Here is a 288,358-nt window from a genome sequence, read left to right as displayed (position 1 = left end):
TAACCAGGAGAGGGCATCATCAGTGATGTTGAGGAGGGAGTTCAGCCGGGAAAGTAGGATGGAATGGTTGATGGTGTCAAAGGGGGCAGTGAGGTCCAGGAGTCCAGACTCTGAGGTCATTGGTAATTTTGTGGAGGGCAGTTTCAGTACCGTGTTGGGAACGGAATCCAGATTGAAGTTGTTCGAACAGGTCATTATTGTGAGGTGGGATTTGATTTGTGAAGCGACAACACGTTCCAGGACAGAAAAGAGAGGTTGGAGATGGGCCGAAGAATGTTCATAATGTCAGGGTTGAGACCAGGTTTTTTAATGATGGGGGTGATGGCAACAAGTTTCAGTGAAGATGGGACGGAGGCAGAGCTGAGGGAGGAGTTGATGATTGTGGAGACAAGCGAGGAGGTGGGGAAGCAGTCCTTGGCTATAGTGGATGGGATGGGATCCAGCAGGTGGATGTCTTCATGGTTGAGATGATTGCAGATAGCTCAGGTGGGGAGATCGGTGCAAATGTGGAGAGGGATTGGGTGATAAGATGGGTGGAGGGGAGTGAGGGGTTGAGGGGATGGGGGTGGGGGGGTTAGGGAGGTGTAGATGGTGTCCATTTTGGGACTAATGTACATGTCAGAAGACATTGAGCAACATTTGACAGAAACTGCTGGCGGGCGGCAGATTTCCCCTACAAATAAACAAATCTACTGACATAAGTGGGGCCCAACTTCTGGCAAACATCAGATATGTTGATGGTGACTCTATCAAAGAGACTTTTTTCTTTTGCAAAGAAATGGAAAGCCATACTACACCAGAAAAAATATTGAGAGTAACTAATATCTAATTAAAAGAGAACCGTCTGACCTGGGATATGTGTGTCAGTCTTTGCACAAATGGTGCAGCTAGCATGCATGACAGGGAGAGTGAAAGTATATAGTGGGATATGTGGGACAAAACCCACATATTGTGACAGACCACTGCATCTTGCATTGAGAGAGATTAGTTGCCAAAACTATGCTGATTCATAATGTTACATTTATAAATTGTAGTTCAGGACCATGGACAGTGCAGTTTCCTTGCATTGACAGTTCCCTGTGCTGAATTTCTGCTGAGTTTCCTTTGCCTCATTTTTAATTCTGTGACCTGTCTGGTTTAAATGGGTGTGTTGCTGCTTTGATGAAGCCTAATTTGATAAAGTTTCAAATTAATTTTTTTGAAATATTTCATTAATAGATATTTAATGAGTAATATAGTTGTGTTTGTCACATTTTATTTGGCATTAGTAAATAATTATGCACATTTACAGATATTTTTACATGATATAAATGATAACACGTGTTATAAAGGCTATTTTGCACAAAAGGTGTGTCTTGACATTTTCCTTTGGTGTGCCTTGGGCACAAAAAGTTTGGGAACCACTACTCCAGATCATCTGAATCACATATTCTGAGAACAGATAAGACACACACACTCTTCACCTACCCAGGTAGAGATTATAATATATTTATTTTGTGGGGCCTTATTTTGGTAAATAAACGTACAGCTAAGCTGTCAATGTTTATTATTTGTTGTGCATCAATATTAAAGTGTCACTGGTTTAAATTAAACAAACCCACTCCTTTTAGTGAATAACTTCCTGGTACAACTCCTACTGGACCCGGGGCCGGATCCATAAGATCCCAGATAAGGGGCGCTAAATTGTGTGCTCCTAGTACAATTTTGCGTGTTTGGTTAGCGCAAGCCAAATAGGTGATCTACAAAGAGTAACCCGCTAAACGACAACACGTATTTAAATGAGTGTTTTGTGCATGGTAATAGTTTCTGCCATGGAGAGTGTGGACAGAGAGCTGGATGTCCACAAACGCAGAATCGAAAATTGATCCAATGATTTAATAAAGAGGGGCAAACAAACATATTGTCGAGCTGCAGCTCGACAGAAGACATGTGGGAGATTATCTATGTGGTTGGTAAAACAAGACGAGAACAGATGAAGTGAAGAGAGGATGAGGAGAGAAGAACAAAAGAAAATTGTGTTGATCATAAAACCTCGGCAAACAAGAAAGAGCTGCTGTGATCAGTGTCTAAACGCCCTGACCAGAGGGATCAAAGACGTAGTGAAGGCAGAGGTGTATCTCAGTCCCGGTCCCAGAGCTGAGCAACCAGGTATGGAGAGGGAGGAGAGGAGAAGAGAGGAGAGGAGCGCAGCGCACCGGAGGAGAGAAGTGTGGCGTGCATAAAGGCACTTAAAGGTCTTTTAACACAATTGAAAAACAGCTACAGTTCACTGGCATGTTATAATTCAATAACCGCAGCCATTTGTGCGCAAAGCTGTGCCAGTTAAGACTTGCCTTTCAAACGTGTTTGCAAAATCTGCCACAGCAATCTGTTTCAGGTTTGGTAAATCATTGCGTGCGCTAAATAAACCTATTTGCATGTACAGGCCCCCCACAGAGTCGGGCATAATGTGCGTGTACTGGGAGCCGTGCAGACTCCACACGCACTGTCCGCGGAAGTTTGAGGATTCATAGTTGAGCGTACGGTGTCACATTAAAAACAGGTCGATGTGAAGGTTTCCCACCGAGCAGTCTATTGCGTGACACTGAGTATGCGTACACGCGGTTTGAGCTTTGCGTGGACCCGTCTGGCAGACGACCACTTTGGGTCCACCTCGAGTACGTGCGGACATCCGCGGAGTCATGTAAGCCTGAGTATGTAGGGCAGAGTCCTGCACGGGTCCAATTTTGGAAACCCGCGCCCGCCCAACCCGTTGGTTTTTAGGGAGCGTGCCTATGTTCCCACAGCCCTATGTTCCCACAGCCCTATGTTCCCACGGCCCTATGTTCCCACAGTTCTAAGGTTTTCCTCAAAATTAGGCCCTATGTTCCCACTGGACTCTCTCTACCTATCTGGACTCTATCTATCTGGCCTGTCTAGCCTCTACCGGGTCTTTTTACTAAACTTAACCAACTCTTTTCTTCATTGCCTAAACCCAACCAATGGTGGGACCAAAGGGCTGTGGGAACATAGGGCCTAATTTTCAGTGACAACAAAAGTTAGAAATGTGGGAACATAGGGCTGTGGGAACATAGGAATGACCCCGGTTTTTTAAGCCCGTGTCCCGACCCGTCACCCGTGATTATTTCTGACTACAACCCGGATCCGACCCGCCCGTCAATATTAAGACCCGCTGCCCGACCCGCTGCCCGTTAGATCACCGGCGATAACGGGGGTACAGCCGTACTCTTTAGAAAAAAGAAAAAAGAAAAGAAAAGAGAGAGAGGGGGGGGGGGGGGTACTCTTTCGCGGCTATTTCCGGAACGGAGAATGATAGCGACGTAATTCTTTTTTTAATGAAAGCAGGACACTTCAGCCTTTACATTGATCCCATCGGTGTGTTTGTAGCTTACCCAGAAGCCGAGCAGTCAAGCCATGACAGGCTAAACTCCAGGGAAAGCTGTGAGCGGTCACACGAGCGGCCAAAGATCGTTTATTTACATCAAGATGCTGCTCTGTTGTTGCCGTGAGTGATAAAAAAAAAAGATTTGCTACGCTGGTTCATGCAGCTGCGCGTGAGTTTTCCTCTGTAGGCCTACACATACACCCACGTACCCACCCGCGTTCATTTGAGTTCCGCCCGTGCCCGACCCGTGAATTTTCACAAGACAGCTTATCCACCCGTTGAACACCGTTTTTGCGGGGTACCCGTCGGATACCCGCGGGGATCCGACCCGATGCAGGACTCTGATGTAGGGGCCTTACTCCTCCCAATATTTTGCGGCTTCCGGCAGATACGCCCATATTTGCATATATTAAGGCAAACACGCTAAATGGATTGTACGTGTAATTTTGCCCGTTTGAGAGACGCAATCCTCTGTTCGCCCGGTTAGTAGATTAGCTTCAGCATGTGTTGCATGTAATCAAGTTTGCACATGTTTTTATACACGCAAACCTTTAGTAGATCTGGCCCTTAGAGCGATGATGTCTCCTTAACCTAAAAGTCAGGACTAAAGGTGCTACAGCTGTTGTAGCGGACACTGGGGTGTCTACAGGAGACTCAGAAAAACAATTGCAGATACAGTTATACATCCATGAATTTGAATTTTGTGCAGAAATATGGATATGAACTAGTTCTCAGACCACTGATGCCTGACTTGTTAAAACTTCAAGTTGACGGGTGACCATCAATATTTGTATCCATTGTATCAGACAATCTTTCTGCTCATTCTTCTGCTGGATTCTCCACTTGTTTCCGCAATGGAAGATTTTGCAGGCAGTCTATGCAACCATGAGGACATAGCAACCCACACAGATGAATATTCCTGTACTGCATACACCTGCTGTTCACAAACGTCACATGGACAACCCTGACAGACAGGCTTTGTATTGTATAACAAGACCCTGTGTCATACGTCTCTGTGTCTGATTCTTTGTGTTGAGTTGTTTCCTGTTTTATTTTGAAGTTCCTGTCTTGTCTTCCTGTGTTCTCCCTCCTGGTTGATTACCTCATGTGTCTAGAAGAGGCTAGACAGGCGGACTAGTCCAGGGCTGCGTTCCAAAAGCGCGTTGAGTCGCCCTCGCTCACTTGCCCTCAGCACTTGCCCTCGGGGGAATCCCCGCCGCCATCATAAGGGCTGTTCCATTTCTCCAAACAGCTGAAGTGAACTTGGTGAGATCGACCCTTGAGGGCTGAGTGATCAAGTCAACATCGATGGTCACTCCAGAGCTGTATATCACCCATAATGCATTGCAGTGGTGCACGAAAAATACGTCCATGCGGTGGCGATAATGAACCTCAAGCACCAGTTGTGTGTTTACCACCAAAGAAGAAAATAAATGAAAGGAGTCAGTAAATATTCAATTCAATAAACTAGTTTAGCAGTGACATGTCAGAACAAACAATTTACAAGTGGTAGGCTAGTAGATATATATAATAGGCAAACTTATTTGTCACAAAAAAAAACGTGTCTAAAGAGCCTTTTTAATCTGACGTTTCATATTCACATATTGCTGTGCCTGTGTTGATGTGTAGTTTAATAAGGAATTTTAATCAGGATTGGTCTGATGAAGCAGAGCTCATTATCAGTGACAGACAGAGAGAAAGAGTAGTATATATTGATATTATAGAGTATTGAATTTTCACCATAAACCGGCCAATCCCCCCCCCCCCCCCCCCCCCCCCCCCCACACACACACACACACACACACACACACACACACACACACACACACACACACACACACACACACACACCTTAGGAGGCAGTACAGCGCTACACCTACGACATGTGGTCGACCAGTGATTGTCCCAGCTGTTAGTGAACGAGGGCAGGGCAGGTGCGTTCCGTTTACCTCTTCTACTCCTCCCCCGCCCACTTTCCCTCCACTCTCCAAGTGGCCTCCGTGTGACGTCATAGCAAGGGGGGGGCAACCGCCATTCTGACATGCCGCCACTCCGACATTAGGCCCTAATTGTCGGAATGGCAACACTTTACCCTTTAATAAACGTCCCACCATTCCGACAATTTTCGTCTCCTAAGGTCGGAATGGCGGTATTTTTTTCTCTTTGAAACGTGTTGCCATTCCGACAAATCTTTTAAAAGCCTACCCCAGCCCACCGCAACCCCCCCCCCCCCCCCCCCCCGCGCAAAATAGCAGTTTGCCCACGTTTGTCCAGTGCATCTCATTAAAGCACACAGATTGGTCAGATAATTCAAACGGCAGACGATTTCAAAGCCTCAGATTTTAAGCAGAGGGACTCCACAACCTCGTAAACCAACGAAGGAGGAGAGCCTTGAACGGGAAGCAGACCGTGCTTTCAATCACACACTCCGAACCCACTTGTTGCACTTAAGAAAATATAATTCAGGGGGGAAAAGGCTTACAAACATGGATCAAAACGGCTCCAAAATACGCACAAAAATCCAAAAGAAACGAAAATTAACTAAAAGATTAACTAAACAGGTCGGTGTTTTACGCATGCCTCTGTGCGTCTGGCACACGCGTCTTGGAGCTCTCCCACATTGGTTTGTGAATGAAAACTATATGTTCAGCTCCCCTTACATGTGGAATGTATTACTTATTATTATCTAACTATATGGACAGTGCCATGGATTTATCAGTGAAGAGTGAACTGCTGATATTTTGTAGTGCTGAAAGACAGCGGAAGCGCTGTCCGCTGTCTCGGTGCTGAAGAGAGAGAGAGAGAGAGAGAGAGAGAGAGAGACTCTGTACGCAACGAAATGTCATTTTACATGTAAGCGGAGCTGAACAGGCAGATGCGTAAAACACATATTTTGACTACTTCATGCTGTTGCTATTTTTTTTCAAGTTACCTTTCGTTTCCTTTGCATTTTTGTGCGTATTATGAAGCTGTTTGTAAGCCTTTTTACCAGGAGTAAATTCCCCAAAGTTGCAACAACTTGTAGTGATCCACTGGGTTTTGCCTGGCCAGCTGGGGTAGTTGATTTGCAGGTTTTTTTCATTGTGTATTAGGCCAGGGAAATGATCAATTATCCTTGTGGTTTGCGCAAGGGGACGTGCGGACCTTTAATGAATGAATGAATGTTTCTTTTTTGCTGTAAGTTGTGTGCGTAATGCGTAAAAGTGCATTAGTGGGACCGAGGGTTTAAATGGGGAAGTGACGTGGTGAGAGGGGAGGAGAATGAGAGACAAGGTCGGCGTTTGGACGGCTGGCATGGCGGCAATTCCAAAGCGGCATAGTGGATTATTTTTCCTTTTGGACACTGCACGGCCGGGCCCGTTTTCAGCCAAGCGGGACGAGGGAGAGGATCGGCGTGGTCACCTCGGCGGAGCCGCGGCGTCTCTCCCGTGTGGACAGTAGGACAAACAAGCACACACACACACACACACACACACACACAGACAGTGGGAGGGGGGGGGGCTTTCGGGTTCTGTTGATCTGTGTGTAATTGTTTATTATACACACACCCTAACCACCGCTCGGAGTAACGCACATTTCCTTATGGAAATTAAAGCCTTGTCGGAATGGCGGGACGAAACTGTCGGAATGGTGGTATGTCTGAGTGGTGACATGTCTGAATAGTAGAATGTCGGAATGGCGGTATGTCGGAGTGGCAGCATGTCGGAATGGCAGCATGTAACCTAGCAAGGGCTGAGGGCAAGTGAGCGAGGGAAACTCAACCTGTTTTTGAAACACAGCCCCTGTCTGCGCTCTGCTGCGTAATTACGCAACAAACTGTCCAATTAAGTTTTTATATATGTGACCTGATCCAGCAAAATGAGTCGCAGTGACCCAAATTTCAAAATTGAGATTTTGGTATCAATGGAAAGAGGAGAAAATAAGCTTTAAAATGAAACCCTAGTCAAAGTCATACATTGGATAGTTTTTAAGATATGGCGATTTTAATGATGGTCTTCCACTCACTGCTTTCGATTGAAAACCTGAGAAAAATGCGTTCAAACAATTTAGAACGTCTCTGGTTTAAAGCCTTCCGTGAATCTGGCGTCTGTTCCTTACCATGTGATTACACGTACCTTGTAGAGGCACCGTTCAATGACCCTCGGAAAGCAGAATGTATCTATTCAGATGCTGTTTACAGCTCGTCTCTATCATAAACGGTTCAGAAGATATTTCATGTTTAGTAAAACATCTGCAAGCGTTAGCATGCTACGTTCGGTTTAGCATCGATGCTAACGCTCGGTTTAGCATCGCTGCTACTGCTCAGCTGGGTTACATGCTGCCATTCCGACATATCGCCATTCCGACATTTTACTATTCAGACATGTCACCATTCAGACATACCACCATTCCGACATGCAAACGTCCTGCCATTCGGACAGTTTCGTCCCGCCATTCCGACAAGGCTTTAATTTCCATAAGGAAATGTGCGTTACTCCGAGCGGCGGTTAGGTGTATGTGTGTATGTTTTTTTTTTTTTTTTTTTCATGTTTTAAGACATGTGTACAGATGTGATACAGTCAGTGGAAGCTTAATAAATAAACAAACACAAAGTCTCGCCATGTACAATCACACACTCCGATGTCAGTTTGTAACAATTTCCCTTACAATAAGGAAGGGGAACTGACACAACTGCTGCAGGCGGATCTAGGCTCGCGCTAATGGTGCGTCCAGGGAAGCAATAATCAAAGTCACTACTTAGAGTCTCTATATTTCACTGAACTCAAAACGCGCCCATCACAGGCTGTCCATTAAGTCCGAGTGGGAATGAGTGTGTGTGTGGGTGCGCGAGCGCACTGTCACTGTCCGTGCCGGCGTGTATGTGTGTGTGCGGGGGTGCGCGAGCTCACAGTCAGTGTGTGTGTGTGTGTGTGTGCGTGTGTGTGTGTGTGTGTGCGCGGCGTGCGTGTGTGTGTGTTGGTGCGTGGTGAGGGTGAGTGAGAGAGAGTTTGTTTGTCCTACTGTCCACACGGGAGAGACGCCGCGGCTCCGCCGAGGTGACCACCAGTCCTCTCCCTCGTCCCGCTTGGCTGAAAACGGGCTGTGAGGTGTCCAAACGGGCCTTTATGATCCACAGGGTAATCCACCGGGAAAAATAATCCACTATGCCGCTTCTCCTCCCCTCTCACCACGTCACTTCTCCATTTAAACCCTCGGTCCCACTAATGCACTTTTACGCATTACGCACACAACTTACAGCAAAAAAGAAACATTCATTCATTCATTAAAGGTCCGCACGTCCCAGTGCGCAAACCACAAGGATAATTGATCATTTCCCTGGCCTAATACACAATGAAAAAAACCTGGGGAGCAAACCTGCAAATCAACTACCCCAGCTGGCCAGGCAAAACCCAGTGGATCACTACAAGTTGTTGCAACTTTTGGGAATTTACTCCTGGTAAAAAGGCTTACAAACATGGACCAGGACGGCTCCATAATACGCACAAAAATCCAAAGGAAACGAGAGGTAACTTTAAAAAAAAATAGCAACAGCACGAAGTAGTCAAAATATGTGTTTTACGCATGCCTCTGTGCGTCTGCAGATCAAATTGTCTATAATTAAACTTGGAGCCAGACCCGGCCAGGCTACAGGAGAGATCAAAAATATGCAGGGGTCCAGGACCCCCATGAGAACCACTGATCCTGTTGAACGTAGGCTACTGTAACCATGTGATACAATAAAAAACAACATCACTGATATGATTCACCGGCGTAGCGGTCCCTCTCTCCATTAACTCTCTAGCTCTCTCGACCACAGCTGCAAACTAAGCAGCACAGCGCCAATAATAATAATAATAATAATGCATTTTATAATCGAGATGGGATGTGACAAGGGCGTTGACCAGAGTCAAAGTGCTGTTAGAGGAGAGAGATGGGCGGAGGCGGTGATCATTATTAACCTACACATTTAATGACCTTATGTCGGAATGGCGGGACGTTTCCAAAAAAGGAAAGTACCGCCATTCCGACAATGGAAACAAAAATTGTCGGAGTGGTGGGACGTTTTCAATTAATGGAAGTGCCGCCATTACGACAATTAGACGTCAATGTCGGAGTGGCGGTATGTCGGAATGACCCGCGGATACCGCTCAGCTGAGCATCTGGCCCCGTACTACGTGATTTCACGTGGCTACCCTTGTTGTCATAAATGCACCATTCAAGGACCCTCGGAAAGCGGAGAATCTGACGATTCAGATGCAGTTTACAGCTCGTCCCTATCAGGTTCAGAAGTTGTTTAGCCTATGTTGTGCTCCTCTCTAGAGGGTTAAAAGTTGTAAGTCAACTTTAATCGTCATTTACGTGCCTTTCCTCAATTATCTGGACTATGAAACTTTGGGAGATTGTTTTTGAATGTCATTTCTTTGAAATTAGCAAAAAAAATTTTTTTTGAGTTTTTATTGATTTCCCACGTTATCAGCTGATTATCTAAAAATAGAACGTTGCGACTTCCGACTCATTTCGCCAGAGCGGGTCACATATCTATATCACTGTACATTTCCTGGAGCTTCAGGAGCTTCAGCTTGACAACAGCTTTGTGTCCCTGCTCTACAGTATCAGTAAATACTTGAACTAGCTAGAAGTAATGTAACTAATGACAACAATTAACAATCACCATCTAATTCAATAAGGCAGAGCTAAACATTTTTTTATATTTTTTTACAGCTATTGTATTAGATTAATTTAGTCATTTCAGAAAATATTTTGACCTCCAGAAGCCTACTGGTGAAGGCTGAGGCGGTGGTGGGGCTGAAGCAACAGGCACTCTGTGAGAGCACACAGGGTGTCAGTGTCACAAATAGGCTAAGAGGAAGATGGCTATATTTGCTAACAAGCGTCACCTCATTAATGTGGTCACTTTGATTGACAGGCTCCACCTCTTTCAGTCATAACTTCCCGGTACAAGAGCTCAGAGACATAAAGTCTCACTGCAGCAGGACGATCATACGCACAATGAAGAGTCTCACCTTGATGTCAGCTTTACTTCTCTGCTGTAAGTTCTGTTGTTGGATCATTCATCAGAAACATCATTCAAGATGTTCTGCTGTTGTGTCATCAGCTCTTTTGTTGTCTCTGCTGTTTGTTTCAGACTGGATCTCTGTCTCAGTGTCTCACACTGTGGATGTCCAGCCTGGGGAAGACATCACACTGCTATGCTCCAACATTTCCAAAAAGGCAACTACGACGGAGTGGTTCAGAGTGGTCAACAGAACCAGAGTCAGCTGTGTCTCATCTATCTCCTGGTCTGGGACCAAAGCTTCATTCTGTGATGGATTTGACAGTAGATTTGAAATGAGCTCCAACGTCTCCACTGTCTTTCTGAAGATCAACAGAGTGGATTTATCTGACTCTGGACTGTATTTCTGTGGATTTTACGAAAATGACCACACAGTTATCGGTGATACAACACATTTAAATGTTCAAGGTAGGATTAAGTCTTACCTTTCTCCAATATGTAAGTTTCACATTATGTTTACTGTATCACTAATGAAATGGCTTAGTGAGTGAAAACAACAAAAAAGACTTATAAACTAACTGATACCAAATAAGTAAATCTGTGTTTTATTCAGGTGACAATGAATCTGACAATAAGGATGTCGTTGTTGTTGACTCTGAAAGTGAGGTTCTCCCTCTCTGTGTCACCAGAGTGTGTAACTTCAATATGCAACCAAAGCTGAATTTATGATTTCTATTATGACAGTGACAAACCTGATGAGTCTGCTGGTTGATCTTGGTCTGGGTGTTCTGACTGTTGTCTTCATCATTGTCGCAGCTGATCTGGCTGTTAGAGTTAAGAGAGGTACAACTTAACTTAACAGAGGTACAATTTAACTTAACTGAAACTGGTGGAAAACTCCACTATACAGTCAGTAATATTTGACTTTTGTCTTTTTTAGCTGTGAGGAAAGAACCACAGACAGGAAGAATCCAGGTAAAACATCTATTACTCTGACAGAACGTTGTTAGTTCAGATTGTATCTTGTTTTTATAATAACCCTGATTAAACTTAAATGAAAAATAATCATATTGTTTCAGCACCTTCAACCACTGAAATACACTTTTAAGCTATGGCTACTAATGACTTAGAGTTCAACTGTTTCTTCTTGGAAGCCTGAACTTCACAGATTTTGTGCTGCTTTCTGAGAAAACTCCATGTATTTGACTGTAAACTCTGTGTTTTACAGGGTCTGGCCTCTGAGGTGGAAACTCATGTTTTCTACGACGCCATCAGATTCAGGAAGTGGTGAAACCACCGTCTCATTGTTTGATTCAGATGAGACCAACTGTATTTCCTGTGCTGAAAGCCTCTCTCCTGCTTCTTTCTGCTCTCTGCCTGGACACCTTCACTTTTCTGCATCTTTCCTGGCTGAACAACTGTTAGAATGACTCATGAGTTGATAATAAACGCATCAATTATGCACTGAAGAGAAAAATATTGCCTCTTTTTTTGTGGTAATCTGATTAACTGCCACTGACTTGGTTGGCACCTTGCTCCTGTGGTTAGCACTTCCTCTCAGTTAGAAGGTTCTGGGTTTGATTTCCAGGCCTGAGGTTTCCATAGCTGTGTCCCAATTCAGGGGCTGCAGCCTTTGGAGGACCCAGCCTACGCGGTCTCCGGAGGCAACGGCTTCGGAGGCTCCTCCGGGGGCCGCATCAACGGTTGGTAAATGGGACGGTCTAGCCTTCGGAGCATTTCCTGATCCGAACGTAAACAACGGCCGGGCGTTAAACATTTAAAAGTGGCGCTTGCAATGGCTCTACCGCTCCTCCGCCCCTCTTTTTTTTTTTTTTTTTTTTTAAAGAAGTAGAATCAATACAAGGGCAGTTATCATTAATATACTAATAAACAAACCATTGAACAGCAGCCAGGGGGTAGGCTATTGAATAGAGAATAAAGAGAGCACAAGTAATCTATTTTCATAGCTTTCTTATTAAAAGTTGTCACAGATGCTTTGCCTCCGCTCCTCACCTGCAGCCAGAGCAGAGCAGAGCAGCGGGCAGCCACACCTCCAAGCCGGCCGCAGAGCCGGGTTACCGTGGCTACAGCACAGAGCTGCTCCGTTCGATAGCTAGCGGCTAGGTTGCTAATAACAACAACGGTGCAGCAAAGCATCTTGGGATACGGGAGGCCGCGAAGGATAGTAGCGATGCATCCTCCGAATGCAGGGGAAAGGAGGACGCATTTGGAGGCTGCATTTGGAGGACCCTTCGAATTTAGACAAATTGGGACAGCCTTCGTGCAGCGCTGTGACGCAATCGGCCTTCAAATGCACCCTCCGAAGGATGCAGCCCCTGAATTGGGACACAGCTCATGTTCTCCCTCTGCCTACGTGGGTTCTCTCCAGGGCTGCATTACAATAGCAGGTTGAGTTGCCTTCGCTCACTTGCCCTCGGAGGAATCCCCGCCTCCATCATAAGTGTCATTCCATTTCTCTGAAAAGCTGAACCGAACTTGGTTGAACATTAATGGTCACTCCAGAGCTGTATATCACCCACAATCAGTGATGGGAATAAGGCCGTTAAAATAAACAGCGCTACTATTTTCAGTAACGAGTAATAAAAAACGTTACTGTTTCCCCCCGTTACAACGCCGTTACTATTACAATGTGCTGTACCATCAAAAAATAATACACCCGTTTAAGGGTAAGTTATACAGGCTATACATTATTTTCAGTTCATCAACTGGTCGGAAAAAAAGCTGCCTGCAATTGACCTCTCCTCCACCCAGGCAGGCTCTGCATCGCTCCGCTGTTTGGATCAGCAGTGATACAGCGCGTGATGGAGCCTATCTACTTTCTCTTTCTTCACAAGTGACATAAACATCAGCATTCACATTTCAAGATTAAAGTGCCAGCCAGAGTTTCAGGAATTAATCCCTGATACAGAAATTATCTGGTTGTGAACACACCAGCACCAACTGTCTCTCTGTCCTGGCAGCTTTGGTGTGATGAAACAGACAGCAGGTAAAAGGAGAGAGTTAAGATCATCCCTCTGTGAAGACACAGGGTGATAGATGTGGGTAAAGACCATTCACTCGTCACTTCACAGCAGCTTGTCTTTGATTGTGATCTGAAGAGGAAACAGAATATGCTCAGAGGTTTGTCAGAGGAGGAGCCAGAACAGGACACTGATGTTTCTGAGAGGAGGGAGGTGAACTCATCACTTGTTTGAAAGACAGCTGAGAGAAAACATATAAACACATAAGAAACTCCTCTTGAACAGAGGTTTTTTTTTTCAAGGCTCATACATATTTATTATATAGCCTGCTGAGAAATGCCTCAGAGGAGAGGGCTTCTTCTAGTCGCTCTTTGTACGTTTTGAGCTTCTTTGCTGCCTCCTCGGGCATGTGCCCCACCAAGGCTTCCTCCGTCGTTTTAAATTCACATTGTTGATATTCTGATCCCCTTTTAAATCTGGCTACAGCCTCTGGCACTGTCAGGTTACATTTTTCAGCCAGGGTATGAACTGTCACTTCAGGTAAGAGCACATAGAAGATGTAGGCAACCCAGTCTGTTAGCTGCCTCGCTCTTGGGGTTTCCCTGATGACTCCAAACAAGAATGAGACAACCTCATCAAGCTGCTCATCCTCAAAGTAAGGCCTCTCCTTCCTGGGTTCCCATTCTGAGATAAGCTCCCCAGTTATGATAGCCTCAAGGTGTTTCCTTATTGAAGTGCTCCCCTTCAAGCAGTCAATCAGGTCAGCACACTGAAGTTGCCGCAGTCGCTGTGCTTCTTTTACAGCTTCCTCCAGCAGCTCAGGATTGTCCTCACATTCATTATTCAACTCGACAATTCAAGGCTTTTTGGCATAGCAGTGGTCTTCCATTGCCACTTGCAATGGTTCCTGATTTGTCTCTTCATTAGCTTCTCTTAGGTGACAGAAGCCCATCAACCATGTCTTTTCCCTCTTGGGTGAAATGGGCAAACTGTCTTCCATGCCCTTCCAGGTGTAGGTTTTCCACCAGTAACTGCACACCACCATCTCCGCAGAACTGGCATGTCATCAACAGTGAAGTCGAATGGTGCGTCAAGAATGAGGTATCAGGTACATTATCATATAAATGCCACAGTCATTGGCATGTGTCTGTTGGGGAAGTCCCTCTATGTCTTGCCCTGTTTTCTCAATCCAGGGGCCTGGAACCAACTTCTTCGCAAGATCAACACAACATGAAATGTCCAGGAACCCAAAGAGGAATGACAATAGCATCCATGTATTGTGAGTTTACAGGCAAATAATGTGAAGGGTTGTGGCTATATGGTGGTAGCCATGTTGGGGGTGTATACAGGTCAAAAACATGAACTGATTTCCCTGTATCTGCAGGATCTCCTGGACAAGGTGCAGACAAGCATTTCCCATCTCAGAATCCATGTCTTTTCGAAGCCCCAAAGTCTTGAAATTTTATCTCGTCAGGCAAGTGTTGCCGTCTTTGATGATAAGTTCATGTGCTGGTGCTTTATCATGTAGAACGTAGTCCAGCAGTTGTTGTTGCCCTGGCTGGTTTCCTAATGTCCAACAGGATCTACATGGTCTTAGATTGCAGGTCTGTGTTTCAGCCTCACAATGCAATCCACAGCCTTGGTATTCCTGTGCCTTAGAGGTTGTAGCAGAGGAAGCGGTGGAAACAGAGGAGGCTCCAGGGGCAGAGGTTGCAGCAGAGGAACCAGCAGCTGCAGACACAGAGGATGCTCCAGGGGCACGGGCAGCATTAGAGACAGAGGAAGCTGCTGAGGAGGCTGCTGAGGCACGGACAGCATCAGAGACAGAGGAGGAACCTCTTGAACAGAGGTTGATGAAATGTGATATGAACCAATGAATAGTGGGTGAGTTTCCTGTGTAACACTGACAACAAAGAGGAGGAGGAGGAGTCTGCAGGGAGGGAGGAGACAGGTTCAGAGACAGGTCACTCTAAGTTAAACAAGTCATCACACTACACGGTGTGGAACATTATAGGAAATACAAATACCAATATATTCTTTTCTTTTTCATGTTGCAATGTACCAAGAAAATATATTTTCACTTGTGTGGCATTGTGGATTTCAAGCATTTCCTGGTTTTGCATATGCACGATGTAGGAAGTAGGAAGTAGACAGGTAGACTATGAGATGATACACTGAGGTTGGATCAAATGATGAAAACAGATTAAAAAATATGTTTTTGATGAAATAGTACAAAGAACAAAAAGCCTTGTGTGTGGTTAGGATGCAGAGAGCTGAAGGCCTGTCTTCCTGTGGTTGGTACTTCTGTTTGAGCGTCTCTCAAAGTGTCGTTTGACACCACAATGGAAAACAAAGAGTTTTGCATGTAAGTGCAGACCAGTTGTACTCTGATCAAAGGTGATGAGACCTCACTCACACCTCTACTGCTGCAGATCTTCATCTAACTCTCAATATAAAATACTCTGGACGACTGTCAGTGGCTTCTCAGGCTCCGCCTCCACCACACACCAAATTTAACTCTTCTGCACTATACAAATGATCCTGTTTGACATGAAGCAAGAACTTTACTACAGAAGTATATTTTGGCAACAAATTCAGTGACAAGTGACAGTAACTCTTCTGATGGACAAAATGACAGAGCATCACTTCACTTCCTCCACTCTGAGCTGCAGTTCCACAGGTTTCCTGAGTCTCAAGGCAGTGAATACAACATCATCCTTTTGTAAAATTGGAGGTTTAATAGTGCTAAATATACATGGCATTTTCATATGGTCTGAGAGCTGTTAGGAAAGACAGAGACAAACAGAGAGAGAGAGAGAGAGAGAGTAAAATGAAGAAGTGAGAATGAGAGTCTGAGACAAAGAAATGCAGCCTGAAACTAAGGCCCCGTCCAGACGAATGCGCGGCTTCACCGAATCCGATCTTTTTCTTAATCGTTTTGAAAAAAATCTCCGTAAACACGGCATCGTTTTCAAAAATATCTGCGTCCACACGATCACCTGAAAACGACCCAAAACGCTGTAGTACCTACATAGAGTGCCGAAGCGGAAGCAGGAAGTAACGGCCCCATGGGTCCTCAATTCGAAAAAAGGATCCATAGAAATGAACGAGACTGCAAGATTTATTTCGTGATCCGTTTGAATTGTGCCATGACAAAAAAATATGTCCTCTACCTGTTTAAAACATCACGTTTCATGCCGAGAAATCAGCAGTTTATCGTAAAACGGCAACAGAAGAATGTATTTTGTGTGACGACGCTCTACGGACTACAGATCTGTGTCCAACAAACAATACGTCACCAACTGACACGGGAAAGGGCGGCATTTGGTGACGTCACCTACGCGACTTGTAGTCTTTCTGCTTACGGATTCTTCCGAATTTTATTTTACAATAGTTTTACAACAAACTGCTGATTTCTCGGGATGAAACGTGATGTTTTAAACAGGTAGAGGACATATTTTTTTGTCATGGCACAATTCAAACGGATCACGAAATAAATCTTGCAGTCTCGTTCATTCCTATGGAGCCTTTTTTCGAATTGAGGACCCATGGCGCCGTTACTTCCTGCTTCCGCTTCGGCACTCTATACTGCAGGCGTGTGTGTGGAGTGTGTGTGTCGCTGTAGCGCTGCCTGCCACACATAAGACAGCTGAAGAAGACGGGAAGTCCCCGCTGTAATTCAATAGAAGAAGTCCCCCGCTGTATTCAAACTCAAACATGGGATTAAATGTTGACAGGGAGTCGTGTCAGAGTAAATATGATGATCAGTGATGATTAAACAGCCGTGATTCAGCCGCAGCGTCTGAGCGATGCGACGTTGTTGTTGTTACGTCCAGACTGTCAGTGTGCAGCAGCTGCTGCAGCGGTGTGTGTGTGTGTGTGTGTGTGTGTGTGTGTGTGTGTGTGTGTGTGTGTGTGTGTCTCAGGTTACAGGTAGAGCGGCGGGGGGCATGACATCATCGTTTCAGAAAAAATCCGTATTGGCCGTCCAGACGGATACGCTGGGGCGGCGTTTTCAAATTTTCCCACTCTGGGACCCGTTTTCAAAAAATACCGTTTTCACCCCCTGAAAACGCCGGATCCGTGTGGACGCGTGGCCGATCCGATAAAGTATTTATCCGGATTCGAAAAAAACGGCTCCGTCTGGACGGGGCCTAAGAGAGATTTGATAAACTGATGATAAGCCTCACAGTGGATATTGAATAAAATAACAGAATGCCTATTCACTGCAGAGATGTGACGCTGATATCAAAGTAAAGCTCCTCCTTGAGTGGAGCTTCACCTTGAAATGTCACATGCCTGCTTTAAATGACAGACGAATAACTTGTACAGGTAGTTAAAAGAAGAATTTCTAGCTAAGATTCTGCTTCATGTCTTTTCCTGAGAATGTCTCTGCCAGGGACGGACTGGCCATTGGGCAATGTGGGCAAATGCCACTGTGGCCGCCTGGTGATGCGGCCGCAGGCGGCTCCCCCAAATAGATAAAGTGGAGCGAAGCGGCTGCATCAATAGGCGGCCGCAGCCGCAAATAAATAAATAAATGAATAGGCTAAATAAATAAATAAATAAAGCGGAGCGGCTGCGTTAATAGGCAGCCGCAAATTATGCCACGGACTAACACAAAACTAACTCTTAACATGTTTCAACATTAAAACTTATTCTAAGGCTTACTGTAGGTCGTCTCACTCATTCAATCACGCACGCACACACATGACACACACACTGCTCTCAAGCAGGGAGGTGCGGTCAGGGGACTCAATGAGTTTACCTCCGGCCAGGCAGCGGTCGTAGAAACCACTCGCCGTCTCGTTGTATTTCAGAGAGGCACAGAGCTGCTCCGGCTCTCCTGCCCGTACGGTGTGTATCTGCCCCCCCCCAGACTTGTACGCTAACTGTGCGGGAGGCTGCGTTGCCTCATATAACTCCAAGTGTGAGCGGCGTTCACGTTGCCTTCCTGAATTGTAAACAAACAGACGCCCCCTCGGTTTTTGAGTCCAGCAGTTTAGCGGGGGTTTTTTTTTATTTATTTATTTATTTTATTTATTAAAATAAATATTTTTTTTATTTTTTTTTATTTCAGTTTAGCGGGTATTTCGTATTTCGGTAACTGCAGTGATGGATAACACTACCGGAGAGGCTCAACAACTTTTCATTTGAGGAATAAACGGCAGCTTTTACCTGACGGGAGACCGACGCCTGAGCTACGGTAGCTAACAGCTAGCAGGTTTTACTTTATCTCTCTCTCCCCCTCTCTTTCTTACAGGCACACACGCACGCACACACGCACGCACACACAACACACACACACACACACACACACACACACACACAGGAGGTTACCTGTCATATCTGTTGTATGCCTTGTAATAATAGCTTGTGAGTAGGCTACAGTTAACATTATTGTTGCTTCGGTTTGAGTGTGGATTAATTGTTTGCTGTGTAATGTGAGTGGTGGTCCAATATCGTGATCCTGTTATTGATGAGTTGGATTTTAATAACAGCTGATCTCTGTAGGCTACTGTAGCCAAATGCCGCGTGGATTGTGATGAGAAGGTGTTGCACACATTTTAAGACTTATCTGTGCAAACCACTGTGCAACCCCCCCACCCACCATGACCTGAGAAGGCAATGTGGCCTCTCTCTGTCAAAATTGCCAGGGCCTCTTTTTGGTGCCAGTCCGCCACTGGTCTCTGCGCATATTTTTTGGTTTAAACAGAGGGAAAAAACAGCAACACCCCTCCTCCTAACAGCAACATCACGCTGACCTCAGTTCAGTTAGTGACAGTGCTGCAGTCACACCATGAAGAGCTTCATCTTGATATCAGCATCACTTCTCTGCAGTTTCAGTGAGTACTGACAAATTACTCTGTTACATTTAAAACTACTGTATGGTAATTTAAAGTTGTTAATTTGTTCATGTTCCATTTATTCAATTAAAATTAAAATGACCTTCACCTTGCTAACAGCTATTATTTCTTAAAGTTCAGTACCGTAACAATTTTTTCTAAGCAGCAAGTGATCTAATCAGTCACCATAACCTACCAATTAGAGCTGAATAAGATAGTTGTCGTTGTCTTATTACAGTCAGTGTTACATTATACACTCTGAGATCAGTCTCTTTTTGTGTCTGCTGTCTGTTACAGGCTGGATCTCTGTCTCAGAGTCTCAGAGTGTGGACGTCCAGCCTGGTGAAGACGTTACACTGCAGTGCTCCAACGAATCCCACTATGACGCTATGACATTCTGGTTCAGACTGGTGGACAGAGCCACGGTCAGGTGTATCTCTGTTCTGGCCGGTTCTGTCAGTAAACCTTGGTTCTGCAATGGATATCACAAAGAAAGTACTGCTGTAACCACCAACATCTCCACTGTCTTTCTCAAAATCAAAAATGTCAATGTATCTGACTCTGGAATGTATTTCTGTGGATTTTACTCAAATGGAGTTATAAATATCAGTGTAATACACTTGAATGTTCAAGGTAAGATTAATGTATATAATCTTCTAACATTCCGATACACTTTAATTATTTTATTAAAAATGCATTATGTGATCATAATGATGAATTGGCAAAATAAGTTTAAATAAGCTTCTTCTTTTTTTTGATTAACTTAAAGCAGATATCAGTGGAATGTTTTTGTTAATATAAGTCCTAAATAGTCCTATTTTCCGTCAGCAATCACTTACATGAAGTATTTCAGCCTAAACACGAGTCTCTCCGTCACTCTGCTCTGCTGTAACCCGAGGAGAAAATTTTCCTTGTGGGATACAAGTGTTATCCAATGAGGAGAGAGAACGGCATGAAGGGCTGTGTGTGCAGCCAAGGGATGCGCGTGAATGTGGTGACGTAGCACGAGGACCAATTGATGCCTGACAAGGGCGGGGGCTGCTAACTCATGGTGCATTCAAAGAAACTCGTACTTTGTGTTTTTCCTTCCTGTGAAGTCATACCAGTTCGATCTGGTACGAGTTCACGGGTCGGAAGTTACGAGTGGCCGTTATAGGGAACTTTCACAGACAACAGGATGGTAAAAACACAAGCTACGGGTTACCTGGAACGCTACCAAGTCGTAGTTGTGACTTGAAGCTGTAACTTACGGTTTCAAAAGCCTGCCTTGAACGCAGCATTAGCCGAAACGGCCGTGAAGCTGATATCTGCTTTAATTAAAACAATTCTGAGAGTAAGATTTCTTTCATTATGTAGATTCCCCTGGTCTCCAGCCACTACATTGGAAGATTGATTTTTGTTTCAGGAGACGCCGATGAAAAACCAGAGGTGATGACGGTGATCCTGGTTGGTCTGACTGTTTTCCTCGCCATGGGCATGTCAATCATCATCACATGTTTGATCTCTGTCATTAAGGTGAGACTGAAGGAAAAGATCCACAGTGGAAGATGGTTAACCCAGTTCAAACTTAACATGTCACATCATGACTTTGATTACTGCACTATGTGTGTGAGATGACCGAGTATAAATGCTCACTGTATTTACAGAATCTGGACTCTGATGACTTGAACTACACCTCAGTGATGTTTAATCCTGCAGCAAGTAGGAGGAGAGAGCTGGAGCCAAATGGTGTATTCGCTGCCACCAGTTAAAGTCATTTATTTGTTGTCTGTGGGGAGGAGTTATTTTGCAGTGAAAGTCCTATGAAGAATGCCTCATGTCTAAAACAAAAAATCCATATGTCAGAGGCCAAGGAATTGAAATCTTAACAGTGAGTAATGTGCCTTTCTTCTGTAATGCTGATGTATGGTAGCCAGGCTAGCGCCGCCTACTGGTTCCGGCAAATTTCATTTGCCTCAACAATGTAGTCAGGACACTAGCAATGCGTTTCGGTTTGCTCCGTCCGCCAGAGCGGACGGACCAATCAGCGAACAGACGGGTAAGTGAAGGCGATGACGTTGAACTCAAGCGCTCAAGATTAACCTATGAGCTTAACCGGTGTATAGCACACGTGACCACCAAGCAGCAGCGATTAGTTGAAGCAAATGTAAGCAACCGCCTCCCAGAAGCAAACGAATCCCTATGGCTCGTGTTCAGACGCTATATGAAATGTAATGAAGTAAGCGGCTGATGCATCAGGCTAGATGTATGGTCTTTAATTTCTCTAAATCACATTGTGTGTGTTAAATAAATCTATTTGCATCTACTCATCCTAATATTTTGCATGTTCTGGCCGAAAAGCCCATATTTGCATATTCATCAAGGCAAACGCACTAAATGCATCACATATGCTTTTTTTTTTTTGCCCGTTTGAGAGACGCAATCCTCAGTGCACCCGGTTCGTAGATCAGCTTGCACATTTTTTTGCGGGTGAAATCAAGTTTGCACATGTTTTTACACAAGCAAACCTTTAATAGATCAGGCCCAGTGTGTCCATGTAATGTGTTTGTGAATGTGGAGTGTTGAAATATAAAATAAAATGCATTTGAAAATTTCTCTGAATATACTACTAGCACTCCGTCATTTGAAAACTTACTTGTATAAAACTTATAAAGCAGAGTAGCACTGATGAAGCTTTGACAAAATATCTGTGTTTCATGAATCTGATGATATACGTTTGTAGTTGTTTTCATGATAGAACAGCTACCGTGTGAGTTTCCCTTCTAATTGGCAGCCCGTTTTTTGAGTGATACACTCTTAAGCCAACTGCAGCTTACACACTGTAGCTTTCTGCTGTAATGTAAATGTGCATGGTTATTTTTGTCCATTATATGTGTGATATTTTATTCTCATTGATGCCCATTTTGCACTGTGGTTTCAAACAACACTTGTGCATATGCATCTGTATCTTCACACCATAGTTCTGTACATAGCATGAGGACTGCTCACTGCTTCCCCTTACTCCTAAAAAAGGCTTCACAGGTCTTGTGCTTTTCTCCTCACACCATGTCTTTGCTGTCTCTTCCTGTCAAACCAGTGCTGTGTGATATCAGCCACACAGGCTGCCCTAACGACATGAACGATGGCTCTTAGTAAAAGTCAGAAAGAGTTTGATTTACACTGTTACTTCTCATTAAATCCAGCAGATGTGATGTATGGCGACCCAAAGTTCACAAAGTTGGTTGGAAAGTCATTATAATATGCTGTACCTGTCTCACTGTGCACTCTTTCAATGTGTTATGGCAACAACAAACATACCTTAATATTTCCATTACTGACCGTCGTCTGTATGCATGTGGGAAGCTGCAAATGAACTGCCCATTTGGAATAAACAGACAACTTTATGTCTGAGCTGAACAGAACACATTACACCACTGCCTTGGCTCCAAAAATCGACTTACATCCGTTTTCCATAGTGACATGTACAATGACAGCTCATACAATATATTCACTGAAATGTTTAAATTGATTTTATTTTTTTGTCAGATTGCATAGATCATTGTTTACACACAAGCTAAAAGATGCTGGTACACTATGATGAGGGGGAATACCAGTCAGTCAATATGTCAGCAGTGCAGAAGACAGGCAGACTTTAGTTTTCAAGTTTGATATTATAAGTGTAGCACACTAAGCTCTCCGCTGATGCATACCTCAATCAATTTATCGGTCAATCAATTAATAATGAAAGGAGACTCAAGATAGTGATGATAGTGTCCCCAATCCTATTCCTTAAACCACAAACCAGTCTTTTTTCCATACAAACAGCAGATAGATGAGTCTATCTGGTGGCAGCGTACACAACATTTGGCTCCAGCTCCCTCCTTCCTCTTGCTCCTCAATTAAACGTCACTGATGCATAGTTCAAGTCATCAGAGACCGGATTCTGTAAATACAGTATAGTAAGTGAGTATTTATATTCGGTCATCTCTCACACAAAGTGAGATTATGATGAGGTCATGATGTGACATGTTACAGTAAGTGTTCAAACTGGGTTCACCTCTCTCGGTTGTGGATCCGGTTCTTCATTCTCACCTTAAAGACAGAGATGAAACATCTGGTCAGATGATTGATGTTCATTCTTAAAGAGGTAGTTCACCCAAAATTCAAATTTCACTCATTATCCTCACCCTCATGTGGACTAAGGGCTGGGAGAAGGCCTGGAGTCCTCCGTGCCTTCTCTGAGTTACAGCGGTGCTCCGTGCAGCACTGCATGTCCATCATAGACTGTAAAAAGAATGGACGTAGCGTCCGTGACGTCACCCATTGGTTTGGGGGAGTCTGTTTTGTGCCGCTACTACGGGGGTTTGAGCCGCGCCATGTTGGATTCTACTTGCCATATTTGGAGCGGTGCGGCCGTTGGCCGGCCGAGAGCCCGCCCACTGGCCTCGTAGCAGCGGTCGCCGGACCTGTCACTCAACGGTTCTGCGCCCTGATTGGCCAGAACTTTAAACCTAATAATAGTAAAACGGTAGAGTTTTTAAAAAATTCACCCCCCTCAGAGTGTGTGCGGGGGTAGAAACTATCGATTGAGACCAAAAAAATAAAATGTACCAGGCTGTAAATATGTTTTTTTAAGCTGTAAAATCGGCTATTTTAACATGGGGCTCGATTGGAGTTGCTCCCTTCTGGAGCCAGCCCCCAGCGACAGCCGAGGGGATTGCAGCTTTTTGAACGCGGAAGTGAGCTTCACTTCTCAGACCGACAACTGCCCCCTTGATGTCCATATGACGGTTGCGAACGGAGCTCACTTTTCTTCGTCCAAAAAGACACACCAAAAAACATCCAAATACTCCCATAGTGCTCGTCTGTAATGTCCCTCTTGTATTGAAGCCCCAACATGAGAAATTGTCCCGAAAAAATTTTAATAAGTGTAGCCTATGTTTTAAGCTTGTTTGTAGCGGAAAGTCCGAGCACTGCTCTTCCTGGTCCGTCCAAATCTTGCATGATTTGCATTCACACCCAGTTCACGGCTCCACAAATCGCACGAGATTCTGGCAGAGCAACACTGGGAGCTTCCACTACAAACAAGCTTAAAACATATACTTTTTTTTTCAGAACAATTTCTCCTGTTGGGGTTCAATACAAGAGGGACATTACAGACAAGAACTATGGAGATGTTTGGATGTTTTTTGGTGTGGTTTTTTTTGGACGAAGGAAATTGAGCTCCGTTCGCAACCGTCATATGGACATGCAATTTCTCCCAACCCTTAGTCGACATGAGGGTGAATAGATAATGAGTCAAATTTGAATTTTGGGTGAACTGTCCCTTTAATTTTACATCTGTAGTTTTAATGCTAACAAGTCATTGACGAAGGATGAAGATAAATTCCTGCTACTGCTCAATATGTGATATGTGAAAAATATGTGAGGCTGTTTAGGAAATAATTAATATTTTCTCTCACACACACATACTCTCATACACACACTATTACCCTATTACACACACTCTTGTATACACACACCACTATACTATACTCATACTGTAGCTACACACACACCACTATGTGAGAAAGTATAACAGTGTGTCTAAGAGAGTATAGTGGTGTGTGTGTGTGAGTATAGTAACATGTGTAAGAGAGTTTGATTGAAACGGAAGTGAGTTTAAATTCTCAGTTTCTGATTGGTTCTTTGCAAGACTGCTGGAACTAGGAACACATTTTTGTTACGTGTTTTTTTTTTTTTTTTTTTTTGCTGGACTCATTTGATTGTTTTCCACCATATAAAAATATAATCATATAATATTCACAGCATTGTCGTCATCACCACCGTGTTTCTGTCACGTCTTATCACATACACTACGACGTAATGGGGATAATAACTGCTTTATCCCCCAATGCTGTAAATATTTTACCCCATATGATTATATTTTTATATGGTGGAAAACAATCTAATGGATCAATGTAAAAAAAACCGGAAATAAATGTAGTTCCTAATTCTGGCGGTCATGCAAAGAAACTGAGAATTTAAACTCACTTCCGTTTCAATCAAACTCTCTTACACATACTCATACACACACACTACTATACTCTCTTACACACACATTGTACTCATACGCACACCGCTATACTCTCTCACATGTGTATGAGTATAGTGGAATATGTAAGAGAGTATAGTAGTGTGCATGTATGAGTATAGTTGTGTGTGTGTAAGAGCAAATATGAATTATTTCCTAAACGGCCTCTCACAGAAAACTACTGTCAAATACAATAGATAGAGTAGCGTCAGACAAATACCTTTCAGGAGGTTCCTGATTTTAACAACCAGGCCGATGATGACCAGGAGAAGGAAAACAGCCAGACCGCCCAGAATCAAAATCAGCAGCTCTGGTTTTTCTAAAACAGAAATTATTCAGTCAAACTAAACTTTCTATTTGACAACTCATGACCAGGTTAATCTGCATAGAGAGAAATCTTACTTTGAGACTTTTCATCATGAAGTTGATCAGCATCTTTCAAGTGAAAGTGAAAAAAAAAAACTTTTTATTTAAAGCTATTCTAGCAATTCAATATGATCACATTTAGATTTTTGCACAGGTATCAATAAAATATATACAGTAATCTTACCTTGAATGTTCAATTGTATTACACCGATATTCATATTTCCATCTGAGTAAAATCCACAGAAATACTTTCCAGAGTCAGATACACTGACATTTTTGATTTTGAGAAAGACCGTGGAGATGTTGGTGGTTACAGCAGTACTTCCGTTGTGATATCCATTGCAGAACTTAGGTTTACTGACAGAATTGGCCAGAACAGAGATACACCTGACCGTGGCTCTGTCGACCAGTCTGAACCAGAATGTCAGAGAGTCAGAGTGGGATTTGTTGGAGCACTGCAGTGTAACGTCTTCACCCGGCTGGACGTCCACACTCTGAGACTCTGAGACAGAGATCCAGCCTGAAACAGACAGCATACACAAAAAGAGACTGATCTTAGAGTGTATTATGTAACACTGATTGTAATAAGGCAACAACAACTATCTTATTCAGCTCTAATTGGTAGGTTTGAACTCTGGGTGACTGATTAGATCACTTCCTGCTTAGAAAAAACATTTGTTACGGTACTGAACTTTAAGAAATAATAGCTGTTATCTTTATCAAGCTGGAGGTCATTTTAATTTCAATTGAAGAAATGGAACATGAGCAAATGAACAACTTTAGTTACTATAGTTTTAAATGTAACAGAGTAATTAGTCAGTACTCACTGAAACTGCAGAGAAGTGAAGCTGATATCAAGATAAAGCTCTTCATGGTGTGACTGCAGCGCTGTAATGTCTCTAACTGAACTGAGGTCGGGGTGATGTTGCTATTAAGAGGTGGGGTGTTCTTTTCCTTTTTTTTCTTTGATAGTCTGAAATCACTTTGCCTTGGTTCAGCATGTTACACTGCTGAAACCTGTAGTAGTAGTAGTAGTAGTAGGCTAGTAGTAGCAGTGTGATTTTTTGTGGTGCATACAGTATGACTATGTTATAGTTTAACTTTGTTATAGTTTTCAATATCATCATTTTCTATAAAGAAATTTGGCTTTGAACCACACTGGAGTGAAAGAGTGAAAGTCTAGGGCAGCTTGACAAGTACACTTAGCTCGTCAACCATCAAAGATCCCAGGATGATCTACAATGTGCAAACATCCATCAAATTCCCATCGAATTAAAGGAACACCAAGGGCCCTAGTTTCTTGGCGCAGCGCAGGTGGCGCAAGGTAACGCAGCTGGTCTAATGCAAGTTTCGACCAGCGCAGCCTAGTGCAAAGTCAGATTGGGAGATTGGTAGATCGCGCTGCGCTGAGATAGGCGTGGCCGCGCAGCAGGGGGAGGCGTCACAGATTCAGCTTGGTGCAGTGGAAGTTTTGTGCGAAAATGTCTCGCCGAGGTTGTGCTGAAAGCTCGCCACCTCCAACCAGGTCTACTCTCAGCGCAGGGCGGAGCGCAGCAGGTGCAGTGGAAGTTTGGCTGACTGACCTGCAGTGCACACACGTCACCAAGACCTCACAGGCAGATTTCCACAGTTCCAGACACATTTCAATGCAATAAATATCCACAATAACCACTATTTAATGCAACTAATGGAATCAACACGTGAATTTATATCTATATAGATTGTCCCGTCACATGTGACGTCAGATCAAAGCAGAGATCAAAGGCTGTCGGTGCGTAAAGGAAACTCCACCTGAATTAACACAGCAGGGACAAACTGGCACTGAAAAGCAGCTGTGGATGTCCCAAGCAGAACTGAGGGTGGATGACTGCATGTCACTGCCGTGTTGAGATACCACTCTGCCCTTGTGATGATCGCTTTATTTATTTATTTACTTATTAATTCATTAGCGCGAGCGACCGCATCACGCAGCCGTAATGAAAAACAAAACACAAATCTTCATCTCTCTTAGTCCACCACAACAGCCTCGGTATCAGATAGTCAGTATATAGCCTACTACAGTATACTCAGCATCTCTATCACAGAAAAAAAAGAGACGGACAGAGAGAGAGAGAGAGAGGACAGAGAGAGAGGAGGAGAGAGAGAGGAGGACAGAGAGAGAGAGAGCGCGTCCTTTACGCTGATTTCATCCTGCATGGTGTTTGTTTATGTTGTGATTAGTGTAGCCTACACCTCTCATCTTGCTTACACAGGGTTTGAATAAATGTGAGTTTCTTTATTAGTTTATTAGTTGTTGTTTCTTACACTGAGCACCGGTTCTCAGTGTATCAGATCAATCCTGGTTAAGGATATTAGTAAACTCATTATTGGTCACTCTGAGCTCGGACCTCCGGACCAAAACAGCTGTTTCCTCCGGGGAGAGGTTCGGCCTCTGGCGTCGCTGTCTCCTCCGTCCATGTCAAAGTATAAAATGACAAACTTGCAGCGCGCATCGCCCGCCACGCAGTTAAAGGTGAGGAGAGGAGCTCATTTGATTGGTGAAGATCTGACTCGGCTGTGTCAAACCCACTCCACGCCTTTCTCTCCTCCTCCTGTCTCCCTCCCGCCCTGTCTCCTCCCTCTTCACCGTTTGCGCCGGTAGGAGGGACGAGGGGAGGGTTTTACGCTGGCGTAAGTCTGACTGCACGACCCACCAAACTTGCGAAATGGACCTGGACACGCCTAGTTGACGTGGCGAAGCTGCGCTGAGGTTAGACTTCGCCCGGTCTACGAGACTAGGGCCCCAAGTGATAGTGGGAGATACAGAGGGATATTGGGAGTATGGGCATAGAGATACATCACGTGGAGTGTGTTTCCATGGACTTGAATCCAGTTATAATCTGATGTTTTTGTGTTTGTGCATGTAGACATTAGACATTATCAGTGGTGTGCAGTCAGGGGCAGCAGGGCCAGCACTGCTAGCCCCTGGGTTAAAACGTTGAGTGACAGTATCATCAGCCAATGTTGTCATTGAAATCAGCCTGACTGATTGGCCCATGGGCAGCAGCGTGATGATGCACGTTGTCTGTTATTCTGGAAAGGTGATGGCGGGTGATTTAACAGCAAGATTTTGTGATACGACTGCGGACCTTTGCAGGAAAAAATGGATGCTAACTCAAACCAACAAGCTTTGTGTGGCATACGGTGGGAAACTATGGTACGACTGGTTGACAGCTAGCTTGGAGCACAACAAGCTGCATTGTAAAGTGGTGAGTGATCTAAGGGAAGATGATGGCGATGCTGCACAGTGGGGTCCTGTCACTATGCCTCCAATTGATTGTGCGCCCTGGCTACTTGACCACAGGGATATCTCTTGGTCAAATGGTCAGTGTGCATGACTATTACCAATGAGACCACTGGTTTTGACAAACTACAGGTTTTGCTACCTGGAGAACTCAAAGAGAGTTCTGTAGCATATGCCTTGTCCCAGTTTCTGATATCTGCGACTGTCTGAGCAGATGTGGCCAATGAAGAAAACACACTTCTTACATCACATATGTCACACAGACGATGAAAAGATGCCTTGAAAGTTTTCCCTCCACCTTGAATTCATGAACTGCATTAACATGATCCTGTCCCACCATTCATGGCTGTTTATTTCCATCCACCTATCCCTCTTCCTGCATGTTGGTAGTGACAGCTAGACAGCGCTTCGAGGTGAGGACATTGTGTTTAACAGCCCCAAACCACAAGAAGCCACAGTGGTCTCATTTTGGCAATTTTAAAAATTGCTGCAGTTTGTGTTAACAACATCACAAGCACCTGCGCAAATATGATGCAGTGATCAGAAACTTGGATACTGGTATTCATCGTGTAAATATAAATATGAATAACCAGGTTTCTGTATACATGTAAACGCAGTGTTCCAAAACTAACTAACTAAGCATGCTCATGCTCATTCTGGGCAGTACATGACTATGAATGCAACTGGAGTCTGGCTCCAAAAAGTGAATTGATCCCAATAGACTAAAATGTCCAACTAGCAGAAATAACAGGAAAAAAATGGTCTCTCTGGCCTCTTCACCTATGACACCTTGGGACAATATCTTATCAAACTGGGGTCTTTGGTCTCATGTGTGCAGGGGCGGAGTGGGGCACCAAAATCTACCGGGAAAATTCTGACCGCACCGGCCCACCATCGGCCCAACCCCCCCCCCCCCCCCCCCCCCCCCCCCCCCCCCACACTCACACACACACACACACACACACACACACACACCATTTACATATTTCTGTACCGCTCACCGCTCAAACAGAGCTATGTGTCATTCCATATGGCAAAATATATGAGTGCCAGAAGCAAAAAAAAAAAAAATGTGGGTGAAACAACTTAATTGGGGGTCTGGGGGTCCTCCCCCAGAAATGTTTTTGTAAAGGCTACACCATTTCCCATATTCTGGTGCATTTTAACCAATACATCCATGATTTTAACACATTGTTACTTTTATCTAGCTAAAAAAAAGAAAGAAAAAAATTACAGAAATACAAAATGTGAAAGAGCTGCAATTAGTGCCTCCCAAGCAGATTTAGCCTACTTAACACTGCTGACCATAAAATTACATCCAGTCATGTTTACTCCTTTATTTCCCCTTCTCAACTAGTCTGCAAATGGATTTTACTGACAGCGCGCTGCAAACGCCACGGTTTCGTTTCGGGTCTTGTCCTACTCACCAAGATGCTTCGGTGCCCATGGAGAAGACAGAGCAGCTGCTGCTGTGATGTGAGAGGTTCCGGCTCGTAACGGTACCGCGGTCCGCGTACCGACGCGCACTGGCCCACTTACAGTAAAGCACGGACTGTGTTGTCTTGTTAAATTAATATAACTTATAGATAACGTAACACACGGGCAGGACTGATCAGGTTTGCTGGTTGGCTTCCGTGAGTCGTTCTGTTTTTAGCCGCAGCCGCTAGTTTAATGATAACTTTAACAGTGATAGGCTAACGCATTTCCCATTTCCCATGAGGCTTTGCACCATTCTACATTACTTTAAGAACAAACAAACAAATTAAATTGCTGGTTATTTTATATTTTGTGGTCATGAAAGTTCTGTAACATTGAAGTAAAATAATTAGATAAAGATAGGAGGCTGATTGATGAGAGTCTGATTCACTATCGCAACCATGAGTGAGAGGTAGAGAGACATGAAGGGGTACAAATAATGGTGGACTATTACTTAGATGTAGAGGTAGAGCTTGGAGATTATCATGGGGAGTTGTGATCATAGTTACTTTTAACTCATGAGCACCACACAGCCACGCAGGGCAGCTTGCGGGCCGGCTCACTTGGGGTTATTGGCCGCCGGCCGACCGGGAAATCTCCCGGTCCTCCCGATGGCCACTCCGCCCCTGCATGTGTGTCCTTCATGTGAAACAATGTGAGAAAACCTGCACTTCGGTAGTGATCCAATCTATGTGCAATGGCGTCGGAAAGTTTGGACACCTCTGGTCATTATTTCTATTATTGTGAACAGTTACTGTAAGCAAGTGGAAGATGAAATGATCGCAAAAAGGTGTTTTTTAATCTTTTACATTTTCAGAATGACAGAAAAGGAAAAGGTTTGGCCACCCTGCATAGTTAGTAGCTAGTAGCCCCCCCTTTGGAAACTATCACAGCATAAAAATAGTAAATATCTTGTCTGATACCTTGGTCAAAGTTATCTGAGAGCTCAAGTCTCCAGGGTTTCCCATTCTTTTGCAGGCTGCTGCTTTGTTTCCATTTTCACTCTAAAACTGAAAACAAGAATAATTCACTGTTATTGCTTAAAATATTTCAAAAGAGGGTTATGCTTAACTTAATGTTTCTCATTTCATCTTCCACTTGCTTAACTGGTCACATTACAGTAACAGACATTTTGAACAGGAGTTTATGCCATGGATGTATTGCTGTACCTATTGAGGCACTGATGGCCTTCACTGGTAGAGCTGCCATCTGGTGTCCCACTGGTGTGTTGTCATTTGTTTCTGTTGTCGTGCACTTCCGTGTGGGTGGTGGCAACATTTTTGAAACAAGGCGCATGTTAAGTGGAAAGTTGGTATCATTTACTTATCTCTTTCATATTCTTTGCCATTGTCTCATGCCAGGGTGGATGTATATGAAAAACACAAAGAGTTTGCTCTCTGCCTCAGCCGTGTGCGCATGTACATACAGACCAGCAGCGAATGTTGTCTCTCCTCCCCCCCTGTAATTTTCCACTGTGGTGAGAACACAACGTGCATGAGCAAAAATGAAAGCTACAAGACTGGCCCTCAGCACCTTGCAATAAAACCACATGCAACAAAGGCTACTTGAGTCTGTGAAGTCTGAAATATTATCATGGTACGCCGAGAAATGCAGTTATTTAGAATTTCACCAGTAATAAATCCTCTTGTCACATGTTTACCTTACATACCACAATAACTAATCCTTCCAGAGGTGCAGAGCCTTGTGCAGATTCATACAGAGCAGTAACTGAACTCTCTCAAAATCAGTAGACAACAGGAGGCAGCGCTGTAGCAGACAGGGTTTACTGCAGATATTGGGACACCCTCATACTCTCACAAGCTTAGGGTCACGTTATTTCATTAGGCCTACAGTACTTCATTAAACACACATATTTCCATCACAATGGCAGCATTTCCCTCAATAAACTAAGACACCTACCGCACAAATGCATTGTACAGCTCAATAAATGTGGATATACTGTAAGGGGTGGCTATCTGCTACTTTTATGGCACACAACAGCTTCACACATCTGTCCAGGTAGATCACATCTGCCCTCTGCGCTTTATACGAAACCACATAATCTGCGACACTTTTACTTTTTAACTGGTTTACGGCTAGCTCTCTGTGTATCGTGGCAGTGCCTGGGGACTGGACTTTAGAACACTTTGCTGCAGGAGTAAAAGGGGTTAACACATCTGAACTTGCACTTGTCCCTGGTGAGTGCAGCTTTCACTGCAATGATAACACCACTCTAGATGTGGTGGGTTATTTTGTGGTTGGTGAATATGATAAATGCTCACCCTCTTCCTGATGTGTTTGAAGCTCAGTTACAGTCACAGAAACATGAGCTTGACTCTAAAAACAGCTCTGCTTCTCGCCAGCCTCAGTAAGTACAGTCTCTGATTTACTCTCAAAATGTACTCTATAGTGAGCTTGTTTATTATAATAACCACTAACCACCAAAACTAAGTTTAGTCGCAGCAACTGTTGTGAATGGGCATTGTTGTCTATCCAGTGCATTATAAACTACAAAATCTCAAGAATCTCTGCTGTGTGTTTCAGGCTGGATCTCCATCTCAGCTTCTGAGTTTCAGACTGTGGAGGTCCAGTTCGGTGAAGAGGCGACGCTGCTGTGCTCCAACTTTAGCAGTACTGTCTCTCTGATAATGTGGTTTGGACAAGTCAACAGATTGCAGCCCCGCTGCATTTCCTCCATGTACAGTTCTAATACAACTGCTTCGTTCTGCACTGGATTTGACAATGGCAAATTTGAAACGACATCAAACATGTCCACTGTCTTTCTCAAGATCAAGCATGCAGATGTATCTGACTCTGGGTTGTACTTTTGTGGATTTATCATCAACAAATACCCAGTAATTGTCAGTGCAACTTATTTAAATGTTCAAGGTAAGAGGTGACATTTAGCTAATAACATAAAAGAAGGTACTGTATTAAATTCTGTATATTCAAAAGTTATTTGTATCATATTTTATAATGGCAGTGACAATGTCAGTGATAATAAAATTGCAGATGAAATTTTGTTAATTGAAGGATCTGTCTATCTTAATGTTAGCCAGGTTGTTGCATGTTTTGTTTTTACCATTGTCCATGTAGTCAAATCAATCCATCTTTCTTGTAGAGCGACCAAGTGAAATAACAACCCTGGTCAGTGTGATACTGAGTGGAGTTACGATTTTTCTTACGAAGGTCATCGCTGGCCTTGTCGTCAAAATGAGGCTCCACGCAGGTACTGTCTGTTTGTTTGAGGGCTGTCCTCCATCCTGCTGCCGAGTAGGGGAGAGTGGGGTAAAGTGAGACACTTTTTACATTTGCTCCCCTCTAAGCGAGCTAAAATGATTTATCAGTAAAATTTACACATTTCCCATTAATTCAGGATGTTGCCTAGCAATGGAAATTATCAGAATGTATTTAGGACGAAGGACAGTGAAAATATGATTGTTTTTAAAAAAGTGGTCTCGTGTCTCACTTTACCCCAGGTCAGGGGTAAACTGAGACAAACTAGAAAAATCAATGGGGTAAACTGATCCACTTACTTTTTCCACTCTGAAACTACCATAACAACACATGTTGTAACAGTTAGAGTCCTGACATAGCTTGACAACCACACATCCCAGAACTAATGTCGGACTAGTAACAGAATCATTGGGATTGGTCAATTAAGCACTTTTTTTTCTCAACACAAAGTGACTCAAAACCAAAATCAAATACAACACAAAATGTTTTAATTAACATTTAAATGACAGATAGAACCAGTTAGATAGTCTGGGGGTCAGATTGTAGGCCCCGACAATCGTGACCATTTTGATCAAAAGTCCTCTAGTGTGTGGGGGGAGCTGACAAAGTGGAATGTGACTAAAATTGAGTTAATTAACCAATAAAAAAGTGAGCTGACTGAGAGCACCTAGCATAACAAAGCAGTGTGGCTACAGATCATTGATCACGCAAGATTTCTGGCTTGGGGGATGAGATTCTAGTGTAAATCTTTGTGTGTGGTGTGCTCACAGTCTCACTCATGGATTTATTATAATACATCCATGGTCTCACTTTACCCCGCTGCATTTGTCTCACTTTACCCCAACACCCCCATTTTAGAAAAAATGACCTCTCTTAGAAATTCCGGCTAATTTTCAGCCAGCATCATCACATGGTCTTATATGTTGGTAGTTCATCATCATGTATCATAGAAGTTTTTCTACCTGAATCAATTTGCTTTGGCACAACAGCTGATTAAGTTGACAGCAAGAAAATTTACTTTTACATGCAAAAATCATATTTTTGTGAAAAAAACATGCTTTCCACAGCATCATGAGGTCCTCTTCTTCATAGCCATTGGGAAATGGAAGGGGCTTGAAAACATAATGGTCAGATGACCATAAATGTGTTCCGTTTTCTAGATATAGGGGGTGTCTCACATTACCCGGTGTCTCACATTACCCCACTCTCCCCTAGTGCTAATACAGAAGAATATCCACAAAGATAATAGCCTATGTGTGTCTGAGTAAGTTACATCACTTTCACAGTCACCTGTGTTTCAATTATCTCTTGCAGAATCTGGACCGAGAGACTGTCACTTTTCACCCACCTAATGCCAGAGACCTGAACCAGGGCATCAAATGCAACTCGCTGTGACACATGTTGGGAAAGTTGCCATGCTCCTTGTTACCAAATAAAATGTGATCTTGTAATAAACATCATGTTTGATTTTTTAACAAAACCTTGTAATAATAGCTTGTTGAGTACAGTCAACATTATTGTTGCTTAGGTTTGAGTGTGGATTAAATGTTAAAAGTTTATTGTGTGGCATGAGCCGTGGTCCAATATTTCAATCCTGTTATTGATGAGTTGGGTTTTAATAACAGCTGATGGCATGGATTGTGATGAGAAGGTGTGTGCCACCTCTGATGCTGCTGTCCATTGGAACGATACGTCAACGCGGCCGCCATCTTGGGTCGGAGGAAGCTGTGTCTACTTACTGCATTAGTCAACAGAGGCAGAGGTCTATCAACGATTACAATCTTCATAACTCACTGAATATTCAACCTCTGTGTGTGCAGCCAAGGGATGCGCGTGAATGTGGTGACGTAGGGACGAGGGCGGGGACTGCTAACTCCATCTGCTGACAGGAAGTTAGACAAAACCACCGGATCGCTTACTTCTGCTTTAAAGCAACATTGTGGAGTTTCTCGGCCTTAAATAATAATAACGTTTCCAGATTCATTGCAATGGTAGAAAAATTGTTAATAGGATGAAAAGCAAAACTCATACGGTTCCCCTCCATCCGGTCGGACGATCCAACCACCCGTCACACAGTCTCCTTGCAAACATGTGGGAAACACTGTCGTTTATTAATGGGAAGCGCTGGATGCGCTTTCGTTTTCGTTAAGTTTCGTTTTCCCCCCAGACGATAGCACTTCTCAACCAGATGGTGGAAGCACTGAGCTGAAACTCTGCAATGTTGCTTTAAACATACACTTACATACCAAGGGGGCAGTTGTGGGTCTGAGAAGTGAAGCTCACTTCCGCGTTCAAAAAACTGCGATCCCCCAGGCTTCCTCTGGGGGCTGGTGTCAGAAGGGAGCATTCCCCATAGACCCCCATGTTAAAATCGCCGATTTTACATCCTCAATAAACATGTTAAAAGCCTGGTGTCAGAACGTTTTTTTGTCTCAATTGATAGTTTCTACCCCCGCACACACTCTGAGGGGGGTGAATTTTTTTTTAACTCTACCGTTTTACTGTTATTAGGTTAAAACTCTGGCCAATTAGGGCGCGGAAACGTTGAGTGACAGGTCCGAGCAGCTCCGTGGACAGCTGCTTCGAGGCCAGTGGGCGGGTTCTCGGCATGGATGTATTGGTTCTCGGCCGGCCAATCCAACATGGCGCTGTTCAGGCCGCCATATTTGAGTCACAAAAACGACTCCCCAAAACCAATGGGTGACGTCACGGACGCTACGTCCATTCTTTTTACAGTCTATGTTACATACTCAGACACACACCCACATGCATAAATACACTGAAATTTGTTCTATAAGGGTCTGATCGGGTCTGACTGCTTGTCAGACGTATATGTCTATGGTCAGAAACCCCGTCCCAAGATGGCGTGCTATTGACGTCCCTCCACCAGACCCCCACCACCCTCCCGAGTTTGTCTCCATGTTTTTGTCCTCTGTCTGTCTGTCCCTCCTCCAGGCCCTGGCTGCCCACCCTGGTCAGTGTCTTGGGCTGTCTGGTAGTGAGCCCTTGAGAGGGGGGTACTGTCATGGTCTGTGTCTGTCATAGAGTTCCTGTTTTGTTTTGAAGTTCAGTGTCCTGTCTTCCCGTGTGCTCCCTGCTGTGATTACCTCATGTATCTCACCTGTGTCTGTTTGCACCACCTGTGTCTCGTTTCCTCACGTACTTAACCTCAGTGTTCTCCCTATGTCTTTGTCAAATTGTCTGCGTTTGTACCCTGTGTTCCTGCTCCTTGAGTTTTTGTCCGAAGGTAAATAAAACCTTTCTGTGCCACCAGACCTACTTTTACCCAAGTCTGCATTTGGGTCCAATCTTCCACACATCCTGACACACACGCAGGTTTCCAGAATGTCAGACATATTTCAATGCAACAAATAATCACAACAACCATGATTCTGAATTGGCACATAGATTTATATCTATATCGACTGTCCCATCACATCTGATGTCAGATCAAAGGTGGTTGGCGCGCGCAATGGAAACTGGACCTGACTGAATTAACACAGATGAAACTGTGATACAAACTAACAAGTTCACATCTCTCTCAGCCAACCACAAACAGCCTCAACATCAGATAGTGAGAATATGGGCTTGTTCAAACTGCCAGCCAAAAACCCATTTTTTAGCCAATCCAGATTGGAACCGGATGGCACTTTTGATGTCTGAACAATCACATGAAATCCAATTTTTGCAAACCAGATCGAAACCACATTTGGGAGGTAGTTTCAAATCGCATTTGGACAGATGCGTCTCAGTCTGAACAGTTCCAAACACTCAGATCGGTTTTGACTGTCCATGACACCAGACCCGTTGCGCCAGACTGCCGTCTGACCACCCTCCTATTTCCAGTTGTGGAGCGATATCAACGGAATGGAGCAGTCAGAGGAGGATGTCGGCGTTGAAAATGTCTGGTGCGTCTGAGATGTTCTGCACCTCTACTGGACAGTGACAAGGCCAATATACTGAGGTGACCTGCCTCCATCATGTTTGTTGTTGTGTTGTTTTTGTCGCTGTCTTAATTATATGACATCACACAATACACACGCTGGATGGCGCTACAGCAACCTGTCAGATCGGTCAATAATGTGGCCCAGTCTGAACAGAGCCAAATCCGATTTGGGGGGACAGATCTCCATTCCGACACACCGCTGTTCCGAACCCAAAACCAAAAGAATATAAAACACAGTTATTGCGAAGAATGGAAGTCTATTTTCGTAAAGGCGGGGTGTAACCCCGATTTGGACACTTGCTAAAAACAGTGTGGACAGTCAGCGTTTGAGAAGGAATCCAATTTGAATCAGATTCACCTGCTGAACACAGCCTATATTCCGCATCCCTTATCTCAGAAAATTCAAAAGAAAAGAGAAAAAGAGCAAGATACTCGCAAGGCCACGGAGCTTGGCGTACATACAGGTGCTTCTGATTTCATCCCCGTTACGCTTGGTATTTGTTTATGTTCTGATCTGTGCACACTACTCATCTTTGTTACACGGGGATTCATCAGCCCATGGAGGTCTGTTTGTGTTACTATATATTCAGCCACTGTGAGCTTGCCCCCCCGCGGATGGAATGGATGGGAAAGAGAAGTACTTTTGCCGGGGTGCACGACGTATAAAACTTGCAAAGTGTGCCTTGACACAAGTGGCGCACCTCGCCTCCCCCATGTGTCTGTCTGATTAGCTGTGTCTATACAATATGTGACTCTTGACCTCAAGGTCGTAGGTTTGATTCCCATGTTAACAGAGTCATGAATTGAGTACCACTCACAGATAGAGGTACATTTGCATTTGTTGCTGAAGCCTGGGTATCCAGCAAAGACATTATTTACTAGTCCAGCAACAAACTGGCACGTTCAGCATCGTTCTTGTATCCTGTCTTTTCTCTGAGTTCTCACTGACGAGTAGAGGTCGGTCTAACTTTTACCCTCCTCCAAGCCCTTGTTGGAACACTCTTTCTTCTTTTCTTCCTTGCATCCTCCAGAAACATCTTGTTTGGCCTCTTTAGCGTCTCTGCTGCTGTACGATAAACAGACTGAAAACCGAGAGCGAGTTGGCTTCTTACACCAAGACCAGCTGGGTGTGCAGTGTCAGAATCCGATATCTCAGTTAGAAGTGAATAAAACATCAAAATGATTTTTTCAAAGATAAAATAGTTACATAGTGTTGCTTTTAATATGAAAAAAATATTTCCACACCTGACCTTCTTTCCACTGGGGTAACAAACACCACTGTCTGTGTTCAGAGACGTCTCTGTTTACAGAGAGACAACAATCTGTGGAAACTTGGACCTCAGCTCTCTGCACCAGAACCCCACACAGCTAAGATGGAAGGTGTTTTGTATTTCTTTTGAGCAGTTCTATTTTCCTTGAGCTACCGCATCAGAAGAACAAAAAAAAGAGCCCGCCTCTTTTTGATGAGACCACTCACCGGAACACAGCTCAGTCACCAACATTACAGTGGTGCAGTCCTACTGTACGTGCAATGATGAACGTTCACTTGCTGACAGCTTTACTCTTCTCCTTCAGTAAGTACACTTACTCATCTTTCTCTAAAGGCAACAATTACTAACATTTCTGCGGTGAACTTTGTTTTTTTGTTGAATCACAGGTTGGTGAAGAAAAGACTTTTTCTTTGTTTCAGGTTGGATCTCTGTCTCTGTCTCTGAGTTTTACACTGTGGAGGTCCAGTCTGGTGAACAGGTCACACTGATCTGTACCAACTACAGCAGTGGTGTTGGTCACATAGTCTGGTCTAGAATGAACAGCAGACCCAACATCACATGTATCTCCTCAATGTACAGCTCTGATAGCAACGCTTCGTTCTGTGATGGATTTGAAAATGGAAGATTTGACATGACGTCCAACACCACTACCCTCTTTCTCCAGATCAAACAAGTGGATTTATCTGATTCTGGACTCTATTTCTGTGGAGCTAACAGTATTATTAATAATAATTATAATTATAAGCCACTCATTGACAGTGCAACATACTTAAAGGTTCAAGGTAAGATTCATTTTAAATATTTTTTATGGTCATTTTGTCTGTGATTTGGCTGGACAGAAACAGATATGCATTTTGTCACAATTCCAAACGTTATTTTTATTTTCTCTTTCTTGTAGAGGAGTCTGTTGAAGCACTACCTCTGTTGAGTGTGATCCTGGGTGTTCTGATCGTTTTCCTCATTTTAATCATCATTGCTCTCGTCGTCAAAATGAGGAAACTTCACATAGTATGTACCTGTATGTATTCATTTAAGTTACAAATGCACAACATCCTCTTTCCCATTAATGTTTGAATAGTCAAGAGTTAACTGATCAGATGATGTTTCTGTTGTTCAGATTTGAAGGAAGAGGAACAGACTCCACATCTCAGTGAGGTAAATAAACTGTAACTTTAAATCAAAATCGAGTTTATATGTGGTCTGGTAACATTTTCTTACATTGACTATTCAGCTCTGTGACTTCAGGAATCAAATGTTTTCATTAACAGAATCAGAATCAAGCCTCTGGTGATGTGAACTATGCAGCGCTGAATTTCGGAGAACCAAAGATCAAAAGGAACAGAAGGCCTGTACGGGCGGAGCCTGTAGTGTACACTGCCGTCAAATAGACTCAGATAGGAAGTGATGCTTTATCATGTCAGTCTTCATCTGAGGTTTGTATATGGGAAGAGCAAAGAAGGACGCTTATTTTCAACCTACATCATCATGGAACTAATTGAGATTATATTAAACTTGAACATTTATGCTATAATTGTGTTTTATTTACCGTTTATATCCAGTATATGTGTAATAGAAATAGGCTGTATTTACCAAGTACTGTAATGACCTGCAGTTTGTTTCGTGACTTCACTTGTAAAATCTGCAATGAGACTGAACATGAAAATGTTCGAATCCTTTCCTGCATGTCAATCCCCCTCTCTGTCTCCCCATTTCCTGTCTCTCTCTCTCAACTGTGCTATCGATTAAAGGCAATAAAAAGCCCAAAAATTATACTTAAAAAAAGATTTTAAAAAATAGCTGTCAATCAGAAAGGGGATTTAGCCTTCAGAGCATTTATCCAACAACCATCTAGTTTAATTGTAGTGAAAGCAAATGATTCCATGCCGCCCCATTGAAGTCCATGGTCGCTGAGTTTCAATGTAGTGTATTAACACTACAGGAATGTATGAGAAGAAAATTGCTGATTTTTAACAAACTTATATTAGAGTTGAACGTGTTCTAACACAGTCAATGAAATGTAAACACAATAGTTCATACAGTATGTGACCATTTATTGTTTGACATTTTAGAGGAAACAGAGCTTCTGTCACAGTCGCAAGTAATTGCCTTTGGGGAAGATTGACCATCACTGTCATTAAATGTTGTAATAAAGATTGTGCAAATTGTGTAATTTAATAAAAAATCTGTATCTGAGTGTAAAAGGTGTGATGATGTGATTGCAATGCAGCAGTGAGAGAGTCAATGAGCAGCACTTGACAGGTTAGACAGGAAGAAACAGAGCACAGTGTGGTCTGACCACACCTGAGGTGGAAATCATGAGCTGTGTTAGGTCAAAGGTTTCCACAGGTAAACTCTGTAGGTTGGCTGACCACAGACAATAACATTACTACACAACATCAGTAGTTTTGGGAAACATAAACAAGAAAAGAAGTTAAGTTACTCATTAAAACATCTATGTTTGATTTAATCTCACATTTCTGGACGTGCTACTGACTGCTGCCATACATACTCTCTGTTACACTTCACCACATAGCTGAGAGCTGAAGCAACATTCTCGGCCACAAGAAAACTAGTGCTCTCCGCTCTGTGCATCAAAACCACAGACGACATTTCCACAGAATAGTTTATTGTTTTCAGTGCACCTCATGACAGTTATAATAACAGTGACAAACACATTTTGTTTCTTTGTGCCTTTCAGGAAACCCAAGGAAACTCAACACAACAAGTGAGATTAGTCAGAATTATGAGCAAGATAAACAATGCATGAATTAAATAATTTAATGTGCTATACACCTATAGATGGGAGAGTGAAGGGATGGGGGGTGGGAGTTAGGGTTAAATGTTCCCTGATCTCCAACACGCCAGGTGATCAGTGACATCACACATAGGACATCAGGAGACCAACACTAATATCTCTGATGTGACATTGATGCTGCTCAACCTGCTGTCTATACAACAGCAGTGAAGATGCTGTGTGGTTAACCAGGGCCATAACTGTTGTGGAGGGGCGCTGCTGCTGCTGCTGCTGCTGCTGCTGCTGCTGGTGGGTCTTTGAATGCGACATGCAATGATATTGCAGGTGCTGTGAAGAGAGAGGGAAGGTTAACCTTTTTTTTTTTTTTTGCTTCTTTGTTATGTCTGGTGAGTGAATGTGGGTGAATGTTTTAATGTCTGGTGGTATATGTGTGTTATATGTGTGTGAAACAATTTCCCCTTGATACAATAAAGGCATCTATCCATCAAAACACACTCACAATATCATCTGTCATATGCTATGAAAAAACACATGATTGAACCAAGACAGAACATCTTTCTAAACACAGCACTGGATCTATAGGCTAGTTAGTCTCTAAACCTCTCTAAATGACTGAGAAATCTGAATAGTCCTTCTGTTGATCTAAAGCTTCCCTATAGTGTAAAATGTATCCCTCTGGGAGCAGCTCCACACACCCCGAGGAATTGGCAGGCTGCGCCCAGGGGGATGTCCTCACTGTATCCTCCGCCCACTGGCTGGGTTTGGGTGTCAAATCTGAGCTCAGTGTGTGCAAGAACAGAACTACCACTTAACTGCATTTCAGAAGAAAATACTGGCCATTTATTTTTACTTTCACTACATTTACCTGAGAACAAATGTTACTACTTACATTGACATAATTATACTACACTGTAAAAAGATCCTATATTAAAGCAGAAGTAAGTGATATATTTGTGTTAATATAAGTCTTAAATAGTTATATCTTCCGACAGCAATCACTTACATAGAGTGTTTGGTCTGAAACACGGGTCTGTCAGTCACTCTGCTCTGCTCTGAGCCGAGGAGAAAACATTTATCGTATCCTACAGTTTTTATCCAATGAGGAGAGAGAACGGCATGCAGGGCTGTGTGTGCAGCCAAGGGACGCCGTGAATGTGGTGACGTAGGGACGAGGACTGTTATGGTGCGTTCAAGGAAACTCGTATTTTTCCGACCGTGAAGTCGTACCAGTTCGATCTGGTACGAGTTCACCGGTCGGAAGTTACGAGTGGCCGTTATAGTGACTTTCACCGGTAAAACAGGTCGGAAAAACACGAGTGGGTTGCCTGGAACGCTACAAAGTCGTAAATTGTGACTTGAAGCTGTAATTTACGATTTCAAAAGCCTGCCTGGAACGCAGCATTAGCGAAAACGACCGGACCACTTACTTCTGCTTTAATCACTATAAAATAACTAAATATTTAAACACATCTTACACATAGACAACAGTCACATAGCCAATAAATTGAATTTTCTAAACTTTCCTCAACTATTTTTACGTGTGAGGAAAAAAATGTGATATTGATAACTATCAAGAGGTGTGTGTTACGGTGCGTTCACACAAAGCAAATTTTCACCCCGCTTTACTCGCACGATTTTGACCGCGGGAATATTTATGTTACTCGCATACTTGCGCGAATACGCGAGTAGCCTGCAAACAACTCACGTTGTCATCAAGGCCGTTATAGGGGAGAAAGATGATGATAATTCTAGGGGCCCAGCGCCCAGTAGGGCCCACAAAAAACCCCAGTAGTCTAATCTGTGTATGACTGATTTATTCTGCATAAGAACCTGACTAATACTCACAGTAATGCTGCATTAGCATCAAAAAAGTGTAGGCTAAATAAAAAACGATAATACATACGTAGTCTAAGAAAAAAAAGTGGAAAAGTCAGGGGGTAGGGGCCCACTTTAGTATTCTTTCAGGGGGCCCAGAATTCTTAGCAACGGCCGTGGTTGTCATGTCTGGGTTAATAATATCATTGGAGGTGCACACAGCTCAGTGAATTTCATCACTTTCTCCAGGAGCTCCGGCGGGATGACGGCCACTTCCAGCACTCTCTTGGCAGGACACCAACTAGGCTATAGCTGCCCGCCCATCTGCCTGTGAGTGGCAGTTTTGGTGTAAAAATCAATACATTTCTTATGTAATTAATGATTTATGATGATGATTAGGCTTATATGAATGACCCGTTTCAATTCCGGTAAGTGAGAGTTAGTTCTAAATGTGACAGAGAGTGTCAGTTCACACTGAAGCTGCAGAGAAGTGAAGCTGATATCAAGATGAAGCTCTCCATGGTGTGACCGCAGCACTGCTATGTCCCTAACTGAACTGAGGTCAGGGTGATGCTACGATTAGAGTGTTTCTTTTTTCACTTTCTTTTTCTTTTTCCTGTTTTGCTCAAGCTGAACATGTGTCAAACTGACCTTTTTGTTTTTTTAATGTTTTGTCTTTATGTAAAGCACATTGAGTTGCCTTGGTATGAAATGCGTTATATAAATAAAGATGCCTTGCCTTGCACAGAGCTGCTGCCAGGTAAAAAGAGTAGAGGCAACGCAGTCTTCAACTTGCCTCAGACCACATTATTGTGCAATACCTTATAAAATACTAACATATTCATATAGTAAAATATCAAAACCTAATCCAATTTTCCAAAATGAAGGAAACACATGATTTAATGATAAAAATGAACTCAAATATCAGACACCTCGCTACCGAAAAACAGCAAGCAAGCTACAAATGTTGAGATAGTGGTGACATTTTAACACCAGTAATATGGTATCTAAGGTGTAGATGAGAATGTGGCATTAAGAACTCACTCTCAAGGAGAGCAAGAACCACAATAGGCGCATTATAAAGAACATCCTTCCTCTTTATGTAGAAAACCCAGCCTTCCTGGGCTCATTTCTGCTACAGCCTTTTGACACTTTCAGTCACAGACACAATGATGAGCTTTATAACACCTCTCATTCTCTGCAGCCTCTGTAAGTACAGGAAAGAAAGTTATTTGTGCTCATTTCTTGACGAATTATGTTCTTGCTGTTGTTTTTGTTGCCTCCAAGTAACTGAATCTCTTGTTGTGTACGCTCCTCAGGCTGTGTCTCTGTGTCTGCGTCTGACTTTTACACTGTGAGGGGCCGACCCGGTGAAGATGTCACTCTGCTGGTCGTTTCCAAATTTAAACCTCCGACATTCTGGTTCAGGATGCTCAACAGAACCAGCGTCCACTGTATCTCTGTTATGGTCCACAAAGAAACTAAAGCTCATTTCTGCGATGGATACAACAGCAGCACTGTTGGAATGGGGATAAACGGCACCCACCTCTACCTCAAAATCAAACGTGTGGATTTATCCGACTCTGGACTGTACTTCTGTGTATTTGGCACAGATGAAAATGCACAATTTAGCGTTGTACAGTTACATGTTGAAGGTAAGATTACTCTTGAGTCTTGTGTTCAAACGTATTTATTCACATTTCTCACACAGACTTCTGCCTCTGTGTAAACTGTCATTTCCTGGTGCGATAGTAAAGTCATCTTATCTGATTTGTTCTGTTTTTAAGTGGGCGAAGTGGGTGAAGGTGAAATAATCTAAACCCCAGTATTTACAATTTTTTCCAGTTGCTAAAACACAATTTTGCAAACTAGCATGGTTTTATCAAAATACTAAACATAATTCACAAAACCACAAACCCGAACTGCAAAATACCTCATATATCCTGCAAAATGAAGCACTGCAACACATATATTGTTATCAAAATCAAAATTTTACCCCAAACTGCACACACTTCATTCATATTACCAGGTTTTTGTCTAATCAACTATACACTGTTGGGCATAATGAAAAGCACTCTCATCTTTAGTGTGCTTTGCCATAGTTCAAATTGTAGAGAATAAATATTTGCAGATAACACACACATACTGTTGAAACACTTTTTCTTTTCTTTTTTTTCACCAAACAAATCACAAATTTTCTCTTCCCAGAGGTTCATGAAGAAGCAAATACGGTGAATGTGATCCTGGGTGGCCTGACTGTTTTCCTAACGCTCATCATTTCTCTTGGTGCTACATTCATGAAACCTCCGACAGGTATTGAACAAAAACTGTTTGTGAAAGTATGTGTTGGCATGATGACAAACTATGAAACTCAACTGAGCTGAACTGAACTGAACTAATAATAACAATAACTTAAATTTAAATAGCGCCAACCCAAGTTTGCTTTACGGTGGGGGGAAAGAGAAAAAAACTAAATTGACACATTGCTTCTCTTACCCAGGTGGCAGTGAGGAACCACAACATCATAAGGTAAAACAAGATTTAACATTTATTGTTATGATTTAGTAATACATGTAAGGTGCCAGTCCTGGCAAGTTTTACACCCTGGGCTTACCCCCGCAGAGGTGAATCTATCCCCCACCCCCCTCCCACTTGCCCTTCTTCTAACACGGCAGCAAGCTGACATGCTGGCACGAAATGGGGCGCCCACTCCGCCGACTTGCCCACATCACCCATAGCAAAAACCCCCACTGATAGCGCCTGGAGATGTAGCGCTGCTCAAAGGACTCGTATCATAATCTCCTGTATTGTTAAAGGGATAGTTCACCCAAAATTGAAATTTCACTCATTATCTAATGTCAACTAAGGGCTGGGAGAAGTTTCAGAGTTATCCGTGACTTCTCTGAGTTACAGGGGGTCTCGGCGTAGCAGTGCATGTCCATATAACGGTTGCAAATGGATACCAATTGTCTTCGTAACAAATGCGAAATTGCGTCCAATTTGGACGAACCAGGGTCCGTCCTCTTCCCGGTTCGTCAAATTTGACGAACTGGGAAGAGGACGGACCCTGCTTCCGCTACAAAACAAGCTTGAAATATAGACTTATTTAATTTTTTTCAGAACAATTTCACATTTCGGGGCTTCAATACAAGACGGACATTACATACGAGCAGCATGGAGGTATTTGGATGTTTTTTGGTGTGTCTTTTTGTTACGAAGACAATTGGTATCCATTTGCAACCGTTATATGGACATGCACTGCTACGCCGAGACCCCCTGTAACTCAGAGAAGGCACGGATCGGATAACTCTGAAACTTCTCCCAGCCCTTAGTCGACATGAGGGTGAGTAGATAATGAATGAAATTTCAATTTTGGGTGAACTATCCCTTTAAGACCTCGACGGCTGAAGAACATGTACTTCTGAACCATGTTTGAAGGGAGAGAAATCTTTCAAATAGCTATTTTAAAAGTGTTAGAATCATAAGTATTGATTATGTGTACTCTTATTGACAGAATTTGGACTCTGGTGACCTGAGGGCGTATTCAGCATCAATAAGAAACAGGAGATCTGCATCAGAGAGAGAAGTGGAGACTCAGGTTATTTACAAAGCCTGCAAATAGACATGAAGTGGATCTGACGCTTTTATCATCACAAGAATCTTTCTTTGATTTTACTTAATGCGGTCATTTATGAAAGTGCTTTTCTTCTCATGTTTATGTTTCATAATAGAAGAGAGAACACAGTGTGATCCGAGTTGTTTCAAGGCCATACCGATCCAGCCAAAAATAGGTATCGGCATTAATGAGTAGCTACAGTACATACATCTGTACCCTGATACCACATATAAACCTGATCATTCTCTACAGCTTTGGGCCGTTAGTGACAGCTCATTGCAAATTGTCACCAAATATGGAAAGCTGCATGACACATGCAAATGTTACAACAGTTTCTTTAAAGTTTTTGACTGTTAGTGTTTGACCCAAATGACATCATGCAACAATTACAACAGTCATACGAGTACACAATTGTTAAAAACCTCTAATTCAGTGGTGTTGGATCAGTACTTTGTATTGGCCGACGCAAAAGTTCAGGCGTCTGTACTGGGAAGGAAACAATGGTATTGGAACATTTCTATTCTCAACCAAAGTGAATATTGTGACTGTGGATTCAGAGTTTTGTATTACAATCAGAAATGAAGCAGTGAGTCCTCACTGAATATCCTCTGTCAAGTATGATCACAATGATCATGTTTGCATGAACAATGTGGAAAAACATTGATGGAGCAACTGACTGTGATATCACTGTGCTACATGTCTAGATTAAAAAGGACTGAGAAAGTTGACGGTTGGCAGTTGTTTTGTTGTGCACTTACATACCCAGAACTTTACTCTGCACTGTGGTTACAGTACATGCAGCACCGTGTATAGTGATCTGCATTATCTGTGTTCACACTTCTAACAGACTCACACCTCCAGTCTATCTTCACATTTAAAGAGGAACTATGCAAGTCTGGTCGATTTTCCTCTGTGTTGCTAACCCTCCTTTCGGCCATGTGCATTTGTTTACAACAAAGCCAGCGAAAAATCAATACATGGGGCGGTGGATAACGCTAGATAACATATACGATGTTACATTGTGTATATCTGTGTAGTCTTAACTGTCATAAACAAAAGATTGCGGTTACGTAGTGCCATTTGTGTCAGAGGAGAGGAGAGCTGGGTGGTGGCCAAGTATACACTGATGGTGCAAGGTTGGTTTTCAGCCATAAGCCAGGTGGAAGGCAGAGAGCCTCCATTCTCACGCATAACAACCCACAAGTCATGTATTTAACTATCACAAATACTCCAGAGCTTTTTAATTAAGGTAAAAATGAAGCATAGCCATGGGGAAATACTGCTTAGTTCCTCTTTAAATACTTGTGAAGAAACACCTACTGTTGAGCAAGGTGACACTGACAGATAGTGTAGATAACAATATGTTTTGATGGACATTGTGTATGCACAGAGAAATGATGAACAGGGTGTGTGATGAAAATGGCAGGTCATTGTGGCCTGGCCACTTCAAGTTCTGTGAGAAAAACAGGATGTGAAAAGGTGTAAAAAAAATAAAAGAATAAATAAATGATGATATGAAATAGGAACTGTGTGGTGTGGTCAATGACAGGAGCCATGTGGTTAGTATGCAGTCACGTTGCACTGGGACAAATACCGTATCATTCGGAGTGAGTGGTAAAACAAACCTCCCTCAACGTGATGAAGGAGCAGTGAACACAGAGAAACCGGGTCAAACATAGTATCAAAACAAGTCGAGGTCAGAAGGACTTGACAATGATCCACTAGCTCCCCAAAACCATCTGACTAATTCATCTGTCTAACCATCATAACTATGACACATGAAACGGTAAACCCAGCTGATCAACATGGAATTTACTTTCCATTATTGAAAACAGGTTCTTGAATGTAATTCAGTCAAAGTAAGACGTATCTTCAAGATTTTTTTGAAGTTCTGTTTGGTCATGCTACATGCTGACAAAATTAAACATCAGACTTGTATGAGGTTGGAGGAAATCACCCCGTTACTTTCCTTGATTTTCAACTTTGGCGGCTCTGCCACTCTTTTTGCCACTCAGTAAGTGTTTCACAGCGACTTCCGAGTACTGTGACGTCACGTGCATACCCTCTTTTCGAAAAAAACAACCAACCAAACGCTTTCTATCTGCCTAGCAACATCTGTTGTTATTTTTTTGTAAAGTGTGTGTGTGTGTGTTTGTGTATGAATGTGAGGCATTACTATGAAGTGTTTTGAGCTGTGTGTCTGGCTGGCTATAGTGTATGGCTATATAAACGCAGTCCATTTACCATTTTTGCATTCAAATGAACGGAGGTCAAAATGACCTCTTGGTTCTAGGTATAATCACTCTTTTTTTCTCTCTCTTTTATACTAGAATCGTCAAAACGCAGAAGATGATGTGGAACAAACTTTTAGGAAAAGTCATCAACTTGGAGACATAGGGTTTTTACGCAAAAGAGGTGCATGCATTTTAATAGGCGAGAGATCACATTATTGTGCGATAACTTAGGTTATCAACTAAGGTTCAATATAATTATTTTACAAATAATTTTAAAATACAAAATACAAATACAATTAGACATGATCTTGTAAAAAGGGTAACCCCAGAATCTGTAGCTTATGAACGGGGGCCCAGAGATAAAATACTAACATATTCACATATCAAAACCTAATCCAATCTTCCAAAATAAAGGAAACACATGATTTAACAATAAAAATGAACTCAAATATCAGACACCTCGCTACCGAAAAACAGCAGGCAAGCTACAAATGTTGAGATAGTGGTGACACTGATTCTTACGCCATGTGTGTGATAGGCCACATATAGGCGCATTAAGAAGAACATCCTTCCTCTTTATGTAGAAAACCCCGCCTGGGCTCATTTCTGCTGCAGCCTTTTCACAGTTTCAGTTACTCGCACAATGATGAACTTCAGCTGCATAACACTTCTCATCCTCTGCAGCCTCTGTAAGTACAGGAAAGAAAGTAATATTTGTGCTCATTTCATCACTGAAACTTCACGTATTATGTTCCTGCTGTTGTGTTTGTTGCCTCTTAAGTAACTGAATCTCTTGTTGTGTGCGCTCTTTGTTCCAGGCTGTGTCTCTGTGTCTGCGTCTGAGTTTTACAATGTGAGGCGCCGGCCCGGTGAAGAAGACGTCAAGCTGCTGGTCGCCAACGTTTCCCGAGATGAATCCCTCACATTCTGGTTCAGGATGCACAACACAACCAGCGTCAACTGTATCTCTGTTATGACCAAGTCTGAAGGTGCAGCTGTTTTCTGCGATGGATATAAAAACAATTTTGAAATGAGGTCAAATCGCAGCCACCTCTACCTCGAACTCAAAAGTGTGGATTTATCTGACTCTGGACTGTACTTCTGTGTATTTTACACAGGTGGAGTTGCGACTTTTAGTGTTGTACAGTTACTTGTTGAAGGTAAGATTACTCTCAAGTTTTGTGTTCCAACCAGGGCCGGCTCTTGGCATAGGCGATATAGGCAGTCGCCTAGGGCGCCAACTGCTGGAGGGGCGCCGCCAGTCAAGGGGGGGAAAAAAATTCTGATAATAATAATGATTTATGTTCGCTGACACCCCCTCGAAACAGCAGAGTCGTTCGGAGGGAGAGAGAGAGAGAGAGAGAGAGAGAGAGAGAGAGAGAGAGAGAGAGAGAGAGAGAGAGAGAGAGAGAGAGAGAGAAGCAGTGAGGATGACGATGGTGCTTCAGAGGCTGAAAGTTCTGACTCATTTGATGAGGAAGATTATGAAAAAAGAAGAGACAGTAGAGATTTCAGCCTGCTCAGACAGCAGGGCCAGTGGGCCACAGCTCCAGATCAGCTCCAGCTCTGTATTCAGGCCTGCTGAGCTCTCAAACTAGTTTTTATTTTATTTTATTTTTTACCTCTCAAACAGCACCACAGTTTTTGTCTATTTAGTTGATATTTGGAGAAATTTTCTCATTTAGGGCTACACACATCTCATTAAGTTTGAAATGTAACGTGAAGTCAATATTTAGCTTCTTTTATCCTACATTTGAGACATTTGGTGAGAATGACATTTATGCTCAAAAAGCAATTTCACAAAATTTCATTTTTTTCTACACTTATCTTATAGCCTTATATCATACAGTATATTCCACTGCTTTTGTGAAGCCCAGACTTTCGTATACCCATTTCAAGCACCACAACAGTTTGTTCTCATGATTGTGAAGAGACAAATTTTTTTCATGTCTTCACCCAGGATTTTACTCAATGCAATTTTACTGATTGTATGTGCAAGTTGTGTATCTCAGGGTCAGAGGGGACATAGAGATACACTGCTATGTTATCGTTATGATCATTATGATCATTGTTGGGGGGGCGCCTGAGAGTAATCTCGCCTAGGGCGCCAAAATGGCTAGAGCCGGCCCTGGTTCCAACTCATTACAGTACATATGAATGCTATACATGCAGTTTTGCAGCTATTTTCTTGTGTCTCTTGAAATGTGCTAAAAATGTGAATATGAGGCTAAACAGTCATTATAAAATCAATACTAAATGTACCTTCATTTCATTGAAAGGCAGCGGTGACGGGTCTGAGACTGTGGCCTTGAAAGGTAAATTTCTCACACAGCTTTATGTCTCTGTGTAAACTGTCATTTCCTGGTGGTAAAGTCATTGTATCTGATTTCTTTTGACAAGAGCACAATCACTGCTTTGAAGTGTGTGCGAAGGTGAGATATTATCCAACCCAGTGTTTAACTGAAAAGAAGCATGTTCTCAGACAGAATAGGAGATAAATAGGCTACTTGATTTATCCCTTTGAAGAAAAATAAAAGCGTGTCAACTAACTTTGTCTTACCAGAGGCTCTTGAAGCAACAGCGCAGAATATCTCGGTTGCTGGAGCAACAGCGCTGAAAGTGATCCTGGGTGGCCTGATTGTTTTCTTAACGTTCATCATTTGTCTTGGTGCTAAATTCATGAGACATCCGACAGGTACTGAACAAATATGTGTTGGCATGATGAAAAAAAACTACAAAACTCAACTGAGATGACCTGAACTGACATTCTGCTTCTTTTACTCAGGTGGCAGTGAGGAACCACAATGTCGTCAGGTAAAACAAGATTTAACTTTACAATAAGGGTCCCTTAATTAACGTTAGTTAGTACATTATTAAGCATTAATTAACTGATTACAGATATATTAACAATCATTATTATGTATTACTTAGGATTAGGAAACACACTAATTTATATAGCCTATTAGTAAGCAGTTAATTAATGTTTACTACTCAAAGTTAGTTAATAAATTAAAAGTTGAATAATGTCATTAGTTATCATTGTGTATGCATTACTCAGCATATTAATGCTTAATAATGTACTAACTAACGTTAATTAAGGGACCCTTATAGTAAAGTGTTACCTGAGTTTGTTTCGATCACATATTTTCTTCTGGGGTTAGCAGCAGTGAGCCCCAACTCATGGTATCACTGATAGCACCAGGAGGGCGTCCTGGCAAGCTTTACTCCCTGGGCGTACCCCCAAAACCCCAACCTCAACCCCAGGTGAATCCATCCCCCACCCTCCTCCCCCTTGCCCCTCTTTTAACACAGCAACCTGACGTGCCTGCACAAAAAAGAGGGCACCGACTTGAAGTGGAAATGAGCAGTAGTCTAGAAAACTGCTTGGTGCAAATGAAGGCTATAATGGGTGCTTTCCCACATCACCCATAGCAAAAACCACCACTGATAGAACCTCACTGTAGCCTCCAATCTACACTGGAGATGTAGCGCTGCTCAAATGACTCATATCATAATCTCCTGTATTGTTAAGACCTTGAACCATGTTTGGAGGGAGAGAAATCTTTCAAATAGCCATTTTAAAAGTGTTAGAATCACAAGTATTGTACTCTTATTGACAGAATCTGGACTCTGGTGACCTGAGGGCGTATTCAGCATCAATAAGAAACAGGAGATCTGCATCAGAGAGAGAAGTGGAGACTCGGGTTATTTACAAAGCCTGCAAATAGACACGAAGTGGATCTGACGCTTTTACCATCACAAGATTCCTTCTTTGATTTTGCGATCATTTTTGAAAGTGCTTTTCTCTCTCATGTTCATGTTCTCATGTTTATGTTTGATAATAGAAGAGACAACACAGTGTGATCCGAGCTAGAGTTGTTCCAATACCATACTGATCCAGTCAAAAATAGGTATCAGGTATTAGTGAGTATACATCTGTACCCTGATTCCACATATAAACCTGATAATTCTCTATACAGCTCTTAAACAGCAGCCTACATGAGGGGTTGGGCCGCTTGTGACAGCTCATTGCAAATTATCACCATTAATATGGAAAGTTGCATGATGCATGTGTAGCGGATGTCATATCTGGCCCTCTGCGTTGTGTTTCTCACGGCCTGCCCTAGGTGGGGTTCGAACCCACGACCTCCCGCACCTGAGGCGATGATGCTAACCTCTTCGCCAAGAGGTTGACAACCACTTGACATCCACTTGGCGAATTGGTTAGCACGTCTTTTATGGGTGGAGTGAGTGCACATCCGTTACACATGCAAATGTTACAAAGGTTTCTTTAAAGGTTTGACTATGACATCATGCAACAATTACAACAGTTATACGAGTAAACAATTGTTAAAAACCTCTAATTCAGTGGTGTTGGATCAGTACTTTGTATTGGCCGATGTGAAAGTTCAGGCGTCTGTACTGGGAAGGAAACAATGGTATTGGAACATTTCTATTCTCAATCAAAGTGAATATTGTGACTGTGGATTCAGAGTTTTGTATAAATGAAATCAGAAATGAAGCAGTGAGTCCTCACTGAATATCCTCTGTCTAGTATGATCACAATGATCATGTTTGCATGAACAATGTGGAATAACATTGATGGAGCAACTGACTGTGATATTACTGTGCTACATGTCTAGATTAAAAAGGACTGAGAAAGTTGACGGTTGGCAGTTGTTTTGTTGTGCACTTACATACCCAGAATTTTACTCTGCACTGTGGTTACATGCAGCACCGTGTATATTAGTGATCTGCATTATCTGTGTTCACACTTCTAACAGACTCACAGCTTCATATTTTGTATTTAAATACTTGTGAAAAGACACCTAGAGCAAGGTGATGCTGACGGATCGTGTTAAAGAGGAACTGTGCAAGTCAAGTCGCATTTCCGCTGTTCCACTGTTTCAGGGCATGTTTGTGTCACGGTGCCGCAGAGATGAGAGCTGAGACACCGGGTCGGAGGCTCTGATCTCACAAGGTTGGTTTTCAGCCAAGAGACGCTAGGTGGAAGGCTTCCATTCTCCCTGTAATAAGTTACAAGTCATTTATTTAACCATCACTATTACCCCAAAGCTGTTTAATTAAGGTAAACATGCAGCATAGTTAAGCTAAAAATCTTGCATGGCTCCTCTTTAACTTGTACAAACCCATACGGCCTTCACGCTCCCAGGGGAGTGGTCGTCTGAGTGTCCAAAAGGTCAGTGAGAAGACAGTCGGTGAGTGGGCTTTTTCCTTCTGTGCGCCCACGTTGTGGAATTTGACATTGTTTTTTAACTTGTACAGCACTTTGATGGAAAGCGTTCCATAAATAAAATTATTATTATTATTAGCCTCATATGAAACCATTCACTCTGCTCCTGACTATAGAGACTTAACATGACAGATCACAGCAGAACTACAGGTGCAGTTCCTATCAATCTCTACTGTGACATCTCTCTGTCTTCTCATTGGAGCTGGAGGATACTTACCAAGACCTAAAGGTCCAAACCTACTGTAGTATATGGTTTCACTGTATTGTGGGCTGTTTACCTCCTGTATATCAATATGAACTGGCTCTGAGGTTTAAACACATTATACTATTTCTGGTTGGAAGTTACAAGCATTCAAAATAGAAAGGACCTTGTTCTTGTTTGTACCAGGCCTACCCAACCAATCTATGTTCATATCACCTAATAAGTAGATTTCATTATTTATGTCCGATAAATTATCAAACATATTACACAGATCATTAAGATATAGAGCATCAGCACTAGGAGGACGATAGAAACAACATACTAAAATAGGCTTAAGATGAGGTAGATAGACACTGCTACATCAAACAAAAAAAGTGCCTGTAAAAACACAAATGCTTTGTGCCACTGCATTTGAGACATTTATGCTTCTTCTTGCAACTCACCTACAGTGAATGGGGTGACTGAGCTGTATGTCACAGGTCTGACAGGAAGAGATAGCAAAGTGTTGTTTGAGCACAGCTGAGGCGTGTTCACCACACTTGCTTATTCCATGTTTTGTGAGAACAAAGTGTTATAACTTCTACATACAGGCAGATTGCCCTTTCTAAGGGAGATAAAACAACTCAGCTGCTCTAAATTTGATAAAACACTAACTAGCAGCTTGCAAGCCCATAGTAAGCATATGTACAGTTACTGTAAATCTATGAAAAGTACAGGTTTCATGTTCATGCGTCTCAGCAGTGAACATTATTACTAATTTACATTTGCTAAGATATCATGTCATCAAACAATATCAAACATCAGACAATAACTTTGTGCTGTTGTTGCTGTTACAGCCCAGAAATAATTTCTATTGTCGTTTACCATCAGTAGCCTACTGTATGATGTATCTTGTATACTGTCCTCAAGCTATAACATTGTACTGTTGTTATTGCAAAAATTAGTTTGAAGCTATTTAAAGGGCACATATTATGCAAAACTCACTTTTTCATTGCTTTAGTATGTGTATTTGTTTTATCCGGAGTGCCTCCTCACTAGCCTGATGCATCAGCCGCTTACTTCATTACATTTCATATAGCGTCTGAACACGAGCCATAGGGATTCGTTTGCTTCCGGGAGGCGGTTGCTTACATTTGCTACACCGGTTAAGCTCATAGGTTAATCTTGAGCGCTTGAGTTCAACGTCATCGCCTTCACTTACCCGTCTGTTCGCTGATTGGTCCGTCCGCTCTGGCGGACGGAGCAAACCGAAACGCATTGCTAGTTCCCTGACTATATGGTTGAGGCAAATTAAATTTGCCGGAACCAGTAGGCGGCGCTAGCCTGGCTACCTCCTCACCCCTTAAACGTAAGTTTTGACAACTACGTCAACATTTTGTAATGTTTAAATGTGTCTCTTAACAAGCCGTTTTAATTTCACCCGGCTTATTACATCACAAGCCGAGTGATTTGATATTCAAGCCCTCGCTCCCATGGTTACCTCAGCTACTAGAGCGAAGATTCTAAACCGACCGTTTAGAGCAGGGCTGTGAAACTGGTGTGTAGACAACCCAGCTGTGCTCAATCTTTTGGTTTTTCTGACCAAAGCATGTTACTAACATTACTTTTAGACATCAAGGTAACATGTCAAAAAGCAGAAATAAGCATAACATGCCCCCTTTAAAACAGGTTTCTGAACAACCGCATCAATAGGAGAAGAGCCCGCCTCTTTCTGCAGAGACCTCAGTGGAGCACAGCTCAGTCACCAACATTACAGTGGTGCAGTCCTACTGTACATGCAATGATGAACGTTAACTTGCTGACAGCTTTACTCTTCTCCTTCAGTAAGTACACTTACTCATCTTTCTCTTCAGTAAGAAGCCAGAACTTCAACTCACCAACTGTTTATCAATGACATGATTTACAGGCCTTGTTTGCTTCTTGTTGAATCACAGGTTGGTGAAGAAAAGACGTTTTCTTTGTTTCAGGTTGGATCTCTGTCTCTGTCTCTGAGTTTTACACTGTGGAGGTCCAGTCTGGTGAACAGGTCACACTGATGTGTACCAACTACAGCAGTAATGTTGGTTACATAGTCTGGTCGAGAATGGACAGCAGACCCAACAGCACCTGTATCTCCCAAATGTACAGCTCTGTTGGCAACGCTTCGTTCTGTGATGGATTTGAAAAAGGAAGATTTGACATGATGTCCAACACCACTACCCTCTTTCTCCAGATCAAACAAGTGGATTTATCTGATTCTGGACTCTATATCTGTGGAGCTTACTGTAATTATAAGCCATGCATTGACAGTGCAACGTACTTAAAGGTTCAAGGTAAGATTGTTGTTTTGGTTTTTTGGTTGAACAGAAACAGATATGAGCCTTTTGTAGTGACTGTCACAATAAGAACTGATCTCAGGATGCTTATGATCCAAAATGTTTTCATGACCTTATAGATACATTTATAATATACATATATGAATTAATGTATCTTTCTTGTAGAGGAGTCTATTGAACCACTACCTCTGATGGGTGTGATCCTGGGTGTTCTAATCATCGTCCTCACTGTGATCATCATCACTCTGGGCAGTAATAACTGGAAACTTCACACAGGTACTTGTGTTTATATAATTCACAAATGCACAATTTTACAAATGCTAAACTTCCTGTTTGCTATAATAGTGTGAACACTTATTTATATTTTTGACAGATGAACTCATCAGATGTGCTGTTTCTGTCTTGCAGGTTTACAGGAAGCGCGACACCGTCCGCAGCTCAGTCAGGTAGTCTACTGTAACCTCAGATTAACATCAAAGTCTAGTTTCTATGTTGTTGTCTCATTTGATGTTTTCTCACATATTCAGCAATGTGACTCTCATTTTTACTGAAGGTATATGAGGTCAGTTTAACCAACTGGTAAAACAGGAAAAGAGACCAACTATCTTCTTGGTAGACAGTGCCCCTGTAGGAAAACAACATAATTACACTGTCATTACTTTGACTTTCATGAATTAACTGGACTGTAAAATGCATTTCTCCCAACCATGTTGAAACAAATTTTCAGATTTCTGTAATTATTGGAATGATTTAAATATTTAATGATTATTTTGATAACAGTTGGAATTTAAAAGTTTTATTGAATCAATTGTTTTTTATGCCACAATTTTAATTCAACACCTTTCCAAAACAAGAGCACTAAAACATTCACATTCTTTGTCCATGGTGACTAGAGGCTCTGAGCTTCTCTTCTGATTGACCGACTGATTTATGAGTGATTATCTTGCAATGGTGTGTCTAGGTGGGCGGGGTTTGGGGTATGGATAAGAGACTTTGTTCTTGTGCTCACACAGACTGTTGGTTTTAAAGGGAGAGTTCACCCTAGAATGATATTTCGCTCATTATCTACTCACCCTCATGTTGACTAAGGGCTGGAAGAATTATCAGAGTCCACCGTCCCTTCTCTTAGTTACAGGGGGTCTTGGCGTAGCAGTGCATTTCAATGCAACGGTTGCAAAGGGACACCGGAGCTCTTCGTAAAAAAACACACACAAAAAAACATCCAAATACCTCCATGATGCTCGTATGTAATGTCCGTCTTGTGCTGAAGCCCCAAATTGCGTAATTGTCCCGAAAAAAATTAAATAAGTCTATATTTTAAGCTTGTTTGTAGCGGAAGCTTCTCGTCTTCTTCTTCTTCTCCTCTTCCTGGTCCGTCCAAATATCGCGTGATTCGCAGTAACCGCACTGACGCCGGCGCAAATCACGCGATATTTGGACACCTCTCGTGTGACTGTGAATACTGTATTTACAGAATCTGGACTCTGATGACCCGAGAGATGCAGCACTTTGTTCAACAACAGTCAGAGGCAGGAGGCCTACATCAGAGAGAGACGTGAAGACTCGGGTCATTTATACCACCAGCAGATAGATGCAAGAACAAGTGGAACTCCTCATGCTCATGAGTTACAATATCTCAAATATTAGAAGAATCACCTACCTGCTGAATGAATCAACTGTCAAACTATTAATTAATTCCTTAGTTCTGTCTCATCTGAATTACTGCCCAACAGTTTGGTCCAGTGCCTCAAAGAAAGACCTTTTTAAACTGCAGCTAACTCAAAACAGGGCAGCACGCCTTGCTCTGAGGTGCTCTATCAGAGAAAGTGTCATGAGTATGCACAAAAGTCTCACATGGATGCTGGTGGAGGAGAGACTGGCTTAGTCTTATAATGTTTCTGAGAAAGACTTATACTTCACATAAACCTGTTTCTTTGTTTTTACAACTTCAACCGACAGATGTGAAACATAGTTATAGCACTAGACAGGCCTCAGGAAACAACTTCACCTTGCCTTTACCTAGAACCATTGCACTCAAAAGGTCAGTTATGTATAGAGCTGGAGCTCACTGGAACAGTCTCCCCTCACACTTGATCACAACCACTGGAATGTCGAGTTTTAAAATGAAACTGAGAGAAGTTGTGTTTCGCCATAATATTATGTTGCAATAGACTACTATTAAATTAGGCAATCATGTTAAGTTGAATTCAAGCATGTTAATACACCTGCGTTGAACATTTATGCTTTAGGTTATCTCATGTATACTCTTCTATAATCATGTAACTATTTTATAATCATGTAAAAAAAAAACTATATTACTCCTCTTGATCATGTCATGTCCAGAATCATATAACTATTTGATAATCATGTAAAAAGCTATATTATTCCTCTTGACCATGTTAACTCATTTACATTGTACTATTTAATATGCATTTCTATAATCTTGCTTATATATTCAGGATAAATGATTTTATGTAATTGTTTGTACAAACACTGTATTGTTGGAATAAGTGTTTGATTTAATGTGGACCCCAGGAAGAAAAGTCTGCATCATTATGTAGACTAACGGGGATCCAAAAAATACAATAAACAATGCTGGAGGTAGAGCTGCATCATTATGTTAAATAGCTGATTTGTCTGGTTTTGTGATATATTCTTTAGATAATCCAACTCTGTTTCTCATCTTAAATCTGTTTTATTAATGTTGAATAAACAATATGATCGTGTGATGGAGGAAGAGTCAGGCAGATCAGTGTCTACAGTGAGTGAGTGACTGAGCTGCATGTCACAGGTCTGACAGGAAGAGTTATAGTGTGGTCTGAGAACGGCTAAAGGTGAAAATCACCAGGCGTGTTAACTACGTGTTGTCTGAGATAAACGTGTGATATGAACTTGTGAATACTGGCTGACTTTATTCTTTCAGGAAGACAAAACGAATCAGCTTCCCAAAACAGAAAGTATACTGCATATTGTAACAGTTGGCCTATGACCAACTGAGAGTGTTTAAGAATATGGTAAATCTTTTGAGGGGAAGTAGATGTGGGGTCCAGAACTTGCTTGCATCTTCCTATTGATTCAAACATTCCACTTTAATGACATTGTAACATTTACAGCACGGAGGTGCTAATGCATGCTTTTATCTCTTGTCGTTTAGATTAGTGTAATGCCCTGTCTCTGGTCTTCCCAAAAAGAGCATTTGTAATCTACAGTTACTAGAAAACTCAGCCACAGGCGTGCTGACGAGGACCAGAAGGCGGGAACACATTACACCAGTTTTAAAATCGCTGCATTGGCTCCCTGTATGCTTCAGGATCGACTTTAAGGTATTTTTACTAGTTTTTAGATGTCTTAATGGTCTTGGGCCCTCTTATTTATCTGACATACTTTTATCATATATCAACCCTGGCAGACCCTGAGGTCCTCCGGCACTGGCCTTTTAACACATGGGGAGGCGGCATTCAGTTATTATGGCTCCCGATTGTGGAACAGCCTGCCAGAGAACCTCAGGGCCACAGAGACTGTTGATGCTTTTAAAAAGAGGTTCAAGGCCCACCTTTTTAATCAGGCTTTTAATTGATTTCTGATATTTTTAAATTATTGTTATTCCTTTTAATCAGGCTTCTTATCGTATTTAGTCTTTATTTTATATGATTTTAGCTGCATTTTTTATTTCAATTTTGTGTCTGTTCTTTAGAGTGCGTTTTTTTAAGTTTTAGCATTTTTCTACTTTGTTCACTTTTTATCTTATTTTATTGTTTTAGTCCCTTAGTTTTTGCGCCAGTATTTCCCCATGGGGGCCTATACCACGCTGGGGGTTGCGATTGGTTTGCAAATGGGAGTGCTGTCCTGGGGATGGCTCTGGCCCGGGTGGCTACTGGTGTGGGGCCTCGTCTCTGCCCGGGTCGGGGTTGTCTCTGTGGCATCTCATCCTAGTCGTGGGCTGTGAGCCCTCTTAGGGTGGTCGGCCCCCAAATGGTGGCATTCTTCTCGCCTCAGGTCTTGGTACCCGGCCTCTATGACAGCTAGTGTGTGTGGTTGTGAGCTTGTGCATGTGTTTTTATTCGTGGGAGTGGGAGGGTTGGATTTCCTTCTCACTTTGTGTTGCTTTTATGCATGAAAAATGACATAAAAATGAAATTTGATTTGATTTGATACAAAAGCTTACAAAATGTCCACTGAGCAGCACTTTGTTTTCTGGTCAGAGGCAACTAGTCACAAGGCGGCCCGAGGCTAGCTGGTGAGTGAACTTTGATGAATTTGAAATGTTTCCTCTAGACTACAAATAATAATAATATAATAATAAACTTTATTTCTATAGCACCTTTCAAAACCAAGGTTACAAGGTGCTTCACAAAATACAAATACAATATCATTGAAACAACAAAGCAATTAGAAAGTAAGAAAACATCATACAGAAAAATAGTAAACAGGCATTAGATAAAATAGTGGAAATGAATAAGACAATAGAGAGAGAGAAAAAAAAAAAAAAAAAAACATTAAGATTATTGCACAAATGCCAGTCGGTACATGTGGGTTTTTAAAAGCTTTTTAAAATGATGCACAGACTCAGCTGATCTGATGCCGAGGGGGAGCTTGTTCCACAGCAATGGAGCTAAAACAGAAAAGGCACGATCTCCCTTAGTCCTGAGTTTTGAGCGTGGGACAACTAGCAACATCTGATTTTCAGATCTGAGGGATCTTGATGCTACATACGGGGTTAAGAGTTCTGAGATGTACAGTGGAGCTAGACCATGAAGGGATTTGTATGTAGTTATGAGGATTTTGAACTGAATTCTGTAACGGACAGGGAGCCAGTGTAAAGTTGCGAGGACTGGGGTGATGTGTTCACTGCGTCGGGTGTTTGTGAGTAGTCTTGCCGCCGTATTTTGTACCAACTGTAATCTGTTAATTGCTGCATCATTTAGGCAAGTGAACAAGGAATTACAGTAGTCCAGGCGGGAAAAGATGAGGGTGTGGATGAGCTGTTCGAGTATGTTTCTGGGGAGCATTGGTTTGACTTTGGCGATGTTTCTAATTTGTATGTAGCAGGACTGAACAAGGCTTTTAATGTGCTGGTTGAAGTTGAGTTGCTGGTCAAATATGACTCCCAAATTCCGTGCTGACTGTGTCGTGTTAATTGTTAGTGGTCCAAGGTGAGGGGAGATACTGCTGGAGAAATGATCAGGGCCAATAACCAGGACTTCAGTTTTATCTGTATTGAGTTGTAGGAAATTGGAGGCCATCCAGTCCTTAATGGCAGTGAGGCAGCTGTGTAGAGAGTCCAGTTTATTGTGGTTTTCCGGGCGGAGTGAGACATACAGCTGGGAATCGTCAGCATAACAGTGGTATGACACGGGGGTGAAATGGCGGATGATATGTCCAAGGGGCAACATATATAAGCTGAACAGAATAGGGCCAAGGACTGAGCCCTGCGGGACCCCGCATGACATGACAGCTGTTGAGGAACTGAAGTTGTCTACAGTGACTCTGAATACCCTGTCTGACAAATAGGAAGAAAACCAGTTAAATGCAGTCCCGTCTATGCCAACCATGTTTTTGAGTCTATTGAGAAGAATTGTGTGATCTACTGTATCAAATGCTGCGCTCAAGTCCAGTAAAATGAGGACAGTGATGTTTCCAGAATCTGCACTCATCAGGATGTCATTTGTTACCCTTAATAAAGCTGTTTCTGTGCTATGGTTCTTTCTAAAACCAGACTGAAATTTGTCAAATATATTGTTTCCTTCCATTTTTTCTAGGAGTTGCTTAGCGACCACTTTTTCAACTATTTTTGAGATTACAGGTAATTTGGAAATGGGACGATAGTTGTGGGGAAGTGCTGGATCCAGACCGGGTTTCTTGAGAAGGGGCTGAATACAAGCCTGCTTAAAGTAGTCTGGGACCAATCCAGATAGAAGGGATTCATTTACAATCCTGAGAAGACAGGGGGCGATGACTCCAAAAACCTCTTTAAAAAACGTAGAGGGAAAAATGTCTGATTTACAGGAAGTGAGGTTAGTGCTGGCCACAATGTCAACCAGGTCTCTGTGGGTAATGGGAGTGAATTCTTCTAGCAGATGGATGGTTGAGGGTTCTGATATGAGTTGAGGTGAGCTTGCTGGAGTAATTGATGTCTTGATGCTTTCTATCTTTTCAATAAAGTATTTCAGAAATGTTTCACAGTATTCTGCAGAGGTGGCACAGACAGTAGCTGGGGTGGGGTTTATTAGACTATTAATGGTGCTGAAGAGAACTCTTGGGTTGTGTTTTTTCGTAGCAACTAAGTTGGAAAAGTATGAGAGTCTCTCCCTTTTTACCAGTGAGTTAAATGAAACTAATAGCTCCTTCATATAGAGTCTATGAACTTGAAGTCTGGTTTTCCTCCATTTGCGTTCCTCTCTTCTACATTCTCTTTTTAGTCTTCTAATATTATCATTTATCCAGGGCTTTGGATTGGAGGGGCGACAAGATCTTGGTTTCATAGGGGCTATTGAAATGTTCTGTTCTGTATAACCCACCATGTCTTTAGTTTTTGTTTGTAGTTATCAATGTGACATGATTTTGCCTACCTGGATCAGGGCTATATGGATGATGTTTGTTTACAGTGTGTATTCTGTAGGCCTACTGATGTTCATTAGCCTACCTTACACTGTCCCTCTCAATAAACAAAAGATATTTCAAAAGACACAATCACGAAGTCTGTAGTTGTCTTTTATACCAAAATTCTTGGAGCACCACTCAAATGCACCTAAGTACATGCTAATGCTAATGCTAATCTATTCTATGAACTTCAGTTCAGTATAAAACGTGCACAGCACCTGTTGTTCACAGGAGAGCAGTCACATAATGATCATGTCAGTGTGGTTTTAATGTCACTGATTGTCACCTTTCAGACACCAGTTACATAGAGTGAAGACCTGAACACCTCTACATCAGTGAGCATCCTGTTAGTGGTGCATCAGTCTCGACCCTGTCACTTCTCTCATCATCAACAGTCACACTTTTACACCATACTTGCACAAAACCTGCATCAGTAGCTACAATGTTGTGAAAAGACACATGTAACATATCGACAGCATCAAATCAACATTTCCTCTGTTAAACGGCTGCACATTTCTGAAGCCTTGACAGAAGTCATCTGAGCTGCAGCAGCTGGAGGTCACATCCATCTCCACCGTCATGTACTTTTGAGTTCTGAAACAAGAAGGTTAGATTGGAATACTATTGGAAACTATTCGTACTACAGTTATTTATCATCTTGTACTCAGGAGTCCTGGAGGTGTCCTGTTAGATATGTCAATAATAGGACGACTCTATAATGTATCTTGATATAAGAATTATTACACTTCCATTTGCCTGTCTATGTACAGTCAATGGGGTTTAATTATGTTAGCTTAGATATTACCATGTCTTCAAACTAGATGATAACTGTATTCTGCTGATATTGCTGATATTTGTTTAGAGCTATTTATGTAAAACAACCCGCTAAGCAACCGCATCGATAGAGAGCCCGCCTCTTTCTGCAGAGACCACTCAGTGGAGCACAGCTCAGTCACCAACATTACAGTGCAGTCCTGTATGTGCAATGATGAACGTCAACTTGCTGACAGCTTTACTCTTCTCCTTCAGTAAGTACACTTACTCATCTTTCTCTTCAGTAAGAAGCCAGAACTTCAACTCACCAACTGTTTATCAATGACATGATTTACAGGCCTTGTTTGATACTTGTTGAATCACAGGTTGGTGAAGAAAAGACTTTTTCTTTGTTTCAGGTTGGATCTCTGTCTCTGTCTCTGAGTTTTACACTGTGGAGGTCCAGTCTGGTGAACAGGTCACACTGACGTGTACCAACTACAGCAGTAATGTTGGTCACATATTCTGGTTCAGACTGAACAGTAGACCCAACATTACCTGTATCTCCTCAATGATGAGATCTGGTGTCAACGTTTCGTTCTGTGATGGATTTGAAAATGGAAGATTTGACATGACGTCCAACACCACTACCCTCTTTCTCCAGATCAAACAAGTGGATTTATCTGATTCTGGACTCTATTTCTGTGGATCTAAGTATGAAAATAAGGCAGTCATTGACAGTGCAACGTACTTAAAGGTTCAAGGTAAGATTTTTTTTTCTTTTCTGTTTTGGTTAAACAGAGACCAATTCGAGCCTTTTGTAGTTGCTGTAAAAATAAGAGCTGATCTTAAGACGCTTATGATCTGAAACTTTTCCATAACCTTACAGATAAATTGACAGTCTATAACTTAATCTATCTTTACTCTAGAAGAATCTGTCGGACCACTAACTTTGCTGAGTGTGATCCTGGGTGGTCTGATCATTGTCCTCATTCTAATCATTATCGCTCTGGTCGTCAAAATCAAGAAACGTCACACAGGTACTTGTATTTGTTTATTTGAGTTAGAAAAGCACAACTTTATTATTATGAAGCTGATAGTTTTGATCGGTGAACTGATCAGACACTGTTTCTGTCGTTCAGATTTGATGGAAGAGGAACCGACTCCACATCTCAGTGAGGTAATCTACTGTAACTTTAGATCTAGATCAACGTCTAGTTTATGTGTTGTCTGGTTTGATGTTTTATTTCATATTCAGCTCTGTGACTTCAGGAACCAAATGTTTCCATTAACAGAATCAGAATCAAGCCTCTGGTGATGTGAACTATGCAGCGCTGAATTTCCGAGATCCAAAGACCAGAAGGAGCATAAAGCCTGTACCAGAGAGAGAGGTGGAGCCTAATGCTGTGTACGCTGCCACCAGATAGGCTCAGAGTGGAAGTGATGTTTTAACATGTCAGTCTGCAATTGGGATTTGTAAATGGTTAAAGTTACCATCTCTGTCATTAAATGTTGTAATAAAGATTGTTTGTGCAAATTGTGAAATTTAAAAATCTGTAACTGAAAGATTAGATTAGATGATTATTTGCATCGTTAAAAACAATGAAGGTTTGGCAGGTCTGCATGCCAGCACTGCAAGGTAAAATCAAACAAGAAACATCACAATCCATACACAAACACAAAAAAACAGATAAATAAGCTATGGTTCAGAGGTAGCATAAATAATTAAGAGCAATAGTGCAAATATTTCTGCCACTGCTGTGCTGTGCTGTCAGTGAGTTGATGAGCAGCACTTCACTAGTTTGACAGGAAGAGAAAACACAGTGTGGTCTGACCACACCTGAGGTGAAAATCATGAGCTCTGTTAGGTCAAAGGTTTTAATCTGAAGAGGATAAAAACACATTAAGAGGCATAAAAGCAATGTCACTGTTGATTTAATCACTTGTCTCTATATTTGCTTGTCACATGTCTGGATGTAAAGTATAAAGATAGAGACACCATCAAGTCTTGCTTCTCACACTTGCAGTTTCAAAATAAAAGTGAAGGCAGAGGCAGCATCTCACAGGAAGACTGGTGCTCACCTCTGAGCATCATAACCACAGACAACATTTCCAACGAGTGATGCTAAGACATGAGGCTTTTATTTTAGTGTTGTATGTGAACCACAGTAACACCAGAGAGACAGAGTCCCACTGCTTCTGCTTCCGCACAGACTTCACTTCTTTGTGTGCTCTCTCTCTATGTGGCTGCTGAAATATGAAGCTTTGTATTGATCCTATTGATATCAATAGAATCATATACAGATATGACTCACCTGTCTGTATGTGGCCTATTTTGGTTACTATAACTACAGTTCATACAATTACTATTAAATGTTTTAGTAACTTGTTTTACCGACAGAGTAATACCCAAGCAGCTGCACTATCAGACACAGTGAAGCTGCAGACTCCAGAGTGACTTCCTCTTTAGTTCTGGTCAAGATGAGACCTCATATCATTCACCTGTTTTTTGTGTATTCATTTAATCACAGTAAATCAAGTGTTTGGAATGTGGGAGGAAAGTAGAACACCAGCAGACAACCTACACAGACACAGTGAGAACATGCAGACTCACAGAGAGAAGAGTGTGAAGGGTTCTTCTTCCTGTGAGGCTGCTGGCCTGATGACTGAGCCACTGTGCCTTCCTGAGGATGGTGGTGGTGGGGACAATTGTGGTTGGGGGGCTGTCATAAGTTGTAGTGTTGAAGAGAGAGTAAGACTGTCAGGTAGGGTAAGGAGAGAAAGAGAGGAGGATGTCAGTTTAGGGGTGATGTTGGGGTCAGAATGATGCTGGTTCTCCCTCAGTTCATATGAAGAACTTGAGGAATCTCCTCCACTGAGATTTCTCTTTGTTTTTTTTCTGAAGTCCATTGAGCTGATTCTCCAGAAGGATTATTCTAGCCATGGCCTCCTCACGAGATCTTTCTCTCTGCTGCTGCTGCTTGTCCTTCAGAATCTGGTTGATGTTCTTCAGACACTCCAGAAGACTAAACCTTTCTTCAGAAAACAGGAGCCTCCACGTGACATTGTTACATGTACTGTATAAGACAATAGCTTACTGTCCACTGAGCAGCACTTTGTTTTCAGGTCAGATTGGAGGCTCCATTAAGTTCTATCAGAAAATCCCGGCAGACCGATGCTAGGTGGTTAGCCTGCTAACTTCAGTAGATGAAAAGACAAGATAGAGATCAGAAGTGGCAAATAAGGCCTAGTCCACACGAACACGGGTATTTTTGAAACCAAACTTTTATGGCCTTTAAAAAAAAAATTTGCGTCCACACCACCGGTGTGATAAAAAATATCTCTGTCCACATGAAACTGCAAAATCTGCCTCAAACAGTGTCATGCACATGGCAAAGCAGTAGGTGGCGATAGCACTCCTAACACGAAGGCCATTTTAGCTTAGCCAGGCTAGCGCCGCCTACTGGTTCCGGCAAATTTCATTTGCCTCAACAATGTAGTCAGGACACTAGCAATGCGTTTCGGTTTGCTCCGTCCGCACCAATCAGCGAACAGACGGGTAAGTGAAGGCGATGACGTTGAACTCAAGCGCTCAAGATTAACCTATGAGCTTAACCGGTGTATAGCACACGTGACCACCAAGCAGCAGCGATTAGTTGAAGCAAATGTAAGCAACCGCCTCCCGGAAGCAAACGAATCCCTATGGCTCGTGTTCAGACGCTATATGAAATGTAATGAAGTAAGCGGCTGATGCATCAGGCTAATTTTAGCTCATCACAAGGCTGGAAAAACGGAAAAACAACAATGGCTATGCTAAATGCTAAATAGCACCAGGTAACAGCAACCAGAGACTCTGCAGCAACTCCGTCAGTTTTACAGTCTATGGTCACGTCTAGAGTGCTCCATAAGTCTCCATGGATACAACTTACTGTTTACCCCCGCACAGTGTGATGTCGAACAATGTTGTCAAGAAATTGCGGTTTTCCTCGGTTTTCCTGTCCACACATGACTGCTGAAACCAGATTTTTCGAAAAATTTCACCCTGGACTCAGGTTACAAAAAACTCCGGTTTCAGGAGCCCCCTAGAGGAGTGAAGTTTGATGCTGAATTTGAATGTTTCCTTTAGGCTGTTAACATTAATATTTTTATAGCATTAGCAAAACAAAGAATAGCTCCTTTAAAGGGATAGTTCAACTTTTTTGAAGTGAGGTTGTATGAGCTACAAATGCCCATTCCTACACTAGATGCAGTAGAAAGGTCTCTGCCCCCCCCCCCCCCCCCCCCCCAGGCAGTACACTGTTGTCAATGAGGTAGGCGTATTCTCGCCGCCCATGGGAAGTCCCGTCTCAAAATAATACACCAGTTCAAGAGTACGATCTAAAGGAAAAATTTTACAATGCATCAGCTGGTTGGAAAAAGGTTTGTTTATCAGGAACTACCAAACTCACTCACCTCGGTACTCTTCTTGGTACAGTAATTTATCATCTTCAGGAGTCTTGGAGGTGTGCTGATTATGTCATTAATAGGGCGACTCTATAATGTATCTTGATATAAGAAATATTGCAATTCCTGTTTGGGTACAGACCTGTCTATATTCTATGGATTTAATTATATTTACTAAGATAATACCATGTCATCAAGCTTTGCACTGTGTTATGCAGATATTATTCACATCTATTTAATACAACCCTCTGTGCAACGGCATCAGAAGAACAGAAGAAGAGCCCGCCTCTTTCTGCAGAGACCACTCAGTGGAGCACAGCTCAGTCACCAACATTACAGTGGTGCAGTCCTACTGTACGTGCAATGATGAACGTTAACTTGCTGACAGCTTTACTCTTCTCCTTCAGTAAGTACACTTAGGCTACTCATCTTTCTCTTCAGTAAGAAGCCAGAACTTCAACTCACAAACTGTTCATCAATGACATGATTTACAGGCCTTGTTTGCTTCTTGTTGAATCACAGGTTGGTGAAGAAAATACTTTTTCTTTGTTTCAGGTTGGATCTCTGTCTCTGTCTCTGAGTTTTACACTGTGGAGGTCCAGTCTGGTGAACAGGTCACACTGATGTGTGCCAACTACAGCAGTACGACTGGTCACATATTCTGGTTCAGACTGAACACCAGACCCAACATCACCTGTATCTCCCGAATGTTCGACTCTGATGGCAACGCTTCGTTCTGTGATGGATTTGAAAATGGAAGATTTGACATGACGTCCAACACCACTACCCTCTTTCTCCAGATCAAACAAGTGGATTTATCTGATTCTGGACTCTATTTCTGTGGAGCTAACTATAATAGTAACAAGCCATCCATTGACAGTGCAACGTACTTAAAAGTTCAAGGTAAGATTGTTGTTTAATTGTCTGTGTTTTGGTTGAACAGGGACAGATATGAGACTTTTATAGACACTGTCAAAATAAGAGCTGATCACAGACAGCAAATTATTTGAAATGCTACCTTTACATATCATCCTCTAGATGAATGTCTGATCTATTGATTTATATATCTTTCTTGTAGAGGGGTCTGTTGGACCACTAACTTTGCTGAGTGTGATCCTGGGTGGTCAGATCATTGTCCTCATTCTAATCATTATTGCTCTTGTCGTCAAAATCAGGAAACTTAACACAGGTACTTGTATTTTTTTATTTAAATTAAGTTCCACTGCTGCAGAAACTTTATTACTACAAAGCTGATACTTTTGATCTGTGAACTGATCAGATGTTGTTTCTGTCGTTCAGATTTAAAGGAAGAGGAGCAGACTCCACATCTCAGTGAGGTAATCTACTGTAACTTGAGATCTAGATCAACGTGTAGTTTATGTGTTGTCTGGTTTGATGTTTTATTTCATATTCAGCTCTGTGACTTCAGGAACTGAATGTTTTCATTAACAGAATCAGAATCAAGCCTCTGGTGACGTGAACTATGCAGCGCTGAATTTCCGAGATCCGAAGACCAGAAGGCCTGTACCAGAGAGAGGAGTGGACACTAATGCTGTGTACGCTGCCACCAGATAGATTGCCACTAGATAGAAGTGGAAGTGATGTTTTAATATGTCAGCTTGCATTTGGGATTCATAAATGGTTAAAGTTACCATCTCTGTCATTAAATGTTGTAATAAAGATTGTTTGTGCAAATTGTGAAATTTCATTAAAAATATGATCTGGGCTCTAAAGACATGACTGTTTAGATTCCTTGGGAAAATTCAGCAGCAGTGAGTCAATGAGCAGCACTACACTAGTTTGACAGGAAGAGAAAACACAGTGTGGTCTGAGGTGAAAATCATGAGCAAAGGTTTTAAGAGCACAAAAACACATGAAGAGGCATACCCCACCTGCCCCACCTCCTGAATGGCACGCTATGTCAAGAGGACGAGGATGTTTATATCTGATGCTGCACCACTGGCCCCTTCTAGTGGCCGAACAAAGAATTGGAACTTGCAATAGTGCTACTTTAATCACTTCACGTCTCTATATCTGCTTGCCACATGTCTGGATGTAAAGTATAAATATAAAGACACCATGAAGTGTTGGTAAGTATCAGATTACCACACTTGCAGTTTCAAAATAAAAGTGAAGGCAGAGGCAGCATCTCACAGGAAGACTGTTGCTCACCTCTGAGCATCATAACCACAGACAACATTTCTAACGAGTGATGCTAAGACATGAGGCTTTTATTTTAGTGTTGTATGTGAACCACAGTAACACCAGAGTCCTACTGCTTCTGCTTCTGCACAGACTTCACTTCTTTGTGTGTTCTCTCTATGTGGTTGCTGAAATATGAAGCTTTGTATTATCTGCTAAGAGCCTGAGTTCATGATGTCAAAAGGAATGTTGATCCTATTGATATCAAAAGTATATACAGATATGACTCACCTGTCTGTATGTGGTCTATTTTACTTACCATAAGAATTGATATAACAGTTTATAAAATTACAATGAAATGTTTTAGTAACTTGTTTTACTGACAGAGCGATACCAAATCAGCTGCAATCTCAGATTTCTCTCTCAGTGCAGTCTATATCTACAAAAGTGAGTACACCCGTCACATTTTTGTAAATATTCTATTATATTGTATTTTTTCATGGGACAACACTGAAGATATGACACTTTGATACAATGTAAAGTAGTCAGTGTACAGCTTGTATAACAGTGTCAATTTGCTGTCCCTTCAAAATAACTCAACACACAGCCATTAATGTCTGAACCGCTGGCAACAAAAGTGAATACACCCCTAAGTGAAAATGTCCAAATTGTGCCCAAAGTGTCCATTTTCTGTGTGGCTACCATTTTTTCCAGCACTGCCTCAACTGTCTTGGACATGGAGTTCACTAGACCTTCACAGGTTGCCACTGGAAACCTCTTCCACTCCTCCATGATGACATCACGGAGCTGGTGGATGTTAGACACCTTGCCCTCCTCCACCTTTTGAGGATGTCCCTACAGATGCTCAGTAGGGTTTTAGGTCTGGAGACATGTTGGACAGTCCATCAACTTTACCCTCAGTGTCTTTAGCAAGGCAGTGGTCATCTTGGAGGTGTGTTTGGGGTCGTTATCTTGTTGGACTACTGCCCTGGGCCCAGTTTCTGAAGGGAGGGGGTCATGCTCTGCTTCAGTTTGTCACAGTAGGATTAGGGGACAGACAGACTGCCCACTCCTTCAACCTCTGCAGCAATGATGCAGAGGTTGAAGGGGTGGGGAGTCTGCCTGTCAGTGCTCAGACCATATGCCGCACACTGCATCCAATTGGTCTGCATGGCTGTAGTCCCATAAGGAAGCCTCTTCTAAAGATGATGCACAAGAAAGGCCACACAGTTTGCTGAAGACAAGCAGATTGGGGACATGGATTACTGGAACCATGTCCTGTGGTTTGATGAGACCAAGACAAACTTATTTGGTTCAGATGGTGTCAAATGTGTGTGGTGGTAACCAGGTGAGGAGTACAGGGACAAGTGTGTCCTGCCTACGGTCAAGCATGGTGGTGGGAGTGTCATGGTTTGGGGCTGCATGAGTGCTGCCGGCACTGGGGAGCTACAGATCATTGAGGGAACCATGAACACCAACCTGTACTGTGACATACTGAAGCAGAGCATGAGCCCTCCCTTCAGAAACTGGGCCCAGGGCAGTAGTCCAACATGATAACGACCCCAAACACACCTCCAAGACGACCACTGCCTTGCTAAAGACACTGAGGGTAAAGGTGATGGACTGTCCAAGCATGTCTCCAGAGCTAAAACCCTACTGAGCATCTGTGGGACGTCCTCAAATGGAAGGTGGAGAAGCGCAAGGTGTCTAACCTCCACCAGCTCTGTGATGTCATCATGGAGGAGTGGAAGAGGTTTCCAGTGGCAACCTGTGAAGCCCTAGTGAACTCCATGTCCAAGACAGTTGAGGCAGTGCTGGAAAAAATGGTAGCCACACAGAAAATGGACACTTTGGGCACAATTTGGACATTTTCACTTAGGGGTGTAGGCTACTCACTTTTGTTGCCAGCGGTTCAGACATTAATGGCTGTGTGTTGAGTTATTTTGAGGGGACAGCAAATTGACATTGTTATACAAGCTGTACACTGACTACTTTACATTGTATCAAAGTGTCATATCTTCAGTGTTGTCTCATGAAAAGATATAATAGAATATTTACAAAAATGTGAGGGGTGTACTCACTTTTGTGAGATATATATGAGGGTGTCATGGTTTTTAAGGGTGATGTTGGTGTCAGAGTGAACTCCACAGGGATTTCCTTTTTGGTTTTTCCTGAATCTTGTTCATCTGATTCTCCAGAAGGATTATTTTAGAGAAATGATCAGAAACGGACAGGACTGTATACATCCCACCATGTTGTGAAAAGACACATGTAGCATTGTGACAGTTCCACAGCATCAAATTAGCACATTTCCTCTGTTAAATGGCTGCACATTTCTGAAGCCTTGACAGAAGGATATTTCAAAAGACACAATCACAGATTCTGTAGTTCACTTTTATACCAACATTTTTGGAGCACCATTCAAATGCACTTAAGTACATAGGCAAGTAATCAAACAAATTGCAATTAATACAGCCTATTGTTCAGCGCTGCCGCTGATTCAGACTGTCCTCACTTCAGTGGTATTCGCAGTCAGTCAGGTGCTAATCTATTTTATGAACTTCAGTTCAGTATAAAACTTGCACATTCACAGCACCTGTTCACAGGAGAGCTGTCACAGGCACATAATGAATGTCAGTGTGGTTTTAACTGCATTGACACCTTTCAGACACCAGTGGGGAGCCCCACTGCTACAAAGAGTGAAGACCTGAACACCTCTACATGAGCATCCTGTTACTGGTACATCAATCTAAAACCTTCACTCCTCCCATCATCAAAAGTCACACTTTTACACCACACTTGCACAAAGCCTGCACCAGTAGCTACAATGTTGTGAAAAGGCATGACTAGCCTACCATTGTGACAGTTCCACGGCATGAAGGTAACATCCATCTCCACTGCCAGTGCCATGTTTACATTTGAGCGCTAAAAACATTAAGGTAAGATTAGAAAATGTGATTCTTGATTCAATTATTTATCATCTTCTATTGAGTGTATATTATACTGTGTCACTATATTAGTGCAACGGCATCAGAAGAACAGAAAAAGAGCCCGCCTCTTTCTGATGAGATCACTCTAAGTGGAGCAGTGGTGCAGTCCTACTGTACGTGCAATGATGAACGTTAACTTGCTGACAGCTTTACTCTTCTCCTTCAGTAAGTACACTTACTCATCTTTCTCTTCAGTAAGAAGCCAGAACTTCAACTCACAAACTGTTTATCAATGACATGATTTACAGGCCTTGTTTGCTTCTTGTTGAATCACAGGTTGGTGAAGAAAAGACTTTTTCTTTGTTTCAGGTTGGATCTCTGTCTCAGTCTCTGAGTTTTACACTGTGGAGGTCCAGTCTGGTGAACAGGTCACACTGATGTGTACCAACTACAGCAGTAATGTTGATCACATAGTCTGGTTCAGACTGAACAGCATATCCAACATCACCCGTATCTCCCAAATGTCCAGCTCTGATGTCAACGCTTTGTTCTTTGATGAGTTTGAAAATGGAAGATTTGACATGACGTCCAACACCACTACCCTCTTTCTTCAGATCAAACTAGTGGATTCATCTGATTCTGGACTCTATTTCTGTGGAGCTTACAATATTAATAATAATAAGGCAGTCATTGACAGTGCAACGTACTTAAAGGTTCAAGGTAAGATTGTTGTTTTGTCTGTGTTTTGAGACACATATGAGCCTTTTATAGATACTGTAAAAAAAAAATAAGAGCTAATCTCAGACAGCAAATGATTCAAAAAGCTTCCTTTACATATCATCTTCTAGAGGAATTTCTACTTTATTAACTTATATATCTTTCTTGTAGAGGAGTCTGTTGGACCACTAATGTTGCTGAGTGTGATCCTGGGTGGTCTGATCATTGTTCTCATTCTAATCATTATTTCTCTGGTCGTCAAAATCAAGAAACGTCACACAGGTACTTGTATGTGTTTATTTAAGTTAGAAAAGCACAACTTTATTATTATGAAGCTGATACTTTTGATTGGTGAACTGATCAGACGCTTCTGTTGTTCAGATGTGAAGGAAGAGGAACAGACTCCACATCTCAGTGAGGTAATCTACTGTAACTTTAGATCTAGATCCAAGTCTAGTTTATGTGTTGTCTGGTTTGATGTTTTATTTCATATTCAGCTCTGTGACTTCAGGAACTAAATGTTTTCATTAACAGAATCAGAATCAAGCCTCTGGTGACGTGAACTATGCAGCGCTGAATTTCAGAGATCCGACCAGAAGGAGCATAAAGCCTGAACCAGAGAGAGAGGTGGAGCCTAATGCTGTGTACGCTGCCACGAGATAGACTCAGAGTGGAAGTGATGTTTTAATATGTCAGTCTGCAACTGGGATTTGTAAATGGTTAAAGTTACCATCTCTGTCATTAAATGTTGTAATGAAGATTGTTTGTGCAAATTGTGAAATTTCATTTAAAGACTCTGTATCTGAAAGCAAAATATGATCTGGGCTCTAAAGACACTGATGACTGTTTAGATTCTGTGTGAAAATTCTGCAGCAGTGAGTCAATGAGCAGCACTTCACTAGTTTGACAGGAAGAGAAAACAGAGTGTGGTCTGACCACACCTGAGGTGAAAATCATGAGCTCTGTTAGGTCAAAGGTTTTAAGAGCACACAAACACATTAAGAGGCATAAAAGCAATGTCACTGTTTATTTAAAGTAGCACAATCACAAATACAGCAGAAATAGCAATAAAGAAAACTGAAATATGCTATAAATAGGTCCAGGGGAGCCATAACTATCTGTACACAAAATAAAGCTGGCCCAGGACTCAGCCCCACCTCCTGAATGGCACACTTGTCAAGAGGACGAGGATGTTTATATCTGATACACTGCACCACTGGCCCCTTCTAGTGGCCGAACAAAGAACTGGAACTTGCAATAGTGCTACTTTACAGTAATCTATCTGCTTGTCACATGTCTGGATGTAAAGTATAAAGATAAAGACACCATGAAGTGTTGGTAAGTATCATATTCCCACACTTGCAGTTTCAAAATAAAAATGAAGGCAGAGGCAGCATCTCACTCCCACTGCTTCTGCTTCCACACAGACTTCACTTCTTTGTGTGCTCTATATGTGGCTGCTGAAATATGAAGCTTTGTATTACCTGCTAACAGCCTGAGTTCATGATGTCATGAGGGATATTGATCCTATTGATATCAATAGAATCATACAGATTATGACTCACCTGTCTGTATGTGGTCATACAAGTGAAGCTGCAGGCTCCAGAGTGACTTCCTCTTCAGTTCTGGTCAATGAGACCTCATATCATTCACCTGTTTTTACATTCATTTATTTATTCATTTAATTACAGTAAATCGAGTGTTTGGAGTGTGGGAGGAAAGTAGAGCACCAGCAGACAACCTACACAGACACAGGGAGAACATGCAGACTCACAGAGAGAAGAGTGTGAAGGGTTCTTCTTCCTGTGAGGCTGCTGGCCTGATGACTGAGCCACTGTGCCTTCCTGAGGATGGTGGTGGTGGTGGGGACGATTGTGGTTGGGGGGCTGTCATGAGTCTGTAGTGTTGAAGAGAGAGTAAGATTATCAGGTAGGGTAAGGAGAGAGAGAGAGAGAGGAGGATGTCATGGTTTAGGGGTGATGGTGATGCTGGTTCTCCCTCAGTTCATCTGAAGAACCTGAGGTTTCTCCTCCAGAGATTTCCTCTTTCCTGAAGCTCGTTGAGCTGATTCTCCAGAAGGATTATTCTAGCCATGGCCTCCTCCCTACATCTTTCTCTCTGCTGCTGCTTGTCCTTCAGAACCTGGTTGATGTTCTTCAGACCCTCCAGAAGACTTGACCTTTCTTCAGAAAACTGGAACCTCCATTTTGGTGTTACCATTAGGCCTACTGTCCACTGAGCAACACTTTGTTTACAGGTCAGGTTGGAGGCTCCATTGAGTTACTCAGAAAATCACAAGGCAGGCCGATGCTAGGTGATTAGCCTGCTAACTTCAGTAGATGAAAAGACAAGATAGAGATCAGAAGTGGCAAATAAAGGAGTGAAGCTTGATGCTGAATTTGAATATTTCCTAGTTAACTTTAATATTTATGTAGCAGCATTAGCAAAACAAAGAATATCTTCTAATGAGGTCTGATGCTGAGGAATGTCAGCTTTCTGCACCACCCAATAAAACACCTCAAATTTCCCCTATAGAGAGAAATGATCAGTCTGGCGGTGGAAATCATCAGAAACCACTTCAATGACAGGACTTCCTGTATATATCCCACCACTGATGTTGTGAAAAGACACATTGTGACAGTTCCACAACATCAAATCAACACATTTCCTCTGTTAAACGGCTGCACATTTCTGAAGCCTTGACAGAAGTCATCTGAGCTGCAGCAGGTATCATGTTTACTTTGGAGCCCTAAAAGCATTAGTGAGATTAGAATAATGAAACTATTTTTGTTATAGTAATTTTGTCCTGTTAGATATTTCATTAATAGGATAGGAAATATTGCACTTCCTTTTGTGGTACAGACCTGTCTATGGGTTAAATTATATTTGCGAATGTGGCAAGGTGAAGAGGGCCTGGGCGGGGGTTGAACCCACACCTCCCGGGTAAGAGTTATGCACGCTTGCCAGTCACCCAAAGGGACATCGCTTTGGCCAAGTAGCCAGGGCACATGATCATTGGAGGCATAGTGACAGGAACCTCAACTGTGACACTAAGATATTACCATGTAATAATTTTTACTGTGTTATGCAGATATTATTCACATCTATCCAGGGTTCTTACGGATCCTTAAAAAGTCTTAAAAGGCATTGGATTCATTAATCTAAAAACAAGGCCTTAATTGGCATTAAAATGTCTTAAATCAATTTTTCAAAAGTCTTAAAAATGTTAACACATGGTAAGTGGTATTTTATGGTTGTAATTAGTCTCAAATCTCAAAATAATTGGTAAAATTCCGACAAAGAGAAGTTAGTGGCGGCCGTCAACGCTAAATTTCTCACCGCCACCAGCTCCCGAGTCAGTGTTTTGTTTTGTTTTTCAGGACTTTTTATGCATTTACTTTGAAAGGACAGCTGGAAAGAGACACAATCCAATATTCATGTGTCACTTTATCTTGGATCATATAGGAAAGTGGGTAAAATTGTCCCTAACCCTATGTAATTGATGTGTTTTTTTGTGTTTATTATGAAGTCTGTCTTAAATTTCATTTCAAGTGGCTTTAAAAAAGTCTTAAATTTAACTTGGCTTAAGCTGTAGGAACCCTGTCTATCTAAAACAACCCTCTGTGCAACGGCATCAGAAGAACAGGAGAAGAGCCCGCCTCTTTCTGCAGAGACCACTCAGTGGAGCACAGCTCAGTCACCAACATTACAGTGGTGCAGTGTACGTGCAATGATGAACGTTATCTTGCTCACAGCTTTACTCTTCTCCTTCAGTAAGTACACTTACTCATCTTTCTCTTCAGTAAGAAGCCAGAACTTCAACTCACCAACTGTTTATCAATGACATGATTTACAGGCCTTGTTTGCTTCTTGTTGAATCACAAGTTGGTGAAGAAAAGACTTTTTCTTTGTTTCAGGTTGGATCTCTGTCTCTGTCTCTGAGTTTTACACTGTGGAGGTCCAGTCTGGTGAACAGGTCACACTGATGTGTACCAACTACAGCAGTAATGTTGGTCACATATACTGGTTCAGACTGAACAGCAGATCTAACATCACCTGTATCTCCGCAATGCTCAGCTCTGATAGCAACGCTTCGTTCTGTGATGGATTTGAAAATGGAAGATTTGACATGACGTCCAACACCACTACCCTCTTTCTCCAGATCAAACAAGTGGATTTATCTGATTCTGGACTCTATTTCTGTGGGGCTAAGTATGATAATAAGGCAGTCATTGACAGCGCAACGTACTTAAAGGTTCAAGGTAAGATTGTTTTTTGTATTTTCTGTTTTGAACAGAGACAGATATGAGCCTTCACTGACAAAATAAGAACTGATCTCAGGACACTTATGATCCTAAATGTTTTCATGACTTTATAGATACATTTGTAATCTATTAATTCAAGTATTTTATTGTAGAAGAGATTGTTGGACCACTAACTCTAATGGGTGTGATCCTGGGTGGTCTCATCATCATCCTCACTGTGATCATCATCACTCTGGGCAGTAAGAACAGGAAACTTCACACAGGTACTTGCACCTGTACCTGTTTGCTATAGTATGAACACTTACTTATTTATATTTTTGACAGGTGAACTCATCAGATGTGCTGTTTCTGTCTTGCAGGTTTACAGGAAGAGCGACACTGTCCACAGCTCAGTCAGGTAGTCTACTGTAACCTCAGATTAACATCAATGTCTGGATTATGTTGTTGTCCAATTTGATGTTTTCTCACATATTCAGCAATTTAACTCTCATCTCTCAAACGTCTTGGGTAGTTTATCAGTGAATGACTTTATTTCATAAACACCTCAGCTGTGTAAGACGTGTGACTGTGAATACTGTATTTACAGAATCTGGACTCTGATGACCTGAAAGATGCAGCACTTCGTTCAACAACAGTCAGAAGCAGGAGGCCTGCATCAGAGAGAGACGTGGAGACTCAGGTCATTTATACCACCAGCAGATAGATGCAAGAACAAGTGGAACTCCTCATGCTGGAGGTAGAGCTGCATCATTATCTTAAAAAGCGTCTTCGAGATGTGTGATCATATTTACATGTAGATAACCCCACTCTGTTTCTCATTTTAAGTCTGTTTGTTGAATAAAGAATATGATCATGTGATGAAGGAAGAGCCAGATAGATCAATGTCTACAGTGAATGAGTGACTGAGCTGCATGTCACATGTCTGACAGGAAGAGATAGCGTAGTGTGGTCTGAGCACAGCTAAAGGTGAAAATCACCAGGCGTGTTAACTACGTGTTGTCTCAGATAAAAGTGTGATATGAACTTGTGAATACTGGCTGACATTATTCTTTCAGGAGACAAAATGAATCAGCTTCCCAAAACAGAAAGTAGCAACTGTAAACTTTAATGATTAGCCTACATCTAACTTAGTGTTCGTAAGAACCTGCTCAATCTGTGAGGGGAAGTAAATCTGTGGTTCAGAATTTGCTTGCATCTACCTGTTGATATATTATTCTCCTGTAGTGACACTGTTACATTTACAAGACAAGAGTTAACAAGCAGCACTATGTTTTCACGTCAGAAGCCACTTAGTGACAAGGCGGGCCGAGGCTAGCTGGTTAGCATGCTAACTTCAGTAGAAGAAAAGACAGAGAGATAAATGGCAAATGAATGAATTTGAAATGTTTCCTCTTTAAGATGTTTTTTTGCTTTCTGTTACCTGCCCCAGGACTATGGAGATGGTGTAGCCTATGTTTACATTGTGTTTTCTGTACTGGTACACTGTTCAAATAAATCAAATAAACAAGATGTTTCAAAAATATACAGTCACAGAGTCTGTAGTTCTCTTTCATACTTAAATGTTTGCAACCATTCAAATTCACTTCAGTGCATAGTGTTTGTACGGGTTGGTGAAAACAAGTTCCTGCAAAGGACAAATGAAGCTGAATCTGAACACATCACTTATACAGTACAGCCTGGTGTTCAGCTCTGATTCAGACTGTCCTCACTTCAGCGATATTCAGTCAGTTAGCTGCTAATCTTTTCTATGAACTTCAGTAGGCCTATAAAACCTGCACATGCACAGCACCTGTTGTTCACAGGAGAGCAGTCGCAAAATGATTGTCAGTGTGGTTTTAATTGCACTGATTGACACCTTTCAGACACCAGTAAAGAGCTCCACTGCTACAAAGAGTGAAGTCCTGAACACCTGGTCTCAAACCTGTTACTCCTCCCATCATCAAAAGTCACACTTTGCACAAAAGCTGCATCAGTAGCTACAATGTTGTGAAAGGACATATAGCATTGTGACACTTCCACAGCATCAAATCAACATTTCCTCTGCTCATTTCCAACCACTGCACATTTCTAAAGCCTTGATAGAAGCCATCTGAGCTGTAGCAGGTGGAGGTCATTCATCTCCACTGTCATGTTTACATTTCAGTTAGAATAAACTATTCTTGATGCAGTTATTTATCATCTTCTATTGAGTGTATATTATACTCCTGTTAGATGTATTAATTGGACGACTGTTAATGATACTGTTTAATTATGTTCACATATTACAATGTCATACAGCTACAAAATATTTTTGTTGTTATGTAGGTAGCCTATTAGTTTACAGCTATTTAAAACAACCCTCTGTGCAACAGCATCAGAAGAACAGGAGAAGAGCCCGCCTCTTTCTGCAGAGACCACTCAGTGGAGCACAGCTCAGTCACCAACATTACAGTGGTGCAGTCAACACAGTCTCACCCCTTTGCGTCAAACGGTTGACGCTTGGTCAAGGCCCCTTACGTCAATATACTGACGTGGAGGGGGTACCCTCGAGGTCGTTTCTCGACGAATAGGGCCACTCATAGACTTGAATGCAAATCCCTCATCCTCGGATTTTGACGCAGGGGGGCGGGACCGTTTCTCCCTCGACGTTGCTCCAGAACGCAAAGGGCCACTCATAGACTTGAATGCGAATCCCTCATCCTCGGATTTTGACGAAGGGGGGCGGGACCGTTCGCGTTGTTTCCAGACGCTCAAGGTACCCCTCAGCGTGGGACCTGAACGCACAGGGATTTCAATTGATTTTAATGCAATCCCCTCCGCGGTGATATGTGACGCTCAGAGCAAGTGCTCCAGCCATCCATTCACTCCTATTCCGATCCGGCCGCGGTGCTGAAAGACGCCGTGAGCTCCCCTCCCATTGGATAACTGATCCTCGTACCATTTGCAGCTGAATTCGTATATTTATACAGCAATTTGGCCGCAAAAATAACATTTCAACATATTTTTATGACATTTCTAACGAGAAATGTGTGTTTTACTTTCAAAATCTATGTTGAACGAATTCAAATTATATTTTGTTTGGCAAATTGAATCTGTTAAAATGTGTACAATATGTTCATTCAGCTTTCTGGCCATAAAAACAACATTTCGGGATATATCTGGCATTGTTTGAGGACATTTCTAGCGAGAAATGTATGTTTTACTCTCTAAATATATGTTGAATGAAAGCAGATTGTGTTTTATTTGTCCTGTAACGATATCACAGCTTGTGCTTGTGACTGTCGAGCCGCTTTGGGCGTCATGTTGCCATAACAACGGCCCGCAGACCTATTTCTCCAGCCGACAGGCGAACAGCTTCCGCGTTGTTGCCGAGGATGTGACGTCATTGCAACGGCGCCACCGGTCGCGACCATAGCCTGCGACACTGCCATCTACGGCGTCTGGACGGAACTACAACACCTTAACAGTGTGTTTTGTTTAAGCCATGTTGATTTAATTCAACAACATGTGAATAAACAGTGAGGAATCAGAACAGTTAGACAGCTCTTTTTCAACAAAGTCCAAATAATTCAAGTAACTCAAGTCATATAGGCCTTTTTTTTTTTTAATTCCAGAAAACAACATTTCTCCCCCCTTCTCCCTCCTCCCGCCCAGGAACCTTAGTTTATAATATAGTGTAGAATGAACCCGTCCACTGTAGTAATGTTTATGCACAACTGCACCACTTTAGCCAGCTCCTTTATTTCTGGTTTTACATTGGACAAACTGATTAAGGCTCCATTTTCAGGAGACACAGCTATTCTTTAATAACTTCCACATTCGTTGGGTTACGTTCAGAGGTTTATCAGGGCAGGGCCTAGGGTCATCCAGTGTTAGCAATTACAGACCCATCTGACCTTCACAGGGGTCACAGGTCAACTTTTCATGTGAAATTTGACGATATTTGCTATTATTTCAGGCATAAAACACCAATACTTTGAGCCGAGAAGCTGAAATGTTAGCTTCTAGTCCAGACCTTTGAGCAGATTGAGCGTGCCAAATATCAGGGCTGTGTTCCACTCAGAAGTGTCCAAAATGGCCAAAAAGCAGTGTTCATTTCTAATCCTTCATTGTGTACAAGACTAAATTCAACAGATATTCTTTAATAACTTCCACATGCTTTGAGCTGGAAGCCTGAAAGTTTCGGGGTTTTATCAGGGGCCTAGGGCCATTCATCATCTGCAATTTCAGACCAATCCCACATTCAGAAGGGGTCAAAGGTCAAGGTTTAATGTGAAATTTGACGATTTTTGCTATTATTTCAGGCATAAAACACCAATACTTTGAGCTGGGAAGCTGAAATCTTTAGATTCTAGTCCAGACCTTGGAGCAGATTGACGGTGCCAAATATCAGAGCTGTGCTCCACTCAGAAGTGTCCAAAATGGCCATGGTAAGTGTCAAAGGTCGCAGGGGTCAAACATCAAAGTGAGTCCTAACAAAACACACACGCTTTAAGTAATCATCATGAAATTTAGATGAGTTGTATATCAGAGAGTCCTCTATCAAAATATTGCGTTCCCGTTGCGCTGGGGGCCCCTGGAGGCCTCTGGGGGCCACTTGGCTTTCCCATGCTCCCATAGAGTTGGGAAGAAGTTATTAAAGAATATCTGTTGAATTTAGTCTTGTACACAATGAAGGATTAGAAATGAACACTGCTTTTTGGCCATTTTGGACACTTCTGAGTGGAACACAGCCCTGATATTTGGCACGCTCAATCTGCTCAAAGGTCTGGACTAGAAGCTAACATTTCAGCTTCTCGGCTCAAAGTATTGGTGTTTTATGCCTGAAATAATAGCAAATATCGTCAAATTTCACATGAAAAGTTGACCTGTGACCCCTGTGAAGGTCAGATGGGTCTGTAATTGCTAACACTGGATGACCCTAGGCCCTGCCCTGATAAACCTCTGAACGTAACCCAACGAATGTGGAAGTTATTAAAGAATAGCTGTGTCTCCTGAAAATGGAGCCTTAATCAGTTTGTCCAATGTAAAACCAGAAATAAAGGAGCTGGCTAAAGTGGTGCAGTTGTGCATAAACATTACTACAGTGGACGGGTTCATTCTACACTATATTATAAACTAAGGTTCCTGGGCGGGAGGAGGGAGAAGGGGGGAGAAATGTTGTTTTCTGGAATTAAAAAAAAAAAGGCCTATATGACTTGAGTTACTTGAATTATTTGGACTTTGTTGAAAAAGAGCTGTCTAACTGTTCTGATTCCTCACTGTTTATTCACATGTTGTTGAATTAAATCAACATGGCTTAAACAAAACACACTGTTAAGGTGTTGTAGTTCCGTCCAGACGCCGTAGATGGCAGTGTCGCAGGCTATGGTCGCGACCGGTGGCGCCGTTGCAATGACGTCACATCCTCGGCAACAACGCGGAAGCTGTCCGCCTGTCGGCTGGAGAAATAGGTCTGCGGGCCGTTGTTATGGCAACATGACGCCCAAAGCGGCTCGACAGTCACAAGCACAAGCTGTGATATCGTTACAGGACAAATAAAACACAATCTGCTTTCATTCAACATATATATTTAGAGAGTAAAACATACATTTCTCGCTAGAAATGTCCTCAAACAATGCCAGATATATCCCGAAATGTTGTTTTTATGGCCAGAAAGCTGAATGAACATATTGTACACATTTTAACAGATTCAATTTGCCAAACAAAATATAATTTGAATTCGTTCAACATAGATTTTGAAAGTAAAACACACATTTCTCGTTAGAAATGTCATAAAAATATGTTGAAATGTTATTTTTGCGGCCAAATTGCTGTATAAATATACGAATTCAGCTGCAAATGGTACGAGGATCAGTTATCCAATGGGAGGGGAGCTCACGGCGTCTTTCAGCACCGCGGCCGGATCGGAATAGGAGTGAATGGATGGCTGGAGCACTTGCTCTGAGCGTCACATATCGCCGCGGAGGGGATTGCATTAAAATCAATTGAAATCCCTGTGCGTTCAGGTCCCACGCTGAGGGGTACCTTGAGCGTCTGGAAACAACGCGAACGGTCCCGCCCCCCTTCGTCAAAATCCGAGGATGAGGGATTCGCATTCAAGTCTATGAGTGGCCCTTTGCGTTCTGGAGCAACGTCGAGGGAGAAACGGTCCCGCCCCCCTGCGTCAAAATCCGAGGATGAGGGATTTGCATTCAAGTCTATGAGTGGCCCTATTCGTCGAGAAACGACCTCGAGGGTACCCCCTCCACGTCAGTATATTGACGTAAGGGGCCTTGACCAAGCGTCAACCGTTTGACGCAAAGGGGTGAGACTGTGTTGGTGCAGTCCTACTGTACGTGCAATGATGAACGTTAACTTGCTGACAGCTTTACTCTTCTCCTTCAGTAAGTACACTCACTCATCTTTCTCTTCAGTAAGAAGCCAGAACTTCAACTCACCAACTGTTTATCAATGACATGATTTACAGGTCTTGTTTGCTTCTTGTTCTTTGTTTCAGGTTGGATCTCTGTCTCTGTCTCTGAGTTTTACACTGTGGAGGTCCAGTCTGGTGAACAGGTCACACTGATGTGTACCAACTACAGCAGTACTACTGGTCACATATTCTGGTTCAGACTGAACAGCAGATCTAACATCACCTGTATCTCCTCAATGTTCAACTCTGATAGCAACGCTTCGTTCTGTGATGGATTTGAAAATGGAAGATTTGACATGACGTCCAACACCACTACCCTCTTTCTCCAGATCAAACAAGTGGATTTATCTGATTCTGGACTCTATTTCTGTGGAGCTAAGTATGATAATACGGCAGTCATTGACAGTGCAACGTACTTAAAGGTTCAAGGTAAGATTTTTTTTTTTTCCGTTTTAGTTGAACAGAGATATGAGCCTTTTGTAATCACTGTCAAAATAAGAGCTGATCTCAGGAAACTTATGATCCAAAATGTTTCCATGACCTTATACCATAGATGAATGTGTAATCTATTAATTCAAGTATTTTGTTGTAGGAGAGGTTTTTGGACCACTAACTCTGATGGGTGTGATCCTGGGTGTTCTGATCATTTTCCTCACTGTGATCATCATCATTGCTCTGAGCATCAGAAACAGCGAACTTCACATAGGTACTTGTGTTACAAATGCACAATTTCACAGAAGCAAAACGTCCCATTCACCATAACAGCATGAACACTGATATTTCTGACAGGTGAACTCATAAGATGTGCTGTTTCTGTCTTGCAGGTTTACAGGAGGAGCGACACCGTCCACAGCTCAGTCAGGTAGTCTACTGTAACCTCAGATTAACATCAAAGTCTAGTTCACATGTTGTCGTCTGGTGTAATGTTTTCTAACATATTCAGCAATGTGATTCATATTTTTACTGGAGGTATATATGAGGTCTATTTTACCAACTGAAAAATCTGGAATAAAGACCAACCAGCTCCTTGGTAGACAGCGCCCCCTGCAGGAATACAATATAATTACAGACACTGCAAATATCCACTCTCACTATGATTCCCTTGACCACGATGAATAATCTTTGTGACTGTACTGTAAATTAATTTCTCACAAACGTGATGCCAGGATTGAAACACATTTCCTCATTTATCTAATTATTCATATCATTATGTTGTTTACCTTCATATAACTACCAAATATCTTATTGTGGCTGTTATTTGAACAGGGCAGTGCTGTAGTGTAATTCTACACATAATGATGAACCTTATTTTGTTAACATAGATTCTGAACAGAGGCTCTGAGCTTTTCTTCTGATTGGCTGACTTGAGTGATTAGATCTCTTATTTCTTCTCAACACCTCAGCTGCGTAAGACATGTGACTGTGAAAACTGTATTTACAGAATCTGGACTCTGATGACCTGAAAGATGCAGCACTTTGTTCAACAACAGTCAGAAGCAGGAGGCCTGCATCAGAGAGAGACGTGGAGACTCAGGTCATTTATACCACCAGCAGATAGATGCAAGAACAAGTGGAACTCCTCATGCTGGAGGTAGAGCTGCATCATTATGTTACAGTAAAAAGCTGAATTGTCTGATTTGTGATGGATTCTTTAAGATGTGTGATCATATTTAGATAAACCCACTCTGTTTCTCATCTTACTGTAAGTCTGTTTTACAGTATTACTGTTGAATAAAGAATATGATTGTGTGATGGAGGATGAGCCAGATAGATCAGTGTCTGCAGTGAATGCGTGACTGAGCTGCATGTCACATGTTTGATGAATTTGAAATATTTCATCTAGACTGCAAATTACATATAGCCTAGCTGTAAAAAATAAAAATAAAAAAGATAGATAGATAGATAGATAGATAGATAGATAGATAGATAGATAGATAGATAGATAGATAGATAGATAGATAGATAGATACTGCTAGAAACAACTTTTTTATGTGGCGGCTTCAGGACACTTGGGTCAGTACGGACGAGCAGTATGGAGGTATTTGGATGTTTCATAGTGTGTGTTTTGGACGATTCAAAAGTGAGCTCTATCCACCAACATTATATGAGAATCCGTTTCCAACCAGATCCCCCCTGGAACTCCAAAAGCATTTGATAACTCCTAAAGTTATCCAAACCCTTCCTTGGCATGACGGTGAATAGGACATTGGTGAATTAATCAGTTTTGGGTGAAGTATCCCTTTAATGATGTGGTTGTTGAAAGTGGCAGCACAGTCATGAGTCAGCAGGGTGAACAATAAAGGGCTCAGTATGCACCCTTGTGGTGAACCTGTGTTCACTACTATTGTTTTAGATGTTGTTCTGCCAACTCTGACTGCCTGCCGCCTTCCTGAGATCCACTTAACACATCCCTGGATCCACACCCAGGGCCGGTGCTAGGAATTCTGGGCCCCCTTAAAGAATACTAAAGTGGGCCCCTACCCCCTAACTTTTCCAGTTTTTTTTCTTAGACTACGTATGTATTGTCATTTTGATGCTAATGCAGCATTACTATGAGTATTAGTCAGGGTCTAATGCAGAATAAATCAGTCATACAAAGATTAGACTACTGGGGATTTTTGTGGGCCCCACTGGGCGCTGGGCCGCTAGAATTATTATACAACGGCCCTGTCCACACCCAGCAGCAACAGCTTTTCAATAAGCTGTTGTGGCAAGATGGTGTTGAACGCTGAGCTAAAATCAATAAACAAGATCCTGGCGTAGGTGTTTTTATTCTCCAGGTGTACCAGCGTGAGGTGGAGCAGGGTGGAGACAGCATCCTCTATGGACCGGTTACCTCTGTAGGTGAATTGCATCCGGTCCAGAGAAGTCGGTAGCTGTGATTTGATGTGAACACAAGCCGCTCAAAACAGTTCATGGCCTATAGGGGTCAGGGCTACTGGACGGTAGGCACTCATGGAGGATGGATGTGGTTTCTTGGGCAGAGTTGTTATGATGGCGTTTTTTAAGTCTTTCGCGACCATTGACGAGTAAACTCATCACAGCCTGCCGAACGTTCACGACCATTAACGAGTAAACTCGTCACAGCCTGCCGAACGTTCACGACCATTAACGAGTAAACTCGTCACAGCCTGCCGAACGTTCACGACCATTGACGAGTAAACTCGTCAAAACCGTTTTTTTTTTTTACAGATTACAATAATAGACACTCTCAGGTATCCTGTGTGTGAATATGGTAGTCCTCTTATATGTAAAACTGTTTTAAACTAAAATCAAAACATAATGTTTTTTATAAACTGTGTGATCTTGGTTTTGTTTGAGTAATCGTTCTCCTTGAATGCTGCTCTGGGGACAGCGTGCAGCGCTGTGCGGCTGTCGGCTACAGTGTTGCGACTTTCTCGCTGAATCTGGCGAATTTCCAAACCCTCTTGGTGACTTTTTTTTGACAAAAGCGACCGACGACAAATCTGGCGACTTTTCCCGGTGCTGTTACAAACGTTTCTGGTTTGGAGACTCGGATCTGAAAGCCCGTTATCTCTGCTGTTTTCACCGTGCAGCGGGTGCTGTGACCGGCCGCCCCCGCCCCAGAGCACTCATCGCCGGCCAGTCACACAGGAGTGTCAAGGAGCTGCTCCGCTGCGGCCAGAGACCCGCACCGCTGCACCGCTGCACTCCACGCTGCCACACCCCCCAGATTTGCCTACAAATATATTTATTTAGCCGTAGAAATGATTTGGGAGACGCCACACTGCAGATTACCGGTAAAATGAGCCGATTGCCACTTGATACAAAAGTGCGTTTTTCTCTGAAACTAGAGCGGGAGCTCCGTTTTTGGAGAAACCCAGCTCTCTTCTTCTACTTCGTACTCACGAACGAAACGGCGGAAAAACTCGTGAAAACCGTTTGTTTCTAGGTGATGTACAGAGTTCGGTTCGACGTGAGAAAAAGGTAAACAAATAGCCAAAAACATGTGGTCCTGAGCGGATGTGCTGAGGAATTAGTGTGGTCGCGAAAGAGTTAAGCAGGTGGGGACTCTGGCTTGGCTGAGGGAGATGTTAATTACTGTATGCCTGTAAAGACATCCTTCAGCTGCTCAGCCCGGCCTTTCAACACAGCCTGGGATGTAATCAGGACCAGCAGCCTTGCGTGGGTTTATGTTGGTGAACACCCTCTTATCGCTGTCTGCAGTCAGTTGCAGTGCCTGGTTAGTGAAAGGCTGTTCCTGCACAGGTGCTGTTGTGTTGTCCTTCATCTCATAAGCGTAACGGAGGTCCGCGGGTATAGTCACAGTCACGAGGTACCAGTGAGGAGAAGTGACGGTTAGCAGTACTGAAGTGGAACTCACTCACCCATAAAAGACATGCTAATCCACTTGCCAAGTGGTCATTGACCTCTTGGTGAAACGGTTAGCATCGTCGCCTGTGGTGCAGGGGACCTGAGTTTGAAACCTGCTCAGGGCAGGCAAGAGAACATCGGTCACATAAGGTATAACATTGTTCTGTATAATCCACCATTAATGTATGTGTAAAACATCAGCTTGACTCAAACCACACCTGTGATCATTTTAATCTCAGTATGCAGCAAAATGCATTTGTCTTTTTATTTGTCTAGTTAATGTTTTATTTTTATTTTTTTTGCTGTGGGTTACCTGTCCCAGGACTATAGATGATGATGTATGTTAACATTGTGTATTCTGTACTGATAAACTGTTCCTATCAAATAAACAAGACATTCCAAAAGATACAGTCACAAAGTTTGTAGTTCTCTTGGATATTCACGTTCTCTTTTTATAATGTTTGCAGCACCATTCAAATTCACTAATACATTCACAGTTAGTCAGCTGCAAACCTAATCTATGAACGTTAGTTCAGTATAACACTTGCAATGATTGTCAGAGTGGTTTTAATGGCACTGACCTCTAGATGAGGAGCTGACTCATTTCAGACATCAGGGAGGGGCTTCACTGCTACAAAGTGTGAAAACCTGAACACCTCTAGGTCAGTGAGCATCCTGTTAGTGGTACATCAGTCTCAAACCTGTCACTCCTCCCATCATCAAAAGTCACACTTTAACACCACACTTGCACAAAACCTGCATAAGTAGCTACAATGTTGTGAAAAGACACATGTGGCATAGTGTCAGTTCCACAGCATCAAATCAACATTTCCTTTAAACGGCTGCACATTTCTGAACAGAAGTCATCTGAGCTGCAGCAGGTGGAGGTCATTCATCTCCACTGTCATGTTTACATTTGAGCTCTAAAAACATAAAGGTAAGATAAGAAATGCTATTCTTGATACAGTTATTTATCATCTTCTATTGAGTATAGGTTTCCTGGAGGTGTCCTGTTTGATATGTCATTAATAGGACGACTATATCTAGATATAGGAAAGATTACACTTCCTTTTGTTGTACTACAGATCTGTCCATGTACACTCTATGGATTTAATTGTGTGTGCTAAGACAGTGGTTCTCAACTGGTGGGTTGGGACCCAAAAGTGGGTCGCGCGAACCCGTTCTGGATGGGTCGTGGACAGCTGTTCAAAAAAGTAAATAATATTTAATGCACATCTGATGTTGGACATGTCTTTTATTTTGGAAAATAACTTATTTTGAAAGGCACACGAGACACGTGAACACATGCAGTTGTATTGCTCCTCCTCAGTTTCTTATTATTTGCTCTGAATGCAAAGATATCAGTTTCTTATTAATGTGGTCTGAATGCAGTGAAAATACCTTGTTGTGTGGGTCTTTATTTTGTGCAATTTGATATTTATTCACTTTTGTGAATATGCTCTGAATGCAGAGATGCATTAGAAGTCAAATATATCGTTTTGTTGGTCTCCATTTTGTGCAGTTTGATATTTTTTTATTCACTTCCGTACATGCAGTTGTCATGGTCCTCCTCAGTTTCATTCATGTGCCCTGAAATGCACTTTGCTCAATAAAGAGCAAAATACGTTTTTAAAGGCTTTAAAAAAAAATTCTTGGTTTGAATTCTATAAAAGTGGGTCGCGACTTAATGACCATGGAAAAATGTGGAGCCCAGAGTGACACTAGTTGAGAAGATATTGCCATGTCTTCAAACTAGATGATAACTGTATTCTGTTGTTATTGTTGATATTAGTTCACAGCTTAAACAACCCTCTAAGCAACCGCATCAATAGAAGAAGAGCCCGCCTCTTTCTGCAGAGACCACTCAGTGGAGCACAGCTCAGTCACCAACATTACAGTGGTGCAGTCCTACTGTACGTGCAATGATGTACGTTAACTTGCTGACAGCTTTACTCTTCTCCTTCAGTAAGTACACTTACTCATCTTTCTCTTCAGTAAGAAGCCAGAACTTCAACTCACAAACTGTTTATCAATGACATGATTTACAGGCCTTGTTTGCTTCTTGTTGAATCACAGGTTGGTGAAGAAAAGACTTTTTCTTTGTTTCAGGTTGGATCTCTGTCTCTGTCTCTGAGTTTTACACTGTGGAGGTCCAGTCTGGTGAACAGGTCACACTGATGTGTGCCAACTACAGCAGTACTGTTGATCACTTACTCTGGTTCAGACTGACCAGTATAGTATCTAACAGCACCTGTATCTCCCGAATGTTAGAATCTGTTGTCAACGCTTCGTTCTGTGATGGATTTAAAAATGGAAGATTTGACATGACGTCCAACACCACTACCCTCTTTCTCCAGATCAAACAAGTGGATTTATCTGATTCTGGACTCTATTTATGTGGAGTTTACTATAATAAGCCATCAATTGACAGAGGTAAGATTGTTTTGTTTCTGTTTTGGTTGAACATAGACAGATATGAGCCTTTTGTAGTCACTGTCAAAATACGAACTGATCTCAGGACGCTTATGATCCAAAATGTTTTCATGACCTTATAGATACATTTTTAATCTATTAATTCAATTTGTTGTATAAGATCTGGTTGGACCACTAACTCTGATGGGTGTGAACCTGGGTGTTGTAATCATCATCCTCACTGTGATCATCATCACTCTGGGCAGTAAGAACAGGAAACTTCACACAGGCACTTGTGTTTATTTAAGTCACAAATGCACATCATTATTGCACAATTTTACAAATGCTAAACTTCCTGTGTTCCATAATAGTATGAACACTTATTTTGATTTTTGACAGGTGATCTTTTATCAGATGTGCTGTTTCTGTCTTTCAGGTTTACAGGAAGAGCGACACCGTCCGCAGCTCAGTCAGGTAGTAACTGTAACCTCAGATTGACCTCAAAGTCTAGTTTCTATGTTGTTGTTTATGTCTGATTTGATGTTTTCTCACATATTCAGCAATGTGATTCTCATTTTTACTGATGGTATATGAGGTCAGTTTAACCAACTGGTAAAACAGGAAAAGAGACCAACTATCTCCTTGGTAGACAGCGCCCCTGCAGGAAAACAACATAATTACAGACACTGTGATTACTTTGACTTTCATGAATTGACTGGACTGTAAATGCATTTCTCCCAACCATATTGAAAAACATTTTCAGATTTCTGTAATTATTGGAATGATTTAAATATTTAATGATTAATTTGATAACAGTTGGATTTTTAAAGTTTATTGAATCAATTGCTTTTCATGCCACAATTTTAATTCAACACCTTTCCAAAACAAGAGAAAACATTCACATTCTTTGTCCATAGTGAACAGAGGCTCTGAGCTTCTCTTCTGATTGACCAACTGATTATCTTGCAATGGTGTGTCTAGGTGGGTGGGGTTTGGGGTATAGATAAGAGACTTTGTTCTTGTGATCACAAAGACTGTTGGTTTTAAGGTTCAGTTTCTGAATACAGGCTGTATTTATTACTCTGTGCACTGAGACTTTGATACTTTCCCATTATTATAGTAATATACTGTAGAACATAGAGCTGCATTATAACCAAAGAACATGTAGTAATCTGACTTTATACTTCATGGGACCACAAGGTTAAACAGAGATTGAATGTTTTCTTATTTTAAAATATGTTGGGTAATTTATCAGTGAATGCCTTTAGAAATTATCTCAACACCTCTCGTGTGACTGTGAATACTGTATTTACAGAATCTGGACTCTGATGACCTGAGAGATACAGCACTTTATTCAACAACAGTCAGAAGCAGGAGGCCTGCATCAGAGAGAGACGTGAGGACTGAGGTCATTTATACCACCAGCAGATAGATGCAAGAATCAAGTAGAACTCCTCATGCTGGAGGTAGAGCTGCATCATTATGTTAAATAGCTGATTTGTCTGGTTTTGTGATATATTCTTTAGATAATCCAACTCTGTTTCTCATCTTAAATCTGTTTTATTAATGTTGAATAAAGAATATGATCGTGTGATGGAGGAAGAGTCAGGCAGATCAGTGTCTGCAGTGAGTGAGTGACTGAGCAGAATGTCACATGTCTGACAGGAGGAGATAGTGCAGTGTGGTCTGAGAACAGCTAAAGGTAAAAATCACCAGGCGTGTTAACTACGTGTTGTCTGAGATAAACATGTGATATGAACTTGTGAATACTGCCTGATTCTACTCTTTCAGGAAGACAAAGCGAACCAGCTTCCCAAAACAGAAAGTATACGGCATACAGTTGGCCTATGTCCAACTGAGAGTGTGTAATCTTTTGAGGGGAAGTAAATGTGGGGTCCAGAACTTGCTTGCATCTTCCTATTGATTCAAACATTCCACTTTAATGACATTGTAACATTTACAGCACGGAGGTGCTAATGCATGCTTTTATCTCTTGTCGTGTAGATTATTGTAATGCCCTGCTCTCTGGTCTTTCCCAAAAAGAGCATTTGTAATCTACAGTTACTATAAAACTCAGCCACAGGCGTGCTGATGAGGACCAGAGGGCGGGAACACATTACACCAGTTTTAAAATTGCTGCATTGGCTCCCTGTACGCTTCAGGATTGACTTTAAGGTATTTTTACTAGTTTTCAGATGTATTAATGGTCTTGGGCCCTCTTATTTATCCGACCTACTTTTATCATATCAATCCTCGCGGACCCTGAGGTCCTCCGGCACTGGCCTTTTAACACATGGGGAGGCAGCATTCAGTTATTATGGCCCCCGATTGTGGAACAGCCTGCCAGAGAACCTCAGGGCCACAGAGACTGTTGATGCTTTTAAAAAGAGGCTCAAGGCCCACCTTTTTAATCAGGCTTTTAATTGATTTCTGGTATTTTTTAATTATTGTTATTCCTTTTAATCAGGCTTCTTATCGTATTTAATCTTTATTTTATATGATTTTAGCTGCATGTTTTATTTCAATTTTGTGTCTGTTCTTTAGAGTGAGTTTTTTTATTAAAGTTTTAGCATTTTTCTACTTTTTTCACCTTTTATCTTATTTTACTGTTTTAGTCCCTTAGTCTTTGCTCCAGTGTTTCCCCATGGGGGCCTATACCACGCTGGGGGTTGCGATTGGTTTGCGAATGGGAGTGCTGTCCTGGGGATGGCTCTGGCCCGGGTGGCTACTGGTGTGGGGCGTCATGTCTGCCCGGGTCAGGCTTGTCTCTGTGGCATCTCCCCCTAGTGGTGGGCTGTGAGCCCTCTCAGGGTGGTCGGCCCCCAAATGGTGGCGTTCTTCTCGCCTCAGGTTTTGGTGCCCGGCTAGTCTCTATGACAGCTAGTGTGTGTGGGTGTGAGCTTGTGCATGTGTTTTCTTTCGTGGGGGTGGGAGGGTTGGATTTCCTTCTCACTTTGTGTTGCTTTTATGTATGAAAAATGTCATAAAAATGAAATTTGATTTGATTTGATACAAGCTTACAAAATGTCCACTGAGCAGCACTTTTTTTTCAGGTCAGAGGATACAGTAGCTACTAGTCACAAGGTGGGCCGAGGCTAGCTGGTTAGTGAAGTTTGATGAATTTGAAATGTTTCCTCTAGACTGGTAATTATGTAACTGCAAATGTTCTGTTCTAAGACATGTCTCAAACATCAGCTTCACTCAAACCACACCTGATCACTTTAATCTCAGTATGCAGCAAAGGCATAATGTCTTTAGTTTTTGTTTGTAGTTATCAATGTGACATGATTTTTTTTTTTTTGCTTTACAGTACATTTGCCTACCTGGATCAGGGCTATATGGATGATGTATGTTTATAGTGTGTATTCTGTACTGATGTTCATTAGCCTAGCTTGCACTGTCCCTCTCAATAAACAAAGATATTTCAGAAGACACAATCACGAAGCCTGTAGTTGTCTTTTATACCAAAATTCTTGGAGCACCATTCAAATGCACTTAAGTGTACACATTGCTGATTACACAGCCTGATGTTTAGCATAGATACATTCATAATCTATTAATTCTTATATCTTTACTCTAGAAGAGTCTGTTGAACATCTTCCCCTGTTGAGTGTGAGTGTGAGTTTCTCACTGCTATGGTCACCTAAATCAGAAAACTTCAAACAGATGTGTTCATGTAAGTTAGGGTACATATGTAGCAACCAAAAACGTAATAAAAGCCAATAACGTAATACTTTTGGCCATTTTAAATGTAATAAAGCCAATAATGTAATGATTACGTTTTTGGTTGCTATATTATCTGTATTTCAGTGGTACATTCACAGTCACTGAATGCTAATGCTAATGCTAATCTATTCTATGAACTTCAGTTCAGTATAAAACATGCACAGCACCTATTGTTCACAGGAGAGCAGTCACATAATTATCAGAGGTCAGTGTGGTTTTAATTTCACTGATTGTCACCTTTCAGACACCAGTTACATAGAGTGAAGACCTGAACACCTCTACATCAGTGAGCATCCTGTTAGTGGTGCATCAGTCTTCTCCCATCATCAACAGTCACACTTTTACACCATACTTGCATAAAACCTGCATCAGTAGCTACAATGTTGTGAAAAGACACATGTAACATATCGACAGCATCAAATCAACATTTCCTCTGTTAAACGGCTGCACATTTCTGAAGCCTTGACAGAAGTCTGAGCTGCAGCAGCTGGAGGTCACATCCAGCTCCACTGTCATGTACTTTTGAGCTCTGAAACAAGAAGGTTAGATTGGAATAATAAAACTATTGGTGGTACAGTTATTTATCATCTTCTACTCTGGCAGTCCTGGAGGTGTCCTGTTAGATATGTCATTAATAGGATGACTGTATAATGTATCTTGATATAAGAATTATTACACTTCCATTTGCCTGTCTATGTACAGTTAATGGGGTTTAATTATGTTTGCTTAGATATTACCATGTCTTCAAACTAGATGATAACTGTATTCTGCTGATATTGCTGATATTTGTTTAGAGCTATTTAAAACAACCCTCTAAGCAACCGCATTGATAGAGAGCCCGCCTCTTTCTGCAGAGACAACTCAGTGGAGCACAGCTCAGTCACCAACATTACAGTGCTGCAGTCCTACTGTACGTGCAATGATGAAGGTTAACTTGCTGACAGCTTTACTCTTCTCCTTCAGTAAGTACACTTACTCATCTTTCTCTTCAGTAAGAAGCCAGAACTTCAACTCACCAACTGTTGATTTACAGGCCTTGTTTGCTACTTTTTCTTTGTTTCAGGTTGGATCTCTGCCTCTGTCTCTGAGTTTTACACTGTGGAGGTCCAGTCTGGTGAACAGGTCACACTGATGTGTACCAACTACAGCAGTACGCCTGGTCACATATTCTGGTTCAGACTGAACAGCAGATCTAACAGCACCTGTATCTACTCAATGTCCAGATCTGATGGCAACGCTTCGCTCTGTGATGGATTTGAAAATGGAAGATTTGACATGACGTCCAACAACACTACCCTCTTTCTCCAGATCAAACAAGTGGATTTATCTGATTCTGGACTTTATTTCTGTGGAGCTAACTATAATAATAAGGCAGTCATTGACAGTGCAGCATACTTAAAGGTTCAAGGTAAGATTTTTTTTTTTTTCTGTTTTGGTTAAACAGAGACGAATATGAGCCTTTTGTAGTTGCTGTAAAAAATAAGAGCTGATCTCAGGACGCTTATGATCCGAAACTTTTCCATAACGTTACAGATAAATTCACAGTCTATAACATCATCTATCTTTACTCTAGAAGAATCTGTTGGACCGCTAACTTTGCTGAGTGTGATCCCGGGTGGTCTGATCATTGTCCTCATTCTAATCATTATTGCTCTGGTCGTCAAAATCAAGAAACTTAACACAGGTACTTGTATGTGTTTATTTAAGTTAGAAAAGCACATGTCACACAAACTTTATTATTATGAAGCTGATACTTTTGATCGGTGAACTGATCCGACGTTGTTTCTATCGTTCAGATTTGAAGGAAGAGAAGAAGACTCCACATCTCAGTGAGGTAATCTACTGTAACTTTAGATCTAGGTCAACGTCTAGTTATATGTTGTCTGGTTTGATGTTTTATTTCATATTCAGCTCTGTGACTTCAGGAACCAAATGTTTCCATTAACAGAATCAGAATCAAGCCTCTGGTGATGTGAACTATGCAGCGCTGAATTTCCGAGATCCAAAGACCAGAAGGAGCATAAAGCCTGTACCAGAGAGAGGAGTGGAGCCTAATGCTGTGTACGCTGCCACCAGATAGACTCAGAGTGGAAGTGATGTTTTAACATGTCAGTCTGCTATTGTGATTTGTAAATGATTACCAAAGTTACCATCTCTGTTATTAAAAAAGATCGTTTGTGCAAATTGTGAATTTTCATTAAAAATCTGTACCTGAGAGATTCGAGTAAATTAGATGTTTATTGGCATCGTTAAAAACAATGAAGGTTTGGCAGGTCTGCATGGCAGCACTGCAAAGTAAAATCAAACAAGAAACATCACAATCCATACACAAACACAAACAACAGATAAATAAGCATATGCTTCAGAGGTAGCATAAATAATTAAGAGCAATAGTGCAAATATTTCTGCCACTGCTGTGCTGTGCTGTCAGTGAGTTGATGAGCAGCACTTCACTAGTTTGACAGGAAGAGAAAACACAGTGTGGTCTGACCACACCTGAGGTGAAAATCATGAGCTCTGTTAGGTCAAAGGTTTTAATCTGAAGAGGATAAAAACACATTAAGAGGCATAAAAGCAATGTCACTGTTGATTTAATTGCTTGTCTCTATATATATATCTAGAGTATATATGTCTGGATGTAAAGTATAAAGATAGAGACACCATCAAGTCTTGCTTCTCACACTTGCAGTTTCAAAATAAAAGTGAAGGCAGAGGCAGCATCTCACAGGAAGACTGGTGCTCACCTCTGAGCATCATAACCACAGGCAACATTTCCAGCGAGTGAAGCTAGTCATGTTCGTGTTCCAAGGATGAGGCTGTGTTGATAGCAAGTAACTTAGTTTAATGTCTCACGTTCTCAACAACATACATGTGGCTTCATGCAGTCTTGCTCTACCTCGTTATATGGTACGGTAAGCTGACTACTAACCAGTACTGCCGCCTAGCGGTCAAACATGTAATAACATCTAATCATAACATCCCCCCTTTTCTAAGGTAAAATGCATTAACATGAATTATCACATTAGCTGTGTCAGTTATTTTAACCATTTCGCATTCAGCATAACTCTGAAACACATAAGCAGTATAAACAGTTTATATCAGATTGCATAACTCATATCTAAGCCATCACTAGACCATTTAGAACACATTCACAACATCAATCAATATACATTTTGTTCAACCTCTTTAACATGCATATTGAATTTTCTTTGTTTATAAATTCAGTCTATCAGGCTTTCTGATTTCTCTTGTGGACCTTCTTAACTCAGGTTCGCTTGGAGTAGGTGTGTGAGAGTCAGTGTTACAGTCCATAGCAGGTGTGGGAGTTACCTGAGATTCACCACAGGTTACACTGAGCTCACCAACAGTCCCTTGAGGAGTCTTTAATAGACTGCGACGATTGCGTCTGAGTATTTGTCCATCATCAGTTTTCACTGTGTACGATCGTGGAGCAACTTCTTGCAGGACAGTTGCTTTTGTACTCCATCCATCAGCATCCTCAATCCTGACTGTGTCGTTGGTAGTCAGTGGAGGGAGATGCTTGGTTGTTCTGTCATAGAATGACTTTTGCATCATTTTCTGTTGTCGTAGCTTATGTTCAATCTTTGAGTGATTCTTTTGCTTAAATTTGTCGTTTTGATGACTCGGCAACGTTGTTCGTAGCTTCCTCTTCATCAGCAGTTCAGCTGGTGATAGGCCGCACTGAAGAGGTGATGCTCTGTAGCTCAATAAAGCCAGATAGGGATCCGAGTCACTGTCAGCTGCTTTCTTTAGGAGTTGCTTGAGAATATGAACTCCTTTTTCAGCTTGCCCGTTTGACTGTGCATAGTGTGGGCTTGACGTCACATGCTTGAAATCATATTGCTCTGCAAACTTCTGCCATTCTTTGCTGCTGAAGCAGGGGCCATTGTCGCTCACCACGGTGTGTGGGATGCCATGCCTGGCGAAGATAGATTTAGCATGTGTTATGACACAAGTTGATGTTGAGCTTGTTAGTAGCGCCATCTCAGGGAAGTTTGAGTAGTAATCCATTACCACTAAATAGTCTTTACCTCTGAGATGAAACAAGTCCATTCCTACTTTGTGCCATGGTGCTGTTGGTACCTCAGCTACCACCATAGGCTCTTTGCTCTGCTTGTTCCTGTGTTTCTGGCATGTTTCACATTTACTTATAAGTGTTTCAATGTCTTTGTTCAGTCCGGGCCAGAAAACCGTGTCTCTCGCCCTCCTTTTGCACTTTTCGATGCCGAGATGGCCTTCATGTATCCTGTGCAACATGTCCATTCTCAAAGCCTGTGGAATAACAATCCTGCCCTTTTTCAACAGCAGACCATCCACAGTACTAAGCTCACCTCTAACATGGTAAAATTGTGGACACGAACCAGCTGGCCATCCCTCATCCATGTTCTTCATGACATGCTGTAGCTCAGCATCCTTTGCTGTAGCCTCCGCTATTTGTCTTGACTTTGTGTCAGACACAGGCAGTGTAGCCGACACCATGTTCACGTGACACTGTATGTCTTCGTCTGTTGCGCTCACACTGTCGCCTGTAGTTGCTCTGGATAGGGCATCAGCAAGGACTAGGTGTTTACCTGGAGTATATATCAGTTCAAAATCATACCTTTGCATCTTCATCATTAACCGCTGAATCCGTGGAGACATTTCATTCAGATTCTTTTTGATGATGGCGACCAGCGGTCGATGATCAGTTTCGACTGTGAAAGACGGCAGGCCGTACACGTAGCTATGAAACCGCTCCAAACCATACGCCAGTCCCAAACATTCTTTTTCGATCTGAGCGTATCGGCATTCAGTTTTTGTCATAGCCCGAGATGCATAGGCTACCGGTTTCCAGTGCTCACCCTCAGCCTGGAGTAGAACGGCACCAATACCATCTTTGGAAGCATCTGTAGACACTTTTATCCTCTTCGTGTGGTCATAAAATGACAACACAGGTGCTGTGCTCAGTGTGTCCTTGAGTTTTTGCCACTCATGCTCATGTTTCTCTGTCCATTTAAACTCACAGTCCCTGTGCAGAAGCTCTCGTATGCATGATGTCTTTGCTGTCAGATTGGGAATGAATTTTCCTATGAAATTCACCATCCCCATGATGCGCAGCACCCCTGTCTTGTCTGTGGGCCTTGGCATGTTTTGTATTGCATGTATTTTGTCTTTATCTGGTTGGACACCACGTGCAGACAGCTTGTCTCCCAGGAAGAGGATCTCTTGAACGCCAAACTCACATTTACTCTTGTTGAGTTTCAGTCCATACTTTTGTATGCGCTCCATAACTCTGTTCAGCCTCTCGTTGTGCTCTTGGGCTGTGGACCCCCATATGATGATGTCATCAATGTAGACTCGAACTCCATCCAAGCCCTCGATGATCTGCTCCATCGCTCTGTGAAATATTTCAGGTGCTGACTTGATTCCAAAAGGCAGTCTGAGAAAGCAGTGTCTGCCGAAGGGCGTGTTAAAGGTACAGTACTTGGTGCTGCTTTCATCCAGTTTCAGCTGCCAGAAGCCTTGTGAGGCGTCAAGCTTTGTGAAGTAGTTGGCACCTGACATTTCACCGATGATCTCTTCACGTGTAGGTATTTGATAATGTTCACGCTTTATGCTCTCATTTAAGTCTTTAGGGTCCATACATATTCTCAACTCACCATTCTTTTTCTTTGTGATGACCAGTGAGTTGACCCAGTCTGTAGGCTCATTAACCTTTTTGATCACTCCTAGCATGATCATTCTGTCGAGTTCTTTCTTTAAGCAGTCTTTCAGTGGCGCCGGAACTCTGCGTGCTGCATGCACGACTGGATGGGCTCCTTCTTTCAACTGTATTTTATATGTGAAGGGCAAAACACCAAAACCCTTGAAAACATCTGAAAAGTTCTGAACAATTGTGTCCATAGAGTCATTTGTTGGGTTTATGGTTGGGATGATGCGATACACTCTTTTCACAAGCCCCAGTTCTTCACAGGCTCTGTCACCAAGAAGTGATTCCCGTCCCTCATTCACAACAAAGAAGAATAGGTGGTGCACTTTTCCTTTAACTGTGACACTCAACCTGCATGTGCCCAAACATTTGATTGGCCGCCCATTGTAGTCTTTCAGTCCAGATTCTTTTCTTTTTATTTGTGGCTTATTTTTCATTGCCTTCACATCACACATGCTTATGAGATTTGCTTTCGCACCAGTGTCCAATCTCATGGTGACTACAGTCCCATTTATCATTAGAGGAGCTATCCACTTATCTTCTCTAGTGACATCATTTACATTGTCTGGTTTATTTATTTGTTCACTTTCACAATTCACCATTCCAACAAAGAACGTGTCACTGAGATCAGGCTCGTCTATAAAGTTTACAGTTTTTTCTTTCTTCCACTCTTTCCGTTTGGAGAAGCATTGTTTAGCAAAATGATTCTTGCCTTGGCAAGTGGAGCATTGCTTACCAAACGCTGGACACTGTCTAGGCTTGTGCTGTGAGCCGCAGCGCTTGCAGTTTATCATCACGTCCTCCTGCTGTGCAGGCCGGGTCTGTGTGCGCCGTCTCCGCTGATACGACACTGCTCCAACCGCTGCCGCGCTGTCGCTCTGCGCCGAGGCGACTGCAGACATCTCGCTGAACGTCCTCGCGTGCCTTTGGGACAGCTCACTGGCCTGGCAGATCTTAATGGCTCCTGCCAGCGTCAGCTCCATCTCCCGTAGTAGCCTCTCTCTGACCTTTTTATCCTCCACGCCGAATACAATCTGGTCCCGGACCATGGAGTCCGTCAGCATTGCGAAGTTGCAGGACTGCGCCTTTAGCCGCAAGTCCGTCAGGAAGCTATCGAAGGGCTCATGTTGGCGCTGTGTACGAGACCGAAACACGTACCTCTCGTACGTCTCGTTCTTCTTCGGAGAACAGTGAGTATCAAACTTGCTAAGCACTACATCCAACTTTTCATTATCTTCAGGACTGTCAAACACGAACGTGTTAAATACTTCTATGGCCTGTGGCCCTGCTATCGTTAGCAGCAGCGCTACCTTTCTTACTTCTGGCTTAGCCTCGAGTCCCGTAGCCGAAACATAAAGGTGAAACTGTTGTTTGAAGGTGCGCCAGTTCTCGTCGACATTCCCCGTCAGTTTCAAACTTTCCGGTGATTTTAAATCCATGTCGCCCATTCGAGTTTACTCCTGGTACCATGTCATGTTCGTGTTCCAAGGATGAGGCTGTGTTGATAGCAAGTAACTTAGTTTAATGTCTCACGTTCTCAACAACATACATGTGGCTTCATGCAGTCTTGCTCTACCTCGTTATATGGTACGGTAAGCTGACTACTAACCAGTACTGCCGCCTAGCGGTCAAACATGTAATAACATCTAATCATAACAGACATGAGGCTTTTATTTTAGTGTTGTATGTGAACCACAGTAACACCAGAGAGACAGAGTCCCACTGCTTCTGCTTCCGCACAGACTTCACTTCTTTGTGTGCTCTCTCTCTATGTGGCTGCTGAAATATGAAGCTTTGTATTGATCCTATTGATATCAATAGAATCATATATGACTCACCTGTCTGTATGTGGTCTGCTTTACTTAATAGCTACAGTTCATACAATTACTATTAAATGTTTTAGTAACTTGTTTTACCGAGTGATACCCAAGCAGCTGCACTGTCAGACACAGTGAAGCTGCAGACCCCAGAGTGACTTCCTCTTCAGTTCTGGTCAAAATGAGAACTCATATCATTCACCTGTTTTTTATTTATTAATTTAATCACAGTAAATTGAGTGTTTGGAGTGTGGGAGGAAAGTAGAGCACCAGCAGACAACCTACACAGACACAGGGAGAACATGCAGACTCACAGAGAGAAGAGTGTGAAGGGTTCTTCTTCCTGTGAGGCTGCTGGCCTGATGACTGAGCCACTGTGCCTTCCTGAGGATGGTGGTGGTGGGGACGATTGTGGTTGGGGTGCTGTCATGAGTTTGCAGTGTTGAAGAGAGAGTAAGATTGTCAGGTAGGGTAAGGAGAGAGAGAGAGGAGGATGTCGGTTTAGGGGTGATGTTGGGGTCATAATGATGCTGATTCTCCCTCAGTTCATATGAAGAACTTGAGGAATCTCCTCCACTGAGATTTCTCTTTGTTTTTTTTCTGAAGTTCTTTGAGCTGATTCTCCAGAAGGATTATTCTAGCCATGGCCTCCTCACGAGATCTTTCTCTCTGCTGCTGCTGCTGCTTGTCCTTCAGAATCTGGTTGATGTTCTTCAGACACTCCAGAAGACTTGACCTTTCGTCAGAAAACAGGTGCCTCCATTTTGGTGACATTGTTACATGTACTGTATAAGACAAGAGCTTACTGTCCACTGAGCAGCACTTTGTTTTCAGGTCAGATTGAAGGCTCCATTAAGTTCTATCAGAAAATCACGGCAGACCGATGCTAGGTGGTTAGCCTGCTAACTTCAGTAGATGAAAAGACAAGATAGAGATCAGAAGTGACAAATAAGGTCTAGTCCACACGAACACGGGTATTTTTGAAACCAAACTTTTATGGCCCCCAGTTAAAAAATGTTTTGCGTCCACACCACCGGTGTGATAAAAAATATCTCCGTCCACATGAAACTGCAAAATCCGCCTCAAACAGTGTCATGCACATGGCAAAGCAGTAGGTGGCACTCCTAACAGGAAGGCCATTTTACAGTCCCTCCAGGAATTCGCGATGTTGCGATCGCAACAATTAACGCAAATTCAGCCAATCCCCGCGAATTTTTGCGATCTTGCAATTTTGTACAATCACCGCAACTTTTCCGCAAATTGGACCAATTGTCGGTGCTTTCCGCGGTTGTATGAGCTACAAATGCCCATTAAAGCAGAAGTGAGTGATCCGGTCGTTTTCGCTAATGCTGCGTTCCAGGCAGGCTTTTGAAATCGTAAATTACAGCTTCAAGTCACAACTTACGACTTTGTAGCGTTCCAGGCAACCCACTCGTGTTTTTCCGACCTGTTTTACCGGTGAAAGTCACTATAACGGCCACTCGTAACTTCCGACCCGTGAACTCGTACCAGATTGAACTGGTATGACTTCACAGGTCGGAAAAATACGAGTTTCCTTGAACGCACCATAACAGTCCTCGTCGCTACGTCACCACATTCACGGCGTTCCTTGGCTGCACACACAGCCCTGCATGCCGTTCTCTCTCCTCATTGGATAAAAACTGTAGGATACGATAAATGTTTTCTCTTCGGCTCAGAGCAGAGCAGAGTGACTGACAGACCCGTGTTTCAGTCCAAACACTCTATGTAAGTGATTGCTGTCGGAAGATATAACTATTTAAGACTTATATTAACACAAATATATCACTCACTTCTGCTTTAAGTACACTAGATGCAGTAGAAAGGTCTCTGCTCTCCGCCACTGAGAAACACCGGCGCATTGCGCTGCACCGAGACACATGGTAGTACACTGTTATCAATGAGGGACGATTAATTAGCGTATTCTCACCGCCCATGAGAAGTCCCGTCTCAAAATAATACACCAGTTCAAGAGTACGATCTAAAGGAAAAATGTACTATGCATCGGCTGGTTGGAAAAGAGTTTGTTTATCAGGAACGACCCAACTCACTCAGTACTCCTCGGTACCTCTTGGTACAGTAATTTGTCATCTTCAGGAGTCTTGGAGGTGTGCTGATTATGACATTAATAGGGCGACTCTATAATGTATCTTGATATAAGAAATATTGCAGTTCCTTTTTGGGTACAGACCTGTCTATATATATTCTATGGATTTAATTATATTTACTAAGATAATACCATATCATCAAGCTTTGCACTGTGTTATGCAGGTATTAGTTTACAGCTATTTAAAACAACCCTCTGTGCAACGGCATCAGAAGAACAGGAGAAGAGCCCGCCTCTTTCTGCAGAGACCACTCAGTGGAGCACAGCTCAGTCACCAACATTACAGTGGTGCAGTCCTACTGTACGTGCAATGATGAACGTTAACTTGCTGACAGCTTTACTCTTCTCCTTCAGTAAGTACATTTACTCATCTTTCTCTTCAGTAAGAAGCCAGAACTTCAACTCACAAACTGTTTATCAATGACATGATTTACAGGCCTTGTTTGCTTCTTGTTGAATCACAGGTTGGTGAAGAAAAGACTTTTTCTTTGTTTCAGGTTGGATCTCTGTCTCTGTCTCTGAGATTTACACTGTGGAGGTCCAGTCTGGTGAACAGGTCACACTGATGTGTACTAACTACAGCAGTGGTGTTGGTCACATATTCTGGTTCAGAATGGACAGCAGACCCAACATCACCTGTATCTCCCGAATGTTCGACTCTGATGGCAACGCTTCGTTCTGTGATGGATTTGAAAATGGAAGATTTGACATGACGTCCAACACCATTACCCTCTTTCTCCAGATCAAACAAGTGGATTTATCTGATTCTGGACTCTATTTCTGTGGATCTTACTATAATTATAAGCCATCCATTGACAGTGCAATGTACTTAAAGGTTCAAGGTAAGATTGTTTTTTTATCTGTGTTTTGAGACAGATATGAGCCTTTTATAGATGCTGTAAAAAATAAGAGCTGATCTCAGACAGCAAATGATTCAAAAAGCTTCCTTTACATACAGTATCATCTTCTGATGATGAATTTCTGATGAATTTCTACTCTTCCACTCTTTCTTGTAGAGGAGTCTGTTGAACATCTTCCTCTACTGAGTGTGATCCTGGGTGGTCTGATCATTGTCCTCATTCTAATCATTATTTCTCTGGTCGTCAAAATCAGGAAACTTAACACAGGTATTTGTATGTGTTCATGTAGGTTATAAAAGTACAACTTTATTATTACAAGCTGATACTTTTGATCTGTGAACTGATCAGACGCTGTTTCTGTCGTTCAGAATTGAAGGAAGAGGAACCGACTCCACATCTCAGTGAGGTAATGTACTGTAACTTTAGATCTAGGTCAACGTCTAGTTTATGTGTTGTCTGGTTTGATGTTTTATTTCATATTCAGCTCTGTGACTTCAGGAACTGAATGTTTTCATTAACAGAATCAGAATCAAGCCTCTGGTGATGTGAACTATGCAGCGCTGAATTTCCAAGATCCAAAGACCAGAAGGAGCAGAAGGCCTGTACCTGAGAGAGGAGTGGAGCCTAATGTAGTGTACGCTGCCACCAGATAGACTCAGCGTGGAAGTGATGTTTTAACATGTGAGTTTGCAATTGGGATTTGTAAATGGTAAAAGTTGCCATCTCTGTCATTAAATGTTGTAATAAAGATTGTTTGTGCAAATTGTGAAATTTCATTAAAAAAAATCTGTATCTGAAAGCAAAATATGATCTGGGCTCTAAAGACACTGATGACCGTTTAGATTCTGTGTGAAAATTCTGCAGCAGTGAGTCAATGAGCAGCACTTCACTAGTTTGACAGGAAGAGAAAACACAGTGTGGTCTGACCACACCTGAGGTGAAAATCATGAGCTCTGTTAGGTCAAAGGTTTTAATCTGAAGACGATAAAAACACATTAAGAGGCATAAAAGCAATGTCACTGTTGAGTTAAAGTAGCACTATCGCAAAAACAGCAGTAATAGCAATAAAGAAAACTGAAATATGCAATAAATAGCTATCTGTACACAAAATATAGCCGGCCCAGGACTCAGCCCCACCTCCTGAATGGCACGCTATGTCAAGAGGACAAGGATGTTTATATGTGATATGCTGCACCACTGGCCCCTTCCCAGTCACCAACATTACAGTGGTGAAGTCCTGCTGTACGTGCAATGATGAACGTTAACTTGCTGACAGCTTTACTCTTCTCCTTCAGTAAGTACACTTACTCATCTTTCTCTTCAGTAAGAAGCCAGAACTTCAACTCACAAACTCTTTATCAATGACATGATTTACAGGCCTTGTTTGATACTTGTTGAATCACAGGTTGGTGAAGAAAATACTTTTTCTTTGTTTCAGGTTGGATCTCTGTCTCTGTCTCTGAATTGAACCTGTGATGAACAGCAGATCTAACATCACCTGTATTTCCTCAATGCAAAGCTCTCTTGTCAACGCTTCGTTCTGTGATGGATTTGAAAATGGAAGATTTAACATGACGTCCAACACCACTACCCTCTTTCTCCAGATCAAACAAGTGGATTTATCTGATTCTGGACTCTATTTCTGTGGAGCTAACTATAATAATAAACCCAGGCCGGTTCAAATGTTTTCATGACGTATTGATAAATTTATACTCTATTACAGTAATTTAAGTATTTTTGTTAAGATCTGGTTGGACCACTAACTCTGATGGGTATGATCCTGGGTGTTCTGATCATTTTCATCACTGTGATCACCATTGCTCTGAGCATCAGAAACAGTGAACTTCACACAGGTACTTGTGTTTATTTAAGTTACAAAATGCACAATTTAACAAATGCAAAAATTCCTGTTCACCATAACAGTATGAACACTGATATCTTTGACAGGTGATCTTTTATCAGATGTGCTGTTTCTGTCTTGCAGGTTTACAGGAAGAGCGACACCGTCCACAGCTCAGTCAGGTAGTCTACTGTAACCTCAGAATGACCTCAAAGTCTAGTTCACATGTTGTTGTCTGGTGTAATGTTTTCTGAGGTATGTGTGCAATGTGACAGCAACCAAAAGCCGATTATTAGCGGGTTTAAACAGGTTTTTTGACCAGTGGGAAAGGGGTAAGAGAGAGATGTGAAGACTCAGGTCATTTACCACCAGCAGATAGATGCAAGATTCAAGTGGAACTCCTCATGCTGGAGGTAGAGCTGCATCATTATGTTACAGTAAAAAGCTGATTTGTCTGGTTTTGTGATAGATTATTATAAGTTCAATCAGACAACTCTGGAATGAGAAGAAATAATTTACTGTATTGAGCGTAAGCATAGCAAGCTGAAGCACAGCATATTCTTGAGCATGGCTGCAGCAGGTTTGGCGTCAGGCTCTGACTCATATTCGTTCCCTGAATGATCTGGTTTGCCAGACATTACAGGGAATGAAGCGGACCCCCACAGGGAATCAAGAGACAGACCCCACAGGTGGATGCTGGGGAGGAGGTGGGTTTGCAAAACCTCATGGACAGCAAGGCAGCAGCAGCAGCAGCAGCAGCAGCAGTAGCGAAAGGCAGAGCAGCAGCAGAAGCATAACCAGGGATGAGCAGGTAAAATGGGGGATTTACTGTAAATAACCCACCCTATTTGGGCAAGGGGAGCATGTGACTGATCAGCTGGTCAGGATGGGCGCGGCTTGGGTTGTCTGTGTAACAGTTGGATATTTACTTTAATATAATTTCACCAAAATATTCAGTTATTATTTTATTTTTCACTCTGTTAAGGTTTTTCTCCTCTGCCTGTCTGTTTTGGGGAGCTCTGTGTGTGTGTACGTAGGGGAGGGGCTATGACGGGGAGTTTTGAGGTGCTGCGCCTGCGTGTTCTGGTCAGAGTCTGACTGGAACATGTCTGCAGGTAGGATGTGTGGAAGCTTCGCTCCCACTAAAAGTACAAAAATGTTGTTTTATGAGACCGTTGTTTAACGGGACCAGTGCGGTTCATGCCGGGATGTTGTTGGGAGTGTTTTCAGCCGTTAACCGCATTGTGTGTGTGTAAAAAGTAACTCCGAAGCAGTCTGTGAATATCGCTAGTTAGCGTTAGCTTGTGCTAATGTTTATTTTTCATGCTTCATTAGCCGAGAGCCGATTCACGGTGTTTTTGTTTTGTATGTGACTCTTTTTCTTTCTCCTCGGCAGAAGTGTCGACAACCTCCTCATGTACACCACTCAAGTCTCTCCTGTTTTTGTTTATCTTGTGACAGGTATGGAGATGGTTAATTACGTTTTTTATATGTCCACTGGTTAATATGTGGGGATGCTATTTACATGTGAAATGAATGAATGAGGGTCCTCTGAGAATAATTTAATTTATTTTTATTTAAGTTAATTTAATATAACGTTTTGGGAATTATATTTTACATTTTTACATATTATTTTCTGGTTGCTTTGATAAAACCACTATTATTTTATGAGTAAAGGAGAGTCTGACTGGAACATGTCTGCAGAAGTGTCGACAACCTCCTCATGTACACCACTCAAGTCTCTCCTGTTTTTGTTTATCTTGTGACAGACCGAGTAAAGAATTGTCAGAGCCCACCAGCCCGTTTCCTGGTTTATTGTCGCACAACACATCGCAGAGTACCGGCAGAGAGAGGGTTCTACATGGGTTACATTGGTGCCGTGACCCGGATCATCAAGCATCGATGCCATTCCGATCGCCGAGGGAAGCTCTTCATTCACATCTTCATTTAAAGTCTGGTCATTTCATTTGAGTGGGACATTTTTTGATTATTGTTGACACATTTAACAGTAATATAGCAATATAACTGGGATTCATATTGTTGTGTAGTTTTGATATGTGATTTATTTACACAGTTTTTTTCTTTTTCTATCGCTATTTGGGGTTGTAAACATGCATTCAGCAACTAATATGGGAGACAATGGAGTTCCAATAGGGGAAACTTTTTCTACCACAAGTTTTGGGAGAGGGTGGTTTCTCAATGAGGGAGTTCAGACACCCAGAGTGGGCGGGTTGGGGACCCCTAGGATTAGCTCCACTCGAATCCAGGTTCCCCCTTATGAGCTTCAGTCCCCACAGACAACACCCCGTGCTGATTTGAGTACTCTCATTTCAGAGCTGGCCGATCAGATCGGTCAGTCCATTGCTGCCCAATTGCGAAGTGATAAAAATACTACTGAGCCTGTGTTAACAGAGAGCCCTAGGTCAGAGCAGGGACATTCTGGGCTGAACCTGTCTGGTGTAAGACTAGTCATGCAGTCTGATGTTAAAGAGCCACCAGTTTTCAGGGGTGACAGCAGTGATAAATGTTCTGTTCGCGAGTGGGTTGATTTGATGAATACGTATTTTGTTAAGAGAAACACCCCAACAGAGCAACAGTCACAGGAAATATTGTCTAAATTAATGGGCAAAGCTAAAGACGTAGTGAGGGTTACACTTCGCAACAACCTTTCACTTGACCACATTCAGACACCAGGACTGATATTTGACATCCTGAAACAGCATTACAGTGAGTTGACATATTCCTCCATGCCGATGGCTGACTTCTACAACACTAGGCCACTGCAACACGAAGAGGTTATGGAATATTGGATCAGGCTGAACAATGCTATTGACATCGCTGATGAGTGCTTACGGCGACAGGGACGCAGTGTTGAGGATCCAGGCCGAGAAGTCACAATGATGTTCATTAAATATTGTCCTGATCCTGTCCTGTTTAATAGGCTCAGCTTCAAGGCAGCCGAGGAGTGGACAACCAGCGAAGTCCAAGAACGCATCGATAGCTTCCTACGAGAGCTCAGGACACGCTCTCATGCTGGAAATCGAACGCTGCATAAACATGCTGTCAGCCACGCCCAGACCACCATGTTGCAGGGAACTGAGGTATCACATGCATCACCACTGCTCTCCACCCCACAGTTCACCTCACCAGCCTCACCTACAGACACTTACCTGACGACACCAACTTCAGCTCCCACCTTTCAGCTCTCACCCACAGCTGACCAATTCGTCCCATCTTCAGCCACAGCAGTGACTCCTCATGCCTCCCAGGCAGCAGCATCGGCCTGCTCAATACCAGCGCTGGCCTCTCAGTACACACAGTCAGCTGCATGCCCGCCAGTGTCCCAAGCGGCTCACCGCCGTCCTGCCCCACCAGTCACTACAGCCATAGACGGGAATGGCATGCAGGCTCTGATAAGTCTCCTGGATCGAATGATGGCTCGTCAGGAAGTGCAGGTGGCAACATCTTCGCCAGTCTCACCACAACAGTTTGCTCCAGGCCCTTTCCAGAGAAGGAGCTGCAGGGTTTGTGGGGACACTAGCCACACCACACTTATGCACTGCAGAAAAGAGAAGCTGTGCCTTTCATGCTACTCACCTGGCCATTTTAAAAGAGACTGCAACAGACAAAATCAGAGGCAGGGGGGCCCCAATAGCTCCAGCCAGAGTCAGCCTCAGGGAAACTAAGACACCCACATTTGGAGAGGGGCAGTGTGGGAAGAGGACAAGAAACCCTCGAAGAAAGTGAAACAGATCTTGAGCTTCTCTATGTTAACACCTGTTCGGCGGTTCCTGAAGGTTACCAAGTCGTGGTTCAAGGGTCAGCAGAGGTGCCAGCCTTCAGTGAGTTATTCTACACACAAGTCGGAGTGAATGACAAGGTCGGATTGAGGGCCATGATTGATTCAGGATCCATGGCGTGCACCCTGAATGAAGATGCTGAAGGGTTGCTTAGAGAAGCCGGTGCTCTTGTGGGAGAACCACAGTCAGCTGAAAAAATTGTGTTGGTTGGCTGTGGAGGCAAGCAGACCCACCCAAAATGTGTGTATGATTTAACGATGACTGTTTATGGAGTAAAATGCATTGTCCCTGTTTTAGTGGTGCCCGGCCAACGAGATGAGCTCATCATTGGCTCGAACGTCCTCAAACATCTGATGCATGTCTTGAAAAGTGATGTTGACTACTGGAAGCTCACGTCCATTGGATGCAAGCATTCGCTTACTGACTATGAACACTTCTTAGATATGATGTCATGTACCACCAGGTGGAGGGGTAATGAGGTCCCAGACAAGATCGGCTCTGTGAAATTGCCCCGTGCTGTCACATTACTTCCCCAGCAAGAACATCTGGTGTGGGGCAAACTCTCCAGCAAAGTCCCTGTGTCCCCTGGCAGCACAATCATTGTGGAGCCTTGCACTTCCAAGTCCAGGCCAAGAGATGTTCTGGTCGGGCGGGTTATCACACCGATGTGGGGAGATCGGTGGGTGCCACTGAAAATCACTAACCTGTCTTCAAGGCCAACCCTCCTGAAGCGTAACTCTCTGGTTGCAGAAGTGTCACCGTGTATTGCAGTGGAGGATTTCAACTTGCAACAGGGCTCCTGCAAGATGGAGACAGGAAAAAAAGAGCAGGTCACCAAGTCCGCTCCCACTACAGCCAACCTCAAGGCCAGACTCTCGGAGCTGGGGCTAGATGACCTCGACATTGACTCATGTCACACAAGCATCCAGTCAAAAGCAAAGCTTGTTGAGCTTGTTGAGCAGTACGAAGACATCTTCTCCAGGCACTCGCTTGACTGTGGTGAAGCTAAGGGGTTCATTCACCGAATCCATCTGACTGATGACCGGCCATTTCGCATGCCATATAGGAGAGTGCCCCCAGCCCATTATCAACAGTTGCGGCAGGTACTGACAGACATGGAGGAGAAGGGCATCATCCGTAAATCCATCAGCGAATATGCGTCTCCTCTTGTCATGGTCTGGAAGAAGGATGGAGGGCTACGGATCTGCACGGATTTCAGGTGGCTTAATGCACGGACCCTGAAGGATGCTCACCCCCTCCCTCACCAAGCAGACTGCCTTGCGGCCCTTGGAGGCAATGCCTTCTTTAGTACCATGGACCTGACCTCCGGGTTTTACAACATCCCCATGTGCGAAGAGGACAGAAAGTACACAGCCTTTACGACACCTGTTGGCTTGTACGAATACAACAGGATGCCCCAAGGACTCTGCAACAGTCCAGCTTCGTTTATGCGAATGATGTTGAACATCTTTGGTGAGCTTAACTTCACAAGTCTGCTTTGCTACCTAGACGACCTGCTCGTGTTCGCCCCCACTGAAGACGTTGCTCTTGACAGGCTCCAGGTCGTCTTCCAGAAGTTGAGAGACAACAATCTCAAGCTGAGTCCAAAGAAATGCCATCTGATGCAGGGGACAGTCAAGTTTCTTGGACATGTAATTGACCAGAACGGTGTGGCTGTGGACCCTGCAAAAGTGAGCGTGATTTCAGACATGCCAAAAGAGGCTCTGATGGAAGAGGATGGGAACACTCCCTCAGTGAGGAGGGTTAAATCCTTCCTGGGCATGGTCTTATTTTATCAAAGTTTCATCCCAAGGTGCTCAGCCATCGCTAAACCCCTATTCGCTCTGACGGCGGGCCAGAAGAGGAGAGGGCGGTTTGGCAAGGCTGGTGGGGGCGCTGGCCTGTTCAGGAAGCTGACAGCCGATGATTGGAGCCCTGCTTGTGAAGAGGCTTTTTATAAGCTTAAAAAGGAACTCGTCAATTGTGCAGTGTTGGCTCACCCTGATTTTTCAAGACCTTTCATTCTGTCTGTGGATGCATCTCTAGATGGACTTGGTGCTGTTTTGTCTCAGGTGCCTGTTGGAGAAAAAAAAGCACGCCCCATAGCTTTTGCTAGCAAGACCCTTAGCAAATCACAACAGAGATATCCCGCCCATCGCCTCGAGTTCATGGCCATGAAGTGGAGCATCACAGAGAAATTCAGTCACTGGTTGAAAGGACATGACTTCACAGTGTGGACAGATAACAACCCGCTCACCCACATCTTGACCAAGCCGAAGCTGGATGCTTATGAACAGAGGTGGGTGGCCAAGTTATCGTCTTACAACTTTGATCTGAAATACATCCCCGGTCCGAGAAATATTGTAGCCGATGCTCTCAGTCGTGACCCTTTCACCTCTTCCATTAGTGGACGTCTCATCCAAGAGCCTTATGACAGTTTGGTGCATGAAGCAGATGGTGCAGAGGCTGACAAGGTGCAAGATGTTTTCAGAGCTGGCATCCAACACCTTCAAGTAATCCAGCAACATGAACCCACCTTGGTAACACCGGGTTCCTGCAGCTCATCTGAAATCAAGGCTGCTTTGCTGTGTCATAATGACTGGGAGAGTCACGTAGAGACAAGAGCCTCAAGTCTTGTTCATCATGTCCAACAGCTGCAACCTGCTGGTCAAGACACCTTGCCTTCACTTACCTTACAGGAGCTCGAGGACCATCAGCTTCAAGATCCGACCATCTCCAGTGTTTTGCCCTTTGTAGTTCGGAAAAGACGTCCGTCCCGTCGAGAGAGGCATGGTATGGGAGCAAAACCACTGGCTCTGCTGAAACATTGGGACAAGCTCAAGGTTCAAGGTGGCATTATGTACAGGGAGACAAGAGACCCTGTGAGCAAAATAAAGAGGCTGCAGTTGGTGTTGCCAGCAGGCTTGTGTAAGAGAGCATTGGAGGGAGTTCACGACTTTGCGGGTCACCAAGGGCAGGCCAGAACTCTTCACTTAGCGAGGCAACGGTTCTTCTGGCCGAATATGGAGAGGGATGTGAAGAATTATGTGCGGTGTTGCGAGAGGTGTGTGCTTGCCAAGACTCCTGAGCCCTCAGCCAGAGCCCCATTGGAGAGTATAAAAACCACCAGCCCCATGGAGCTCGTCTGCATCGACTTTTGGACGGCTGAGGACAAGAACAAAAACTCTGTGGACGTGTTAGTGGTGACTGATCACTTCACGAAGATGGCACACGCTTTTCCCTGTCGTAACCAGACTGCCAAGCAGATTGCTAAACAGCTGTGGGACCGGGTTTTCTGTGTCTACGGGTTCCCTGAACGTATTCACTCGGACCAGGGCCCCAGCTTTGAAAGTGAACTGGTGTCCGAGCTGCTGCAACTGTCTGGTGTCGCCAAGTCACATACCACTGCTTATCACCCGATGGGCAATGGTGGCACGGAGCGGTTTAACAGAACCCTCGGCAACATGTTGCGAGCCCTCCCTCTTGGTGCCAAGAACAACTGGCCACAGCAGATCCACACGTTAACCTTTGCCTACAATGCAACTGTGCACGAGACTACTGGTTATGCACCTTTCCACTTAATGTTTGGACGTGTCCCGAGGCTCCCAATTGACATTGTGTTCAGATCTGTGCTACACGATCCCTTGGTGACAGATTTCAGCAGCTACTCCAAGACTCTTCTGTCATATCTCGCTGAGGCTGCCAAAATCGCTCAGCAGCACGCAACCAAAGAGCAAGAACATCAAGCTCATCAGTATAACAGGAGAGTGAAAGGAGTTGCTCTCCACATTGGAGATCGGGTGCTGCTCGCCAATAAGGGAGAGCGTGGAAAGAAAAAGCTGGCAGATAAATGGGAACCTGTTGTGTACACAGTGGTTGAGACAAACCCTAAGACCCATATATACAAGATCAGTAATGTTTCAGGCCACTGCAAAGTTGTGCACAGAAATCTACTGTTGGATGTGACTTTTCTCCCTGTTCAAGACACACTGGAGAGTCAGTCTCTGGACACCTCCTCTGGTGCTGATGGCTTCAGTGACGATGGTGAGGCAGATGAGCTCAACAGCTTGGAGAGGGAGTCCTCTCAAGCTCGAACGTCCTTGTGGGTTCAGTCTGAAATGGATCAAGAGGATGATGGTGATTCTGTGGCAGATGAGCTCGCGTCACTAGTCTCGGACAGCGCTGATGCTCTATGGGATGGTATTGACAAGGCGGACCTACCCGACCCTCAGGTCAGCACCGCCTCAGACTCACCTGATCCACAGGTCAGCACAGTCCCAACCCCAGCGGTTTCCCCTGCTGTCTCTGAAGAGGCTCAATCTGCACTGACTGCTGACCCTGACATACATCAGTCTTTGAGTCATGACCATCAACACACTGATACACAGCCTGACCTGACCAGATATGACACTGACCAAGTTGCAGTCCCGGGTAGGGTGGTTACTAGAGCTGGGAGGGTAGTGAGGTCAGTTAATAGACTCATTGAGAACATGGTCCAGAGACCTATAACGTGGCGTAGGTTATCGCCACAGAAGGCGTTGTCTGTAGCATGAATAGGAGTTAAAGGGTGCTTGACTTTGTATATTGGATGTGTGATTTGATTAAGACACTGTAATACATATGAGCTGCTAAGGGACCGTGTGTAAAGAGGTGTAGACTGCACCTTTAAATTCCTGAGGGGTTGGAGGCCTGATCAACCTTCTAACTACTTTTGATCTGTGTTAACGGATAGTTTTTAACTGACCTGAGAGATATAATCTTTTGGTTTACTGGTCCAGAGAGCGAAGAAAATGTCTTAGTGTCCTTGTACATCCTTCATTTTAAAGCGCCTTTGTAGCCCTGTATGATTTTGGTGAAATTCGGAAGGGGAGAATGTAACAGTTGGATATTTACTTTAATATAATTTCACCAAAATATTCAGTTATTATTTTATTTTTCACTCTGTTAAGGTTTTTCTCCTCTGCCTGTCTGTTTTGGGGAGCTCTGTGTGTGTGTACGTAGGGGAGGGGCTATGACGGGGAGTTTTGAGGTGCTGCGCCTGCGTGTTCTGGTCAGAGTCTGACTGGAACATGTCTGCAGGTAGGATGTGTGGAAGCTTCGCTCCCACTAAAAGTACAAAAATGTTGTTTTATGAGACCGTTGTTTAACGGGACCAGTGCGGTTCATGCCGGGATGTTGTTGGGAGTGTTTTCAGCCGTTAACCGCATTGTGTGTGTGTAAAAAGTAACTCCGAAGCAGTCTGTGAATATCGCTAGTTAGCGTTAGCTTGTGCTAATGTTTATTTTTCATGCTTCATTAGCCGAGAGCCGATTCACGGTGTTTTTGTTTTGTATGTGACTCTTTTTCTTTCTCCTCGGCAGAAGTGTCGACAACCTCCTCATGTACACCACTCAAGTCTCTCCTGTTTTTGTTTATCTTGTGACAGGTATGGAGATGGTTAATTACGTTTTTTATATGTCCACTGGTTAATATGTGGGGATGCTATTTACATGTGAAATGAATGAATGAGGGTCCTCTGAGAATAATTTAATTTATTTTTATTTAAGTTAATTTAATATAACGTTTTGGGAATTATATTTTACATTTTTACATATTATTTTCTGGTTGCTTTGATAAAACCACTATTATTTTATGAGTAAAGGAGAGTCTGACTGGAACATGTCTGCAGAAGTGTCGACAACCTCCTCATGTACACCACTCAAGTCTCTCCTGTTTTTGTTTATCTTGTGACAGACCGAGTAAAGAATTGTCAGAGCCCACCAGCCCGTTTCCTGGTTTATTGTCGCACAACACATCGCAGAGTACCGGCAGAGAGAGGGTTCTACATGGGTTACATCTGCCTGAACTAGCTTTGCAGGCTTCGCATCATATGTGTGATCATATGATGCGAATACTAAAGTGGGCCCCTACCCCCTAACTTTTCCAGTTTTTTTTTCTTAGACTACGTATGTATTGTCATTTTGATGCTAATGCAGCATTACTATGAGTATTAGTCAGGGTCTTATGCAGAATAAATCAGTCACACAAAGATTAGACTACTGGGGATTTTTGTGGGCCCCACTGGGCGCTGGGCCCCTAGAATTATTATACAACGGCCCTGTCCACACCCAGCAGCAACAGCTTTTCAATAAGCTGTTGTGGCAAGATGGTGTTGAACGCTGAGCTAAAATCAATAAACAAGATCCTGGCGTAGGTGTTCTTATTCTCCAGGTGTACCAGCGTGAGGTGGAGCAGGGTGGAGACAGCATCCTCTATGGACCGGTTACCTCTGTAGGCGAATTGCATCTGATCCAGATAAGTCGGTAGCTGTGATTTGATGTGATGCAACACAAGCCGCTCAAAACATTTCATGGCTATGGGTCAGGGCTACTGGACGATAGTCACTCATGGAGGATGGATTTGGTTTCTTGGGCAGAGGTGTTATGATGGTGTTTTTTAAGCAGGTGGGGACTCTGGCTTGGCTGAGGGAGATGTTAATTAGGTCTGTAAAGACATCCTTCAGCTGCTCAGCACGGCCTTTCAACACACAGGCTGGGATGTCATCAGGACCAGCAGCCTTGCATGGGTTTATGTTGGTGAACACCCTCTTATCGCTGTCTGCAGTCAGTTGCAGTGCCTGGTTAGTGAAAGGCTGTTCCTGCACAGGTGCTGTTGTGTTGTCCTTCATCTCATAAGCGTAACGGAGGTCCGTGGGTATAGTCACAGTCACGAGGTACCAGTGAAGAGAAGTGACGGTTAGCAGTACTGAAGTGGAACTCACTCACCCATAAAAGACATGCTAATCCACTTGCCAATTGGTCATTGACCTCTTGGTGAAATGGTTAGCATCGTCACCTGTGGTGCAGGGGACCTGAGTTTGAAACCTGCTCAGGGCAGGCAAGAGAACATCGGTCACATAAGGTAAAACATTGTTCTGTATCCACCATTAATGTATGTGTAAAACATCAGCTTCACTCAAACCACCTGTGATCATTTTAATCTCAGTATGCAGCAAAATGCATTTGTCTTTTTATTTGTCCAGTTACAGTAATGTTTTTTTGTTTTTTTTGCTGTGGGTTACCTGTAGCCTCGTAAACCAGCCGCTCCCGGAAATGCAATTAATTACATTTCTGAGGGAGAGTCTGGCCTCATCCCCGTTGTAAGCGTTTGGCCTGAAACACTCAGAAGGCCGAGCCACTGTTGCAAAGCCCCGTCACTACACCAACTTGCTGATTGGCTGAATGGGGTTGTCTGTCAACGCTACTACTCCCGCCCAGCTCCCGCCCACCCCAAACGCTTACAGGGGGAATGAGGCCAGACTCTCCCTCAGAAATGAAATGAATTGCATTTCCGGGAGCGGCTGGTTTACGAGGCTAGGTTACCTGTCCCAGGACTATATATATATGATGATGTATGTCGTGTGATAAACTGTTCCTATCAAATAAACAAGACATTCCAAAAGATACAGTCACAAAGTTTGTAGTTCTCTTGGATATTCACGTTCTCTTTTTATAATGTTTGCAGCACCATTCAAATTCACTAATACATTCACAGTTAGTCAGCTGTTAACCAAATCTATGAACTATAGTTCAGTATAATACTTGCAATGATTGTGAGTGGTTTTAACTGCACTGACCTCTAGATGAGGAGCTGCCTCATTTCAGACACCAGTGAGGGGCTTCACTGCTACAAAGTGTGAAAACCTGAACACCTCTAGGTCAGTGAGCATCCTGTTAGTGGTGCATCAGTCTCAAACCTGTCACTCCCCCCATCATCAAAAGTCACACTTTAACACCACACTTGCACAAAACCTGCATCAGTAGCTACAATGTTGTGAAAAGACACATGTGGCATAGTGTCAGTTCCACAGCATCAAATCAACATTTCCTTTAAACGGCTGCACATTTCTGAAGCAGAAGTCATCTGAGCTGCAGCAGGTGGAGGTCATTCATCTCCACTGTCATGTTTACGTTTGAGCTCTAAAACATAAAGGTAAGATAAGAAATGCTATTCTTGATACAGTTATTTATCATCTTCTATTGAGTATAGGATTCCTGGAGGTGTCCTGTTTGATATGTCATTAATAGGACGACTATATCTAGATATAGGAAAGATTACACTTCCTTTTGTTGTACAGACCTGTCTATGTACAGTCTATGGATTTAATTGTGTGTGCTAAGATATTGTCATGTCTTCATACTAGATGATAACTGTATTCTGTTGTTATTGTTGATATTAGTTCACAGCTTAAACAACCCTCTGTGCAACGGCATCAGAAGAACAGAAGAAGAGCCCGCCTCTTTCTGCAGAGACCACTCAGTGGAGCACAGCTCAGTCACCAACATGACAGTGGTGCAGTCCTACTGTACGTGCAATGATGAAGGTTAACTTGCTGACAGCTTTACTCTTCTCCTTCAGTAAGTACACTTACTCATCTTTCTCTTCAGTAAGAAGCCAGAACTTCAACTCACCAACTGTTTATCAATGACATGATTTACAGGCCTTGTTTGCTTCTTGTTGAATCACAGGTTGGTGAAGAAAATACTTTTTCTTTGTTTCAGGTTGGATCTCTGTCTCTGTCTCTGAGTTTTACACTGTGGAGGTCCAGTCTGGTGAACAGGTCACACTGATGTGTAACAACTACAGCAGTGGTGTTGGTCACATAGTCTGGTCTAGAATGAACAGCAGACCCAACATCACCTGTATCTCCCGAATGTCCAGCTCTGATGGCAACGCTTCATTCTGTGATGGATTTGAAAATGGAAGATTTGACATGACGTCCAACACCACTACCCTCTTTCTCCAGATCAAACAAGTGGATTTATCTGATTCTGGACTCTATTTCTGTGGATTTAGGTATAATAATAATAAGGCACTCATTGACAGTGCAACGTACTTAAAGATTCAAGGTAAGATTTTTTTTTTTTTTTTTCTGTTTTGGTTCAACAGAGACGAATATGAGCCTTTTGTAGTCAGTGTCAAAATAAGAGCTGATCTCAGGATGCTTATAATCCAAAATGTTTCCATGACCTTATAGATAAATTTGTAATCTATTAATTTAAGTATTTTATTGTAGAAGAGTTTGTTGGACCACTAACTCTGATGGGTGTGATCCTGGGTGGTCTCGTCATCGTCCTCACTGTGATCATCATTGCTCTGAGCATCAGAAACAGCAAACTTCACACAGGTACTTGTGTTACAAATGCACAATTTCACAGAAGCAAAACGTCCCATTCACCATAACAGTATGAACACTGATATTTTTGACAGGTGAACTTATCAGATGTGCTGTTTCTGTCTTGCAGGTTTACAGGAAGAGCAACACTGTCCACAGCTCAGTCAGGTAGTCTACTGTAACCTCAGATTGACCTCAAAGTCTAGTTCACATGTTGTGGTCTGGTGTAATGTTTTCTAACATATTCAGCAATGTGATTCATATTTTTACTGGAGGTACAGTATATATATGAGGTCTATTTTACCAACTGAAAAATCTGGAATAAAGACCAACCAGCTCCTTGGTAGACAGCGCCCCCTGCAGGAATACAATATAATTACAGACACTGCAAATATCCATTCACACACTATGATTCCCTTGACCATGATGAATAATCTTTGTGACTGTACTGAAAATCAATTTCTCACAAACGTGATGCCAGGATTGAAAGACATTTCCTCATTTGTCTAATTATTCATATCATTATTACCTTCATATAACTACCAAATATCTTATTGTGGCTGTTATTTGAACAGGGCAGTGCTGTAGTGTAATTCTACACATAATGATGAACCTTATTTTGTTAAAGGTGTACAGAAATGGCCGTTTGTCCTGTTTGTCGCGCCGAGTTGTCACGAGCTGCAACACGAGTTTACCCGAGTAAGGAAAACGAATTTGATTGGTCGTTATCGAGCGGGCGGGATATTCAAAGCTTGGGGCGAGCCCGAGCTCCGTGTGTGTGTGCGTGTCTCAGACGTTTGAATGACGGATGACGGATCCAATATCAGTGGCTGGTGAATCGTGTACAGGCTTGGCCTACAACGTCTGATAGATGAGTTATTACACTAATTTTAGGACCCAGAGTGGGCTTAAATTCAATTTTCTTTTCTGTACACCTTTAACATATAGATTCTGAACAGAGGCTCTGAGCTTTTCTTCTGATTGGCTGACTCATGAGTGATTAAATCTCTTATTTCATCTCAACACCTCAGCTGTGTAAGACGTGTGACTGTGAAAACTGTATTTACAGAATCTGGACTCTGATGACCTGAGAGATGCAGCACTTTGTTCAACAACAGTCAGAAGCAGGAGGCCTGCATCAGAGAGAGACGTGGAGACTCAGGTCATTTATACCACCAGCAGATAGATGCAAGAATCAAGTGGAACTCCTCATGCTGGAGGTAGAGCTGCATCATTATGTTAAATAGCTGATTTGTTTTGTGATAGATTCTTGAATATGTGTGATCATGTTTAGATAAACCCACTCTGTTTCTCATCTTAAGTCTGTTTTATTAATGTTGAATAAATAATATGAACATAATATGTGATGGAGGAAGAGTGAATGAGTGACTGAGCTGCATGTCACACGTCTGACAGGAAAAGATAGTGTGGTCTGAGCACAGCTAAAGGTGAAAATCACCATGCCTGTTAGAATTTCTCTCAATTGCGAAGACTCATTTCTTGAAACCTTCCATCTTTTTCTCTTACCTGTAAACACAAAACCCAATTCAAACTACACAAAACCTCTGACTCTTCCAACAAAACCAAACTGTTCAAAACAGATCAAACAGTGCTCATGTGACAGTTGAGGGTCCTGTCACTATGCCTCCAATTGATCATGCGCCCTGGCTACTTGGCCAAGGGGATGTCCCTTTGGCCAAGTGGCAAACGCGCATGACTCTTACCCGGGAGGTGTGGGTTCAATCCCTGCCTGGGCCCTCTTCACCTTGCCACACTGAAAACCAAACATTGTTGTCAGATCAGACCCTGAGTCAATCAAAATGAAAAACACCGCTGAACAGTTGTTACACGCAACAAAGGCAAACGCACTGATCAGATCATGAAGCTGTGGAAATAACCTTTACATTCACAAAAGGAACAAGCATTTTGCAAAACAAAACAAAATTCCTGTAGTAAAAAATAAAAAAAATATAAACAAGAATCACATTACAACTTCAAAAGGGCGTACTGAACTGGCTTACGGTTTTTCTCAATTGCTAAAACACCAAACCCTATTGTCTGAACCAAATGCTCAGTGCCCTGAACCCATTTATTGAATTGGTCGCCCCTTTTGGCAGAAACTTAAGCACTTTTCACATAGTTAGACACAACTTGCAAACATATTCTCACCCACTAAAACACATTTTGCACTGTGATGCACTAATGGTAAGCACAGGTAGCAAAAGTGAAACTCGAATATAGCACAGGTGTCTAAACTTAAAGGTACAATATGTAAGAAATCTAAAGCAACTGGCCGTAAAATCCTCCTAATATGTCACAGAGACTCAGGAATAATGTTCATATAACATGATGAACTCACCAACAACAATTGTACAGCCAGAGTATTCGCATTAAAAATCTTTTTTTGCAGACTGCAAATCATGTTTATGTTTTAAATTTACGTTTTGGCATGTTGCGCCACCTAGCCCTCTCTCCCAGTCACGGCGGCGTCAGTGGTATTTCAGCCTCCGGTCTGGTCCACTGAGCTGCCGCTACGACTGGGAGAAAAAATGAGATCGCTGTGTTTTGAATTTGACTGCAGTAACCGTTTTGGCCACATTCTTATGGCACCTTGTAAACACAGCAACTCAAAATTGATCACACTTGTGGCAAATTATGTCAAGAAAGGTTTGGTGTCTTTACATGTGGATTTTCTACCATTTCTTTCGACTTCTCTGAGAGAATACACGATAAGAAAGAAAAATAGCCCACAATCTCAAAATTGATCAGTGCATGAAAAAACGGTGTTGTGCCTGTTGTGTCTCGCCTAAAGGCATCTCTCAAACCAGACCTGTGATCACTTTAATCTCAGTTTGCAGCTAAATGCATTCATCTTTTTATTTGTCTAGTTTATGTTTGTAGTTGTGAATGTATCTTTAAATGTTTGTGTTGTTTGTTTTGCTTTGTGTTACCTGCCCCAAGACTTTGGGGATGATGTTACATTGTGTATTCTGTACTGGTACACTGGTCCTATCAAATAAACAAGATATTTCAAAAGATATTTTCACAGAGTCTGTGGTTCTCTTTTTTACATAAATGTTTACAGCACCATTCAAATTCACTGAAGTGCATAGGTGGGTAAGTGAACACATCGCCATTTATACAGCCTGATGTTCAGATCTGATTCAGACTGTCCTCACTTCACTTAGCTGCTAATCTATTCTGTGAACTTCAGTTCAGTATAAAACCTGCACATACACAGCACCTGTTGTTCACAGGAGAGCTGCATTGTCAGAGTGGTTTTAATGGCACTGACCTTAGATAAGAAGCTGACACCTTTCAGACCCAAGTGAAGAGCTCCACTGCTACAAAGAGTGAAGACCTGAACACCTCTACATCAGTGAGCATCCTGTTAGTGGTGCATCAGTCTCAAACTTGTTACTCCTCCCATCATCAAAAGTCACACTTTTACACCAAACTTGCAGAAAACTTGCGTCAGTAGCTACAATGTTGTGAAAAGACACATGTGGCATTGTGACACTTCCACAGCATCAAATCAACACATAAACAGCTGCACATTTCTGAAGCCTTGACAGAAGTCTGAGCTGCAGCAGGTGGAGGTCACATCCAGCTCCACTGTCATGTTTACTTTTGAGCCCTAAAAACATTAAGGTAAGATAAGAAATGCTATTCTTGATACAGTTATTTATCATCTTGTATTGAGTATATATTACACTCAGGAGTCCTGGAGGTGTCCTGTTAGATGTTATTAATTGGATGACTGTTAATGAGTTTAAATGATGTTTGCTAAGATATTACCATGTCATCAAGCTACGCAATAATTTTGTACTGTTGTTATGCAGATTATTACATCTATTTAAAATAACCCTCTGTGCAACGGCATCAGAAGAACAGGAGAAGAGCCCGCCTCTTTCTGCAGAGAGCACAGCTCAGTCACCAACATTACAGTGGTGCAGTCCTACTGTACGTGCAATGATGAACGTTCACTTGCTGACAGCTTTACTCTTCTCCTTCAGTAAGTACACTCACTCATCTTGTTGGCTTCTTGTTGAATCACAGGTTGGTGAAGAAAATACTTTTTCTTTGTTTCAGGTTGGATCTCTTTCTCTGTCTCTGAGTTTTACACTGTGGAGGTCCAGTCTGGTGAACAGGTCACACTGATGTGTACCAACTACAGCAGTAATGTTGGTCACATAGTCTGGTTCAGACTGAACAGCAGATCCAACATCACCTGTATCTCCTCAATGTTCACCTCTGATAGCAACGCTTCGTTCTGTGATGGATTTGAAAATGTCAGATTTGACATGACGTCCAACACCACTACCCTCTTTCTCCAGATCAAACAAGTGGATTTATCTGATTCTGGACTTTATTTCTGTGGAGCTTACAGTATCAATAATAATAATAAGGCAGTCATTGACAGTGCAACGTACTTAAAGGTTCAAGGTAAGATTGTTTTTTGTTTTTTCTGTTTTGGTTGAACAGAGACAGATATGAGCCTTTTGTAGTCACTGTCAAAATAAGAGCTGATCTCAGACAGTAAATGATTCCAAAAGCTTCCTTTCATCTTCTAGATGAATTTCTAATTTGTTAACTTATTATTATTATATATATCTTTCTTAGAGGAGTCTGTTGGACCACTAACTTTGCTGAGTGTGATCCCGGGTGGTCTGATCATTGTCCTCATTCTAATCATTATTTCTCTGGTCGTCAAAATCAGGAAGCTTCACACAGGTACTTGTATGTGTTTATTTAAGTTCCGCTGCTGCAGAAACTTTATTATTACGAAGCTGATACTTTTGATCGGTGAACTGATCAGACGTTGTTTCTGTCGTTCAGATTTGAAGCAAGAGAAGAAGACTCCACATCTCAGTGAGGTAATCTACTACTTTAGATCTAGATCAACGTCTAGTTTATGTGTTGTCTGGTTTGATGTTGTATTTCATATTCAGCTCTGTGACTTCAGGAACCAAATGTTTTTATTAACAGAATCAGAATCAAGCCTCCGGTGATGTGAACTATGCAGCGCTGAATTTCCAATATCCAAAGACCAGAAGGAGCATAAAACCTGTACCAGAGAGAGGGGTGGAGCCTAATGCTGTGTACACTGCCACTAGATAGAAGTGGAAGTGATGTTTTAATGTGTCAGTTTGCAACTGGGATTTGTAAATGGTTGAAGTTACAATCTCTGTCATTAAATGTTATAATGTAAGAAAGATCGTTTGTGCAAATTGTGAAATTTCATTTTTTTTTTTTATCTGAATCTGAATGTAAAATATGATCTGGGCTCTCTCTTTATGTGACCACTGGCCACTGTTTAGATTCTGTGTGAAAATTCTGCAGCAGTGAGTCAATGAGCAACACTTCACTAGTTTGACAGGAAGAGAAAACACAGTGTGGTCTGACCACACCTGAGGTGAAAATCATGAGCTCTGTTAGTCAAAGGTTTTAGGATAAAAACATATTTAGAGGCATAAAAGCAATGTCACTGTTGACCACTTGTCTCTATATTTGTTTGTCACATGTCTGGATGTAAAGATACCATCAAGTGTTGGTGTCAGATTCCCACACTTGCAGTTTCAAAATAAAAGTAAAGGCTGAGGCAGCATCTCACAGGAAGACTGGCCCTCACCTCAGAGCATCACAGACAACATTTCCAATGAGTGAGGCTTTTATTTTAGTGTTGAATGTGAACCACAGCGACAGTCCAACTCCCTCTGCTCTGCACATACTTCAGTTCTTTGTGTGCTCTCTCTTTATGTGACCACTGAAATATGAAGCTTGGTATTATCTGCTAACAGCCTGAGTTTATGATGCCATAAGGCAGGGGTGTCAAATATCCATCCCAGAGGCCAAAACTGGCCCAGCAGAGGGTCCAAGACAGAAGAGGAATAATATTGTTGAAATTGCACATAGAAATTTCAGGTTGTTCATAATACATTTTGTGAAAGGACAGTTCCTTAAGTGTAAATATCTTAACAATGTAAAAAGGGAAAAAATATTTTTATTTATAGGTTATCATGCCATTATTTTACTGGTCCAGCCCACTTGAGACCAAATTCCGCTAAGAGGGTCTCTCACGCTTTAAGTCTGACAGACTCTGAGTCAGAAAAGCCGAAATAGACAAAACACATTCCCAAAAGTCGTACAGTTCTGATTTCGTAATATATGGTTCGGGGGCCCAAGACGAACGCGTAGATGTGTGTTTGGTCCTGATTGAGCCATTACTTTTCGAGAGGCGGGGCTTCAAACAGCCGCATTCCTCTGTATCCTTGAGGCCGCCGTTTCCATAGAAACCGACCAAATCACTTGAAACTTGGCCTGTGGACTCATGGTGAGGCCCTTATCCATCAACCCGACACCCAACTCTGTGGGAGCATGGGAAAGCCAAGTGGCCCCCCGGGGCCCCCTGGGGCCCCTAGAGCAACGGGACCAAAATATTCTGATAGAGGACTCTCTGATATACAACCTATTAATATTTCATGATGATAACTTAAAGCGTGTATGTTTTGTTGAGAAAAAGCAGGAATGGCTGGATTCACTTTGATGTTTGACCCCTGTGACCTTTGACACTTACCAATTGGCTTTATGCACAGCTCCCCTACTTCCTGATCGTACACCAGCTCCTTTAGCTAAAAATTCAGCCTGATAGGCCAAAGCATCTGGAAGCTATTAAAGAATTGCATTTCTCCTTTAATATAAGGTCAGAGAAAGGAGCATTGCTTTTTGGCTATTTGTGACCCTTCTGAATGTCACAGAGCTCTGAATCTTTTGCACACACAATCTACTAGACATTCTGGACCACATATTAAAAGCTCATCTTCCTGCATCAAAGTCTTGGTGTTTTATTCAAGGAAACGGGGTCAAAAAGGTCACAGATCAGCGACCTTTGACACTTGTGAAGGTCGCACGGGTTTGAAATTGCACATGGTGGATGGCCTTAGGCCCCGGACAAATGCATGAAACTTTCAGCCTTATAACCCCAAGGATGTAGACGTTATTAGACAAAAGGCTTCTAAATCTAGGCTTTGAAGGCCGAGAAACAAGCCTGGACGGTCAGCTGTGACCCTTCTGGACGTCCGACAGGTCTGAAATTCTACAGAAACTTTGTCCCTAGTGCTCTGAACAAAATCAAATCAAAATCTCAGCTTCCCGCATCAAAGTCTTAGTGATTTATTCAAGGAAACAGGGTCAAAAAGGTTAAATTTAACACTAATCAGTGACCTCTGACCCTTGAATTCATAATAATGTTTTTCAGATAAAAAATAAAATGTCACTCATTGAATTAAAAATTACAATAAATGTGATGTGATGTGGACCAGAAAGATGCTGGTGAAAATTATGAAAAAAAAGAAAAAAAGAAAGAAGTCAAGCCAACTTTTATGCACTTTATTGTTGAATTTTAACAATATAGCACCCTTTTTTTATTCAATGTTGAAAACAAAAAAGATGTTAAGACCTTTTAGTTACTAAGAAAATAATATAAGCTCAATTTGTTTTATTTTTTCATTTGCTGGTAACAGCAAGCTCAACCAATCAGACACGTCGCTGATAAATATGAGGATTATGGGTAATGTAGTGCTTCTCTGTGATATGACATTGGAAACAAAGCGTGTTTTCTTAAAATAAAGTTGATATTACACAGGGCTTTTGGACTCAGCAGAAGCACATTGTTAGACAGTCTTCCTTGGATGGTTACAGCGTTATGGCTAATAATCAGATCTTTCTTCAGAATATTGATTAAACAGAGCAGCTTTTTGAACGCGGAAGTGGTCTTCACCTGTAGAATCCACAACCCCCCCCCTCCTGGTCTGACGCAGCTTCCGACAAGGACGTAATTTATTTATTTATTGATTGATTATTCTGCACCAAACACCATGATCACTAAATAAATAAATAAATAAATAAATAAATAAATAAATAACCGAAAGGACGTCCTTGCCGAAAGCTATACGTCAGACACAGCAGCATCAGGTTCAATAAAGATTTAAGGAAAAGTTAAAGAAAAAAAAAAAAAAAAGTTTTCCTCTGCTCACAGCGTCTGTCAGTGCCGCAGCCGGCTCCGCTGGATCACTTGCTCTGAGCGTCACATATCGCGACGAAGGGGATTGCATTGGAATCAACTGAAAGCCGAGCGCGTCAAAACCTGACGAAAAACGGGGCCTAATGAGTCAGGCATGTGACGAGGAGGGACAGTGACCGTTCGTCAGGCTGTTGACGCACTGGGGGTGAGAACGTGTTGCCGTGGAGGCTGCCTGTGTGGAGGAATACTGAGCAAGTTGGTTAATTCCAGATAAACGGGGTTAGGGAGAGAAGTCTAAGTAATTTGACATGTTTGAGTATTTTATAATAATAATAATAAAAAAAGTAATGCAATGGTTACTTTTCCTGGTAATTAATTAATTTTATCATGTAGTAACTATGTTACTAACTCAGTTACTTTTTGGGGAAAGTAACTAGTAGTAACTATAATTAATTATTATTATATTATTATTTTTTTTAAAGTAACATGCCCAACATTGTTAATAGCCTACCTTATATGATGGTGGTGAGTTAGGCTACCTCCCTTTCTGAAATGGAAAACCCAGAGTTTCCCTCATTTCAGTATTAACAGACTCAGAGTTTTGACTAAACCTGCTTTCTGAAACGGCCCCTGCTCAGCTTCCTCATCCTCTTCTATCTGCTGATTTGGGGGATTGAACCCAGCACAGTGATTGGTCAAACTTCCTTCTCTCTTGCCCAGCAGGGTAGACAATGCTGCCTCCTGCTGTTTAACTTAAGTACTGCCTGTTCAACACTGAACTTGAGCTTTATGCATATAGTTTTCCTCTCTGTGTCAGCTGAGGGACAAGCCTCAACCACCAGAAGATTCAGCTGCATGCTCATTTTTCCACAATTTATGCAAATACATCACACATCAAATAATAATTGATTTGTCTGTACCCTACTGGTTCATTTCATCAACTCTAATAAGTTTATCCTTTACCCTTTAGCGACTCAGTTCATCAGTCTGGCCGTGGCTGTTAGATGCTACGTAGGTGTTACTTTCAATGATGTGCAGACCCCTATGATCCTCAGAGCTGAGGTGACAAACTGCCTCCTCTCTCTATCAGGGAGGTGTATGTGGTCAGGAAACTCAGCTTGTTGCATCACAACCACACGACTAACAGCTTTAATGTTCTTGCTTTAATGGCAGACTGATTCCTGGAGTTTATTTTTAGTAAACTTCCTGTCCTCTTGTAACTATGCAAAAATGGTGAGTTGAAATCGACTCCATTCAACTGAAGCAAGTGCAGTTTTTAACCATCTCCACTATGAAATGTAGGCTACTTACTGCAGAGCTATAGTCTCAGGTAAGTATTGTACAATACTTTCTGCACATCCCTAACAGTGAATATTATTTTTTCTTTGAATACAGCAAGAAAATCCCTCCAAGAAAACTAAGAAGCCCCCCCCCCCCCACATGCTTTGTCTTTCTACATGTTGGTTATTATGGCCTATAGGCTATGGTCATTCTGGCTATTGAGAATAAAGCAGGCAACATATGGTGGATGCTATTTTGAGTTTAAAGAATATTTACAAGTGACATTTCCTGGATCTTAGAAAAAACAAGGTGGAGCCACGACATTGATTATAGCTTTGAACCTAAGGTCCAACAAATTGTGATAAACAACAAAGATCTCAAAAGTGTGGCATAAAAGAGGATTCAAATTTACGTCTGGGAATCAAACACAACACAGTGCGTCAAGCATCATCCTGGTCCGTCCAGGAGGGAGAGATTGCTAAACTTTGTATCTAAAACTTCATGTGGCTATTTTAGGGCTGGGGGGTGGGGACAGGATGATGATGTCATGACTGAGAGAAAACATTCAGACTTCCTTGCTAAAGGTTAGTGAAGAGGAGATTCACTGCAGTGACAGTGTCATGCTCACCATGAACTTCACCGTGATGAGTGTTTTCCTCCTGTGCAGTCTCAGTAAGTTCTGCCATTAAGAGCATCGACTGCAATTATAACTTGAGTTCACCTGTATCTTTATCTGATGTTCGTCTCTTTCAGACTGGTTCGCTCTCTCGGTCTCAGAGTTTTACACCGTGCAGGCCCAGGCCGGTGGAGAGGTCACTGTGAACTGCACCAACTTCACCAGTTGTCCCACTCAACTTATCTGGTTTAGGGTGGTCAAGCATCAGAAGCCGCACTGTCTTGTATCTATATTCAAGCCCTCTGAATCGGCTTCATACTGCGCTGGATTTCAAAATGGCAGTTTTGAAATTACGTCCAACAGCTCCATTCTCTTTCTCAAAATCAAACAACTGAATTTATCTGATGCTGGATTGTATTTCTGTGGATATTACCAAGGTAAAAACCCAGTTATTGTCGGCGCAACATATGTTGAGGTTCAAGGTAAGACATTTTCCCATATGTACACGTAATGTAAAAATATACTGAATTCCCATAAAACTGTAACAATGTCGAAGCAAAGAAAAAAAGGTATAATACACCCATATTGTAGGTATGTTCAATAACTTTGTCAAAACGTGTGTTCAACAAGTCTCAGACCACAGTCCCAGAAGAGGAAGCTTGGTATATAGCCTAATAGAAAAATACATTCATTTAAGAAAAAACAAAACAAACACAAAAAAATCTATAAACTTGTGAGCTATTAATGTGCATGTTTTATTCAATATATGATACAGCCACATATTGTTGCAATATAAATAACATAATATTGTAGGCTATTAATAATAGCTATAATCTCTCTGTTATATTAATCTGATTTTACACAGCTCACGAATCTATATAATATTGTAATCTTTCTTGTAGGAATGTTTTATGGATTTGCAGAGAGGATGAGCATGATCCTGGGTGCCCTGACTGTGGTCCTTATTATGGCCGTCATTGGTTTGGTTGTCAAAGTGAAAAGGCTTCAGAAAGGTATTTTCACATGCTGGTGCTAAGTTTGAAATCAGTGATACTGTTAACTGAGTTTAGTCCATTAATCAGGTGTATTGTTTCTGCCACATAGCTCATACTGGAAGAATCCCAAATCCACAAAGGACAGAGGTGATGCTTTTAAAGTTTGTCTCACTCACACACACACACACACACACACACACACACACACACACACACACACACACACACACACACACACACACACACACACACACACACACACACACACGCATACACACAAACTAATGTGGTGAGCGACCAGTGTGAAACTGAAAATCTTGTTACACACAGAGTCAGGACTCAGATGAACTCAACTATGTGGCAGTGGCTTTTCATCCAAAAAGAGAATCTGCAAGGAAACAATGTGAGTCTGCCTTTTCACTTCATTAACTTTATATCAAGACTATTTCTTTCTCGTAAAGTTGATCTCTGACAGTATGGTCTCTTCTTTGCAGAATCTGGACTCTGGTGACCTGAGGGATGCAGCACTGAGTGTGTGGTCTGCATCAGAGAGAGAAGTGGAGACTGAGTTATTTACACTGAAACTGATGCTTTGTTATATTAATCTTCTGATGTGCTTTTATGATGCTGGTGGAAAAAGTTAATATCACATCAATTTTTTTAAAGTTTTTTCAATAAAAATTTTCAGTTTATGCAAGTATGCTGGTGCTGTTTTTCTTCATTTCGACCTCTCTAAGGCTGCAGCAGTGGAAGAGTGAGTTAGATTTATATCACTTGTTGAAAGGAAGTGGCAACAGTGAGAGCAGAGGAAGATGCTTTAGCGATGGAACACACACAATAAACTAACATAGATGCATATCTTGTGGTGTGGTCTCAGTTTTTAGTTCTTCAACCTCACTGTTACAATATTACCCCAGGTTGTGTTACAACCTACCCTGGTAGAAAGGAAGGAAAATGGCACTCCTTGCATTTGGCATCAAATAATAAATTATGTGATATAGTTTGAGAAAGTTAAGGCTTTTTTTCTGGAGGATTTACTTTTGTTCATGGCTTTTAGTGGCATCTGGATTTGGATTTGAAAATGTTGAACCAAATGTTCACAATCTGAAAGGTTCATGTAAAAAAGAGGGGGGGGGGAGAAAAGATTCTTTAAAAGCATAGCCTACATCAAAGCCTGTAGTTTAGGGCTAAATTCAGCTGAGAAACAAGGAACAACAGTTACCACAGTATTCACCACAATATTTACATATTTTAAATATTGATTATCATCTGAGATCTTTTTCACTAAATCACTAAATAGCTTCTTGATCAGACAAGAGCAGATGGGTTATTTTTATAGTTAGCCTACATGTATTTTTGAAGTTGAATGGGCCAAAACCAGCTGCATAGACAGACACACAATACTTATTTTTTTCAGATTTTTCTAAAGATTTTGATACATTGGATATTCACCCTTACTGATCAGTATCAATGAATTCACTATAAAACAATTCTACAGCTGTATTTACTGAACTATTGGATCTTTGTTATGGGATCCTGATGGAATAACAAAGCTGACAGCTGGGATCCTTGGTGCTGGGACTCTAGTCCCTGACATGGTCATCACTGGTCTGGCTGTTCAATATGAGATCTCAGGTACCTCTGGGATCGCCCAGATCCCTCTTTGTTTTTGTTCAGTGTAGTGGAATAATCCCAAACGTCCCTCAGGGTGGATCAGGCATTTCTCTCTGTCGTGAAGGAGGAGCACTGCCACCAGAGAGATTCAGGAAATGTGTGGAACTGCAGCTCAGAGTGGCGCAAGTGAAGTGATGTTCTGGAATTTGGTGCAGTTTGTGCATCAGAAGACTTACCGTCACTTGTTACTGTATTTGTTGCCATCCGTTTGACCAAATATATACTTCTGTAATGAAGATCTTGCTTAATCCTGCATAACAACAATGTGTTGTGTGCCGAGTTAAATTCTGATCCGTCTCGTAGAAGTCTTCTGAGTTTGTGGTTGGCATGTGATGGAGGAGAAGCCAGAGAGGGCACTGACAGTTGTCCAGTCGTTGAGTGAGCCTTCAAGTCACATCATTGACAGGAAGAGATGGGCCTCTGTGGTCTGACTGAGCACAACCAATATGCACTATAGGTCAACACTAACAGTGATGGACTGCTTGTTGTTTTCCATTGCAGTGTTAAAAGGTTTCTTCAACTCTCTGCACCCTAACCACATACAACAGTGTTGTTCTGAAAAAATACCAGGTCATCAAAAACATCTTTAAAAAAATATATATTTTGTCAGTTTGTGTTTACTTACATCCAGTAGCCTATCTTTGCATAGCATATTTGTGTTTAACCACAAAGTTGCATTTGCAATATCCAGGGCCGTTGCTGGGAATTCTGGGCCCCCTTAACTCTTTCGCGACCATTGACGAGTAAACTCGTCACAGCCTGCCGAACGTTCACGACCACTGACGAGCAAACTCGTCAAAACCGTTTTTTTACAGATTAAGATAATAGACACTCTGAGGTACCCTGTGTGTGAATATGGTAGTCCTCTGATATGTAAAACTGTTTTAAACTAAAACCAAAACATAATGTTTTTTATAAACTGTGTAATCTGGGTTTTGTTTGAGTAATCTGTCTCCTTGAATGCTGCTCTGGGGACAGCGTGCAGCGCTGTGCGGCTGTCGGCTACAGTGTTGCGACTTTCTCGCTGAATCTGGCGACTTTCCAAACCCTCTTTTGACAAAAGCGACCGACGACAAATCTGGCGAGTTTTTCCGGTGTTGTTTACAAACGTTTCTGGTTTGGAGACTCGGATCTGAAAGCCCGTTATCACAGCTGTTTTCACGGTGCAGCGGAGCGGGCGCTGAGCAGCGGGGGCTGTGACCGGCCGCCCCCGCCCCACAGCACTCATCGCCGGCCAGTCACACAGCAGTGTCCCGGAGCTGCTGCGCTGCAGCCAGAGACCCACACCGCTGCACCGCTGCTCTCCACGCTGCCACACCCCCCAGATTTAACTACAAATATATTTATTTAGCCGTAGAAATGATTTGGGAGACATGCCACACTGCAGAGTAGCGGTAAAATGAGCAGATTGCCACTTGACACAAAAGTGCGTTTTCTCTGAAACTAGAGCGGGAGCTCCGTTTTTGGAGAAACCCAGCTCTCTTCTCCTCCTTCGTACTCACGAACGAAACGGCAGAAAAACTCGCCGTTTTTTCGAGAAGCACGTTGTAAAGTCACTCTTCAACCAAGTGAAGACCGTTTGTTTCTAGGTGACGTACATAGTTCGGTTCGACGTGAGATAAAAGGTAAACAAATAGCCAAAAACATGTGGTCCTGAGCGGATGTGCTGAAGACTTAGTGTGGTCGCGAAAGAGTTAAAGAATACTAAAGTGGGCCCCTACCCCCTAACTTTTCCAGTTTGTTTTCGTAGACTACCTATGTATTATCATTTTTTATTTAGCCTACTTTGTTTTGATGCTAATGCAGCATTACTATGAGTATTAGTCAGGGTCTTATGCAGAATGAATAAGTCATACAAAGAGTAGCCTACTGGGGTTTTTTGTGGGCCCTACCGGGCGCTGGGCCCCTAGAATTATTATCACCTTTCTCCCCATACAACGGCCCAATATCACAAGTATATCACAGAAAAACTGAAATCACACAACTGACAATATTCAGTAATGTATATTTTCAGATTTAATTGCAGTCAATTTAAATTAAATTTGTGAACTACTCATTCATTCGTTTGTACCACTGCAGACACAATCTAAATTTGCTGTGTAAAAACTGGGTTTCATACTCACTGTGTCAGTCAGGCGATTATTCTGATTTCAGTTATGGCTCTGAGGTGCAAACAAACCATAACTACTCAATAAAGTAACATCATAACCTCTGGACGACACAACATGAGTGCACAGATGGCATGGAGCAGGACGTGTCAAAAAGCTTGCAATTATGATCATGTTCCCATCTGCTGGTCTTTAGTGGCATCTGCAGGTTCAGAAAAATGAAACTGAAACCAAGACAAAATGCGCTTACTGATGCTGCAACACACAACGTACCTTGGATTGCAAATCAATGTAAAGGTGTTTATAATTTTATGAATTGATTTCTACAATAGGCTTTATGCACAGCTCCACTACTTCCTGAACTTCAGCCAGCTCCTCTATTTCCTGTTTTACATTATTGACAAACTGATTAATCCAGGTGTGTCTGGCAACCTCACAACAATGGTCAGACACACCTGGATTAATCAGTTTGTCCAATAATGTAAAACAGGAAATAAAGGAGCTGGCTTAAAGCAGAAGTGAGTGATATATTTGTGTTAATATAAATCTTAAATAGTTATCTTCCGACAGCAATCACTTACATAGAGTGTTTGGTCTGAAACACGGGTCTCCCAGTCACTCTGCTCTGCTCTGAGCCGAGGAGAAAACATTTATCGTATCCTACAGTTTTTATCCAATGAGGAGAGAGAACGGCATGCAGGGCTGTGTGTGCAGCCAAGGAACGCCGTGAATGTGGTGACGTAGCGACGAGGACTGTTATGGTGCGTTCAAGGAAACTCGTATTTTTCCGACCGTGAAGTGGTACCAGTTCGATCTGGTACGAGTTCACCGGTCGGAAGTTACGAGTGGCCGTTATAGTGACTTTCACCGGTAAAACAGGTCGGAAAAACACGAGTGGGTTGCCTGGAACGCTACAAAGTCGTAAGTTGTGACTTGAAGCTGTAATTTACGATTTCAAAAGCCTGCCTGGAACGCAGCATTAGCGAAAACGACCGGACCACTCACTTCTGCTTTAAGATCAGGAAGTAGCGGAGCTGTGCATAAAGCCAATTGAATTACACCTTTCAGACCTGGAATATAAACCAATCATTCATATATTTCTTGTACATTAAAATGTAGATATTTGTAAACTCAAATTTGCAACTTGCAGCAGAGCTGTCATAAAAACCAGGGCTGTGTCAAACTTCAGTCTTTTTGTGGTAAAAACCAACATGTGTTACTTTGTTGTGGAATCCTACACTGTAAAAAAAGAAACAAAGCTAAACCTCAAAATTTGTAGTGCAGGAAAACCACAATATCATGAGGGATCTTATGTGGACTAAATAACCAAAAGGAGCCTATTATAGGGAATGTAAAGTATTACTTACAACTGACATTTCATTGAAATGGCTGATTTTTGCCTTTATTTCACTATATTTGCCAATAGGTCATATACAGTAGGTTTGCTGAGAAGTAAGAAGTTTGAAGCCTTGGACTTCACTGACATGAGAAACCAGACAATGTCATTCATTAACAAGACCAATGATGTAATGTTGAAAACAGCATAATTAACTTGTTTTACTGACAGTACATTAGTTCACAGGGAGGCCATGTTGATGTTTTAAATTATTTATTCATGCAGCTCAGAATCTAAAATGGCAATACAGAGCAGAGCACGGTAAACTTCTCACCTCCATCAACATTCTGTGTAAAGCCACTGTAGCAACTACATTGGATTGTTGTTGGTTTTTTATCCTGCTTTACATTGTGCAAGTCAAGCTGATCATGTCTGTAAAGCAAAGTGTAGAATTTCTGATACTGTCCTCAAATCCATTCAGTCAAGATCTTACCTGTTCTCCAGCCTAAACACACCTACCCATCCTAAATACCGCCCACTTTCCAGAACAAACTATGCCCTACAACTTAATGGCAGTGCTGGGGGGTAAGGGACTGTCAACTATACATGTGATCTAGAATTATTTCCCACCGATACATAGTTGATGGATAGATAGTTGATGAATTGCTGAATGGATATGCATGTAGTCAATGAGTACAAAATAAACATCTAAGTAGGCAACAATCAGGGTCCTGTACAGAAGAGATCTAAGTAAACCTCTGCAGCAGGTAACTAGTAATATTTCCCTATATAACAGTAAACTGTGTTCATGTGCTGTCTGTAATGTTGCATTAGTCCTTAAACCCCTGGACTTACCTGTTAACTCTGAAGATCTCCAGTAGCCTTTGATGTCATCTGCCCCCAGATTCAAGGTAAACTAGTTAGGTCTATGAAATCTCAGCTGGTGGGTTTAGCGCTTATTCACTTCAGCTACAATACGGACAAGTTTCTCTTTGGCACTACGGGGGGCGGGGGGCAAGGTACGCTGATGACTGAGAGCTGCATATTCAGTATTTAGTTTGTTTTATCAGCGTGACGATTTAAACAAGTTTCTCATTTCATAACAGACGGATAAGCATTTAATTTGTATTTACGAAGTATTCAGATCAATTCAAGCGCTTACACTATTGGGGTTTAACGCAGGGCCATGGTTTTTGAGCATATTTGTGAACACCATTACTGCACAACTCCGTTTTATTAAAAAAAAAATTAACAGTGGACAGGTACATGTGAACGCTTTCTGATTAACTGCCATGAACAGTTACTTTCTAAATGTGTAAGAATTCCTTTGTTTTTAGCAGTTTCAATTTTCACAGCAACGCCATATGGAGGTTTAGTTTTCGATGTAAAGTTTACCATGATGGAAGCAACGTGCAGACTAGATTTTATACCAAACATGAGTCAGTTCAGTTAAATCTACAGTCACAAGTATCGCCTAGAAACTGCTGCTGAAATGACTCAGCTTTCTAATGTTACACACCACATCAGAACACTAATTAATCCAAACGTAAGGGTACAATAAAAAAGAAAAAGAAAAAAAACACGCCTAATTTAGACGTCAAGCATTAAAAAATACTACAGCACAATTACAAACTAAAACAATCTTGGGAAAAATAGACGAGATTAAAAGTTGTCCCAAAATAATAATAAAAACAAAAACAGACGTCGGCAATTCGGTTCCTCCTGTGAGCATCTCAGGGGAACGTAACGCGCTCAGCCGCAGACAGGAAGTGGATAGTGTCACGTGCATCAGGAGGCGGCGAGCGGCGACGCAGTCGGACGACGATCCTGAAAAAAGAGCAAATGACACATATGAACTGTCTGTAACTGTTGATACAAAAGCACGTTGTTCCATCGGGATTACCAAGATGGTAACTTTTTTCAAGTTGTGCATTTCGAGAGCGGTTCTTCAGTCAGAGACCCCAGACTGGAAAGTCTGTTTGTGTCGGATTATGGCACATATTTAAAACTGGTAGGTAATAGTTGAAATCCAAGTTAGTGCTCAGACGTGCATTATAAACGAATTTACAAGCTGTTGAGTGACACTCTGTACGCATGCTTGTTTCCCCAAAAGATCTAGAGCGTACGATCTGGTCACAAGCTGCCTCTGCCTTTGTGGGGACGAAGGGCAATTTCAGAAAATATATTAACACCAATCTAACTCAGACCTATTCTCACCTTCACATGCCGGGCCTTGCTTAATATGCGTAGCGTGCAGGCGGTGGCGGAGGCAGCCGGTCTGCGTAGGGGTCCCTGGCACGTGGAACTCCGTACGCCGGGACCCGGGAGACCGGAGAGAGCCGGGAGCGCTCGTAGGAGTAGCCGTTACTGGCGGGGGGCATCGGCGTGCTAGGCGCTCTCCTGAGAGGGCTGCGATCTCGGGCGTAGTACGAGGACGGGGGAGGTGGGAGTGGGCGACGCTCATACGGGTCGAGCGGCGCGGTCATAAGACGGTCTCGGACGACGGCTGAGGGGGGAGGGGGAGGAGGAGGGGCGCCGGGACGCTGGTCCTCGTAGGAGGCCATGCCATACGGGCGAGCTCTGTACTTCTCATAGTAATCTACCACGCTGTATCTGTCCCGCTCGCCCTCATAAGGACGGTCGGGATAAACAGCTCGCCTAGGGGGAGGGGGGGGCAGAGGGGGGGCGGGGTAACCTGGGGGCATATGGCTGAGACGGCCTCTCAGGTAGCTGGGTGGCGGAGGCTCATGCCTCTCTCCTGGGTAGCGTGGAGGCCAGTAGCCGCCTCTGTCCGGCGGAGGAGGTGGGTAGTCTTCCCGTTCATCATGTCTGGGACGGCTCTTGGAAATCTGGACATGGATGCGCTTCTCTAAATACAAATTCAATTACAGATAAAGAAAATACATGTTACATAACAAGGTTTAAGACAGTTAGAGCCACTTAATCATCTCTTCATTTTCCATTACAGCATTTTCTTACCTTGGAATTCAGTATTGTCCAGTCCCTTGATTGCATCCATGGCCTCATCAGAGTTAGACATATGTACAAAAGCAAAATTCTTGACAACAGCGCACTCTGTGACTGTGCCGTACTCTTCAAAGAGAGCGCGGAGCTCGTCGTCGGCTCCCTTCTCTACATTGGCTACATGCAGTTTGACGGAGCCCTGGTTCTTCCCGTGGCTGGCCTCCACGTTAATCGGCGTACCGTGGAGCTTGTAGAGGTGCAGGCTTTTGATGGCTTTGGTGGCGGCCTTGCGGTCTTCCATGTGGACGAAGGCGTAGTTCTTGATGATGGCACATTCTGTGACTGTGCCGTACTGAGTAAAGAGCGCCTTGATCTCATCCTGGTCTGCCTCCCGGGGCAGATTCCCCACAAAAATTTTCACCATTGTCTAAAGACCTGTTCCAAGGCAATTTAGAAAAAAAAACGAGATAAGCAGGGATGGAGAAAGAAAAAAAAACACGTTTTAACAAAACGGGTAGTGTTTACGTTCTCATACAACAACGTACTGAGACCTACAGCCTTTTCTCTGTCACTACTGTGAATCAAACTAGGCCTGCTCACGGCAAAATGGCTGACGAGTCTTTTACGCAGCAAGTCAACTAATTAGTACAAAATAAATCATAGTTAGTTCAACCTTGGAACATCACTATGCTCACTGCAGCCATTCAAACGCCACTTTACCAGCAACTACTCTCGTCTAAACAGAACACCGGTTTTAATTTTTGCTCGTAACCTAGCGTTAGCTGTTAGCTCCGGTTAGCAGGCTAGCTACCAGGCCTGAACAAAGCCCCGCGGTCCGAGCGCAAAGCAACGACCAGGCGAACAACACAGCTACGTAGATAGTTAAAAGACTAAAAAATGCGTTGCAATGCATATACGAAGAGAACGTCGTGTCTAGTTTACGTTACCTTTATACCGGGCCGCCTCTACGGAGAATTCAAAACCCTACCAAGGGAGATTTCCTCTGACCAGTTTCCGTTTCGTCTTTGCTTTTTTAGCAAGTTTTTTTCTCCCCGGCGGCTAGCCTCTTCTTCTACCTCGTATGCGCCTCTCCCGGGTCACCGCCACACCGCCGCCTGCTGGTCAGAGAGGAGCACGACTCACCGCACGGTAGTAAGGTAAACACAAAACTTTGTTGGCATAATTTTATGGTATTTTATATCCCATGTTCATTGTATATTATTTATTTATTTATTTATTTATTATATAATATGATCTAGTATGTGTGTTAGAAGCAAACTCAAGGCGTGTCTTTTTGGTCTTTTAACTGATTTTTTTATTTTTAGATTATTAGCACAATTTATTGTTTTTAATTGCTTTTTATTGTTATAATAGACCTGGATATAAATGTATGCAGTTATATTATTTCATTCATTTATATTATTTATTTAACCGATGTGTTTATTTTTATTCTATTCCGTGCTTAGCCTATCCACTCTCTAGTCACGTGTTTTCCCCACTGAAAATCTCACTGGAATGGAATTGTTTAATGTTCTATTTTGTTTATCTTTATCATGAAAAGTGCTGGGGGGAGTTTGTTTTGATTTATTGATAACTCTCTAATTACACTCCTCTTCACTTTGACTGTAGCTAGCCTATATCAGTTTATTTAACTCAGCTTCCTAAAGTAAATTGTTAATGTGAAGCAATGCAAGTGACTTTCTTTCTGTTTCTAGTTGTAGGCTACACTTGGTTGCATCATTTGGAATTTCCAGGGCTGCTGCGTTCAGGTGCTCATCTCCAACTTTTGGATTGGAGAAAAACAATCGATTCACTGAAGCTTTCGTCGAATCATACACACTGTAACAAAGACAGCATTGATGAGGTGACGGTTTTATTACGAGACTTCTCTGAGTAGCAACCCAAAAGATAATGTAATAGCCATAGACTGTAAAAGGTAATAGCCGATTTTTCCGACTTCGTGCAGCATTAAAAAAAACAGTTCGGATTTGCACTTGAACGCAGCAGAGTTACTACTGGGTCTTATGACGATGACGAAACTCCAAGAGGAAGAAAAAAGGGGTTGTGCTGAGCAGCTGGTGAGAGTTTTCCTGTTGTTGTCGCCGGCAGCAGCAGCAGCACCGTTAGTCTGACCACTTAAAAGTTTATGTGGACGGATTATAAGGAATTTATTTGCAAACTGCAAACAACAACATACAGGTAAGAGACACATAGACCTACATCTAACAGCAGGGGTTTACTGGGAGGGGAGTACTTTTCTCTTAGGCCTATACTTATTATTGATGATTGTTACTTAGCCTATTACTTATAATTTCCCTGTGTTCCCAATGGGTTTTTCTGTTTCCATGTGATTTCAGAAGTTCTGATTCCAGCAGGAGTGTTTTTTCATGATGAATGTGTCTCAGACGATGGAAACGGAGGAGGATCTCCTGACTTGTCTCCACATCAAGATTTACCACCCTCAGCAGAATTGCAGGGGCCTTTATGGGCTGCTTCCCCTTGGGAGGAGGAGCAGGCACTCGGCGGACGACCCCCTGAGGCTGGGCCGGGACAGCCAGGCCTGCACCTACGGCCTGGTGGACCAGAAGGTGTCCCGCAAACAGCTGTCCGTCCAAGCCTACCGCACCCCTCAGAGCCCAGACATGCTGTTCACCATCCAGAACCTGAGCCAGAGGGGACGCCTGTCGGTGAACGGCGCAGCTCTGGACTACCTGGAGAGGATGGATCTCCCTGACAAGGCCCTGATCCGGTTCGGGGAGTATGAAATGTTGATGGTCCGTGAGTCCGGCGAGGCCAAGGGCAGCTTTGAGGTTGAGTTTGACGTGCTGGCGGTGGCACCATCCAGGGAGACATGCACATGTCCACCTACTACGACACCTGTCATGGACACAGGCTCGGGCTCAACTCTGATGAATGGTTTCTCATCTGAGCTCATAGCACTTGGCCCTCTTGAGACTGATGAGACTCAGTATCAGTCATGATGAAGCACCACCACCATGTTGTGACTTGCTTTTTTGCTTTTTCTATTGACTTGCTGTTACATTAGATTTCCTTCTCAGTAAAACCTGCTTTAATGTGAATTAGTATTATTTTGTACCTTGTAGCCTACCTGTTTTTTTCTTTCATCTATGTTATTAAAAAGCTGTGATCTGAACAACAACTGTGTTTGAAGTGCAGATGCTATGAGATCTTAAATGAATTTGCTTCTTACACTTTTTGGCAGTATATTTCTATACATGCTGCTTTACTGCAGGTTTGACAAGCAGTTTGGAGAAACTCTCAAAAGCCACAGGTGTTTATGGTATTCATTCATACAGAACCTCCTCATGTGGAACACAAACTGGCAAAACATTGTTTCGAAACTGGTTATTCCAGGTTTTCGGAGAATGAAACAGCTCTACATGTCATTTTGAGTTCAGGTTACAGTGATAAACTGAGGTCAAATATATTTTATATTGGTGCATTCTCATTTGAATCTGTTTTGGGTTTTTTTACCAGTGGCGTAAGCATAAATATAGCAGTGTAAAATATGCAAAAACAAAATATACTTAAATATTTACGACATGTATTATAATGTAATGTTTTAAATGTAACAGCGGGTATGAAGCATTCAATATAATAATTCAGGTAGAGCTCATTTGAACCACTTTATATGATATGAAAATACAGTCACTTTACATGGGTGCTTTTATCTAGACTACAGCTGTCAAATTTATAGAATATGAAAGTGCATATTTCCCTCTATAATGAAGTAATGTATGAGTAAAAAAAAAAGCCAGGTAGAAAAACAAGTATAAAGTACTTGAGTAAATAGATTCACTTCATTACTTTTACAGCAGGCATGTTTATTATGTCAACCATTCAGATTAAAACAGTAAATAAGGATACAAAGGTGAGACATTGCATGGTCATAAAACTACACTTTCAGAGCTTTTATCAGCACAAGTCAATGGTTAAGACTAATTGTTTGAGTTTTTGAGTTGGGTGCAGAAACCTGGTGCCAGTTTCTAACAGGGTGAGGACAAAGTCCAGTCTGGTCTTTGAAACCCGATCTTCCTGAATTTACGAGAAGGACATGCAATTTGAGAAGTTTATCTAGTCATCGAAGCAGAGGATGGTGCACCGCGTTACTTCAGCGGCAGCCATAAATGCTTGGAATGTGATCACCGTCATACAGCAAACACCATAAACACTTTTTGTCAGGACGATATTCAAATTCCAGCCACCACCTCCGGTTTACTGAAACTCCATCCCAGCAGGAAGGGAGTGACAGTGTGCTTAAAGAAACTTTATATCAACTGAAATGACCCTGACGACCAAACACAACAAAAAAAGGGAATAGAGAAAATTACACTTTCTATTTGACATCGTATGATTCCATTGTTCTCTTTTCCCCACTATAACATCTATCTATAGCTGCTGCCTGTGCCTCCTCTGACCCAGTGTATGCTGCTATATGATCCACATCTCAACAGTGATCTGATGTCAGTTTGTCTCGCTTATTGAGATAAAAGCTGCATATGTCATCGCTGAACAAGCTCGCCTGAAGATTTTATCAGCCGGATATTATGATAAATCATGTGATATTGAACAATAGTGAAAAAATAGTTCCCACTTTTTGCAAGGTGTGACATCACAGCTAAATCAGAGAAAAACACTTCTTATCTGTTTATCCCCACACCTGTTCATTCAGGGGAATCTTTCAAGATCAGACTATTACAGTGTAGATTTTACAAAACTCTCTTAACTTAAACAATAGAGGTCAACGTTAGGCAGCCAAGCCTATGGATCAAATGGACTGGTGACGGATCAAACTAAGATCTATACAAGTACAATTATACATTTTCTGTTAAAACCCTTACCGGCTAATTTCTTTTTTTTCCCCCCTGGTTTATGAATTGTGCTAAATGAATAAATTGGCAGCAAACACACCACCTATTGAAATATATTTCAACCCCCTTTATTATTGAGAACATGTTAATTTACAAAGCATTATATTTACACATTACATACTGAAAGGTTGAACAGAAAGTCTTTATCCGTTAAAAAAACAAAGTGCTTACATAACAGGCTTTTAGCCAGATCACAGTTCATCAATTAGGTAGAGTAGTGACCTCTGCTGCCTGGGACACATGTGGCTCAGGAAGTAAGGCATGTCGCACACTTCCTCCCATCTGCACTGGAAAGTGTCCTTATTGGGTAAGACAATGAACACTAAGTAGTCCCCCATGTGTCCCGAGAATGTGTCTCTGGTAGAAAAGGGTTGTATTTGTGTCTGGGGGAATTGTTCAGTGCTATGAGTGGTCAATGAGATAAGACAAGTGTTTTTCTTTCACAGATGGGGATAAGTGATTTTCAAGTGTGATGCCTTGAGTCTGAATTAGTCCATAAGTATCACTCCACACTGTAATCTGCAACACTGAGCCCCACTGTTCTGGTGTAAAGAGCTGCGGTGCACACAGATGCAGCTTGCAGGTTTATTGAGGACAGACGTGGGACTTTCAATGCAGCTCTCCACCCAGTGGAACGAACCCGGACAATTCCACTTCCTGTAAAACAACAGACAATCCAGTCAAGGTTGACAAAATACAGCACTCTCTAATGGACTTCATGATTAAGTTAAACGGCCTTACCGTTAACCGTATCACTGTCAGACCCTGTGACATCCTGGGAATTCACATCAGACTCCCTCATAGTCACCACAGTCTGTGAACAAACACACAGGCTTTAGTGATCTCAAACTAAAACAAAGACATTCATTTTATTTCTCCATTACCTCTCACCTAGTCTGCATCATTGTAAATAAGAACTTGTTCTTAATTGATTTTGCCTGGTTAAATAAAGGTTAAATAAAAAATCTAACTGATGAGACAAAAGCTCAAGTATTTACTTTACCATCTTACAAAAGGTAAGGATTAAGGGTGAATTCCAGTTCCTATTTTAACCCTCAAGCTCAACCCTTAATCTTAGTAGCCCTCAAAACCAAGGGGCTATTATGACTTAAATACTTGTCTGGGATTTGGTTTTTTAGGACATTATAATGTGTTAGGCTACTTATTTCACTTATTTTTTTCCCTTTTTTTTAATATGTTCGAAATAAAGACTAATCAATCAATCAATTTTGTGACAATCTGTCAGTTATTACTTCGGTTATTCGTTTTTTTGTAGCCTATAAATTAGTTGAGTTAGTTATAAATTTATTTTCAAACAAATAATATGTATAAATACCACAACCACAGACATATTCAGTTTAAAGTCACCGCATAACACGGCTTATTGAAAGGTAAACACCAGCTGTAACTGTCGTTGGATAACTCTGCAGCTACGGGAGATTACATTAGCCTGGTCGTCTTATAACATTATCGGCGCAAACATTTTACGTAGGCTGTATCTTGATAAAACAACTTGAGTGCACATTTTTGAGAATGAGGGTTAAAATAGGAATTGGAATTCTTGGAATTGGAATGGAACTATCCTTTTCCATTGAAGACCTTTGTTCACTTTGACATTGTGATTTTCTATAAATAATTTGTGCATATAAATATATATACACATAGACACACACACACACACACCTTGAGTGTGGAAAACTGCAGCATGAATTCAAGAGTACAATAAATAATAATAATAATAGTAGTAGTAGTAGTAGTAGTAGTAGGTGTAAAAACAATATCTACCTCTCTTCCTCAGGATGCTGGACATCTCCCATGGAAGACTTACCATGACTTGGCACTTCTTGCATAGAGTTTAATAACCTACAAAGAGCACAGATACTAAGAATAGCCAGCCTACATGCAATTTGTGGTACATGTACACAAGATATGCATGATATAAAAGAGTTAAAGCAGTAACTGAAGGTATTTACCAGTGTATGATGTGACAGTGACACGAATGTAAATCAAGAGCAGTTGTCACAAGGTGAAAAAAAATCAGCCAGCGCAAAGCTCAGTTAACCACTGCACCACTCTGATTGGCTCAACACAAGACAGGCTGGCAGACACTGACTGAGGGAAGACGTACGGTAGTTGCTTGTGTGTCATGGACAACACACAGCAATCAGCCATAGGACAATACAGGAAACAAAAGTTACAGGAAATCTGTTGGACATTTGTTTTTATCACTCCTGGGTTAGAGGATAGCCAGAGATTACGTAATGATTTTCTTAGGGCAAAGTCAACTTCTTGTTCTTATTAAATTCTACACTGGCAGTGACTGTAACAGACTAATTTAACTTAACCATCAGATAAGTGAATAAGTGAAACGCCGGGGCATTACTAGATGTTTCTGATCTGAAGAATCAAGTCCTTGTCTCAAAAGGCCTATTCACGTTGGAATAATTTGACAGTTAAAACGTAATTTTTGGTTTCAGTTGTTTATTTAAAAAGCAATTCATAAAAGTAAAAATCATACATAACGATGCTATAGATTCTGTTTTCGGAAGAAAATATAACACAAAGTGTATAAAGAACAAAACCACACTGAAATATTTTTTGATTTGTCATGCTAACATGTGTCGCAAATCTTAAGAGATTACTGTACAACCTGCCACACCAGGGATTATATTAAAGGCTTTTTTTTTTTGTCATTACCCATCAACCTTAGTCTGAACACAATAATCTTCATTTGTTATAAAATTCCCAGAGGATTTATTTGTTTAGAAAAACTGGAAGTTTTTTGCAGCACTGCACCACACTGGAGTAACTGTACTAAACCACCTCAACCAGCATCCTATTCTGAAAAACACTTCAAACAGTCAAAAGCAGAGGAACAAAAAGGCAAAAAAACAGCTCAGATGAAGACGTGAACTGCAGACATGGAATCGTATGTTGTTGGGTTTTTTTGGTTTATTTTTTAAAGTACGGCGCTGTCCGCAATACAGTATCTTCCAGTAAGTCTCAGGTGAACGCAACGCAATCCTCCATAGACAAGGAGGATGTATAGCGCCACGTGCATCAGCAGACGACGACGATCTTGTCATATTCTAAACCTGAAAAGAGAGCACACCACACATGTCAGGGAGCGCGTTTGAGGCAGGAATCGCGCAAGACTGATCTTTTATGGCAAAGCAGCAATATTTTAGGAGTTGTATATTGATCTACTGGCTGAGTAAGAGCTGCAGGAATTAAAAGCTCTGATTGATGGTCATGATTTAAAGCGGGTTTTTTTGTACAGATTAAAGGGATAGTACAACATTTTTCACCATAATCCCTATAGTCATAGCAGGTGCATGTGGTATAATTATTTAACATTATGATAGGTTAAGCAAATACTCAGAACTACTTAATCACTCCGCCCAGCAGCCATGTCTAGAATGTAGTTCCGGCTATGAATTTGCCTCGAAAACAACTCTGTCTTGTAATATTCTATTATTATCTCATAGCGTGGTGAATGTGCAGGTTACAACTTGTCCACCAGAGCGTTTTGGAGTTGTTGGATTGTGTATTTGATGAGTGTGATGAGGGACAGGGGACCTGTACCATTCACTTCCATTGTGTTCGCTGAGCAGCTCACGTCTCTGCCCCGCAGATCTCAAAACAGCTTGCACCAACAATTAAAGGTAATGAACCTACACTGTAGGGATTATGACAATAGGAGAATTTGCCAAAATGTTGAACCCTCCCTTTAAGATATTTCATTTGATTTGCTCCAATCATGTCTTTCAGTTTAGTTTATGATGTGAGGAAACATCCTCTCTCTGTTCTCACCTTCTACACACGCTTGGGGTGCCTAATACCCTGTATAGCGAGGTGGTGGCGGCGGCGGTGGCGCTCTGTCCGAAAAGGAGTCCCTGGGGCGGGGAGCCGCATACATGGACATCGGAGAGAGGCGGGACCGCTCGTAGGAGTAGCCGTTGCCAGGCAACGGAGCAGGCGGAAGGGGGGCTCTTCTGATGGGGCTCCGGTCCCTGGCCATGTAGGGCGGAGGAGCGTGCGGGAGTGGGCGGCGCTCATACGGGTCGAGTGACCCCATTCCAAGACGTTCTCTAACCAGCGCCGAGGGAGGAGGAGGAGGGGGGATGGCGCGCCTATCGTCGTAGCCCGCAGTGCTGTAAGGGCGGGCTCTGTATTTCTCATAGTAATCAACCAGCCCGTAGCTGTCTCGCTCGCCGTAGCCACGCGCAGGGAAAGGCGCCCGTCTCGGAGGAGGGGGTGGCGGCGGCGGAGGAGGAGCATAAGCGGACATGTTGCCTCTGTAGGGAGGCTCGTGCCTCTCACCCGGGTAGCGAGGAGGAAAAAAGCCTCCTCTGCCAGGCGGAGGTGGATAGTCCTCCTCCTCGGGCCCCCCTCTGGGTCTGCTTTTTGATACCTGAACGTGAATGCGACTTCCTGAGAGAGAGAAAAACATTGTCCCTCAAATCTAAAGGGTTTAAAACTGATAGCGAGGAAATCCCCCCAAAAAACATCCAATCCTTTCACTCATAACAATAAGATATGAAATTACATCTTACCTTGAAACTCTGTGTTGTCCAGCTCTTTTATGGCATCCATGGCCTCGTCATAATTGGCCATGTGCACAAACGCGAAGTTCTTGACAATGGCGCACTCTGTGACCGTGCCGTACTCCTCGAAGAGAGTGCGGAGCTCTTCATCGGATCCCTTTTCCACATTAGCGATGTGGAGTTTGACAGGAGGGGACTGGTTCTTCCCCCTGCTGAGCTCCACGTTAATGGGTCTGCCATTCAGCTTGTACATGTGGAGCTCACGGATGGCTTTGGTGGCAGCCTTGCGGTCATCCATGTGGACGAAAGCATAGTTTTTGTACTTGGCGCATTCCGTCACTGTGCCGTACTTGGCAAACAGAGCTTCAACTTCATCCTTCTCAGCGTGCTGGGACAGGTTGCCAATGAAAATCTTCACCATTGTGGCTCCAGTGTGTTTTCTGTGAAGGATATGGACAGGATGAGTTAACATGGGACACTGTGAAGTAGTGTTGTTGTACTCGAGACCGGTCTTGGTCTCAAGACCGGTCTTGAGACCACATTTTCAAGGTCTTGGTCTTGTCTCGGAATCATCTACATTTTCACTGAGTCTTGTCTCAGTCTCCGTCGAGCTGGACTCAGGATTTTTTCTCAAGACCACAGCTGCAGTGACATCTTTTTTTATTACGGCAAATGTCTCTCTGTGTCACTAACAAATGTCTCTCTGTGTCTCTCTGTGTCTCTTTGGTTATATGATGTAATTCAATAACTTTAACCCATTAAGATAATTAAAACTGTTCTACTAAAGTATCTGCTTGTGTGCAACCATCTGAAACACTTGGTGTCACCAGTGGGAGGGGACTTCAGCAGGTTCTGTGCTGTGTTCTTCTGTTCAATCAACACTTTGTTACATTAAATATGGTTTAGATTTTATATCAAATTATTATTTTCCAGTTTAACCTAGGAATAATCTTATGTATTGCTAAATTTATTGCTGATGTTGCACACAGAAACATTGATATTACCTTTTTTGTGTGTCTTGTTTTTGTATCTGTTGCTGCTGTGACACTGTGAATTTCAATAAAGTTTTATTCTATTCTCTTCTATTCTAATGTAAATATCAAGCCACACTAACTTACTGAATATGGTCTTGAAAATGGTCTCAAATCGGTTTGGTCTTGGTCTTGAGTCGGTTTCGACCCCCTTTAAGTCTTGGTATGCTCTGGTCTTGGCCTGACTCGGTCTGGGGTCAGGTGGTCTTGGCCATTATGTCTATGGTCTTGACTACAACACGACCGTGCAGTGACAGGGAGGAACCAGCGGGAGCGAATGGTGAACAGATAACGTCATTATCAGGAAATAGAAAGCTTGTCATCTGAGCGACAGCGGGCTAAAGGGACACCAGTGCCAAACATCATTCAAGTTAGTCACACACAGTAAACGTATCTCAACTGTTACTAATTTTAAAAGTTGGGTGTTAGTTAAAAAAAAAACGGAGCAACAGCACATACAACTGACATTATAAGAACAAGTCGAACAAGTTTCCGTGTTTGTACTTCCTGGCCACTGAACTGCTAACCAGACTCGGTTAATTTGAATGGCAGCAAGCTAACGTTAGCTACCAGCTGCTAGCAAGTTAGTGACAGAACCATAGACTGTAAAACCGAGTAAACCTCAGCTCAAACACTGACACAACACACAGTCGCGTTAAAAGACGTGTAAAAGTAAACGCTAACAGAAAAGAGTAGAGGAAACACAGGTAAATGACAGCACTCACCGCTCGTGGACGGCGCCGCCACCGTCAAGTCGAAACTCCAAATACGACAAACCGTCAATGCGTGCTGACGTCGTGCGCCGAACTAGGAGTCTCATTGGTGGATGGACGCGTCGCTCAAACGGCGCAGCCTGTGATTGGATGAAACGGGAAGAAAAGTTATGTGTAAAAAGTATGAGGGCGTGTCTAATGGACCAATACTGTACTATTGATAACTGAGTCAGCAAATCCTTATCGTTAGTTTCAGTTCGGAATAACCCCAATAATTAATAATTAATTCATTAATAATGACATTTTGAGCGTAGTTAATTGTATGAAGTTCACTTAAGACACAATTAAACAGATTCTGTTTAAATAATGCATTCATGGATTAAAACCAATTAAATTTGAGGGGAAATTTGAATGAAATCGACCTGAAAGGATTATTTCTCATTTAAATAACAATTCTCACAACAAATAACCATCTTCACCACTTTTTTTATTCTAATTGATTTTGTTTTATTCTATTCTATACCTGCACTTTGTGTAATCATATAAAAAAAATAGTAAATAAAAAAGATTATGTAGGAGAAGAAAAATATTTCAGTAGCTACTTTCAGTCCATGGAAAATCAATGGAAACTTACATTTAATCATGTTTTATTAACTGGTATAATAACATTTTCTTGGAAGTAGGTAGATAGAAGTACAAATTCCTTGTTTTGGTGGGATAGAGTTTTTACTATCACAGTGCAAGGACTCTCTGTTTTGTCTCTGTTCATTATTAATTCCTGTTTTATTTGATATTAACTTTGGGGCATTTTACTTCCAGTCTTTGTCTAGTTTTTTTCTGCTTTTCTGACTGTTTGCCTTCTCCTGGTGTGTTTCACCCTGGTTTCACCTCTTGTATAGGCTATTTAAGTATTAATTTAGTAGTGTGTGTCTTCTTCTCACCTGTGCTGTTCCTCTTTGTTACCTTGACCTCCTGCTATGTTCCTTTTAATGTTTCCCACATGTGAAGAATCCTATTGTGTCTTTGCCAGGCCCAGGTTCCAATAGTTCACTGGACATAAATTACAAATCTACAACTTGTTTTGTTGCTCTACACTCTTTTCAGGAGACAACTGTATCCGACCCACAGCATCTGAATAAAAGCATAACACAAAACACTTCTGATGATGAATGCTGACCAGCCACTGCTTTGACTACAGATTGTCAACAGTCTGATTAGTCTTAAAATAAGTGATGAAGAGTAGCTATCATCTGACAGTGGGAGATTTCCTGGAACTTAACAGGTTTCATCCATCGGGGGCCACTGATACCAGACTAGGGTACAACAACCCCTCTTCAAATCAGTCATGGAATCTCAACAGGAGAAACTACTGTTGGTATGTGTGAAACCAACGTAGTGTAGTAGCCTACAGCAGTCTCCTTGTCTTTGAGTTAAACAAATGTTTTTTGAATAGTGTAAATTATTTTACATTTTTTTTACATAGAGAAAAACAAAAATCCAAATGGGTCCATGGGGAAATTGTTTTTTGATCAATGACCATTTGATCATTGTGATGATATATGACTTAATAAATTTGATAGGTCTAATTTGTGCTAGATAGAGATGAGGCCTACTTAATCAGATCTGTCAGATCTGCAAAGTAAAGTGGTGGCCCATGGAGTTTCACTGTAAACTCATTACAACACAATTATTTAAGAGAGTTCACATTCTATAAGAGAGTGAAGTCAGAATGCAAATGACACACAGCCTGATGTGTTCTCATTCAAACACTGAATACAAAACAGATGAGTGACTGGGATGTGATAATTAGATCAGAGGCTGATGAAACCTGAACAACCCTGAAATGGTTTCAGTGATGACTGACTGACAAACATCATCATTCATAGAACCAGGCTGTATGTCTGGCTGAGAACCTCGAGCTCTCTAACCAACAATATACACTTTTGTGCACCACTTAAACCAACTATATAAACTACTACAAAGTTGCACGATGGACCTGGTCCAGCTGGTCTGATTTGTCATCAAGTAAATAATTAACAAGGAGCATCAAGAAGTTTCAATGTGGCAGTGACTGTATGGTAAAAGAAAATAGCTTCACCACCTGGGATACAAACAAGACAGGGCAAATGAATACCCCTTGATAGTATTGACATGGATGGGAGCATATATTTTTCAAAGCCCAGAGGAGAGCCCCCTTTAAAAGTCAGTGCCCCCTCATCCATTCATCCATTGTCTATGGGGGCTGGAGGCAGTCCCAGCTGACGTAGGGTGAGGGTACACCCTGCACAGGTCGTCAGTCTACCACTGGGTCACATATAGAGCAACACACACACACACAGTCATATTCACACATTTAGAGTTGCCACTTGCCAGTCAACCTTGGAGGAAGCTGGAGAGAACCCACAGAACATTCAAATTTCCACTCAGTAAGGCCCCATAGACCTGGAAATCAAAACCTAGAACCTTCTTACTGAGAGGTGAGAGGTGCTAACCACTGCATCACTGTGCCCCCACAATAAATGAGAGTAAACCAAGTTATAAAACAACATAAGGTGGCCTGTTTGAACACTTGCAGAAGAAACCTAACCTGACTGAAACAGACATTGTGAGCGGAGGCAGATCCTGTCCATGTTCAGGTTCAGTGACCTCAGACCTGCACAAAAATCATGGCAGCGCAAAGAAAACAGAACATGAAGTCAGTGGTCCACAGAAAGAGACAGTTGCACTTCCCCCTAAAATGTAAGTCATTCAATAAAATAAGGAAGATTTAGTTAAACGGATCGATTTTTAAAAATACTTCTCAGAGAAGGAGAGGGGAAAGACCTGCCCATGAATGACCCACACACAAATAATATACAGGAACTCGCATTGACAAAAAATGATGGTTAACAATCAGGTAATTTGAGATTCCTCAAACTCTGTTGGCCTCCGAAGGCCTGAAGGAGGAACCAGACTTCTTCTAAAAGGAAAGAAAAATGCTGCGTAGTGAAATATTCAAGCAGCAAAAAGACACAGCTGCCATTTGGGAGAGACTGGACTGTAGCTACCAGTGCTATTGAGATAATATAGGCTACTTTCCATTGATGTGGTGGCTCCATACACATGAAAAGACATGTAATATACAAGTAGGTGAGACTATGATAGTAACTGTCCAGCAGAGGGAGACATTGACTGTATGTAGATGATGATGCTGATGCTGATGCTGATGATGATGAGACTTTTCCACCTCAGCGACATGGACTTGGGTGAACTTGTAAAACAGGTGCCTGTTGTTCGATCAAAATCAAACTGAAACCTGGGGCCTCTCATCCTTCTAGTGCTTTATGTATCATAATACAGTCAGATTTGTTTAAAGGGGACATATTATGGAAATATCACTTTTTGAAGGCTCTTTAAGGGTGTTGGCCCCCAAAATGCGAGAACTGACATAAGAGGTTGCAGGCTCCCAGATTGAATCCACATGGTTTTACAAGCCATTCCCTCAGTTGTCTTCCAGTGATGTAACTAGCTTTCGAATTTGCATAACACCACCCCTACCTGGCATTTAAAGGGACAGGCACTGAAGCCAGCCGTTCTGAACAGGGCTGTTTTGAGAGGATGGAAAGAGCTGTGATGTTTGATCCTTGGGGTATTTTGACAAAAGCATGTCACAGACGTGTCTTTAAGACTCCTGGGAACTATTTTAATTTGTGCAAAAGGGGTATGATATGTCTCCTTTAAATGCGTTATATTTATCAGTGTTCGACCGCATTCAATCCAGTAAAGTAAGTTCCTCCTCTTACAGGCTGAGATCTTCACTGAGGAGGAAAATGATTCAACTGCTTCCAGGCGGCCAGGCAAACAAGCCGTGATGCTGAACGTGTAAAGTGGCTGTGATTTATGAGAAGTGGAGAAAAATAACAAGGGTTGAGTTGAATTCTCAGCAGCAGACGTCAGATGACAGAGGAAAGTCTGAAGATTCTCAGTCATGCAGGTCAGGGGAAATGAGTTAGTGTTCAACACCACAGAGAGAGAGCATCTTTCAACAAGAGATATCCAATGTGGACTAGAGAAACCTTAACTAGCTGCTTTGCTGCATGTTGTAATTGTGAATAAGTTAGAGCTGCAGTGTCTATGTATTTAACACTGAAACTACATAAACTGTTCAAAAAGGTCCCACTTGGTATTTTGGGGCGTTTATTGAAAAGAACAAACCGTCTTGAAAAAATGTGTACCAAACAATGAAAAGTCCTTTATTGCCATCAGAACATGAGTGAGAAAACCAGAGACAAAATCTGACAGAGTGAGGAGTCGACTGTACAGCCAGCATCCACAAGACACACACAGACACACACACACAAACGCACGCGCGCGCACACACAGGCACACACACACACACAGGGCAGCCAGCAGTCTTTCAACGAGGACGTGAGGGGAGATACAGATACATAAGGGGGTTACAGTACTCACACAATGAGGTATAAAGGTAAAACACAAACATACCAGTAAGGGCTTCCATGTCCTCCACTCACACACATGCAGACTGAACCAAAAAAAAAAAAGAAAGAAAAAAAAAAAAGGTACAAATACTCAAGTGCTCGTTCATTCTCTAAAAACACAACATACAGGTGAGCAGAAATGTAATAACAGCAGCATCTGGGTCATCTCGGTTCAACCACGCTCCCATTCATCTGTCTCTCAAAACCTTTGGTCATGTGGACGCTCGCTTGTCATGCACAGATTGAATACTTGTTTTTATGAGACTCAGAAACTCTAGAGGAGGAGGAGATGGGTTCTCCTTCCGACTCGTAATCCACCGATTTCATTCTGGGCAGATGAGCAGGGAGGATAGTGGGAGGAAGGGAGGGGTGGGAATTTTTTTTTCTTTTTTTTTACTGTGTTTTTTATAGTTTTTTTGTTTTTGTTTTTAAGTTTCTCTCTCTCTCTTCAAAAAGGTAAGAGTTTCTACGTTAGTCGGACATTCAATGTGTACATTAGCAGCAGTTCTAGTGAATGAAAACAATGGCTTTGTAAGTCAGATTAATAACACCCTTTTTTTTTTGTTTTTTTTCTTCCTCATGCACAGGACAGGCACCACCTACTAACTTCGTTAACTAAATGCCATGCAGGTTAGAAAAATAGACTGCAAACTCACAAGACAGAGAAATCAAAGTTCGTCTCCAGAGAAGAAGTTGATTTCACTTCAATTTTTTATTTCATTTTTTGTTTTTTGTTTTTTTCTAAGATGTGGAAATAGCAACAAAAAAAAAACAAAAAAAAAAACTTGAGAGCGGTAACCAAGACAACAGTAACAATATGAGCAGAGAGCCACGGAGGTTTCAAGTCCCTCTCTCTTACTCCATTTTTTTTTGCCAACCCGAACTGCCAGGTACAAGACAGACACCTCGCTTGTATAAAGTTTGTTTTTTCTTCTTCCTCCTTATTATTTATTTTTATTTCCAGTCCTGTACTTTGTGCCGTCGCAGACTGGCACCTGCTTGTGTATGCCTGCTGTGCTGTGTGTACCTGTAGGTGTGTGTGTCGTCATGTGGCTCTCATGTCATTTGAAGCTGTCCCAATCCCACAGTCCGCAGTCTCTCCAGGCTCCCCCCGACCCCCCACCCTCGGACCCCCACCCTCCTCCACTTATAGCAGCACCCACGTCCCAGAAAGGTGGTTGGCCCCCCTCAGTGTGCGTCCAGAGCTGCTGCGCGCTGCAGTGGTTTATCAAGACACTAGAATAAAGTGTGGCTGGAAGCTTGCTGCACCGCCGCCGCCGCTGCCCCCACCCCACCTCATCATCACCACCACCCCCCCTTGACGCAGAAAGAGGCACGGGATAGTTCTCTTTGAGTCTAAATCTACAGTTCTGTCTCTGGTCTCAGCCTGTCCTGTAACAGGTGCCCCCCCCTCGGAAGGAAGCGGTGCATCCTCCGATACCCCCTCCCCTCCCTCAGGCCTGCTGATACATAGAGATGCCACCGTCGCCACGCACGCACGCACGCACGCACGCACGCACGCACGCACGCACGCGCCCCCCCCCCACCGCCGCCGCTCAGGGCTGTGTGTCAGTTTGTTACCTCGCCCCCCCCCCCCCCCCCCCTCTCTCTCATCCTCTCTCTCACTAACTCTCCCCTCTGTTTTTGTTTTGTGGTTGCCAAATCTCAACTCTGCACACACAAACACACACATACGCGCGCACGCACATACACGCACGCACTGACCCCCCCCCCCTCCCCAGCCCCAGCCCTCCCACCCCCTCCCCCCCAAAAACGCCGTCCATTCTGCTCGGGAATGAGGACAAGCGCCTTGAATTTCGTGTTTGGCACCAGACTTTAGTTTCTCCTCTCGTTGGCCGGCCACTCCCTCTCCTCTCCTCCCCCTTTGTTTTCACTCATTACTCCCTCACAGGTTTGTTCTCCTCTTGGAACCAAATAGAAAAAAAAAGAAAAAAGAAAAAGAAAAATCAACTGGAAGATCACCTCTCCCTGTTTTCTTCCCATCGGGAAACAAAAACAAACTTAATGGAAAACTCAAGTTTTTTTTTTATTATTTTCTTTTTTTTCAAATTCAAGGCACAATGTCTATCAATCTTCCAATCCGTCTGTCTCCACTCCCAGGTTCAGTGTGCGAACATCTCGTCACGTGAGCTATTGGACTGTCTTTGCTCGTACGCCACTCCCTACAGCTTCACATCTCTCTATAGTCTGTTACGTTTAACACTGTTAAGAGACGCGTCTGTTTTGGTTGAGAGAGAGCGACCACCAAGTCCAAACCAGTGATAAACAATGAACAAAATTAACAGAACAAAACAAAAACAAAAGAAAAAGAAAATAAAGGACACAAATAAAGACAACCGTTTCAAAAACAAAACAAACAAAAAAAGTCTCGTCCTGTTTCTCGTGTTTCAGTATTTTTAAAAATCAAGTCATATCCACCAGCTCTTTTTTGGCAAGCTAGTTGTTTTTTTAAATAAGCACTACGTACTGATAGATAGGATAGCATACACCGTTAACGTGTGTTTTTAAGTAGATGCGTTTGTCGTTTTTTTGTACTTTTTCACTCTCATAGTATGAATTCAGGTATTTTGTCAGGTACTTTTTCACTCATCTGTTTAAGGTTTAAGTTAATGCAAGCAGGGACAGAGTTTGCCATGGAGTCTTGCTCTAGACTTGGGTTTCGCCAGGGGCAGGGCCGTCTCTTTACGAGACCCCGTTGACCAGGGTCAGGGTCTCGCCGGCCGAGGTCATGCCTTTGCTGGGGGAACGCTTGGTGGGTGTTCGCTCATCCTTCTTGGTGCTGGTCCCGTTCTCCTGTGGCACAGAAAGTGGACCGGAAAACAAAAAAGGTGAGATTGAGACGGTAATTTTGCAACGTATGACGATCAAACTGAAGCTGAGGTGTGTGTGACAGTGTGTTTCAGTGTGTACCTTGGGCTCGGGGCCAGCGTGGTTTTCCTTCTGGGGCAGGTTCTGTCTGCTCTGGGACTCAGCACGGGATATGTAGTCAGCAACAGTCACTGAGGACATTAAAATCTGTTAGCCACTGTAGAACAAACTGCTGGGGGCAACATTATACAGAGTAATTATACAACATGTTAACAGCCAACTATACATAAATACAGCTCCTCTGTTGTTGTTGCACTTTCAATGGGAACGATCAAAGCTCGTGTTGATACAGAATATATTATCTTTTCTGAGACACACTGACTCACCACTGTCTTGTGGCTGTCTGTCACGGCTGGCTGAACCTCCCTCTGGGCGGTTGCCACGGTTACGGCGGCGGCGGCTTCGGTTGCGGCGCTGAGGCCGGGCCTCTTCATCTAAAAGCCGAATGAGAGCAGACTTTCAGGAGAAGTCACAGCTGAGGGCTGGTGCTTCTAATGGGAGATGTTCAGTGTGTATCTATGGCCGCTTTCACACCTATCTCCTTTGGTCCAGACTTTCAGACTTTTCAGTTTGATCCGAACCTAAATTTGAGGTGTGAAAGGTGCCACGGACCGCGGTGGTCTCGGTCCGGACCAAACGAACCAAGGTTCGTACCTTTTGCAGTGTGAAAACAACTTTTTGTTGATTCGGACCTTCATATCAATGACCAGAAGTTTTTTTCTTCTTCTGCTGCTCTCGATTTACATCGTTTAGGAAGTTACGTCACGCTAACCAGCTAACAAAACAAAATCAGAGACGTTCTACATGACAAAATGAGCCGTGGGAGTCGTATTACAACGGGGAAAAGGTGGCTCGATCGATTCATTTTCTGTAAACAGGAAGCAACGTCAGAAGCCAGCCGTCCTAACAACGCACCGTAACCAAAACAAAACGAGCCGCGGAAGGACAAAGGGAGATGACGCGTCCAGTAGGTTTGTCTTGTAAAGTCTGTTATTCCATTTGCAGTGTGAAACCAAAACCAACCGGACCAAATGTATTACAATGTAACAAAACACGGACCTCGGTTTGGTTGTTTCAGGTGTGAAAATGTCTACGCAAATCGTTTTTATAAACCTATTGCAGCTGCTATTTGTTGTTATTCCTTGTCCACTTGTATGTTGTCTGTGTGTACTGTAATTTTATGTGGGGAAGCCAAAGAAAGATTTCCACTTATGGTGGACAATAAAGTGAATAAAAAGATAAACTAGACTAAACTAAACTAAATATTTAGGTTCTCACCCAGTCCGTTCTCGCTGGGTCCGGCCTGGCCGTCCGACTCTCCGGCGGCGTCCATCACGCTGGGTTCCTGGTCGTTGCGGCGGCGGCGGGAGCGTCTGCGGCGGTCACCTCCCATGCCGTCGCTGGTGTCGGCGTCGGCCAGCTCTCCTTCGCCCTCCAGCAGGGAGTATGGGTTACTGTCTGGGTCCCTCAGCACTGAGGGGGACAGGGAACATCAGTATCACCGCTACGCTTCTCTAATCTCCTGGTTTTTAATCCCCCTCTGACTCTCAGGTGAACTGACTCCATCACGTAACAAGAGAACAGCTGTTCAGCTTTAACACAAGGCACCTGCCAGCCGCTACTACAAAGACATGGACACCTGTGAAGCACCGTGACCACATTAGGGCCGTTTTCACGGAGGCCAAACGAGTCCCTGCCTCAAGGTAGGTACTTAGATCGGCCCCGAAAAACTCCTGGCTGGTGCTTTAGGTTTACTCTGCTGATCATAGTCAAAACGAGATGTGACGCCAAGAGAAAGCCACGAAATAAGCAGCATTTTTAAAACCCAGAATTGTTAAATAAAAAGTGTCTTCATGGCTGAAAAAACGAGGGAATAAGTCAGTAAAAGACGTATGATAGTATTAGTGGTAGAAAGAAGTATGATAAATGCGCGATCGCGCGATTACGCGACAATCGAAACGGCATTTTAAAACCCATTATTATAAGAAAGTGTTCATACTTCTGGACAAACAACGACAACAAGAGAAGTAAGAAAAACTGCACAACGATTGGATGTGGAGACACGGCAGTGAGAGTGAGAGGACGGTTCCTATAAAGTTCCCTTCTCCCTCTCTTTACCAGGAACTCCCACAGTGGAAACGCGGCTATTCTAATAAAGTCTCCTTCCTTGGTGATCCATAGGTCCATATTCACTTATTACCAGTTTGTTTTTAAATGACAAGAAACAGCTTGGGACAGAATTATCTAACCTGTGGATCACAGTGTCATTTAAATTAGAACCTTATCGTATATTTAGAGAGAACAGATTAGATGCAAAATTGAAGCTCGATTCTGTTATACTGTAATGCACCTTTGTTGCTTTGTGGAGCACTTCTGTGACTCTAGTATCTGTTCCTGTACCACGTGATTACACGCACCCTATATGGTCCCTTGTTGTCATAGAGGCACCATTCAATGACCCTCGGAAAGCAGATAATCTAACAATTCAGATGCTGTTTAGAGCTCATCTCTATCATAAACGGTTCAGAAGTTATTTAATGTTGTGCTTGTCTTTAGAGGGTTAAAAGTTGCAAGTCAACTTTAATCGTTATTTACGTGCCTTTTCTCAATTACCTGGACTATGAAATTTTGGGAGATTGTTTTTGAATGTCATTTCTTCGAAATTAGCTTAATTTCTTTTTCACGTTTTCCACATTATCAGCTGATTATCTAAAAACAGAATTGCACCTTCTGACTCATTTCACCAGAGCAGGTCACATTTATGCTTAATATTGTATAGGTCCTTCTATCAAATAATAATAATAATAAAATACTGATGTAAAAAGGCTGATCCCATACTGTTGTGAGAGCAAGTCATTGCAGCACTGTGATGGCAGCACTGTGTTGGCAGCTCACTGTGTTCACCCAGGTTAAAGAATGACACCATGAAGTGTCATGATTTGTGTTGAATCACCTGAGCTGATGGAGTTGGAGGGCTTGGACCCTGGTCCTCCACGGCCTCGTCCTGAGTTGGAGCCTCTGCCCCTGCCGCCCCGTCGGGAGCCTCGCTCCTCTCCACCGATGCCGCGGGGCCGCTGGTCTCGCTCGTTCAAATCCTCCGACTCGGAGGCGTTGGACAGTTCAGAGTTTGTGCCTGCGCCAAAACAGGAACAAGTAACATCAGAACAACTTCTATTACCTTCAAAACAGACAAACCTAAATGTTAACGCTTCCTCTCCTTCATCCTCACCATATCCGGAGTACTGGCTGTTGGAGGCTCGGCGTCCTCTGCCGCGGCCTCCGTAGGTGCGAGAGGTGTGCAGCGAGTTGCTGCTCTCGTCCGTCTGGTAGCCTTTCTCCCGCTCGGGGCCCGGGCCTCCGCTCCGGTTGGTAGGGGCGCGGTAGCCCACCCCGATCTGACGGAGCTGCTCGTCGATCTGGAGACGCTCCAGGCGCAGCTGCTCCACCTCCTAAAGGGAGTGGGTGGGGAAACAGTGATGCGCTCTCGTTACGCACGTGATTCGTTTGAATTCAGTAACAGTAAAATAACAGTACATATGAGCCATTCTGAATAAATAGAAGAAGCTTCGTATCTGCTCTCAACATGACTCATGTGTAACATCACATCTTACTTCTATTACTGTGTAAAATGTATTTTATTTCTACCAGCTTCAGCAGCATCTAGCAGGACAAGGTGACCTGGGCTCCTTCCTGTTTGTCAAAATGATGCAGTGTGCCAAAACTGTGTGTTGCCACTATACACACAACTGACCAACAGGCATTAGCAGCAGGTTCTCATCCAAACAAAGAATGGATGCTGCCATATAAACAAGGTGTGTGTGAGCCAGAAAAGGATAGTCCTGACTGAAAACAGGATTTAAAGCTTCATTTATACATCAGCACTATTATTGAGGTTTGGTTTCTGTCTTTTAGTTTGGTAGACTGTCAGTACGTTTACATGCAGAGCTTAATTGAGCTATGCTCAAAATTCGATTTTGGCGTCTAATCTGACTTCTGTCCTTGTCTCAATTTACATGCAACTGAGAAAATCAAATAACTGACGGCCGCCTCATGCGGCGTCACCCGTTGTTTCAGCGGGTTAATACGCCGCCTGTCCTGTTAACTTTTCTGTCACCTCGTAAAAAACTGAATATAAACAACTTAGTAAGCTTAATAATAAATTCTCAACTGCAGTTCCTGACCAGACGCGCCAGTCTGGGCCGGATTCGCACTGAGAATAGGATATGGGCTTCCTTTTTTCATCTCTCTCTCCGTCTCTCTTTCTTTTTTTAAAATTAAAACACTCTTGTTGGTCGCGCTGTGTGAAATGCATTGAATCTGCGCTGACGTTGGTTTTTTTTCTTTACTTTGCCGGGTTCGGGCGGCTTCTCTGCTCCACTTGGTGCCATCGCTACTGTTGTGGAGCATGCGCACAATAATTTGTTTTTTTCAAGTGTCATGTAAACGTACTGTGTGTTTGTCTACACATGTAGTTTGTTTCAATCTGAGGTGGAGTTCTAGTCTCTCAGGTGCTGTGGACCTGGGCTGGTGTCGGTCATGTGTTTGAACCTACAACTCCAACTCCACCTAGTGGCAGTAAAGAGTAAAGTGGAGCTTCACCCTGACACCCACTACTGTAGAAACACAAACCAGAACCTCATCAACCACCAGAGGACAAACGGCTCGTTCTGTCAACACCAGCCTTTCTGCACTGATCTCCTTCAGGCTGCCGTTTCGACTAAACTACTGCAAAAGTTTGAAATGAGAACAAGTAGAGTTGTGCCTTTAATGTTAATGTTGGATGGTGGATCTTTTTGGGACGGAGACAAAACTACAACATTTAAAAATAGTTTAGAGCATGGTTCAAATGCTTTTTGATTGACAAGAGGCCAAAATAAAATAAACAGATCAGGAAACTCAGTTCCAGTTTTAACTTGTCTCTGGAAAAGAAAAAACTAAAATGGATAATACAGGCTCCAATGAATATTCATATAACATATTCATTATTAATTCTATAAGTGGGGCTGTATCATCTTCCTGGGATCACTGAGACCACTACAACACTAAAAGACATCAAACTTTACCAAGTTGAATTACATGTCTAAACGGCTGCTGTGGTTTGTGAGAGAATCACAATGTCTGTTCCTCAGCTGAGCCACAGTATATGTATAGATGAGGGGGGGGTCAGACACTGTCTGATGGCAGCAGTGCACTGACAGCACTTTCAGTGGTGGGCGACTCGGAGGAGGGGGTCTCGCTTCTCAGTGTGACAGCTGCCTCCACCAACAACAGCTGAAGCTCAAGGGAGGTGTGAAGGAGGCGGGGGCGGGGCGGGGGTCCTGGTGTTATTTCTGGAAGCTTGGGGGGGTCCAGATAGCTGGTAATCTAAACTCCAGCCTACCCTTCACCCCCACACACATCCCTGAGGGGAGGGGGCTATTTATAAAAGCACATGAGGTAAGGGCAAAATGAGGTGCTCTCAGCAGCTTTCTACATGTGGTGCTGAGCAGGAGGAGGGGGGGGACAGGTGACCAATGTGAAATGACCCCCGCACATACGCCCATACATCCCAGTGGCAGTGGGCCCCTTCCCCAACTGCCACATAAAGGAACTGTTCTTCTAAGAGACCATGACGCGGTGACACCAGATATCCTGAGACCAATATATAACATGGTCCAAATTAATATTCTCAACTCGCTGCCTTAGATGTACGAGATATTCCAACTGCTTTATATGATCCACAAGGCAGCAGCAGAGACCAGGAAGGTGCTGCCATCTACTGGTCAGCGTGGAGAATCGACTTACCTGGAGATAGGACACATGGTATTCCAACAGAGCCTGGGCGTTGCTGATGTTCTCTTTAGTTCCCACAAACACGAAGGGAACCATGCCCTGATGAGAAACAGAGAGGGGGAGATGAAGAGTTGAGTGTTGTGTTTTTAAGAGAAACAAATCATCATCGCTGGTTGGAAACGGTTCGGACCTCACACGAAAAGAAACAGACCGAATCGCCTTGTTGTTTACAACTACTTCCGGGTAGAAAACCAGCACGTAAATTGAATGAGAACAGTAGTAACAAATGAGAGTTTAGCTATATACTATATTATGTTTTTCACACCCCATCACCATTTAGACAAATCTGAAATGATTGAAAAAACATTGCTATTTCTGTGTGTGTTTTGTGTTGCTATATCTTGTATTTATTCAGTTTGGGGGGAATCATGGTGTCTAGAAAGCCTCAGTGGCTCAGCTGACAGGGACAGCTAACGGCAGCAGCTAAGCTAACAGGAGCTAAGCTAACATCAGGACGTCAGCTGTTAAAACCCTCCCGGTGTCGGACACAACATGAAACTACTCCAGTTAGTTCAGTCATGTTGTAACTAAGATATCCGCTGGAGAAAATATTTTTCACAGACTGTTTATTGAGTCACTGAGTTATTAAAGTTAAACAGGTAACCGTTAGCCCGGCTAATCTATGATAACCATGACTAATTACAAAAACGTGCACACAGAAATAGTAATGTTTGTCCAATCATTGGTTTTATAAACTTTACAAACACCAGATTAGTCTAAATGGTGATATAGTGACATGAAAAATGAGATATATGTAGTGAAACTCTCGTCTGTCACTATTGTTCTCGTGCTGGTTTTCTACCCGGAAGTAGTTGTAAACAACAAGGCGATTCGTTCTACAGTGTGAGTGTGAAAGTACAGATCATTTTGAAAATAAAATAAAATCACATAAAACATACTCAACAGAAACACAGTGTATCAACCCACCGGGGGACGGCACACAGCTACGTGTCCCACACACACGCCCGACATAACTGACATATGTTGCGTGGGGGGGGGGGGGGGGGGGGGGGGCTGTGTGCGTCGGAAAAAACAGTGAAAAACACACAAACGCTAGTGACAGGACGGAGGGGGGGGGGGGAGAGACAGAAGCAGCAGAATGGAAGAGTGTCAAAGCGGACAGCACATGGAACGTCTACATCCTGCTGCGGTGGAGGAGCTCTGCTGTTTGGGAGAGAAACGGGAAGGAGGAGGAGGAAGAGGAGGAGGAAGGGGGGGGGGAGTGTGTGTTTGTGGGAGGGGGCAATTCATTGTACGGGACTGGGGAGGCCAGCCGAGCGAGCGGTCCATTCACCTCTTTGCTGCCGGCAGTGTCGTCCCTGCTAGCCCCCTGCCTGCCTACCTCCTCCCGGGGAAGCTTTTTGTCGTTGTCTCCCTCGATCCTGACGCGGACCACGCCCGATTTGTCCACGATCTCCTGGATGACTTTGCCGTTCTTGCCGATGACTTTGCCTGCGTGGCGAGGAGAGAGTAGTCTTTGTGATACGATGCACAGGTGAGCCATAATAAAAGGAATATGTCATGGTGGTGCAGCGGGATGGTGTCGCCGATTAAAAAAAAATTTAAAATTAAAAAGCTCCCTGGGGAATGTCATGTCGCTCACTCACCTACAAGATTCCTGGGTACCTGAAAGTAGTCTTCTTTGAACTCAAGATACTCTCTGGCCTGCTTCACTGCCTCTGGGGTCTGGAACAGGACACAGACATTATTTCACTAACAGTACACAAGACGAGTCCCAGAACGTGTAAAAGGCACGGGGCTGGCCGAGAGGCGTACCTCTCCGTAGATCCTGAATGTGCAGCTCTCCTCCTCCAGCTCGATGGCCGTGACGCCCGCTACCTTCCTCGCCTGCTGGATATTGGCGCCGTGGGAGCCGATGGCGAGGCCCATCAGGTCCTCCCTCACCCGCACCTCCTCCTGGTAGGCCGATGCTAACTGCTTACTTGTCTGGGAGGGGAAGACACAAACACAAAGTGTAAAAGTGAGACCAAACGGGGGGGGTGTGGTCTAAATGAAGACTGACAAATACCAACTAGGGTTGGAAAATGTATTAAATTTGACACTGTCTGTGTCTGTGCGGTGGGATGTGTTTACCTCCAAATGTTTGGTGGCTTCTTCGTTGCGGGACATGAGCATAAGCTTGGTTCTGATGCTGCGAAAATGCATGTCACTCAGAAGAGTGGCGCGCTTTACTGTGGTTTCATTTGTAGACTGTGGAGATAAAAAAGGGATTCAGTTTCCATTCAACTCCAAAACATAATTATTACATGTATACAAGAATATTTAGTTTGTATCAGAGAGGTATTAAGCTTTAATGTTGTAATTGTAGAGAGATACGCACTGAGAACTTTATTAGGAACACCTGTTATGAAATGATCCAATTAACCAATCATGTGGCAGCGGTGTCATTTAGAAAGTCATGTTGATACACATCAGTAGCTGGCTGATGGTGTCAGGGAGGCTGGTTGGAATATTCCAAGAATGTTCATCTCCACAGATCTTCACTACAGGTTGGTGAAAACCAAGAACCACAAAGTGAGCAGTGGTTCTGTGTGGACGCAGTGATGTTAAAAACCTGTCTTTTTAACAGCAGAGAAGCATCTCAGGACCTGAGGCTGCAGCGGACACACACTCACCAACAGGACAACCTGAAGTGTGCTCTGAAGTGTGATGAATCTGAATTAATGCTGAGGCGGCAGCAGGTCGGGTCACAGCTTGGCCTCAACAACATGAATCCATGGACCGACCTGGTGTGAGGGACGTTTTACTGGCACAGTTTAGCCCTTTAATACCAACAGCCTATCTGAGTATTGTTGATGACTATATGCATCCTTTTATGGCCACAGTTTATCTTCTAATGGCAACTTCCAGCTGGATGCTGCACCATGGCAAAAGCTGTCAAAAACCGGTTTCAGCAAGTTCTGTCAACAACGGCCTTCTAAACAGGTGTTCCTCAGAAAGTTTTCAGTGAATGTATTCCTTTTTTTAATTTTTTTTTTTTTTTAATTGTGAAGCACTTTGAGCTGCAATAATTGTATGAAATGTGCTATACAAATAAAAGTTATAATTATTATTTGGGGTGATCGACAAACTTTGCTCCAAATTTGCTTATTCAGATTTTGTGAGAACTACTGCAGATCCTCATCAAGCGACAAGCGTGTATTCAGAATACTAACCAGCACAATGAGTTCGTGTGTTTGGGCACCGTAGAAGATGCAGTTGGCTCCGATAGCTTTCCTGAAGTCTTTGTGAATGTTGTCATTTGCACAGCTGTCAATAAGAAAACAAGCCACAGGAGAGTTGGCCTCAGTGCAACAACACTGCTCACTGATCACTCACAAAACAAACAAAACACAAAAATGTTATTGTAACTGAAGTATTATATACAGTGTGTAAAGACACTCACATGTCCCTCAGGTCTTCCGGGACAGGGATGGGGACTTTGTGGAAGGAGTTCCGAGAGGAAGGGCTGTTGGGGTTGAGGGGCCTGATGCGCTCCGCCGTGACGATCTCGTTGTATGTGGCGTCGCATGCGGCGTATTCGATCACGTAGAACTGGAAACAGAACGAGAGATAGAGATTTTTAATAATATAGGCAGCAGAAGTGTGAGACGTGAGGCCGTCTGACAGCTCAGAGATGTAAACTGTGAATGTGAAGTGGAAAAAATAAAAAAATAAAAACGCCATTATGCTAAGACATGTGCGGCGCGGTACCGCTGCGTTCAATCTATAGCTGTCAAGTTCAGAATTAATTGATGTCATCTCTCAGGTCGAAAAGTAAATATATTGCACGTCAAGAGTGCATTTTAATCTATAGCTTTATTTATTCACTTCATAAAAACTATACGCTGTTCCCAGATTCGTCCGTTTCTGTGACAACGTTAAGATGAGGCGGAGGAGATGAGCCGCGGAGATACGGAGGGATGTAGACAGAAGAAGAAGGGGAGCCATGAACGAGCGAGGCGGCGAGATGAACGCTGCACACTCGGTGCTCAAAGGACAGTATTAAAGCCATCAGTCAACGCTAGACATTCCTGCAGGCTCTTATCGGGGCTGCTCCAAATAACAGCGCTACACCAGCAGCAGCTCCCTTGGCACAGTAGCACTGCAAAAGCTGTCCCTTCTATATCCCACTGACCCACTATTCAACCTGCGGCCCGGCCTCCTGACTGCCAGCCAGGGCCGTTGCTAGGAATTCTGGGCCCCCTTAAAGAATACTAAAGTGGGCCCCTACCCCCGAACTTTATCTTTTTTTTTTTTTCCGACTACGTATGTATTATCATTTTTTATTTAGCCTACTTTGTTTTGATGCTAATGCAGCATTACTCTGAGTATTAGTCAGTGTCTTATGCAGAATAATTCAGTAATACAAAGATTAGACTACTGGGTTTTTTTGTGGGCCCTACTGGGCGCTGGGCCCCTAGAATTATCATCACCTTTCTCCCCTATTCAACGGCCCTGCTGCCAGCCAGTGGTGGTTGGAATCGGCTGGAAAATTTTGTGAAATAAAAGCACAACTGTGCACGCGCGGGTGCAAATTCAACTCGACGCCAGTCAGAGTGAAGAGGGAGCACGGGATATAATGTGAAGGTACAATGTCGGAGCACATCACCAGACTCTTTTGAGCTCATTACCCAGCAGTACTTATCTTACTACGGGCTGGTACTCTCTCTGCACACAGGATACTGCAGTACTCAGGGCTCGCTAGACAGTTACCAGCCATACAACAGGCGCCGGGGCAAAGTGAAACGTAATTGCTTCACCTCTATTAGTGATTATTAAATACTGAGATGCAGAGGAAGCTGGTCCGGCTGGATTTTTATCACTGACACAAGGCGTCGTCTTCTCAACAATATTAATCCTTTTCGGTGAGATGCTTCCAGGAAATCTAAGCCGCCCGCGCACTAAAATTCAGGAACTATAAATTCATTCGGCGTCCGAGGCTGATTTAAAAAAAAACACGCTGAGTGGTGGAAATATATTTTTATACCCATGACAGCAAAACAGTAGCGTGTTGCTGGCTGTAATCGGTTGTGTGACTGTGGTGTTTGAATTAATGGAAAGAGGAATTGAAATACCACATAGGCACAACAAGAAAACAGGATACACTTCTCTGCTTTGGTGCACATCAGCAATTAAACATGATCTTTCTTCAGTTTTCTCTCATTTACATAAGATGTTCCTCGATTCCCGGCGATGACTTACCTCTCCCTTCATCATTCTGACCCGCGCCAGCCACCAGCCACATGGCTCCTGCTCGTTGGCCCTGGAGTAAACCTGTGAGTCACAGGCAAAAAACAGTATCACTATCACACTCATTAATGATGTGTCAAACTGTTTATAGTGGAAAAGCAGGATGCAGTGACAGTGAAGGTGGCCTCAGCTGCATATTCAGCACACCTATGTTATATGTGAGTCCACTGTTAAGTGATTGGGCAAACACAGTGTACAACATTCTAGTGCTGTGTGGAATGTGGACAAAATGTAAAATAAGAGGTAAACCTGTTGAGTATTGTGATGATAATGAGACAACAGCTAGATTTCAGCCTGACTGGACTAAATCCAAACTTTAACAGCAGATAATGTTTCATAAAATCAATAAACATGTAATGATAACTTTTTCTAATCATCCCCGAAAAGGGGAAATATGCTAATTAAGATTTACAACGTCTTTTTAACCACCGGGGGGTGCCACAGGCTGTTTGGGTCGTTTCACAGTTGCCACTTCAAAGGTCATGAACGGAGATACTTTAATTTAGTTTAGAGGCCACATGATGTGAATGTGAACGTCCTGGAAATGACAGTTAAAAGTCAGTACGGGCCAATAATGATCCGCCGTCTGATAAAAGGCACAAAGACGCCGAGGCCTTGAGACACGAGGTGAGAGGAAACTCAGGTGTGTGTGGGACTGAGTCAGACGTACGCAACAAAAAAAAACAAAAAAACCCAACACTCACCTCCACTTCCTCTCCTTCGCCGATTTCTTTGTTGTAGTCGGCTGGAGGGGGCAACCGCACGTCGCTGAAGGGCAACTGTCTCTCTGGCTGCCAGCTGCGGCGAGATGACACAGATAAAAACACAAATGTTTTTGGGCTTATCGACAGTGGAAGGGATCACATGTGAACTCAGCAGGACTCGAAGCGGTCTAGATTCAGGCCCTCTGTCTCTGGTGTTACATTAGGATGGGGCGCATCACCCGTCCCTGTCGTACAGCACATTAACAGACATAATGACATCAAAATGAAAATGGCTCATTAGGTTTAATGGGGAAGTTTAAGGAACTGCATCTGGACAATGAGTGACTACTTTCATTCTACGATGTCCTCTCATAATAAATAAAAACTTCAAAATTAGCCAACTTGATTAAATGACTTTCTAAAGTGAAACTTTATATTATTATTCCAGAAACATAAATGAAAACAAATGCAAAGTGAAATCTAATGAAGTCTCTCAGGCTCAGTTTTAGTCTTAAATTCAAAGCCGATCTTCATTTAAGAGCCACGACCGTTAGACACCAAAAAAGGTGTTTCATTCATTCACCGTCTTATACAACTCCAGCATCTCCATGTGCTCAGAGAAAGTAAGTGGAGAAGGAGGGAGGAAACCATCCCAAAAATGACACAGGCCACCATAGTGCCACTCCTCCCACCCTGCATACCTTGGCTCACTATTTTTAGGGGCATCCTAATCTACACTCTCAGCCAAGTAGATAAAAGAGGGACCTAGGTGGGGGGATGGGGAGGTGGGGGGGTTAGGAGTATAGGAGAGCCTGGTCGGGGCAGGAGGGGTCAGAGCAGGAGGTAAAAAAACTGTTAGAGACGTGTATGGACAGCTGCATGCCAAGCACAGGTGCTGAGGAGGGCGGTTTTGAATGGCTGGATAAAGCAGCCGGCGTTACTCTCATTTACTACAGTTCAAGCCTCATTTCCCAAATCTTAATAAAGCAAGACGTATGGAGGCTGTTAAGGAGACGGAGCAAACTTACTTATTTTCAAATACAATTGTGAGAGAGTCTTCGTGGACATCTTTGATGAAACCCTGAAGAGAAAAGCAGAGAGAGAGAGAGAGAGAGGTTGTTTTATTCCCATGAATGCACGAGGCAGAGAGACAGCGAAGCGGGGTGGGGCTGTGAGCGGGAGATTTTCTGCATGTAAACAACATCGACAGTTTGTAATCCTTGTTAGACCCGATGCTGAGACTGTCGCTGAAAAGAGAGCATCTAGGGCGTTTTTTTTTTTTTGGTTTTGGGGGAGCCAAGACATCACATCACTGACACAATTCTCTGGCTGCGAATTCTGTGCTAGATAGTGACGAGAAACACTGACTCCTCCTGACAGCGCAGACAGCCAGGAAATCTCCTCCTTTCCCTCTCACACACACACACACAAACACACTCGCGCTAATTCATACACAAACAGGCACACGCTTTCTCTCCACGTGTACATTGAGAAAAAAGAAAAGCAACAGTCCCGGAACAGGGCATGTATGGGGAAGACACGAGCTTATATGGAAAGATTACTGTATGCGACTCTTTGCGGGAGAGCTCTCTCAAATGTGTTACTTGTCCATCACGGCCCGTCCACAAATCTGTCACAGCGTGCCATAAAGTTTCACCAACAACCCCCCCCAGCAGTGCTCAGCAGCGACAAGACGGGGGGAAAGCGGTGGGGCGTGGCGTGTCTCTCGGTGTGACACTACCGTATATGGGACGGAGAGGTCAGGCTGTGTCGTCAAATCGCGCCGCAATCACGCTCGGCTGTCAGGAGTGAATGTGTGGATTCGCTCGCTGTAAAGGTTCTTGCCTTTGCGCTGTGGAGAGCCGGCTGGGGGGGTGTCAGCCCACACCGAGGGCGACGTGTGTGTAGGCACATTCAAGTTTTTTTTTTTTTTTTACACCTTTTAAATGCTCCACTCTCACTACAACTCTGATCGTCATTCACCGCCACCTGCTTGTTCTGACAAGGTCCTTGTTAATGGGTGTCTATCTACGCAAGCAGCCAACTGTCTGTGCTTCTGGCGTAGCGGTGTGGCACCGCCGGAACTTCTGGAAAAGAAGGCGGCGGTGGCAACAGGTCCGAGCGAAGAAGTGCTTATCCTTCAGTTTTCCAGAGATCACATTAGGAGACAGCTGCGTGCGCTTGTTACGTCAGGTTAAGTAGCACTTCCACTCAGAACTACCAGGTCAAAGGTCAGGCAAGCCCTTTTACTAGTGTGACATGACTAGTGGATGGGGGAGCTGGGAGGGGGGGGGGCGGGGGGGGTCGCAGGCTGCTTTATGACATCACCTCATCCTCTGGCCGGTATCCATGCAGGTCCATGTGGTGACCAAGACATTTTATATTCGCAACCGTCCTCTCCGATGATCGGCTAGATTGAATCATCACATAAGTAGCCAATGTGTTTAAAGGGATAGTTCAACATTTTGGCAAATTTGCCTATTGCCATAATCCTCAGTCTTAGGAGTAGGTTCATTACCTTTAATTGTCAGTGCAATTTGTTTTTAGATCAGTGGGGCAGAGATGCGAGCTGCTCAGTTAACGCAATGGAGGCGCATGGTATTTCCACGTTTCCCTCATCAAACTCATCAAATAAACAATCCAACAACTCCAAAACGCTCCTGTGGACAAGTTGTGACCCGCATATTCGCCACGCTATGAAATAATAAGAAATAATTATGTAACATTACGACACATGAAGCAAATACTCTTTTGAAATCACTCCACCCAGCAGTGTCTGGGATGTAGTTCCGGCTACGCATTTGCCTCGAAAACAACAGTCTCGTAACGTTCCATCATTATTTCATAACGTGGTGATTGTGCGGGTCACAAATTGTCCACGAAGGTGTTTTGGAGTTGTTGGATTGTGTATTTGATGAGTTTGATGAGGGAAAGGCGAAAGTACAGCACGCCCTGCAGAGCTCACATCTCTGCCCCGCCAATCAAAAAAAAAGCTTGCACAGACTATTAAAGGTAATTAACCTACTCCTAAAACAGCAGGGCTTATGGCAATAGGCGAATTTGATGAAAAATGTTGAAATAACCCTTTAAGTGTTCAGGTGACTAACCTACATCAAAATATGACAAAGATAAACAAAGAGATCCTTATTAGTGCGAGACGCTCTGAGATACCCTAATTTAGCCCTTGATTACTCTGCCTGGAATGTGCTGCTGGAAAAAGTTAACCAGGACAAACTACTGTGTTCCAGACAGGTGTTGTATTGCCTTAGCAGGTTCATAAATATGACCCTGATTCGCAGTTAAAAAGAAAAAACCTACATCACTCAATGTGACACCAAGGAGAACGAGGTGCATTTAAAAAATGCTTCCACACTCTGTGTCAATCACAACAGGAAAAGCAGTCAAGCTTTTGCCCCTGCTCTCTTCCACCAAGGACAACAGAGCTACTTGGAATATGACATTTAAAATGTCACAAACACAGTTAAGTATCCATTTCATCCACAAAATGAGAGCTGCGAGAGATAATGGACGTAACAGAGATGAGATGAGTGGAAAGTGTTCATTCATGCCAGAGCCGAACTGTCACCCTGTAAAACAGAACGACAGGTGAAGCAGCACGAGGAGAGTAAATATAGGCTCATCCCTAACCCACCATGTGGTCGACTGACCAGCTGAAGGCTCAAAGACAGAACAGAGGAGGAGCACATGGAGAAAATAATGGACTTTAACAGACTGAAATGAAAAAAGGAGATGTCACAGTCTGAAAACGATAAATCCGATTTAGGATGTAAAGGTTATTTGCAATTTCCCACCATTATTACCCCACCTCTAGTTGGATAAACCTCTATCAATGTCTTTCCTACAATCTAGCTAAATACAAAATGATGTCAGGACCTACATTGTCCATCACTAGCAATGTCTGTTGACTGGCTGAATAAAGCCATTGATTTTTAATCTGTCTTTTAGCAAAATGTTCATGTAGAGAGAAATTTGAAAGCCACTATGGTGCCATCTTATTGAGACGTTTAAAAACAAGCAAACAAGCTGTGACACAGCAGCAACAGAGACTTGGAGGCATGTGTCTGGATGGGTAAAGTACACTTTCTTCTGAAAATGAGACAGAAATGAAACAGAAACCTACACTCTTGGTTCTTCCTTGTCAAGCCAATAAACATGTGCAGTGAAGCTAGGGGCTGGGCTACAAAACAAACATGAAGTGTGTGAGCTTTGATGTAGCATCCCATCATACTTGTGCGTAGGAACAGAACAGCACAACAGCTGTCTGATTAGCTGCTTTGCTTCTGTTTTAAATGTGCACACCTCACATATCAGGACTGAGCAGTATCTTATGACTGCTGCTATGTGCCATTACAAAACTACAGGCATCTGTTCCCAGTAGTATACCCTGTGATCATATTGACATGAACTGAACTAAAATAAAAAAAAACGACCAAATATAGGCCAGACTTGCTGATGACAAGTGTACTTAGCTCAACTGCTAGCTGGAGCTAGCTACCCACCCCACAATGGCCAACCCCTAATGGAACGCAAAACCATCCCTATTTGTCAGGACTGGACCTGAGCTAACATTAGCCTAGCGGCGGTTAGCTACGGCTGCACTCAGGAGAAAGAAACCTCACAGTTTGTCCCCAGACAAAAACTTTTAACTGCGACAACTACAAAAAAAAACTGCGACTGTAACCAGGTTACCTTGTAGAAGGCCCCGTTCGAGCCGCGAACTTCCACAGCCAGTCCGTCCATACTCGTCGGTAGCTCCCCACGGCTGTGCTTCTCCGTAGCCGTTACGACTCCCTGCGAGTCCGGTAACGTTACCACCCCCAGCTTCGCCGGCCCTTCGCCGCTATCCGGCCGCTTGTGGATTTCCAGTGTTTCGGGTGGAGGGGAGAGGGGCAGAGGTGAAGGGGTTGGGGGGAGATGGGTGTGATGGTGTCAACTAACGCAACGCAGACGCTCTGTTCCCCAGCAGCAGCACCGGTCAGGAAGCCCCGTTGTCTTGTTTTTGTCTGAATTGTGGAATTGGGTGCCCGCGAGCTTAAAACGCACCGACCACAAACAGTGGTGAAGGAGGAGAGGCGAGCTAACGATGCTACGGCAGGAGGAGGATGCTAGCTGATGGATAATTAGCTGGGAGGCTAGCTATCAACACCTTGATCCCGTCAGTTTTCCAGGGATGCTAGCAGGCTAGCATTTGATAAACCCGGTTGCGTTTGATGGTTTGTGCGTGTGGCGCAGTCGTCGCGTTGAATAATTTCACAGAAGTCGTCACCGGGGGAGGGGGGTGGGGTGTCGTTTCTTCTTCAGTCTGTGGTTGCAAATTTTCAGCGGCGTTTCTTTCCCAAAAAAAAAAGCGTTTGAGACGCACTACCGCCCGGCGACTCCTTACTCCAACTACCCGTCCCCTCAACACACGCCGATAGAGTGAATCAGAGTGGGACTGAATGACCTCGAACACCCCACCCCTCGGCGGCGAAGGCCCGCCCACTACGAAAACTAGCCTCATCATTGGTCGAAAACCTAGGCAATCAACTGTAGCTTTCATTAATTGGTTTAGCAAATAAGGGTTGGTCCGCGAGCGTGACCAATAAAATGTACCGAGTCGCATCCTAACACAATCCATTGGTTTTATCTTGTGTCAATTACAATGTTACTCAAATTGACTGGCTCTCATATCTAATTTTGCCCACTCATTGATGAGTGAGGACCACCAGCCATTGTGTAAACAGCACCACAGTGAAGTTACTATATAGTTCAGAGGAAAAAGTTATAACACATGCTAGAAATCCGATATTAAGACAGGAAAAAAGAAAACACATATATTCCAGTGAGTATAAAATTAGTACACGTTTAAAACTTTGTAGGCAAATGGTGGTAAGTCTATGGTTACAAAACAGCAGGAATGCAACACCAAGAAGACCAGATATGGGCAAGGGCTGTTGCGAGGAAACAGCTGCGACAAGCCCACATAACAGGCCAGAGGTCATGGTGGAAAGGTACAGGCTACAGGAACACTCACAGTTGATTGCCAGCATTAAAACACCATGAAAGACAGTGTGATGAAAAGCCTTTGCAGTTGAAAACTAGCCCTGACACCCTAAGGATAAAAGTTGAGGGGTATATGTCCACAAAGTCCATCCCAACCCAGGCTAGTAGTGATATGTCTAAAAATCCCTTTTGCACTTTGGAGAATATGTTTGACGAATGGTTGGTGTGACAGTAGTTTGTGAGTAGTACAGCATTTTATGGGCATGCATATTTACAACCTGTTGATAATAACAAGAGACCCTTCTCTGTGAGCGAAGATAGAGTGTCTGTATCTCAGCCAGTTCTAAATCAAGCCCAGTACTACTAATTCATATCAGAGAGCTTTTTTTCTTCTGTGATTAATGTTTATCATATTATCACAATATTGTTATGACTCTCCTTGATGATGATTTAATTCATACTGTTGTAAAAAGTGTGATTAACCTGACTTCTCAAGACAGCCACCATGTCATAAGCTCCTGGGAAAAAAGAAGGCACACACTCCTATTCTTTGCACTGTGTTTAGGTTCTGAACCAGTGATTCACCTTTCTCTGAACCCTTCACTTCTTTCTTCCATCATTCTGGTTAAAGTGCACAAACGATTTTGTTTTAGAAAGTGGAACCAGCTAGTGGACACCTCTTCATCCAGACACAGTTCTTAAGAAGCAACCCATGTTCTTCAGGTTTCCATCCAGGATCTATATGGATGGTAGACATGAGGCTCTGTATGGTAAAAAGAGCTTTCCTTATATTTGGTGGAGGGGACTTGAGGCACTCATCAAACCATGTGTAAAATGCTTTGACTATGATTATAGACGTCGGTGGAGATTATATTCCTGCCAGGAGCTAAATTTTCCTTGGAATAACGGTATCTCTGTTATCGCTGTAGCAGCGTGCGCTCCTCCGCACGACATACATACAATACAGTCCATGCATGTGGGCGGGACTCTGAGTGTGTGGATCACGTGAGTCCGTTAGCCAATAAGAAAGCTCTGTTCAGACGCGCGAAAGTTGATTCAGGAAGTACACATTTTCTTAATGATGTGACGTTTGTATTCGCAAGGAAAAGTCTCCAGATAGCAACAAATAGATTGTTTTGGTTCACAAGGAACAAACTTCAGCTGAGAATGTCCACTGGTCTCGAGTCTACACACATGTCCTCGCTTGGGAAAGGCGACAGTTTGCACCAACGGGGTAAGAAAACGACTGTTAAATCACAACGTTAACTGTTGCTAACACTGTTTACTCTGGTATACCGTAATAACATGTAACTTATGGTGCTTGAAATACAATTTACATGAGACGACGAGAGGAACTTAGCGATGGAATGTGAACGTCGTGCTTCCTTATTGATTATTCATATTTTATAATCAGTAATTTTGACACATACGACATTATATAAGCTAAAGAAGCTGTAGCGTACAGGTAAAACAATGACAGCTTTCCTGTGTTTACTACCACCCACCCCAGTCCTCGCCTCCTTCCCTCTGTGTGACATGGCGGAGGAGGACCTGACCCAGAACCCTCAGTTCTGTAAACTCCTGGCCACCCTGGCTCAACATGTGGACCCGACTGGACTCACTGTGTCACTGAAAACAGAGCTTGACAAGGTATCAACTTTGCCCACACTGGGAGAAAACCTTGAGTATACACATGCATAACCCTCACAGTGCGGCATTACACAATACTCTTTTATACCAATTCAAATTAAACTAAATGTCCGACCAAACGGCTTTATGATAATGCAAATGTATTCATATTATAGACTATATAAAAGAGATTCATATCGATTCATATCTAATGAGACTTGAGGTAGTTGATGACATAACGACCTCTACTGTTGGTTATTAGGAATTGCAGCCTGTTTGATGGGACCTCTCCTTTCTCACTGATCTGAGTTTTGCTGAGTTTGTCAGGCAGGGCTCCAGACTAACTTGTTTACCAGGAGTACAGTGGACACCAACTTAAAATCTTTAGGAGAGCAAGCAGAAAATTTAGGGGATGCACACCATAAATCGACTTGCATAGCAGATATTCCTTTTCATTCATGATCCTCACACACATTGGCCTCCCACCTGCAATGGTAGATTCCAGATTCGTTTGAGTCATGCCTTCCTCTTTTCCCCAGTGTTTAATTAAGAAAAAAACAAAAAAACAGCAAATTCACTGGTTGCACAAAGACTTTTTTCACACTCTCACATTTTTATGGGCAAAAAGCCATTTAGGGGCAGCCTGGAGCCCTGTTAGGTTCTATGCATCTATGAGTACATTGATATGCTTTTTTCCACCAGGCTGAACAGAAGCTGCAGAGCCAGAGGCGTCACTGGCTCCGCTCTGAGAGCATCCACAGGGGGCTGCAGGAGATGATCCAGGACCACTGTGTCAAGAAGCAGCATGCCACCGTCACCCCCGACCAGAACATGGTACATTTCTTAAACTTTATCTATACAGTCTGCGAAATCACAATCAAATAATGAAAACATGATTTGATGACATAATGACACAGCTAAAAGTACAGGTCTGAAAATGTTTGAATTCAATATGCAAAATTCTATTAGAAAACTAATACACATTCATATTGCTTTGCATTCCTCATTTTTGGGAAGAGATGGCAGCCAGCAGTATTTTATAGATTAGCATGACATTTATCTGGTATTAAAGTTGCACCAGTAACATGTCACTGGCTTTGATTGTGTGTGTAGTTCTATGAGACAATGGAGAAGTGTCTGCTGGTGGCTCAGTGTGTCAGACAGCTCGATCCCAGCAGCGCAACCAACCAGGACCAGCCTCCTGTTCTCGGCCTGAACGCCCAGCAGGTGATGGAGCTCATGCCATCAGAGAGGGTGAGTTGTCAAAAATGCAGTACATTTATTCTTACAGTATAAATATGTATGTCTGAATTGGTATAGCCTTAACAACAATATCCAAAAGAAACAACTTTTATATGAATTACCAATACAGGCCGTTCCTTATGTCAGTGCTTTGTTTATCTTTTCCAGGGTGTGCAAACAATGAAACAGAGTCTAACCACAGAGCTGGAGAAACATCTCAAGAAAAAGTGCCTGGACCTTCTCTCTTACTATCAACCTGAATGGGGTACAGTACCATAACACAAGCTTATCTGTGGCTACCGGGAAAATGTCACTTCTCCATCATTCTCATAGTGTTTGTATAAACGTAATTATTCAGGAGAGACTTAACACACAGGTGTGTTTGGAATTTTCTTCCAGAGAATGAGAGTGAGGGTCTGAAGACAAGTAAGTTGTCTCATCTGTCGGCCCTGCTGGATAAAGAGAAGAAAAGAGCAGACAGTCTGAAGGAGACCTGTAAGGAAAACACTGTTCTCCTGCAGAGACAGACACAACTCTACCTTTCTGTAAGTTATCCCTATGAATGGATTTAGTTAGGTAAAGAAAGCAAACTCACCTTTTTTCATTGTCTGTACAGTTTCTCACAGTTATATTTTACATTGTCCCCCTTCTTCCCCTGGTTAGGAGCTGACAAAGTGTATTCAGCTTCTCCAGTCTCTCATCTTGGACCACAGGCTGAAGATCCAGGCAAATCTGGACATGAAGAAGTTGGACTACTTGGAAGGCAAATGTGAATTAGTCCTACAGAAGATCAAGTAAGTAGATTTTAGTGGTTTTACATTGTGGACTAACTTGTCTGTTCTTAGAATACTTTCATACTTACATTCTTCTTATTTTAGTGGGGCATTCAAGCATTAGATGCTTGGATATGTATGGGCTAAAATGGTACTGTATCAGAATCTATACAATACATTTAGCATTACTTTAGACTCCCCAGGAGCCGACATCTCTCGAGTGTGATATTTATCCTGATGTGTATTTGCAAAAATGCATTCATCAAGTTTTACACTGACTGATTTGTCTCATGTTTGTTTTTCTTTTTCTATCAAAGGGCTGAGATGGTTGAAATCCAGCTGGACACATACACAGACGACTCAATATCTGCTCATAGAAAAATAAGGCAAGAGATGTTTTGAGATCTCCATTCCAAGCCACTTCCTAAAAAGCAAATGATAGAAAGAGATTGATATGTTTCTCACTAGTGTTTTTTATGCTCTTTAAATGTATCATTATCCAAGCTTCTGTAAAAAATGTGGCTGAAGTTTTTGTAAAACATCAGCTTAACTCCTGTCTGATGTGTCTCAATTTCAGAGAGAAGTTGGCGTCTGAGCGGAAGGCCTGTCAGGTGGAGAAGCAGTCTGTGGAGTTAAAACTTGCCTCCTTTGAGATCCTGGGTAAAGAGTTTGAGTCCCTGGCTGAGGAGTACTGCAAATTACGGAAGGAGATAGAAATGAAACACTGGGCTCTGAGGGAGTTCACCCAGTACAATGACAAGTGAAGACTGTATCTGGTGCTGGGATCTCTCTTCTGGCCTACATTGAAATATGTAGCATGAACTGGTAACTGAATGCTCCCATTAGAGCTCCTAACAAAACTGTTGTTTAATCCAACTCGGATAAGTGTCCTTGTACAATTCAAGCCTCTTGAGTGCAGCACAACGATATTCAATATTTAATTTTTTTTTTTAAATTTGTACTCTGTGAACTTAAACCTCCCACCCTTTTTGTTTTCATATCAGTTTAGTCAGTCATGATACTGTTTAGTCTGATTCCATTTACCTGCAGTTTACAGCTTCTGCCACAAGAGAGCAGTGTACTTCAAAATTTAACTCTGTCATTGTCCTGATAGGAATGTCTTAGCACTTTTACTGGACAGAATACACCTGATATCCCTTTTTTTATTTGCTGTAACATTTTAACAATACAACATACAACTTTTTACAATCAAACAATTAAAAATTTGCTCAGCAACTGACATCCCGTAAACAATGCTTAGCATTTTTTTATTCCTATTCAGTTTTGGGCTGTGTTCTTTGCTAAGATCATTAACAATTGTGAAAAATTTCAGCTCTAAACTGAGACTATTTGCTGTTCATTTAATATGTCACAACTATTTCTGGATGCCCCTATTATGCTTCTACTGTTGTTTTTAGTTGATGTTCAATAACATATTAGTATTAATCTATTACAATGCTCAGGAGTTGAAGTCTAAGGTCTATAGAAAAGTTTATGTTATTAATAGAGTATAGGCCTATGTGCTGCCCGTGGAACGCAAAACTACTAATTTTTCCTTAATTCAGTTCACAATAAAACTATTTTTAAAACACACTAAAATTGGTTTTGTGTTGTAAGTCCTCAAAATGTATTTTAAATTTTTTGCAAATGTCAAACAATCCCATTTATTCATCACAGTTCTCTAAGGTGCAAATCACAACAGCAAATCAGAAAACACAACACAAAAAGAGAAAACACAACGGCAAAAGAGAAAACACAATGACAAATCAGAAAACACGTTGTGTTTTCTCTTTTGCTGTTGTGTTTTCTCTTTTTGTGTTGTGTTTTCTCTTTTGCTGTTGTGTTTTCTCTTTTGTTGTTGTATTTTCTGATTTGCTGTTGTGATTTGCACCTCAGGGCCACCGTACTAATGGGCTTGTAAAATTGTAACCGGCCACTCAAAATAAACCAGTTTCATTGTTGAGCAAACTCTCTTCCTTTCATAAACGATCTTCGATGAGTGCGCTTCGCTGGAGGAGACACGGAAGTATGTCGGAGTGAGGCATCTCGCCGCGTACACCCTCTCTGCTCCCCCCTCTCATCAGCAGCAGTAGCAGCAGGCAGCCCCGCCTCGCGACGCCAACCGCTGGCTGCTGGTTCACCTCCTCTACGCAACCCGCCGCATCTGGCAGCCTGTCACACAACGTCCGTCCGTCCGCTCGCCGCGGCATGCTCGTATTCTCACACGGGAGTGGACTATAACCAGAGCGGGCCACTATTATGTCCGAGGTACGAAAATTCACAAAGAGGCTCAGCAAGCCCGGGACGGCCGCGGAAGTCAGACAGAGCGTGTCGGAGGCTGTGAGGAGCACCGTGGACCTTGTGGTGAGGCTGAGCTTAAACGCTGTCTGTCTGTGGACCCGGCGGCGGTCATTTTAGCTGACTGGGATAATGTAACAGACTGTTAGTCCCGCTAACTGCCCTTCCTCTGGTGGAGGATGAACACTTCCCCTCCTTTTTTTCTCTCTCTATCTTCCCATCATTTCTTCCATATTCACTCATTCTTCACTCCTCTCATTTTCTCTCTCATTCACAGCGTTTTGTCCCATTAACCTCAACAGCTCCTGTGAACCTCTGCTGCGTCCCTGAACGCACTCAAACATTTTTTTCTTTTATATAAATGTGTATTGTTAGAGGTCGTGCTACATTCCGTGGTTCTGCTGCTGTGAATGGACCACAGCATTAGAAAATACTGTGCACATGAACACATGGTTTTTCGGTCCTGTGCGGCTCCTTTTGTGTGCTGGCGGATGAGGAGCAGTGCCAGTTGGACAGCTGCAGCATGGCTTCCCTGTCCTTGCCTTGGAGCAATGTGTGTGTGTGTCTTTATTTCTGCTGGAAACAGGCACATTGTTGCAAAAGAAGACACTGCATTTCTTATCTATGTGTTGATAATGAGGGATGTGCAAAGCAAAGAGATTTTCTAATGATAGATTCATCCTCAATTTGAATGAATAGCAGTGCTGGTGGCTGATTAGCCTGGGACAGGCTGCAATAATGAGAAGGGATTAGGCGCAATGGCTTGAGATGAATAGCAGTTAGGATCCTGCTGATCCAGCATTTGTGTGTGCATGCACGTAGATGTGTGTGTGTGTGTGTGTGTGTGTGTGTGTGTGTGTGTGTGTGTGTGTGTGTGTGTGTGTGTGTGTGTGTGTGTGTGTGTGTGTGTGTGTGTGTGTGTGTGTGTGTGTGTGTGAAATCATGTTTATGTAAAAAAGCCATGACAATTGTCTTGAAACTTCCAATGAAGTCATTGCAGAGCGACTCCTGCCTCCTGACATCCTGTTCTCTGGAAGGTTTTAACTAAAACCATCTGATGACTCAAACACTTTATTTTTTGGCAGTTCATGACAAACTGCAGCTCCAGCCCAGAACACAACAGTGATCCATCCCTGGCTGTTTAGAGAGAGAAGAGCTGGATGAGTTTATACGAGATAAACTCTCCTCCCCTTGGGATCCCTCTGCAGTCTTATGATCATCATCCTGAGGAGAGTGACGCAAAGAGTTTCCCACTGAAATGATCTCGTTGATAAGGGCTCTAATTTCTAGAACAGAGGTGGATGAGAGTGTGTGTTTGTTCCCATCTGTTCTGTTTTGTTTGGGTTTTTTATTTTTATTAAGAACAGCAGGTTTGGGCTGCTCGCTTCGTGGCGTGAACGGTTGGCTTGGTAACTGAGAACAAGCGTTGTTTTGTGGATGGTATACATGGCCCGCGCTCCTCTCACATGGGGATTCCCTCAGGCATGCTGTGACCATGCTTCCTCTCTGTATTCATCTCTATAAAGTCTCCCCCTGTTTCCTCACTCTCTCTTCCACTGTCTCTTAGATTTTCCCAGTGAGTGTCTTTTACATTTCCAAGCAGGAAGTCAATTAAGCTTTCGAACATTTTCTGATGTAGCCTAGACACCCACTCAGCTGATGAGTCTTTGATTAGTGAGTTCATAGAAAGTCCTGCTGGAATGTCGTCATCCAGTCCTTTGTGTCTTTGTCATGAAGCGATCGCCTATATCTCTTTATACAGACATTTCTGAGAATCAATGGACAGGAATTTCCAATCAAATCAATGGACAAGTCCTCATTTTGATAATAAACAATACATTATGTGAAACCCCCAGTGTGTGTATGATGACTGTCATGTGTGTCATCATGACTTCCTGGTGTTTTCACAAGGGGAATCCTGCCTAGTGCTACACAGAGCAAAGACTTGTTCCTAGTTAAACAGAGTCCACCTGACCAGCAGGACGTACACATGAGGAACAGGATGTATTGGTGTTTGATTCACATTGTAATTTAATGAGGAGCTGATGTTTTGAGTTTACACATAGAGTAGTTGTTGTTATAAAGCTGCAAATATTAATTGGGTAAAAGTTTGTCAATCAACAGAAAATAAACAGCAAATTTTTGACAATGAATGTATTAATTTGTAAGGACAAAATGAACACCCACATTTTTGCTGGCCTCAGCGTTTCCAATGTTGAGGATTAGATGTTTCCCCCCCAACGTTGTATTATTACCAGTTCATTAAAAATGCAATCAGTTCAAGGAAGTTTCTTGAGTGAACTGTTCTCAGCTTCCAATGTCTGTAAACCAGTGTACTACTGGTGACCTGTTGACCTCTGGAGGATACGCTCACCATCAGCCTCCATGTGATTCTACGCCCGACTAAGCATGTCAGGATTGAGTTAGTAGAAATGTCACCCTCTGTCAGAGGATTACACTCAGTCTGGCCGACATTCCCCTCCGTCCAGTCCAGCACACGGCTCTATATTTGGTCTTTTTTTTTTTTTTTAAAGGGTTTTAAGATAAACACAAGAATTTAATGCAATACTTGGCAGTGTTCCTCTGGACATTTTGGGGATGCATAGCTTTCACTGTCCATTTATTTTTACTTTCTCACTGAGAAAATTCTGGATCAGGCCTGTCTACTGGACCCACTGCCACGGCTTGTGAGCAGTGAGTATCAAGATGCCAATATCAGAGAGGCTCAGCCACATGTTGAGACCCAGACTCAGACTGTTGTGACATATCAGAATGGTACTTAGCATTGTTAGCATCTTCTATTTGTTCCATGGATGTATTATATTAACGATTTGTTCACATTGTTTAGCTTGCAACAGGCGTTGGATGATGATGCAGTATTAGCAGTTAGCTTCAGGTTTGTTTAGCCCCACCCATTGATGGGAATAACAGTGTTATAAAATAATGGCGTTAATAACGGTGCTACTTTTTTTCAGTAATAAGTAATCAAAAAAGAGTTTCCCCGTGTTACCGCTACTGACAATAAAATATGCCATTACTTGACTCAAGAAGTCCCGTCACAAAATAATAAAACACCCGTTTAAGCGTGCCTTTCAGTCCATCAACTAGTCGGAAAAAAGCTGTTTATCTGGAACTAACCAACTCCAACCAACAGCATTTTATAAAAAAGTAACACAATAGTTACTTTTCCTGGTAATTAGTTACTTTTATAGTGTAGTAATTCAATTACTAACTCAGTTACCTTTGGGGGAAAGTAACGAGTAACTATGACTAAAAGTAACATGCCCAAAACTGGCCCCGCCCCTTGTCCCCATGATGGGATTGGTTCCTTAGGTTTGTGACATAGGAATCGCCGGATGTCTGGATTAGTTTTTGTGAGACTTCCTCAGTTTTAAGGCGGAAATACTTAGTCGTTGTTCACTTATAAGTTGTCTTGTATTATATATATATATTTTAAAACAGACAATCAAAGGAGATCTTTACATTCCAAACTTTTTACCTCAAATTTGTTTTTTAAATCCTGCACCTATCTTAACTAATATGCTACTGTAAGAAGCTCTGTATGTAATGCATTTAATTAGTAATAGACATGAGGATAACAGCGGCTAGATAGGCTCTTCTCCTTCCATCGAATCAACTGCTGTGTGTCTGCTCACACACACACACACACACACTGGAGCACTTAGCGGGGTCAGCTGTGGGACAGTTTAGCTGCTTCATACTGTATGTGACTTGCATGTCTCTGTGTGTGTGTGTGTGTGTGAAGTCATCCAATGTATTTAAGTGTAAGCTTCTCAAGCCGATGTGATGAAATCCACCTGGTCGTGTTGGAGTCGTGAGCGTCTCACATCTGCTGAACTGTAATGGGACACAGACATCTGGAAATGCACCGTTGCTAACATCATGATCATCATGATCATGATCGTTGGCATCATCATCATCATCATAGATCCCCTGAAGGCAGAGCTTTGTTGGAGCACTGATTGATGTTTCTTTTGAGTGTTCCCAGGCCAGGTTGCTGTAGCTGAGAGAGCGGAGAAAGTGCGAGACGTCAGATTGTGATATAAAGACAATGTGAAAAAAAAGTCACGCCCAAGTGTTGGGCCACGTCCTCTGGTGTCTTAGCATCTCTGCTTCTGTTTCTCAATCAGTGGCACTCTGGTTTTAACAGCCGCCTGCTTGTGATAGTTGCGTTTCTTTCCTCTTCTGTGAAAGCAGAACTTTCTTCTCATGTGTCTTTCCTTCTCTTTTAACATGTGTCCCCTCCTCCCTCCCCTCCCTCCCTCCCTCCTTCTCTCTTGCTCTCTCTCTCTTTCTCTTTCCCTCTTTCTGTAATACGATCAGCGTTGCAGTCGGCCCGCTGTGCAATGTTGAGCGGTCGCCTCTGACTCGTAGTGCTGCGGTTCAGCTTGTTGCACATGACAGGAAGCAGAGCTGCTGCTTTTGGGTGCAGGGCGGCACAGCCATGTGTAATGTTTTCAACAGACCTTTGTAGGTGTTGTGTTTTGCTGCTGTTGCTGCTGCTGCCTGTCCACAGAGAAGTGTAAAGTAAAAAAAAAAAAAGAAGCACAATAACTCCACATTTCAAAAGTAGCAGAAGCATCAGGAAGCTTTTACTTTAGGTTGGCGGTTGAAAAAAAAAGTGAGATTCAGGGTTTTTGTGCGAGTCGGTGTCTGGTGGAAAGATTTCTCAGAGAACATGTACATGTAACCATGGTTATTTCATGGGCCAAATTACTGGTTAGAGAACATGGAAAAGGAGAAGTTGCTTTTCCTCACTGGCTTGTGCACAAACACCAGGACAGAGGGTGACAGGGATTTTAACCCTTTCAACCGCACTGACCTCATCCAGTCCAACCAAACACTGAAATTGATTTTTATTTTGCACTACCAGCGGAGAATTCCACTTCACAGAATACAGAACTTAGACTTGCATGATTGTTAACAAAGACATGGAAATCAACCTTTATACCAGGGGTCTTCAACTTTTCAGGCCAAGGACCTGCAAACCGATGGAGAGATGGAGCAGGGACCCCTACTATTTAAAAAAAATGTGTAATTGTGCCCAGTACCATGTATAAATTTAGCTTGTTATTGTGCATTCAATACTAAGCTATTCGGGTTCATATATTCATGTTTTTTCTAAACCTTTACAAGGTACAGTAGCTGTCTCTCTGCCATTTATAAACAGACCTTGTTCACTGATACCAATGCCAATATCAACAATGTCTGTCAACTCCACGATAATCATGCAGACAAGCTATTCAAACTGGCATTTTTATTTGAAACATAAATGTGGTAACTAAAAGATATAAAACATTGTCTAATCAACCAAAAATCTCACGACCCCCCTTGCAGCACCTCCGCGGCCCCCCTAGGGGTCACGGACCCCCTTGTTGAAGACCTCTGCTTTATACAATATGGGACCTTTAATATTCTTGGATTACTAAGGGACAGAAACATTCCTCTTGTATTCCTTTGGGAACATAGCCTATAGGCCAATGATGAATTGTCTTCCACGTCAGTCCCTTCTTCTTCAACTCCTGCCCCCTGCTCCTTTTCCAGGTGTTTTGGTGTCTTCCTCTGCCATGTTTACCTCGTTGGTGCCATGTTGTCATCTCCATGTTGTGTCTGTGTCTGTTTAGTTACAGCGGTTTTGTCTCTTCTCAGTGTTTGGCCAGTCCAGCTCCACTTTCTCCTCAACAGCTGCACTTCAATTGTTCCTAATTTGGTTTGTTTGTTGTAATTTCATTCGGCCAGAAGATTCCAAGGAAGCGTCTGGGGCAGTGGTTGATGGAAGTCTGCAGTTTATTGGTGAAAGTTGTGTTGGTTCTCCAGTACGGTTTTAACGCTGGAGTTGAAGATCTTTGGCTTGGTCGGTAGTGAGATGTTTTTTGTTTTCCAGATCTTGAAGGTTGTTTTTGCTTTCCCTATTCTATTCTAGTCCCACCATCCACAGCTAATATGCTTCCAGTATGGGATTTTCAACCACTTCCAGTGCCTGGCCTCTGGTGGTCATTGGGTTCATAGTTTTGTTGTTTATCTGCATGATTTTGGTTTTTGGTCCATTTGTTTTGAGCCCCAGTCCTGCTGCAGTTGGTTCTAGCAGTTGGGATTTGTATTGCATCTGCTGGTGAGTAGGCCTATGTCATCAGCAAACAAAACATAAACATACTGCTTAGGCTTGTCATGAGAACCGATACTTCAGTATCAACGCCAACACGCAAAAAATACGTCAATCAATCAATCAATCAATCAATCAGGCTTTATTTGTATAGCACTTTTCATGCCCATGGCAGCTCAAAGTGCTTTACATGTTAAAAACAAGCAATATAGGGGACACATATTGGGAGACATAGGGAACACATGTTAGGGAGACATACATAGATTCGCAAACACATACACATTCACACAATAATTTTAGAACATTGGATTTTATCGGGGAAACGCTATCTAATACTCACTCATTTGCAGTGGGGAAAACACTAGATAAAATGAAGTAAAATAAGTAAAATTGAGAAGACGAGAAAGACACTAGGTAAAATGAAATAAGATAGATATAATGAGAAGATAAGAGAGATACTAGATCAAATGAGGTAAAATAGATAAAAAGAGAAGACCAGAAAGACACTAGGTAAGAATAAGCAGGTGTAGTGGGATAAAATAGAGAAAAGAATGGGTGAATTAAGATAGAAACAGTACCTGCATTTTTTGGTACAGTGAAAAAAATTGAAGGTCTTTTTTTGATCACAGATTTTCACATGGTACACAAAACAAACAAACAGTTGTGTGTTCAGTCTAATCCCAGGTGTGTTATTCTAAATTTTGACACCAAAATGTTAATTCTTACTGCAAAAGAATATCAGCTCTAAATATCGGTTATTGGTTTCCTTGATTACTAATCATCAGTATTGGCCCTGGAAAAAGCATCAGTCGATCCCCACAAGTAGCTAATGACTGCACTACTTTCTGTTTTTGTTGAGCCATATACTGTTCTTAAAGGGATACGCCAACTTTTTTTTTTCGTGTCTTGCCTCACTCCCGAGTCCATGACAAGCAGATAGACACCATCCTTTCGACTGTGCGTGCAATAACAAGGGAGATACGGGCAGAGCTGGTGCACCGCTAATTAGCTTAGCTCAAACGCTGGAAGTGCATAGTGTTTGCCTGCCTCCTACCCAAGCCGAAATCAGCAGTCAGAAGCTGATTTCATTTTAGCTCTAAACTCTGTAAATATATCGACATTTCAAACATTTTTAGGCGAGAAAGTAGCCGTTTAGATCAGCAGTGTGTTGTTAATTTGTCTAAATACCAGCTGTTTACAATTTTGCTCAGACGAATTCGGCGCTACTCAAGCTAGCCGTTGTGACCAACACTCTTCCGGTTACTTTCACAAAATAAAACACCTGTAAACCACGACGATAGAATTTGTGCTTTTACTTTGAAATAGGAAGCTAACCTACCCTCGATGTAGCTAGCTTGAACCAAAATAAACCGTCTTTGCTTGAACCCTCCGTTTTGACCGATCTCGTCCCGTTACCGGCATTTGACCGCTCAAGATGCCTTACTGGAGAGTTTTGTCAGCTCTGAGACGAAGATCGGCCCGCCGGTTTCCGTTTAGAGTTGCTGAAGAGTGTCTCTGATGACTTTAGGTGGAGGCAGGCTAACATTACCTATACACTTCCAGCGTTTGAGCTAAGCTAATTAGCGATGTGCCAGCTCGGGCGTATCTCCCTTATTACTGCACGCACAGTCGAAAGGATGGTGTCTATCTGCTTGTCATGGACTCGGGAGTGAGGCAAGACACGAAAAAAAAAATGTTGGCATATATCCCTTTAACTTTATGTTGCTGCCTGCTCTTTAAATTATGTGCAGTTGTTGAAGCACAATGGAGCTGAAATTACAAGAAAGTTTGATGTAAAAAAGTAGTGAATTTAAAAGTACATGGGTTCTGCTTTTTTATTTTTATCGTGGTATCAAATGAGTATGGAGAATCGTGGAAATTCACTGATACTATTCTGGTATCGTGATAAGCCTAATACTGGTGTATTATTTCATGTTAAGTAATCTGGTGACCCATTGGCAGAGAATGGTATGTTTGTGTTAAACCACATCAGCCTTAGTGACAAGGCGAGTGAGTAAATGTTTTCTGAGAGTTGGGCACAAACTGTAGAGATGGATATCTCAGATCAGACTGGATGAGTAAACATACTTGGTGATGGTTTTAGTTGAGAGGGGAGAGCAGCAGGCTGCAGGAAAGGAAAAACAGCAGCAGCCAAACTACTGCATAACTTTTATTACTGGCTACTTCACTCGGTAGGAAAACACTGACGCTGTGCACCTCAGCTGCTCCACACTTCAGTGGAAACATGACGGTAGAAGAAAATCACCCAGTCACATTTTCCCAGCTGCAGGGCGCAGCAGTCAGGACTGTTTTCGAGCCTTGTTGAGTCGGCGGTGCAGCCTTCATGTCCTGTGCTGCCTCCAGACTCAGTGGCAGTGGCACAAAAAAAAAGCTGATCAAAATCCATACAGCCTGATTTCCAAACGGCTTGGTGTCGCTGAGCCAAGGCTTATTGGCTAAGCTATTCATCACCATCCCTCTGCTGAGCCTGAGCTTAAAGTGGCACTTTATTGGAATTCATTCAGAATCTTTCCAAGTGGTTTAGGTTTGTATACTTGTGATCACATCTTGACCTAGTTGTAGAGAGGCAAAGGTTTTAGTCTGTGGGTCTTCTTCTTTTTTATTTTGGAGACATAACAGAGAGGGTGATTTCATACCATCATACCACTTCTCTATGAAACTCAAAACAGGAAGTGATGATGCTGTCTTATGTGGAACGTGATGTGATCGTCGAGTTTTGTTTCTTAAAAAGAAGTCGATCCTCTTTCCACCAGATAAATCCATCGAGTCCTGTCTCACCTTCTTTGTCCTTTTTGTTTTAGCCCACATATTTGTTCTCGGTTGCTTCCTTTTCGTCATCTCTTGTTTTTTTCTTTCCTTTTTTTTTCATCCGCCCACAATTCTCTCAGAGACTGTTTCCCTGCACCATGACAGTTGTCTTGTGGTCGACTCTCTGATCTCTTGTGGCTCTGCTGCTACACGGGTTATGAAGAGTTCTCGGGGTGAGCCCTTGTTAGATGCCTTCAAATAACAGAGGCGTGTGGAGTTTGCCAGAGCCACAGAAAAGACATGATTTTCAAAAAAAGGAACTTTGTTTATTTGAAAGACAGTACAGTATAATACATATTGGTGTGTCCCCCCTCCCTGCAGGAGCAGCCAAAGATCATCGAACCGCTGGACTACGAGGCCGTGGTGTTTCAGAGAAAGGCCCAGATCCACAGTGACCCTCACAGAGACCTGCTGCTCTGCCCCGTGGACGATGTCTCGGTGAGTCCCCTTGTCCAACCAGCCCTGGCTCAGCCTGCCTCCATCATCAGCATTAAAGGTCCAGTGTGTAATAATTGTCAAGGTTTATTGGCAAAATCTGAATATACTACCCATGAGTATATTTGTATAAGTGTATAATCGCTACAAAACAAAAATGTGTTTGGTTTCCGTATAGCCTTATAATTCTTGTTTTAGAGAGTGTCGCCATCTTGTGCCGCCATGTTTGTACGGCAGGTCGAATGGAAGATCCAGCCTGTCAGAGAGCACGTTTTGCGAGTGTCGCGTTCAGGGCCGTTGCTAGGAATTCTGGGCCCCCTTAAAGAATACTAAAGTGGGCCCCTACCCCCTAACTTTTCCAATTTTTTCCCCCCGTTTTTTTGTCTTTTTTTCAATTACGTATGTATTATCATTTTTTATTTAGCCTACTTTGTTTTGATGCGAATGCAGCATTACTTTGAGTATTAGTCAGGGTCTTCTGCAGAATAAATCAGTCATACAAAGATTAGACTACTGGGGTTTTTTGTGGGCCCCACTGGGCGCTGGGCCCCTAGAATTATCATCACCTTTCTCCCCTTTACAACGGCCCTGGTCGCGTTCATAAATAAACCAACGAAGAAGAAGGAGGAGGAAACAGCAGACATATTGTAAAATGGTTTAGATCTTCACCCCATCGCTCCATGCTCCGCTGACTCTTCTGAACGCTAGATATCACATATTTTACACACTGGACCTTTAAAGCCCAGGGACCTGCGCAGTGACCCCGGAAGCTCTCTGCTCTCTAACTGTTCCCATTTCTTGTTCATGCACTCCCTCTCTGAGATACTCTTTGTTTCAGAACTCATCACTTATTTAGAACTTCAAATGAAGCTGTAATTGGCCGGTCGAGATGTGAGACACAAATGTTTGCTTGATGAGTACTGGAATTTTCAAGCCAATACTTAGTAGTCAGCATTGTTTTTCCTCTGAATACCAATCATCTATGAGAGAGATGGTCTGATCCACTCGTCATATTGATCCGTTTTTGCAGCATTCTAGATGACGGATGTTATAGTATTAGTATCGCACTTTGTAGAGGTTCCATCTGGCTGACAGAAATTAATTCTGCTCTGCTGATCATGTATTTTTTAATGAAAATCAGCTGCACATTATCAGCGGCCAATCAATAGGCTCATCCACATAATGGGTGATAATGGTCCTATAGTACATTGTATAAAGGCAGCTGTTTAAGTCTTTTGGATTAAAAAGCAGCAGACCTTGGTTATATATTTAAAAGCTAATGTGAAAGTATTGAATTGTCAGTCTGCAGGGAAAAGCAGCACACAGCCTGTATCCTCTCATCTGATTGGCCGACTGATCTGAGCTCCAGAGAGAAGCCTGAGAGAGATGTAAAACTACACGGAGGCGGCTTTTTGGTTCTTAAAACCACAAATGTGTCTTGTTATGGTTCAACACTTCAAAAAAAAAATTACACTTCTGGACCTTTAAATATCAGATACAACAGTATTCTCTTTACATGAATGGATTACACATTTAAAATCAACTTGTGTGTTCTTTTCTATGTAAAAGCATTGACATGGAGACAGTGTTTCTAAATTATTTATTATGTATCTGTTTGTATCTTACTCTAACACAGTTACTGATACCAGTATATCTACAATCAGTAGATATAATAACGATAATAGTAACAACATTGACATGGCCACATTTAGCCGCTAACCTCTGCTGTATGTTGCAAAAGAACAAGAGCAGTTTCCTTCATGGATCTATGCTGATCAGTAATAATAATGCAGCACTTTCTAACATCATAAACGACATGTCAGGTGGTTTAAAAAATTTGCAGAAAGCCCGAAGAGTGACCTCTAGGTTAAGGTCAGGACTAACCCACTATAGTTGGCCACAAACACAGATTTCCCATGCAGTGACGTCCTGTCACAGACATTTCAGGTGCTTTCCATTTTGGTTTTAACCCCAGTTAAAGTGGGTTAGAGAATATGACTGAAGTGTTACAACCTGCTCCATCTACACATGTTTTCCTGCGCTGGCCCAGATCTTAGTAATTACTGTGGTGAATGCAATGTCATCACAACTTTAAAAAAAATAGATCCGAGGTATAATCAACTAAACAGATTATATCCTTTAATTTGTTCACATAACAGTCAGTGCTCTGTGTCTTGTCTGTTTTCAGTCAGACAGATCTGCTGCTTGTTTGGACTGTGAATCAGTTCTCGATCTGTTTTCTCCCCCGCCTTGGGAATTCACTTGGCAGCCCTGTAATTTGTAGCTCAAATACAAATCTTATCCTGGAGACACCTGCACACGGATCTCCACAGTAAACGGCAAAATCAGCTGCCTCTTTCTCGTAAAACCGTCGGAGTCAAACGGGAACAAACGGCGGTAAAATATCACTTTCCACCCAGAGGTTTCCCATCATGAATCAACTGCTCATCCACCGGCGCATGGGGTCAGTCCGCAGGGCCTGACCCGGTCCCACGCAGCCCAGCCAGGTACCTCTGTTTTGTTTATCGGTTGCTGCTTCAGACACATGTGGTTCTGTTTAGAAACCAGTCTCGCTCCGTGTCCAGTTCTTTCTCTCTCGTCCCGAGAGGATATGTTGATCTGTTTCTCTGTATCGCTTCCCAGGCTCTCTCTACCTGCCTCTCTCACTCCTGTTGTCTTTTGGTTGTTTCTCGTTGTGTGTGTATAGGAGTCCCAGATTTCCCGGCAAAGGAGGACTGTTGTTCCTTCAGTGCCCCAGAATGCCGAGCGGGAGGCCAGGAGTCTGTTTGCCAAAGAGGTACATGGCTCCACTTTGTTACAAACACGCATCTGTACAACGAGCATCTGGTCTGAGGTTATTAGAAATCCAGAAATAACATAATGTGAAAAAGCATGTTTGTTAGCTCAAATAGGAATAAAACAAACCATAATATATGATATACTTGTGTATGGAATCCATCCTGCTGCACTACAGGCACTCAAATTCATGGTATTAACCAGTGTATTAATGATATGAAAGATCTTCTGGTTTTCTCTGTTAATTAATTAATTAATTAATTGGTTCATCCAGAGGTTTTTTTTTTTTTTTGGTTTATTAGTTTTTAATGTTAAAGGAATAGTACAACATTTGGCCCATTGCCATAATCCCTATAGTCTTAGCAGTAGGTTTGTTACCTTTAATTGTCGGTGCAAGCTGTTTTTAGAACGGCGGAGCAGAGCCGCGAGCTGCTCAGAGCTACGCTATGGAGGCTAATGGGATTTCTTGGTTTCCCTCATCAAATACACAATCCAACAACTCCAAAATGCTCTCGTGGACAAGTTGTGACCTGCACATTCACCACACTATGAGATGATAACAGAACGTTACGAGACAGAGTTGTTTTCGAGGTAAATTCATGCAAAACCACTGATGCACATTCCTGTCAGGGGCGGTTTTTCGGCAAGCAGTCTCGAAAACAACTCTGTCTGGTAACGTTCCGTTATTATCTCATAGCGTGGTGAATATGCAGGTCACAACTTGTCCATGAGAGCGTTTTGGAGTTGTTAGATTGTGTATTTGATGAGTTTGATGAGGGAAACCAAGAAATTCCATGAGCCTCCGTAGCGTAGCTCTGAGCAGCTCGCGGCTCTGCTCTGCCGTTCTAAAAACAGCTTGCACCGATAAATAAAGTCAACGAACCTACTCCTAAAGCTATAGGGATTATGGCAATGGGCCAATTTGCCAAAATGTTGAACTATCCCTTTAAGTTGAAATCACCTTCACCTCACATCTTACACATTCTATACTTGAGGCTGCATATTGTGTCACATACTGAGGCATGATAATGAGCATAATGTCAACAGTTTGCTATTTTTGCTCCTCTCTTTATTTTATGTACTCCTACTCTCTCCTAAGGGAAAACACTTTTTATTTATTTGTTGAGTTTCTATTAGTTTTTCTTTTTCTTTTTGAATCTCACTCAAACATACCACACATTCCAAACTAGAACAAAAACATTCTCCAGGAAAATCCTCTTGATAACTTGACGTAAACTTGCTCTTATCAATCAGAACCTGCTCATTGGAAAGTGACTTTAAATCCAGTTATATTCTAATACAAACAGTCTTGATGATGTTCAGCCTAAAGCTGGAGCTCATACAAACACAGAGTGCCCAGGCCAGTAGTAACCACATGTTGTACTGATGATATATTTTATTGACAATGAAAAACAGACTGCTCTGGCTCTGGTTGGATGTGGACACACTCCGCTGCTCTGCCAGACTCCAGATCTGTGTTCCCGGGCCAGAGCTGCACAACCGTGATGCGGCGTGGAAACCAAACTGCGATAGGAATTGTTAAAACAGACCTTGGCTTACTCAGCGTCAGCCGAACAAAGATCCATTCATTTTTGACTTAATTGAGAATTTCTGCTTGGCAGTTTCACACCGAATAAAGCCATAATATATATGTAGGATGAAAACCATCTTGAGCTGTAATAAACAGCTGTCACGGCAGAGGTGAAGTTCTTCTTTCCTCAGAAATAGGGAACCGAGCAGAAGCACAGGAAATAAACCGTGTGTGTGTGTGGTTACGTCACTCTCTGATCCAGCGTGGCTGTTGTATCTATCTGAGTGTATCTGCTGCTCCTAATCCAGCTCTCTGTGTTGACCTGTTTGGCAGTGCATCAAGATGTACAACACGGACTGGCATGTCATCAACTACAAATATGAGGCTTACTCTGGTGACTTCCGCATGTTGCCGAGGTAAGGAAGAAAAAAAAAACTGTTGCAAATAAATTAGAAATGCAGATTGGATGAGAGTTTGTGCAAAAACATCATCTGAGTTCTTTACTGGCAAATATGTAACATGTACAACGGATTTACTGTACTCACAAGGGCAGCTGCTTGCATGCAACAGATCTTGTGTATCAATGCGGCGCTGATGCTGATGCTGATGCTGATGCTGATGCTGATGCTGATGCTGATGCTGAGGCTGAGGCTTCTGCTGCAGAAGAGATGGGAAATACTGAATAGAAACTGCAATAATGTGCAGGTGCAACCCAGATGTTTTGAATCCATATTTCAAAGCTGATAAAACTTCCCAAGGAAATTATTTTTTATCGCTGCATCCTGCACTCGCGCCATAAATCATAAGTCCAACGAGTCATATTTGGAACAACATTCCTCAAATACCATTGAAATTCCAGAGAGAGAAAGAAAAAAAACATATTGCAATAACAGACATGGTGGAGGTTTGTAAATCAGGCTGTAATTTGTTGCATGCAAGAGTGAAGACGTAAAGAATCCAGATGTTAAAGACAGATAGAGACCTCATCACAGAGGGGTGGAGGGGAGGTGATTTACTGACTGCTGACCTCCTATCACTGTCGTTTCAAAGCAAAGGCCTGAAGACGGACAAGCTGCCAGCTCACGTGTACGAGGTCGATGAAGACGCCAAAGATGAGGTGAGTGGACGGCGTTAGATCGCAGGCATCGACCACTCGCAGTGAGGAAGAGGAGGCAGGGCCGTATAGGGGAGAAAGGTGATGATAATTCTAGGGGCCCAGCGCCCAGTGGGGCCCACAAAAACCCCCAGTGGTCTAATCTTTGTATGACTGAATTATTCTGCATAAGACCCTGACTAATACTCATAGTAATGCTGCATTAAAACAAAGTAGGCTAAATAAAAAATGATAATGCATACGTAGTCCAAGAAAAAAAAAGTGGAAAAGTCAGGGGGCAGGGGCCCACTTTAGTATTCTTTAAGGGGGCCCAGAATTCCTAGCACCGGCCCTGGGAGAAGGAGGCGGAGGAGCGGGGACGCTGTTATGTATGGACCAGAGTGCAGCGTGCACGGCGGCTTTTAGCGATGTGCAATAAACCCCCGCTTGGGAAATTACAATGATCCCTTTAATCTTTTTTTTTTTTTTGTAATGGTGGAGCTATGTAAGACACAAATTTGGCTCGTCCAGCAGCACGGCCTGAGAATACAGGCAGAAAGAGGAGCCTGGTCCTGGTAAGTGGCTCTGGGAGGAGGAGTCTCTGTGACTGATGGTCTCTGGGTCCTGTCCAGTGAAACCAGAAGCCTTATACGTCCTATAAATAGCTCTCATCGATCCTCCTCCCCCCCTGCGCTCAGCTTGGATGTGGATAAACTTAGACAGAAAGGTGGGGGGGGCTCTAATTGAAGGAGAATAAATGGTTCTGTGGATGGAGAGATGGTTCCTCAGCTGAGAACGGCTGCTCTGGCAGATCCACAGACGATAAGATGGGATCTGCCGGTTTCCTCTGTTCCTTATGAAATTTCCTATTTGGGGGCCGTATCAATAGATCGATAACAACGACGAGACATTATGTGACGTTACTGAATACGTACGGGACAGGGTGTGGCTGGAGGAAAACGATGTACTGGAGCAGACAGCGGGAGGACGACCGACAGCCAATTAGATTACAGGGTGAGGCCGGAGAGAGACACGGGGGGGGGGGGGGGGGGGGGAAGCGTGACACGCAGAGGACAAAATGCCACTTCAACCTGATTAGGCTCATCCAGATTGCGCACACACACACATACGCACACATATACACACGCCTCAACCCTTTTCAGTCAATGTCAAGATATGTGTGTCATGTTCCGTTCTTACATTAAGTTAATTAGATCGCTCTATGTTGTGAATTCCTCCAAGTGACCGGATGTGTTACTGCTGTTGTGCATGTGTGTGTGTGTGTGTGCTCAGTCCCTTGTGATGGATGTTTATGTTTCCATGGTGCTGATGAACAGTCCCATGATGGGTTATGAGATAATGAGGATGCTCTGACAGCACAGAGCAACAGAGAAACTCTCTCATTCATAGATGCATCTGAACAGCGTGTGAACTAAGAGTAAACCATGACCATACACTGTAACTGTAAACAATCGGAGCAACATTAAAGTGCCCCTAAAGAGGCATTTTAAAATTTGTAAAAATGCTCTGCTATGACTATTTTTTGATTAAAATTGCTTTCCCACAAAAAAGTTGTTTAAAAAAGCTCCCAAACAGGCTAAAAACAGGTCTACTATTTCTCCCTCATTGAAAAATCCAGATTCTATGAATATTCATGAGTATGCAAATTAAATTTGAAAAATTTAATCCAGTTTTTTCAGACTCTGGTTTTGAAACTGCATTTTCAAGTCTAAAATGCTCAGTTATGACGTGGATTAGCAATTTTGCTCCTGAAATGCCTTGGAGCATCACAGTGTTTGCGTAAGTTGTGTACGCCTTCTTTGATCTCCTGTATTTGTGTGTCTCAGGACACGGCGTCGCTGTGCTCGCAGAGGGGAGGCATCATGAAGCAGGGCTGGCTGCAGAAAGCCAACATCAACAGCAGCCTGTCTGTCTCCATGAGGGTGAGTCACCACTGACCTGCTGGCTGTTATTCACGCAACAGGACAGAAACAAATGCAGAAACGGCAACAACACGCAGGCTTTGGGAAACACTTCTGAATATTTGAATCCGTCATCCTCTGTGTCACTCTATCACTTGTATCGTATTACCAATAATGCTGCACTAAACAGAGCATCATTTCCATCCTATTAAAGCAGTGAATGGGCTTAAGTAGTAGAACAAATCAAACTAAATGCCATAAAAGTAACAATAAATGCAATGAAAACAGTGTAAATATAGACTGAGGAAAGAAGCATGGATGTAAATGATACCTAGTGGGAGATCAATGATGTCCACAATCACATTAACAGTGTAACATCACTTTATAGCAATAACAGGTGTGTTTGGAAGCCACATTTCATGCATCTCTCTCTGACTAATGAGCTGTTCAAAGCTGTTAAAGGTCCCTTATTGTGTTAAGTGAGATTACCATGTGCTCTTTGATATAGGCTACATAAAGCAAAGCTAAAGCAGATCAAAGTTCATATTAGTACTGTGAAAGAATCAAAGCATCAGGCCACAGAGCCTGCACACAGCCTGTATTCAGAAACTGAGCCTTAAAACAAGTCATCAGGATTTCTGTGACTTTGTGATGTCACAAAAAAAACAGTCACTGCCCTCAGCCATGCCTTTAGCCCAGTGGTTCCCAACCTTTTTTGGCTCTTGACCCTATTTTGACATCACAAATTTCTGGCGACCCCAGTCAAGATGCGCCAGCTCAGATATTTTTTATAATGCTGCATTTTATTTGAACTCGATTTATATTTGACAAAGTGAAAGTATGGAATACAGTTTTTTAAGATTGGGTGTGGTGTTTTTAATCATAATTAAAAAAAAAGAATAGTTATTGGTTAAAAAAAAATAATAGTAAGTAATTTTTATCAATTACAAGACATTCAGGCGACCCCATTTGAATTCCAGGAGACCCCATGTGGGGTCCCGACCCCAAGGTTGAAAAACACTGCTTTAGCCTTTCCTAGTTTAGCCCACCATCTGAGTTGTAGGGTTTGTTTTTTCTGACTGTTTAACTGAAATTGGCTATATTTTGATTTGATCACTCAGACAACAGTGAACCAATCAGAAGAGACTCTCTTCTGATTGGCTCACTGACCTGTTTTTGCTACAGAACCATAGAGAGTTCATTTAAGATGTTTTTTGGTTCTTAAAACCACAAATATATCTTCTTAGGGATCAGAGAAAGTGGCCTTTTTATATCAGAATCTCCCTGACTTCCTCTGCTCTGCAGGTGTTCAAAAGGAGGTACTTCTACCTGTCCCAGCTCCCTGACGGCTCCTACATCCTCAACTCCTACAAGGATGAGAAGAACTGCAAGGACACCAAAGGCTCCATATACCTGGACTCCTGCATAGACGTCATCCAGGTACGCTGGGGTCGCTCTGTCGAAATCAACTCTTTGAAGCACCGCCGACTCTGATCCCTCACTTCTTGGCATTAACTCCCACCCTCGTGAAAGTCAGCGTGTTTTCCCGGCCTCCACACGCTCCGGGCGCTTTTAGCTGCTTTAATTGAAGAGAATTACTGCATTCCGTTGACTTGGGCAGAGAAGTCTGATTGGAGCAGATCATGAGGAGTTGTTGCTGCTGCTGCTGGCTCATGGCACAGGCTGGTACCTCACTCATGTCTGTGCTGAGTGACTGCTGAGCCTGCCAGGAAGCTTTCAGGCTGATGAACACCCTCAGGAAATGAATGGGCAGAGTGAGGGGACTCATTCTGGCTCATAGGTTTGATATGAATGCTCGTGTTTGACGTGCAAACCAGGTTTTGCACCTGTGCTAACTCAATACCGACTGAGTTACTGTGTACTGCGGCTCCCTATTGTGTCAGAATTCAGTTCAATTTTATGATAATGAGGTTTAAATCCCCACATGATCTGACTCTGGTTTATATTACAGATTTTTTTTTTTTTTAATCCTTGTTCTGCCCTTCACATCCCTCTGGTTTGAAAAACAAAGACTTCACTCTGTTGCTTCTGAAAGCTTTTTAAAAACTCACTTGTACAGAGTTGGAGGAGCATTTTAAAAACATTTTCACAATTTTCTTTGATGACTTTTTTCAATGTCTTGTTACTTATACACATATACTGTATAATGTATATGATATAGACAGGTAGAAATAGTTTGTTCATCCCAGGCTGTGAAATTATTGAATATGTATGTATGTATAGTATGATATATATATGATACACATGCACATACATTTACATATACCACCACTTCCTAGCCACTTCCTGGCGGCAAACATACACATACATACACATATGCATATACACACATATACACATACACATATACATATACATATACACGTACGCATACACATATACACACATACACATACACATATACACATATATGCACACATACACATATACATATACATATACACAAACACACATACATATACACACATACACATACACATACACATACACATACACATACACATACACATACACATACACATACACACACACACATACACATATACATATGTGACCAATGTTGTCTGCCCTGAGTGGGTTTCGACACACCTACAGATTCAAACACACATTCACACTCATTTACATAGGGTTAGGGTTAACAAACCCTGCGGTGAATCTCCCATAGCACTAATAAGGGATGATCTCATCTTTTGCCATTTTACTTGAGGTAAGGTAAAAAATGAAAATAACTCAAAGTGAAATAATTATCACCTCCACCAGAGTCCGAAGATGCGCCGTAATGGCTTTGAACTGAAGATGCAAGACCGCTATAGCCACTTCCTGGCAGCAGACAGCGAGGCAGAGATGGAGGAGTGGGTGGTCACTCTGAAACAGGCTCTGCAGAGCAGCAGCGAGGCCGGCCAGGACAGGAGGAACGGTGCTGAGTCCCTGGACTGCGCCCTGGGTGAGTTATACTGAATCACACCTCCATATGAAAACAAACAGCACATACCCAGATCCCCTTTCAGTCGATGTGTAATTTACAGTCTTATTGAAAAGTTTCTATACAGCCAGTTAACTTTGATGATAATAATAATAATAGTAGCGTGTTTGAACTGTGAGGTTAGAGTAATCCCTCTCCCTGGCTAAAACTCCCCCGAGGAGGCTGGGCCCCCGTGTTATGACACTTTAATTGCTTCCATATTACAAGATGCAAAGGCAATAAAAAGGCTTAACACTACACCTACAGTTGGTGTCAGTGGGGAAGCAGAAGTGATAGATTTACACATCAACTGTAAATCAACCATGCAGATACGAGTAAATCAGAGCTCAGGAGTCTGGCTACAGTTCATTCGTTAGTTTCAAGCCTGTGTTTCTGGAGGGGGCAGTTATTTTAAGAGTTTTGGATGAGTGCCAGCAGCTTTATGCAGTTTGTGTGTAACATAACATTTGGAAATTCCAGTGAAACCCAATAGGTCCAGTGTGGCCACAAATCTCAAAGATGCTGATGAGATGCTCCATCCATCCGGAAAGACGGTCAGGGCATTTGGGGTTTCGCTCAGTCCGTCATGTGTCACCTGGGAGACAGCAGAATAGTGAATGGCCTCTTTTTAATTTGGCCACTAGACTGAAAGATATTAGTTTGGAAAGAAAAAAAAAGACTGGCAGACAGACACAAGGGAGGCCATTAGGGGGTTCTGGTTGAGCTGAACTTTATTGAGCCTCATTTGTAATGAGCTATTTGTTAACAGACTGGATCAGACACAGCTCCAGCACTCGAGACTTCAGACTATAGATATTCCTGGTCAAATACTACTCCAACACAATAGATAATAGGTTCTATCTACATTCACAGAACCTAATGACTCAACAAACTACTAGAGCCTGTAGAATAAAGATCTTGCACAGCCTGTAGACATGTCCAAAAAAAGACCGTTGAATCAGCAGAAGGAGCTGTTGTTGTTTATGTATTTCTATATTTAAGGCAGTGATGGAGGAAAACATACAATATTTGCCTTTTAAAGGGAAACTATACAAGATTTCTACCCTAATTAAACAGCTTTGGAGTAATTGTGATGGTTAAGTGACCTGTTGCTTGGCCGAAAACCAACCTTGCAAGATCAGCGCCTCCGACCCGGTGTCTCAGATCTCGTCTCGGCAGAAACATGGACTGACCAAAACAGCGACAAAGCAACTTGCATTGTTCCCCTTTAAGATCAAGATCAAAATCAAGATACTTTATTAATCCATAAAGGAAATGATCATGTCACAGCAGCAGCATTCATACAGACACAAAAGGAAACAGCAACCATTAGATACAACCATTAGCCCAAATAAAACTGATTTAAATAAATAAAAACACTAATTAGGATAAGAACAACTTATTGCACACTATTGATCATTAAAAAGTCTTATGGCTGCAAGCAGAAAAGATTTTCTGTACCTCTCTGTCTTACATCTTGTGTGGGTTAAGAGCAGTATAATAAAATAGAGACGCTCAAATCCATACTTAAGTGCAGTATAGTCAGGTACAAATATGACTTGACCCTAAACAAATTCTAACAAAAGGTTTCTCAATTGTTTTTTATAGTATTAGATGTCCTTAATAACATACTAAAAGTTTACCAAAATTTGACCACTAGAAAGGTGTCATTTTCAAGATGGCGTCCAAGATGGATAGGAAGCCTGAGGAGACACCACAGGTGAATAGGGTAAAATTTTTAACTAACAGATATCACCATGAAACTTCCCAAGTTTATCACTTACATTAAGACAAATATTTTTTGTATTACAAGTTTTGTCAAATTGTATGTTTAAATATGTAAATTAGGCAATATCTCATTAAATATGCGCTAATTTGCATATCCGAAATCTGAACAATGGATAAAAGCCACTTTCAAAATTCTTGTTTTATTTTGTTGACATACTAGAGTCAGAAGTTTTTACAGAGGGGATTTTGGATATCTGTCTTTATCACTCTGTAAATGAGAAAATACTGTCACCAGCCCTAAAAATTCAAGTTGGTCGTGTTTTTAGGAGTAAAATGTTGTATAAATCAGGCTATGAATGATATATCAACAATCCCCTCTGTAAAAACCTTCAGAATATAGAAAGGGATCAAACTGGAAGGTTTGGTGTCTGTAAGTGCTGCTGAAGTGGAGATTTCGGGCTCTTATACAACATTTTACTCCTAAAAACACGACGATATTTGAATTTTTAGGGCTATAGTATTTTCTCATTTACAGAGTGATAAAGAGAGATATCCAAAATCCCCTCTGTAAAAACTTCTGCCTCTAGTATGTCAACAAAATAAAACAAGAATTTTGAAAGTGGCTTTTATCCATTGTTCAGATTTCGGATATGCAAATTAGCACATATTTAATGAGATATTGCCTAATTTACATATTTAAACATACAATTTGACAAAACTTGTAATACAAAAAATATTTGTCTTAATGTAAGTGATAAACTTGGGAAGTTTCATGGTGATATCTGTTAGTTAAAAATTTTACCCTATTCACCTGTGGTGTCTCCTCAGGCTTCCTATCCATCTTGGACGCCATCTTGAAAATAACACCTTTCTAGTGGTCAAATTTTGGTAAACTTTTAGTATGTTATTAAGGACATCTAATACTATAAAAAACAGCTGAGAAACCTTTTGTTAGAATTTTTTTAGGGTTAGGTGGTTTTTTTTCATATATGTACCCGCCTAGTACAGTGTTGTCTACCTCTGCTTCTAATATCTTTATTCACATGTGATCACTGTCCTGTCCAATCAGATGACGACACTACCAGCCAAGGTAAAGGTGAGAGCCTGCTGGAGAGTCTGGGGAGGAGCTTACACCCTGAGCTTATGAAGGTATGAAGGATTCATTGAGTCATTTACATGTAGGATGTTTTTTTTTATTTTATGTTATTGACATTTTAAAGGGATACGCCAAAAAATTTTTTTTACGTGTCTTGCCTCACTCCCGAGTCCATGACAAGCAGATAGACACCATCCTTTCGACTGTGCATGCAGTAACAAGGGAGATATGGGCAGAGCTGGCGCACCGCTAATTAGCTTAGCTCAAACGCTGGAAGTGCATATTAGCCTGCCTCCTACCCGAGCCGAAATCAGCAGTCAGTTGATTTCATTTTAGCTCTAAACTCTGTAAATATATCACTTTATCGTGTGTCGTTAATTTAAATACCAGCTGTTAACAATTTTGTTCGGACGAATTTGGCGCTACTCAAGCTAGCCGTTGTGACCAACGCACTTCTGGTTACTTTCACAAAATAAAACACCTGTTGCCCTTTACATGCAGAAAACCATGACGATAGAATTTGTGCTTTTACTTTGAAATAGGAAGTTAACCTACGGTACCCTCGATGTAGCTAGCTTGAACCAAAATAAACCGTCTTTGCTTGAACCCTCCGTTTTGACCGATCTCGTCCCGTTACCGGCATTTTACCGCTCAAGATGCCTTACCGGAGAGTTTTGTCAGCTCTGAGACGAAGATCGGCCCGCCGGTTTCCACTTAGAGTTGCTGAAGAGTTTCTCTGATGACTTTAGGTAGAGGCAGGCTAACACTACCTATGCACTTCCAGCGTTTGAGCTAAGCTAATTAGCGGTGCGCCAGCTCTGCCCGTATCTCCCTTGTTACTGCACGCACAGTCGAAAGGATGGTGTCTATCTGCTTGTCAGAGGCAAGACACGAAAAAAAAAATGTTGGCGTATCCCTTTAACTCCATTTGTGGTGGACAGCTTTATCAATGTCATTATTATTCATTTGGAGGATGTATTGACTTTTGTTGCATATACACAGTCACATTTCATGTGTTCAGAATCACTGAGCTGATGGAGGAGCAGCTCTTTTGTTGGACTCCCCGTGTTTGAGTCAGTTTTTCTAAGCAGAGAACAGAACAGCAGCGTCTATCCCAATAGATTTAATATGTCTACAAACCCAGAGCTACACACGGACAACAAAGCCCTCTGTGCTGCTGTGCTGCTGTTTCACTGTTTGCTCTGGGCCACTCCAGCGCTGCACCCCACCCCCTCCTCTCCTCTCCCCCACTCTAAAAGATCACTAGCAGTTTGTCTGCAGGCAGGACACAGTGAGAAGCAGAAACAAGGGGAGGAGAAGTGGGGAAGGAGATGGATTAGAGCTCTTAACTGCGACCTGGGGGTTTGATTTGTTCATCTCCATTAGATGCCCTCCTTTCCTTCTTCTGTCTGGCTCTGTACCATCGCTTGTCTCTCCATCTCTACGCTCCTGTCTGCGTCTGTGTTTGGGTTGGTTGAAATGCTGGCAGGCAACTCAGAGAACAGTCTCTATTGTGCCATTATAGAATGAGCAACCTTTTGTTTTGAAACCACTGTTTTATTTAAAATTGGTGCTGATGCAGACATTAACATCTGGATGAGGATAAAAAAATACGGTTACATTTTGAAAAAGAAACTGCATCACATTATTTTAATATTAAAACAGATGAGATGCTAGTGTATGGAGTAAAATGATAAAATGTCCTGTATTTGACACTTTTTATTTCAGGGGTTGATATCCATAAGAAGATATATTTGTGTATTATATATGAATGAATGAATGAATCAGTCAATCAATCAATGAATTAATTTTTTGTGTCATGCCACAGCAATTTAAAAACTACCTATAAAAACTATAAAAATTACCTGCCACACAAGTGCAACTCATAAATAAACAACTTAAGATTGTTTTCAATACTCATCTGTACAGTATATCGCTCTTAGTCTCATTGCCCAGAACTTTTCAAGAAATAAAGAAAATGCAAATATTTTCAACTGAAAAAGATGTTTTAGCTTCTCAGCATTGTCTAACCACACACATTTGTTATTTGGATCTACCTTACTATATTTGTTTTGTACCAGAAATCATATTAATGTAGTAATGAGAATGAAGAGAGAGTCTGAGCCTCCTTTAATTGTCTGATTGACTGTTTTCTGAGTGATCACATTGGAATATGGAAGATTAATAGGCAAACACTCAGAGAAACCAAATCCTTTGAGGGCGGAGCTTTGAGCATGGCAAATGTGACATCACAAAGATACACAAGTCCTGATGGCTCATTTTAGGCTCAGTTTCTGAAAACAGCCTGGTTTCATTTCTCTGTCAAATGAGGCCTTGATACTTTCAGAGTATTAATATAGAACCAAGACCTGCATTTTAACCAAACAAGACATGGACGATACATTTTATACAATATGCGACCTTTAAGTTGATCTATTCAATATGTTTTATTGTACTTAGATTCCTCTGTTGTCTATGTCTCCACAGTACGCCAGGGAGACAGACCAGTTCAATAAGATCAACAGGAACGACGGCAGACAGAAGCTGTTCTCTCTGGATCCCGAGACCCAGGTAAAGCTGGTCCCTCTTTGGACACTCTGTTGTTCATGATTTATTTATTTCAGTATCGATTCAGACTATTTGATCTCTCCTCTCCTTTCCACCATTTACACCGTTTCCTTCTCCCTCGCCGTCTTCCTCTTTTCTTCTTGCCCTCACTACCTTTTCTCCAACGGATCAATCTTCTCCTTGTTTTATCTCCTCCTCCTACTCTCTCCTGTCTCATATCCAGAGGCTGGACTTCTCAGGCATCGAGCCAGATGTGAAACCGTTTGAGGAGCGTTTTGGCCGACGCATCGTTGTCAGCTGCCACGACCTGACCTTCAGTCTGCAGGGCTGCGTCAGCGAGAAGGGTGACGGCGTCCTCACCAATGTATGTCATTACCTCCCTTACAAAACCTAACTCTAAAACCTGTCACAGCTGAAACGTGTCATCTAGGTCAATGCCAGAGCTTGAAGACTAACTGTGCTTCCAATATGATCTTTAAAACCAAACCCTGCACAGAATCTATAAAGGATAAAGATTCTGTTCCACTGAAACACCACCAAACACAACTTTCCTTTTCACACCTCAGATCTTCCGCTCCCCCTCGCCCCTCTGCTGCTGTGCCGTCCCAGATAATAAACCTTCATAATTCATGTTGGCCTGTCTGGAAGCAGTTTTCAGCAACATGGCCAACAGAGGATAACATGAACATGAATCCATATTGTTGGTACATGGTCTCATTTTTGGTCATGGTTAAATCAGTTTGACCTCAGCGTTATGCAAGAGTCGTCTGATTAATGAGGATGTGTGTGTGTGTGTGAGCTCCTGAAAGCTTGAGGCGGCAGCTGAGAGTGTGTGTGAGTTCAGTCTTTGTCGATGTGTGTTGCTTGTAGTCATAAAACATTGAGTTAGGCCTCCCCCCCGACTTCTCCCCGCTGTTCGCTGGTGCATTAGAGGAGCTGGTAGGATTGAACTGACTCATATTTGTGGCTTGGAAGCAGCACTCTCTCTCTCTCTACCCCTCCCTCCCTTTATTCCTTCCCTCTCTCGCCCTCCACAGTCTCAGATAGGTTTAATGTTTATTGGATCAAGGGAGGTTTGTCCATCATGCAGCAACCATTCATCCTGGCATAAGTGCACAGTCATTCTAAAAAACTGTGTGGGCTGTGGTGCAGCGGAGCCAACTCTCAAACCAGGGCTGGACTAATACGCTTTAATACCAACATCTAAACATTTCACTGTCAGATAAAAGTTTCTAAAAATGTACAAAAGCCACAATTTCTTGTTTATGCACAGCAGATCAAAACTCAGAGTTGCAATTCAAAGCTTTTGTACAGCTTTGATATCGACAGTGTTGTATTGGAGTTTTTCATGCATCTCTAGTCTGTGACTATTGGTTTGAATTTCTGCTGCATGTTATTTACACATTTATGGATATAAATCATCTAAAACAATCCAATCCAATCCAATCCACTTTATTTATATAGCACATTTTAAAAAACAAGTGCTGCACAACAAATACAAACCAGTAAAATAAAGAAAGTTAAAGTTAAAATACAGTAAATTAAAAGCATATAAAAGCACTAAGAAAAACACAAGATCAAATAAAAAACTAAGAAATAAAGAAATACAATAAAAGAGAGACACACACAACTCTCATTCTATATTAAAAGCCAAGGAGTAAAAATGAATATTAAAACAAGATAATGCATCTAATCATTAGTTATTTTTCCATAATATCTAAATGAAACCCTCTGAGGTCGGTGCCATCTCATACGATGACGGATGTTGTTTTACTCTTCCACATCTATCTCCTGAACGCTGAATGATAGCAACATAATCCTTTTTTTATTGAAAGCGGGACACTTCAGCCTTCACAAAGATTCCACTAGCTCACCCAGGAGACTCCTGCCCCATCACAGGATGGGCCAAAGTCCTATAGGAGACCTGTGAGCCTTCACACGATGTGTCAAAGAGTGTTGTTATCGGAAAATCAGCCGTAAATGCAATAAATACTGCGTCGATTACAGTTTACACATTTTACTCCAGCTAAGACCAAGACATGAGATCATATCATATGGAAGGAGAAAGTTTGTTCACTGCAGGAAACAAGACAAAAAAGTCTGTGCACCAAATGGAAATGTCATGTTTTCATGCCAGACGACTAGGGCAGTTTTGTAAATGATGGAAATAATATATTTTGTATCATAGTTAGAGCCTGTATTCTTTTTCCCCTAATCTCCAATACCTCAAACAACAGGTATATAGTGTCTAAAAAGAAATCTATCATAATTTTCTGTGTGTTTTCAATAAATGTGAGATTTATTTTCCGTTTTTTATTTTCCCTTCTTTTTCTGATCATATAGCTTTTTAGACATCCATATGACCCCACTACAGAATGAATATTCTGAAAGCCCAGGCTGGATGTTAGTTACTTGATGGGCTGAGGTTTAACAAGTATTAAAACACAAGGAGACCAGATGAGAGTCTGAAGGGTTAAGACTAACCAACCCTAATCAACCTCTCACTAAGCTGGAAGAATTGATTGTAAGATCTTCCTGTTAAAGCTACATAAGATAAGGGATTAAGCCAAGCAAAGTGTGTAATGTGATTATATGGTGAACTAATGCTGAGGTGTGTGCGGCCTTTAACCATCGCTCCGTTTAACCCACAGGTGGAACCCTTCTTCATCAGCCTGGCTCTCTTCGACGTCTCCAAGAGCTGCAAGATCTCGGCCGACTTCCACATCGACCTCAACCCGCCCTGCGTCAGGGAGATGCTGACCGACGCCTCGGGCCAGCTCTCCCCTTCATCGGACTCGGATGGCAGCGGAGGAGGGGGAGGAGGAGGAGGAGGAGGAGGAGGAGGAGGGGTGATGGTGAACGGAGACTCAGGGAAGGGGAACGGCCTGCCTGTTCTTCAGAGGGTGTCGGAGGCTCTGCTGCGCTTCCCCACACAGGTAGGAACTTGATCGCAGTGAAACAGATGTGTGATTGAGGAAGTGACTGATCTGAGTCAGTCATGTAGTGACTGGGTGTGAAACCTGAATCACTTTATTGTTCATATGGAGAGAAACAAAACAGTCCAGGAAACATGTTTAGAAATCAGTGTCTTCAGATTTTTGGTTTGGTTTAGTTTAGTTGCATCTCTGGGATCAGTTTACTTTAGTTTTATGACGTTCACTTACAAACATTCGTCACATGCACGCTGGAGGTTCGGCTGATTGTTAATTTTTTAGAGCTCTGGTGTTCATGGCAATTAGACCACATGAAAACTAAGCTGAGAACTGAGCATTAGTTCAGTCTGTGGTTTGCTCTTTTGTTTTGTTTTGCTCAGGTCTTTGTGCTAAACATAATGAATTGTTAGCAGTTGGATATCAATGACTTTGTGTTCTTACTTCTGACAGACCAGCCAAATAAAGTGATAATAAAAAGTGAAGCAGCTCAAGGTTTAAAGCTTTAAAACGACAAAAACAGATCAAGCAGTGAATACAACAAAGATAAATAATGAACCAATAGCAGATGTGCAGCAACAAAAGAATTCAATTCAATTCAATTCAAATGCCTCCAAGTGGCAATTTTCTTTTATAATTATTTTTTTTATCTATATCATTCACACATTATACACCTACTGTACTAAGACACACACTCACATGCATACATATACTGACATTTGTACTACAATACTCAGAATAATGATAATAATGAAGCTGATAGTGATATGACAAAAAAAGTGAGTCCTAATAGATAGATAAATGTATAATAATAATAATAATAATAATAGTAGTAGAAAAGTGTAGATATTAAAAACACAAAGAAACTGAAGAAGAAACTGTTCACACAGAGAAAACCAAAAAGAAAAGCAATAAATGAAAGTGTAAAACAAAACCTGTAATATTATGAATATGTTTAATAAAACAACTAGCTGTATGGGAGGTAATTAATGCATAAAACTGCTGTGTGTGTAGTGTATGGGTGCATGATTGGCATATGATGTATATTAACATGGATAAAGAGCAGCAGAGTCTAACACACAAAGGTGAATGTGGTGTCACTGTGTGAGTGTGTGTGCTACAGAGGTGATGGGTGCATGACAGGAAGTATTTCAGTGTGGTTCAAAGGGTTCACTGACAGGAAACACGCCTGTGTCCTCACACGTCCTCTGAAACAGAGCCACTGACGCGAAACAAACAAGTGAACGCACCATAAGTAGAAACACTAGGAGGGTTTGTGACGGTCTCATCAGCATCATCTGTGGATCACTGTTCACCTCTCTAAGCCTCCTCAGGTTGTGTTGGCTGTAGCTCAGAGGAGGCAGACTGCTGAACCGCCGCTGATGTCTGTGACACCCCGTCAGTGCTGACCAGGAGTTTGCTACAAGAGATAAATGATCGCTGGATGGATTCCACGCTGATGACTCACCTCTTTACCCAAATACACAAAAACTCCTTTTCTCTTTTTAATCAAAGTGCTGTGCTTTGCATCTTCCCATGGTTTATACTACTTCCAGATGGAGAGTGTGTCTCCAGAAAACGCTTGGTCCATGTCCAGCCTTTAAAGACTTTGAGAGGATCCTTATGAGACCTCGGTTTCGCTCGTTCGTGTAGCATTTGCAAGTGATTTTGGATCCGCGTGGTCTGCCAGATTCCTGGTGCACGCTCGCTGATGTAAGCATCACACCCTGAGTTTACTCAGGGAAGAATCATCACCACGTGTCAGTCTTTCTTGCTCTGGACCTTGTTTTAATACCTGCAGGGGGGCTGTTAGAGCTGCACACCTCTGGCTGCTTCATGTGAAGTGGTCACTCAGCAAGACTAAGGCCATTCACAGTGATGAATGGACTTTGAGTGCAGCATTCACACAGTGATACAACCTACCAGGGCCGACCGATTAATCCTTTTCTTCGTCATAGCAATACGAACATGCACAATATCTATTATTCTATTCAGTGTTTGAGGATGCCTATTAAACCAGAAAGACTCAGGAACTGTTTGGTTAATACAGTGGGGATAATAAGTATGTGATCCCCTGCTGATTTTTAAAGTTTGCTCCCCCACAGAGAAAAGGGGCGGTCTACAGTTTTTATAGTAAATTAATTTTAACAGAGATAGACAGAATATTAAAAAAAAGTCCCGAATTAATTAATTCCACAAATTATTTTCCAGTGAAATGAGGACAAAAATCAGCAGGGGATCAAATACTGTATGCACCCTTTAATATTTGCTTATTTATCACGAGTCATAAGGTCATTTCACATTTTTCTCCTATCATGCACTTACAGCGTCATTCCACTGCACACACACATTCACACCAATGAGACATCAGGAGCTGTTTGTGGTTCAGTATCTCGTCTAATGACACTGGGAATCGAACCAGCGCTGGAACCTTCTGATTGGGAGCCAGTGGCCAGAATGAAAAGTGAACTTACACATGAGAAGAGAAGAAGAAGAGAGTTAGATGTTCAGAGAAGGAATGTTTTTTATTTATTTTTTTTATTTTTTTATTGAAACAGAATTTATTTGACAAGAAGAAAGAAATGCAGATATAGAGAAAAGAGCATTTGCACCAACTCCAAGTTTCCATATGTTCCCATAATGGACTTTATGTGCCAGCTGACATCTGTGGAAGTCCTTCACCAGCAGAACACACATAGCACATACACATAAACACATGCATGTAAACATAGCAGGCTCTACCTCTGTGATTAGTGTGCTATTATAGCTGGGCAGACCACAGTTTAATTTAGGTGCACTGGGTGTGGTCCAAGGACGGGCCTCCACTTGTTACATCAGTCTGCTACATCAGCAGCAGCAGCCTGGTGGCCACAGCCTCCGCTCCGCTCCATTACATAACGCACAAATCTAATACAGTTCTATGAGTAATACAGAGTGTCACAGATAAAGGAGCAGTGACACTACTTCCTAGGATTTAGGAGCGTTTTTTTTCCTTTTCCACAACATGTGTAAAATATACGGTGATGAGTGGCAAGGAACAAATCATGCTGTCAGAGAGTGGAAGCAGAAGCAGCTGTGTGTGGCTGTGTTAAACTTGTGGAGATGTGTGAATGAGGGCTTGGATGTGTGTGTGTGAGAGTCTCTGACTGGCACCATGCTTCTCTTCTAAGATGTGTATTAATGCAGTCTGCGATGGCGACGTCTCTTTTGATTTAAAGCTGCTGGGATGGCGCAACCGCTCCCCGGGTATAGCAGCTCCTCTCAGCTTCATTACTTCAGCTGAAACTTTTATGATTTCCAAAATAACTCGCTCCCCGCCTCCTGCCTCCAGTTTATTCTGTCTGTCTGTCTGTGCACTTATTAATATACGCAGCATGGACGCTGAACGTCATTTCTGTCCCCTCCAGACTGTTTATGTGAACTGACACGAGGAGCTAAAAGACGGACCCATCTCAGCGGACCAAAAATAGACGTGAGCCTCGTGTGGTTTTCCTGTATAACCTCAGCTAACAGCAGCAGCTTCCTTTGCACTTGCTTGGTAGAGAAGCAGCAGATGAAATTAAGAGTCAAGACGACATTTGAAGTATTTATTGGAGTTGCCAGAAGTGGTTTCTCCTCACATCCAAGTGATCGTCTCTCCTTTTTCCAAAATCCCTTCAAGGGAGGGGTAACACCAGTGGTTCCCAACCCTTTTTGGCTCGTGACCCCATTTTCACATCACAAAATTTCTCGCGGTCATGTGCAGTCACGTTAACGCGGCCGTCAATCAAGATGCACCAGCTCAGATATTTTTATACGCTGCATTTTATTTGAACTCGATTTATATTTGAGAAAGTGAAAGTAGAGAATACAGTTGTTTAACCCTTAGAACTCAGAGCATTTAGGCTGCTTTCTTACATTACTATGTTAAAATGTATAGGGGCTATAAGAATGTGCAGCACAGAGTGTCTTATATAATTATTTTTAGCACAACCTATGCAATCTGATGAGATTATTATTTTTTCATTTTCACCAATTATATAAACACCTAAGCAAAAAGTACTCAAAATTTGTAAAATTGATTTGAATTTTCTTTTATTTAGCATTATATCACAACATTATTGAAAGCTTGAAATTGTAAAAACGGTTATACTGACAATAGAAACTTGAACAAATATATTATAAGTGTAAAAACCATAAAAACCATAAATAACTCATTCAATTTCCAGGCAGATTTTTATGTCAAGGCATGCCATTCCACCAAAAAAAAAGAAAAACATCCTGTTCAGCATCTCGGGATATCACATTAAAATGTTATTAATATTGTATGTGGTGTTTTTAATCATACATTTAAAAAGAATAATAATTAGTTTAAAAAATATTTCACATAAGTATTTTTTTAATCAATTACTCGACATTTCAGACGACCCCATTTGAATTCCAGGCGACCCCACATGGGGTCCCGACCCCAAGGTTGAAAAACACTGGGTTACACAGTCTGATAAATCAAATTACAGCAGCACATCTTGTCGAACACTAAATTGTCACGTTCCTGCACTATTAAACTTCCTGTCTCCGCCTCTGCCTGCGTCTTCCAGGGGATCTTCTCTGTAACCAACCCTCATGCAGATATCTTCCTGGTGGCCCGCGTGGAGAAGGTGCTGCAGAACGGCATCACCCACTGCGCCGAGCCGTACATCAAGACGTCAGACATCAACAAGGTCTGTTTTTTTTGTGTTTTTTTTGCCTCATTTAAATATTGCATGATGAAACACATGCACGTGATTGAGTGTTTTTATTCGTGTCTTCTCCCACGTCCCTGCAGACCGCTCAGAAGGTTCTCAAAGCTGCCAAGCAGACATGCCAACGCCTGGGCCAGTACAGGATGCCATTCGCCTGGGCCGCCAAGTAAGATGAGGATAAATATTACCCAGTAATGAATCTGTTTGGATTCACATTTGGAACAGGGATCATACGACTGCACTGAGCAGCATGATGAGATAGTAACAAATATATATATATGTATGAACGTCACTCACATCTTTCCAAAACGTGTGGAAAACATCATCACAATGTAACCGAGTGGGAAAAGGTCCAAAAGGCCTTATGTCACATGGGTAGAGTAGACCAAGTGGAGGTCTACTTTCTGATCAAACCCATCAGTTCAAAAACTTCATAAATCAACATCTTCAAATATTTGGGAAACCACAAATGAAAAGAGTTTAGTAAATAGATAAGAAGTGGATCAATCTGAGTTATATTAGTAATATAATATAACCTTTGCAGAGAAATGCACATTACATAATCTACATTACCTAGCCTTGAAGGTAAATATGTTAAGGGCTAGGGTAATTATAATATTGTAGAGGGCCAAATTGGAAAGTATTGTTTAGCGGAATTTTTGTGTTAATATAAGTCTTAAATAGTTATATCTTCTGACAGAAATCACTTACATAGAGTGTTTGGTCTGAAACACGGGTCTGTCAGTCACTCTGCTCTGCTGTAAGCCGAGGAGAAAACTTTCTTTGTATCCTACAACCTTTATCCAATGAGGAGAGAGAACGGCATAAAGGGGCGGTCCTCTCTGTGTGTGCAGCCAAGGGATGTGCGTGAATGTGGTGACGTAGGGACGAGGACCAATAGATCCATGACGAGGGCGGGGACTGCTAACTCCATCTGCTGACAGGAAGTTAGCCAAAACCACCGGATCGCTTACTTCTGCTTTAATAACACAGACTAGTTTCTGGTTTTCTCTTATAATAGATATTTCGATATGATGATGATGATGATTCATTTCCATTTTTGTTTCCTGAGAGTAATGTTTCTCTTCTGTATTAACTCTATGTTAACTTGATAAGATGAGCTGTTTTGTGTTGTGATGTGTGTGAAGAAACAAAAAGAAAAGAAAGAGAGAAAGAAAGAAACTCCTGATCTCTATCAGAGCAGGAACGTCCCTCACTATCTTCATGAGTGTCTTGAAGACACCTCACACTGACATGTCCAACAACTAGTCTGTTTCCTGGCACTTTTACTATATGACTTTTACCATTAGGTTGGATTAGCATCTACCTAAGGAGTAAATGTAATTAATTATTGAGCAATATCATAGATATGAAGATCAGGGCTCTGCACTGTCAACTAATGTGGTAGTGATGCAGCACATTACAGTAGATATCATACAGTAATTATTAAAACAGACTAACTGCACTGATTCTATCCATTTGAAAAAGACAGGGCTGCATTACTTTTGTCTTAATATAAAAAAGTGACGATCTTAATGTTTAGTTTAACTCTGGTTAAGAAGCTTGATGCTGTGTTGTGTAACCATGTGTGTGTGTGTCTCCAGGCAAGTGTTCAAAGATGCTCAGGGCAGCCTGGACATGGACGGGAAGTTCTCTCCTCTGTATCGCCAGGACAGCAGCAAGATCTCCACCGATGACATCATCAAACTGCTGGCTGACATCAGGAAGTGAGTCAACACACCTCCTGTGCTATTTCAGACGGTGCCTAGTTACTGAAAACGCACAAGCGCATACAGGTCTTTGCATGACACTGCACCACTGTTGTGCAATTTTGTACTTAGATCAAAGAGGGTGTCTAAAATATTCATAACATTTAGTAACTTTAGAAATGCCTTCTGTTCAGACTTGATCACATCTCCTTCCTGTTTTCAATCTTTTTCTCGTCAGACCCGAGAAGAGCAAACTTCAGACCATCCCGGGGCAGCTCAACGTCACCATCGAGTGTGTCCCGCCTGACTTCTCAAGTATGTTGTCACCTCTATACACTCCACTTAACTCTGTCTAGCACACACTGTTGTCATTGTTGCCATCTTATCTTATCTAACACTGCAAGTTATTGAAGGAGCTGTCACATGTCCTCATGTTTCTTTGGGAAGAAATAGGAACATTTGGATTATAAAACTATCAAACTACTGAACTATTTGATAGATAACTACTAACACTTGCTGTGAATAGTTTTCTGAAAGGATAAGGACACATTTAGCTGCACTCACTTAACAGCTGTAAGTAAACTATCTTCCTGTGATGTATTGTGCATCATCAGGTTCAACTTCAACAGGTAATTTCATGACTTTTCCCAAACAAATGTACCAAAACACATCACTTTCTAATTCCATGGTTGGAAAGGGACAGGGAGAAGGTACATCTTATATTACCTGCCCATCACTCAATACATAATTGTACTGATATAATCTGTCAGTCACTGAGCAAAAGTCTTAGATCAAAATTAACAAACAGAAACATATTACAAAGATTCAATCTGACACTTCCGCACAAATAAAGAGCGTATGTGAGCCATTCACTTGTGTCTGATTACACTGAAGCTGCTAATCCTATCTAGTGAGACATGTCAGAACCAAAGGGGAGAAAGGCTTGAAATTCATCATCACCAGGATTATGATCAAACAACCCTCAAGACCAAAGCAGGAACAATAAATCCCTGTCCCTAGAGTGCAAACAATACAACATGGAAGTGTTTTGGTGTAACCAAATAGAGGATGTGTGTGTTTCAGAAGGTGCATCAAAGACAAAATGACAGCTGTCCTGCAAGGAAGCAGTTACAGGGATAGTTCAATAAATTGGCCCATTGCCATAATCCCTATAGTTTTAGGAGTAGGTTTGTTACCTTTATTTGTCGGTGCAAGCTATTTTTAGAACGGCAGAGCAGAGCTGCGATTTGCACAGAGCTACACTACGGAGGCTAATGGGATTTCTTGGTTTCCCTCATCGGACTCATCAAATACACAATCCAACAACTCCAAAATGCTCTCATGGACAAGTTGTGACCTGCACATTCACCACACTATGAGATAATAACGGAACGTTACGAGACAGAGTTGTTTTCGAGGCAAATACAGAGTCTGCTTGCTGAAAAACTGCCCCTGATAGGAACGCGCATCAGCAGTTTTGCATGAATTTACCTCGAAAACAACTCTGTCTCGTAACGTTCCATTATTATCTCATAGCATGGTGAATGTGCAGGTCACAACTTGTCCTCCAGAGTGTTTTGGAGTTGTTGGATTGTGTATTTGATGAGTTCAATGAGGGAAACCAAGAAATCCCATTAGCCTCCATAGTGTAGCTCTGAGCAGCTCGTGGCTCTGCTCCGCCGTTCTAAAAATAGCTTGCACCGTCAATTAAAAGTAACGAACCTACTCCTATGACTAAAGGGATTCAAGCAATGGGCCAATTTGCCAAAATGTTGAACTATCCCTTTAACATAATTGTAAATAAGATGTAACTGTAGCTCACAAATCTTTGTACATTTAATCTGCAGAGTCTCAGCTGCTTTTGTAATCAATAGAAATATATCAAGTTCAGACCGACAAAAGCATTTGGGATGTTTGTTTGCGTTGAGCTCAGAGGTAATGACCCAGAGTTGGCTCCGTGGTGAGAAACAGGAAGTCAGCAGGGGAGGTTTGGTTCCCTAACTGGTGCGCTCTGTCCATCCCCAGATACGGTGACTTCCTCCTACATCCCCGTCAAGCCCTTCGAGGACGGCTGTGAGCGCGTGTCCGTGGAGGTGGAGGAGTTCCTCCCTGAGGAGGCCAAGTACAACTACCCCTTCACCACCTACAAGAACCAGCTCTACGTCTACCCGCTGCAGCTCAAGTACGACAACCAGAAGACCTTCACCAAGGTGCGTGGCTCACTGATCTCACTCATCACCCCTCCGCTGTCTGCATCGACTGAGACTGACGTGATGTTTCCTCCAAAACAGGCCAGAAACATCGCAGTGTGCATCCAGTTCAGAGATTCAGACGAGGACGGTGCGGCCTCTTTGAAGGTGAGTTGTATGTCAGTGGTTCACATGTTTTAATTTGGGATTTGGAAACCAGAATCAGAATCAGAAAGGCTTTATTAACCCTCTGTGGGAAATTGTTAAATTCACAGGTCAGTTGTTTTAAGGGTCGTCTCGTTTCTGAGTTAATACCCTCAAGGCTAATTTCTGCTTCCTCCAACAATTCCTCCACAATTAGCAGCTCTAAATTGCCTGCAGTGTGATGAATGGTTATGATAGACTGGTAACCTTCTGTTGTGTGTGTCCTGTCTTTGTCCACTGTCTGCGGGGATTTGCCCCAGCCCCAAAATAAATGAAAATTAATAGATAACAGTTTTTTTTTAGGAATAGGGTTCAAACTTTTATTCCCATCATCATTCATCAAGTTTATCTCCAGTCCAGATGTCTCATAATCTCATCGGATGCTAATAGTTAGCAACTAGCTGGTGATGAAGTTTTCAGTCAGAGGTTATAAATTACTATTCCTCTAACGCTAATGTTTAGTAGCATCCTACCATATCAGTGTCAGTGTATTATGTCAGTGTTGTGTTGACAGGTTTTTGCATGTTACAAATGAACAATAGACTCACACAATGTAAAACTAATTTTTAAGAAATGGAAAGAAAATGGCATAGAAAATTAAGAAAATGAAAACACAAAATTAAAAAGCAAAACCACTACATAACGAGATATAAAATAAATCTAGAAATCATGAGATTAAATTAGAAAAAAAAGGAATACTCTGAGATGACTGTGCTGTCCATCAGTCTGGATGTAGGTGACCTAAATATAAAGGTTTTGAGCAAAAAGCACCTTTATTTTGAAAGATTTTAGGAGGATGAAATTCAATATACACATATATGCATGTAGATTTTTGACAACATTGGTCCAAATGCTCTGTGCAGAGAACAAAGACAATGAAACAAACATCAGTATGTATAGTCATAGTCATTTTAATAATTCAATAGTTTTGCAATAAAAAGATGGGCAACCTGAATGAGGAATCAGAGACAACACTGCAAGCTCAGGATAATAAGCAATGCATGCACATTTACACAACATACAGCAAAAACATAGTATAGAATAGATTAAGTTCATAGTGATCAAAATAAATAAAGTGCAGGATCTAAAGAGGGGTAGATGTTCAGGAAGATGAGACTGTCGTGCGTTTAACAAGAGCCTGGTGCAAATGTCTCAGAAACAATAAGACTGTTGTGAAAAGTTGTGGAATGTCCCAAGTGAGATCTGATCAGAAGCAGAAGCCTCAAACATGATGAATTCACTCTTTTTATTGCTTTTTCACCAAGTGGAAGTCAGCGTGTGCAGCTGAGGGGCCTGAGAAGGAGAGAGGAAACGCTCCCAGAAGCTGGTTATTATAGCTGGCAAGAAGAGATAATGAACGGTCACTGTTTTTTTGTTTTTTTTCTACTTCTTCCTCTCCATTTCTCTGTGGCCACACGTTTCGAATATTTGTGGGTGGAAAGAGTCATCAAAGTGCCGGAGGATTTGTTTTCCTTTTCACTTTTCCAGAAGGAGGGAGGAAACCAGAAATGCTTTAGACTTCAACCGCCAAAACATTTACACATGATGCTCCCGACTGAGACGGACCAGACGGACAGATACTGTAGATAGATTGCGGTGCAGTCGTGCATGTCATATCTCAGACACACACACACACACATACAGGATGCTGTGGAGTATGGAACAATGCTTGAAGTACGATGAGGCAGAAAGTTGTTTACAAATAACCAGCGAGAGCCAGCAGCACACCTCCGAGGAGATTTAATCAGAGGCAGCGGAAGCTCGGGGGCGGTCTGGGTTTCACTCAGATCTGACTGAGGAAATTCCTTTGAGGCTTTCTGCAAAGTGGGATGTGAAGATGTGTGCTGCCTTCAAACTGTTATCTTAAAGAGATAGTTCAATATTTTGGCAAATCCACCTAGTGCCATAATCCCTCTAGTCATAGCAGTAGGTTCATTACCTTTTATTTTCGGTGCATGTTGTTTTGAGATCTGCGGGGCAGAGACGTGAGCTGCTCAGTGAACACAATGGAGGTGAATGGTGCAGGTCCCCTGTCCCTCATCAAACTCATCAAATACACAATCCAACAACTCCAAAACACTCTGGTGGACAAGTTGTGACCTGCACAACTATGAAATAATCATGTATGTAACATTACGACACATGAAGCAAATATTCAACTACTTACGCTATTTTGAAATCACTCCACCCAGCAGCCATGTCTGGAATGTAGTTCCGGCTGCGCATTTGCCTCGAAAACAACTCTGTCTTGTGATGTTACATGATTATTTCATAGTGTGGTGAATGTGCAGGTCACAACTTCACCATAAGAGTGTTTTGGAGTTGTTGGATTGTGTATTTGATGAGTTTTGAGGGACAGGGGACTTGTACCATTCACCTCCATTGTGTTCACTGAGCAGCTCACGTCTCTGCCCCGCAGATCTCAGAACAACATGCACCTATAATTAAAGGTAATGAACAGACCTATATAACAATAGAGATTATGGCAAAAGGCGAATTTGCCAAAATGTTGAACTATCCCTTTAAGTTATCAAACCTGTTATCATTTTTTCATGAGCTATCCTGAAATTTTAATAGTGATGGAGATCGACCAGTGAAACCAGTAGAGAAAAAAAAAACAGATCTCAGGCCTGTGTGGCACCGTACAGTACATGTATGAACAGGACGACTTGGAGAGATAAGGTCTCCCCCGGCTACGCCTCAGCCCTCATCCTGAGTCAGGTAATCAAGACTCCCATCAGCCCTCCACTCACCGCTGCAGTGGGAAGGGAGGGGGCTCCCGGAAGTGTTGTTTTTATTTCCATCGGGGTAGGTGCACCACCACCTGCGGCCCCGCTCCACATTATAATCTGCAACAACAGATGTGTGTAAAACCCCCACCTCCACCTCTATCTCCGCCTTCCTCCCAGTCTGAGTCGAGCCTCTCCCATCCTCCAGGTTCGTCCCAGTCCTCCTGCAGAGGCAACAGCTGTTTTTTTTGTTTGTTTTGTTTTTCTGATCCCAGCTCATATCAGTCTCAATTTCAATCACTTGGCTTCCAGAGCCCTGTCCTTCCTCTGGCCAGCTCTGCCCATTACTGTTCATTAGAGATGACTACAGTTGTTAACGTCCTAATTACAGTATCAAACCAGCCATCAGAACAGGTCTGAGTTTTCCTCTTCCTTGTCGCACCTCATTAGAATTATCCCGACCTGGTCAAGCTTGACTTTTTGTTTCACAGGTTTTTTCCCACAGATTTTTTTTTCTCACAGTTCCTGCATATTGGCTCTGCTGTGTTTTTTAAGGGTTCCCACATAAACGATCCCACATTCACAACTGCTAATGGCTCTAGTTGCCACTTGGGAAGAGAAACAAATGTTTGTTTCGCCACATGTCGGAGTCAAAGTGCTGTAATTGGTCTGTGTTTGTTGATTTTCTGTCGTCAACATCCAGCAGGGGAGGGAGGACGCTGCTGCTGCTGCTTAGTGAACATTAAATCAAAATCCATTTTAGATCCTCTCCTGTCTCATCACGTCCCCTTTCCAAGTGTTTCATGTCTTTGTTTGGTGCGTCAGAGATGCAGGTGATGAAGGAATCGCTCACTTGCACCGTCTTTTATCCAAATATTGTCGATAACCACAGATTGCTGAGCGCTTAGTCACCGCTGTGCCCCGACATCAAAGTGTCAGAGTTGGATGACTGATGCGCTTGTTGTTGTTTGCCTTTTTCAGTGCATCTACGGCAAGCCGGGAGACTCTCTCTTCACGGGCAGCACCTACGCAGCCGTCCTGCACCACAACCAGAGCCCGGAGTTCTACGACGAGGTGAGGTCACCGCTTTGGGATGTTTGAGTCATTTAAAGGGATAGTTCACCCAAAATTGAAATGTCACTCATTATCTACTCACCATCATGTCGACTAAGGGCTGGGAGAAGTTTCAGAGTTATCCGTGGCTTCTCTGAGTTACAGGGGGTCTCGGCCTAGCAGTGCATGTCCATATAACGGTTGCAAATGGATACCAACTGTCTTCGTAACAAAAAGACACACCAAAAAACATCCAAATACCTCCATGCTGCTCGTATGTAATGTCCGTCTGGTATTGAAGCCCCAAAATGCGAATTTGTCTATTTTTCAAGCTTGTTTTGTAGCGGAAGCTTCTTGAAGCTCCTCTTCCCGGTTTGTCAAATTTGGACGAACCAGGGTCTGTCCTCTTCCCAGTTCGTCCAGATTTGACGAACCGGGAAGAGGAGCTTCGAGAAGCTTCCGCTTCAATTTTGGGTGAACTATCCCTTTAAATGCATCAGTTAAATGTTCAATCCACTGTTCTGTACTGTGAGAATCATAAACCATCCCATTCTCTCTGGAGCTTCAATAACAGCAGGTCGGTGAGCCAATTAGAAGAGGAGGAGCCTATGAGGCTTTCCTCTGATTTGCAGACTGTTTTCCAAGTGATCAGATAAAAATATGTGATTTCAGGTAAATTCTCAGGAAAGCCAAATCCTGCAAGATTGGATGGTGGGTCCATGTGGGTGGGGCTAATGGAGGCATGTCTGAGAATGATGACATCACAAAGTTACAGAGGTCCCAACGGCCTGTTTTAGAGCTCGGTTTCTGAATACAGTCTGTGTGCATTTCTTTGTTGAATGAGGCTGTGATACTTTTACAGTAGTAATATAGAATCTAAACCTGCTTGATAATCAAAACAAGACATGTAATGACTTTATATAATATGAGACCTTTAATCTGTTGAATAAAATCCATTGACAAGGCTTTTGAAACTAAATTGCAGCAAGAAAAAAATAGATTTGAAGCCACGGTGAAGAAACTCCTTTTCTCCAAACACACTGAGTCCTTATATTTTGGTCCAGTGTGTGTTCAGTTCTGAAATTCCTCAGCACAGTGCTGAGATAATCCCATAAATCTGTCTCAGGGCCAGAGCTGTGATCTCACACTAGACTGGTCAAATAGTCACTGACCCCGGGTACTGGCACAGACACACACACGCACACATGAAGCCAGGAGCTCAACACAAGAGGTCAGGACACTGTCAGAGAGGGAGAACAGAGGGGGTCCATATGGCCCTGATGTTAAACAGATTAGGATCTTAAGAGTCCCCACATACACCCTCATGCAGGCTCACACACACGGTGGCACGCTCGCTGGGGTTTCCCTCCACAGGCCTCAGCTTCCAGTCACATCATGGAGAATTTCAGGAGAACAAGGATTTGACAACAGGGATGTTTTCATATTACATCCAGATTCTTAAAATAACACATTTTAATCTCATATTCAAGTACGAAATATTGTTGTTTGTATTATTGTGTCAGGGATTCTGACTTTTCAGAAAGTCAGGACACTGTCACAGGAAGTTTGATGTGACTCACCCCTATGAGAGATTGTAACATGCTGACTGATACATACCTATGTCATGAACTGCAGAGTCATGTTCACTCAATATACTTGGTCTGAGCAAGTCTATATCTGTGGAGAGTCGGTTTAGCTTTTGTGCTCAGTTCTGTGTCATTTCCTGTTAAGTGCTGAAACACATGGAAAATACATTTCCTTGCTAATGCTGCCCCCTTGTGGATGAAGTGATGTGACTAATGCTTCACCAAAGAACCATCAGCTGTCCTATAGGTGGAATAAAGTTAAATGCTACAACCTGTTCTCTACTATTCCTTTATACATTCTCCATTCTATTCATTTGAGGTTAAAAAAAAAAAAAAAAAAGGAAAAAAGTTGTTATGCTGATTTTAATTAAGAATAATTACCAAGAGTGAACAAAAGACAACTGAGAAACAATATGCCTCATTTTCAATTTATTTAAATCCACTTATGTTTGGGAGAAAAGAAATGTAAGAAAATGTATAATAAGCATCTGTGTCTTTTTTTTTCTTCTTTTTTTTTTAGATGTTTATCCCAAAGAGGAGTGTTGTATGAGTGAATAATGGTTTCTGTAAGCAAAAAACAACGCTGTAAACCATAAAAAATGTAACCATTATTATTATTATCATCATACTTGAACTACCTGTTACCTTATGAAGGCTGTTCAGTGAAAAACGTTCTCAATAAAATCCACCTCTCTCTGAGCTAAAGCATCTATATGAGCAACAAAGCATGAAGTCATCACTGTTTCAATGCACTGAAGACAACCTGTGATATTAGAGACTTTAGCAGCAACAGTGGCAGCTACAGTGCTTGTGTGCATTTAAATGCATTGCTGTAGTAGTGAAAATTAGAGAACACTAATCAACATTTTCTTCACTACTTTAGATTAAATAGTTGATGTATTTTAAAATGACCAGCGACAACTTGATATTTGCAGTTTGTTCAGTTAGTGCTGACATTAGCATAACTGAGTCCCTGCTGTCCTCTCCATACCTGTGCCATATTGGTGTCTGGATGCTCCTGTTCTGCTCTCAGTATAAGGAATAAAATGCTGGTACATGAAGTATAAACCTTCTCATTCTTCTCATCTGTGTGCAGGTAAAGATTGAGCTTCCAGTCCACGTGCATGAGAAACACCACATCCTCTTCACCTTCTACCACATCAGCTGTGAGTCCAGCAGCAAGGCCAGCAGCAAGAAGAGGGAGGGAGTGGAGTCACTGGGTGAGTCAGTTGTTTATTACTTGTAGGCCTACTTAGACATTTAGCTGTTCGATGTAATAGATTTTTTGTGTTTGTTTAATACGATACAAAGCTTTATTGATTCAGAGGATGTCAGTATTGTGTTTATCTAACGTTCTGTTTGCTATAACTCTTTCCTAGTGGGCTACTCCTGGATGCCTTTGCTCAGAGACGGCAGGATGCAGTCATTAGATGTCCAGCTCCCTGTAGCCGCCACCTTACCAGCTGGATACCTGTGTCAGGACACCAGGAAGGTAAAACCACATGCATGGAGACATAATGTCCAGAATATCTTGGAGCTACTCAAAGCGCACATATGAAATCATGTCAGCACAGCAGGATTACAGTTGTCTTCTTTTTATTAAAAACAAATACCATCTTGTTCTGTATGTTGTGTTTTCTCTGTCCTTTGAACAGTCCCAGCCAGATATCAAGTGGGTGGAAAATGCCAAGACTCTCTTCAAAGTGAGGACCCACGTAGCATCAACAATATACGCTCAGGTACAACTTCATTCTTCATTTTGTTCCTCACATACTCACAATGATGTATGCGTCCAGGCTGCTGTTACAGGCAGAGGGAGTGTGAGTGATACTGATGCTGATGTGTTTCATCCTTAAGGACCTGCATCTACACAAGTTCTTCCAGCACTGCCAGCTGATGAGGACCACATCAGAGGGCAACTCCGCCGAACTGGTCAAATACCTGAAGGTGAGATACTGAGAGAAGGGATCAGTTTACATCTCTACAATCTATTTTCATTCTGATAATAAATTATGTCAGAGTCTGATGACCTACTGGTCTCTTCCAATCAAAGACACAACCAGTATATTAAATCAAAACACAAATATCAAAATAGAAATAACTAGAAATGAAGTGTTTGGTTGACCTTGATGATATACAAATCCCTTTATGGGGGTGGGGATCAAAGAACAGGCCCAATACATCCACATTCAACAAATGATAGTTGTACAGGTGTGATGTAGACTATCCTATCTTCGCCATCATTTCATAAACTTGTCCCATTGCAGTCTAATATAAAAAGTAATTCCTACCACTGTATGTATTTCTACTTTTAGCAACTGATGGTTTTCCCTCTAAAACAAAATCAATAACCATCTTGGTGTAGTTTTACAGTACATCTCCTCTCTCAGCTTCTCCCTGGAGCTTTCGTAACAACAGTTTGTTGAGGCAATCAGAAGAGGAGGAGCCTCCGAGGCTCTCTTCTGATTGGCTGACTGTGCTCCAATGAAAGTATATATGATTACCAGGTAAATTCTCAGGAAAGCCAGATCCTGTTAGACTGGATAGTGGGCGTGTTATATGTCATCCCTGTGATGGCCTATCACAGGGACAAACAACACACTCCCACTCACACCTGGGCGATTTAAAGTTGTCAGTCATCTACTGTGCATGTTTTTGGACTGTGGGAGGAGCCTGGAGAGAACCCACACTGGTAGGGAGGGTGGTGAGGGGAGATAACCACCACCCTGAAGGGACCTGACATTTTTAAAGGGGTAGTTCAACATTCTTTTTGCCATAATCCCTATAGTTTTAGGAGTAGGTTCATTACCTTTAATTGTCGGTGCAAGCTGTTTTTAGATCGGCGGGGCAGAGACGTGAGCTGCTCAGTGAACACAATGGAAGTGAATGGTACAGGTCCCCTGTCCCTCATCAAACTCATCAAATACACGATCCAACAACTCCAAAATGCTCTTATGGAGAAGTTGTGAGCTGCATATTCACCATGCTATGAGATAATAATGTATAATTGTTTAACATTACGACACATGAAGCAAATACTCGGAACTACTTGCGCTTTTGAAATCACTCCGCCCAGCAGCCATGTCTGGAATGTAGTTTCGGCTGTGCATTTGCCTCGAAAACAACTCTGTCTTACATTATTCATGGTGTGCAGGTCACAACATCTCCAGGAAAGTGTTCTGGAGTTGTTGGATTGTGTATTTGATGAGTTTGATGAGGCAAAGGCAAAAGTACAGCGCGCCACGTCACGTCTCTGCCCCGCTGATCTAAAAACAGCTTGCACAGAGAATTGAAGGTAATGAGTTAATGTTAGTTAATTAACCTACTCCTAAAACTATAGGGATTATAGCAATAGGCGAATTTGCCAAAATGTTGAAATATCCATTTAAAGAAATGATATATTTCAGGCACAAAGGAAAGGTTTCATATTTTTTAATTTCACAGGGAAAATAGGGCATCCCATATCCAGTGGGTATAAAAGGGAGGTTATGTACATCTGCTGTTTCCTCGCAAGTCATTGCAACCACATTCCTACTTTGGTTTAGGGTTTGGATTTCACTTCTGACTCATTCATTTCTCCCTCTCACTGTTTCCTGCTTTCCACAGTGCCTTCACGCCATGGAGACTCATGTCATCATCAACTTCCTGCCCACAGTGCTGATGCAGTTGTTTGCTGTGCTCACTGCAGCCAATAAAGAAGCCCACGAGATCGCTGTCAATTCTCTGCGGTCAGTTCTTCACGTTTGTAAAAAAAAATGTAGATTCGACTTTTGTTTAGTTGTTTAGTTCTGATCAAAGTGCTCACACTCTTCCCCCACTCCGTGTCCTCTCAGTGTGATCATACACATCGTGTCCAGATGTCACGAGGAGGGACTGGAGCACTACCTGCGCTCTTTTGTCAAGGTAAACCCACCGACACACACACACATACGCTGCTGTAGGCGTATAAAACTGACTCACACACACTTCTGAGTTACACATTTTCCCCTCCTGTCCTCAGTACGTGTTTGTGACCAACAACCCCGCCTCTGGAAACTCAGCGACCACTCACGAGGTGCTGGCCACCGCCGTCACAGCCGTCCTCAAGCAAACAGCCGACTTCAACACCAGCAACAAACTGCTCAAGGTGCCTTCACTTCCATCACTCGTTTAAATGGCATTTCCTGTCTCTCTCTCGTAATGCTTTTTTTATTGAAAGCGAGCACTTTTACAAAGAGTCCACTGATGTGTCTGTAGCTCACCCAGAGGCAGAGTTTCCTCAAACATCCGTGTCCAATAGGAGACGCAAAGTGTGACAGGAGAGCCGTGCACCTTCACACAATGTATCAAAGAGTGTTTATTTTCATCAGGATGGTTGCTCTGTTGCCTTCTGTGATCTTGATTATCAGAATATCAGCCGTAAATGCATGCATAGATGACCATTTACACAAGATAAGACCAAGACATGTGGCCTCCTATTGAAGGAGAAAGCCTGCGCCAGTGGAAGTGTCAGGCCTCGTTACAGGCGCACACAGTTTTCATGCTGTGCAAGTGCGGCATTTTTTAAAATAATGTAAATAATATATTTTGTATCATAGTAAGAGCCTGTATTCTTTTTCCCCTAATCCCCAAGACCTCAAATAACAGTTCTATAGTGTCTAAAAAGACGTTTATAATAATATTCTGTTTGTTTCCAACAAATTTATGTTCTGTTTTTTTCTTTTCCTTTCTGTTTCTGATCATGTAGCTTTGTCTACATTCATCTGTGACACCATTACTGAATGAATATTCTGAAAGCGAAAGTGGTCCTGTAAATAAAGGATTTCAATTACTCAATTGTGCATCACAGGGTTTTTAGTTTAGTTTTTCCTTTATTTGTTCGAGAGGGACAGTGTACATTAATAAACATTAAAAAAAAAGATAAAATGTAAATGCACCCAATTATAGCCAAAAGGCTAATTTCCATTGGCTGTCCCTCTGCCAGAAGGAGCATGACAATGAGACCTACAGTATAATAAAAGTAGTAGTTACAGAAAAGCCAAATATATTACAATTAAACCATGTACTACAGGGGTTTCAGAGACTAGTGTTGACAAATTTGGTTTTCGATGAACTATTTCTTTAGATTGACTTTAATTGCGCTGTATGAAATGGACTCTTATGCTTTGTGATATTGTATGCCACTCTTTGCCCTACAGGAAAAAACTGACTCACCAAATAAAGTTTTCCTGAATTATAAGCATATTAATGCTTATAAAATCTTGAGGTTTTATAACAGGGTTCTTACGGATCCTTAAAAAGTCTTAAAAGGCATTGAATTAATTAATCTAAAAATAAGGCCTTAATTGGCATTAAAATGTCTTAAATACATTTTTCAAAAGTCTTAAAAATGTTAATACATGGTAAGTGGGATTTATGATTGTAATTAGTCTCAAATCTCAAAATAATTGGTAACATTCCGACATAGAGAAGTTAGTGGCGGCCGTCAACGCTAAATTTCTCACCGCCACCAGCTCCCGAGTCAGTGTTGTGTTTTGTTTTTCCGGACTTTTTATGCATTTATTTTGAAAGGACAGCTGGAAAGAGACACAATCCAATATTCATGTAGCAGTCACTTTACCTTGGATCACATAGGAAAGTGGGTAAAATTGTCCCTAACCCTATGTAATTGATGTGGTGTTTTTTTCTTTTTTCTGCATTTGTGTTTATTCGGTCTTAAATTTCATTTCAAGTGGCTTTAAAAAAGTGTTAAAAAGTCTTAGATTTAACTTGGCTTACAGTTTTTCTCGATTGCTAAGACACATTTCTCTCTTCTTGCAAAACCAAACTTTCACCTCAAAACAGTTCAATCTGTGCCCAAAACTGAACTATGTTGTCAAATCGTGCCCCGTGTCAATCAAAATTAAAAACACTACTGAGCAGTCACTAAACACTACATAGAAAAATAGAAAACACAATGCTCAGGATATGAAGCTGTAGAAATAAATGTTTATCGTTCACTGTAGGCTAAATGCATGTTGCAAAACAAAAAACCTGTGCATTTAGCACTTCTCTCCTTCCCTTTCTTTCACCCTCCTCCCTCCCTCTCCACATCCATTTCATTCCCTTTTCCTTACTTCTTTTTTCTTCCCAGTTCATCCGTCCCTCCCTCATCCTCTCTTCCTTCACCCTGTCGTCTCTCATCTTCTCCTCTTGCAAAACAAAAAACCTGTGCATTTAGCACTTGTACATAGTACAGTAAAAAAAGAAAAAAGTACAAAAACCAGAAATCCTGTGCATTTATACTGTACACGTAGCACAGTACAAAAACAAACAGAAATCTTGTGCATTTAGCACTTGTATACAGTAAGCCTACGTAAAAATAAAGTACAAAAATATACAAATCCAATGACAAGGCCACAGGACTTCATCCTGAACTGGCTTATATATGTTCCCTCACATCATTGGACACAAGTGTGATCAATTTTGAGTTGTTGTGTTCAACCGATGAAACCTGTGCTTTAGTTGTGTTTGACTTTTGCCACCTGTGCTCAGCATTATGCAACACAGGTGCATCACAATGAAAATGTGTTGGTAAGATGTGTCTAAACAGGTGAAAAGTGCTGATGGTTTTGCCAAAAGAGTGACTGATTCAATCAGTGGGTTCAGGCAACTGAGAATTTGGTTCAGACAACAGGGTTTAGTGTTTTAGCAATTGAGAAAAACTGTAAGCTGTAGGAACCCTGTATAAGCATTAATACACAAGGAGGCGAGAGAAATACAGAGGAAATGCCTGATATTCTGAAGGGTTCAAGAAAAAAAAACTTTAAAAAAGCAGTACCAACTTTGAACAGCAGATGGAGCATTCATCTTCAACCCTGAACAGCCTCTTCATGACAACCTCCACAGATGTTGGGACATCATCAAACATGCAGCAGCTTGTACTGTACAGTTGTTGACTCATGTGTTTATGACTTAATTCGCTGCAGCAGTCAACACAATCTAACTCCCCTCCTGTTTTATCTCATTCTACATCTATAGTACTCCTGGTTCTTCATGGAAACCATGGCCAAATCCGTGGCCCAGTACCTGCAAGAGGACAACCGCATCAAGGTTGGAACAGAGCGGCTTCGGGCTTCCTTTTTACGCAAATTCGAGCAGTTCACAGCGTCACATCTTTTCCACATCTACATGTTTAGCAACAAGACTCGCTGCTTGTTCCGCCGCCTAAAGGTCACATGTCTCAATCATTACAATTAATACCACATGTGTACAGAGGATGTCAACACATTTAAACAAAAACTTACGCACACTCGAGAGGAAGACCAACTGACTGATTGTGAATCACGGAGCTATGTGTATATTTCACATTCTTATGCCATGGGTCTGTATCTTATCCCTGTGTGAGCCGGCAGCATCAGACACCAGTGGTAAACAGGACGTGGCCGTGGCTGCGTGCTGCAGGGAGTGAGGGATGAAACCACATTTAACAAAGGCGTTTCTTCAATATAAATTTATCTACACACTGGTTATCACAGTGTTTGACATTTTAATGGTCCCATGATGTATAATTTGATATTTCCATGTCGCAGAGCCTCCTCTCCTCTGATTGGCTCCTCTCATGGAGCTGCTATTACTAGAGCTCCAGAGAGAGGAGATGGAAAACATTAAGTTGTTTTTTGTTTCTTTTTTATAATTCAGAGTTTTTATTACATTTTCATTATTGAAAAAACTAAAACTAAAAACAGACAGAATGGATAAAATAACAATAAAAATTTCAAAAATTAAATGAAATTAAAAAAAGACAGGCCACCAAAATTATCCCAATTTTCTATCATCATACCATTTTCACAGTTTATCATCTGGGTTTTCCACATACTCAGTGTGGGAGCTGGAGGCGCCGTCCAACACCTCAGAATAGTCCGTGCACATGTCATTAGGCCAGATTTAATATTCTAGAAATAGATTTGTTTAACTGAGGTTTGGTTTTTGTTTCTTAAAATCCCAAATATTTGTTACTGTGCTAGATTATTGCGTGTAATAAGTGTTGCAAATATTTAATACTTCAGTTGCAGCGGTCGATGGTTACATAACGTCCCGTCCCTCTGTTTTAGATGCCCAGGGCCCAGCGCTTCCCTGACAGCTTCCACCAGGCGCTCCAGTCTCTGGTGCTGTCCATCATGCCACACATCACCATCCGCCACATGGAGATCCAGGAGGAGGCCCGCTGCATCAACCTGAGCCTGGCCAGTTTAATCAAGGTCCGTGAGAACTGTGAGACTGTGGCACCAGAGCATCAACACATCAGTTTTCATCAGTAGATCTGAGGTGTTTGTGTTTGTGTCTGTGTTTTTATCTGGCTCGGCTTGAAATGTTTGGAAAAATGTTTTTATTGCATCTGGGGTCACATCTGCTACACACAGAGAACTTGAGCTGTGTGTGTGTGTGTGTGCGTATACTAAACAAGTTTCCTTTTTTCCTCAGCGGTGCCTGACCTTCATGAACAGGGGCTTCGCCTTCGGCCTGGTCAATCACTACATGTGTCATTTCAGCCTCAAAGATCCCAAGGTACCGTACATGGAAAACACACCGCAGCTGTAAATACGGTGGCCCTTAGAGCCCAAAACACAGCAAAATACACAGACATCCAGAACATCAAATAGAGAGCCTAAGCGGAATTTTATTTATTTTATTTTTATTTAACCTTTATTTTAACAGGGTAGATCCATCTTTTTCAAGGATGCCCTGTAGCATACAGAGTTCACAGAAAATCAAACATCAAACATCAATACAACACAATAAATTACAGTTATGAAAACAGGAGTAGTAAAATCACTAACTGAAGCAAGTGCACGTCTGAGCCCCCAGAACTGTGGTGAGAAGTAGGTTTTTGAAAGCCTCAAGTGAGATAAGTCTATCGATTTTCAGTGAGTTTTGTAATTTGTTCCATCGGTGTGGGGCATAGAAGGAGAAGGCAGTTTTTCCTAGCTCTGAGTTTGTGTAAGGGAGGTGGAGTCTGATGTGGGACTGGGAGCGGGTAGGGAGACCTGTAGAGCGAGAATGCAAAAGTGAAGTTAAATACGGGGGAAGCATTCTGAGTAGAGCTTTGTAGATGAATAGTTAGACAATGCTGTTCTCTGCGGGTGGTGAGTGATGGCCAACCCACCTTGCTATATACAGTAAAGTGCAGTGGTGTGTTAAATATGGGTCCCCGGTGATAAAGCGTAGGGCACTATGAAAGATAGAGTCTAGGGGTTTCTTTGCTGAGGCTGAGGCATGCATATACTATATCACATCATTGAAATCAAGAACAGACATTACAGAGGCATGAACAATAATCTTCTTGCTCTGTGATGAGAAGCAGGACTTGTTTCTGTATAGAAAACCAATTCTGGACCTATGTTTGTTAGGAAGCAGGAAGTAACGTCGCCATCGGACCTCAATTCGGAAAAGGTCTCCATGTAAGTGAACGGGAGTCAACGTTTTATTTCGTGATCTGATTGAATTGTGCCATGAGAAAAAAATACGACCTCTACCTGTTTAAAACATCACGTTTCATGCCGAGAAATCAGCAGTTTGTCGTAAAACGGCAACAGAAGAATGTATTTTGTGTGAAGACCGCTCTACGGACTACAGATCTGGTGTCCCACAAAAAATACATCACCAACTGACACGGGAAAGGGCGGCATTTGGTGTGTGACGTCACCTACGCGACCTGTAGTCTATCTGGTTACGGATTCGATTTCCTTTTTTTGGCATGAGATGTGATGTTTTAAACAGTCATATTTTTTTCTCATGGCACAATTCAATCGGATCACAAAATAAAACTTTGACTCAGACTTTTTCCGAATTGAGGTCCCATGGCGACCGTTACTTCCTGCTTCCGACAACTTGACAATAATGACAACTTGACAATAATGTGAACCTGGCTTGTTGTTCAGTCCTCTGTGACCTTTGAAGGTTAAAGCACTGAACAACAATTGCACATGGATTACATGTATTAAATTACATGTTTTATTGAAGTTCATTCCAAGTTCACTCTCCTTCTTTTTTTTTGATGTGGCTCTCTGCCTCATTGCAGACACACACTGTTTTCATGCCAGGCGAGTGGGGCATTTTTGGAAATAATGTAAATAATATATTTTGTATCATAGTTAGAGCCCTTATTATTTTTTCCCCTAATCCACAAGACCTCAAAGAAAAGTTCTATAGTGTCTAAAAAGAAGTTTATATACATTTTCTGTGTGTTTCCAACAAATATGTGACATATCTTTCCATAATAATAAATAAAATAATAATAATTATGTGTACCTGGCTTTGTTGTTCAGTTCAGTTGTTCAGTGACCTTTGAAAGTAAAAGCACAGAACAACAATTGCACATGGATTACATGTATTAAATTACATGTATTATTAGTGCATTCCAGGTTCACTTTTTTTTTTTTCATCCCCTTTGTTTTGGCTGTTGTCTGCGTGACCTGCAGCACATTTGTGTATCGGCTTGTGTCGTGTGTTTGCATGTGGTTTCTCACAGCCACTTCACTGAAAGACAAAGCTGTGTATTTAATAGACACAACAGTAAAAAAAAAAAAACGCACATACAGTAGTTCCTCCCTCTCTATCTTTTTCCATATCAGCTGCACATTTGACTAACAAATTCCACTGACTCACGCACTGCATGTTCAGGCCGACTGTATATTTACTGTATCACTGAGGCGGTTAAAAGAAATTTGTATGTGTGTGCACGGCAGATACTCGGATACTAAGGCATGTTTGTTATTAAACTTTTCATTTAAAACAGCTTATACATATTACTCTTACTTTTATATGGAGAAATAAATAAATAAATAAAGACAGAAAAATTCACATCATTACAAAAGCACCTACCCTCTCCTCCATCACAGTGCTCCTATTTATTTCAGAAATGAGAAATAATAATGATAATTATAAAAATAAAAATAAAATAGATGAATATCCAGCAGTAGATAAAAATTAACAATAACAGCTGTAATATAAGGTTTGTCTGTCCCTATCCCATGACTTCTCCTGCAAACAGTATCATAGAATGGGATGGTAATAACAGCAATGACTGAAGAACATCAGAGACACAGATAATAATAATAATAATAATAATAATAATAATAATAATAATAATAATAATAATAATAATAATAATAATAATAATAATAATAATAATAATAATAATAATAATAATAATACATTTACAAAATATAATTTGCGCATACATGTATAAATCTGATTGAGAATAGTAGAATTGCTGAAACAAAGAAAGAAAACAGAACCAGATGAGTCAGTACTGGGGGGTTTATCACTTTAACCAGTGTCTTGCCTGTACAGTATGTTATTATAAAGTTGATCCAGATTTTCCAGTAACTTTCAAACTTGTCTTGTTCAAGATTAATTGTTAATTTTGTCTTCTCAAATATATTAGTTATATTTTTCTTGTGTTCAGACACAAGAAAAATATAACTAATTGTCTTGTTCAAGCCTAAGAATGAGTCTTAGCTTCTCCATTATAAAAAACATCCTGAACCACTTTGATCCAGTCTGCGGCTGCAGGAGAATCTTTTGCCAAACATTCCCTTGTGATTGCTTTCTCACTCGCTCATAGAAGAATATTATATGTAGGCTATATTTGTTTTCACGCCCCTTAACAGTGGAATCATGATTTTCTCCATGGCTAATTTAATTTATTCTCAATATTTTTTGAAATGACCGGGAATGTCCCAAAACACATGAAAATGTGTTGCCACAAGATCTCCAGCAGGATGTACTTCCTCCTGGAAAAATCCCTTGAGCTATAACTCTAAAAAACCCAATTATATTTTTTACAGATGTACTCCATTGTTGTAAAATCATTTTTCCCACATCTGCAGCTGCATCATAATGTTACTCTGCTTCTCCCATTTTTCCTTTATGTACGCAGCATCCTTGCCTTCTTGTAACACCTTGATATGATTTTTAAAAAGACACAACATTTCCTTTCATTGTTATGCAGATGACATCCACATTTATCTTCCACTCAAACAAAACAATAAAGATTCACTGGTGCCTCTTATTAACTGTTTGGAGGACATAAAAACATGGATGCAGCTAAAACAGGGACAATGCACTTGGCCCTTTAACTTGCTCCATCCAGTCATCTGCTAAAAGTCTTGGTGTGATATTAGACTCCTCGTTTAAATTGGACAAACAGGTCAGTTCTTTTGTCAAAACAAGCTTCTTTCAGCTACGACTCCTCGCCAAAATCAAACCGTATCTGGTTTTTAAGGACTTTGAGAATGTTATTCATGTTTTTATTACGTCAAGATTAGACTACTGTAACTCTTTGTATGCTGGCCTGGGGCAGTCATCCCTCCACCGCCTGTCCAAAAGTAAAGGTGACAGAGCTTTTGCGGTGGCAGCACCCAGGCTCTTGAATAAGCTCCCTTTCCACATAAAAACTGCTGAAGATGTCTTGCATTTTAAAGTGATACGGCAACATTTTTTTTCATGTCTTGCCTCACTCCAGAGTCGATGACAAGCAGATAGACACCATCCTTTCGACTGTGCGTGCAGTAACAAGGGAGATAGAGCCGTATCGCCTGTAATTAGCTTAGCTCAAACACTGGAAGTGTATAGGACGGGTTATCTTCCTGCTACCTGAGCCGAAATCAGCAGTCAGAAGCTCTAAACTCTGTAAATATATCACTTTATCAACATTTCAAACATTTTTAGGCTAGAAAGTAGCCGTTTAGATCAGCAGTGTGTCGTTCATTTGTCTAAATACCAGCTGTTTACAATTTTGTTCGGACGAATTCGGCGCTACTCAAGCTAGCCGTTGTGACCAACGCACTTCCGGTTAATTCCGGTTACTTTCACAAAATAAAACACCCGTTGCCCTTTACATACAGAAGTGCTTTTACTTTGAAATAGGAAGCTAACCTACCCTCAATGTAGCTAGCTTGAACCAAAATAAACCGTCCTTCCTTGAACCCTCCGTTTTGACCGATCTCGTCCCGTTACCGGCATTTGACCGCTCAAGATGCCTTATCGGAGAGTTTTGTCAGCTCTGAGACGAAGATTGGTCCGTTTAGAGTTGCTGAAGAGTGTCTTTGATCACTTTAGGTGTTGGCGTATCCCTTTAAGTCTTTGCTCAAGACCTACCTTTTCTCTTTGGCCTTCAACGCGGGTTAATATGGGAAACTCAGCTATGTATGCTGTGGAACTGTTTATTTGTGTATGAGTGTGGAACTGGAATCTGAATGTGTTTGATAGAATGTGTCTGATATGACTTGTACAGCACTTTGGTCAACAAACGGTTGTTTTTAAACGTGCTATATAAAGAAACTTGAACTTGAACTTGATACTCACGCGCGGTTATTTTCAACAGGTGCTGACTGAGATGAAGTTCGATTTCCTGATGACAGTGTGCAACCACGAGCACTTCATCCCCCTCAACCTGCCCATGGCCTTCGGGCGCACCAAGCTGCAGAGGGTGCAAGGTGAGAGTCTGGAAAGTCGTGTTGTTGCCTTTCCTGCCCCTGAATGCATCACGCATCCTGCCACACACGTAACCAGTGACTACCATCGTGCTCACACGACCCCCCCGCCCCCTCACTGACCCAACCCAATGGCCCCCGTCTGTTACTCTCACACTCACACACACACACTTGTATTATGAAGCTTTATCCAGCACTTCATATTTCACAAAAAAAAAGTGAACAAAGAAAAGTTCCCACACATATAGCCAACTTGCAGAATTTATTGCGACATTTCAGTAATAGACCTTTTTCAAGCAAATGTTTGTGCCAACACAGGAAGCCATGCCAAAAATCTGCATGAATTTTTTCAGACAGTTTCAGATCTTTACTGTATCCTTGCACACTTTTTATTGCAAGTTCGCCTTTCTTCTATTTTCCTATATTTAGGTATTGTATCTGTCATATTTATTGTTTCTGACTGTGATCATTAGTCATTACCTTCCATTAGCACCTAATGTATCCAGTCACGACAGATTCGTATTTATTGTATGTATTCATTGCACTTTACCTTTGTACATTGATGCTGTTTCTATTGATTGTATTTTGATATTGTTGATATTTAATATTTTAATTCCTTACACTCAGACGTGTGGGAAAGTGATTAGTTTGCGTCACACATTTAAGATGGCTTCCTGTGTTGGCGCAAACATTTGCTTGAGAAAGGTCTAGTACCGAAGCGTTGCAATAAATTCTGCAAGTTAGCTATGTGTGTGGGAACTAATTTGGACTTAATTGTCACCCTCCGACGCAACTGCCAACCAAGGAAATGTGTTGTAATGCTGCATGTATTGTTTACAGTTTTACCCCCCCGATTTCTTTATTTTTACCCCCCTCCCTCTGTTTTGTTTGTGTTTTGCCTGTGGTCAGATTTTATTACGTATGCGACGGAGCTTTTTGGCCCTGTAGGTAGGTGATGCTCCCTGCTCCACACCATCGCCTCCTCGTTTGCTGCCGTACGCAAACGCCACCTGCACTAACCACCTATCCTTCCTGTCAGAACCTGCCCCCCCGCCCCCCTTCCTTTATTTCTCATCAGACTCTCCCCCTCATCCACCCCTGCTCGCTCTGCAAATGCTAAATCTAGGCTAATGTCTTCCCGTGCCTGCCGGGGCCCTGAGCCTGAGCCTGTGTGTTGCGGTTGAGAGGAGCTTGCCTGTTATGGGAATCCACCGACCCCTCTTATCTAAATGCATACTGTAATTGACGTGGATATTTGCAAACACCAGACAGGAACATCTCCCTCTTCTTACTGTTTATGTCTGTCCTCTCCCTCTCTCTCTCTGTCTGCCTGTCTGTCTGTGTCATTAGAGAAGATAATTGCAGATGGTTTCTCAGCTCCCAGGCCGCATCTCCTGTTTTAATATCGATACAGCGTTGATGTGAATCTACAGTGGCACGCAAAAGGTTTGGCCACCTCTGGTCAAAATGTGTGTTAATGGGAACAGTTCAGCAAATGGATGATGAAATTAAATAGTAGATATCTTGTCTGATACCTTGGTCAAAGTTATCTGAGAGCTCAAGTCTCCTGGGTTTCCCATTCTTTTGCAGGCTGCTGCTTTGTTTCCCTTTTTCACTCTAAAACTGTAGAAAACTAAAATAACACACTGATATTGATTAAAATATTGAAAAGAGTGTTTCATGTTTAACTTTATGCCTTTGGGGGATCATTTTCTTAAAGGGATAGTTCAACATTTTGACAAACTGGCCCATTGACATAATCCCTATAGTTTTAGGAGTAGGTTTGTTACCTTTATTTGTCGGTGCAAGCTATTTTTAGAACGGCGGAGCAGAGCCGCGAGCTGCTCAGAGCTACGCTACGGAGGCTAATGGGATTTCTTGGTTTCCCTCATCAAACTCATCAAATACACAATCAAACAACTCCAAAACACTCTGGTGGACAAGTTGTGACCTGCACATTCACCACGCTATGAGATAATAACAGCTCACGGCTCTGCTCCACCGTTCTAAAAACAGCTTGCACCGACAATTAAAGGTAATAAACCTACTCCTAAAACTATAGGGATTATGTCAATGGGTCAATTTGTCAAAAATATTGAACTATCCCTTTAACTGTTGACAATTTTGACCAGGGGTGTGCCAACGTTTGTATGTCACTGTACATGTTGTTGTGTCTGTTGAAACTCTGGTTCTTGGTGACATGACTCTCTCAGATTCCGGTTTCCTGAATGTGAAAAAAAAAAAATCTGATATGTTTCATCACATTATACATTTCCTCACGTCTCATGTGAAATGAATTCTTTGGATTCTTCTCTTTTTCTGTGTGGTGGTGAAACAGTGAGTGAATGTGTAACACGGGCTTGTTGCTGTTCTGTTGCATATTGTTTTTGCAATGTTTAACTCAAATTCTCAACACTGGTCACACTGTATATGCTTAGGCCTAAGTCATTAGTCTGCACTCAGAGGTCTGCTGCGTATGAAGCAGGAGTGGACAGGAACAAAGTACTTCACTTGAGTGATGCACTTCAGTATATTTTGTAATTATACGCTCTCTACTTGAGTTATTTTTATTTTCTATTTTGGAACCTCTGACTTTCACTCCACTAAATTCGTCTTTGTGAATTTTCTTTCATTCTGAAAATGTAACATACTGTGTCCATCGCTGGGGAAAAAACAATCACAGCCAATGCCTAATTTAACAAAATGCATATTCTCACATGAGATGGTTTGTCAGACAACTGTAAGTGGCAATATTAAGTTAATATGTAAACACTTTTTTCACATTCAAGCAGCGATGCCAGTCGTAGAAAACCAATTCCAACCGAAGCTACTACTACTACTTAAAATTGTATCCTGGGAGGAGACAGCTCATTCATAATTTTGTTTTGCTGTCTTTTCCTATGCTGTCAGTCTCATCCCTTTGTTCTGTGATTTTTTTTTGTGACATCACAAAGTTACAGAAGTCCTGACAGCTGGTTTTGAGGCTCAGTCTCTGAATGCAGGCTGTGTGCATTTCTCTTGATGGCAGCAGTATTAATACAGATACAGAGATCTACTGTACCTTTATACAATAAAGTACATTTGTTATTATTTAACTCAAGTAGAATATGACTGAAAAACAGTCATTTCATATTTGATCAGAAGTGTTTATATCTGGACTCAAGGAATGGTGTTGTGTACTTTGTCCACTTCTGTGCAGGAGTAGATACAGTTTGATTTTCTAACTGCATGTACAAGCAGCTTTAACAAAAAAAGAAAACTTGGCTTTCTGATCTAAGAATGATGAATCAGCCTGTCAGTACTCCAGTCCTCTTGTTGACAATTTGCTCCACGCTCATGTTAACATCCATTCAGCCAGTACTAATGCGCCGATACTTGTGTCTGGCACGACTCTACAGATCAGAGCCTGGAGTTCAGCCTAACGGAGGAATACTGCCGCAACCACTTCCTGGTGGGCCTGCTGCTGAGGGAAGTGGCTGAGGCCCTGCAGCAGGGGCCTGAAGTCAGGCAGCTGGCCGTCAGCGTTCTCAAGAACCTGCTCATTAAACACGCCATGGATGACCGCTACACTGCCTTCAAGGTGAGAGAAGGAGGGAGGGAGGGAGGGAAGGTCTGCTGCCTAGCCAGACCATTTTCTACATGTCTCTCCATGTATTTCCAATATGTCTTGTTCAAATGAAGCATTAAACAAAAAAAAGCAAACAAATAAAGCATAAATCAACTAAAAAAGAAAATTCAACATTAAAGGGACAACGAGGAGTTTTGGAAAGCGAAGAATTCTTGGACCGGCACAAGATGTACTGTATGTCTTGCCAAGAATGTTTTCATTCATCAAGAATTAAAGTCAGAGGTTCGAAGACGATCAGATACTGTTATTCCCATGACTCGCCGGGCAGCGTCCGCAAAACCGAAAGTAAGGAAACGCTGGTCGGCTCGCCCAGCATTTCCACCATTAATTATAATAACAAAATAACAATAGAGACAAAACGATATATTTATCGAAAATGGAGCCATTAACAAGTGTGGGTAACGTAGATTCATCCACATTAATATGATACTTTTTTATTGTCGCAGAATTTTTGGTTCTGCCGATGGAGAAACTCCTTGTTGTCCCTTTAAACGTTCTTTTTTTTTTTCTTCAACTTTTTATTAGTCTCCATCAAAAAACATAAAAACAAGACAAGAGCAGAAAGAGCTCAACTACAACAACAACAAGGGGAAAAAAATAAAAAATTGAAGGAGAAAAAAGAACAAGACAAAAAAAACAAAAAACATCCCATTTCCCACCTCACCCCAGGGAGCAAGGACACATCAATACAAGGACAGGCTCAGAACATCAGACTATGCTTGGACAGCATAACAATAACATTAATTAGAGTAAATGAGTAATAATTAGGAAAAAAAAGTAGAATAAAGAAAATAAAAAGAACAGAGAAACACAATTTAGTTTATTGAAACAGGACAGTGTACCATTACCATCAGCCAATTGAAAAAAAACAATGAAAAGATAGTTGTACCAGATTTAGCCCTCGGGCTAATTTCCATCTGTATTCCCGACACTCACAATACAAAACACAATAAAATACAGATGCCAAAGAATACACAACATAGTGCAGTACAGAAAAGGCCCAAGACATAGAAAGACACAGATAAACACAAAGGCCCACACCCACGTCCCACACCTGTTTACCCCGTGGGCAACCGGGGGACTACAGCACATTGAAAACACATACAAAAGTTCTTAATTTTCTCTATTGAAGAAGTCCAGGAGGTGATAGTGGCTTGCTTTGCGTTGTGCATTCTGGCTACCGACAGCTCCATGTACAGGATATCTAACAAAGAAAGTAGCCGCAGTGAGTCCGAGAAAGAGAATGAGGAGGTTGCCAGCGAATGATGCAGGAATGCATTATCCATGATGCAACATAAGTCCCTTTTGGAACAACTGGAGTCATCCCATCATGTTAACCTTTACATAATAAAATAAGATTAACCACCAACTTGGGTCAAACTTTAACCAGATGAACAAAAGGTGTAAGAAAGAAGCAGAAACTGAGCCAATCCAAATTCCTTCCTCCTCACTCAACGCGTCACACCCGTCAAACTGCACGGTTTCAAAGAACAAAGCCTCCTGCTGCACCTGTCATTTCCCACATTTCTCAGTACATAAATGATTTAAAAAAACAGCAATGATCTTTGTTAAGCAAATGTCCACATTGTCTGCACTCACCCTCTGTGCAGCCTATTTGAATCAGAAGCTCGTTCTTTGCACGCAAACTAAGTTAATGTTTGATGTGACACTAGTCCGACACAGGTCACGCTATGTACATACGCCGAACCGCGAGTTTAACGGTGGTTTAACGCCCCCAGCGAGATAACAACGTCTGTTATGCAAACAAGCTTGTGTTTAGAGAGCAGCTGAAGACTGATGATGGTTTTGAGTACAGCGTTACAGTAAGAGTTAACATGCAACTTCAATAGACTTCTCTCATTCATGTGGAAGTAATCATGTTATCGTGTCATCTGCTGCTGTAGCCTCAGGAATTCAGCCATGGTCATATTTTCTGCAGTGAATTAATTGTTTAAAAAGCTCATCCTGTCATATTGAATGTTTCAGAACCAGCAGGCCAGGATCTGTCTGCTCTACCTGCCGCTGGTCGAGCTGCTCTTCCAGAACCTGAAGCAGCTGTCGGCCCAGCCCTACACCTCCAGCCCCGGCCTCGGCCTCAATGTGAGTCCCTATGAAACCCTGGACCGCCACAGTGGGGTTACTGCTGCCTTTTTCTTTTCTTTTCTTTTCTTTTCTTTTCTTTTTCTTATACGTGCAACATTACATTTAGTACAAAAGGCAAATAACTGTGCGGAAGAGGAAAATAAATCCTCCTCTTTAATATAAAAATCACCAAAACAAATCAACCAATAGGAAGAGAAAAGAGGGAAAGAAGCAGAAAAGGGGAAGAAACAAGGTAAAAAATACGATAATACAATAAACAAACTTGTTTATTGTATTTTTACCTTGTCTCTTCCCCTTCCCCTGTGAAAAAACAAGACAACAACAAGAAAAAAAAATTGTTAAGTCACAAACTCATTTCAATTAGATTAGGAATGTACGACAGAGTATTAGGGCCACATTGACAAATAAAAAAATCACAAACTTTGAGAATAAAGTCATACATTTCCGACTTTATTCTCGTACATTTATGACTTTATTCTCATAAATTCACGACTTTATTCTCGTAAATGTACGACTTTATTCTCGTAAATTCACGACTTTATTCTTGAAGTCTGTGTTTTTTTTTTTCTTTTTCTCAATGTGGCCCTAATACTCCGTCATAGGAATGAGTATGATTTTAACCAGAAAATCCCATTGAGATCGTAAATCGAAAATTCTGTTTGGACAGAAGATATTTCATTATGTCAGACCTAAAGATTTTGAAGGAGGGTTACATTAAAAAACTTGTCTCTTGTCTTTTTGCACGATTTCATCATGAAACATTGCTTTGCTTTTTGTGTTTTCATGTGGATAATTTAGCTGCAATCCAAACTTCAGTTGGTATCCATTTGTGTCAGAGGGCGTGCACCCTGGTACAGCACACTGACTTGTTTCACTTCCTCTTGTCTGTTGGCCATCCGTCCAGGGCTCCAGAGACGACCTCATATCAACCGGCTCGGTAGACAGCAGGAGAATCAGCACAGCAATTGACAAAGATCACGGTCAGTCCTGAACCGCAGAAGCTGCACAACGTATAAGGCATCCGACCTCTTCCTGTTTACACAACTTCCATTACCGGGGCCGCAGAGGGCCGACGGCACCGCTGCTGCACAACAGATTTTTATGCAACGCACAACTTTACCCATTAGCAGTAGAGCAGCTGCGTGGCAGACGAGTGCCACTGTGCTGTACGTAGTTGTTTATTTCCTCTCAGGCTCTGAACACAGCCCAGAACCTTTCAGAGGCAGGCTCTTAGTGTGCACAATGTAATCTTTCACATTTCTGTTTTCTTTAAGATCGGCAGTAGCTTGTCATTAGGTTGGACACTGAACTAGAAGACGGATTATCTTCAAAGCTTTACGTTAAATATTTAAAACTTCCATCCAGTTATTAAGTCTCGACTTCTCTGAAGTTTAGGTTCACAAGGACCAGATTTGAAATAAACAAACTGTCAGAAACTCCTACATACTCAAAAGTTTCTTTTCCCTACTGACATCATGAGGTTTATGTTCTCAGACTTCACATGGCTCCAACATAACCACAGAAGTTTTTTTTTTGTTTTTTTTAACTGGTTTCACAGGCTCATCTGATCTCACTGTGTTCCCCTCTTACTAAATATTTTGTTCAGAGTTTTTTATCCTCCAGATATCATTTAATGGAATCCCCAGCCAAATATATAGAACATGAACGTCTCTCAGAGCATATTGGTGACTATATTTGCATCCAAGCTAAACCTAAAGTTATTATTGTGCTTGGGAGAGCATCAGTGCGTCCACCTAAATGTTCAGGCTGTGCTGCGTTCAGGTCCACACTAACAGTAGTGCACTGTGTTGGCTCCAGGTCTCCAGAACGGCCATGTTGTGAGGAGAGAGGACTCCAGGGGATCTCTGTTCATGGATCCAGGAACACCAGACAGTATTGAGGTGAGAGTGATCAGACCCAAGGAAACAATTAAACTTTATCTCTTCCCTTAATTATATTGTCGGAGATTTATACGGTTGTTTTAATGGCTCCATGTTTTTTGCATTTAAAGGGATAGTTCAACATTTTGGCAAATTCGCCCATTGCCATAATCCCTATCGTCATAGCAGTAGGTTCGTTACCTTTAAAGCAGAAGTAAGCGATATTTTTGTGTTAATATAAGTCTTAAATAGTTATATCTTCCGACAGCAATCACTTACATAGAGTGTTTGGACCGAAACACGGGTCTGTCAGTCACTCTGCTCTGCTCTGAGCCGAGGAGAAAACTTTTCTTGTATCCTACAGTTTTTATCCAATGAGGAGAGAGAACGGCATGAAGGGCTGTGTGTGCAGCCAAGGGATGCGCCTGAATGTGGTGACGTAGGGACGAGCACCAATAGATCCATGATGAGGGCGGGGGCTGCTAACTCAATCGGCTGACAAGACGTTATGGTGCGTTCAGGGCAACCCGTAACTCGTGTATTTCCGACCTGTGAAGTCGTACCAGTTCGATCTGGTACGAGTTCACGGGTCGGAAGTTACGAGTGGCCGTTATAGTGACTTTCACAGGTAAAACAGGTCGGAAAAACACAAGTGGGTTGCCTGGAACGCTACAAAGTCGTAAGTCGTGACTTGAAGCTGTAATTTACGGTTTCAAAAGCCTGCCTGGAACGCAGCATTAGCCAAAACGACCGGATCGCTTACTTCTGCTTTAATTGTCGGTGCAAGCTATTTTTAGAACGGCGGAGCAGAGCCGCGAGCTGCTCAGAGCTACGCTACGGAGGCTTCTTGGTTTCCATCATCAAACTCATCAAATACACAATCCAACAATGAGATAATAACGGAAGGTTACGAGACAGAGTTGTTTTCAAAGCAAATGCAGAGACCGCCCCTGATGGGAATGTGCATCAGCGGTTTTGCATGAATTCACCTCGGAAACAACTCCTTCTCGTAACGCTCCATTATTATCTCATAGCGTGGTGAATGTGCAGGTCACAACTTGTCCACCAGAGCGTTGTGGAGTTGTTGGATTGTGTATTTGATGAGTTTGAAGAGGGAAACCAATAAATTCCCTGAGCCTCTGTAGCGTAGCTCTAAGCAGCTCACGGCTCTGCTCCGCCGTTCTGACAATTAAAGGCCAATTTGCCAAAATCTCAGGTTTCTCCCTGGAGCTCTCATAACAACAGATCAATCAGAGGAGGCTTTATACCTCTCTTCTGATTGGCTGCTTTCTGAATAATTGGATAAAAACAGGGCAGATGTCAGGCTGCTGTGTTGTGACATCACAAAGTTGCAGAGGTTCTGACGGCTCGTTTTAAGGCTCAGTTTGTGAATCCATGCTGTTTTCACTTCTCTGTGGACTGAGGCTGTGATTCTTAATACAGAACCTAAAGCTGCTTTATAATCACACTACACAATGAATGAACTTTCATACAGTTTGAGACCTTTAATTATAAGTGGGCCACTAAAGCATCTTAACACAACATATCTCCATGTTGCTTTTGAACAGTGTTGTGTTTCTCTTTAAGTGTGAGCTGTGTGCTGTGTCTGAATGAGTGCCAGCTTTACTTCTCTGTTCCTGCATTTCAATGTCGCACACAAATGAGAAGGAAATGGATCAGCGAATTACATTGCTTTGATCTTCATGTACCACAGGCCAATTCTCTTTTGATCCGGGACCACTGAGCGACAACACATGCTGTTTACTGTCAGAGAGATGTTTTTATTAGCAAACATGCAGCCTTTTTTCCTGTTTGCCGATCTCTTTCACAGACTAGGCGACCATCCAGTGTCTGGTCACCCAGATGTTAAATATAGACGGACTGGAGTGGATTATTTATCATCTGTGTACATTTCAAATTTCGAGCACTTTTCAGATCACCATTTTTGGTTTATGGCAGCTGGTGATTTGAGTTTTCCTTTCTCGCCCACACCAGGTTCCCTAAGCTTTACACTTTGCATGAACTAATGTGCTGATGTCTTCCTTTGTAACATATTTTGACGGCTCCACACTGCATAATGGCAGATTTCCATGATTTCTTTGATTATAAAAGTAGGTCTAAGTTGCATAATAATACCGTGAAAGTGTCAAATCCTCAGTCCACAGAGAAATGCACAAATTCCAGAATCAAAATCAGAAAATACTTTATTAATCCTCCACGCAGGAAGTTATTATGCATCCTCTGTAACTTTGTGATGTCACAATAAAGCAGTCACCACTCACAGCAATGTCAATCTGTGCCCAATATCCAACCTGATGGAGAGTATAAAATATGGGACCTTTAACACAGCTGCAGGTTACTTCAACAGAAATATTTCTTGTTTTCATGAAGTGTACTGTATACTCAACTTATTGCATTGTCTAGAACAGAAGATGTGTGTTTATTTTTGACTTATTTTAGATGAGGTGAATTTGCCTATACTTCTCGTCTCATGACATTTATTTGCTCTTTAGTCTTTGTGTTACTCATTTGTTCTGTTTGCTGTTCTCATTATAATACAATACAGTGTGTGCACTAGCAAAAACAAAGTCTATCCAACAAACATACTATTCTGCCTATACTCATTAGTGCACTAAATGGTACTGGTGGCTGAACAGTAGTCTCTTACAAATATAAAGTGAACTCCTGTTTGTGTAAAGCTCACTCGCACTGTTTGTGCTCAGTTATTTACGAAAATGACTGTCCTGTAACTATATAGTGACAATGGGCCTCATTCACGAACCGTTCTTAAGAACAAATTTGTTCTTAAGTCCTACTTACGAAGTTTTTACGAAGATTGTGGCATTCATGATTTTTTTCTTATCCAGAATTTGTTTTTTGTTTTTTTTTAAATATTTTTGGGCTTTTGCCTTTATTTGATAGCTCACAGTATAGATAGACAGGAAAGGGGGAGGCAGAGAGAAGGGGAATGACACGCAGGAAAGGTCTGCCCGATGCGGGATTCGAACCGGGGAAGCCTGCGGTGAGGACTGTAGCCTCTACATGGGACGGCCGCCTTAACCACTGCGCCACGCACCGCCCCCCAGAATTTGTTCTTAACTAAGAACAAAATCTAAGAACAGTCAGGAGTATACTTACGCACTTTTAGGTGCTGAGACTTCTGCAAAAATAACCGATTATAGCGTTTTCTTTTGTTCTGCAGTTGTATGATGATATATGATTTGAATAAGAATTATTTTCTTATCTTTTATGATGTTTTTAATAATCATATATATTAATAATAATAATTGACAAATCATTGCAGTCTCTTAAAAAACATTATAGACACTTAATTCATATCATATCTTTTTTTTGGGGGGGGCGGGGGGGTATGATTTTTTTTTCCTAATTGCGGGCTGCAACAGTGCACTTACTGTAAGTGTTCACACTACACACAACTGTTTTTTTTTTTCATATGTGATGATGATATTTATGATGGCACACGTGAGAGTGTGGTCTCTCTGATAACGACCCGAAGAGCTGCATCCACTGCTGACGCTACTAAATATAGCCTAAATATAAGAATATAAACTAAATATAAGCTTTTTGTTTGTTTCTTTGTTTCATTCCTGCCGCAGTAGCTCCACTTCACTACTTAAGTTCTTTTTACGTTTGGAGTCTGGTGCTCCCTCCCAGATTTTCATTTGAGCATTTCAACTTTCTTTCTCACTTCACCTCCTCTGCTCAGTGCCTGTGGGTTCTGTGTGCACACGGCCCTGCAGTCTCATGCCCTTTTACGGGCATTGATGGGGCCGTTACCTATTCTAATCATATGTTAATTAGACTCACCTGGCACACGCCCTCAACTTACGAGGAGATGGCATTCATCAAGTAGGAACACAGCTGCCAACAATTCTGAGGCTTACGAACGCGTTGATGAATCTCACGTAGGGTTTTCTTAAGGAACTTCTTAAGAACAATTTAAGAAAGAATCTAAGAAGGTTCTTAAGAAGATATTGGTGAATGAGGCCCAATGTTTTGAACTTGTGGAGTTTTGGAAATGAGAGCGCATCTACAGACAATAACAAGAGATTTAGAAAAAGGGCCTCTTCCTGTACTGTAATTTGTCACATATGGTTCTAAATTGCTTTTTTTTCCAGTTTGCTAATTGCTTAAAGGAACTTGGGGCAGGATTTGCGAAACAAATACATCGTTTTTTAATGCTAATGGGTGATGAAGCGTTCAAAACCAAAAGAATGAGCCCACCCACGTATCTCTCCATTGCCTTGAACAGGCTGTGTGTTGCATAATGCGCTGCAACTGCTGGTCCGAATTTCCCGTGCAGTCCTGTGGACGTGACGTCAGATGGCGCGGTGGACCCAAACTAGTGTTTATGGTAGTCATGGTTTCTTTTACGGCCAAACGACCCACCACCACCACCACACAAAGTCCATTAAAAAGTATAAATATTATACTAGAGTTACACTAAAATAAATATTGTTAGTTGACTTACTTCATCGCTTGACATGATGCTGTTGGCAGTTGTAGGCTACCAACGTCATTCCGCGGAGGTAAACAGTCATGTGAACAGAGAGTAAAGTACTGTACATGGCCTTTATGTCACCTTATTTCTTGATCCTGCCCCAAGTTTCTTTAATCAAGGACTGTGAATTGTAACTTAAAGGGATATTTCAACAATTTGGCAAATTGGCCCATTACCATTATCCCTATAGTCATAGCAGTAGGTTGGTTACAGTGGCGTGCACAGACTTTTTGAAGGGCAGGGGCGAAAAGGAAAAAAAGGGGCACCTAATAGCGCGTCCTCGCCACTGAAGAGGGCACTTTAGCACACGTTTTGGCTCCTAGAGGGCACTTTAGCACACGTTTTGGCTAACCATGAGGGCACTTTAGCACATGTTTTGGCTCCTAGATGTGGCTCCTAGAGGGCACTTTCAGGGCTGCCAAGTTTCAGAAAATGACAAGAGTGAGACTGTAGCGACATTGTGCGTTTGGCCGGCGACCATAGGTCGGCGGCGAAATTTTTTTGGCCTTTTTTAACATCGATTTGGCCTGTTTTAATATCGATACCTTAAGACTAAAAAAACATCGATTTGGCCTGTTTTAACACGTGTTTTGGCCCCCAAGAGGGCACTTTAGCACACGTTTTGGCTCCTAGAGGGCACTTTAGCACGCATTTTGGCTTCCAAGGGGGCACTTTAAGCATGCATTTTGGCTTCCAAGGGGGCACTTTAACACGTGTTTTGGCTCCCAAGAGGGCACTTTAGCACACGTTTTGGTTCCTAGATGTGGCTCCTAGAGGGCACTTTCAGGGCTGCCAAGTTTCAGAAAATGACAAGAGTGAGACTGTAGTGACATGGTGCGTTTGGCCGGCGACCACAGGTCGGCGGCGAAAATTTTTTGGCCTTTTTAAACGTTGATTTGGCCTGTTTTATAATATCAATACCTTAAGACTAAAAAACATCGATGTGGCCTGTTTTAACACGTGTTTTGGCTCCCAAGAGGGCACTTTAGCACACGTTTTGGCTTCCAAGGGCACTTTAACATGTGTTTTGGCTCCTAGAGGGCACTTTAGCACACGTTTTGGCTAACCATGAGGGCACTTTAGTACATGTTTTGGCTCCTAGAGGGCACTTAAGCATGCGTTTTGGCTCCCAAGAGGGCACTTAAGCACGCTTTTCAGCTCCTAGAGGGCACTTTAGCACACGTTTTGGCTCCTAGAGGGCACTTGAGCACACGTTTTAGCTCCTAGAGGGCACTTTAACACACGTTTTGCCCCCCATGAGGACACTTTAGCACGTGTTTTGGCTTCCAAGAGGGCACTTTAACGCGCGTTTTGGCTCCCAGGGGGCACTTTAGCACGCGTTTTTCAACAATTGGGCCACGAGGGGGGGCGACCGCCCCCCCTGCCCCCCCCCTGTGCACGCCACTGGTTGGTTACCTTTAATTGTCAGTGCAAGCTGTTTTTCGATTGGCGGGGCAGAGATACAAGCTGCTCAGCATTATGGTATCTCCGGGTTTCCCCCATCAAACTCATCAAATACACAATCCAACAACTCCAAAATGCTCTGGTGGACAAGTTGTGACCTGCACATTCACCACGCTATGAGATAATTAAAGCAGAAGTAAGTGATATATTTGTGTTAATATTAGTCTTAAATAGTTATATCTTCCAACAGCAATCACTTACATAGAGTGTTTGGACCGAAACACGGGTCTCCCAGTCCCTCTGCTCTGCTCTGAGTCGAGGAGAAAACATTTATCGTATCCTACAGTTTTTATCCAATGAGGAGAGAGAAGGGCATGCAGGGCTGTGTGTGCAGCCAAGGGACGCCGTGAATGTGGTGACGTAGGGACGAGGACTGTTATGGTGCGTTCAAGGAAACTCGTAACTCGTATTTTTCCGACCAGTGAAGTCGTACCAGTTCGATCTGGTACGAGTTCACGGGTCGGAAGTTACGAGTGGCCGTTATAGTGACTTTCACAGGTAAAACAGGTCGGAAAAACACGAGTGGGTTGCCTGAAATGCTACAAAATCGTAAGTTGTGACTTGAAGCTGTAATTTACGGTTTCAAAAGCCTGCCTGGAACGCAGCATTAGCCAAAACGACCGGATCGCTTACTTCTGCTTTAATGGAACATTACTGCTCGAGTATTTGCTTCATGTGTCGTAACGTTGCATAATTATACATGATTATCTCATAGCGTGGTGAATGTGTTCGGAGATTTATACGGTTGTTTTAATGGCTCCATGTTTTTTGCATTTAAAGGGATATTTCAACATTTTGGCAAATTCGACCGTTGCCATAATCCCTATCGTCATAGCAGTAGGTTTGTTACCTTTAATTGTCGGTGCAAGCTGTTTTTAGAACGGCGGAGCAGAGCCGCGAGCTGCTCAGAGCTACGCTACGGAGGCTTCTTGGTTTCCCTCATCAAACTCATCAAATACACAATCCAACAATGAGATAATAACGGAAGGTTACGAGACGGAGTTGTTTTCAAAGCAAATGCAGAGACTGCCCCTGACGGGAACGCGCATCAGCGGTTTTGCATAAATTCGCCTCGGAAACAACTCCTTCTCGTAATGTTCAAGTTGTGACCTGCACATTCACCACGCTATGAGATAATAACGGAACGTTACGAGACAGAGTTGTTTTAGAGGTAAATTCATGCAAAACCGCTGATGCACGTTGCCTTCAGGGACAGTTTTTCGGTAAGCAGTCTCTGAATTTGCCTCGAAAACAACTCTGTCTGGTAACGTTGTGTTATTATCTCATAGTGTGGTGAATGTGCAGGTCACAACTTGTCCACCACAGCGTTTTGAAGTTGTTGGATTGTGTATTTAATGAATTCGATGAGGGAAACCTTTTTTTATTTTTTTATTTAATTATTTGCACAATTTAACAAGCAATAAAAACAGCAAACCAGATGTGCAGGTGAGACTAAAGAAACCCAGAGGGGTTTATACGAGATACCTCACCTCATAAAAACAAGAAATAAAAAACCACAACAATCTCTTTAAACTTTAGCACTACAGTAATATTACTGAGTGGTGGATGTGTGAAACTTAATTTGATTTTTATCTGTTAAAAATGGTGATAAAAGTAATCAAAAAGGATTCAAATCGTCGTAGTAGTCGTTTACTGTAGTTCTAAAACCCGAGAGGGAAATCATACACGGCATCAGTGCAGATCAATCCACTCCTCAGTCAGGCGCTTGTTTTCCTTGGCCGCATCAGGTTCTTCTCACCGTCGTGACATGTCATTAATAATGTGTGTTTTTCTTTGTGTGGAACTGGCTCACAGCTGCAGAGACGAGGCTCCACCATGAGCAGCAGCCCCATGCCTCCTGTGGGCCGACTGGGACACTATGAGATCAAAGGCCTGCTGCTCTCCTTCCTGCACATCGTCAAGACCTTGTCCGAGGGTCAGTGATGATCGACACTACACCACACCACACCACACCACACAATCAGCCCTTCTCTGACCAATACACAGGATGTGATACAACCAACCCCCTTTATTTAATTTTTTTGCTATTTTGGGATGGAGCCTCCACAGATATACTTGGCTTGGCTTGGCTGCTACACAAACAATGAACCACGCTTCCCGCGCAGTGGATGTGTGGTTTATTTAGCTCCAAGGTTCCTGTAAAAAATCAACTGGAACTATGTATAAATGTTTGCAACAAAAACAGAAAAACACAACTCGCATCAAAGACTTTGTCTTTCTTTTTATCCGCAGACACTCTGATGGCCTACTGGAATAAAGTCGGCCCTCAAGACATCATGAACTTCCTCAGTTTGCTGGAGTGAGTCCTGCATTAAACAAAGAATGATTCTTTTCATTTTATAGTGTGAGAAAAAAGGTTGTAAATGTTGATTAACAACTTAAAAGGTTACATGGATGCTGTGAGGCATTCAGAACTAAATCATGAAAAAGATGTTAATTTCCCTTTGTTCTGTGACCTCTACTGAAAGAAGCAAACAAACTAAAAAAAAAAAACATGTGTTATCAAACAATCATATCCGTGTGTGTATGGTATTAGTTTTGTATGATGGTATTCCAGAGACACAGCACACACTGTAACACTCATATACAGCTTATAAAAATACCAGGACTGAAATGTGAAAGTATTCATGCACATATTCATGCTCCAGTGAATATGTTTCTCTTTTTCTCATCTGAACTCTTCCTACAGGACCTGTCTGGTTCAGTTTCGTTATACTGGAAAGAGGAACATTGGCCGGTGAGTCTTACCCGTCCCACCTGCTGTGACTACCTGAAACTCAGCGAAGAGGAAGTTTTCAAGATCTTCTGACCTTATTTCACCCCAATGTTGGCATACAGTAGTTTGGTTAATCATTAAATTATTAAATCGGCCATTGTTTCTTGAAAGTCAAATATCCACTTTGTGTCTTGTGAGTTAGGAGCATTTATTCCTTGTTAATTTTTAATGTGATAGTTTTGATATCTGAAAACGTGGAGATACTGCATCATACTTCATACTGCATCTCTTTGTGTGGATGTGTCGGTATTGATTTAGGAACCAGGACGTCTGTGCGGCCAAGCTGTTTTCCTCAGACAGGAAGTCTCAGACAATGCCCGCCATGCGCTGCAACCGAGCCAGTTTCATGCAGACTAAGATCCACCAGTTCAGCACCATGGAGGCCTCCCTCACTCTCAATATTGGTAACTACACACGCACATACACATACACCAGTTTATTGGCAGAACCTGAGGCAACACTAGATCTCATAGGTTGGATTAATGGTGTCATTTTTCCCTGATTAGTGTGAAAAAGTACCGTACATAATTTCCAGGAAATCTCACCCCTGGAAATCATCAAGAAATAACCAAAACCAGTAAAAAACTAACAAATATGACATGACAGCTCAAAATATACAGTCAAACAAAAGTCCTCATGGCAGGGCAACGGTTTCCATGCACCAGACAAAACAACCCTGGAACAAAGACATATTCAAACACGCAACATGACAGTTGTATTTACAGAGCTTAGGCGAGGGGGTGGCAGCATCAGTCACAGTTGATCTCACATCGCCAGACCTGAGCTCATGCAACGAGAACAGAGAACCAATAAAGAGCTATTAGAATGAAATATATGCAGCGAATATGAATACGGAACTTATTTTTTTGTGTATTTAAAGGGATAGTTCAACATATTGGCAAATTGGCCCATTGCCATAATCCCTATAGTCAAAGCAGTAGATTTGTTACCTTTAATTGTCGGTGCAAGCTATTTTTAGAACGGCGGAGCAGAGCCGCGAGCTGCTCAGAGCTACGCTACGGAGGCTAATGGGATTTCTTGGTTTCCCTCATCAAACTCATCAAATACACAATCCAACAACTCCAAAACGCTCTGGTGGACAAGTTGTGACCTGCACATTCACCACGCTATGAAATAATAATGGAACGTTGTGAGACAGAGTTGTTTTCGAGGTAAATGCAGAGACTGCTTGCTGAAAAACTATCCCTAAAGGCAACGCGCATCAGCGGTTTTGCATGAATTTACGTCTAAAACAACTCTGTCTCGTAACGTTCCGTTATTATCTCATAGCGTGGTGAATGTGCAGGTCACAACCAGTGTTGTTTTTGGCAGGCATTTTAGATTTAGTCTTAGTCTTAGTCTTTTTGACGAAAATACTTATTAGTTTTAGTCAATTTTAGTCATTCCTATATGTGATAGTTTTAGTCTAGTTTTAGTCGACGAAAACTGAACAAGGTTTTCGTCTAGTTTTAGTCAGTTTCAGTAAAAAAAAAAGTCTTTAAACATATTAATTAAATAAAGGAATGGTTTTACACATAATGTTTCCACCCAATGCCAAATACTTTATGGTCTGAGGATTATGCATTAGCCTACACACAGATAAAGTGGTAACAGTAGTGCATTCAGTTTTTTTTCTGATGGAGTGACGGCAGGTGTGTTGAGCAGAATGTGCGCTGCATGCCAGGTGGAGGACGTGACCACACAAGGATGCAGCAGACACTTGTTGATTTTAATGGACAGATTACACGCACAATAAGCAGAAATGTCATGCAATTGAACGTCTGACCACCCGTCAGCGCCGCGGAGCGGCTGCACCGCACTGACCGAGGTCACCAGAGCAGCGGATCACTGCCTGCTGCTCTCTGCCGCTCTAATCACAAGCACCGGGCGGCGGCGCACCGCGGCTCGTCTCAGCAGCGTTGTTCTGTTGTTGACGGAGCCGTTGCTAAATCGTGTGCAGCTTAGAGTAATGACAATCCATAATATGGAATGTAGAGGCGATCACAGCCCGACCACTAACATTTACGTCCGTTCTCGTCTCGTCAACGAAAACTCACACACGTCTCGTCATGTTTTCGTCATCAGAGAGCCATGTTCGTCTCGTCACCGTCTCGTTATCGTCATGAAAAAAAGGGGCGTCAACGAAAATATTTCGTCATCGTCATCGTTAACAAAAACAACACTGGTCACAACTTGTCCACCAGAGCGTTTTGGAGTTGTTGGATTGTGTATTTGATGAGTTTGATGAGGGAAACCAAGAAATCCTATTAGCCTCCGTAGCGTAGCTCTGAGCAGCTCGCCACTCTGCTCCGCCGTTCTAAAAATAGCTTGCACCGACAATTAAAGGTAACAAACCTACTGCTTTGACTATAGGGATTATGGCAATGGGCCAATTTGCCAAAATGTTGAACTATCCCTTTAAAGAAAAACTATATCTACTGTATTCAGGTTGGGTTATCATTTCTACCATGTAAATGTTGAGTTGTCTAAAATCAAAGACAGAACTAAACTAAACTGAACCGTATAATTTAGTGACTCTCATTGGACAACGCTGTAGACCTCTGGAAGTAAACACAGGATTAAAGGCACCGTTATGCTGCACTGGCATGTCCGCCCTGTACGTACCGCCATGTACCAGTGTTTTGCCTTTTTCCTGTTGGTTTTGGGGAAACTCTTCCTGAGAACAAGGCAAAAGTTCCCTGTGGTCACTACAAAGTTTGTCGGGCTATTTGTATTTGTTGGTGGGCCCATGGTCATTTTCATGAGAAACAATAATTTTCTGATGTCCACGACCAAGTGCAACATGTACCATATGTTCTCACCAAGAGTTAAAGAGACTTATTTAATGCATGTGCAATCAAATTGAGTAAACAGTGAATATTTCTAGCGGTCTTCATTGTTTTGAACATATTAAAGCAGATATCAGCTTCACGGCCGTTTCGGCTAATGCTGCGTTCAAGGCAGGCTTTTGAAACCGTAAGTTACAGCTTCAAGTCACAACTACGACTTGGTAGCGTTCCAGGTAACCCGTAGCTCATGTTTTTACCATCCTGTTGTCTGTGAAAGTTCCCTATAACGGCCACTCGTAACTTCCGACCCGTGAACTCGTACCAGATCGAACTGGTATGACTTCACAGGAAGGAAAAACACAAAGTACGAGTTTCTTTGAACGCACCATGAGTTAGCAGCCCCCGCCCTTGTCAGGCATCAATTGGTCCTCGTGCTACGTCACCACATTCACGCGCATCCCTTGGCTGCACACACAGCCCTTCATGCCGTTCTCTCTCCTCATTGGATAACACTTGTATCCCACAAGGAAAATTTTCTCCTCGGGTTACAGCAGAGCAGAGTGACGGAGAGACTCGTGTTTAGGCTGAAATACTTCATGTAAGTGATTGCTGACGGAAAATAGGACTATTTAGGACTTATATTAACAAAAACATTCCACTGATATCTGCTTTAAACAAATTAAAGCAGGCCAACCGATAGCAGGAGTCATGCAATGTGGTCATCATCAGAACAATAGTTAGTTGTTAATATGTTTCTCTGTGCAATAAGACTGTGCCATGACATGTGTGTGTGTGTGTTGTAGGGACGGGGCCATCGGAAGCAGAAATCCACCATCAGGCCCTGTTAGAGGGGAACATCTCCACTGAGGTCTGCCTGAGTGTTCTGGACGTCCTGTCGTTCTTCACACAGTGCTTCAAGGTCAGCACACACACACATGCAAAACACACTTATAATGTCTCAATGTGATTAAACCTTCAAAGCATGTGGACGTTCACTGTCAACATTGATAAATCTGTGTGCAGATGTTTTTATTTATTTATATATGTATTTTGTATGTTAATTGAATCAGACTTCATCACACATAATTTCAGTTACACAATACAAGCACATGGCCAAAAGGGAAAACTGGAGGAGCATAAAGCTTATCATTCAGAATACATTAATTTTATCGCAGTTTTTCTTTCTTACATACATGATACAACAGCAGAGCTGTGGTCTGGACTCCAGACAGCCAGTCCAGAATAATGTTAGACCCCTTTCTCTGGGTTTAAATCAATTCATAATTGTCTAGAATAGAATTTCGTATTTCTTTTTTAAAAGCCCACACGTTTCTTGATTTTTAAACCTCATCATCTAGTTTGTTCCACTGTTTGACACCAGTGACTGAGATAGAAAAGGATTTTAGCCTATTTCTCACTCTCTGCCTAAATAACATATTTCCTCTCAGATTGTGTGTCACATTTCTGTCTATGAAAAAACCTTGTGGAAGGTCTCTGTTTGCGGCCCTGTGCATAATCTGCAGAGTTTTGTAGTTGATTAAGTCGTGTAGTTTGAGGATTTTTGCATTGATGAACAACTGGTTTGTGTATATGCTCTGTACTGGGCATAGTGTAGAATTCTTACGGCTCTTTTTTGAAGTGTGAACAGGGGGTGCATGACACTTTTGTACGTGTTTGCCCACACTTCTGCACAGTATTGCAAATGTGGTGATACTAATGCTGAATATATTACATGGAGTGACTTCTGATTTAATATTTTTTGAGCTTTCCATAGTACGGACACACTCCTGGCCAACTTGTTTTGCAAGTGTTTTATGTGTGGTCTCCAACTTTACATATCATCGATAATTACTCCTAAGACTTTATTCTCGCTAACTCTTTCGATGTTTACCCCATTCATCTGTATATTTATACTCTTATTGTAGCCTTTTTTCCCAGAAATGAGTATGTAGCAAGTATTTCATGTTTATCATTGAATAGCCAGAACATAATTAGTTGCTGATTTTACTGAACTGTCACTTTTTTTATATTACACGTTAGGCCAGCTGTTTCAAAGGAACTGAAGCTTGGGAACTTCCTGTTGGAATGTTTCAGAATGAAAGCTGGGAGTAATTTAGGATTTAGCAAGCAACGTCCTTGTGTTGTGTCATCGCAATCAATGCAGTGTCCTACTGAATGACAGAAACATGTTCAAGTTCAAACAACTAGGTTCTGCCCCCAAATAGTTGACCAAGCATTAGCTGACCAAGGGGCCATTAGTCGACCAAAATTTCATTGGTCGATTGGTCGCAGGAAAAAAAACCAAAACATTTTGAGCCGTCAAGTCATTATGACTGAACTGTATATGAGAGGCTATAGAGCTTTTAATTTGAAGGGCCAGATACAGGAAGTCACTCGCTGTCTGTTTTTTTTTCCCCACGCGGCACGGCAGGTCCCTATTTTTTTTGTTTTGTTTTGTCAAAAGCGACTTTTTCCGATGCTGTTACAGACGGTTCTGGTTTGGAGACTCCGACGTGATCGATTAGTCGACTAATCGCCATAAATGACGACTATTGGTTGATCAAGAAAATCTTTGGTCGGTGTGGCAGCCTTACTGTACAAACAACTGTATTTAACCCAAATAGGGCATTTGGGTTTGAGTCACAAACTCAAAGACAGGAAACACATGATCTGTCAGTTCACTCAACAAGTTGGCATGAACTCCAGAGAGATCAGCAAACACCCAGGACCCATACGTGGACCACAGTGCCATAAATTACACTCGAGAAAATAAATAAATGGATGAATAAACATTGACCCATTTAGTCTGACAGGTTTACAATGCCTGCTCTGTGTCTAGCTGCAGCTTGATGGCTGAAGGAATGAAAGAACTGGCATATCTGTTTGTTTTCCTGGTGGGAGGGGGGATGATTAGTGCCCTGTCTGCTTTTCTGGACCAGAGCTCAGATCTGTCAGCTGAGCTCCAATGTTCTTGGAGCAGACTTTAACAATGCTGCTGAGACCCTTCGTCTCCTTCATTGGCGATCCATAAAACCAGCAGATAAAGGAAGACGTTTCAAGACTTTAAATAAACAAGTGATAAAAATTACACAAGATACTCTTGGAAACATTGAAAGAATTCGGTTTCTGCGACAAATACGTCCTCTGTTGACCACGTTTAACAACTGACTCTGTGTTTTCTATCAAACATGGTACTTATCCTCTTGATGGATGGTGCTGGCTACCGTACTGGGACAATTCCTCCGAAAGTCACTGACTAACTCCTTAGTTGTTGTCACATTCAGATCCAAATGAAGATAATTCACAGCCACGGTCTGATTGAAGAAAGGATTTTAGGGAAGTGTCGTCAGAGGATTTTACAAGGTGGCTGCCTTCTTAGGAAAACCTGTGTACATACTGTAATAAATAAGAAAGGAGAGAGGACACAGCTCCATGGAGAACCTGTGTTTGAAGTGAGAGTGTTGGACATGCAGCCAGTCACAAATACTCGCTGAGTTCTGTATGTTGCAAAGTTGAAGAGAATTAAGACAATCTGATCTAAGAGGACAACTGTTCGGTTTGAAATATGAGCCTGCATCTCATTTCTTTTTTTTCTTTTTTTAGAAATAATTTATTGATTTTCAAGAGAAAAATAAAATAAAGAAAAAAGAGAGAGAGAAATATATATATATAAAGAACACAGCACATCTTGGAGTACAACGATATTTGATGGTCATTATAGGATGAGTATACTGTATAAACAAAAACATTTAAGAGCAGAAAAAATAAATTCAGTATGTAGCCATAATACAGAATCATATAGTGTGTCTATGAGCTCACATTTTAAAGGTAATTCAGTACCAGATCCCATGTTTTTATCAAACTTATATCCTCTATCTTCATTGTAGAATCTCAGTTTCTCCAGATGTAAAGTGTTTGACAATTCTCCCAACCATGTATGTAGGCACAGAGTCTTGCAATCACCATCCCAAATTGAATTGCTCTTCTTTCAAATGTATTGACAGAAGAGAAAGGACACTTGTAGCCCCCAGGATGGCAACCAAAGAGCTGGGGACCAGATACTTACCAAAAGCCTCAGAAAAACTGAAAAATACACTTCCAATATGAATGAAGTTCACTACATAGAAGGAATGTCTCATTTCATATTGTAATATTCTCTCGGAAAAAACTTTCATCATCACATGTGTGTGTTTGTATGTGTCAGAACCAGCTACTGGACAGCGAAGGTCACAACCCGCTGATGAAGAAGGTGTTCGACGTTTACCTGACCTTCCTCAAAGTCGGCCAATCGGAAGCCGCCCTCAGACATGTGTTCGCCGCTCTCAGAGCCTTCATCAACAAGGTTTGTTCTCACACTTGTAAACATGTAGGCATTCGTAGTCACTTGAACGCTGGTATGTCTCTGCTGCTTGGACGCTGATTAAAACATTTCCACATCTGGAAGGCAAACCAAACAGATGTGTTTGTTGTCCTGTTCTGTTGATGTCATGGATGCCTGGTTTCTCCCAATCATATGTATTTTTAGACGTCTTATTTACACACACATTAGGGAATAGAGACATGCTCTAACACAATTTCCTAAGGAGTGGGACCTCCCACTTCCAAAGCAGTGTCTTCTGATAAAATCAGCATGTCCTGGCATGTGAGAGATTAGCCAGTGAGAGAGTCCCTGGTAAAAAAATAATACATGAAGAAAAGAAATGACAGTTGCCAAATGTAAAACGTGTTCTCTCTGTGAGTTACCCGACTTGTGCTATTTTAAAATGTTTCTGTTGCTTACTTGGCCAAATTCAACACAAAGCCTAATCACTCTTAGTCACCCCCCATCCACATTGACTCACTGCAGTTCCTGACATGAAGATGTAGTGTTGCTCAGTGGGAGTATTAAAACCTGTTGTCATGATGATTGCTGAAGTTTTTGTCAAATAACCATCTCAATTCAATTCAAATTCAAAACAACTTTATTAATCCCACAGGGGGCAATTCATTTTGAGCAGCAGGTTGTCGTGGTTTGTATGGCCTACATGGCCCACAATAAATAGACAATAAATACAAAATCAGTACAACACACATCAGACAACAACAACAATACGAAGCTTGAAATGGGTATAGTATAAAAAATAAAAAATAGAGAAACCCTATGAGGAATTTAAAAGTCTGAGTGCAGAGGGGACGAATGATTTAGAGAAGCGAAATAAAGTAAATCCTTTATTCCTACATCCACCATTCTGCTGACAAAATTAAAGTGTTCTTTGATCAGACAGGTTTTATATGAGTGCTTTTAATAAAGGTGCTCAGTCCACGAAGAAACAGCAACACTTTATATTAGGGGTCTCCAACACTCCTACCAGTAGCTCGCAGCCCCTTTTCCCAGTAGCTCGCCAAAGGATTAATGAATCATACATACATTTGAAAACTTGATCCAGGATTTTCCCTGCCTATGGCGCCACCTTGGTTGAAGCATGTATCATCAGAACAGACATGTCCTGTGATTTTCAGCCTCCTTTCATATTTAATAGAGGAGGGACAATACCCGAAAGTAATACAATTACTGTAATACAATTTCAGTTATCAGTATGGTAGAAGCTAAAAACATACTATTTCCATGAAGAGTGGGAAACACAGTTTTGTTTTACTAATGTAAAGAATTTATGTTACAAAACATGAGTACTGTAGCTCTCGGCCATTGTCATTTTGTAAAAGTAGCTCTCGGAGGAAAAGGCTGGAGACCCCTGCTTTATATCAACAGTATTATACCCTCCTCCATGCCTTGTGATATCCACAATTTTACTGATCCCACTCTAAAATCGACAGTCATGAATCTACAATCTGCTTTCAAGAGTCTTTCATTGGCCATAAGCTTATGCTGAGCCCAGACAAGACATGTTTTTTTCTAGATCTCCTGAAACCGATAGCAATATTGGGATGCATGACCTGGTTCAAACCATATAAAAAAGGTTCAAATAAATGCTTTATTGAACCAAATTAGGCCCTTGATCAAGGAAAGACGACAAAGCTTCTCCTCACGACATTTATCTGTCCAACGTTGCAGGATTTGTTCACCTGAGTCTAGAATGTAGAGCTCCAGAGAGAGTAGCTGTAAACCCTGAGGTCATGTTCTTATGGATTAACACAGGATGAGTGTAAAATACAGGACCTTAAATTTACAGAGGGGGCTTTGCTGAGAGCACTTCACGCTGTTTATATGTACAGGTCAATGAAAGAAAAGGCAGAAATCACACATTTAGGTGTAAAATACATCAGAATATAAGAATAACAGTTTGAGATGCAATGGTGGAAAGCATCAAGAAGCCTGGGAAGTGGGTAGTGCCAAAATATGTAGAGAAGCTGGTTGGTTTTGCTTTGGATAAACAATTTCCACACATCAATTAAAAGCATCAAAGTGTTACTGCAGTACACTGTAACTGTTGAGGAACCTCTCGGATGGCAAAATAAAAAGGAAAAAGAGCAAATTTAGAAAAACAACACCCATAAATAAGATGTTTTTTTTTAATTCTAGGGCTGAAATATTCTGTTCAATCAAAACTAGACTACAAAAACTGACAACATATCTATAAACATAAAAATATCAAAAGGCAACCTCAGTGCAATATGAGATAAATGTAAATATGGAGGTAGATACAAATCTTATACAATACAAAGCATGAAAGATGGAAATGTGATGTGTTGTTTGGGTCACACAGTCATTGCCTTCACCTCTATACAGTGTTACGTAATCCCATCCCTGCCTTGAATCTGACCTTTGGTGCACTAACCCCGTCTCCCTCCAGTTCCCGTCAGTGCTGTTTAAGGGCCGCGTGACGCTGTGCGAGGCCCTGTGCTGCGAGGTGCTCAAGTGCTGCGTCTCCAAGCTGGGCTCCCTGAGGGCCGAGGCGTCCGCGCTGCTCTACCTGCTGATGAGGAACAACTACGAGTACACCAAGAGGAAGACCTTCCTGCGCACACACCTGCAGGTAAAGTAGCGTGGAAACGTTGCCCCCCACGCTGCTGAACACCTGGCATCTGCTTCCTTTTTATGTATTCAAACTGATGTTCATCATTGACCTTCAGCCTTTTTTTCCAAATACTTCAGTTGCTTTCATAACGGAGGTGAAGAATGTAAAGAGGCTGTGTAAACAGTTTAAACACAGATGTCCTGCGGCGTTGTGGAGTTTCCAGCTCCTCTGCTACAGTAAAACAGTAGCAGACCAGTTTCTATTAGCTCTGCCTGGACTCTGTCAATATTATGTTCTTAGTGTGTTTCCTCTGTTGCTTCTTATTTTCCTTTCCTCTCTTTTTACACCTGCACCTCATCATCTCTCCGCGCCTTTTCTTCCTCCTCCAGATCATCATCGCAGTGAGCCAGCTCATCTCCGACGTGGCGCTGACCGGCAGCTCGCGCTTCCAGGAGTCTCTGTCCATCATCAACAACTTTGCAAACAGTGACAAGGCCATGAAGGTACGGGAGACAACGCTCGACAATATAACAAAACTAGAAAATGCCACGGGGGAGGCGCTGCCAGGGAACATGGGAATCAAACCCACAACCTTAAAGGGGTAGTTCAACATTTTGGCAAATTGGCCCATTGCCAATCCCTATAGTCATAGCAGTAGGTCCGTTACCTTTAATTGTCGGTGCAAGCTGTTCTTAGAACGCTACGGAGGCTAATGGGATTCCCTGGTTTCCCTCGTCAAACCCATCAAATACGCAATCCAACAACTCCAAAACGCTCTGGTGGACAAGTTGTGACCTGCACATTCACCACACTATGAGATAATAACAGAACGTTACCAGACAGAGTTGTTTTGAGGCAAATGCAGAGACTGCTTGCTGAAAAACGTATCAGCGGTTTCGCATGAATTTACCTTGTAAACAATTCCATTTGGGCTAACTGTGACAAAACAGTAGCTCCTATCAGTAGAAGAAGCAGACTGTGAGCATCCAGAGGACTACCTGAACAGATATATCTTTGGTGTTAGTAAGTAGTAAATATTTTGGAAATCCATGCAAGTTAAAATCTGCTTGTCTCAAAAATGCTTTGTATGGGCTCTATGCACAGCTCCACTACTTCCTGAACTTAATCCTACTCCTTTGTTTCCTGTTTTACAATATTGGACAAACGGATTAATCCAGGTGTGTCCGACCATTGTGACTACTCAGACACACCTGGATTAATCAGTTTGTCCAATATTGTAAAACAGGAAACAAAGGAGCAGCATTAAGTTCAGGAAGTAGTGGAGCTGTGCAAAGAGCCCATTGGAGTCAATGGGCAAGCAGGAAGGGACCTGGCTGCACTCAGAGGCTCACAGTTTAAATTCTGTAAGTCTCTCTGCTTTTTTGAGCACAATGTGAGAGAGAGGACACGTTTGTCTACAACTGTGGAAAACATCATGTGTCATTTGTGGCCGCTAGCAGCGTGGAAAGAAAAAAAATTCAGACAGTTTCAGACAACTTCTCCCAATCTAGCCGATGATGTCACCCACTCTATCCTAGAGCTAGGTGGTTTGCAGGTGACGTCACGCGGAACGTCACGACTGCAGATTGGGGGGCAGGAAGTGTTTTGCCGGCAGGATAACGGTTGGAAAATGCCCAACTTTTGCTCTGTCTACGGCTGAACAAACCAGTCAAACCGGGAAAAACGAAATAATAACAACATTGTGGGAGAACCCGCAGATAAAAGAGAGGCGGTTGGTTTATTTTTTTCCACTTTTCCTCAGTGTGTATGGATCATATCCGATATGTTTTTCTATTTTTAGACAATGCCTGCTACTTGCGGGCTCACCCAACACTTTCCATTCATTTCCTATCGCCGTTCTCCACTTCCTTCCCCCCATCTGAACTTTGTGCGTCATTGGAATTGCGTGACTACAAACCACCTATTAGCCCCGTGGCTATAATTAATTTACTGCCGACAGATGACACTTACTCTACTCACCGGCGGCCAATGACACAATAGTTTTAGTTTCTACTAATTTGCAGAGCCCTGAAATGACAACATGCCCCTAAATGTCACTTCCTCATTAAACTGGTCCCATAGTCATTGTGTGACCTGCTGAAGTGGTCAGATTATCCTCCAAGTCCCATGTGCAATCACTGGTTCTGGGAAAAGCTTTTTGTAACACGCACAAATTTCACAACACGCATTCAAACTCAGTCATTGTGTAATGTATGATAAGACTTTTCCGATCTTGAATGTGACCGCTTTCAACTGGATCCTGTTTCTAAATCACTCTGCTCCATTGTGTCATACATGTACACAGACATGGACAAAATTGTATGTTGGTACCCTTCTGTTAGAGAAAGAGAAACCCACAATCATCACTGAAATAACTTGAAACTGGCCAAAGTAAAGGACAAAGGGACGTTCTCCCAGAAGCTTTGTGGACAGATGAGACAAAACTGAAGCTTTTTGTCAAGTCACATCATCTCATCTTACACAGATGCCAAAATGAAGCATACAAAGAAAAGAACACTTACTGTACCTACTGTGAAACATGGATCAGGCTCGGTTCTGTTCTGGTTCTGCTTTGCTGCAGCTGGTACAGGGAGTCTTGAATCTGTGCAGGGTTCAGTGAAATCTCAAGAGTATCAAGGCATTCTGGAGCCAAATGTGCTGCCCAGTGTCAGAATCCCAGCAATGGGATCAATAAAGTATCAATCAAACCATCAGAAAGCCTGGTCTCAGTCAAGAACGGCTAAGAACAAAACACTGGACTGTCCTGGCCTTCTATGATCCTGATCTAAATTTTTCATTAGTTTGTTTTTTAAAAATAATTCTGTCGAACACAATTCAAAAGCAATGTCTGGTTTTCGTTTTCACTACATTTTTGTTTCTTCTTATCTTTGCCAGTCTCAAGTTATTTCAGGGACAAATGTGGGTTTTTCTTTCTTTAACGCAAAGTACAGTATTTCACAGCAAACAGGAGCATTGTTGAGTGATGATGGTCAGTGGCAGTCTAACCACATTCATGGTTTGATTTCATTTAAAGGCAGAAGCACAGCAGCTCTAGTGCTGGGAGAGTTCCCTACATGCTTGCCAATCATTTCTTTGATTCTTTTTCCCCTTCAAAGGATTTCAAAATAAGAGCACATTGTTTTAAGATAACTATCTTCTATCTCTTCAATCTACTAAAAGTTAAAATAAGTCAGATAATGAATTAAGATGAGCTGTTTGACCATGTCTTTGTTTGTCTTTGTCAGTCTACAACATTCCCCTCGGAGGTGAAAGGTCTGACCAAGCGGATCCGTACCGTGCTGATGGCCACGGCTCAGATGAGAGAGCACGAGAAAGACCCGGAGATGCTTCTGGACCTCCAGTACAGTCTGGCCCGGTCCTACGCCAGCACCCCGGAGCTGAGGCGGACCTGGCTGGACAGCATGGCCCGAGCACACCTCAAGAACGGAGATCTCTCTGAGGTACGGGGACACTATTAATATCTCCTTCTCTTTGTGTCTCATAATGTATTTATTTATCTGTCTGGCTCTTTATCTTTGAGTGTCTTTGTTCCATGTTAGATGTGTCTCTGAGATAGGACAAGCAGATTCTTTGACCCATGTACTGTATCACTTTTAGACATCTGTGCATATTTGCTATGGCCTTGGGTCTGGATCCTCACATGACTCACATTTGTACAAAAACAAAAAAGAGAGAAAAAAAAAGGATGACCAGATGGACGATTACCATTAAGTATTTAATTAAAAAAGATAAAAGAAACCCAGATTTTAAAGGGATAGTTCACCCAAAATTCAAATTACACTCATTATCTACTCACCCTCATGTCAACTAAGAGCTGTGAGAAAGTCCTCTGTGCCTTCTCTGAGTTACGGGGGGTCCGTGCAGCAGTATTTGTCCATATAATGGTTGTGAATGGATACCAACTTTCTTCGTCCAAAAAGACACACCAAAAAACATCCAAATACCTCCATACTGCTCGTCTGTAATGTCCCTCTTGTATTGAAGCCCCAACATGAGAAATTGTTCCGAAAAAAAAAAAAAAAGTCTATGTTTTAAGCTTGTTTGTAGCGGAAACTCCCAGTGTCTCAATTCACTGCTCTTCCTGTGACCGGCGGAACAATTTCTCATGTCGGGGCTTCAATACAAGAGGGACATTACAGACGAGCAGTATGGAGGTATTTGGATGTTTTTTGGTGTGTCTTTTTGGATGAAGAAAGTTGGTATCCATTGACAACCATTATATGGACAAATACTGCTGCGCGGACCCCCCCTCGTAACTCAGAGAAGGCACGGAGGACTCTCAATTCTCACAGCTCTTAGTCGACATGAGGGTGAGTATATAATTGAAAGTGAAATTTGAATTTTGGGTGAACTATCCCTTTAAGGAAGGATTACTCATCCTGTATCTGCTCTGGAGTCGATGTCATAGGCTGTAACAACAGAACCACATTACAGTGTAATAACAACCTGAGCTCTGATACTATTGTTTTTACAGTATCGGCCACTCTATTTCGGTGATGCTGTCACAAATGTTTGCTTGTGGTTGCTAAGCAGTAGATACACTGTAAACAGGGCAGGCTGATCTCAAGAGAAAAGTTCTCGATCTACTTTCCTTTTTTAGGGTTGTAATAACAACGTGGGGTTATTTCTTAATCAAAGGGAGAATCTTTTGATGGTCTCCAGATGGAGAAGTCGCAACACAGCGGGATCCTGGGTGGTCCCGCTGTTTGCCAGAGTTCAGCTAATTTATTTATTTGATCCGACTCAGAGCACTTTCACAAACAGGAAAAAACAAGGCGACACAGCAGCAGACCCTCCTAATCGAGTTAATGTAATCTTTTAGATTTTTCAGTTTCATGTAATTTGCTTTACATTTTTCAGTTTCAGTTATTTAACGTATGTTTTATATTGTCTTCTTGTTCATTTGATCTATTTTGCAGTAATATATTTCGACAAAGAAAAAAACAAATATTTATAAATCAAAATAACTGAGAGTACGGTGGCCCTGAGTGCTCAAGTCAATGCAACTTCAGTAAACACTTTCAAATACACAAATGTGCTGCAAATTCAGAAAAAAGGCTTCATCGGTTTGACAACACATGCGCTGCAAAGTGTTTCCATGAGGACAAGCTAAATGGTGATGAATCTGAACGCCCCCGCTGCGACCTTGAAGTTAAAAGCATTGACTAATGAAACACTCAAGGTTCAATTTATTGTCATTTGTACGGAATTTGCACTCAGGACCGGCAGCGTACAATAACAGCTTTTTCCCAGCCACAGTGAGACTCATGGCAAACACAAAATAAATACAATCACTTTTGAGCTTTAATGGACCATACATAAATATTTAAATTTCTGTGTATATAATAATAATATAATAATTTTGGCAGTGTTACCTGTGTTTTATTCTTTAAAGTTATTTATCAATGTTATTTATCGATGTTTTCTTTATCTTCTTTACCTTGACTTATTCTTTTAATAATTCTATATACTTTATTGCAGGACTGCACAAATTATTGATTATCGTTCCATTACACATATTTCTTTTTAGAAAACGGAACATCCAACAATATTTGTGTATTTTGTGGTGAAGTACAACGTGCAACAGAAAAAAGAAAATGTTCATAATAACAGGGGAAAAGGAAGAAAAAGAGGGGAAAAAAGGAATAAAAACAGTAAAATAGAGAAATAAACACAATATATACATATACGTATAAATGTATTCTTATCTCTTCAACGTCTACAGACAACTCTTCAGAGCTGCAATCTTCAATATTATTTAATTATTCTCTATATATTATAATTCTTTTAAAACATTTTAACTCTTTTTTTAACTTTAAGTCTGACTCCTCTGGGACTCTGCACAAAAGTTCCTATTGTACCCAGCTTGTCTGTGCACAAAATGATGAATCTTGAATCTTGAACCTATGTATAGATCAAATGCATTAAGCAATAAATAGGCATAATTAAGAAATACTAAAGTGCAGTGTCAAAACAGCACTTTAAAGTAAACATGCACTACTTGCATTCAATGGGGCATAGAATTCAACAGTGTGACAGCCTCGGGGTAGAAGCTGCGGTTGAGCCTTGTTGTCCTGGTATTAATCATGCTGAATGTGGCCTTAATCCTGACAGAGAGCAAGAGAGAGCAACAGGGAAGTCAGAGCGGGGGAGGATGATTCGATGCAGACACTTCTGGGTTGAACTCAACTTAAAAGCTTTTATTATATGGTTTCTTGGCAGCTTTCCAACCTGGGTGCACGGCACGTTGTTGCTTCACAGGTGGTGAGCTGCCAGTTGAATGGGTGTGGCAGGCAGGCAGGTAGGCAGGCAGGTAGGTAGGCGTTAGTCACAGAGCTGCGTGTCCACGGTTGAACTGTCAAAAACAACATGCCTCTATTTAACCTATCTAATGCCACGCAGCGTGTATTGTGTATTCTGTGTAATCCATCCTCACCTCTGCAGTTGCACCCACTGTCTCACTGAGCCTCACTGTGTTGTCATTTGTCTCCACAGGCGGCCATGTGTTACGTTCACGTCGCTGCGCTGGTCGCAGAGTACCTGCACAGGAAAAGTAAGGCCCTGACATATCTACACACACACCCACACACACCCACACACACACCTACACTACTTTATCTCCATTTGTGGCTTATATGTGTACAGTAATTAAACACTGCAGCAGCATAAACACTATAAAGCAAGACAATAGTTCATGGAGAAGGCACCAAAGAAAAAATATTTGTCTAAGGAGTTAAATTACACACTTGACTGATGCTATGAGGATTCCATTACAACCTGCACCAGGAAGCATTCACACTCTTTCTAGAGCAATATGCACCTGCAGGAACATTTGCCTGCACAGGTGATGAACAACTACACACCAGTTAGTCCACAGGCTGTTATTGGATACAGATACAGCATGTAAACACCAGAGAGGCCGATGCCATTAGGCCAGCACAGTAACGTCCTGCAAAAACAAAACCACATGACCGTGGTTTGTGTGTGTGCGTGTGTGTGTGGATACATTCTTATCTCATGCAAAAGCGTACCATCAAATAATCCTCGAAACAAATGACCCGCTCCTTATCTCTGTGGCGTGTCAGCGAACAAAGAGCTTTGAGATGCACCAGTTAGCCACAGCAGCCTTATCTCTAAAAAAAAAATGTTTAGCATCTAGAGATAATCCCTTTTAGTTGCATCCCACAATGTTCCCATCAATCGTCATCACGTTACATTCATTCTTCGTACTGGGTCGTATTGGAAGTCGTCCCATACTGAGCTATGGCGTTTTCTTCCTGCAGCTTTTGCATCTCTAAGCTGATGTTATCTGCAGCGGTTCTGCACCGCCTCCGCTTTGATCCTGGGTTTGTATTATTAGATGGCACGAACCACCGAGCGGAAAGTTGTAGCTGTCGCTCTGATGCGGGTTTGAGCATGTCACAAGTCTTTTGATGTATGACTTATGGTTTCTTTAATAAATCTTTTTAATTAATCGCATCCACGCAGTCTTCTTGGAAGGTAGAAAGAAGTCTGTCCTAGACAGTGTATGTTGAAAACGACAATCAACTTAACCTAAGCAAGAACGGCTTCTGACTGAACCATAATTACCCATTACCCCTTCCCACCCTTACAGAAAAAGCACATGAACTTCACATGTGAGAAATTCTGCACATGGGAATCGTGTGTTTTTGGCCCGTTCTTATGTGGATCACATGTGAATCCCCATGTGAACCCATTTTCCACATGTGGTAACATGTTTTACACATGTGCTCTACATAGGAAAATGGGTTCACATGGGAATTCACATGTGATTTACATAAAATTGGGCCAAAACCATCATGATTCACATGTGCAGAATTTTGTACATGTGAATCACATGTGAGGTTGATGTGGTTTTTCTGTCTGTTAAAGGAAATAAAAGGAATAAAATAAAATAACCAAAAATAAATAAATAATAAAAATAAAACAAACTAGGGTGTGTATGTGTGTGTGACTGTTATATTGCGTATGTATGTCTTTAAATATAAACTCAAAACTACAAGCTGACGTTTAATTAAATATCTATGGTAAATGGTAAATATCTTTAAATATCTTTAAATATCTTTAAATATCTATGCTGTAAATTCTATTCTATTCTATTTTATTTGTTATTTATCATAAATATTCTCCTGTTTTTTTTTCATCTCTGTTTATGGTAAAGGATAAATGGACTGCAATTACATAGCGCTTTTCTTCTTTTATCGACTCGTCTAAGTGCTTCATGCTGGAAACCACATTTCATCCGTCCACACAGTGCTTCTTCTAACATACACACCCTCTTTGATGAGATCATTTGGGATTCAGTGTCTTGCTCAAGGACACTTCAGCTCCCAGATCACAGCCACCATGTCAGTCAGTCAGCTTTATTTCCGAAGCACAGTTACTGTAAATACATATTGAGCTGTATAAAAAAGATAAGGTTAGAAAAGGAAATGTATAAAATAAGTAAAAACCTTACTAAATATAGTCTCTACAGACACAGAACAAATAGAAATAGACAATATTAACACGACAACAGACAAAAAGGTGAGGGGGCCTTCATCTGTGATGGAAACATATTAACCTGTATGAGAGGTCTTATACTAATAAAGTTTGATTGAATGATTGATTAATGTACAGTATGTGAATCAGTTTCTGAGTTGGTCTTTGGTGTCCGCCCTTCAGAGCTGTTCTCCAGCGGCCTGGCAGCCTTCAAGAAGATCACCTTGAATATCGATGAAGAAGCCGCCATGAAGGAAGACACAGGCATGCAGGATGTTTATTACACCGAGGTACGGTTTTACATAACGACACAGACACAAAGCCATACCAAACACGTTACGCGGTGATCCAGTGGATCCGGATTTGTGTTTTGACTACTCTGAAATCTCACCTTTCAGGAAGTCTTGGTGGAGCACCTGGAGGTCTGCGTGGAGGCGCTGTGGAAGGCCGAGCGCTACGAGCTCATCACGCACATCGCCAAGCTCGTCATCCCCATCTACGAGAAGCGCCACGAGTACGAGGTAGGTAGCCACGCCCCCCTCGGCCGCACGCACACACAACCAGACAGTTCCTCATCGTCACGTTCACGTGCAAGCGAGCGCGTACAGATGTGCGGTCCCACAGGATTGTCTGCATATCTTCATCCGTCTAACAATCATGTCTATTTTTGACCTTGATCACCTTTTTGGAATGTGACTGTTGGATGTTGGAGCTCCTCCCTCCTGCTTGCAACAATGCTGTTTGTCCTGTTCACATCAAGCTTTCATTTGTTTTCGTTTTTAAGTGATGAAGCAGTTTTAGTTTAGTTTTTATTTTTGAGGAATTGATAGTTTTTATTTAGTTTTATTTAGTCTTAGTCTTAGTTTTTCAGGTTTTAGGAGAAAGCCTCTGTCAGATGAGAAGATTTGGAAGATGAACTTCCAAATTTCTGGGATTTTTCCCTTTTAGTTGCATCCCATAATGCCCCGCGGTGCGCGCTCCCTCACATGCACGTCCAGAGAGAGAGAGAGAAGTAGAAGCTGCTGCCTCGTCGATAACTCTGTGTGTGCCACTGCCGCACATAGATGAGACGTGACAGTGGAGAGACTTGTGTCGAATCTTGTGAGTTATAAATCCACCAACATAACTTCCTTGTCGGTTCTGACAAGTCGCCGTCCACTTATTCAACGAGCTTAATATGAGTCATATTTCAGAAAAGCGCCCATTTGTATTTGTTTAGCTCAGTGCTTGTTAAGAGTTAAGCCCCGCCCCGTCCTCTGTCTAACACCACCTGAATGTAGTGAACAACAACAGCAACAGGAGGAATCACTCACTCAGCTTGATTTCACTGACTATTGGAATTTGTTTCCAGATATTGAGTTACTGGTAATTGTGACTTTGCTGTTGTAAATATTGCTGCTGTTCTGAAATATGCACAGTAGCAGTCACAGTAGTCATTTCTTGGTTTTGTGTTGTAGCCTGTAGGCTTAGCCTACTTCTATTTTGCACTTGCACTCACATGATTTTTTTTCTGCAATGTTAATGTGCACCCAATACCATATTAGCCTTAGCCTACCAGTTCAGAAGTCATGACTCTGTTTCGGGAAGTTGGGAAATTGGTCCAGCGTGTTGACTGCAGTCCTGAAAAGCGTGCAGGCTTTCTCTACCGACCAAATAGTAACTGTAATTTATTTTAATTTATTTATTTTGATATTAAGGCCTGAAAAAATTGTAGATACTGCCCTTTTCTGATGTTGAGCCCTTGCCCCTCTATAGTCATGTGCACGTCCCTGACGAAAACTACAACTAACCTGAGGTTATCTGCAGTTTAGTGTAGTTTCACTTAGTTTTGCATTGTTAATTGTAGTTTGTTTTTTTTCAGTTCACTAAATTATTTTTTCACCTGGTATCTTTTACGAGCCTGTAATAAGAATCCAGACATGATAGCTCATGTTCTTAAAATCGAATGGAGACATCACAACAGCATTCAAATCAAATCAAATCAAATCAAATCAAATCAAATCAAACTTGATTTATGAAGCATTTTTCTACATTAAAGGGACAACGAGGAGTTTGTATTTGGTTATAAAAGAGTCTCATATTAATGTGGATGAATCTACGTTATCCACACTTGTTAATGGCTTCATTTATGATAAATATATCGTTTTGTCTTTATTGCTATTTTGTTATTATTTAGTGGTCAGCATTTCCTACTTTCGGTTTCGCGGGCGCTGCCTGGCGGGTCATGGGAATAACGCCGCCGGATCGCTGTTTATGGTCGGAACTACGGCGGTATCTGATCGTCTTCCAACCTCCGACTTTCATTCTTGATCAATGAAAACATTCTTGGCAAATGTTTTTCACTTTTGTCCGTCTTGCGCCGGTCCAAGAATTTAACCGTGCGTGCAGAGACTCATGGGCAGTGTAGTGTGAAAACACTTCAATTTCCAAAACTCCCTTTAAAAACATAGCACAAAGTGATTTACATGTTTAGCAGACGGCCCCCACTGAGGAAACACTGGAGAAATTGAATAAAAACATAAAGCTAGAGAACATAAAAATGAAATAAAATAAAATACTAATAATAAAATATAACATATTCCAAACAAATTAAAAAGGGCTAAAATAGAAACGCATAGACGGATCAGTTTGCACAAGCTTATGCAAATGTGCTCTATTTCTCACCTTTTCCCTCTGGTGTAAATGATCCTATCAAGGCTGTTTACAGTCTGAGGTGTTGACAACTTATGTTCACTAAATTATTTTTTCACTGCTAGTTTTAGTGTAAGACTTAGTTTTAGTTACCTATAATAACCCTGGTCCAGGATCAGGGAGGCCTTTGCCCCAGCTGCTGGCCTCTGGTTTAAATAGCCTTATTATGGTTTTGGTCATGTAATCTGCCTGTGGATCTAAACCCAGGATCACCCCGCTGCGACACCACAACTTTCAGCACTAAATATAGAAAAAGTAAGCTGCTTTGTGTTTATATGTGTGCTCGTGCCTCCATACACACACACCATTACTTTTCTCTACAAGACAGAAAGCTTTAACTCCTGTACGTGACAGATGTTTGTTGGGACATCAGAGAAATGAAATCCTTGCGCTCGCTGCTGTTCTTTCAATAAACAAACAGACCTAATCCTTTCTTTGTCTTATGTCTGCAGAAACTGAGCCGACTGTACGACACTCTGCACAGAGCCTACAACAAAATAATGGAGGTGATACAATCGGGCCGCAGGCTGCTCGGGACCTACTTCAGGGTGGCCTTTTATGGGCAGGTGAGGCCCACAAGCCCCTCAGAGAAATGCTATTTCTTCCACACTCCTCTCATCGTGTGTATAACTGAACAACATTGTGTGTTCTTCTCAGGGCTTCTTTGAGGAGGAGGATGGAAAGGAATACATCTACAAAGAACCCAAGCTCACCGGCCTGTCTGAGATCTCCCAGCGGCTGCTGACGCTCTACGGAGACAAGTTCGGGGCGGAAAACGTCAAGATAATCCAGGACTCAAACAAGGTGCGGTAAAGAGATGGAGGGAAAAGGCCAATCAGAAAGGAAAATAATTGATTTGGCCCGCACCCCGGCTCCTGTGTTTATTTGGAAAACTATCACCTGTCCATCATACTGTAAAGCAGGAAATGGTTTGGGTTTTTCCCATTGAGATAATTTAAAGTATCTGCTGACTGCTCCTATTGTGTGTACAGGAATATTAACTATATGTGTCCAAAGGCTCAGTGGGGGTTGATGAAACTGGGTGTGTTATATCTCCATGGAGATATCAGGACAGTCTGAGTAACATCTGGATGACATTCACAGTTGTGGTCAACCCTGTGATCTGGACTGTCCCCGACATGACATGACTGACTGGTCATATTTGCATCGTTGGTCAGTTGAATGAGCTGCAGCTTCTGAACAGCGAGGTGTTTTCAGCCTGTAGCGTCGACAGTTTAGCTCATTGTTGTTAGGTTTAAAGAATGCTGGGTGTACACCTGGTATCTTTTACGAGCCTGTAATACAAATCCAGACATGATAGCTCATGTTCTTAAAATCGAATGGAGACACAATGGATCACAACAGCATTCAAATCAAATCAAATCAAACTTGATTTATGAAGCATTTTTCTACATTTAAAGGGACAACGAGGAGTTTGTATTTGGTTATAAAAGAGTCTCATATTAATGTGGATGAATCTACGTTATCCACACTTGTTAATGGCTCCATTTATGATAAATATATCGTTTTGTCTTTATTGGTATTTTGTTATTATTTAGTGGTCAGCATTTCCTACTTTCGGTTTCGCGGGCGCTGCCTGGCGGGTCAAGGGAATAACGCCGCCGGATCGCTGTTTATGGTCGGAACTACGGCGGTATCTGATCGTCTTCCAACCTCCGACTTTCATTCTTGATCAATGAAAACATTCTTAGCAAATGTTTTTCACTTTTCCGGTCCAAGAATTTAACCGTGCGTGCAGAGACTCATGGGCAGTGTAGTGTGAAAACACTTCAATTTCCAAAAATCCCTTTAAAAACATAGCACAAAGTGATTTACATGTTTAAAAGTAGCAGACGGCCCCCACTGAGGAAACACTGGAGAAATGGAATAAAAACATAAAGCTAGAGAACATAAAAATGAAATAAAATAAAATACTAATAATAAAATATAACATATAACAAACAAGGGCTAAAATAGAAAAGCATAGACGGATCAGTTTGCACAAGCTTATGCAAATGTGCTCTATTTCTCACCTTTTCCCTCTGGTGTAAATGATCCTATCAAGGCTATTTACAGTCTGAGGTGTCAACACCTTTTTATTTATTTTTTTATTACCTTTTTTATTATTATGGCGAGGATAAAAGACCGTTTCAAATAAGAGTAAAACCAGGCTTCTTTCAAAAGATCGCACTGTGACCACATGTCAAACAGAGGGCGTGACACATAAGGAGCTGCCTGTGATCAAAGTCTGTTGAGATAAATAAAGGCCAGACAGTATTTGACAGCGGTTCATTATTTAGTCTCTGGTGTCAGCCGCACCAGTCTGCTTCACATCTATATTTCATTAAAGTGGTTTATCTCTGGCCCGCAGGTCAACCCTAAAGACCTGGACCACAAGTTCGCCTACGTCCAGGTGACTTTCGTGAAGCCCTACTTCGAGGAGAAGGAGGCGCCGGAGAAGAAAACCGACTTCGAGAAGTGCCACAACATCAACCGCTTCGTGTTCGAGACCCCGTACACGCTGTCGGGGAAGAAGCACGGCGGAGTGGAGGAGCAGTGCAAGAGGAGGACCGTGCTGACGAGTACGTAAAACACACACACACACACACATCAATGCCCCACAGCATCTCTGGTCTTTATGGTTGTGAACACACGTCACATTGTACAGTGAGAATAAACAGTGAACAGCTGGTGACTGGAGCAAGTGGCAGCTGGATATTAGGATCCCTCCCTATTCAAGCATCTCTGGCTCATTTCACGGTATTGACAAGCACTGTCAAACAGTGTGAAGCTGTTACCAGGACGATACCGCACACACTGAAGTGCCTGAAAAACAACAGATGCTTTCGCTCATTTTTTCTTCTTGTTTATCAAAACAAACTGTATTGTGTCTCCACAAAATGTTTCAAAAGCTCCTTCTTTCTGTCTGCCTCTTACCATCAATGGCTTTCACATAACCATGAACCCCCAATGGCTCGTGTGGTTGACGGTTTCCCTCTCGTCCCACAGCCGCCCACGCTTTCCCGTACGTGAAGAAGCGAGTGGAGGTGGTGGGAGAGAAGCAGGTGGAGCTGAAGCCGGTGGACGTGGCCATAGACGAGATGAAGGCCAAGACGGGCGAGCTGACCAAGCTCTGCTCCCACCAGGAGGTGGACATGATCCAGCTGCAGCTCAAACTGCAGGGCTGTGTGTCTGTGCAGGTAAAAAAAAACAACAACAACAAAAAAAAGTCTGATACCCCCTTTTCCACCGAGCTGGTTCCACACAAAAATATGGCAAAAAAACATCAGATACGCCTTTTTGGCACCAAACATTTCCAAGTCTTCTATGGACATATTGGGCGTATCTGCTGAACAATGCACAAAATAACTGGTCAACAGGGGAATTGATTGAATAATTAACGCTTGAATAAGTAATTAATTTTCATTTAACTCATTCATTCAGTATTTTTTCAAAAGTTCAAAAGAATATTCTATGCTAGGTTGCCTAAACCCAACCAATGGGACTATTTTACTTCTCAATCAAAGTCACGACTCAACTTCTCACTCAAAAATAGGCAAAAATCTGCAAAGTCACAACTCCACTTCCAGGTACTACGGGAGCAAAAAATTGCATGGGACCCTTTTTCTAAAAAAGGGTTCTATGTTCCCCAGTCACACACAAAACAGGGAACATAGGACCCGGGGAACATAGGGATGATCCCAGTAAGGCTCTCAAGGCATGATTCTGCCATGATTCATACATTCAAAAACAACTGACTCATCTTCAACTTCTTCAATATAGGATTCATCAGTTTGTTTCATAATATTCATCAAAATCTTTTCTGCCTCAGACAAGTTCCATGTCTGCAGTTTTCTCAGCCATTTTGAATGCTTTTTTAAGGGCACCAACTACGCCCTTCTGGCTCTGAACAAACATGTGGGTCCTACATGTATTTAAGCCCTTTTGGCTCCAAGCATTACTCACACTTTTGTGTTAGGTCTTTGTTGTTTTGTTGCTTTATTCAATACAGTTTGATCTCTCTTTGATCTTGGCACCATTGGATAGAGCTCATTGAGACCTTTATTTTGATATATAGAACTCATACTGTATTCGCCCAAAATGCCACTTACGCCCCTCTGGCTCCAAGCCCTCGACTGGTTCTTTGCTTTCCTAAGACAGGACCAGCACCAACTCCTTATTATGTTTGTTTAAAGGGATACTTCATTCAAAAGTGATAATTCACCAATTTTCTACTCACCGTCATGCCAAGGAAGGGTTTGGAGAACTTTTGGAGTTAGCAAAACACTTTTGGAGTTCAAGGGGGGGTCCGGCTGACAACAGATTTTCATATAATGGCAGCGGATAGAGCTCATTTTTGAATCGTCCAAAACACACACTATGAAACATCCAAATACCTCCATACTTCTCGTCTGTACTGACACAAGTGTCCTGAAGCCGCAAGAATATCCGTTGCCAGCCGGACCCCCCGGAACTCCAAAAGCGTTTTGATAACTCTGAAGGTTCTTCAAACCCTTCCTTGGTATGACGGTGAGTTGAAAATTGGTGAATTATCGATTTTGGGTGAAGTATCCCTTTAACTGCTAATTGATGCCAACACAGTTAAAGCTAAGTAACCAAGCCAAAGAACGCCTAACGTGGCTCTGACTCTGCTCCTTGCCAGTGGAAAAGCAAACTGCTTCTTTGGAGGCACGCAAGTTGAACTAGCAAAGCACTGCAGCCTGCACCGAACTAGCACCGCAGGCTCTTTTTGGTGGAAAAGGGGTATGAGTCACTAAGTCTCACAGAAATCATAACTCTGATAAGAAACCGACACAGGATCAGTCGTCAAAAGTCATGAGAAAGTGTGAATGGAACGTTCCAGTTGGTACCTGCGGAGCGCCTAACATTTCCTGACATGTCTCGCTGCAGGTGAATGCAGGTCCCATGGCCTACGCCAGAGCATTCCTAGATGACAGCAAAACCAACCAGTCTGGGAGTAAGAAAGTGAAAGAGCTCAAGGACATCTTCAGGTATCTCTACCCCTTCGAGATAAATTTTATCAATTCTACAATCAGAATAGAAGTGTCCTGGTAAGACGTCATAGTTTTTTTTTATCTGTAATGATGGCAGGCGTTTCGTGGAGGCCTGCAGCATGGCCCTGGACATAAACGAGCGTCTCATTAAAGAAGACCAGTTCGAGTACCACGAGGGCCTGAAGGGCAACTTCAAAGAGATGGTGAAGGAGCTGTCAGACATCATCCACGAACAGGTACTCACACCTCCAGCCCACATGTCAGTGAAACCAAATATTCTGGAAGGAGAGGTGATATGTAAAAAAAAATATTTTTTTTGCACCGCACCCTAACCTCACCACACCCAACAGCCAGACCTACACTATATTTTGCACAAACTTGTTTTGTTTGCCCTCTGTTGATTAGTCAGACGGATCGAGTTCTATTTGCCCACAGGGAGGTAAGGCAAGGCAGGTTTATTTGTTTAGCCTATTTTTACAAACAGTTTGTCTCACAGCAACAACATCCTCTGCCCTGGAGGAGCTTGTCGTAGTTTGATGATTGCAGCTGAAGCCTGTCAAAGCTGAACTTAAAGGGATAGTTCAGCATTTTGGCAAATTGGCCTATTGCCATAATCCCTATAGCAGGGGTCGGCAACCTTTGTGACATGGAGTGCCAGTTTGAAATTTTCTTGTCAAAGAGTGTGCCACTACAATAAAACAATGTGACACAAAATTGTTTTTGTTTATATGGATAGATAAAATCATTTTTATCTATCTATATAGCCCACATCTAATCATATTTTGAAGATATTTTCCCACTATTCACTTGCTTTTCAGAAACTTAGCCTAGTAAAACATTTTGCAGTGGGAGGAAAATGCAGAAACAGAGACTACAGTGCATCCAGAAAAAAAATCTATCATATCAGAATGAAACAGTCACAACAAGACCTGGACGATCCAGATCCCGACCCGGTGTCCCTGGTCTTGTCTCCGTGACACAAACACGACCCGTAACCCATAATCTCTTGTTTATGACAGATAAAAAATTATATTCTAGAGCTGCAACAATTAATCGATTAATCGTACAATAATCGATTATTAAATTAATTGTCAACTATTCTGATAATTGGTTTGATTAGTTTTTTAAGAAAAAAAGTCCTAATTCTCTGATTTCAGCTGTGAATATTTCTGGTTTCTTTGTTTTTTTATGACAATAAACTGAGACTCTCTTTGGTTTTTGGACAAAACAAGACATTTGAGGACGTCATCTTGTGGTTTGGGAAACACTGATTGACATTTTTCAACATTTTTTAACATTTTATTTCAAACAACTAATCGATTAATCGTTTAAGTAATCGACAGATTTATCGATAATGAAAATAATCGTTAGTTGCAGCCCAACCTATTCTGTTGGAGCTGCTGTGATACCATCATTTCCTGCAAAGGATTAATAAAGTTCTATTCTATTCTATAAGACTACACAAATTGACAACAGCAAAGTGCATAGTTCCCCTAAATGACATGTGTGTGCTTTGTGCTAAAGTCTTTTTTTTCTGAATCTGGGTGAACTGAGCCTTTGATATGATCTATAAATGATTATAGCTCTGTAGAATCCCATCACTGTTGCATTATCCTGAGCCATGCTTCATATAGATGCCATGTTAATTCAGTTATCGTCCACTATGCCTGGCCTGAGTAATGTACAAACTAGGGTTGGTCCATCGGCCGCTGTCAGCGGGTTCACACACACACACACACACACACACACACACACACACACACACACACACACACACACACACACACACACACACACACACACACACACACACACACACACACACACACACACACACAGCAACACGGAGTCAGTGTTGCTGTGTGTGAACCTGCTAGTTAATGTTTAGTAGAATTAAATAATAGTAAAGGGCAATACATCCAGTCCAGTCTGTTTTATGACTGTTATTTAATTGAGGCCACCTCATGCTACAGTGGTGCTGGTGGTCATTGCACTGTGGTTTATCTATGTCTATCAGTGTAAATAGTGGGTGTGGGGTTAGCAGGGAAATAAAACACAACAAGTAGTAAACTAAGGGTTGCCGCAGAAACGCCTCCTCACATTTCCTCCACTGGCTGTGTTTCCTTCAAACAAGCTTGATTTCACAAAGCCATTGCATAATACTTGGCGACTCGGCGGTCACAACTGCATCGTCATCGTTATTAAAAATGGTTGAGGTCGCCGGTACGTTTTGATTTCCTTGAACGCTGCTCCTGAGCAGACTGAGACGGACTGAGTCATTAGCAGCAGCAGCAGCAGTAGCAGTGGAACATTCCCTCCTGACCGTTTCCTGGAAGAACCATTCCCAGTTCCACGAGAGATGGCTCACACACACACACACACGCACACACACTCATCTGTCCCTTTTATAAAAATCCCAGTCAGTAGCATTAGGCAGCAGCGAATATACAGGATGCTGATGAGTAAAGTGGAGACTGCACGCCGTAATGTTGCTCTCATTTTTTATTCAGCTCAATAACACTCACTCGCACTGTTCTTCCCATTAGTGGAATGTGTCACGGCTGCATTGCAACACAACTGTTGTTTTGTTGTCTGATCTTATCAAACTAACTGCTGACTTTTTCTCTCCAATGTGCGGACCCTTAGCTTTAAGGATTAACAGGTAATGTGACCATGAAGCGTATGAAAGCATCTGGGTTTTTTTTTTCTATTTTGGTTGTTGTTTTACTTGTTGGATGCGCATGGAAAAAAATAAATGTGCACCTTCCTGTTGGTCGAGTAGTTCGCCCTGACTTATAAACAAGTGACAATAAAAAGACATTTAAATATAAACATCCAGGCGGAGGCCCTGGCACGTACAATAAAAAGGCCAAAGTCCAAATGGCTCTTTGTCCCTTCTTAACTTAACTGTCTCTCCTTCACTGTGATAATATAGATAACAAAAACCCTAACCCGAGATCTGATCTGATCTGAACCGAATCCAAAGATGAGGAATTCATATAATGTGGACCCACCACTGGCACTGCTGGGTGTGTTAAAAAAACAAATGCAAATGAGACACCTTATCCAACTGTTTACACACACACCAGCATCCTGGTGGAGATATGCTACCTGCCACCTCAGATACTCCACAACAACCGATTTCTGATATCACCTCTGTCTCTTGTTTTTTAATCTCGTAGAAATGAAAGAAACTACAAAGGTAACACTTTATAATATATAAGTAAACACTATTAAAGGGATAGTTCAACATTTTGGCAAATTGGCGCATTGCCATAATCCCTGTATTTTTTTTTTTTTTTTTTTTGGAGAGGACAGTGCACATTAATTAACATTTCTGTAAAAGTGCCAGTGTTAGCCAGAGGCTAGTTTTCAACTGTAGTCTTAGGAGTAGGTTCGTTACCTTTAATTGTCGGTGCAAGCTGTTTTTAGAACGGCAGAGCAGAGCCGTGAGCTGCTCAGAGCTACGCTACGGAGGCTAATGAGATTTCTTGGTTTCCCTCATCAAACTCATCAAATACACAATCCAACAACTCCAAAACGCTCTGGTGGACAAGTTGTGACCTGCACATTCACCACGCTATGAGATAATAACAGAACGTTACGAGACAGAGTTGTTTTCGAGGCAAATGCAGAGACTGCTTGCAGAATAACTGCCCTCGTCGGGAACGGGCATCAGCGGTTTTGCATGAATTTACCTCGAAAACAACTCTGTCTCGTAACATTCCGTTATTATCTCATAGCGTGGTGAATGTGCAGGTCACAACTTGTCTACCAGAGTTGTTGGATTGTGTATTTGATGAGGGAAACCAAGAAATTCCATTAGCCATAGCTCTGAGGAGCTCGCGGCTCTGCTCCACCGTTCTAAAAACAGCTTGCACCAACAATTAAAGGTAACGAACCTGCTCCTAAAACTATAGGGATTATGGCAATGGGCCAATTTGCCAAAATGTTGAACTATCCCTTTAAGCATTAATAAATACTGAATTCTTCATTTATAACGCATGAATATTCATTAGTATGTAGTTTGTAGTAGTGCTTATCAATGATGAGTAAAACATTTTTAACTATGTCTATAAACTACATACTAATGAGTATTCATGTGTTATAAATGATGAATTCAGTTTTGAATGCTTAACTAATGCTTAATAGTGTGTACCGCCACAAACAGAGGGAGAAAAGATGAAAAGTTCAAAAAGCTGTGTGGCGTTGAGTTTCCACCCAATTCTAGTTTTGTTTATCAGATCTGTTCATGATAAAGCATCTTGACTTTAGCATCTGAGGTTTTTACTGTAAATCTGTCCAGATGTGAGTAACAGAGGTTTGCTGCAGTTTTTTGTTCAGTTCAGATCATGTTCAGACAAGTCACGCCTCAGTTATGTAGGGAGAGACGTTGTCTAGTGCACGGGAGAATAACTGCTGACGCAAAGAGATGTGATTCATGTGTTTCTGCAGATCACCTCAAGATCACTCACCTGACGAAAACATCAATCATCAATTGATTTTATTGTCATTGTCATTTCACACTTTGTAAGAAATCCGGTTTGGCTTCGTCTTAAGGTAGAAAGATTAAGAGAACAAGTCTCGTTATTGTTTGCTTGTTTTTATAATCCTGTTTTATGTAGTGCTAATGGAAATAAAGTTATTATTTTTATTATTAAGTACATTATTAAGATGTTAACAGTTAATGAACTGTCCTTTTACAAAACATTATGAACAACCTGAAATTTCTTGAGAAAAATATGTGCACTTTCAACAATATTATGCCTTTTGTGTCTTCTATGTAATTTTCACACTTAGTAAATTCTTCCTGCGGGCCGGTTTTCGGCCCTCTGACGGGCTGGTTTTGGCCCACCAGCCATATGTTTGACACCCCTAATATAACAGTTGCATTTTCCGGCTGTCTGTAATAGATGGTCCTGTCTATGCTGTGGCTCCATTTCGTTTGAGGTGAGGATGATGAAGATAAACAAGGGAACGTATTAAACGGCGTTCGGCTGTCTGACTGATAAATCACACGACGGCAGAATAACGAGCCGTCGCTTCATCGTCCTCCACACTGTTGTGTTTCATAAATTGTTTGGATCTGGAGCTCAGGTTGCACACAGCTTGGCGAACCCTTCTTATCCAAATAAGTGAAAGCGCTTCTGTTGGTTTCTTGGACAAGTGCATCCAAAACCCAAAATTAATTACATGAAAGTAAAATATACAAATGTTGAGTCGGGAATTAACACAACGCAACTGTAAACAGGAGCAGCGGCAGTGGAGCCTGACGCCCAGACGTCTGAGTCAACACACGCGTCTGAAACACAAATCAAAAAGAGCAATGTGAAACTAAAGAGTCCCATCAGATTATGGTGTTGTGTAATGTGTGTGTGTGTTTTATGCATGGATGCCATGATCATAACCATATTTGTCCTCATAGGTTATTGTAGAAATTATACTGTAGTAGCTTTGTTTTATGTATTGACTCCATCAAGGGGGTTTTGGGTTCGATTGCATGTTCTCCCTGCACCTGTGTGGATTCTCGACATACACTAGGTTGACTTGCCAGTAATTGTGTGAGCATGTGTGTTCTTTGTCTCCAAAAACATGTCCACCACATCCCGTAATATCCCCCAATGGATGGAATTTACAAACGTGTTTTTCCTTCATTTTCCATTTGTTCAGTAATGTGTCACATCCTGTCAGCCTGCACAGTTCAGTTGTGTGCTGCAAAGTGCAGTATCTGCATTTTTTCCATTTTTTTTTTTTTTTTTGACCAATCAAAAGTGTGGCATGTTCTCTTCAATCTGGTAGAATTTGATATTGGTACTGCTAAAAAGTTATTGGGCTTTTTATTTTGCTGTCCATCCAAAAAAGCATTGTGAAACCAAGGCAAAGTGCAGTATCTGCAAAGAGTACTGTACTCCCTACATTCTAGAATTTACTCTATAATTCCATTGGAGTAAAACTAAGGCAAAGTGCCATATCTGTAGCTAATACCAAGCCAAAGTGCAGTATCTGCACCAAAACCAAGGCAAAAGTGCAGTATCTGCCATAAAACTGTCGAAATTGGTCAGAAAGACAAACTACAAAATACATTTAATTCAGTCTACCATTATCTAATCAATTATAGACTTGGTAGTTATTCATAATTTGATGCTTAAACCTGACAATGAAAAACACAAAAAGCTGTTTTTCTCAGTTCGGCATTTTTACAGATACTGCACTTCGCCTTTGTAGGGCAGTGTGTATATACTATAGTGTATGTATGTGTGTGTTTTTATGAGAGGTGACACTCATCCTGTCTGTGTTCTGCTCTACCCCCCCCCCCCCCCCCTCCCCAAAAAAAAACCCAGATCTACCAGGAGGACATGATGCGTTCGCTGCTACAGAACTCACTGCATGTGTTTCGTGCCATCAGCGGGACGTCCACCGACCTGGGGTGACTCCACCCACCCCCACCTCTGCCATCCTGCTTCATGTATAACCCCTCCCCCCCCCCCCCCTCCAACCCACACAGCCCCTTTAAGGACAGACGTCGCGGGTGAACGACGGCAGTACGGCGGTTTGGATCCAAGCCTCAGCAGCAGCAGCAGCAGCAGTATTTCAGAGAATGTATCGCAGCAACACGTAGGCATGTGTTCTGCTGAGTCATGCTAGGGTTGCATTGCACTTTTTTTCCCCCCCGCCCCCGGTGCCTCGGTGCCAACCTGCAGGATTGACTGTTGTTCCTTCAGAGAGAGAGACACTGTAACTAAAGCATTCGTTTCCTTCTCTCCTCTCTCTTTCTGTAACGTTCCCCTTCAGATCTATGCAGGACACCACACTTTTACAAGACAGTAGCATCTTCCACCAGTGTTTGTACATCCCCCCCAAAAAAACAAAACAAAACAAAAAAAAATTGTCTGTACCTGTTCCAGACCTGTGAAAGGAAAGCACTGAGATTCCTCTATCACTCTGAGAGATTGGTGTTTATAGGCCTGCAGCACATTCAAACCAGGTTTACAGATCGCCATAAACAGATAAGTCACGTCTAAAGAGCAGGGCCGTTGCTAGGAATTCTGGGCCCCCTTAAAGAATACTAAAGTGGGCCCCTACCCCCTAACTTTTCCAGTTTTTTTTTTCTTAGACTACGTATGTATTATCATTTTTTATTTAGCCGACATTGTTTTGATGCTAATGCAACATTACTATGAGTATTAGTCAGGGTCTTATGCGGAATAAATAAGTCATACAAAAATTAGACTACTGGGGTTTTTTGTGGGCCCCTAGCATTATCATCACCTTTCTCCCCTATACAACGGCCCTGCTAAAGAGCAGCACTGGGCCAAAGCTACTACCCTGTGTTTTTAAAATGACAAATGAAAAAGTCTCCTCAGTCTGATCCAAAGTCAAAGAGGTAAAAAATAAATAAATAAATGAAATAACGGAGCTCAGGGTTGTAGCCTGTTGAAGCTGTGTGATAAAGCTGCTCGCTGAATTAAATTGTATATGTAAAGTCTATTGGTTATAACAGTGTGTTCTATCAGAGCTTTGCAACAATCATGGACACACGCGTCCTCCAGGTCAGGACACACCGGTCAGGTCCCAGTGGTGTGATAATAATTTGACCCCGCCCCCCCCTCTGGGTTTAGATCCAGTGCCTTCGTGCTCTGCCTTCTGAAAAGACTCCTCGGTCTCGATGAACAAGAACCACCACATGCTGGTCACTCACAGTATTTCACAAGTGCTACACTGAAATTAGCAGATAGATGAATAATATTTAAGCAGATGTACATAATTAGTTCCGATGCTGTAAATTGAAATCTGTACCCATGTATGTTTGTACGTACTGTATGTATGTATGTATTTATATTTGTAACATTTTGGACTGGTGTTATGTCCAAACTCCGTCCAGCAGAGAGATTTTTTTTTTTTTCATTTTTACTGCATTGTATACGAAAGTGCTGCTGCCTGTCAAACTTACTTTGTAAAGCCCTTTTTCCAATAA

General features: G+C 42.2%; 7 protein-coding genes across 12 annotated transcripts; 4 read left to right on the top strand and 3 right to left on the bottom strand.

The window, feature by feature from the left end:
* Positions 1–49,900: 49,900 nt before the first annotated feature.
* LOC311001497 (uncharacterized protein) lies at positions 49,901–52,985 on the top strand (the record flags this gene model as incomplete). Its single annotated transcript, XM_083992585.1, has 6 exons — positions 49,901–49,946; positions 50,076–50,417; positions 51,537–51,572; positions 51,821–51,952; positions 52,043–52,071; positions 52,878–52,985. The coding sequence occupies 6 exons, from the start codon at positions 49,901–49,903 to the stop codon at positions 52,983–52,985; spliced, it is 693 nt and encodes a 230-aa protein (XP_083848711.1).
* An 84,376-nt stretch (positions 52,986–137,361) lies between these two features.
* rbm4.3 (RNA binding motif protein 4.3) lies at positions 137,362–141,087 on the bottom strand. Its single transcript, XM_083993452.1, has 4 exons — positions 140,996–141,087; positions 140,064–140,483; positions 139,302–139,953; positions 137,362–138,911 (listed from the first exon to the last, which is right to left on the bottom strand). The coding sequence occupies exons 2-3, from the start codon at positions 140,470–140,472 to the stop codon at positions 139,322–139,324; spliced, it is 1,041 nt and encodes a 346-aa protein (XP_083849578.1). The 5' UTR covers positions 140,473–140,483; positions 140,996–141,087; the 3' UTR covers positions 137,362–138,911; positions 139,302–139,321.
* A 1,058-nt stretch (positions 141,088–142,145) lies between these two features.
* On the top strand, positions 142,146–143,197 carry tifa (TRAF interacting protein with forkhead associated domain). Of its 2 annotated transcripts, none has more exons than XM_083992355.1 (2): positions 142,146–142,247; positions 142,409–143,197. In XM_083992355.1, exon 2 carries the CDS (start codon positions 142,436–142,438, stop codon positions 143,027–143,029), a length of 594 nt encoding a protein of 197 aa, XP_083848481.1. In that variant the 5' UTR covers positions 142,146–142,247; positions 142,409–142,435; the 3' UTR covers positions 143,030–143,197. The 2 variants fall into 2 exon arrangements, with proteins under 2 accessions (XP_083848481.1, XP_083848480.1); XM_083992354.1 differs by having other exon boundaries at positions 142,406–143,197.
* Positions 143,198–146,199: 3,002 nt separating this feature from the next.
* Positions 146,200–151,276, bottom strand: LOC311001614 (RNA-binding protein 4.1-like). 2 transcript variants are annotated; one of them, XM_083992723.1, is made up of 4 exons: positions 151,244–151,276; positions 149,497–149,927; positions 148,754–149,374; positions 146,200–148,035 (listed from the first exon to the last, which is right to left on the bottom strand). In XM_083992723.1, exons 2-3 carry the CDS (start codon positions 149,906–149,908, stop codon positions 148,776–148,778), a joined length of 1,011 nt encoding a protein of 336 aa, XP_083848849.1. In that variant the 5' UTR covers positions 149,909–149,927; positions 151,244–151,276; the 3' UTR covers positions 146,200–148,035; positions 148,754–148,775. The 2 variants fall into 2 exon arrangements, with proteins under 2 accessions (XP_083848849.1, XP_083848848.1); XM_083992722.1 differs by having other exon boundaries at positions 146,200–149,374.
* Positions 151,277–157,267: 5,991 nt separating this feature from the next.
* fxr2 (FMR1 autosomal homolog 2) lies at positions 157,268–175,821 on the bottom strand. Of its 3 annotated transcripts, none has more exons than XM_083993443.1 (17): positions 175,098–175,821; positions 171,416–171,468; positions 170,388–170,481; positions 169,636–169,707; positions 167,837–167,985; positions 167,607–167,700; positions 166,525–166,641; positions 166,207–166,377; positions 166,038–166,116; positions 165,725–165,882; positions 164,383–164,469; positions 161,828–162,047; positions 161,552–161,731; positions 159,877–160,071; positions 158,925–159,032; positions 158,641–158,729; positions 157,268–158,523 (listed from the first exon to the last, which is right to left on the bottom strand). In XM_083993443.1, the coding sequence occupies exons 1-17, from the start codon at positions 175,146–175,148 to the stop codon at positions 158,413–158,415; spliced, it is 2,028 nt and encodes a 675-aa protein (XP_083849569.1). In that variant the 5' UTR covers positions 175,149–175,821; the 3' UTR covers positions 157,268–158,412. The 3 variants fall into 3 exon arrangements, with proteins under 3 accessions (XP_083849569.1, XP_083849570.1, XP_083849571.1); XM_083993444.1 differs by having other exon boundaries at positions 161,828–162,044; XM_083993445.1 differs by lacking the exon at positions 158,925–159,032.
* A 1,644-nt stretch (positions 175,822–177,465) lies between these two features.
* haus4 (HAUS augmin-like complex, subunit 4) lies at positions 177,466–181,186 on the top strand. Its single transcript, XM_083992304.1, has 9 exons — positions 177,466–177,624; positions 177,901–178,040; positions 178,722–178,853; positions 179,133–179,273; positions 179,430–179,526; positions 179,661–179,806; positions 179,925–180,055; positions 180,352–180,420; positions 180,612–181,186. The coding sequence occupies exons 1-9, from the start codon at positions 177,558–177,560 to the stop codon at positions 180,796–180,798; spliced, it is 1,110 nt and encodes a 369-aa protein (XP_083848430.1). The 5' UTR covers positions 177,466–177,557; the 3' UTR covers positions 180,799–181,186.
* A 981-nt stretch (positions 181,187–182,167) lies between these two features.
* Positions 182,168–287,681, top strand: dock11 (dedicator of cytokinesis 11). 2 transcript variants are annotated; one of them, XM_083992694.1, is made up of 54 exons: positions 182,168–182,398; positions 191,607–191,723; positions 194,428–194,517; positions 196,381–196,463; positions 197,098–197,164; positions 198,988–199,083; positions 200,368–200,502; positions 201,844–202,027; positions 204,843–204,922; positions 207,357–207,440; positions 207,661–207,801; positions 210,089–210,373; positions 214,945–215,067; positions 215,172–215,254; positions 216,693–216,815; positions 217,036–217,112; positions 218,823–219,007; positions 219,089–219,154; positions 222,901–222,993; positions 225,655–225,778; positions 225,938–226,050; positions 226,214–226,297; positions 226,416–226,505; positions 228,165–228,286; positions 228,392–228,461; positions 228,559–228,684; positions 231,558–231,629; positions 232,631–232,777; positions 233,001–233,084; positions 237,907–238,018; positions 238,925–238,963; positions 241,414–241,595; positions 243,630–243,743; positions 244,651–244,726; positions 245,565–245,647; positions 253,428–253,548; positions 253,866–253,932; positions 254,323–254,370; positions 254,668–254,813; positions 258,002–258,117; positions 261,403–261,540; positions 263,990–264,172; positions 264,544–264,657; positions 267,400–267,615; positions 270,671–270,728; positions 272,861–272,967; positions 273,076–273,198; positions 275,821–275,934; positions 276,026–276,172; positions 277,740–277,950; positions 278,378–278,568; positions 280,280–280,380; positions 280,481–280,619; positions 286,725–287,681. In XM_083992694.1, exons 1-54 carry the CDS (start codon positions 182,294–182,296, stop codon positions 286,812–286,814), a joined length of 6,285 nt encoding a protein of 2,094 aa, XP_083848820.1. In that variant the 5' UTR covers positions 182,168–182,293; the 3' UTR covers positions 286,815–287,681. The 2 variants fall into 2 exon arrangements, with proteins under 2 accessions (XP_083848820.1, XP_083848821.1); XM_083992695.1 differs by lacking the exon at positions 238,925–238,963.
* Positions 287,682–288,358: the final 677 nt, after the last annotated feature.

This window comes from Trachurus trachurus, assembly GCF_905171665.1.
Source record: "Trachurus trachurus genome assembly, chromosome: 18".
NCBI classification, from domain to species: Eukaryota; Metazoa; Chordata; class Actinopteri; order Carangiformes; family Carangidae; genus Trachurus; species Trachurus trachurus.
This window is presented reverse-complemented; position numbering and strand designations above follow the sequence as displayed.

Bases quoted from the DNA above. Each gene is read 5' to 3' on its own strand.
- rbm4.3 (XM_083993452.1), bottom strand. From the start codon at position 140,472: ATGGTGAAAATTTTTGTGGGGAATCTGCCCCGGGAGGCAGACCAGGAT. The intron at 139,954-140,063 runs GTAAGAAAATGC...ATTTGTATTTAG, and splicing joins GGACAATACTGAATTCCAAG to AGAAGCGCATCCATGTCCAG.
- tifa (XM_083992355.1), top strand. From the start codon at position 142,436: ATGATGAATGTGTCTCAGACGATGGAAACGGAGGAGGATCTCCTGACT.
- LOC311001614 (XM_083992722.1), bottom strand. From the start codon at position 149,908: ATGGTGAAGATTTTCATTGGCAACCTGTCCCAGCACGCTGAGAAGGAT. The intron at 149,375-149,496 runs GTAAGATGTAAT...TCTCTCTCTCAG, and splicing joins GGACAACACAGAGTTTCAAG to GAAGTCGCATTCACGTTCAG.
- fxr2 (XM_083993443.1), bottom strand. From the start codon at position 175,148: ATGGACGGACTGGCTGTGGAAGTTCGCGGCTCGAACGGGGCCTTCTAC. The intron at 164,470-165,724 runs GTGAATGGACCG...GTTTCTCATCAG, and splicing joins ACACTGCCGGCAGCAAAGAG to GGCATGGTTCCCTTCGTGTT. The intron at 161,732-161,827 runs GTGAGGATGAAG...GTTTTGGCGCAG, and splicing joins CAGCCAGTACTCCGGATATG to GCACAAACTCTGAACTGTCC.
- haus4 (XM_083992304.1), top strand. From the start codon at position 177,558: ATGTCCACTGGTCTCGAGTCTACACACATGTCCTCGCTTGGGAAAGGC. The intron at 178,854-179,132 runs GTACATTTCTTA...TTGTGTGTGTAG, and splicing joins TCACCCCCGACCAGAACATG to TTCTATGAGACAATGGAGAA. The intron at 179,527-179,660 runs GTACAGTACCAT...ATTTTCTTCCAG, and splicing joins TTACTATCAACCTGAATGGG to AGAATGAGAGTGAGGGTCTG.
- dock11 (XM_083992694.1), top strand. From the start codon at position 182,294: ATGTCCGAGGTACGAAAATTCACAAAGAGGCTCAGCAAGCCCGGGACG. The intron at 228,685-231,557 runs GTGCCTTCACTT...CTACATCTATAG, and splicing joins CCAGCAACAAACTGCTCAAG to TACTCCTGGTTCTTCATGGA. The intron at 264,173-264,543 runs GTAAAGTAGCGT...TTCCTCCTCCAG, and splicing joins TCCTGCGCACACACCTGCAG to ATCATCATCGCAGTGAGCCA.